Source organism: Schistocerca serialis, chromosome 1 (assembly GCF_023864345.2).
Source record: "Schistocerca serialis cubense isolate TAMUIC-IGC-003099 chromosome 1, iqSchSeri2.2, whole genome shotgun sequence".
Taxonomy (NCBI): Eukaryota; Metazoa; Arthropoda; class Insecta; order Orthoptera; family Acrididae; genus Schistocerca; species Schistocerca serialis.
Window position 1 is genome coordinate 876,996,255 of NC_064638.1, and position 243,793 is coordinate 877,240,047.

The 243,793-nt window shown below is 38.4% G+C and overlaps 2 protein-coding genes and 1 long non-coding RNA gene across 3 annotated transcripts; 2 read left to right on the forward strand and 1 right to left on the reverse strand.

The window, feature by feature from the left end:
- Window positions 1-44,623: 44,623 nt before the first annotated feature.
- Window positions 44,624-45,809, forward strand: LOC126443276 (uncharacterized). Its single transcript, XM_050090913.1, has 3 exons — window positions 44,624-44,796; window positions 44,839-45,031; window positions 45,192-45,809. Exons 1-3 carry the CDS (start codon window positions 44,624-44,626, stop codon window positions 45,807-45,809), a joined length of 984 nt encoding a protein of 327 aa, XP_049946870.1.
- Window positions 45,810-109,652: 63,843 nt separating this feature from the next.
- On the reverse strand, window positions 109,653-241,108 carry LOC126410711 (tektin-1). Its single transcript, XM_050081310.1, has 8 exons — window positions 240,990-241,108; window positions 239,136-239,322; window positions 219,538-219,728; window positions 207,395-207,667; window positions 167,592-167,814; window positions 124,754-124,890; window positions 120,161-120,242; window positions 109,653-110,021 (listed from the first exon to the last, which is right to left on the reverse strand). The coding sequence occupies exons 2-8, from the start codon at window positions 239,319-239,321 to the stop codon at window positions 109,884-109,886; spliced, it is 1,230 nt and encodes a 409-aa protein (XP_049937267.1). The 5' UTR covers window position 239,322; window positions 240,990-241,108; the 3' UTR covers window positions 109,653-109,883.
- On the forward strand, window positions 224,816-231,947 carry LOC126410727 (uncharacterized). Its single transcript, XR_007575210.1, has 2 exons — window positions 224,816-225,044; window positions 231,794-231,947. It is a non-coding gene; the product is annotated as an uncharacterized LOC126410727 (long non-coding RNA).
- Window positions 241,109-243,793: the final 2,685 nt, after the last annotated feature.

The following is a 243,793-nucleotide window of genomic DNA, read 5'->3' on the forward strand; positions in this document are numbered from 1 at the left end:
AATACAAAACAGAGAAACTTCTGGTACAAATTGATATTGCATAGTAAATTTAGCCAATTACAGACTTACTCATATATAGAAGCATATAAAAACTGATCACAAAGTGTAGTCATACCATATTCTTTGCCTCCCTTAAAAATTCATCAGTTTCATAAATGCTGAGCTCAAGAAGAAATTCTTTTACTTTTCTTTTAAATTGTTGAATTGGAAGATCCCTGATATGTTGGGGTATGGCATTAAAAAATTTTGTAGACTTGTATAAGAAGCACTTTTGTGTTTTTTTATAGTTACATTGGAAAGAAACTAGGTCCTGCGTGTTTCTTGTGTTATAATTATGTCACATGTCATACTGTTGATAACTCGGATAGTTTTCCTTAATATACATTACACACTGTAGTACAAATATTGACGGCAGGGTCATAATCTGTAATTTTTTAAAGCTTAGCCTACAGTGAGCTCTGGGTGCCAAGCTACATATCAGTCTTACTGCCTGCTTTTGTAGTTTGAAGACATTAGCTGCCTTGCTTTGATGTCCCCACAGTATTGTACCATAGGAAATGTGACTGTGTATTAAAGCAAAATAAACCACTTTAAGTACTGGCATGTTTAGACAAAGACGCAGCTTCCTTAGAGCAAATATTCCTTTGCTAATGCTGCTTCCCACTTCTTCTATATGGTTACCCCAGGATAATTTTGAATCAATTGAGATTCCAAGGAAATTAACAGCATTTGAGCTCTGCTCAAGTTCAGTGTTATTATTCCACGATACATATAGGTCTTGTATTTTTTTTTTTTTTTCTTTTTTTCGGTTGACACAAAGGGAATTAGCTTTACACCAATTTTCAACTTTGACAGTGCACTGGTCTGCTTCATATTTCACCTTCTGTGCTGTTTCTGCAGTTATACAGACTGCAAGATCATCTGCAAATAAGTAAGTCCTAGTTGATGGCCCAACTATGTTACATGGTAAGTCATTTATATAAATAATAAATAGAATTGGGCCAAGTACAGAACCTTGTGGGATACCCATGCCCACAGGTAAGTAATCTGATTCTGCACCATTAAAACCCACCTTCTGCACTCTATTACTTAGATAAGATTTTATCAATTCCAGAGCACTTCCTGTAAAGCCATAGAATTGCAGTTTGTTCAATAAGATTTCATGAGGGACAGTGTCGAAAGCTTTTGATAAATCAAAGAGTTTATTCTGGACCAATAGCTTGCTTTCTAGTTGCTTCACACACTGTGTTAAAAGGGATAAGGCAGATTTAACGGTTCCTAACCCTGTTCTGAAGCCAAATTGACTATCAGTGAAGATTTTGTTTTCTTCAAAGTATTTTACTATTTGATTATTTAATATAGCTTCTATCACTTTAGACAAGATTGGCACAATTGAAACAAGCCTAAAATTATCACAACTTCAGAGGCTGCCTTTTTTGTGTATTGGAGTGACTTTAACAAACTTTAGTGCCTTTGGGAACTGAGCCTCCAAAATAAATGTATTTACTACATGTGTTATCAATTCTGGCAGTTGAACTGAATCACACTTTAACATGGTTGAACTTAAACCATAAATGTCATTACTAAAACTGTTCTTCATTTTCCTCAGTGTATTAGTAACATCCTGTACCTTGACCAGTTTAAAGCTAAATGTACTTTCAGGCTTTGTGGTGTGTCTCAGGTAGTATTTATGGTCAGTGGCTATATGAGAAATGCCAATCACCTTTATTATATCTTGCACCTTCTCAGTGAAGAATGTATTTAACTGTGTAGCATTCAGATTACTGCTTTCAGCCTGTGAAGTCATTTTCCTGTTGCACTGACTGTTAATGATATTCCACATTGCATGTGTCTTATTTTCAGATGTTAGTATTATATCTTCATTTTTTTTTTACACCTAGCTTCCTTTAAGGCCTGTCTTCATCTTTTCTTTTTCACTGTGAGCATGTCTTTAAATACTTGAGAACCTGTACTTCTATACCAGTCATAATATTGATCACACTCCCTCTTGATCTTCAACACCTTTTCATCCTTGACCTTATTTACTCTAAGTGCCTTTCTATTATTTAGTAACTTAATGGGAAAGGACATCTTAGCATATACAGAAAGAGTAGATATGAGTTCTTCCACCTTTCTATCTATTGTATGTTCTCGATAAACTTGCAACCAATTAGTTTTATCAGTATGAGGCTGAAACATATTTAGATTATCGTAACTGATGACACATACTTTCTTTCCTGCCATGTGCACTGAGTCAGTGTTACAATTTCTTGTTATATCTGTTCTAAGAAGTAGTGGCCAGTGGTCAGAAAAAAATGGTTCAAATGGCTCTGAGCACTATGCGACTTAACTTCTGAGGTCATCAGTCGCCTAGAACTTAGAACTAATTAAACCTAACTAACCTAAGGACATCACACACATCCATGCCCAAGGCAGGATTCGAACCTGCGACCGTAGCGGTCGCTCGACTCCAGACTGTAGCGCCTAGAACCGCACAGCCACTCCGGCCGGCCAGTGGTCAGATACACAGGTCTTAATTACCTCTGACTTGAGATGCATTAACTCATTTGATACAACTATATTGTCAATACAGGTACCAGTACCGTTACAATGTGGCCTTGTTATTTCAGTGGTTGTAATATAAAGACCAAAAGAATTTAATAAATTATTTACATATGAGTTATAGATAGTGGACAACTGAAAATTCAAATTGAAATCTCTACAGATTAGTATCCTACACTTATACTTACAGACTGTCTCACATAAAGACACTAACTTGTTAAAAAAATCATCTGTTAAAGTGCCTCCAGTCTTAGTTGAGTACAAAGCTACAACTATTAAATTTAAATCTGTTAACCTAACAGCTGCAATTTCACATAACATTTCTAGAGATAATGCTTTAACTTTTGCTATTGGTTCATATTTAATCCCTTTTTTTAGAAATATAACACACCCACCATGATTTTTATTAGTTCTACAATATTTGTCAGCTAGGGTGTAGCCCTCAGGACAGTATAGATCTATTTCGTCATGCTTTAACCAGTGTTCTACGAGACAGAATACATCTAAGTGATAAGTCTCTATGACATCTTCCACTACTTCCAACTTATTAGATAAACACTGTACATTCCAGTGAAGGACATTAAAATTGTCTGATCTGTGCCTGAGTCTGTCTACCTTGAGATCTTCCTCCCCCTTTGGCCTACCACTAAAAAATCATTTAGATGGGAGGGAAGCACTGATTTCCGTTTACTCACCCTGTTAGTATTTGGTCCTGTTACTGGGATTAGTGATGATGCTGATTCATCTCCTGCTGCTGCTGCCGCGGCTGGTGGTGGTAGTGGTGTACTGTGTTTTTTCAAAGTTCAGAGCAAGCCCATTCGCAGAAAACCAATAATAACTTTTCCAAAGGCCTTATTTATATCATTTTCTATCAGATTTTCTTTTACTGGATTAATAATTATGCTTGTATCATCAGCAAACAGTGTCAGTTCAGCATCTTGTTTCACATAGGAAGGGACACCATTCACATATATCAAGAACAGGAGCAGGCCCATGATTGAATCTTGTGGAACACCTAATGTAATTTCACCCCAGTTAGGTGAAGTGGTAAACTCCTTTGAATCACTTGAAGCATATAGAGAGACTTTTTGCTTCCTGTTCTGTAGATATGACTTAAACCACTCATATGCTGTTCCATTTATACCACAGAAATGTAATTTCTCTAACATAATGTCATGGTTCACACAATCAAATGGTTTGGATAGGTCACAGAATATTCCTACTGGTGACATTTTAGTATTTAAAGACTCTATTATGTGGACAGTGAAATTGTATATTGCTGTCTCAATGGAAAAGCATTTCTGAGATCCGAACTGTGATTTACTAAGTATCCCATTACTGTTGAGATGGCTAACCACTCTTGAGTACACTACTTTCTCAAAGATGTTTGAAAACACTGTAAGCAAGGACACTGGCCCATAGTTATTGACATCTGTGGTTTCCCCCTTTTTGTAGTGAGGCCTAACAATGGCATACTTTAACCTGTCTTGAAAAATACCCTGAGTCAGTGATGCATTACATATGTGACTCAAAACATGAGCTGTAATTGCTCAACATTGTTTTAATAACTTGTTAGAGATGTCATATACTCCAGCAGAACATTTATTTTTGAAAGATTTAATAATTTTCCTTATTTCACAAGAGGTTGTTAGATGGAACTTAATCTGAGTAAAATTTTTCAAAACTGTCTCTTCCATGTACTGCCTGGCTTTTTCTTTTGGACTATTATCACCATTTTTTTCTCCTACACTTAAGAAGAGATTGTTAAATACATTGGCTATCTGTGTAATGTTGTTTAAGATGGTTTCATTCTCTTTAACAGTAATACTACCTACCCCAGTGGTTACTTTTCCTGTCTCCCTTCTAACAACACTCCATATTGATTTGATTTTATTGCTGGAGTTGTTAATTTGTTCTCTAACATATATATTTCTTGATTTCCTTACAACTTTTCTCAGTATGTTACAATAATTTTTATAGTGTGAAACTACTTCTGGATCTTTACTAGTTCTTGCTCTCTCATACAGTTTTCTTTTTCTTTCTGAAGGCACTTTAATACCTGTAGTAATCCAAGGTTTCTTTGAAAAGTTTGTTGTGTTACAATTAGTAATTTTCCTTGGAAAACATTGTTCAAAAAGAGATGTAAATTTATCAAGAAATATGCTGCATTTATCATTATCATTTGGCTCATTATATACATCTTCCCAGTTTACATTTCGCAAACTTTCTCTGAAGTGATCTATAAATACCGGGTTGAGCACCCTCACACTTTTACTTAATGATTTCTGAAGTGTACACCCTGTTAGGTTTTGTAAGTTAATCAGTTGTGCATCATGGTCAGATAATCCATTTGCCACTGGGAAAGCATGTGTTTGTTTTGCATCCTCTCTCTGTACAAATACATTATCTATTAGAGTATTATTCTCCTGAGCTATACGTGTAGGGAAATTGATCACTGATTCTAAGTTATATGTTGTTAACAACACTTCTAGTTCACTTTTCCTATCAGAATTGCTTAGAAAGTTAACATTGAAATCACCACAGATTAATTTCTTCTTTTTGTGTGACAAACAGTATGATAGGGAGTCAAACTTTTTTATGAATAGCTCCCAATCTCCTAGTGGAGACCTGTACACTGTTGCTAATATCAACATAACATTATCTAACTGAATTTCACATACACAAATCTCAAAGTGCTGATCAACACAAAATTTGCTTACTTCAACAGTTCTGTATTTATAGCCTTGTTTTATGAAAATGGCAACTCCTCCTTTATCCATACTAGATCTACAAGTGTAAGATGCTAAATTGTACCCATTTATACCGACATTTTCCATCCCCACAGTTATATGGTGCTCAGACAGACAAAGTATATCAATCTTATTCTTATTTGTGACATCATCTAAACACATTATCAGCTCATCTACTTTATTTTTTATTCCCCTCATATTTTGGTGAAGTAAGTTGATACCACCCTTAGCTTTATCCCTATTTGCTGTGCATGAAGTTTCTTTTCTTCTATTTTCCTTGGTTGTTGTCTATCTGGAATTTGGGTTTAAGCTAAAAAAACCTGTCTGCCTGGTCCCAATAACCACAGGGATCACCCCTTGTTGACTGTGGCCCCCCTTACAGTATCTGCTAATAGAGAAGCTAACTTATCTTTCCCATTCCTATTAAGGTGCAGGCCATGTGTAGTGTAACCCCACCTACCAATAGCATCAACCGGAACAACGCTCATGTGAGACTTTGCAGATGTCTGGAGCATCCCGTTCAGCTCAGTGTTAACATGCCTTACAGCAGTGTTTACCCAGGGCTGATCATGGCACTGAAAGACCTCCACAAACCCCACATTCGTGTGCCCAGTTTCTGCTCCTATTTTATCCAGGTCACTCCAAGTATTATATCTCGGACAAAAAACAATTACCATTTTACTAGGAAGCATGACATTTAGTAAGGTTATTCTATGTTCTAATCTGTCCTGGACTGGTTTGAACTCTTTCCATGAATCATTTCTAACATTTCTATTATCATTAAGTTTGGAAAAAGCAACAGTCAAAATGTTTCCAAAAATTATACTCTCAGTAATTTCTTGATCTATAATTATTTCAAAAGGTTCTGCCAGACTACTTACATTTAGCATGTCAAAGTTGACTAATTTTTCCCTGACATTCAATTCTACATTATTTACTTGTGAACCGACAGCTTGTGTAGTAACAGCTCATATACTAACATCCCTGGAATTTTCCACTGAATAATCGATATTACATCCTTATGTTGATCTGTGTTCCCCTTCAAAATATTCATTTCCTGTCTTACAGAATTAAATATAACATTACATACATTTCACAAGATTCTAATTTTTCATTAAGCTCAGGTTCTATATTATTACTTTTGGCATCAAATTCTGGTTTCTTTGTAAAATTCCGAAATCGCTCATACTGTCTATGGTTAGATTCAGTAAATAGCTGATTAATATGAGTATTAAAAGAACTAGTGAGTTCACTCTTTAAATGTAAGTTCAGATTTTCTACATTATTATTTATAGATCCAAATTCAGTCTTTAATAAAACTATTTTTGTTGCTTGACTGTTACAGGTTTCACTTTGATTACTTAAAATTTCATTCTGAGCATCTAATTTTTCACTTAAGAGTGGCTGAATCAGCCTTCTGGTCATCCAGCTTAGCACTTGGGTCATTTAATCTAGCATTTAGTTTTTGTCTCAAAGTTGCCATTTGGGCATTTTGAGCTTTGATTAAATTCACTACTTCAGACCTGTCATCCCCTTCTTTAGCAATTCTCATAGCCATGGCTGGTTCTGACGTCTCTCCAACTTGTTGTATACTGTCCCTGCTTCTATAGACTTTATCTCTTGTGAGCATCCAATACTGATTTCAGTTATACCAATTACACAGTAAAAATTCACCCCACAGTATTTTGTAACATGTCTTACTAGAATAATAAAATTTTTATTTCTGCTCACCCAGCATAGAATTCTTGCTGCATAGGTGAGCGAATGCGTAATCAGTTCCGTTGGACAGCACTGGCACTGGCGGCATCAAATGTTGGTTTGAAAGTCATCAGAGGCAAGCACAGGTGGAGTCAGCACTGGTGAGCAGCAGCTGCTGCAGTTGGCGTTGGTGACTGGTTACTGTGTCAGTGTCGGCCCAATGTACGTGTGTGGAGACTGCTTACTCTCCACACCCAATCATCTTATTCGAAAAACTGAGGTCATCTCTCCAGTTTTCTTCGCTATTACTTTCTCAAGTCTTTTACAGTGCTGCACTTGCAACTTTCTTCCATTTGTTCGTTGGACTCAACGCGATTACTGGAAACAGTTCTCGTATGTTGTTATGCTTAGTTGCTATCGCAATGCCCAATATCTTCTTTCCGTTTCTGTCTTTAAATTTCCGTTTTCTTCGGGTCCTGTTAAATAGGTCACTACGTTCTAATGGTCTTCGGATGACAAGAGAGACAGTGTGGTACTGGGGTGCAAGACTCTCACGTTTCTCACAGCTGACTCGCATATTGTGTGCGGTGATCTTCTTCTAAGGTCAGATGGCTGCATCAATCTTCACAAACTCTTCTTCTCTGAAGACTATAGTTGGTTATGGGAATTTCAAAATAGTCTTCTTTTCCATTCTTGAAATGACTCTGTACTCCCAGGATACTTTTGTTCAACTCTGTTATATTTTCATCTCCACAATAAAACAATTTCACGAGATTCACACAAGCGTTCTAATATCGCGAGTCAACCCCGTTTTGTACCACTAGAAACTAACAGATGCAATTATAATGTGTTTGCTTTAATAACCTCTATGAAACAAGTTCTTGGTTCTCGCAAGTCCAACACCCAAAAGTCAAGTGTAAGTGTCTTTAGTTCAATACCTAATTCATTTGTTCACAACAATAGTCATTACACCATTAAGGAATAGAGCGTGTTCGCTCTTTGTACTGGACATGCAGCTTCTCAGACGCATGCTGAAAACACTTGTCCGCACCGATCAATCATCAGTATTGCTCTATTCTCCTGCACACACAGAAGCCAGCGTCAAGGTAGACAGATCTCCACTCTCTCACCCTCATACTTAAAATATTGGGTGTTCAAGACGGTGGAAAGCTGAGTGTCTCTAGAATTTACACTGAAATTCTCGTGGCACTGCAACCGGCCACAATGGGGTGTCTTGGGTTGTAGGGTTTAAGTACTTTAGGAAGCATGCAAGATTTAGGAGTGCAAGGAATGGTAGGCACAACCCGTGGGGGTCACATCTGCACTGACGAGCAGTCTCTCTCAAAATATACCAAGGGTCTCACTGAGGTCTTTACAGATCATAATTACCCTCCCAACCTTGTACAGACAGAAATCTTCTATAGCGTATCTTTCCAGTTACTCACCACCACCCAAAATCTCACCATCTGGCCACACCACCCAGCACTGGAGCAACTGAATTACATTCTTCACCAGAGTTTCGACTACCTATCATTGTGCCCTGAAATGAGAAATGACTTCCACAACTTCCCCTACCCTGCACAGTGGTGTTCTGCCACCCACCAAGCCTACACAGTATCCTCATCCATCCCTATGCAACCCCTGCTCCCAACCCCTTGCCTCATATCCCTTTAATAGACTTAGATCCAGTACCTGTCCCATGCATCCACCCATCACCATCTATACCAGTCTAGTCACAAATATCAGCTATCCCACCAAAGGCAGAGCTTTTTGTGAAACCAGTCATGTGATCTACAAGCCGAACTGCAACCACTGTGGCGCATTCTATGCGGGAATGACAACCAACATGTTGTCTGTCCACATGAATGGCCACCGACAAACTGCGACCCTGTTGCTGAGCGTGCCACCATGCATGACAGTCTTCATTTCAGTGACTGCTTCACAGCCTGTGCCATTGGCAACCTTGCCACCAACACTAGCTTTTCTTAATTGTGCAGGTAGGAACTCTACCTGCAATATACCCTACATTCCTGTAACCCTCCTGGCTTCAACATTTGTTAGTCATTGTCTTAAGCATCTAGCCCCTTCCTGTTCCCATTCCAGCACTACACATCCCACTATTCCACCAACGCACCCACTCTTTTCACTTCCCTCCCTTTCTGCCCCCCCCCCCCCCCCCCAACCCGTCGCCTAACCTCTTGACTGCATGTAGCTGCCCTATCCTCATTCCAACTCATCCCTGCACACAACCGTAGTCTGGCTTCAGCTTGCCGGAGGCTGTGGTCATGTGTGTGTGTGTGTGTGTATGTGTGTGTGTGTGTGTGTGTGTGTATGTGTGTGTGTGTGTGTGTGTGTGTGTGTGTGTGAGTTGCATTTGTGTATGTTGTCTATTTTTGACAAAGGCCTTGTTGGCTGAAAGCTTATTTTGTGGCACTCTTTTTGTTGCGCCTATTTGCGACTCAGCATCTCCACTATAAGGTGAGTAGCAACTATCCTTTTCATAATATTATTACATTGGATTTTACATTGTTTAATTAAGAGATAAATCTCTCTGAAACACACCTTTTCTGTACTGCTTAATTAGATTGACAAAGACTACCAATATAAATAATCACAGGCAAAATATGTCGCATTCAAATGTGAACAATACAAATACATCAGGATTTCTTATGCTTTGAAGTTACAGCTGCAGAAATTTAAGTGTCCATATTTCGCAGCTTTCAATACAATTATTGATGATGAGTAAACAGATTTGTTAAACTTCCTTCTCATATATTTAGGTTGTGTTGCCCAGAAGCAGAAATATACCACAAAGAAAAACCATAAAACAGTTGAAGTTTGGAGTTTTGCACCTGATCTCTAAATATCCAAGACTTTAGTAATGGTCCTTCTTGATAGATCAAAGAACATTGAAGCAGATAGACTCCATTCCCTCCAACTAAAAAAGAAGTATAAATTAGAACTTAGGAAACAGGTGTGAATGGCAGACAATAACTACATTCACCAATCACAAAACGAATGAATGGTTGCCTCAAAATTTACTAAGGCAGAACTGAATAAAAGTTACGAACTCTCTTCAAATGTTGGTTATTGACAACTCATACAGAAACCAGAGTCAAAGGAAGTGGTGGTTGAAAAGGAAGTGGAACAGGGCTGTAGCCTATCCCCAATATTAATCAATCTGTACACTGAGCAAGTAGTGAAGGAAACCAAAGAGAAATTTAGAGAAAAAATGAAAGTTCAGGGAGAATAAAGCAAAACATTTACGTCTGCTGATGACATTGTAAACATGTCAGTGACAACAAAAGCCTTGGAAATACATTTGATTACAATGAACAATGTCGTGAAAGGAAGATATAAGATGAACATCAGCAAAAACAAAAGACAGCAAAAACAAAAGAATGGTAGTAGGATGTAGACATATTAAACTAGTTCATGCTGAGGGAATTAGATTAGGAAATGACACACTAAAAGTAGTAGATAAGTTTTGCTGTTTGGACATTAAAATAACTTACGATGGCCAAAGTAGAGAGGACATGAAGTGTACACTGGCAATGGGAAGAAAAGCATTTCTGTTGAAGAGAAGTTTATTAATAGTGAACATAAATTTAAATGTTAAGAAGTTTTTTCTGAAGGTATTTTTTGGGAACAGAGTTTTGTTCAGCAGGGAAATGTGGATGATAAGCAGCTCAGATAAGAAGAGACAAAAAAATTTTGATATGTAGTCCTACACAAGAATGCTCAAGGTTAGATGGGTAGCTCATGTAACCAATTAGGAAGTACTGAATAGAACTGGAGAGAAAAGATCATTGTGGCATAAATTGACCAGAAGAAGAGATTTATTGGTAGGACACTTTCTGTGACATCATGAGATGATCAATTTAGTGTTAAAGGGAAGAATGAAAGGAAAAAATTGTAGAGGGAGACCAAGAGGCAAATACAGTAATGTAAAAGTTGCTGAAATTACTTAAAGATGAAGAAGTTTGCACATGATTGAGCAGTGTGGAGAACTACATCTGGAATGAAGAGAGAGAGAGAGAGAGAGAGAGAGAGAGAGAGAGAGAGAGAGAGAGAAAGAGAGAGAGAGAGAGAGAGAGCCTTACACTGAGATTAAATTTTTGTTCTGAATTTTGTTGTTCTTTAGTCTGCTGTGTTCCAAGTTACTTTCTTTGTTCAAACTTTGACAACATTGATAGCATGTATAATCTCCAGATGAAATATATTGAAATGAATTTACTAAACCTTAAAGGGAAAAAACGTAATAACAGTCCTGGAATCCAAAGAAACTTTTTGTTTGGGATTTAATTTCATATTTAATTTGTTTACTTTTCTACAGGAAACACTTCGTACAGCAAGTGAACTACAATTGTGCTTAGACCTGAGAACAGCAGCATACTGCAATGCTATTGAAAAGATATTCAGAACTTATGATAATGCTGGGTTGGCTATGTAAGCCCCTCAGCTACATGTCAGGTAAACGTTGTCATCTTTTATTAGACGTTTCTATTACAAGGGTAAACAATATTTGAAAATGTGTTGCAGTTTCATTTGTTTAGTCATATCAGTTATTTAGAACATAAATTTAAAATTAATAAGGATGTTCAGGCTTTCTGGATGTGTTGATATTCACTCTTTTACATTTCAGTTCCTGGGTGTCACAAGGTTAGTGAGCGACTCGTAGACTTCACCGCTATACAATATATGGATGAGTAAATAAGAGTTGATGTCTACCGGGTCTTTTTTAAAAGGTTTAATATTGAATGAAGCCTTTTTTGCAAGACTTTTTTGTATTTGACACACTTCAAATGATACAAATGTGATTGTTCAAATTACTGTAAGATTCGTGTAGCTATATGTATGTACAATATGTCACATTACTGGAATACAAAATTTGTAAAGTAAACCAAGGGTACACAAAGATTTTCATTTATTTTGAAGAAATGGAACTGTTCTATAAAATGAATTTGACACCAATTTTGATAAAGAAAATTAAGAATGAAAACAGAAAAATACAAATTGAAATAATTTAAACATAGATGTACTGGTTCATTCATTCACGCATTGTGTTCCATAAATTCCACCTGGAAGCAAAGCCATTCAAGGATGTAGAACAAGTCATGCTATGCTCAACAGACATGGGCCACTGCAATCAGTCACTTTATCTCTGGAAAGCATACCAACAATCACTTGCAACTTACCGTACGCTAATCTATTCACAGCAATAATCACGATTATTTCTAGATTCTAGACATAAGAGTTGGCACTCTTACATTGTTCTGCTGCTGTTTTTATCTACTCCTTCATACTAATCATTGATGTAACTTAATGAGTTCAGAGTACACAATCAACTATCTTTGTATCCTTGACAATATTATTAATAATTTAGTGACAAACTTATTCTGCTTTCCTACTTAAATGTTACTAGTAATACTCCTACAGACTTGTACATGTAGCTTATAAATAAGCAGGAGAAGAAATATCAGTTGGCACTATCTGACTTTAAGTTACTTGATTGATTTGTTTATTTGGTAATATAGATTATATTCTGTACGCTAAATGTCCTCGTACAATAGAATCATTTAGGTAGCATAATGTCACAAGAATTTTTTCTATATGAGGTGTTTTACAAATACAAGATCAATCACCTAAATTGTGCCACACAGACATTGCAGAGTTGGAAAGTAATATTGATGCACAGTTTTTACAGAATGGATTGGCAGCCAGGAACTCACATAGTTGACCAATAAACATATTGTAATGATACTCAGCGTTTTTTTGTGCAAACCTACACTTTTTAAATGGAACAATATCTATTGACATTAACAAACTAAAAGTAGGATTAATTAGAATGTCAGTGGTGTTTTCTGCAGGATTATAGTGTGATTCATTAATGAGACGTTGTATTTTGAAAAGTTCCCACACCGACACTTGTGCAATACCTGTGGTAGCACACACTACAAGGTAACACAAGTGCATACCACAGTTATGTGGATTCTGACCAGTAACAAGACACTTAACTATCACAGGTATGTTCAAAATGACCATCAGCAGAGGAAGTACACACTTCCAGATTGGTATTGAACAACTGCTGCACACGTGCTAGCATTTCAGTGGGGATGTCCAATCAGTCTGCAGTAATTAGTTATTGCACATCATCAGGTGTAATTGTTATGCCCTTTTAGACACTGTCTTTCAGCTTTCCTGACAGAAAAAAGTCTACAGGCATAAAACCTGGGGAATGGGCCAGGCAAGGTACAGATCCTCTGCATCCAATCCAACGATCTGGAAACAATTCATGAAGAAATATTATAGTACTTAATGCACAGCCATCATATTGGTGCCAAAGGCTCCTCCTAGGATGCAGAGGAACTACTTCTAGCATCCATGAGAGATGGCCTGTTAGGAGGCTGCGATACTTGTCACATTCGGTGTTCTGTCTATGAAAAATGGACCTATGAGCTGATGGTTCACTATCCCAAACCATACATTTACATTCCATGGTTGCTGACGTTCCACCTGATGAAGCCAATAGTAATTGTCAACAGAACACTAGTGTATGTTTTGGCAGTTTAACTGGCCATGATTGGTAAATATAGCTTCATGACTAAACAAGATATGCATAGATCAAAATTATCCTTTCTTAATGTCCATGTGCAGAGGTTAATATGATTCTCACAATCAATTCCATGCAGCTCTTGATGGAGAGAGATATGATAGGGCTGGAACATTTGTTGATGGAGAATGCATAAGACACTTGCCTGATTGATGCCACTTCCTTGTGCAAATGCATAGGAGCTAACGTGCGGATAAAATGCAACAGCAGTAAGGACATTCATTTTCCCCTCTTCTGTCATCACTTGTTTTCTTCTGCTACATTGTGTAGGTCTTTATTACTTTCACATAACTGGCTGTAGAGGTTGATAAACAATTGCCGAGATGGTTGATGTTTATTGGGATATCTTGCCACATACACCAAACCAGAATTCTTCATGCATTATCCATACACCATGAGCATGTTGGCTTTATCTGCATTGGCAAACCCCATTCTCCACTCATGACATACTGCTTAGACTGTCATACACTAACCGACTAACAAGTTGCAACACACTCAGGAAACACACACTGCACTATAAGCAAACATAACAACTTTGTACCTAGTAACTATGCAGGTTGAATGGCACAAACAAGTGTGCGTGCAGAAATTTGTCAGAATATGATATCTTGTGAATTACTTGCACTAGAATCCTACAACAAACACCAATGAAATTCTAATTTACCCTACTTTTAATTTTCTAATGTAAATAGATGTTGTTCCATTTGAAAAACTGTGTGTTTCCAGAAAAAACGCTTTTTAAATATTATTGCAATGATTTATTGGCGGACAATGTGAGCACTTGACTACCAATCCATTCTATGATAACTGCACATCAATAGCACTTTCTGTTTTTGCAACATTTGTGCTGCAAGTTTCCGGCGATTCCCCCTGTATATACAGAGTGGTCCATTGATCGTGACTGGGCCAAATATCTCACGAAATAAGTGTCAAACGAAAAAACTACAAAGAACAAAACTTGTCTAGCTTGAAGGGGGAAACCAGATGACGCTGTGGTTGGCCCGCTAGATGGCGCTCCCATACGTCAAACGGATATCAACTGTGTTTTTAAGATAGGAACTCCCATTTTTTATTACATATTCGTTTAGTACATAAATAAATATGAATGTTTTAGTTGGACCACTTTTTTCATTTTTTGATAGATGGCGCTGTAATAGTCACAAACATATGGCTCACAATTGTAGACGAACGGTTAGTAACAGGTAGGTTTTTTAAATTAAAATACAGAACTTAGGTACATTTGAACATTTTATTTCAGTTGTTCCAATGTGATACATGTACCTTTGTGAACTTATTGTTTCTGAGACTGCATGCTGTTACAGCGTGATTACCTCTAAGTACCACATTAATGCAATAAATGCTCAAAATGATTTCCGTCAACCTCAATGCATTTGGCAATATGTGTAACAACATTCCTCTCAACAGCGAGTAGTTCGCCTTCTGTAAAGTTCGCACATGCATTGACAATGCGCTGACACATGTCATCAGGTGTTGTCGGTGGATCATGATAGCAAATATCCTTCAACTCTTCTCACAGAAAGATATCTGGGGACGTCAGATCCGGTGAATGTACTTCGACAACCAATCCACCTGTCATTAAATATGCTATTCAGTACCACTTCAACTGCACACGAGCTATGTGCCAGACATCCATCGTCTTGGAAGTACATCGCTATTCTGTCTTGCAGTGAAACATCTTGTAGTAACATCGGTAGAACATTACGTACAAAATCAGCATGCAATGCACCATTTAGATTGCCATTGATAAAATGGGGACCAATTATCCTTCCTCTCGTAATGCCGCACCATACATTAACCCACCAAGGTCGCTTATGTTCCACTTGTTGCAGCCATTATGGATTTTCCGTTGTCCAATAGTGCATATTATGCCGGTTCATGTTACCACTGTTGGTGGTGTGTCGTCGCTAAATAGAACGCGTGCAAAAAATCTATCATTGTCTCGTAATTTCTCTTGTGCCCAGGGCAGAACTGTACATGATGTTCAAAGTCATCGCCATGCATTTCTGGTGCATAGAAATATGGTACGGGTGCAATCGATGTTGATGCATTCTCAACACCGACGTTTTTGAGATTCCTGATTCTCGCACAATTTGTCTGCTACTGATGTGCGGATTAGCCGCTGCAGCAGCTAAAACACCTACTTGGGCATCATCATTTGTTGCAGGTCGTGGTTGACATTTCACATGTGGTGGCTGAACACTTTCTGTTTCCTTAAATAACATAACTCAGACACTTGGATCATGCCGTCCAGGATACCAAGCAGCATACATAGCACATGCCCATTGGGCAATTTGATCGCGATAGCCATACATCAACACGATACTGACCTTTTCCACAATTGGCAAACAGTCCATTTTAACACGGGTAATGTATCACGAAGCAAATACCGTCTGCACTGGCGGAATGTTACGTGTTACCACGTACGTATACGTTTGTGCCTATTACAGCGTCATATATCACAAAGCAAAAAAAGTGGTCCAACTAAAACATTCATATTTCTTTATGTACTACACGAATATGTAATAAAAATGGGGGTTCCTATTTTTTAAAAATGCAGTTGATATCCGTTTGACCTATGGCTGTGCCATCTAGCGGGCCAATCATAGCACCAGCTGGTTTCCCCCTTAAAGCTAGATGTGTTTCGTTCTTTGTAGGTTTTGTGTTTCATGCTTATTTTGTGAGATATTTGCTCCAGTCACTATCAGTGGACCACCCTGTATATTCTTTGTACAACTAGCTGAACTTGAGACTTCAGCTTATTTATTGCTACAAAAAATATATTGAGTTTAGTTACCAGGGTTTGTTGGTATGCCTTAAAACTTAATTTATTCATATCTAATATCAGAGTTGGTTAAGTCTGTTTGATTGCAGCAGAAGACAGAAAGGTAGAATAAAGGCAATAGCTAATATTTGCATCACGCACAGGACATACAGTTGGTGGCAAAAAATGGTTTAAACAGTTGTATAGCAAAATGAGGCGATGAGAGAGAGAGAGAGAGAGAGAAGAGAGAGAGAGAGAGAGAGAGAGAGTGGGCAATGAGGCCACATATAGCGATAGATAAGTGATAGATAAGTGTACATTATTATAAAGAAGATAGGTGCAATGAAGGCAGCATAAATGGACAAAGTAAGCAAAGGGTTTCTAAAAATCATGTGCAGAAGCATTTTACCTTATCAAAGAACCCTGTTTTTATTTCTGTACTAGCTGAGAAACTTGACATTGCTCAATATTTAATTATAGCTGTACCTTAGACTTCATATTTGTACAATTTGTATTTGACTTACAAAGCTTTGCCGCTTGGGGTAGCCGTGCAGTCTGAGGCATCTTGTCACGGTCCATGCAGCTCCCCCCGTCGGAAGTTGAGTCCTCCCTCGGGCATGGGTGTGTGTGTCGTCCTTAGCGTAAGTTATTTTAAGTTAGACTAAATAGTGTGTAAGCTTAAGGACCAGTGACCTCAGCAGTTTGGTCCCATAAGAGCTTACCACAACTTTCCAACAATTTTACAAAGCTTCTTTGTATACACTGTTTGAAGTAGTGTGGTTGGGCAGCATGAACGAAGAGCTTGTTTGCTTCAATAACACAGGCGAGAACCACATAGGGCTGGTCACGTAAAAAGCAACTGACACGAAGGTCCATTCTTGGAACAGGCAGTACCTGGCATTGTGTTTTATTTATGGTTAAGATGTAACATAAGCTCACTGGGAAATGTACATGTTTAAATTGAAATGGTAAATTCCTAGGAACAAGCAGCATTCAGGGTATTAAAACTGTTCTGCCTACATTACTTCCCATCACAATTTCCGCTTCTGCTTGTTGCTTTGGAAAGAACTGACTTAAAGCCTCTGTAAGAAAAAGGTTGTGAGGAGCAAAATAACACATGATGCTCTTAATTAGAGTTACACTGTGCCTCACTTACAGAAGGAGTTTACAAAGAGTTAAAAGACTGATGTTATTGAGCTACAACCTGTCTTGCCTCACAATCTTCTTTGAATTGTTGAGGCCACATGGACCTCAGTCCTTTACCCATCTGGTGTATTCATAAGGGGGATTGACCACTTTCTAGGGATTTTTATTTGTAAACAAAACCAAATCAAAATGTGATGAGTGGGTACCCAAATCACAAAGCAAACTTAATAAATTAATTTTTCCTCTCAAAGAATATAAAAAAGACCTATCAAAAGAAGCAAAGCTATGTCATTAAGTTTTTAATACACAAAACAAAGTCAGTAAAGTGTACATGCTAGCCAGGTAGATTCAAATATGATGTTAATGATATATAAAGCAAAATCCATAATCTGTATACCCTAGCCAGGTAAATTCACTGTTAGTTTGTGTCTGTGAAGGGAAGATTGTGGCACTTAATTCTGTCACTGACATTAACTTCCAAAATACATCTGTCACTCAGGTAAAAAGGCTAAAAGCAGCATTATTGGTTTTTTGATGTACTACAAAATTGACATCACCATCTATTGGTTCATTGATGTACCATGAAAGTAACAGCACTACATATTGGTTCTTTCATGCACTACACCTTGAGGACTAAACATCAGAGTTACTAAACTGAGCAGATGGTTTCAGATAAGAATTTAAATCATGATATCTTCTTTCTCATGATCCAATTTTGATGAAATAACACATATACAGTGCCCCAAGCTGTGCTCAATTTACCAGTGAAAACCCCAAGAATATTCACCTTGTAGTTTTGAGATTAGGATGTTCGATAGACAAACAGACAGAGACAATGGTCTTGTATGGTACTTCAAATCTTGATATCTTTTTTTCTATTATCCAATTTTGATGAAATACAGATTGTACACTGCCCTGAGGAATGTAAAGCTACATGTGAAAACTCCATGAAAATTTGTCTAATAGTTTTGGAGATTAGTATATTCAAACAGAGAGACAGACATGACAGTTTTACAGTCTTATTGTTAGTATAGATAAGTGACTCTGGGCTCCTAGATGATTAGAAAGAAGCTGTAGCATTACTAGTGTGTGTGGGGGATGATTGTAAAAACTGCATATGTCTTATATTACTGACCTTTTTATCTTTTTGAAGTCTTCTCTCCAGTTAGTTTGATGGTAAAAATACCAAAATATACTGGAAAGACTTCAAGAAATGTGGTGAATCCTACAGAAATTTAAAGTACAATACAAATGTTCAGCTTATAGTTCACCTGTTCTTCAAATTTCACAAAATACGGACAGTAACTGATGTAGACTCCTCATCCTAGCCTCTTTATACAAGTGACAATTAACAATAACAGTCCTGAAGACTAATTAAAAACTAATGGGGACATGGCAAGGATTGATTGATGGAAAATAGCTCTGCATGAATAACTAGACTCTGGTATTGTCCATGAGACATATTTAAAGACTCTTGTAACAAATTTTGTATTAAAATAGGGAATAATTACATTTTTAATACTGATGTAAAAAAGAACTATAGGTGAATCTTCCAGAAATTAAGTAATTTTGTATACCTATTGTGTTGGCAGTCTTTAAATAGCTTTTATACTGGGTACCGATAGGCACCATTAGCCACACAAATGTCTTCAGTGTTTTCTGATACAGCCCACAAAGGTATTTACACAAAGAAAATATTATATTTGAAATATTTAATTGGCTTGAATATTATATAGGTCCTGAGCTATGCCCTGTACTATTGCCAAGATAGCACGGTGCAGGGAGTTGCAGTGAGGAACTGACAAACACCCAAAGTTACTGATAAGCCGTTGTTAACATAATACACATTTATTGTTCACGGATACATAGTTGTCTTCTTTCACAGCTGCCAGTAGCCTGGTGAACAGGAGGAATTCATGCAAGGCCAGTATGTGCTGATGTCTGCATGCCTCACAGTCGCTGCTACCATAGTGATGGGGATGCACATGCAGCGAGCAGCTACGTCACAGGAGGTTGCATATTGGACGCACTGTGGACATTGCCTGCAGGGTTCCAGTGGCCAACAGCACAGCTAACAGGCTACCAAGGCACTCTTATTGACACCATAGATGGCACAGCAGAGAGGCACCCAGCAGCTCTGCACAAGGTGGTCGTAGTCATAAAGAGTTAAGTCACAGCCTCTCAGCAAGAGAATAGCCAGCGATGTGGGTGTCTGCTTGTAGATGCACTTTGGGAGGTGGCAGCTACTGCACTACACTCGCCAGGTACCATCAGCTAGGCCTCTAGGGGCGAGGTGGTAGGAGGTTCACAAGTCTTCTCATCAGCAAAGGCAAATATGAGATGGCAGAAGCCCACAGCTGTCAAGTATGTCAAGCTGAGGTGGCTGTTGCATCATGGTTTGAAGTCATGAAGATGGAGCATCACACATCCCAAATCAGTACTGGGTAGTTGAAAACTGAGAACTGGGCTTTGGAAGTCATAGTATTTGTACTGATCGGTCTCTGCCAAAGATGTTATCCTGTTACAAGATTGACAGAAAGTGGCCTATTTTTCTGGACCTGTCAGCACTCTGCACCATACTGTAGTGTGCCAATTCTTCTCACCAGGCTTTCAGTTGATTATATCTGCAGTGTCTGTGGCTAGGAAGCCCCTCTTGCATCTGACTTGTGCATGTTACTTCACTGTGTGTGGTCAGCAGAATGACATTGAGATCCTTTCTCTGTGAAGTCACTCTGCTGCTTTGGCACCTTGCTCATCCTACCTAGTTGGTGTGTGGCATTTAGCTGGGTGATGTAGCCACAATTCATGCAATATTGGCCATTATCCATTGTTGGCCTGCATTGGCTTCAGCTCTTGTGCTTGTCGGGAAAGACTTTACTTTCACCTCCACCAGAATATAATTCTGGGGTGTAACACTTCCCCTTCCTTCATAAATTTTGCCTTTAAGTTTTGCCCCAGATGTTCCTGGAACCATCTTGTCATAAAAGATTTACATCAACCGGTATGCAGTAGATGGTGTGCTTTTCTTTGTGCTCCCATGAAACTGAACCACAATGTTCATCTTTTAACCCTAAAACTTATAATGTTATGTTTCACATTTAGTCCATTGAACTTGTGCTCCTAAACCCATATAAAGTCTTGAATTTATCCTTTGCACACTACCACAATCTTTTATAAATTCTCAACTCATCTACTAATTTAACTTGTTATTTATTGTCTTAAGTTTCACTTATTAGCATGTAAAAAGGTAATTCTGTTAGTGAACCAGTCAACGGGTACCTAGCATGCAGGTAACTCAGAATGGTGTATAAATCTTCATTTAAAACAAAAGTGGATTACACAAATTGCAATCAGGACTGGTGCAACACTGGCAGTCATAACACATTTGGTCATAATTCTGTGGCTTTGTTTGTCACAATATTTTCACACATGTTGACACATTTGCTCCCATGTGTTGCATTCTTTTTGTGATGCTACAAATTCATCTAGTCAGTGTAGGAGATGAGGTTTCAGAATATCATTCTGGAAAGTTCGGTTGGTGGCACCTCTAACAGCTTTTCTGACCAATAGAACATAGGTTGTACCCACTGAAGCGTAATTGTATTGGTGACCATAGCTGGGAGATGGGAATATTATGTTCACCATGTCCCTAGTCATAACTTTTATTACTATTCTGATGTTCTGTGATTTTATTCTTGCCATAATTAAGGTTTCGTGTTCTGCCAAATGTCGTGCAATCTTTTTGCAAGTTTCTTTCCCAATTCACCATTGGTTCATAGCATTAATTTTATCATTTTGGAAGACTTAGGCATTTTTCTGTCATATACCATGTCTTACAGTGAAACGCCACTAACTGTTTGCACCTTAGAACTGTATGCTGTTATGATGTACATAAGGTACACATCCCTGTTGTCATAATTACTGTTCACATAATAGCTTAATAACTTAGAAATTGTGTGACGTACTTTCTCTGTGTATAAGATTAGTACCTGGAACACCAACTGTGAGCAAGCAGTTGTTCACCATTGGAAGATTTGTAATGATTACTTGCTGATGTTCAATTAAATGGACCTAAAATATCAAGTCCTACCATTTCAAATAATTTAGACACTTCTGTCAGTCTCTGTAATGGAATTTATTGGTGACTAAGGTCAGCTAGTTGTCTACAAGGTACACAGTTTCTTTATTATTGATCAACAACTTAGGTAATACTCTATCAAAACTTTTCAGCTACTAATCAGTCAGTTGCTCTGCAATTGCCGTGAGGTACCAACACATGGCCATGCACTTGTTTCATAACATTCTGTTCCTGAATACCATGGGTGCCACCATGCATGGCCCCCACTTTAAAGCTCTACACAACATGCCGTCATGTTGCACGAACTGCAGTTGTGACCTAAATGCTTGAGAGTCAACATCAGCTGGCGTGTGTTCTTTACCATTCATTACCCGGGGGTTGTAAAACTCCAGTTTTCCTACTTGAACTATTGCCACTAGTATGCTTCTTCCCTGGTTTGTGCACTATCCCGTAATCAATTTCACTCAACCAGTGTCCACCATGTCAGTCTACTGTAATGGTCTTTGAGTCCCAACAGCCACTTCAGTGTTGCATGATCTGTCGCTAATTTTACATTTTGCCCTTACAAATAACAATGGAAGTAAGGAATGCTGTAGATAACTGTTGACATTCCTTTCTCCAAAATTGAACAATTCCACTCCAATTTATTCAGTTGTCTCACTGCATGTGCCACTGGGTGTTCCTTATTATACAGGGTGACACATAGAATATGGATGATTTGTAAATAAAGAACACTCAGTCAGTTTCAAAATTAATGTATTTTTATTAGTATTAATCAAAGCTGATTACTTGTCATTTAATGCAGGTCAGACTTCTTTGGTGATGATGTGAGGTTTGTGGGGCACTCAACTGCGCGCTCATCAGTGCCTGTATAAAGTCCCACTTATTACACAGTCCAGTTTGTACACAATCCAATACAGCCACTGTCAAGAATGACGACTATGACAAAATGATGAGGACAACACAAACACCCAGAACCTGGGCAGAGAAAATCCCCAAACCATCCGACAACTGAACCCGGGACCCTGTGATCCAGAAGTAGCAACCCTAGCCACTAGCTGTGGACACACTTCTTTGTGAAAAATAATGTCATTAAAGTGGTGTCCATCATTTTGGTTGGATGATTCAAGTCTCTTCTCCAAATTCCCCATCACATGGTCCAGTGTCTTAGCAGGGATACCAGCAAGTACTTAAGTGATTGTGTTGTGCAACTGGTTCAAACTTCATAGTTTGTGGCTATAGACATGGCTGTTGAGATACTCCCACAGAAAAAGTCACACACTGTGCAGGCTTTCAAAAATAAGATGAAATCATGTGATGGTGGCCCTCCACTATGTACCCACTGACTCAGAGTTGAAAAAGTTTTGGCTGGTTTCATTGTCTAGGGGCTGGGATACGTAGTTGCTGCATTACAAGCCAACTACTGCTGAGTCTACAGTATACAATATGAATACACACATGAATTGAATGGTCATAGGTTCCTATCACTTGGCAATTGCGAATGTAACATAGAAGTTTATAAGTGAAAGATTGCAATTTAATAAAATCTGCAGGTACTATCTTAACGACTTTAAATGATGAGTACGATAGTGGAAGTACTTTTGAGAATGCGGTATATTTCTGCAAACACTTATTAGTGTCGATGGTCGAGCAGTTAAATAAAATATAAGTTGAATGACAGGGAAACAATAGATTCCTACTGCAAGTAATTAGTTATGAACAACAACATAGCTCACGAGATATTCACTTCTAAATGTACACTATGTCTTCACTGCAGAAGCCATGGAAATCTCACAATTGCACGAGTCGGCACTCTGAAATATCTCTATCTGCAGCATTCACGCGCAAACCACTCCACAATCTCCAAGTCTCTGCTACGACTGTGCATCCGTCGCGCTGTACTGTCTCGAACGCGCCGTGTCCTGCATGACTCTCCCTCGCGCCGCCCTTTCAGAACTCCTCATGTCCTCTCCCGTACCCTCTCACTTCCATACAGTCTCTCCATGTGTGATTGGCTAGAGCGCTCACACTCTGTGTTCAAGACAATGCACACGCGCATATTGAAACACATTTGAACTACTGAATTTACATTTAAATAACTTGAAATTAAATAAATGTTCTTACAGCTGGACCATAAACATGCCCTAACACACATTATTAAATACATAAACAAATTAAATAAACATATATCAAAGGAATAGCAACAAAAGGTAGGCCAGTAGCCTAATGTCTCTATGCTTTCTAAAACACAGTAAATATTTAACCAATTTCTTCATGAATAATATATATCGGATATAAACAAAGACATAGATGAATAAATATATTGATAAGCATGATGCTACTGTTTTTTCGTTTAAGTGTGGAGTACTTATGGCCTGACGGGATCGATAGTAATTGGCCACTTTACCTCCAATAACTCATGTACTATTCAAGTTAGATGCCTGTAGTTCATACCAATTTAGGTTTACACCAATAGCTTTCTAAAGACATGTCGATCGACAAAATCGGATGAACTGTTTAGATTTTGGAAATTCGTGGCTGGGTGTTACTTGTATAGTTTATCGTCAGATACTAAACTTTAAACTAATAAAGATATTGAAAATCTGATTACGCTATCAGAACTGTCATGCAAATAATGGTAATGTACATGTTTCTTTTTGAGGTATCATGATTCATCTGGCTACTATTAATTTCTATACGAACTGTGAAAAGTCTGCCATAATGGTTTCACAAAGCCCACCATTTTTGGCACTCTTGGCATACAAGTTTCTTTCATCGACACAGCGTCACCATGGAATTCCCAGCCACGCACTTGGGCTGGACCCCTCTTGCTTCGGCCAATGTCCAGCACTACGTGGTCGGCCTGCTGAGTGGCCCGCACCTGCCGAGCAGCCTGTGTGGCCGCGCCAACTCTGAACTTAGAATATTTTCGGGGTGCCACAATTCGCCCGTTACCTTACAACTGGTAAGTTTCAAGATATGGGAGGCAAAGGAACATTGCCAAAACGTGAGATAATCTGTCTAAGAAACATGTTTCAAAGAACTGCCATTGAAGCTTCCATGGTGTGTGATGTAGCAACATCATGCTGGAACCAAAAATCTTCTAAAGGGATCAAGTCAAATTAACAGCGACTGTTGCTCCAAAAAACATGGTCCAATAATGCCAAAAGAGCCAAGAGCACACCAGACTGTGACTTTTCTTAGAGCATAAAGAACATTGCTGAATAAGGTGTTGATACTCAGGAGCCCAGTAACACAGGTTTTGTTCATTGATGGTCCTGTTTAAATTAGCTTAACTGTTCATCAATAAAATCACATTATCTCTGAAAATCACTTGCCTACTGCAAGCCAAGTTTCACATGCAGCAAAATCAATTGACTTCATTTGCTGCACAATAAAGAGTTTGTACAGATGGGAATTTAATGCAGGCAAAATGAATCTAACTGATTCATGACTGATTGCTAGTACAGTAGCACGATGCCTTACTGACTGTCTAGGACTTTTGACTGCCTTTTCCCTTACTCTCGCAAGATTTCCTGGTGTTGCACTTCTTGTCAGGCCTGTATGCTTCTTACCCATTATCTTCTCATATGATCTGAAGCGTTTCAACCATCCGGGAATTGTGTTAAAAGTCAGAATAAATTATGTCAACTGAGACTGAATTTTACATGAAACATTCGCCACATTACTGTGACAGATTCACTTCTTCTAACAAATCTGTCATAGATGAACAAATGATGTTGTAAGTCCCTCAGCTCAATTGTAAATGAATTGGCATCATGTATGGAGAAGAACTACCCCCATGATAATCTTCTCCCACCACTGCATACTCAGTGATTTGCAGTTCAAAATCAGCCCTCTTCCATGTGTCATTCAGTATATTCTCTGGCTGAAAGAGCATTCAATTGCCACATTGCTCACACTACAGGACAAAGAAATCCCTCTTGGAAGTTGGGGAATACATACAATGGATCTGACTAGAGTGGCTATTTTGTGGAGTCAGAAGCTGCCTGTTAGTCAGTACATCATTCCAATTTTTACTCAATTCTTTAACAAGCAGTCTTTAGGCTCAGTAATTTCAGTAAAATTTTTGACAGATTTCCTATCAGAATTATGAAGTCCTAAAAACGATTCCAAATTGGTTTGCTGTCTGCAGTGGCAAGAAATTATGTACCGTTGACACTTCACAATGAATCAGTTTTTTTACCTTCGTAACTCGTCACATGCCTGAGCTAGTTTACTTCTGTTGCTCCAAAATCACATTTATCAATACTCAGCACATTGTCTTTGAAATCTCTTGAACTCCTCTTTGAAATCTCTTGAACTCCTCCTTGAAAACACTGTGATGTCATCCAGATACATTGTGGCAGTTCCTCCTGCTTTATTTATTTTGTTGTTTGTTGATTTTCCTTAGTGTTGGCTTACTGCGTTGCTACACTGGCTGAAAAATGGAGTTTGTAATTCCGATACTGACTACTGTAAATGATGTAGCCGACAGATGCACAGTTGCACTTCACCATACTTTAATTTCACTGTTCACAATCCCTCAGTAATACACAGTTCTATATGTATAGCCAGTGCACTATTGTTTAAAATTCCATAAGCCTCATTAATAGTTTGCAGACAACACTCTACATACTGCTACAATAGTTTCTTGTTGAACATCTATGAACAGTAAAAACATAACCACAAAATTCACAGTTCTTGAAGAATAATCAGGTACACATGGAGAAGTCACTGTCACTGTTTTTACACATAACCTAATTGTTTAACACTTATTCCACAGTCAATTTGAAGCATTGTTGTTGTTCTAATCTGCACAGGTTACTCGTCAGAAACTCAGCCGTGGACTTTACTGTCTCGTGACCCTAAATTGGGCCCTTATGTATCATCACAATGATAGGTGCTAAAACTACACATTGTTTGAAGTTCAATTTACAGAAGTTACAATTAAAACTTAACTCATTAAATTAACTGAATACATCGACAAATTGCATTTTTTAACAGTTTCTTCTACTATGAGGTTTAGTCTGAATCATTTGTTTAAATCATGAAATTAACAAATATACTTATGCAAACAATACTTTTGATAAAACTGTTAATTACTTTGGAACTTATGACAGGCTGGTTTTAGATAGAGCTAAATAGGTACTTTAAGATTAATAGTACTTGGTCTTCCAAATGTTTACAATTATTATAGAATTTATACTCATTTATATGTCTACAATAGATTTTAAGTAACGAAACAATCACTGTTTTCACCTTATGACAAATGAAACTAACTAGGAATAGTCAAAATAAATTAGAAAATCAATTACATACATAAAACTAAGCACAAAATTAGATCTGGCGTTATTTACTTTAAAACTGAGGGCCAATCTTTCTCTTTTATGGAAATGCACATTATACATGGATATGTTAATGATAAATAGGTAAAAGTAACCAAATGAATTTAAGGAGGCAATGGCAAAACAAGAGGGGAATTAAAATTATCCCAGCTTGCTTCATCACATCATCATGCAGCGTTTTGGTTTTAACCCACAACGCTCTCTGAAAATAGTGTGTAGGTTCTTTAAATGACATACACCATATTCATGCCGTCCCTGTTCAGCAGTGGTATCATAGGAGTTATGATAACGCCTATGCTGACAGAAAATTGAAGAACAAAACTATCATTTTTCTTTTTTTTTTTTTCACTGATCTCAGAGTCTGTTGGTATTCTGAGCTTGTGTGATAAAGATATACGCAACTGTGCTATGTTAAGTAAAAGTTATAATATGCAGAAGTCACAAGTTTTCATTCTTCTACCAAACTACGTCCTATCTCCACATCCCGATGCGAAGAGGACTTCCATTTTTAAGTGAAACTTTTTTAGAGACAACGTCAACAGGAAGAGCGAATAGCCACCACAGCCATGCTGACATTGTTGTATATGGTTGAGGAGACAAGGTGCAGCTTAATGATAATTACTGTAGATCTGGGCAATCCACATTATCCCTCTCTCCAACACTATATCTGGCGACCTACAGTAGGATATCACCATCAGGAGAGAGAGTTAGCAGGTTTGTAATAGTTTAAAATAATTATATAATCCTGTAAATTTTCTATTATAGTAATTATTTATTTACACGTCAAGTTCCGTAGGGCCAAATTGAGGAGCAAATCTCCAAGGTCATGGAACGTGTCAGTACATGAACTTACAACATAAAAGTAATAACAGATAAAAATAAATGTTTATGAACCTGAAAAAAAGTCAGTCCATAAGTTTAAGTAAACGCTATCAGCAATACAATAAGAATCAGCTTAATTTTTCAAGAAACTCCTCGACAGACTAGGAGTGACCAATGAGGAAACGCTTCATTTTCGATTTGAAAGCGCGTGGATTACTGCTAAGATGATTGAATTCGAGTGGCAGCTTATTGAATTGGATGCAGCAATATGCTGCACACCTTTTTGCACAAGTGTTAAGGAAGTCCGATCAAAATGGACGTTTGATTTCTGCCGAGTATTAACCGAGTGAAAGCTGCTTATTCTTGGAAATAAACTAATATTGGTAACAAGAAACGACAATAAGGAATATACATATTGAGAGGCCAATGTCACCCAGACTCGTGTCACCCAGACTCGTGAACAGAGGTCGATAAGAGGTTCGTGAACTCACACCACTTATTGCCCGAACCGCCCGTTCCTGAGCCAAAAATATCCTTCTAGAATGGGAAGAGTTACCCCAAAACATAATACTATACGACATAAGTGAATGAAGATAAGCAAAGTAGACTAATTTACGTGTCGAAGTATCACTCACTTTTGATACCGTTCGAATAGTGAAAATGGCAGTATTAAGTCTTTGAACAAGATCCTGAACGTGGGCTTTCCACAACAGCTTACTAGCTATCTGAACACCAAGAAATTTGAACTGTCCAGTTTCACTAATCATATACCCGTTCTGTGAGATTAAAACATCAGGTTTTGTTGAATTGTGTGTGAGAAATTGTAAAAACTGAGTGTGATTTAACATTAGTTTATTTTCTACAAGCCATGAACTGAGGTCATGTACTGCACTACTTGAAACCGAGTCAATGTTGCACACAACATCCTTTATTACCAAGCTAGTGACATCAGCAAACAGAAATATTTTAGAGTTACCCATAATACCAGAGGGCATATCATTTATATAAATAAGGAACAGAAGCGGCCCCAACACTGATCCCTGGGGCATCCCCCACTTGACAGTACCCCACTCAGATCCCACATCACAGCCGTTATCAACATTGTGAATAATGACCTTTTGCTGCCTGTTGCTAAAGTAAGAGGTGAACCAATTGTGAGCTATTCCCCTTATTCCACGATGGTCCAACTTCTGGAGCAATATTGTGAGATCAACACAGTCAAATGCCTTTGTTAAATCAAAAAATACGCAAAGCGTTCGAAACTTTTTGTTTAGCCCATCCAGTACCTCACATTTTCAGTTGTCAAACGATTTCTAAAGCCGAACTGTACATTTGATAGCAAATCGTGTGATATAAAATGATCAATTAACCTTACATACACAGCCTTTTCGATAACTTTTGCAAACACTGATGGCATAGATATAGGTCTAAAATTATATACATTATCCCTTTCTATAAAGCGGCTTTACTGCTGAGTACTTTAATCGCTTAGGAAACTGACCATTCCTAAAGGAAAAATTACAAATATGGCAAACAGGGCTGATATGTGCAGCACAGTACTTTAATATTGTGCTAGACACTCCATCATAACCATGAGAGTCCTTAGTCTTCAGTGATTCAATTATTGACTCAATCTCCCTCTTGTCTATATCACAGAGGAGTATTTCAGACGTCAATATCGGAAAGGCATTTGCTAAGAAATTTATAAGATTTTCTGTAGAAACTAAATTTTTATTTAATTCACCAGCAATGCTCAGAAAATGATTGTTAAATACTGTACATATATCTGATTTATCAGTTAGAGAAATATTATTACTGCGAACTGACTTTATACTATCAACCTTGTGCTGCTGACCAGACACTTCCTTCACAACTAACCATATTGCTTTAATTTTATCCTGTGAATTAGCTCTTCTATTTGCTTACCACATACACTCCTGGAAATGGAAAAAAGAACACATTGACACCGGTGTGTCAGACCCACCATACTTGCCCCGGACACCGTGAGAGGGCTGTACAAGCAATGATCACACGCACGGCACAGCGGACACACCAGGAACCGCGGTGTTGGCCTTCGAATGGCGCTAGCTGCACAGCATTTGTGCACCACCGCCGTCAGTGTCAGCCAGTTTGCCGTGGCATACGGAGCTCCATCGCAGCCTTTAACACTGGTAGCATGCCGCGACAGCGTGGACGTGAACCGTATGTGCAGTTGACGGACTTTGAGCGAGGGCGTATAGTGGGCATGCGGGAGGCCGGGTGGACGTACCGCCGAATTGCTCAACACGTGGGGCGTGAGGTCTCCACAGTACATCGATGTTGTCGCCAGTGGTTGGCGGAAGGTGCACGTGCCCATCGACCTGGGACCGGACCGCAGCGATGCACGGATGCACGCCAAGACCGTAGGATCCTACGCAGTGCCGTAGGGGACCGCACCGCCACTTCCCAGCAAATTAGGGACACTGTTGCTCCTGGGGTATCGGCGAGGACCATTCGCAACTGTCTCCATGAAGCTGGGCTACGGTTCCGCACACCGTTAGGCCGTCTTCCGCTCACGCCCCAACATCGTGCAGCCCGCCTCCAGTGGTGTCGCGACAGGCATGAATGGAGGGACGAATGGAGACATGTCGTCTTCAGCGATGAGAGTCGCTTCTGCCTTGGTGCCAATGATGGTCGTATGCGTGTTTGGCGCCGTGCAGGTGAGCGCCACAATCAGGACTGCATACGACCGAGGCACACAGGGCCAACACCCGGCATCATGGTGTGGGGAGCGATCTCCTACACTGGCCGTACACCACTGGTGATCGTCGAGGGGACACTGAATAGTGCACGGTACATCCAAACCGTCATCGAACCCATCGTTCTACCATTCCTAGACCGGCAAGGGAACTTGCTGTTCCAACAGGACAATGCACGTCCGCATGTATCCCGTGCCACCCAACGTGCTCTAGAAGGTGTAAGTCAACTACCCTGGCCAGCAAGATCTCCGGATCTGTCCCCCATTGAGCATGTTTGGGACTGGATGAAGCGTCGTCTCACGCGGTCTGCACGTCCAGCACGAACGCTGGTCCAACTGAGGCGCCAGGTGGAAATGGCATGGCAAGCCGTTCCACAGGACTACATCCAGCATCTCTACGATCGTCTCCATGGGAGAATAGCAGCCTGCATTGCTGCGAAAGGTGGATATACACTGTACTAGTGCCGACATTGTGCATGCTCCGTTGCCTGTGTCTATGTGCCTGTGGTTCTGTCAGTGTGATCATGTGATGTATCTGAACCCAGGAATGTGTCAATAAAGTTTCCCCTTCCTGGGACAATGAATTCACGGTGTTCTTATTTCAATTTCCAGGAGTGTACTTTTTGGCTTGCTAATAACATTTTTAATCACCTTACAATACTGTTTGTAATGGGCTACTGTAGCTTGATTGTGACTACTTCTAAAATTTTGATATAATTCCCACTTTGTTCTACATGATATCCTTACCCCACTAGTCAGCCAACAGGGCTGTCCATTACTGCTAGTACCCTGTTTAGAATGTTCTAATGGAAAGCAACTCTCAAACAGCATGAGAAATGTGTTATGGAAAGCATTGTATTTATCATCTATATTGTCGGCACTATAAACATCTTGCCACTCTTGTTCCTTGACAAGTTTTAAAAAACTCTCCATTGCTGTTGGATTAACTTTCCTACGTAGTTTGTAATGACATTGGTTTGAGTACAAAAACCTTTTAGTGTTAAAATTTGTGCATCATGGTCTGAAAGGGCGAATAGAATGCCCATCTAGTATGAATAAAAATATTGTCTATGACTGTGCTTCTCTGTTTCATGAATGGGATACTATGTTATTGCAGTGACAATGGGAATCACATGATGTGCATGTTTATCAGTTGGAGAATTAATTCTAGAAGGAGTGAGAAAGCCAATGAAAAGTTAGAAAATTCACGATGCATTGTGTGCGTGACTACATTTCGTAGCATCTCTGCCAATAGTGATCATAGTGCTTTTCCTAATCCAATCCATAAATTAAAGCATTCTCATAAAATACATAGACATCTGACAAAAAATTAATTTTATGGAGAGAAATGTGTGTATACAATTGAGTTACACTGACACTGTATTTTGATACATGTTAGCAAGGCAACACTGAATAGGTCTCGTAGTGGTATCCTATTACAAACAGAACATTTGATTTTCAAAATTGTTCATTTATATTGTCATTTTCTAAAAGTATCAAAAAATAAGTACACACATTAGGCACATTGTTGCCAGTCCATCATCAGATAGCCAGGCACAAGATATTGCCAAAATGGATGTAGCAACAAGTGAAACCGAAACTGAAAATGTCAGTCGCAGTGATGACGACCAATTTAATTTTCCAATTAACATTGACACAGATGATAGTAACATTATCATTCGAAATGATACAGTGATGACAGCAGATGAGACAGGGACACAATTTTCTCCAGGGAGTACTCCCACCCACCTCCAGTGAAAATGTAATGCATCACAGCACAGACTTATTAAATCATTCTTTGCCTGCTGCACTTATGCCTAATGTAAGCATGATTGGACAAGGTGCATTGTGCTAGCAGGAAACCCAATCATGATGCAAATCTTATAACACATATTTAAGCAGAGGTTCATTGACTTGAATGAATTTAAGGAAGAGCAAAAACGAACATTCAAATGAAGTATTGATGAAAAATTTAATGAGTTTTCAAAACAACAGACAGATACACAAAGGGAATTGCTTGAACATCAAAAGCACACACTCGACGATTTCAGAACCATCATAACACAACAGTTCAGTGACTTGACAAAAGATTTGCATGATGATCTTTCAAATGAATTATTGCATAAACTTATAAGTATGGGGAAAGATGTAAAAACACAATTGCTCAGTGATTTGTTACAAGATAATGTAAGCCAAAAGGTGTCATCAGTAGACAGTATAGAAGAACAGTTCACAGAAAAGGTGAAAGAGGTATTTGAGGGCCAGACAAAAACGCAGCAGGAGCAGTGACAACTGCGCGAAAATATAAATACACTCACAGATACCATTGACAGGTTGTAAACAGTGTATAAAGGCCTACCTGAACAGGTGCAAGATCTACCATTGCAACTAAGTAGCATGGGTTTAAATACTCAGTTCATGAGAAAGGAGAATAAAGACATTAAGGAAATAAAGAACAGAACTGAGGCTGGTATCCTAGACCAAGGCAGTACCGTCACACTTAAGGATGTCCACAAGCGTAAGGGTTATGTAGATGTGATTGAGGAGGCAATGAAGGTTCAGAAGGCAGAATGAAGAGCTGAAATAGATCAGAGGTTGAAAGCAGTGGACTAATATTGTTACTTACACTGAAAAGGAAAAGGAACATTCAACTGCAAGCTAGGTATCAGGTGTCCATGAACAGGGTAGATAATCCAAACATATGTCGTCAGGTGAACCCTAACCTGTCAGATGAAATAGATCGCAACTATAACATGCAACAGGTACTATGGACTTCTGTACCTGTTGCACATAGGTATCTGTTGCACAGGAGTATTCAGAATACGACTGGATACTGCGCATAAAAAAAAATGCCACACCAGCAATGAACAGAGCTGCCTGCCCTCCTGCTTTGCTCCTGGATGAAGGCTTATTATGATACAGAGTTTTCGATTTTTTCTTCTGAAGGTAAGCAAACAAATCCAGTCATGTTCATAGGAGCCTTCTGAAACATTTTCCCAAGGGATACATTTTTCGTAGGCTATATGCAGGGTGACATCGTGCTGTGGGCCACCAACATGACGAAAAATGTCCTATCTACAAACAATTTGAAAGAGCATTCCTAGACAAGTTTTGGCCCATCTCTGTACAAGAGAGATTGAGATGCAAAGAGTTTAACCTGACGCCATTCAGCAGTAAACACAGAGGGCTCAGAAGACACTTTGAGATGTATCTAAACAAAGCTCATTACTTGACAAACCCAATTTCACATGTAGATGTGCTAAAAATTTTGGAAAATACTTGGGAGAAATTAATCACCACTCCTGAGTACAATATAGAGAATTTCCTCTCAGATCTCAATTCCATTGATTTATCTATGAAGCGAGACCTGCGCAACCACAAAGTGGCATTGTGCAGGCAGACCCCAGAAGAACTAACAAACAACACGGTGGGAATGGCAATAATAACCAATACGGTTGGCAGCCACATCTTCCTCGCATCAATACCAATAGCAACCAATTTGGTGATGGCAAGAAACGAGAAGTCTAGTGGCGATACAAAGATAACCAAGGGCAGAATTTCAGTCAGTCAGGATTTAAAGGCGAGAGAGGATATAATCAGAAAATGTACAATGCACTGCTGACTAGGGGCAATTACCTGAACAGCCACTGGTAAGGGCATAACACAATCAGGCAATAAAATAATCCACAACTGCCTGACTATAACTAGTTCAATCAAAATCACATTTCAAGTAGTGGCCAGGGAGAATGAAATTTTGAATCGAGAGCTGCACAAGATACTAACTGGTGATAGTGTGAACATAGTTGAGGTTACTCCTCATAAGGAGGTCAGTGCTTGAGGTAATTCAGAAAACTTTAACTATTCTCTATAGGGGCCCATTCGATGACTAGTACCGGTAATGGGAGTGGGGGCTTGGAACTAGTTAAACCTGTTTTCTTAGTTACTACAACTGTGCTGATATAAAAGATGACCTGTATCAGGAAGACATTACCAATCGTGTAGATGAAAATGAATACACAGTACAGGCACTAATCAATGCACAAATACTTGGTCTAAGGGTACCCACAGTACTGGACACTGGAGCTATCACCAATATAGTTTCACAGGGTCTGTTTCACCAATTACAAAAATGAGGATACATACCAATACATCCAGTCAAAAACTGTAAAATCCAAACAGCTGTCAGTCATAAGCGTAAAACTACAGGCATGGATTCCTGTACATAAACACCTCTAGGGAGTAGCAAGTACAAATTGACATTGGTTAGGGGAAGAGTCATTTCATTGTGAACGACCAATAGTATTCAGTAGACCTAGTGATGTCAAACACCAGAGAAAGCACACTACAACACACAGGTGATGTTCAAGTACAATTCTTCTATCCTGCCATCATGTTTGTAAAAACATATGGAATTAAGCAGTCACAGGAAGAGGGCCCCGAAATTGTGTGTGCCAAGGTAAGTGAGACAGTGTGTCTTACAAAAGAACAAAAGGAAGAACTGCTTGCAGTTTTAATACATTATGCTTGTGTTTTTCAATGATGCTTTGGCATAATCAAAGGGTACAAATCAAAAAATGGAGGTGTGCCCATTCAAAACCTGCTTTTCATCTTACCGCATCCTGTGGGCCAAGAACGAGGCTGTGAGGAAATAGATCAATACAATGCTAAACTAGGAAATAATACAATCATCCTTATCTCCTTACTGTAGCCCCACTTTGGCCATTAGCAGCTCAGACAGCAGTGTCTGCCTCATGCCTAACGTATGATGAATGAATAAAATTATTGTGCTGTTGGGATGTGGCCTGACAACCTGGATCAACAACTTCAAAAATTCCATAATGTTAAGTACCTCACCATAACAGACCTTGAATATTCATACTGGCAAATTGCACTACATGAAGAGCTGTAAGTACACTGACTTTGTATATTAGGGCAGAGGCTATGAGTTCTGTGTTCTCCCTTTTGGATTAAAAGTCGGTGCTGACATTTATTTCTACTTTAGATCGTATCTTAGGACCTGAATTGTTAAGTAGAGTCACTGTGTATGTTGCTGATTTACTGATTACCTCCATGTGGTCATAACACTTAAGGCTCTTGGCCCAAGTCTTGTGTAGCTTTTCAGAATACAGAGTCACAACCAACCTAATGAAGTCACATTTCAGTAATGAAAGGTTTAAATTCCTTGGAGAAATATACGACCTCCAGACCCTAAGAAGCTTGATGCTGACGGTCACTGGTAGACTGGTAGCATTCATAGGTGAGGGGAACCCTATGTCATGCTGACATTTATTTCTACTTTAGATCGTATCTTAGGACCTGAATTGTTAAGTAGAGTCACTGTGTATGTTGCTGATTTACTGATTACCTCCATGTGGTCATAACACTTAAGGCTCTTGGCCCAAGTCTTGTGTAGCTTTTCAGAATACAGAGTCACAACCAACCTAATGAAAGGTTTAAATTCCTTGGAGAAATATACGACCTCCAGACCCTAAGAAGCTTGATGCTGACGGTCACTGGTAGACTGGTAGCATTCATAGGTGAGGGGAACCCTATGTCATCGTGACGTAAATTAACCTAAATCGACTTCAGGAGTACGTATATCGATCTTTGCAGTTTTACCACAGAGAATGCATGGTAACGTGAAAGCTAAATGTAAATATCCTTTTATTCTATGGTCCTTGTGTAAATACATGTGTAGAAACCATGGAGATAAGAATACCTCCATGGTAGAAACAAAGTTACAGCGGTTGTGTGGTATGCTCATCCCAGTTGAATTACTTGTTAAGCTGTAATCTCACCAGTTTATGATGTTATTGTGTGTTTCTTGATGTAATGAATGTCTTAACGAAGGAACCATAACAATAACGAAGTCAAAAATAGCGTCTAGTCATTTTTTTAAAAATCTAATTGACTGCGCATAAATCATGTGGGTAGAAACGTGAAATAGAGAGAAATTAAAGTGTTTCGTATTTTTATAAAAGCCAGTGGATTGTACATAATTCATTTGGTCAGAAACGTTAAACTTAGAAATTAACGTGGTTCCAAAGGTAATTCCGAATGTTGCTGGAATTTTAATTTTGCCTTCGTGGTGTAGATCAGCACAGAAAATTCTGCTTTTCCAAAATAAATTATTGCGGTTGATTACAGTGTACTGACCTATCATTATGTACTGTACATGTACTGACGTGTCATTATTTTTCCTTATATGTTGTATACTGTGAAAAAACAATGATATGCAAGTCATATTTATCCAGCATTTTATGCAACTTAAAGCAGTGAGTGCTGTTGCCAATTTTAGCTACTTTTAGTGTGACTCTTAGGCAATGTGGAAATAGCTATAGTAATCATGCCAAACACCCCCAAAATTTATACCATGTCAATAAAGAGAATTAACAAGCACAGTATTCCACCATCGCATATGAAACATCACATAGTGCTGCTAAAAACTGTGGACTGTTGACGTAATTTTGTCAAGTAAATCACCCATTGTGACAGTCAGTGTTTAACATCATTTGGCAACAACTAGGAAGCTTCCTTTTTTTGTAGTTGATACTGCTTAAATATTAAAATGTGAGTAACAATTATAGATGAAATATAATTGTCGTTTCACAGTATACAGCGCATAATGAAATTTAATGACGTGTTATAAACAGGTTACATTACACGTTATAATCATCAGTAATAATTTAGTTCTGAAGAGTAAAATTTTCTGAGTTGATATGCAACACAAAAGCAAAATTAAAAGTCCAGCAGCATTTGGAATTATCTTTGGAACCACATTAATTTCTCGGTTTAACGTTTCTGCCCAGAAGAATTATATACAATCCATTGGCTCTTATAAAAATACGAAACACTTTAATTTCTGCCTATTTTACGTTTCTATCTATAAGATTTATGCACAATTAACCAGAGTTTTTAAAAAATGACTACTCGCTTTTTTACTTTCGTTGTGCTTATGGTTCCTTCGTTCAGATATTCGTTATGTTGATGAAACACACAATAGCATCCCACATTCTTGGGATTAGAGTGCAATAACTAATTATTGCATGTTTCTGTCGCCACAATCATGCACGATTCATGGCATTTAAGAAAAAAATGACTACAAGCTTTTTTTGAATTTCGTTGTGTTAATGAATTACCCAATAACATCCCAGATTCTTTGGATTATAACTTAATTGTTAAAAGAAAAGAAAAAATTCCTTGAGGTCTATGTTTATGTGTTGCTCCATGACTCTGCTGTCAATATTTTATTCTTTGCTTTCGTGTAACTTCTGTTTTTTTTTTTTTTTTTTTAGTAAATGTGTTTTTTTTCGTATCCAGGGTGTAATTATGAAATTAATAAAATGTTTTCTTGCCTTTAAAATAATATTTATCATCAGGTTATGGGCCCAGTACACGTGTAAAGGCAAACAACGTAGTTTAATTAAAACAATATTTGAAATGAGCCTACTTCTGTTAAGAAAAACATGATTGCTAGCGGCGATTATAAGGTCAGCATTGATAAGCTTGAAGGACCTGAGGTTTGGGCCAAATGGAAACGGCATATTTCTATGATGCTACGTTCATATGGATTAGAAGATACTATTAACGGTACGCGTGAATTGTAGAGCTGCCGCAAGATGCGACAAGTGCACAAAAAGAAGCGTATGTGGAATGGCACAAGGACGACGCAAAGGTAGCAAGTTTTATAACAAGTGCGCTAAGTAACCCTGTTGCAGAACTCGTCGTCACGTGCAAGAATGCTAAAGAAATCTGGGACAAACTACGCGCCCGATTTGAACGTAGCAGTACTCAACGTTTGAATATGTTGATTGAAACATTTTTCCGTGTTAAACGAGATGAATCGGAAGATATTAGTGCACATGGACCTGAACGATGAATTAGCAAAACATGAAGAAAATACGCTATCTGAAAGAATTGTAAATGGTCGAATTTTGTCTACACTGGGAAAAGACTACGACAATTTTAAGGATCTCTGGGATACGATACCGACAAAAAAGCAAAGCTTGAATTTATTAATTGAAAAACTCTGTACTATTGAACTGCGTGAACAAGACATTAATGGAAGTGCAGCTTTCGTCGTTTCTAAAACAAGAAAACTGCAAACAAGTAATCAGCAAGCAAAGATGACGAAGTCACAATTAAAACACAAGTTTCCGTGTAATATAAACAAACAATTAGGTCACTGGGCAGCAGAGTGTCCACAGAACACTCGTGACAGCAATAAAAGAAAAGAGAAGAAGCGAGAAAGTGAACACACTGCATTTACTTCATACGCAATGGGTGTGTGTACCAGTAATCACAGTGACCCAAATAAATAGTATTGCGACAGTGGCGCTACAAATCATATCACTCTCAACAAACAGTATTTTGTTTCGTATAGTGAATTTGATGCTCCTCAAGTAATTTCATTGGGGAAACAAGAATGGACAATGTTTTGTACGTCTCTGATACAAGCGCTAATCTGTTCTCTGTGAGAGCCATAGCCTGCAGAGGCTACAGTACTAATTTTAGTTATAATAATGTCTGTGTTCGAAAACAAGTCAATGGCAATATTGTTATGACAGATTATGTGAAAAATGGACTTTATGTGTTGAACATGCGTGTTGTTAGAAATGCAAAAATGAATCATGTGAACTTGATGACTTCATCTGAAACATTGCAAGTATACCATGAAAGGTTTGGTCGTCAAAATAAACAACATGTGAAGAATATTTTAAAAAGAATGAACATTAATGTGGAAGATGCCAAGAGTGAATTTTGTGATGGCTGTGCTGTTGGAAAGATGCATAGGCTGTCATTCAAAACACAAACAATACACGCTAACAGTACTGGTGAATTAATCCACGTGGATGTCAATGGACCAATGAGCACGAAATCTTTCGGAGGTAAACATTATTACGTATGTTTCAAAGACGATTTTAGTATATTTCGCCGAATTTTCTTTTTGAGACACAAAAGTGAAGTGTGTGCTGTGCTTAAGCAGTTTTTAAATGAAGCACGAACTAATGGACATATTGTCAAACAATTTAGATGTGATGGTGGCAAAGAATTTAACAATAAGAATGTCAGTGAACTGCTTGCAGACAGGGGAATTGAGCTTCTGATTCCTTCTCCTTACATTCCTGAACAAAATGGTGTGGCTGAACCGGAAAATAGGACCATTGTTGAAGCTGCCCGGTCAATGTTAAATCCGAGTAAATTACCTAAAAGGTTGTGGGCAGAGCATGTAACACAGCAGTCTACCTAATAAATCGTACTGGAAAATCTTCAGTTGAAAATAAAATGCCTTATGAAGTACGGTGTAATCGACCAGTGGGACGACTTGATCATCTCAGAATTTTTGGCACAGGCTGCTTTGTTCACATTAACAAACAATTCCGTTCCAAGTTTGATGATAAGGCAGTTTTTGGACGACTTGTTGGATATGTTGATGACAAGGATTTTTTTAGAGTTTGGATTGCATCTAAAAGAAAAGTGGTATTGAGTCACGATGTGAAATTTAAGCCAGAAATTGTTTGTGATTTACATAGTGATCATGTTGAATTTGAAGTCCCTCAGGAAGAATTTAATGATCAGAATTCATCTAAAGATGACCAGTGTAAATCTCCTAGGCTGTACACTTCTGGAGGAAGTCAAACTTAAGAAAAAATCGGCACTCTCGATTCTAGAGAAAGTCAAGAGTCGAGTGAATCTGAGGAAAATAAAGAATTAACAGAATTTCTAAAAGCAAAAGCTGATGAATCTTCTAATGAAGAGAAACAGAAGAATAAAAGACAACAAAGAAAACCAACCTGGATGGAAAGTGGTGAATTTTGTATGGCAACAAAAGTTGATGCAATTGAATACAGAGATCCAAACTGTTTTTCAGAAATATTGCAGTCAAACGAGAAGGAAGAATGGATGCAAGCTATCAGTGAAGAACTTCAATCACTAAAGAAAAACAATACCTGGGTACTGGTTGACCGTCCGAAGAATGCCAAAGTACTGCAAAACCGCTGGGTTCTACAGCGAAAGGAAAGAGACAAAGCAATAATTTCAAGATTTTTTTCTTTTGGAGGAAGTGTTAAAAGAGAAGAGAAAATTGCTTGAGGTCTATGTTTTGTGCTGCTCCATGACTCTGCTGTCAATATCTTTATTCCTTGCTTTCGTGCAACTTCTTTGTTTTTTTTTCAGTAAATGTGTTTTTTTCGTATCCAGGGTGTAATTATGAAGTTAATAAAATGTTTTCTTGCTTTTAAAATAATATTTTTCATCATTAATAATTAATTATTTCATGTTTCTTTCCACATCATTAATGGACGATTCATCGAATTTAAAAAAAAAATAATTGCAAGCATTTCATTTTTTACTTTCTTTATGGTTCCTTCGTTCAAAGATTCATTACGTTCAAGAAACACACAATAACATCCAAAATTGTTAGGATTCCAGCTTAATAACTAATTCAACTGGGCTGAACATACGACACAACTGCTGTAACTTTGTTTCTACACATGTATTTACATTTAGCTTTCACGTTACCGTGTAACCTCTGTGGTACAACTGCAAGGATCGAATATGTACTCATGAAGTCGATTTAGGTTTTTTATGTCACAATGACATAGCGTTACATCACTATGACGTGGGGTTCTCCTCACCTAGAATGAGATGAATGCTACCAGACACAGCCCTCTACCTCAAAATAACAAACAGTTGATGGGACACAGCAGCAGTGAATAATTACATGTATAAAAATATGTATGAGTGTGATATTGTGAATGTCAGTATGAAAAAGTTACAGTATGCCAGATATAAAAGTGTTTAACTTTGGTCCCACACTGCCAAATGAAGAGGGGTCAGACCAAGGCTTAAAAGTTCATGTGACTGAGAAGAGCACCAAGTGAGCATTACTACAGTACATTCACATATGAACTCAAGTTATCTCAGCATTGTTTTACACTTGTTCATTGGCACAAGTCTCAAAGAGACATACTCATGCACAACATAATACACAAGAGTGACATATTGTAGCAAAAGGAAATATGTCACTGACACTGAAGTACACTGTTCACAGTTGATGATGGCAGTTGTATAACACAATATTGTACTTCCAGAATGTATGAGTAAATAATAAACATGAAGTAAGTGTATTAACACGAGTAGATAATCATGAAATGATATACTCAGTAGTTCTCTCTTGATGAATGAAGGATTGCAGTACTACAGTAAAAATGAATACTTCTTTATTTATATAATATTTCCTGTAGACCAGTAGATGCATCTAGTAAACTTGTCCGAGGTGCAGCTAATTCCGTAGAAACACTGGAACACGTGAGGCAATACTGACCTTACGACTTATCTTAGAAGAAAGATTAAGGAAAGGCAAACCTACGTTTCTAGCATTTGTAGACTTAGAGAAAGCTTTTGACAATGTTGACTGGAATACTCTCTTTCAAATTCTAAAGGTGGCAGGGGTAAAATACAGGGAGCGAAAGGCTATTTACAATTTGTGCAGAAAGCAGATGGCAGTTATAAGAGTCGAGGGACATGAAAGGGAAGCAGTGGTTGGGAAGGGAGTAAGACAGGGTTGTAGCCTCTCCCCGATGTTGTTCAATCTGTATATTGAGCAAGCAGTAAAGGAAACAAAAGAAAAATTCGGAGTAGGTATTAAAATTCATGGAGAAGAAATAAAAACTTTGAGGTTCGCCGATGACATTGTAATTCTGTCAGAGACAGAAAAGGGCTTGGAAGAGCAGTTGAATGGAATGGACAGTATCTTGAAAGGAGGATATAAGATGAACATCAACAAAAGCAAAACAAGGATAATGGAATGTAGTCTAATTAAGTCGGGTGATGCTGAGGGAATTAGATTAGGAAATGAGGCACTTAAAGTAGTAAAGGAGTTTTGCTATTTGGGGAGCAAAATAACTGATGATGGTCGAAGTAGAGAGGATATGAAATGTAGGCTGGCAATGGCAAGGAAAGCGTTTCTGAAGAAGAGAAATTTGTTAACATCCAGTATTGATCTAAGTGTCAGGAAGTCATTTCTGAAAGTATTTGTATGGAGTGTAGCCATGTATGGAAGTGAAACATGGACAATAAATAGTTTGGACAAGAAGAGAATAGAAGCTTTCGAAATGTGGTGCTACAGAAGAATGCTGAAGATTAGATGGGTAGATCACATAACTAATGAGGAAGTATTGAATAGGATTGGGGAGAAGAGAAGTTTGTGGCACAACTTGACCAGAAGAAGGGGTCAGTTGGTAGGACATGTTCTGAGGCCTTAAGGGATCACCAATTTAGTATTGGAGGGCAGCGTGGAGGGTAAAAATCGTAGAGGGATACCAAGAGATGAATACACCAAGCAGATTCAGAAGGATGTAGGTTGCAGTAGGTACTGGGAGATGAAAAAGCTTGCACAGGATAGAGTAGCATGGAGAGCTGCATCAAACCAGTCTCAGGACTGAAGACCACAACAACAACAACAACTGGGAAATGAGATAAGAAATATGAAAACATGTGTAATGATTAAGTAAGATGAGACTATGAAAACAGATTACTCACTAATGAACATTTGAAATGGTAATGTCAGAGAACAACATGTGATAAAAATGGTAATGTAAAAATTAAAAGATATTATGTGACATAAATCACAAGAGATGTGTTGAAAATGTGTGAAACAAGGACAAATTTATTTGTTATATTTATGTTAGAATCTCAGTGATTTATTTTCTTTGGTTCTCACAATTTTTTGCTGTGTGCATTTTCTTTGCAGTCCAGTATCTTACTATTGTTATTGTATATATCGATTCTTCCCAGTATGTTGTGTGTGTAACTGTGCATCAAATAAATATCCAAGTTCATCAGTTCGATATATTATTTATTATCTCAAAAATAAGTAGTTCAAACAGGCTATGGCCCCAGGAGCACAAGACACATAATATTTTCTAAAAAGTTAGTATCGGACGTGAAATAATAATTTAAATACGATCGTGCCACATAAGGTCAGTTTTCCAGCCATGAGTGAAGAAAAAAATAACTTAACCGCAAGATGGAAAGTGGGATCATCCGCCTAACCAAGCTCAGAGGTGTTGAAAATTGGACTAGATTAGATTAGATTAGATTAATACTAGTTCCATGGATCATGAATACGATATTTCGTAATGATGTGGAACGAGTCGAATTTTCCAATACATGACATAATTAGGTTAATTTAACAACATACTTAAGTTAATATAACTACTTTTTTTTGTGTTTTTTTTATTTTTATTTTTTATTTTTTTTTTATTTTTTTAATATTTTTTTTCTTAATTTATATCTAAAAATTCCTCTATGGAGTAGAAGGAGTTGTCATTCAGAAATTCTTTTAATTTCTTCTTAAATACTTGTTGGTTATCTGTCAGACTTTTGATACTATTTGGTAAGTGACCAAAGACTTTAGTGCCAGTATAATTCACCCCTTTCTGTGCCAAAGTTAGATTTAATCTTGAATAGTGAAGATCGTTCTTTCTCCTAGTATTGTAGTTATGCACACTGCTATTACTTTTGAATTGGGTTTGGTTGTTAATAACAAATTTCATAAGAGAGTATATATACTGAGAAGCTACTGTGAATATCCCTAGATCCTTAAATAAATGTCTGCAGGATGATCTTGGGTGGACTCCAGCTATTATTCTGATTACACGCTTCTGTGCAATAAATACTTTATTCCTCAGTGATGAATTACCCCAAAATATGATGCCATATGAAAGCAATGAGTGAAAATATGCGTAGTAAGCTAATTTACTAAGATGTTTATCACCAAAATTTGCAATGACCCTTATTGCATAAGTAGCTGAACTCAAACGTTTCAGCAGATCATCAATGTGTTTCTTCCAATTTAATCTCTCATCAATGGACATACCTAAAAATTTGGAATATTCTACCTTAGCTATATGCTTCTGATTGAGGTCTATATTTATTAATGGCGTCATACCATTCACTGTACGGAACTGTATGTACTGTGTCTTATCAAAATTCAGTGAGACTGCCTGGAAGTTTCAAGTGTGCTGAATTTCCCTGAAGAAACATCCGATAATGCTGCATACAACAAGTTAGTTGCAGCCTAGATGAAGTGTGACACAACAGCTCAACGAATTATCGCCACGTCAGTTGAAGAAAAAACAATGCTGCGTATCATGAACTGCAACACGTTGAAAGAAATGTGGGACAAGCTAGTGTCTATTTACGAACAAAAATCTGGAAGCAGCGTGTGCATGCTACTGCAACAGTGGTATAGTTTGTAAAAGAAACCAACAGATGACATACTGACTCATATTGCTAGAATTGAAGATCTTGCACATCGCTTGCAGATTCTTGGTGAGCAAATACCGGAGCAAATAGTTGTTACAAAAATATTGGTGACTTTACCAGTGGCATACAAATATTTTGTGAGGGCATGGGAATCTGTGCAGGCAAGTGAACAAACACTTAGTAATCTGATCTCCAGACTTGCCATTGAGGAAAATGGAATACATGTAAGTGATTGGGGTGAAAGTGCAGCATATGCACCAAACAACAGGTCTCAATAAAAAGGTGGTAAAAACACAACCATTTTGGAAAATCAATCACTTGACACTATTGTCATAAGCCAGGGCACTGGATCTCTGACTGCAAAAAGCCACAATTGCAAACCAGTCTTCACCCAATGGAGAAGCTCTCATTGAAGAAGCAATGTTTAGTGCAAGTGATTCAGATACAACTGGAGAAGCATGGTATATGGATTCAGGAGCAACTGACCACATGTCCAATCTGACTGGCAATCAACAGTCTTGGTTCACCACCTATGAAGAATTTCCAGAGGCAAGACCTGTTCGTATTGGTGATGTTAAATATATTCCTGCTCTTGGATCTGGAAACATTAATATTCTGGCCTACACTGGAAAGGAATGGAAGAAGAAGCACATTAGCAAGGTTTTGTATGTTTCGGAGTTGATCTACAATCTGTTCTCTTTAGGTGCTGCCCTCAATAAAGGTATGACACATCAATCTGACAATAGAATGTGTAAATTTTTAAACAACAACAGTGTTGTTAAAGTGGGAGAGAGATATGACAAGCTGTTTAAAATGAAATTTAAGGTTGTGTCAAATAGTGAGTACTGTGCAAATGTTGCTGTGTGTGAACCTCTTTTTCTGTGGCACAAGAGGATATCACAACAAAATATTGTGCAAGTTAAGCAAGTTTTGTCAAGTGAAAACATAAATTTGCAAGATCAGAAGTTTCAGTGTGAAGACTGCATTATTTGTAAAATGTGAAAACTGCCATTTTCATCCAGTGATACAAAACCAAAACAAAAAGTTGAGCTTGTACACACAGATTTGTGTGGTAAAATGCAAGAAGACTCTCTGGGTGGTGCAAAATATTTCTTGATGTTGAAAGATGAATATAGTCAGTGGAGAATGGTGTACTATATCACGAATAAATCGGACACTGCTGAATGTTTGGAAAATTCCTTTAAACTTAGTGAGAAATATTTGTGCAGAGGCATAAAGACATTAAGAACCGATAATGGATTAGGATTTTGTAATGAAGTGGTTGCCAATTTGATTAACCAGCATGGCATCTTGCATCAGAAAACAGTGCCATACTGTCCACAACAGAATGGAGTCATTGAAAGGGTAAACAGAACTGTTGTCGAGTTAGCCAGGACTTGTATGCATGCAGGTGGACTGCCAACTGAAATATGGGCAGAAGCTGTGAATTATACAGTATTCACACTCAACTGGATTGGAACAAGTAAAGAAAGGGGAATTGTGCCATGTGAGCTTTGGCTATGGAAGGAAACAAGCTTAAAAATCCTCAGAACTTTTGGTGAAGAAATTTATGTCCATGTTCCTAAAGAGAAGAGGCAAAGGCTAATAAGGGGTATTTTGTTGGCCATGACCAAAACACGTAAGGTTATCGTGTGCGGTTTCCAGACCTGTGACAAGTAGAAGTCCAGAGAGATGTTACTTTTACAAGGAAACTGTTTAAAGACAACTTCAGCAAACGTGAAACATCAACACCAAGAGCAGTGAACTTTTTCTTATCTCAAGATAGTGTTTATCATCTGCAGAAGCCAACCTTCAAACTATGCCTGTGGTGCGGGACTCTACAGAAGCACGTGAAGGAAGAGACAATGATGCACATTCTGATGATATCAGTGAACAGGAAGCAGTAGCTGATGAAGCTGTTCAGTCTGATAGGAAACATCAATTAAGAGATCGCAAATCATTAAGATTGTCAGCAAGATACGAGAATCATGTATCCGTTTTCGGATATTGGTAAACCAGAAACATATGACAAAGCAGTTACATGTAATGAGGCAGAAAAGTGGAAAGATGCTATGAATTATGAAATTACTTCCTTGGAAGCTAACCAAACCTGGACATTAGTGGATCTACCTGGACATCACCAAGTCATTGATAACCGTTGGGTGTACAAAATCTAGTAATCTAACAGTGATGGTGCTCCACATTTCAAGGCTAGACTTGTGGGTAGAGGTTTCAAGCAAGTTGTAGGTATAGATTTTCTGGAAACTTACAGTGCAACTTGACTCAATTCTGATAGTATTATTGATTGCACCATACAGAAACATGTCTTGAACCATCTGATGTCCAAACTGCTTTAGTTTATGGAAATTTAGCAGAGAACATTTATATAAATCAACCAAAAGGCTTCGAAGATGGGCCTGACCGTGTGTGTAAACTAGATCGAAGTTTGTATGTCCTGAAACAAGCTTCCAGGTGCTGGAACCAACATTTCACAACAGTTGTATGCAAGTTTGGACTTCTTAAGATCCTTCTACCATTAACACTTTACTTAGTGAACTACAAAGAGAATTTGACATCACATTCAGAAAATAGGATATGTACTTGGGCCTGCAGGTAGAGCGATTAGCAGATGGCTCTATTTATCTGCATCATGACGATTATGCCATGAAGGTTTTACGCCGCTTCAGGATGGAGGATGCTAACCCTGTAACAGTACCTGCAGGCCATCATCATCAGATATGTACTGACCTACATAAAAGGGGAGAAGGACATGTCCAGTGTTCCATATAGGCAAGCTGTGGGCAGTCTGATGTATTTGTCAATAGGAACACGCCCAGACATCACTTTCACAGTCAACAGTGACAGTCAGCATCTAGAGAAACCAATGAAAATGCATTGGAGTGCTGTGAAGAGGATCCTGAAACATGTTAAAGGCACTATGGACTATGGATTTATTTTCCTTCAAAGCAGGAGAATCACCTCCATGCCTACAGTGACGCAGACTATGCTGGTGAAGCGGAAACTAGGAGATTCACAACCGGTATGTTGTTAAAGCTTGGTGAATCCACTATTACTTGGGCATCAACAAATCAGAGAATGGTAGCACTTTCTACAATTGAAGTTGAATATATTACAGCGAGTCAGACAGTGAGAGAAATTGTTTGAGTAAAAAGTTTGCTCAATGACTTGGATTTGTTCAGCAAAAAAAAAATTTAAGTGCAGTGAAACTTACTAAAAACCCAGAGTTTCATCAAAGAAATAAGCATATTGATGTACGTTATCACTTTGTGTGCAATAAGCACAAGGAGAATAAGTTTGTACTAGAGTATGTTCCACCCGATGACCAGCAGGCTGATTTACTAACCAAGCCATTACCAAAGGTGACACTTCAGATGCAGATGAAGATGCTGAACATCCAAAGCATTCACGATATTCGTGAGAAGCTTCTAAACACTTAATAATAAATTTGAACCCTATTTAAGTGGGAGTGTTCAAAATGTGTGAAAAAAGGACCAATTTATTTGTTATATTTATGTTAGAATCTCAGTGATTTATTTTCTTTGGTTCTCACAACTTTTCGCTGTGTGCATTTTCTTTGCAGTCCAGTGTCTTTCTGTTGTTATTATACTTTTCAATCTTCCCAGTATGTTGTGTGTGTAACTGTGCATCAAGTAAATATCCAAGTACATCGCGTTCGATATATTATTTATTATCTCAAAAATAGGTAGTTCCAACAATATAAACATAATATTATCTTGTATGTATAATTTCTGTACAGTGTTTAAGTAAAAAACGTAAGAACCTTATGAAAATGTACATGTACAGACTAAGAAATTTGCAAACCTGGAATGTCAATATATTTTAAAATGTAAATACTCAGGTTATTGTAACAATGTTGAAATGTAAAAACTAAGACGCAATATAAAGTTGAATATGTTTTCCAGGACTACGTTTGTGAACTAATACCTATAAATGTGCTACAAACATTTTGTGAAAGTTTGGAACCAATAATTCCATGTATGTTCCCATGAGAAATGTGTGACAGTACTGTATAGGAATGAACATTTATATCCTCAGTGAACTGGGTATTGACAAGACATTCTACCACATAGACCGTATCAAAATGAATCAAGGCTTTGGAGACTTACCTCGAGCCCATTCAAGAGTCTCTGGGACGCTGATAGTGTGTCTCGTTTAACCACTGAAACATATGGATTGTGACAGGAACAAATGCCTTCTGGGTAAAAAATGTCTCTGAGCACTATGGGACTTAACTTCTGAGGTCATCAGTCCCCTAGAACTTAGAACTACTTAAACCTAACTAACCTAAGGACATCACACACATCCACGCCCAAGGCAGGATTCAAACCTGCGTCCGTAGCAGCAGAGTGGTTCCAGACTGAAGTGCCTAGTACCGCTCGGCCACTCAGGCCGGCGTTCTGGGTAAAAAACAATGTGACTTATCCAATTCATCACTGCTTTCTAATGATTCTACAATATAATACTTTCTTTGGTAAGGCTGTGCCTACACAAATAGCCAAAGTTGGAATAATTTCATTCAAAAACTTCCATTTTCTCCTGAGAATTTTCAGTTCCAACCATATAGCTGAAAAGTACTGTCCCCGGTGAGGTTGCATCTTTGTCACCTCATCCATGTACCGTGTATCATGGGGACTTTGATTTCTCCCTTCCTAAGAGGTCCATGCTAACGACCAATACCTGAGCACCTGTGTGGAAACTTTATGTTCCCTATGTTCACTATACCAACAAGCAGCTTTACATCTCTGCATATGTTCTACTGGGAATGTCCTCTTAAGGTTGTGGCATCCCCTTTTGCGCTTAACGATTGCTTACTCCAGTGCTGTTTATCTTACTCACTGCTTCAGCAGTTATGAGCCATATACCCTGCTTGTCAATGCTCATAACATTCTGGATGGTGGTACTGCTTGTTGATGTGGCCCATATCCCACATCCATAAACTATCTCAGAGGAGAAGACACTATAGTCATTCTGCCCCTGAGTAGCAGGGTCAGTTTCCTCCAGTGACAGTCCTTATGGCATTGGACAAAGTACCTCAGTTCTTCATGCCCATTCTTCTCAACATGTCAGTGGAAATACCCGACACAAACATATCTAAGTCCTGCTCCCTCTCCGTTCCACATTAGCTCATAACTCATGTGTTGACTTTCTTAATCCTTTCAGAGATTGATTCCATAACTCTTTGTGCTTTTGTGACAACCCAGTCAGTTCCTACCTAAAAAGGTAATGCTGTTTCGTTTGCAATAATGCTGGATGATTCTGTTAGCCAGCTGTTCTATATTTTTTGTTTTCATTAAGGATCTTATACAGTGCATAAGGTGTATCTTTGCATCACCCGCTAACCCTAATTGAGCTATATTTAAACAAATACAGGAAAGCAGTGGACACCTCGTTACTGTAATTTATGGTTGGACCACTACTAGCAATGGCAGTAGTATACCAAAAGGCAGTAATACCAATAGGCAATAATACCAATAGGCAGTAAGGCACTGTGATATAGAAAACCATACAGGGTCATAAGACATCTTTTGAGTGAAGTCGTGATACTTGTCCCAAAAAAATGATTACATGGCACTAGAAAGAACAGACTTGTCTCATCTGTTCCCTAATTTGAGAGACAGCCCTTACATCACTAATAAATTCAGACAAAAAGGAGTCACTAGAGTAGCTGCTTTCAGCTTTCTCTTGTAATTTATTGTTAAACTACTTCTGTTTGGCTTTAGTTTCTAATGTGCTTTCAGAACTTTAACAGTCTCGTGTAAAGTCAACACACATGTGTCTGGCATTTTTATAGACTCAATCTGTGATTATACTAGCAAAAATGAGGAAACTATACTCGCAATGCACGAACAAGGAACAGATTATATTAATGTTTGTGCATTGTTATGGCCCAATGGGATTCTGTGCACTGCTGTGCCTTATAGCCAAGCCATCACATGTAACTAGTATTGCCTTAGTATCTGGCAACTTGTACTCAGAAAGAATAACAAAATGGACACATCACTGACCACAGGTACATTCCCCTATAACTCCCATGATACTGGGAGAGATCCACAGGCTCCAGTGGTTTAAAAAAGTAAACTTCAATCTCGTGGGTGTCCCTATCATCCAACATGGCCGCAAATAAAAAGAGAGACAAAAGAAGGCCAACAAAAGAGTTACTCAACAAAACATCTAGCGGCAAACGGTAAACTGTAATATTTGAGCTCACTGAGGAGCCAGACAGATGACAGTTGCTAACACTGTAGACAAACCCCTAAAATTGTCAGGATGTGTTGCGGAGTGCAGCAGTGAGGATCTTTCGAACCCCAAAGGTGCTAGTGAGACACTGTGAACAGTATGCACATTTATTGTTTGTGGATACACAGTTCTCTTTTTTGAAGACTACCAGTATCCAGGCAAAGAGATTAAAGTCATGCAAGACTAGTACTCACTGATGGCTGGGTGTCCCACAGTCTTGGCAACCACACAGTCGGGGCAATACAAGCAATGGGCAGCTACACCACAGCAGTTTGCTGACCAGGTACGCTGTGGATGTTGCCTGCATGATCCTAGTGGCCAGCAGCAGTGCTAGAAGGTTGCCAGGCACTCCTGTTGACACCATAGAATGGCACACAGCAGCTCTGTATGAATGTAGTTGTGAGCTGTTATGTCATGGCCACTTCGCAAGAGAGCAGCAAGGGATGCCAGTGTCTGCTCGTAGATGCAGGTTGAGGGATGGCTCCTACTGCTCTCCTCTGGGATAATGGTAGTTTGGAAGTTCATTAGTATATAATTACGTGATGAAAGGCCCCCAGGATGCCGTAAAATTGAGATTATTAAAAAACAAAAATTGAAACACTGAGTAACCAGAGGGTAGGCAAAGACGTTAATTATGAATGTGCGGTAAGACGCAGACAAATGAACAAAATAACGGTCAACTATTGTACAGTTTTTTATGTTTTGTTTTCTTCACTCTTACGCACTCTCTCGTATGTAGGACGAAGAAAATGTGCGATTTTAGATATGAAGTAATGTGAGCTCTATGTCTCATATGTGTGTGCGAGTAATATTATATGGAAAAACAGTATCGAGTAATTTTTATTTTTTGAACTAAGTGAAGAGGAAAATTACAGGAAGAGGATTTTCGTGATTACGACAAGCGCTGGTGTTCCCAGTGTCCTTCGCCACCTGTAACTTCAAACTAGGTCAGCGAAGTCAGATTGCCAAGAAAAATTAAGATTAGAACAGGCATTTCAACAATGCAATCATATTCAATTTTATTTATTTAAATTTTTTGTATATTACGACTGTAGACCAGTGTGCCAGAACTTCAGGGCACCAGGCGTGAGTAGTGTTTGTTAACTACTGTTATACTACGAAATTTCTATGACATAGTTATGAATTATAAAAGGTAATTGCCTGTATTTTCCGTGTGCATGAATCACAACTGGAAACAAGTAACGCAAAAAGGCAAAATTGAGGAGAAAATTTTCGAAATGAACAACAATTGGACCGAGGTCTTATAAAATTTTCCATAGTAAGCCGTTTTGTTCAGCGCAGCAGAGGTAGGCCAACTACGCAAGTTGTTTGCATGGTAACTCTTGGTAGTACCTCTTTTGGTGTAGATAGAAATTTTTTCCTCATTATCCCCTTCCTTGAACTTTATTGACGAAAAATGTACAGGAAATTTTCAGTGTGATACGCATTGTCAATAAAACATAAAGAAGTGTGACACAATAGTTTGCACATTATAACAGACGTAAAACAGGATTTGACATTATGTAAATTACATTTATCAAGTGTAATAATTAGCGTATGAAATGTTAACATTTTGTGTAATTTCTATTTCATTGCACATTCATATAACATGGCCGAAAAATATATGCCCATTCTTGATAGCGATTGCGAAAATACAATCAGCCAAGATGGCGGAGATTTGCGAAATCGAACGATTGAAGTTCAAGCGCCATGCATGCCTACTGCAGAAGGTTTAAATAGATGAGAGATGAGTGTCGCTGGAGTGAGCGACGCTCCACAACAGAATAACCTTGACGACACAATGTTTACGATTGACAAGACAATGTCATGCATCTCCCAGAGTGACATACCGCTCATCAATGAAACATCTGAGAGCGATCCAAATACGAAACTTGACAACACGCTACAAACACCACTATGTCACAACGCAAACATGAACTTGGTAAGTACAGTGGGCGCGCAGCCACAGTAGTAAAACTGACGCACTGCTGTCCCAGTTATTATATAACATAAGCACGAATCTCAGTGATGTGAAACAAGACATGAATACCAAAACTGATAATTTGACACAAGTTATGAACATAGTAAAACAGCAGCAAAACACTGTTACACAAGATCTAAATGCAATGAAACAAGAACAAAAACATGTATTCAAGAATTTGCAAAACACGGTCTCACAGAAATTCAACGACTTAGCCAAACATTTTCGCACTGAAATCAACAAAAAATTTAATAATATGAAAACACAACTAAAGCATGAAATACTTTCTGAAGTTAACAATAACATTCCAGAGGTAAAACAGAAGGTAGATTCTTTTAATGAGCATCACGATCGAGTAGAACAACAGACACAAACATAAACATTGAAACACAAAACCAGTTGGTTTGGACAATAAAAATGGTACCACTGTCGTTAACAAACTAAATAAACACTACAAAGGTGAACCTCTAACTGTAGAGGAGCTTACTTTAGGGGTAGCAACATTAGAAGTTGACTCAGCATGTGCTAAGTAGGACAGAGAGAAGATTAATGAGTATCTGAGTGATATCATTAGTCAAGCTGAAGCAGGTACGTTAGATAAGGGTAATACAGTTGCAGAGAAGTTAGTAACAGGTTGTAAGTTGCACACAGATGTAGTAGAAAAGGCTAGTCAGAAAAAATGAAAATAAAACAGTGAACAAGGTAAACATTAACCTACAAGCTGTGGAAGATAAGATCCGCAATCTTTTAGAAGAAAATATTACCGGATCTCGAAATAGGCAAGTAAATAATACACAGGCTACAGTGAACAAATCACAAGCTGTTGGTATCTATTCACTAAAAAATGGTTCAAATGGCTCTGAGCACTATGGGACTTAACATCGATGGTCATCAGTCCCCTAGAACTTAGAACTACTTAAACCTAACGAACCTAAGGACAGCACACAACACCCAGCCATCACGAGGCAGAGAAAACCCCTGACCCCGCCGGGAATCGAAACCGGGCGTGGGAAGCGAGAACGCTACCGCACGACCACGAGATGCGGGCATCTATTCACAAATTATCACGAGTCCCACAGCAGGTATCACTGACAGTTGTAGATTGCAAAATGTAAAAATACCCACAGCTCTAATACCTGAACAATTACCAGCCAGAATTACAGGTAACTACAATAACAACATAAATATGATGGAAAACGCCATGAGGCTATCAACTATTTTTGCAGACGAAGGCTTGCTGAGACATCGACAATTTTCTACATCACTACCGAAGGCAAAAGAATAAGTCCTGTAATATTTATTAATGCTTTTCGTCATGTATTTCTACGCAACTGGATGGAAACACAGAAAATCAGATATATCGTGGGATATACGCAAGGTGATGCGCTTTTATGGGCATGAAATAATAAGGCACAAAGATGGCGGTGAAAAAAGGTACGCGAAAATCGAGTTCCGTGAAAATCATGAAACAAAATGAGTTTCTATGCAACCAGTGCAGAAAAACTAGTTTAATCCAACTAGGGAAATGTTATTGCTGTAAGTTAAAAGTAAAAAACGTAAATGAAATCATCACAAGATGGAAAGCAAGTGAAAAGACGGAAGCAAGTTCAGTGCACAACAAGTGTAAACATTGTGACGACTTTCGTATTGTGATATCCGTAAGAAATAGTGAAATAGAAGAACTAAAAAGGACTGTAATCCAACTAGAGAAACAGTTGGAAAATCGGGACTGTAATAATCAAGAAGAACATTATCAACACAAGCTCCGAACTATGTCGGACACCAGTGAAGTAAACGAAAAAAGTACAGCAGCCACAAGCACAAAACTTAGACATATCAAAGTAACTGCTTCAAACAAAACTCCAAACAAGTCTGGAAACAGTGTAGCGGAAAAACAAGTGAGTACAGAAACTATTAAAAACAGCAGGAGTCACGTTCCGTGAAATCTGCTAGTGTTTCAGAACATGACCAACGCAAAAAAGACAAAAAAGTAGTAATTTTTGCTGATAGTCACGGTCGTCAACTGGCGGAAAAAGTGACAGACACACAGTGAAACCTAAGTGTACAAGCCTTTATAAAGCCAGGGGCAGGAATGGAAGTAGTTACGAAGTCTCTTGCAAAATCATGCGAAAACCATGACTTTAATGACTGTTGTAATTTGTGAAGGAAACGACGTTGGCAGAGATAAAGGTAAAATACTCATCACAGTTCTCGACAGTGTGCTGCCCAAATTAAATAAAACAAACGTAACTGTGGTAAATCAACCCCATAGGTGTGACTTACCGCCCTGGTCATGTGTAAACAAACTGATAGAAAGAGTGAACGTTGAGATAAATAAACTGCGCAAAAAATATCCTTATGTGAATCTAACAGATGTCAGTACATTAAACAGAGACATGCATATCAGTCACGGTCTACATTTGAATTATTATGGTAAACAGTTCTTGGCTGAAGAAATCTGCAGTCTTGTAAACAAGAGTGACAAGAAGCACAAAAAGATGGCAGATCAGAGTACCTTGGAGAAATGGATCACTAGGGAAGACTCATCTCGCCCAACTAGAAGAAGCATCAGGCAGCCTCCTCATCCGAATAATTTTTTACTGCCTAAAGCAGTAGCTACAAATTGCACAAACAAGAAACATTTTAAACTGAAGGTAGGTGGTGTTGTAGATTTTCCTACAAATTCTGTAATAAAGATCTTTCACCAAAATGTTCAATCCCTAAGCAATGAAGTAGAAGAAGTAAATATTTTATTAATGCATGAACTACAGGATATTTCCGTAATGTGTCTTTCAGAACACTGGCTTGACGAGAACTTAATTAAATCTGTCTGCCTACATAATTTCGCTCTGGCTGAGTACTATTGTAGACCTAGTGGTCACTATGGAGGTGTAGCCACATATGTAAAAGATAATATAGAGGTTACTAAAATAGATAATGTCACCTCCCTAAGTTATGAAAAAGACTTTGAGATGACAGTGATAAAAATTCCAAAATTAGGTTTGATAATAGCTACAGTGTACCGCTCTCCAATGGGAAAGTTTTTTAAATAAGCTGCATAAAACAAGGTGTGATGGTGATGTTAACATAGATTTTCTTAGTAATTGTAAACAGAAAACCGCCCTAGGCAATCTCATTAAAACAGATAACCTTACAGCCACAGTTAAAGTTGCAACGAAAATAACACCAACCAGTCAGACAGGTTTAGATCAAATTCTGATTGATAAAGAGAAATTGAAGTGGTCAATAAAAGTGTTTAACACAGGGTACAGTGACTTCAAAACTCAAATACTTACCACCACAAAGGAAGGAAGACCGGTTAAGAATAACTTACTAAAGGTCAAGAGAAGGATCTACAGGCAGAAAAGCATTGACCACTTTAACTCACTATTGCATACTGAAGACTGGTCTGATGTCTATGAAAAGCAAAATCTGAATTCGAAATTCAATATTTTTCTAGAAAAAAGGTAATGCGTTTTGATACAGCCTTCCCTCAAAAAATGGTAAATATAAGAGAGAAGACAAGAGGAAAGGGAATCAGAACTTCTTGCCAGAACAAAAGGGAGCTCCACGGAACCTGCAAAGAAAATAATGCCACTAAGGAAATGCATACTCACTAAAAACATACACTAAAATCTTACAAAAGGTAATTAAACAGGCAAAAAGAATGTACAATGATTACTACATAAATAATTCTACAAATAAAGTGAAAGCTATGTGGGACATCATTAAAAAAGAAACTGGCAAAAATAAGAGAACTGAGGAGAACATTGTCTTGATACAAAACAATAAAAAGATTTTACAGCCTAGAGAAACAGCAAACATATTCAACAAATATTTCACTGGGATAGCAGAAAATTTAATAAAAACTAATTTTAGTTCAGCTCAGCATCAAGTGGTAAACAAGTGCAACAGTAATAAATTTTCAATGTTTCTGGACCAAGTAAACAGGGAGGAGACATTGAAGGCTGTCAGAGACCTAAAGACAACATACTCAGCAGGAATTGATGGTATACCGAACAGAATCCTAAAACTCTGTATCCAAAATATAATTGACCTCACTTATGCAACTGTTCCCTAGAGTCAGGCATCTTTCCAGATCATCTAAAACATCAAAAGTCATTCCTATTTTCAAAGATGGTGACAAAGATGAAGTAATAAACTATCATCCCATTACATTAACATCCTGTTTCTCAAAAGTAATAGAAAAAATTATGTGTAGTAAGTTGTTAAAGTTTATAAACAAAAATAATGTGCTATCTAATACTCAACATGGGTTTAGAAGCAAGAAATCAATGGAGACAACAATCTATGAATGCATATCTACTGTATCTAAAACAATAGATGAAAAACAACAAACAACAGGTATATTTTTGGACCTAACCAAAGACTTCAATATGGTAAACCACAAAACCCTAATGAAGAAGCTAGAGCACTATGGAATAAGGGGGTTGGCAAATGATTTGAATTGTTCATTTCTCAGCGACTGTAAACAAAAAGTATCCATCAGACATATAGATGATGAAAGGATGAATAATCACAGAATATGTATCGTCAGAAAGCCTAATCACTTATGGGGTACCGCAAGGGTCGGTAATGGGACCCCTACTTTTCTTTTTATATATCAGTGATTTGGATATACATATTGATTCCCACAAAGTAATACTGTTTGCTGATGACACAACAATACTGGTAAAAGCAGCAAAAAATGAAGATACAGAAGACGAAGTAAAGACAATTACAAAACATCTAAGTAATCGGAAGCAGAAAATCAGTTGATAGTAAACAACAACAAAACAGTAGCCATAAATTTCCATAACCACCAAAACACCACCTTGATATATCCAGAAATAAAAATCAATCAACACCCTATTGCAAGTGACGAGGCTACAAAATTTCTCGGCATCTGGATACAAAGAGACTTAAAATGGGACAAACACATAGAACAAATTAATGCCAAGCTGAGCACGGGCTGTTATCTTCTTAGGGTTCTCAAACGATGCATAAATGAACATGCACTATTGTGTGCCTATTATGCGTACTTCAATGCCCATCTCAAGTATGGACTCATATTCTGCGGAAATTCCCCAGCAGCTCAAGGGACTTTCAGGATACAAAAAATAGCCATTAGGATTATGACAGGGAGTGGTGCTCGACAGTCCTGCGAACCAATATTTAAAGCACTGAATGTACTACCTCTACCGTGTATGTTTATTGTTGACACACTAATGTACGTAAAAAAGTATATGATTGGAAATGATGATAATACTTTAAAAAACAAAGATATACATGATTATAATACTCAAATAAAATATAACTTGCATCTATCCATAGCCAGTACCAGATTGTATCAGAAAGGTACATGCTATCTGGGTATTAAACTCTATAATAGACTATCAAATAGTATAAAATGCTTACAAAATATCAGTGCTTTTGAAAGATCTGTCAGAGAATATCTACAGTACCACTGATTCTACTCAGTAAAGGAATACTTGGACCAGAACAACTGTTAAGAACTAAAGCTACTGTAATTTGTAACACTGTATCATTGTAAGAACTACAACTATTGAAATTGGTATAATATTGAAAAATGATTATTTAAATATGTATCATTTTGAACTTAGTAATAAGTCCAATATATACACTGTACTACATATGATCAAAGGGCTCAATAAATAACAAAATAAAAAACAACTGAAGTGGTCGAACGTTGCAGCACTTATGTACAATTTGAACGAGCTTACATCGACAAATACTGGTCTGAGGCAATGCAAGAAAGACTCACACGTGAGGATTTCAACCCTGCAGTATTCAATGGCAAACATGGTAGTCTACGTGGATACTTTGAAAAATACCTGGACAAGACACACTATTGGATGAAACCAACATCACAGGTAGACATGTTAAAAATTTTGAAAAGTCATTTAACATCGCATATTAGAGAAAAAATAATCACAACACCAGAGCATGACACTGAATATTTTTTGTCAGTACTTGATTCTATCGTCTTAATCTATGAGGAAAGACTTGTACCCAATAGAGCAACAGAAAATTGCGCACAACATCAACGTAATTATGTTAATCAGTCAGCAAAACTTGGTTTAAACACACAGCAAGATTGGTACACAGAACAGCAAAACTACATTCCCAGATGTAACGAGTATGGTACACACTATCAGAAGCAGAAAGATCTTAATTAGTGTCAGAATTGGAAAGTTTAACAGTAATATGGGCATTAAAGAAGTTTGAATATTTTTTGTGGGGTGAGAATACCAAAGTTTACTGACCATCAGTCACTGTCATTTCTTTTAACATGTAAACTATTACACCATGAATTAGCCAGGCATATTTACAGAAATTCAATTTCAAGATCATTTATACTAAGGGGAGTCAGAATGTTATTGTGGATGCCTTGTCATGGTTACCACAAGGTTTAGAGGAATTTGGCGAGTTAACAGAGCAGGATACAGAAATAGGAACGTTATTAATGCAAGGTACAGCACAGCAGTCTGATTACCATAAGTTTTGTAAGCAACTGAAAATTATACAACAGCAAGCTCGCAGATGAAGTAAGGTCATGCAAAACATTAAGCCAGATGAAAGTGGGAAGGTAAGTAAATTTTATCAGGAGTACAAGGGCGTTTTGTTTCATAGAAAACATGAAAAATCTGATTAATGGTGTATTGTATTCCTGAAGATTATATAGACAAATTTATAAGACACACACATGAAGTATGGGGACATTATGGAATGAGCAAATGTACTGCAAAAATTGAAACTCTTTGCTATTTTCCTGATTTGAGAAGGCAAATCCTACAAGTATTTAGAAGGTGTGCAGTATGTCAAACGTCAAAACAATACAATATGTCAAAATATACCAAGCTCCACCAAATACTCACAATAAATACCCTAGATACAGTATCCTTGGACATATCCGGTCCATATCCAAGATGTAAAGGAGGAGAAGATATGTGGTAGCACTATACGATATTTTCTCGAAACATCAAAATGCATGCCATTAAAAATACAACAGCCACAAATATCGGAAAGAGAATTGAGGGAGACTATTTGAGAAGAGTAGGTAAACCTCAGGTACTACTAACTGATAACGCTTCATGTTTCATTGGGCAAAAGTGGAAACAATTTATGACCTCATGGGGCATAAAGCACATCTTAGTAAGCCTTTTTCACCCAGAAGCAAGCCCAGTGAAACGAGTCTTTAAAGAATTTAACCGGTTTATTAAGACATACAATCCTCACAAATATACCTGATGAGTAGAATGTGTAACTCCTTTCATCCAAGTTGCCAATAACCTTACACATTCTTCAACAGGTTTCACACTTGATGTTCTGGACAAAACAAACGAATGAGTGGTAGTCGCCCATGCCAAAGGTATCCATTACAGAAATGACACTACAAGACAAAATTAAACAAGCCATGGTTACACTAGCAAACAGGGCCGAGTATAGAAAGAAAATCTATAACAGGAAACTGAAAGGTGTTACACAGTTTTTTGAAGGGCAACAAGTCCTCTTATGGACGCATGCTAAATCGACAAAAATTGGGAAACTAAATAAGAAGTGGCACTTACTCTGTTCAGGACCATAATTTACAAAATACCACACCCTGGGAAGTACTGAGTAGCCTATGAAAAAACAGGGAGGTACAAGGGTCTCCACCCTCACAAAGATATAAAAGCTTTAATAGAATGACAAAGTGTGGTAACAATTTTTTTTAATCGCAAGATAGTGTACGTAATTCTAAGTATAATTTTTTCTTCTGGAGTATATTTGAAGATAAACTAATGTGTTTAGGCGTAAATGATTCTTTTGATTTGTACACATAGGCATAAAATTAACAGCAAAGAGAAGAAACACACCGCTTCATGTGAAGCGAAAATATAAACAAAATTAGCTTATGGCTCAGCTGTCCATGCTCAACAATAGCGCTGACGTCAGTAACAGGAGAGGAGACATTGACCCGTGCCCATGCGCGACAGTCTGATAGAAGGTGTAACCATAATAGAAATGCAATGTGTACATAACCTAAATACAGAGTAATCGGAAATGCTACACAAATACATCTACTGTCTAGGATCTAAGGAACCTATTGATATACGTACACAGAGATTTAATTAAATAGTCGACTATATACAACATATTTACAGCCGAAAGGAAGCATTCTGAAAAACTATACGAGACTTGTAAGCTAACGACTAACGACAAAATACCACAAGAAATGTCAGATAATTTTCTTTTCAGAGTAAATGATCATAATGGATAACAGAATAAACGAATGTCAATGAATTTAAACAAAATATGGAAATATCTGCGGACGTATGCAATGACGAAATGTATCAGTGACCACTGAGCTACGAAATCCAATTATTTTAACTTAGTTTTAAGTTTTTTTTTTTACCTTCATCGACCAGTGCATCGTCACGGCGCAGAAGAAGAGAATTACGTCGAGAGTAGCAGGTACCAAATGAAGAAATGGGCTGCACCTCGAGTAAACAATTTAGCTGTAAGGATATATATATATACAAAGGTCATAAGTCAAATGAAAAATCAAATATGCATCATTACAGTGTGTCTCTGTGACACTTATCAGTACCTATTCGCTGCAGAATTCACATAAACCTTAAAACGTGAGATTTTACAAAAACAAGTAAATTTTTTCTTTTTCGTGTCACATGAAAGTTTGAATAATGACATTTCCAGGTATTTAAGAAAGATAAGTCTAGGATGGTTCACAAGAAGCTACACATGAATTGAAGTAAACAGCACTAAAACATGAAGAAATAACATGACACTTTGGCAATTATTAGTCGGTACCCATTATTTACATGAAACAAAAGTTGCTTGGCGAGTAGCCCATGATTGTACGAGTAACATTTCCTCATAAATTCTTGAACCAGGAGATGAGTTAAAAAAATATTCAAATGTGTGTGAAATCTTATGGGATTTAACTGCTAAGGTCGTCAGTCCCTAAGCTTACACACTACTTAACCTAAATTATCCTAAGGACAAACACACACACCCATGCACGAGGGAAGACTCGAACCTCCGCCGGGATCAGCCGCACAGTCCAGTAGATGAGTATTTCTCTTCTTCCCTCCCAAACAAAGGTGGTGACGCCACGGGTAGTTAGGACAGCAATGCACAACGTTTTAATCCTATTTCGAATGTTTTTCTTGCTCCTCTACCAAAGAAAGAAATGAGCTCCCATAAGTGATAAACGCCTATCTATAAAATGAAGCCAAAATGTATCATATGCTTGTATTGTGTCTAAAAATGTGGTATGTAATTAATTTGTATATGTGATAAGAACAAAGATAAGATGAAGCTAACAATTAAACTGTAGTAACAGAACCCAGTTGATGAAAATTTTATAATGTTTTAAAATTTAAGGAATTTGTGTTGGATGGAATGTCAGTTATAGGTATAAACTATCGTGTTATGTATATTGTTGTAACTCAATACTTGTATGAATTTGCACTGGAAACCAAACTCTATATAAAGAAATGAACTTCAAAGACAAGCAGTTAATATAAGTTTTGGATGGCTGTATATGTCTTTCAAGTGCACGGTCAAGTGTGGTGACATGAACACGCATGTGCAACGAAATAACTTCTGAGTATCATAGCTCACAATGCTTGCTTCATTGACAAGTGAACTATAGTTGTTCGAGCAGGTACTCACCTCATCCACGGATGCTGTTGGTCAGGGTTCTCTTTGCTAAAAATGCGTGTACAATGGATAGTAATGACGCCCGGGCCATAAAAATGAAGATCTTCTGCCACAGCGTCGGATTTTGAACAATAAGCACACATACACCTGCACCCAGAATGAAGACAATCGCCACAGAAATTCTTCGATATGTAGCATGTAGGTGAAAGTTTGACATTCCATGTGTCATTGACACTAAGAAAACCAGTGCACGCATGTGCAACGGTAGCATATAGCATGTTGACTGTTGGCAACTAGTTATTGCCGCCAAAACAGACAGTGTGCCAGCACTAAACCCAGCAGCAAGAATGAAGTAAACTGGACATTATCAAGAGCGTGCTAAATTTAAATATGTAATGGACTCACATATATATATAATATTTTTATTTCTTGTAGAACTTTAACGTACATAGGATAAGCTGACATATCCATTACACTGAATAAAAAAGAAGCTAACAATAAAGGGCATGGGCCCCTGTTGACAAATGTAATTAAAAAACACTGTATGTCTCCATAACATGTCAACATGCAGTGTGGGGGCAGTTGTATAAGTACATGGTGAAAAGCCCCCAGGATACCATAAAATTAAGATTTATTAAAAAACAAAAATTGAAACACTGAATATTCAGAGGGTTGGCAAAGACGTTAATTATGAATGTATGGTAAGGCGCAGATAAATGAACGAAAAAACAGTCAACAATTGCACAGTTTTTTTTCCTTCACTCTTACACACTCTCCACTTTGTAGAACGACGAAGAAGATGTGCGATTTTAGATACTGAAGTAGTGAAGAGAAAATTTACAGGAAGAGGATTTTCGTGATTACGGCAAGCTCTGGTGTTCCCAGAGTCTTCCACCACCTGCAGATTCAATTAGGTCAGCGAAGTCCGATCGCAAAGAAAAATTAAGATAATAATATTGTGGGATACAGTATCGAATGCTTTCTTAAGGACCAACAGTCTCGCACTAATTATGGATTTATTCTCAAAGGCGACATATACTTGTGTGACAATGCTCTCTGCTGCCTTCACATTTGAGCGACCGTACTTGACCACTCTTGCCACATGGAACGCGATTGGCAAAGGCAGACTAGTAGAAGTATTCTTGGTTTCCAAAGCTCAGTTTCAGCTACCAGCCCTAAGATGTGACTTGTGATGTTTTATCTGTGGTACTCATAGATGACATTGATCCATGATGTAACAGGAAGTCCAATTGGAAGGAATCGGCTCCCGTGGGCTACTGCCATTGTATCTTCATGCCTCCTACCATCAGGTCCCTAGAGACCGAGCTGATGGTGCGTAGTGTAATATACAAAAAATTTAAATAAATAAAATTGAATATGATTGCGTTGTTAAAATGTCTTCATGGGGGGGGGGGGGGGGGGGAGGGGGGCTATGTGGCGCCTATGAGGAGGATTACCGGGTTGGTTGCACCAATAATCGCACCCATTTAGCAATAGTTCATTTATTAACCACAATATTATTATAAGAAAGCTACAGTATTACGGAATAGGGGAGAGTGCTCGCCAGCTATTACGAAGTTATTTATGCAATAGAAAACAAACAGTGGCAATAAATGAATAAAAAACTGTTTCTTGCCAGTTACCACAGGAGTACCACAGGGCTCCATACTTGGACCTTTTCTTTTTGTAGTCTACATAAATGATCTGCCTTCCTCATTACCTTGTGACACAGCGCTGTATGCAGGCGATACAACACTAATTACTCAGGAAAACAACACAGATGAATTACAGAATAATGTAACAATAGCAATGGACAGATGCACAAGCTGGTTTCAGGCAAATTCCTTACAGATAAACAATAATAAGACAGAAGATATTGTATTTAATTTTAATGCCCCCAAACATGAAAACAAATCTTTAAAACTACTTGGGTTCCATATCGACCAAAAACTTAACTGGAAAACTCAGACAGGTGTGCCATGCAAAAAAACTCTCACATGTACTAGTACTACATGCATACTTTGCCTTTTTCCACTCTCATCTCGCTTATGGGAGTGTACTATGGGGAAACTGCCCAATTTCAAAGACTGTGTTTAAATGGCATAAAAGTAATAAGATGCCTTGTAGGACTACCACCCACAGTCTCATGCAGGCAGCATTTTAAAGAATTAAATATAATGACAGTCCCTGGCTTGTATATTTACAGTTGCCTCATGTAAGTCTGAGGAGGATTACCGGGTTGGTTGCGCCAATAATCGCACCCATTTAGCTATAGTTCATTTATTAACCTTAACACATACAAGGATCACAAAGAACTGAACTGAACATGGCGGAACAGCCAAAGATAATCCTTAGAGTCCAAACATGAATACATATTGATGTTGGTGTTGATTTCATAGGCGCCACATAGCCCCCCCCCCCCCCCCCCATGCAGTACGGAGTACACTTGAGAGGCCGGGGGTGGGGGTAACTATGGCATCAGCAGGGGTGATCTGCAGGAGCCAGACCACGATCAGCTCGACAGCGTCGTCGGGGAGCTGTGTGGGTAGATGTCGTGAAGGAAGGTTCGGCCACCGAACCTGGAAGTTGTTGAAGCAAGCCGGGAGTCGTACTGGGCATGCTGGTCGTGTGGTGACAGGTAGGCTGGCGGTTTGCGGGTGGAACAGAGAGACGCCGACGATGTCTACGGTGGTTATTGGCGAACACACTAAGCATGTCCAGGTGGGGAGGGGAACACATTTCATCAGGTGGCAGGGAATGCTGGAGGTTGTGTCATGAGCACTGGATGAAGAGAAACACATGACAAACAGTGTATAACCGTGCAGTGTTATTGAGATATCGTCGATTATGTCTGGGGGGACAGGCACAAACACCTCGAGCGAGGGCTCGTTCAACATGGGGGGGCGTGAGAAACCTCATCAGGGCGAGGCAGGCGACAGTGGAGAGGTCGAAGGGACTGGCGAAGGGCCTGGTGGCGAGGGTGTGATCGAAGGTAAGCTCGACATGGGGGGCGTGTGGTCACTCGACGGAGTACGTGAGACCGGAGTAGAGGGCAAGGTCAGAGGAGAGTTCGGCAATTGGAGCTGGAAGTCACTGGACAGAGTGTGTAAGTCCAACATGGAGGGAGGGTTTGGAGCATCGTGAGCCATGGCAGTGAGTGGCGTGTACATGTCCTGAAGGGGGGTAGAAGAAGGCTCGACGTGAGCAGGCTTAAGTCTGTTGAGAGAGACTGTAACAGCTGAATCTTTCATATGGATGTCATAGGTGTTGGATGAGCGCTGGGAAACTCGGTACAGGCCGGTATATGGAGGTTGAAGGGGAGCACGGACAGTGTCATCTCGGAGCATGACGTACTCCCAATTGTCCAGAGATTTTGGGATGTGAACCTTAGGGCGGGAACGGCTGGCGGGTGGAGGGATATGGAGGTTGATGAAGTGGCGTCTGACGCAGTCCACGCAGGAAGGTAAGTCAGACTGAGGGAGAGAAGTGGAAGGGCTCACAAGTTCGCCAGGGAGAAAAATGTTCTGGCCATATACGAACTCGGCTATTGTGCCTTTGAGGTCTTCCTTATAAATCGCACGAATGCTGAGTAGTACAAGGGGAAGGGCCTTCATCCATAGAGAGTCATGGCATCAAAGAAGCACCTTGAAAGCGCGGTGCCAGCACTCGACTAACCGGTTACTTTGCGGGTGATATGCTGTGGTACGAATGCACCGGATGGTGCAAATGTTATAAATCCCATTGAACAGGGTCGACTCAAATTGTCTGCCCTGGTCAATCGTGATGATAGCTGGACAACCGAAACGGGATTCCCATGACTCAATGAATGCTCGAGCAACAGTTTCAGCCGTAATATTGGGGAAGGGGACAGCCTTGACCCAGCGAGTTGTTCAGTTGATAGACTAGAGAACATAACTAAAGCCGTTAGAGGAGGAGAGAGGGCTGACAGTGTCAATATGAATATGCTGGAAATGCCCAGGAGGAATCGAAAAGGCGTCGAGGGGGGGGGGGGTGAAGTGTGCTTGTGTACTTTGCAGCGTTGACACATGACACAGGAGCGTGCCCATTGCTGGCAGTCCTTGTTGACATTTCTCCACACAAAGCGCTCCGCTACGAGGTGGGTGGACACACGAACACCAGGGTGGGCTAAATTATGCAATGCGTTGAAGACAGCTCGATGGAGCGTGGTTGGGATGAGGGGGCGTAACGTGCCCATACTGTTGTCGAACCAGATCTCACCATTAATGACAGTTACGGTGGTGCAGACGAAGTGTAGTGAAGAAGTAGAGTCTGAAATCAGGTTTTGTGTTTCCTCATCAGCGGGTTGGAGGTTAGGCAGTTCACAGAAGTCTAACAGCGAATGGACAGTGTTGACTCATGAAAGGAAATCAGCAACTATATTGTCAGCGCCATTTATGTGTCTGACATCGGTGGTGAACTGAGATATGAAGTCCATGTATCTGAAGCGGCGGGGAGGAAGGTCAGCTGGCAGGTTTGTAATGACCACAGCCAGGGGATTTTGGTCCATTAAAAAATAGACAGGACGTCCCTCAACATCAGTCTTTAAATGCTTAATCGCTTCGTAGACCGCGAGCAACTCCCTGTCAAACGTGGAGTATTTCCGTTGTGCATTGGTGAGTTTGCACGAGAAGAACTGCAGAGGCAAAATTTGGCCATCGATTGTCTGGATAAGGACAGCGCTGATGGCAGTATCGCTTGCGTCTGTGGTGATGAAAAGCTGTGCATTGGGATGAGGATGCACGATGGTGCAGGCCTCGGCAAGAAGATTTTTGAGAGCAGTGAAAGAGTCAGTCATAGCAGGGGTCAGTAGAACGAGCCGAGATCCAGAAACGTTGGTGCCTACCAAGGCGTTCATCAGTGGAGCGTGAATCTCTGCAGCCGGAGGTAGATGTCGGCGATAATAATTAACCATCCCCAGAAAGTACCGGAGCTCTTTGAATGATGAAGGTCTGGGTAGGTTTAATATTGTTTGTACTTCCTCAGGGGGTGGTGAAATGCTGTCGGTAGAGACCCAAAACCAAGAAAAGTGGCAGCGGGTTGATGTAGCTGCAATTTGTCCTGGTTGGCCTAGATGCCTGCTGCCGCCAGAGAGTTCATAACAGTTTGCACATGTCAAATGTTGTCCTTGACGGAGGAGTTGAACACAAGAATGTCATCATCATATGAAAAGCAGAATTTTAGGTCAAATAGCACTTCATTGATGAAGCGTTGCCAGGTCTGAGTTGCGTTTTTCAGACCAAAGGACATAAATCGAAACTGAAATAACCCGATCGGGGTGGTGATTGCTGTCTTCTCGATGTCTTCAGGTGCCATGGGTGTCTGGTGGTAGGCCCTTTTGCAATCAATGACAGAGAACGTGGTCGTACCTGCAAGGGAACTGGTAAAGTCGGCAATGTTGGGTATGGGGTAGGTATCCATAATTGTTTGTGCGTTTAGTTGACGGTAGTCTCTGCTCATGCACGAGGACACATCTTTCTTGGGTGTCATATGTATGGGCGTAGACCAGCTACTGGCAGAGGGTTCAATGACGCCGGAGCTTAGTAGTTCAGAAATCTGATTTTTAAGGTCGGAGAGGCACTCGGGACAAAGTCGACGTGGTTTACTGGAGATCAGGGGACCTGGTGTGAGGCGAAGCTTGTGAACCATGCCATTGGTGATGACGGAAATGTTGCCAGCGGCACGGTAGGTGGTTTCTTTTCAATGTGTGGCGGGCGGGGCAGGCAGGGCATGGTCGTGGTGTTCGGAGCCACTCGGTGGATCCGACAGGAGCCGAGGCGGCAAAGTGTCCCAGGAGTCAGAGCGACCGGATGGCCGCCGGCCTGAAGCAGTGGCACTGTGGTCGGGTGAGCTCGGTAGATCTTGTGAGCCATTAGTGAGTCCATTGTCCGAGGGCGTGGCCTGTGCCAGCACGGTCGTGGGCAAAACGCTTGACGTGAGTGCACTGTTTGTGTTTTCAGTGGCAGTGGCACAGCGGTGCGCAAGTGCTGAAGTTGCATACTTTGAGGTACTGTCCACAAGGGCTGGAGTAGAAGAAATCAGTTCGGCAACACGTGATGCTCGTCGCGCATGTGTACTTGTGTCTGGCAGAGTGTCAAATGCTGCTGTGTTAGGAGGGTGTGGCCCTGTGGAACTGGCAGTACACGTTGTGGTACTCTTGATAGTACAGTTGCGAGGGGTAGTGGGAGGTAAACACACGGAGGCTGGATTGCTGGGATTGCAAACAGATTTGACACACTTACTGACCTCACTTTGTCCTTGCTGTTGTGTCTGTAATTCCTTTGCTGCATCGGAGAGCTGGAGCTGTGTTTCGTGGAGCCGGAGGGAGAGCTCGCAGATTTCCTTGCATAGGCTACGGATGTGTTCAAGTTCAACAAGGCACTTGTGCGTGGTTTCTTGCAATGTCGTCGACAGAGACGAGCATGTACGGATGAGATGAGCCTGGACTGATGTGCCATGGGGGGGGGGGGGGGGGGAGGTTGCTTGACGGAGCACAGGGGAAGTGAGTCTTGGACGGTTGATGAAACACGGTGTTTTGCACTAGTTCTGGTGAAATGTTTTTTGGTGTCACAAGAAGTAAATGCCTAGTATAGGTGCGTCAATTTCACACACCAAAAATTGTCCACTCGAGTTTGCAGGTTACGGAGAGTGAGATGACGTGGGAAGTTGAACCCGAGCATTGTAGTTTAGTTGAATTCACGGCTTGCAGTGAAGTATGATGAGGGCGGATGTTCGACAATGCTAAGGATGTAGGCAGCAGCAAAACATCGGCGCCTGTGTCCACTAGGAAAAGATATCGCGACGAAATGTCTTTAAAGTAAAGTCGTCCGCAATTATCGAGTCACTCCCAGACAGAATGGAGCACTGGGGGCTGCCTGTCATGTTGTGTGCGGGAGGCGGCACCTGGACCTACCTGTGATTGGCGTTTGGGAAGTAGCAGGCTGGTCTGCAGTTCTGTGCCGCCTCACCAAACTGTGTGTGGAAATAACAGTACGAATAGTGCGGTTGCATTTCCTGCGGTAAGTTCGTTGCCAGTGGTGTGGCTGAGGTTCAGTGGCCTCAGCAGTTTCGGCTGCAGGAGGGGGTGTGACGATGGGTGGAGCCGGTGAAGTCCCTGTTGCTTGTTTACTGCTTCCCGGAGCAAGCGGAAAGGTCGGCACAGTATCGCCCCGGCCGCGTCCGGCAGCAGGGCAATGAGCTTGAACCTGAGACTTGTCAGGTAGGCAGTGGCTGGCGAAATAGAGCAGTGATGCGTCGTGTAGCTTGTCAGCAATTGTCATTCTTTGCTCAACAGGTTCAGGAGACCTCTGAGCCAGAGCAAAGTGGATGTGAGGAGATAGTTTATCTGACTTGATGGCGAGGAGAGCTGTGTCAGAGAATAGATTGGCACTGACCAGGGCACGTAGCCGTCTCCAGAGCTGGGAAGGTTTGTCGTTGTCTAGTTAGTTGATGTGGAGCACTTGCCATATTGCTCTGTTGAGCATGCAAGCTGACGTAGAACTCTCTTTTTGGCTAGAGTGTACCAGGTAGATGAGTCCGGGCTGTCGACGAAGTCAGGAATCAAATCCTCCTGGTCGTGCAGGTGGGTGATGAGGCACAGAAACCTGGTTGACTCATCGAGTTTGTGATGGTCGAACACTTCGTCCACAATTTTGAACCAGGTTGTTGCTCTGTCAGGATTAAACAGCGGCAGCATTGGTAAGCATTGTAGAATGTTCGGAAGAACAGGTTGTTGCTGCAGTATTCCAGGAGTGTCCCTTCAGGGAATGTGGCAGTGAAGGCTGTTCAGGTGGCAGCATGAATGTGACACATTGTGATTGAGCATGATCCGATGTGACATGGAAGGCCGACATGGGTGAGACACCGTAATGTGTCGATTGCAGCTGCGGAAGCTCAACATGTTGTGGATGTGTTTGGATTGACGTGTTGCGGAAGACCGACACGGATGAGGCACCGAGATGTGCCGAGAACGGTAGCGGAAGCTCGACTGGAGCCAGCGCGGGGGCGACAGGTGAGAATGCGTATTAGTCCATGGAAAGCTCAACGTATGATCAGAGCCAGGGCCACCTGCATTGCAGGAAGGCTGCGGAGGTGCGGGCTGTCCAGAAGCACAGTGTGGAAAATGATGTCGAACGTGGGACGGAATGTGTGTATGTTCACTGTTCATAGTCACTCTACTCAAAACGGTGTGCGGATAATGTGAATGTCATGGCACAAAACACTGAGGTGTAGCAGTGGGACAGAGGTGGAGGTCAGGCACAGATAATAAGTTATTGTTCCTGTTGCAGGCCAAGGTAACGAACTAGGAAGGCATGTGCTGATGCTGAACCGAGGCAGACACGGACGTGGTCGGATGCTGAGGAGGTAGACCTGTGAATGAAGCAGTTGTGGCCATGTGCCAGGTATCCGCGTGGTACTGCAAGGATTGTGGCGTGGCAAATCGTTGTCCTGGCGGTAGTAGGTTGTCCAACGAAGCATTTGCCGAAATCGGCATTGGTCCCACACTGCACGGAGATCCGTAAGATGTCACTGCACAGTCAATGAGGGAGGGCACATGTGGTGGGAACAAAGGCGTTTGATAGCCAGAGTCATGTGCACTCCTAACCTCACTTATTGTTGCAGGCTCGAAAACGTCCGGTGAAATCGGCGGAATCATCGAGTGAGAGGCATCGTGTTGCAGTCCTGGCGGGTGCACATTGCCCGCAACACAATGCATGTCTACCACAAAATCCGGCGTTAGGCGCTGGGCCAAAGTCATTATTCGAATGCTGTGTTGATGTAATACACGTGAAAATAATCGACGCGTTGTTTGCGGATGCAGTAAAATGGCGAAAACGGAATGTGCTACAACTCGGGGTCACCAGTGAGGAGGATTACCGAGTTGGTTGCACCAATAATCACACCCATTTAGCAATAGTTCATTTATTTACTTTAAAACACAAAGATCCCAAAGAACTGAACTGAACATGGTGGAACAGCCAAAGATAATGCTTAGAGTCCAAAGATGGATGCATATCGATGTTGGTGTCGATTTCATAAGCGCCACACATCTAATCTAAGGTTAACCATTCAGTGGTATTGAGTTTGTCATGATAATGTAATGAAAACACATAGCTTTAATATTCATACACATAGAATATAAAAATACATGTTACAAAGATAGGACAAGTGGTTGGCCATGACCTTGTGAAAGGGACTGACCATCTCAACACATGCCTGAAATTATTTAGGAAAATCAAATAAAAACCAAAGTCTGGGTGACCTGACAGCAAACTCCATCCTTCCAAATATGAAGCCAGTGTCTTAAAAACTGCAGTACCTCATTTGACTGCTGTCTGTTGTACAGAGTTAATGAAATTATGACAAATCACTTAAATACATTGCAGTGATGAACCAAATCATTACAACCACCTGCTTAATAGCTTGTTCTTCCATCTTTGGAACAAAATACATCACTGATTCTGCATATGAGGTATCCAACAGTTTGTTGGTAGACTTGTAGAAGTATGTGGCATTAGATGTCTATGCACAGGTCATGTAACTCATGTAAATAATGGGCTGATAATTTGAATACACATCTGACAGTGACCGAGTTGGGTTCCATAGGATTTACATCAGGCAAATTTGGTTGCCAAGATATCAACATGAGTTCACTGTAGATCTCCTCAAACCACTGTAGCATGGTTCTGGCTCTGAGACACAGAGAGTTGTACCACTGAAAAATGAAATCGCGACTGGGAAGACATAAAGCATAAGGGGGGTACAGGTGGTTTGCAGCAGTCAGCATGTCTTTGTTTTCTACCACAAGCCCCATGCAAGTGCAGGAGAATGTCTCTCATAGCATAATACTGCTCCCACCAGCCTGCATCTGTGGTGCACTGTACGTTTCAAGCCACTGTTAACCTTGAAGACCATCAAACTTGAGTAGCAAAAATGTGATTCACCCAAAGAGCCAACACGTTTCCATTGATTGACAGTCAAATCCCAATAGTCCCATCACCAGCGTAATCATAATTGATGATATTGTTGAATCAACATGTGAACACGTAGGGGTGGTCTGATGTGGAGCTCCATGTTTAACTATGCACAGTGAACTGTGTACTCCAAAAAACTACTGCATGCACCAACAATGTGCTATTAAAGCAGAGATGCTACAGGTCACCATCTGTCCTACCTTAAAGAGCAGACAAGCCTCTCCTTATTGAGTGAAGAGTCATGGATGTTCAACCATTTAACACCTAACGGTAGTTTCAGTGTGCTTCTACCTCTTTCCATAGTGGATCACGATTGTAGGATGTGAACATTTGACCAGCTTCACCATTTTTGAGATATTCATTCACAGGCTCTGTGTAATAATAATCTGCCCTTCATCAAAGTCACTTGCCTCAATGAATTTTCCCAGTTGCAGCCCATATCTTTGTTAGGGCGATTCCCTGCCACTGTCCTTACAAGCTCTTTCAAAAAATTCCAGAGCTTTTTCTACAAGGTTCTTTTTCACTTATCTTTTACTTATTGTGCTTGGTCTCCTTTGAAATATTCTCCTTCAAAATTGATACACTGCTCTGAATGCCGTTTCCACTTCCAGAAGCAGTCTTTGTATGCCTCCTGCTGGATCATGCGAAGCGTCATCTGCCAATATTCTTTTGTCTTATCTGTTGTTGCAAATCTTCATCCTTTCACTGGGATTTTCAACTATGTAAATAAAAAAAAAAGTCCACAGGGATCAGGTCTGGAGAATACAGAGGATGAGGCAGCACAGCAATTTCATTTTTTGTGCTCTTCGCAGTTTGTGAGATGTAGGTCTTTCTGGTCTTTGCTCATGAGCCGTGAGATGAACTTGGCAGCAACATGATGTATTCTAATATGCTGTGTCAGGATTTCATGACATGACCCAACTGAAATGTCACATTGTTCTGCAATCTCTTGGGCAGTCAGTCTTCGATAGGCATGCACAATTTTGCTGACTTTCTCAACATGAGCATCCTGGTAAACATCAAAGGGTGTCATCCTTAACTCCCATCAGGCTATTTTTAAACCGTGTGAAGCATTTGTAACGCCAATTATAGCTTGAGCACTCATCACTGTTGACTTCCTGAATCATTTGGCATGCCTCTGTAAAGGTTTTCTTGAGTTTCATGCAAAACTTAATACAGATGCATTGCTTCTCTAACTCTGCCATCTCAAAATTGGCAAACTGTGTAACACAACATTCTACTCAATACAGCATTGAACATTAACTAACAGCCATACAATATTGAAACTTCTGACAGTTACAGATTAAACACAGGTGTGCGCATGGATGCCAAAACAACATTGGTGCAAAATTATGAATGTTCCGGAATTTTTCGAACAGACCTCATGCATACTATTGTTACCACATGTCTGCAATGCCACCAGGCAGCATCTAGTGTCAAGGTGTGCTGTAGTCATAATATTTTGGCTCATCATTGTATATAGACCAATGGAAAGTTTTGGATGGAACAACAACAATTTTATGAAAAGTACAGTTTGCTGCTAACCAGATAGAGGAGGTGTTAAGTCACAAATATGCACAATGATAAGATTGCTATATATTCAAGCTTTCAGATATAAAAATTCTGCTTCAAAATTAAAAAACGCACATTCACATAAGTGCAACTAACTCACACACATGGCCACTATTGACAGCTGCTGTGGCTTGTCTGTGAACTGTGACTGCATCTGACATGAACAGAAATCTTGTGTGGATGATGGGGTTAGGGAGGAATGACAGCAGGGTGTGGTGGGGGAAAATGTTATGCTGCCTGTGAGGGTGTGTAGGGACATTGTCTTAGTAGCAGCTACATACGTCAATATTTAAAATTTACAAAACTATCAGCAGTGTGATGTACAAAAGATATTTATATGTTGGCATTAAACTGAACTAAATATAATGCAAGTGAGATACTAGGCGAAAAGATAAATATATTAAAAGATGATTGTATAGTTGTTCTACAATATCAGTAGCGGTACTTGAAATGTATCAGAAGCAATGTCATTGCCATTGTGTCATGTCCCTGTGTGTATTTCTCTTATTTCCTAGCTGTCATTTTGGTCACCATGAAAACAGCATCCCATCTAATACTCACTAGCATCAGGAGAGGGTGTTGTGCAACAGTTTTACATTGACATTTTCATATTTTTATTATTTTCTATGTAATGGCTGCATCAAACCAGTCTCAGGACTGAAGACCACAACAACAACAACAATGTAATATTTGGCTTGTCATAGTATTATGCTCAATATAATACCAATACATAAAAATATTCTGCTAATATCCACTATTTACCAACTACAGACCATCATGTGGTAATAGTATTTTCCAGTTTTCCAGTAACCTGTCTCATGGGTCATCCATACACAGGTCTTTGAATATAGTGACCTGTACCATTACCACGACTACAACTGGCATCCCCGTGTGTACTTCTCTGATTTCTTAGCTGCCATCTTGGTCTCTGTGTTACCTTGACAATAGTGTCACTTCAAGTACACACAAGAAGGCACTGCTTAGCAATTACATTGCAATATCAATATATTGTAGTATTTTCATCATTTTATGCAATCATTTGCTTGTTGTATGTCACATTATTAGATTAGATTTACTTTCATTCCAATTGATCCAGGGTGAGGAGGTCCTCCAGGATGTAGAACATGTCAGAAAAACAACAATACATGACAAATATTTACAACCCAAACAAATAAGCTATTCTACCATTCCACAGGTCCCAAGTGAAATGGTCATCATTTTTTAATGAAAGATATATGAAAGAATCATTTTACAAATACTAATACACTGAATTTAAAATAAAAAAAGTTTTTTATTTATTTATAAGGTAATAAACGTGTAATACATCTACTAAATACTTATTTACAATGAACACATTACCACATTACTGCGCTGAACTGGTGCAGAAGTTAGATTGTACTTACACACACACACACACACACACACACACACACACACACACTTATTTACAATGAACACATTACTGCACTGAAACTGTGCAGAAATTTTGGTTTTAGTGAGAAATTCATCAATAGAGCAGAAGGAGGTGGCCACCAATAAATCCTTGAGGTTTCTCTTAAACTGAATTTCATTGGATGTTAAACTTTTTATGGCTGCTGGCAAGTTATTGAAAATGTGTGTTCCTGTATAATGCACACCTTTTTTTACAAGACTAAGTGACTTTCAATCCTTGTGAATATTATTCTTATTTCTAGTATTGATTCCATGAATTGAGCTGTTGGTTTGAAAAAGTGTTATATTTTTAATGACAAATTTCATTAAGGAATAAATATATTGGGAAGCAGTAGTTAGTATCCCTAGCTCCCTAAACAGGCTTCTGCAGGATTTTCTTGAGTTCACACCACATATAACTCTTACTGCACGTTTTTGTGCCTGGGAAACTTTAGGTTGGCTTGATGAATTGCCCCAAAAAATATCCTATGACATTATGGAATGAAAGTAAGCATAGTATGCCAGCTTTTTCATTTTTATATGCCCTATGTCTGACACAATTCGCATTGCAAACAGAGATTTGTTAAGACACTTCAGCAGTTCTGTGGTGTGCTCCTCCCAGTTGAATTTATCATCAAGCTGTAATCCCAAGAATTTGACACTGTCCTCTTCTATCTGCTTGTCATTGTATGTTAGTCATATACTCGCGGGACACCCCTTACAAGTTCTGAACTGCATGTAGTGTGTTTTTTCAAAGTTTAGTGACAAAGAATTGGCTAGGAACCAGTGATTAATGTCCATAAATATTTTATTAGCTGACCTTTCTAAGACAACACTTGATTTGCTATTTATTGCAATGGTCGCACATTCGAATCCTCCCTCAGGCATGGATGTATGTGATGTACTTAGGTTAGTTAGGTTTAAGTAGTTCTAAGTTTTAGGGGACTGATGACCTCAGATGTTAAGTCCCATAGTGCTCAGAGCCATTTGAACCATTTATTGCAATGTTTGTATCATCGGCAAACAAAACGAACTTCGCTTCTGGTAATGTTACTGATGAAAGGTCATTGATATACACAAGAAAAAGTAAGGGCCCTAAAGTGGAACTTTGTGGGACCCCACATGTAATTAGTTCCCAGTTGGATGATGCCTGATAGCTTGATACATGTCTCTTTCCTAATAACACCCTTTGTTTCCCGCCAGAGATATAAGATTTGAACCATTTTGCAGCATTTCCTGTTACACTATAATATTCTAATTTACTTACAAGGATATTGTGATTTACACAGTCAAATGCCTTTGACAGATCACAAAATATACCAGTTGCCTGCAATTTTTTATCTACTGAATTAAGCACATTTTCACTGTAAGTGTAGATAGCCTTCTTAATATCAGAACCCTTTAGAAATCTGAACTGTGACTTTGACAGTATGTTATTTGAGATAAGATGGCCATAAAGCTGATCGTACATGACTTTTTCTAAAATTTTTGTAAATGCTGGCAAAAGTGAAATTGGACAGAAATTTGATGCTATTTCTTTATCTCCCTTCTTGAACAGTGGCTTAACTTCAGCATATTTCAAACATTCAGGAAATATTCCACTGATAAATGACTGGTTACACAGATAGCTTAATATGTTACTTAACTCAGAATCACATTCTGTAATTAACTTTGTTGATATTTCATCATACCCACAAGATGTTTTTGATTTTAAAGATTTTATGATGGAAATTATTTCTGCTGGGGTAGTGAGGGTCAAATTCATATTATGGAAGTTACTTGAAATGTCTGGTCTGAGGTATTCCATAGCAGCATCTACAGAACCTGACAACCCCATCTTGTCAGTAACAGTTATAAAATGTTTGTTAAAAAGTTCTGCAACACAATACATGTCTGTCACCATTTATTCTTAATGCTATTTGTTCCTCTTCACGTCTGGTTATGTCAGCAGGTGTATAAAAAATTGAAAAAAATTATTTTATTCTTTTACTTATCAGGTGAACACTATTAAGAACTACAGCTTTGTAACTTGTACCTGTGTCACTAGGTGGCACTTCATCTTCTCTCAGTCTGTAAGTTCACTAATTTTAACACAAAAAAGGCTGCTTTGTCTGTTGATCTGTAACTATCAGATTGGTACATAGATTCATAGCTTTTTTGTCTTGCATGTTGGTATTCCAGTTGATAGGAGTTTATTTATCAAATGTCATTTGTTATTTGAGTTTAGATATTGTCATTTTGTCATTGTGAGTGGAGCTGTGGATGCTGGAAAATGGAGTGCTAAGTGTAGAAATCAGAACATTTTTGATATATTCTTGTGTTTGAGTGCAACAGAGAGGTGACAGCAGTGGAGGCAGCCAGAAACATTAGCTACCTTGTATGGGGACAATGGGACTGGATAGGACATGGCAAAAAAATGGTTTTCTTGTTTTAAGGAGGAATGTTTTGAGGTTCAGAAAGACCTTTGGGGTTTGATGAAGATTGTTTAAATTCATTCATCCACAGCGATCCATGTCAGTGTACTCAACAAGTGGCAAATGTGATGAGCTGTCATCATGCAACATTTGCATGCAGTGGGGAGCATCAAAAATTGAGTGTATGGGTGCCACAAGCTCCTAGCCAAAATCATAAAAATCAGGGGTGGCCATATGTGGGGGGGGGGGGGGGGGGGGGTTAGGGCGCTCAACTACTGAGGTCATTAACGGTGGCCATATGTGCATTTCTTCTTGCTCATCATCAGGTTGTGATTCGTATGCCCACGCATTGCCTCATTGTGCAAGCCGTCTTGCTTGGGACTTTGTATTGCACTTATTGTGGTGAAAAGATGACAGAAAAAGAAAACACAAAAGTGACTGTTGATAAGGCAGTATCTAAACAACAGAGGTATGAGTAATACAAAGTGATGACAATGTTTTGCCTGCAAATTTCACAAGGAGGTCACAATGAGATTTTTGATTTTCTGATTTTGTGCTTGGGAAACTGCAGCTATAAGGTGGGCAATAAATTTTTGCTAGCTAGTAACTGGTGACTAATATACTTGTTTGAAGTATTTATTCTTTATTTCAAAACAAAGCATTTCAATTCTATAAAATTTGTAACCTATAATGTGGAAGAACTGCAATGTATTATTTGATTGTTTTATACATCTTCACACTGTAGGAAGTGCTCAAGCTTGTAATTATTAGCATATTTTGCTCCTACATAACATTACAATTCGTTTCTATTAGCATCTTATACTTCTTCTCACGATAGGACATGCTTAAGCTTGCAATTATTAGCGTATTTTGTTTCTATTTTTGCATAAGATCTAAATAAGGGCAGCAATGGCTTGTGGTCTTTCAACAGAATAAAATGGCGTTCATAAACACAGTTGTGGAATTTTTTTAAAGCAAAGATTATGGCTAGAGCTTCCTTTTCGATCTATCCATAATTGCACTTGGTTGGTGTCAATGTTTTTGAGACAAAAGTGACAGGCCACTCCAAGCAATCAATGATATGAGAGAGAACAGCTCCTAATTCATAACTGGTTGCATCTGCTGTGTCTACCATATGGGGCAAGGGAACATAAGCTATCAGCTTTATGGGCCAAAGTAACACCTGTTTAAGGACCTGCAAGGCTCATTCACACACTGTGTCCCAGTTTCATGCCACATTTTTACGTAAGAGATGGTGTAATGGTTCTGTGACTGTGGTAGCAGCAGGGATGATTTTATGACAGTAATTCAGTTGGCCTAATACACATTTAAATTGCTAAACATTTATCAAAGGTGGCAAGTTCTGCATATCCTGGACATATTGTGACATTGACCAGATACCTGTGGCACCAGGGACAGTTCCCAAGTATTCAACTTGGGGAACAAAACTCTGGCATTTCTCCACATTACAATGAAGATTTGCTACGTACAGGACAGAAAAAAGGGTGTCCAGTTTATCTGCCAGGTTTTGGGAAAACAGGTCTGCAACAATGAAGTCATCCAGGTAACTGGCCTTTCCTGGTACTTCCCATGTATGGTGTTCAAAACACCTCTCAAATATCACTTGGGCTCACAATCCCAAATGGCAGGTGATTGTAGCAGAAGAGATCAAAGGGTGTGTTGTTCAGCAGCAAGTCTCATGCTGCTGCATCCAATAGAAAATGTAAATATGCATCCTTCAGATCAATTTTTGCTAAGATTTTGCCCCCAGCCAGCCAAGTAAGAATCACTTCCACCTTTGGGATGGTGTAAGAAGCAACAATGGACTATGTGTTAATGGTGTTACTGAAATCACCACATATGCAGAGGGAGATGTCCATTTGTTGACCAGCACAATGTGTGTTGCCCACTGACTGTTGGAAACGGCTGTCAAGGTCCCAGCATTCTGAAAATGTTGCAGCTCCACCCATAACTTATCCCACAAGGAAAATGTGATGTTCTGATCCTTGAAAAAAACGGGATGTGGCCATTGATAGGAGAGTGATGTAGGCATCAGATTCCCTGACACCTGTAGCAGAAGCATCAAAAACTGAATGACAGTTTGAATGAACAGGAAGTAAGTAAGAACTGTCCATACATGGCTGGATGCTGTTGGTTGCATCACACACTTCTGAATCCCAAGGCATCAAAGAGATCAAGTTCCAGTAAGTCTGTCACTCCAGGAGTATCTTCAACAAGGAGGTGCTTCCTGCATGTTGCAACACCGTGTTGGACTAGGGTTGTGAACTGTCCTTTGACAAACATTATATCAGTCTTGTAACTGTGAAGGTGCTGGTATAATGTTTGGAGGGGAGGAGGGCCCAACCACCAGTAGGTATTCCACATGATGATCAATGAAGTAGAACTGGTGTCCAGCTGGAAGCCAACTGGGTTACGATTGACTAGTAGACCTACCTGCAGGGGCAGTTTTCAACCCCACACCAGGGGGGACCACATGGATGTGGAGGACCTCCAGGTCTGCCACAGAGGTTATTCTACTGGAAAGGGGTCCACCTGAGCATAATAGACATGCATCTTGGAGGTGGCTTGGCAGACCTTTGCTTTGTGATCTGTTTTGCCAAACAAGACAAATATGACTTTGTGAAACTGGCACTTGTGACCGGGATGTGTGATGAAACAGTGAATGCAAGAGGGCAACTGCTGAGCATGGTGGACTGAAAATTCTGATTTACTGGCAGAGAAAAACTCCATATATGAGGGGGGGGGGGGGGGGTTCTACTGGGCTAGAGGGTGGCGAGTGATGCAAGATGTGAAATGGATCATGTACAAATGCTGATGCATGAAGGGACTGGTTGAATGCCTGAAAAGACAAGAATCCAATGTGCAATGTGGGATCTTTCAACTTAAGTAAGTCTGTCCGAAGTCCCTTGTCTGGGGCATGCACCAAGATCATTTCTCAAACAAGTGATATGGCATATGGCTGTTGGCAATTATCATTTGAGCACTAAAAACAGCATTGCAGAGAGAGAACTTGAAGCATCATGATCTACTCTCAATACTATTGCCCCTCTTGCTTGTGGTGACTAAAGAATTTGTGCTGTACCATCACAACAAGCATGTGTGAGTCAAAGTATTCTTGCAAACAAAATTTCAATTCATTATATTGCAAGGCATGTAGTTCAAGTTCAGGCCATAATTACTGAAGAAGGCAGTAAGCCTCCAGCCCAGTATAAGTGATGAATGCCTGACTATGATCATCTGAAGAGATATCATTACCTATAAAATGATGCTTGAGGTGGGCCATATAATTTTCCCTAGGTTCCACTTTCTTTCAAATGCTTGAAATCATGAAGGAGCTCTGCAGAGGGCTTTACCCATGGAGTCCTTATGAGAAGAGCATTGCAATCCATCAGTGGATGCCATGGTAAAGTCACCATCAGGTTTATCAGCCTCTAAATCACATGGTGCATATCTTTTAGGAAGAGCAACACCTGTAGCATAACTTTGAGAGGTTGAGGAACCGGGTGTTCCACCATATGGAAGCAAGAATATCTGACTGATCTGTTGACCTGGAGGGAGTAAAGAATAAAAGAAGACATATATGACCACCTGGGTCCAGAAAATCTCGTCACCAAACTGCTATGTCTCATGTACTGAGATGCTTGAGAAACATCACACTCTAAATCAACAAGAGAATGGTTTATTACAACACAACAGGATATTAGCTGTATATAAAACTTGTCCTTACAAACTTAATACCAGGCTCTCACAGAAATCAGACATTTGCCTTGAAAACAATGAAGTTAGTTAAAATGAATGGATGTAAAGACTAATCCAATTATGTTTCCCACTGGAAGGAAGGAGAGTGTATTTGACAGCTAATGGCCAAAGATACTTCTCAGAAGTAATGTTGGAGAAGTATGAATTCCCACTGTGGAACCTCCTACTGGGCTCTGACAGAAGGGCTGGTATTAGCCAGCACACGAGTTGGTCCACAACATTGGTGGAAAACTCCCAATCAATGGAGCTGTGCTGCTATAAATAGCCTGTGTGCAGAGGTATATTTCTGGATCTGCTTCCACACACATGACTTGATGGAGGAAAGGATATCCAGAGTGAGGAGGACCTCTGGTTGTGTTTTCGCCATCGTCTGTCAGTTGCAATATGACACTTTCTGGTGGCCAAAGCTCTGTGAAATGACAATGCCAGTTCATCAGTCACACTGATGGTGTATGACATTCTGGAACCAAAAAGTTCTGATGACAAAACTGAGTACCAGTGGCTGCAGTAAATTTGGACATCACAACAACTGAGGTATATCATTTACTATTCATTTCACCTCTTTTTCAATATTGTCAGTAACTGTTAACTGATTCAAGGATTCAGTCATGAGGAAATAGATGGCAATTCAAGCAACCTTTCTAATATGCTTGCAACAATAGTTTGGGGAGAAATTAGACATACAAAGTCAGAAGCTAGACAGGTGCATTGGAAAAAAAACTTGAAAAACAGAGCGAGAAATTTGACAAAAAATAAATTGTTTGGATAAAAACTTACAGAGGCAAGGTCAAGCACTAAACTGCATCAGAAAAGATTCAGATGATGTCATAGTTCAGGTTCTGTAGTCTGTAGAGATGACTGAGAGTTTAGACATGGATTTAAATGACTTTAAGACACATGTATACATAGAGCATAATAAGTTTGAAACTCATATTCATTCTGTAGAAAATGAGACTGAGACACTAGAAAACAAACAGATCATTGAGATAGAGAGAAATAACAGGAGGCTAAAAACCTTAAAGTCTATGATTAAAAATGAAAGTGATAGTATTAACTTGAAACTGAGCAAATCAAATAAAATTAGTAAAGAATTGTCAGATTAAAATGTGATGTTGGTTCACGTGTTAGTAATATTTCAAATGTTAGGGCATGTTTGATGAAACAGAGGAAACTGTTATGATCAGAAATTTTTGTAGTAACAAAGTTAGTACTTGGAATTGTAGAATATAAAGGACTTTCCTGGAGAAAACAAACTCCACCCTATTGACTTTGTTTGCCAGTGTAGGGATAATTTTACTAACAATATGTCAGACAACTTGAAAATTAAATTCACAGATAAACTTTCAAACAGGGTGAGGTATTCCCATGGCTTAATCAGAATACGTGTACAGATATTACCTTCACAGAATTCAAAAACTATTTTTAAAAAATTTTGTTCTGAAAGAAGCTAGGATTAAATAAAAATTCTTGATTGCACCATGACTAAAAGAAGACAGCATCCAGATGAAAATTTTTTGTGAATAACCACTTAAAACACTTGCAGACTTAAATAAACTATTAGATGAAGCATTAAAAATATGTGTTAAAGAAGCATTTGCTCATGAACAACGTGAGTGATAATATGTGGACCAGATGACTCTATTGAAGAATTTTTAAAATATGTTGATAAACCAATATGGCATGGGAAAGAAAAGACAGACAGAAGGATAGTAAAAAGGAAAATGGATTTTATCACAATGGAGAGTGGCCAAATGATCATCATAGAGACAGAGACAGAGGAGGAGATAACAGTAACAGTTATCGAGATAACGGAAAGGGATTGACAACCATTAGAATGACAGAGAAATAGATGATGACAAGAGAAATAATAATTGGAATGATGGATGAAGAGACAATGAAAGGGGTCTTGAGCAAAGAAGAAGGAAATGGGAAGGTAAAGATAAAAGGTTTGATAGTAGTAATTTAGAGAACAGCAGGTGTGGATTTGAAAACTAATCCGCATCTCATGGGGCATATGTTGGTCTGGAGCAAGAGAAAATGATACCAATATCAGGCTAATAATTTTAGGAGAGGAAGGGGTAGCTTTCAGAGGGGTTTTGATGGTAGAGATTACAGTACACATCAGCAAATGGATATAATTTAGCAGGGTATTTTGGGAAGATATGTTAAGGAAAATGAAATGGAGGGAGGAGGGGGGGGGGGAGAAATTAGGAAGCAAAGTGCCCAAGTTGATCTTGGTGATGATGTCTTTGCAGAGTTATTCTGTGAAACTTGCAGCTATAACAGAGTTTTCATTAAAGATAAAAGTGATGATAATTGTGATGAGTTTGGTGAGTTAGGTCTAGTGAGGTTAAATCAAACAATGGAAAATCTAGGATGGAATGTAACGATATAATGAAAAGGATAATTGCTACTCACCCTATGATGGAGAAGATGAGTTGCAGAAAGGCACAACAAGAGACAGACAAAAGCAGCAGCAGAACTAACAACAGAAGCAATAGTTACAGCATCAAAAACCAACCAACCAGAATCATTAGCAGTCACAGCAACATCAGAAGCAGTAGTTCCAACATCAATAACCAAGCAACCAGAATCACTGGCATTCACTGCAACAGCACACAGCAGCAGCAGTGGTAATAGGAGCAGTCATCACACCAGAAGAATGCAGCCACCCTTGAGAAGGTAGGATTTTTGCTGGGGCAAAGCAGTGAACAACAGCACATAACAGGGAAAGAGATAAATGCTTGCAAGCAGAGGAATCTACAACAAGGATTTTTGGTACCCGGCCTCAGTTACAAGACTAACATAAGGCAGATACCTTCAGATACACCAATTTCCAAGTCTAACTGGCAACAGACTCACCTCCACTGTCATCAACAGAAGAATAACCATGCCACCAGCTCATCTAAAGGATGTTTTAGCATCAGGTCTAAAGGGAAAGGCACCACCAAGATAAGTGAAAACAAATGCCTAACAGTGTTTCACCAAAACATTCAAGCCATAAAGAACAAAGCACAACAGCTAGAAGTAGAATTGGAAAATTTTGATAGCCAAATTTTGTGTATCACTGAACACTGGTGCAAAGGGAAGGAAATTGAACACATTGCATTAGCCTCATTTGACCTTGCATATTACTATAGCAGAATCTCAATGAATGGTGGAGGTTCATGTATCTATGCAAAAAAAAGGTCTGTCATTTAAAGTTAGATATGATCTTTTAGGTCTAGGTGAGGACAAACATTTCGAACTTTTCGCTGTTGAAATAGTAGGACCTGGCACAGCAAAAAAATTAGTCATATTTTGTGTGTACTGCTCTCCCAGTGGAGACATTGATATATTCTTCTCAAAACTGAATCAAAGCTTAGACAAGGTTTCTGGACCAAAAGCAAATGTAATTATCTGTGGTGACTTAAACATTAATATGATGAAGCCTGATAAGGCTAGCAACATATATGTGAATATTCTAAGCTGTTATGGAATATCCTCCCTTGTTAATTGTCCAACTAGAATAACGAAAGAATCCTCCTCATCTATAGATCATGTAGCTACAGATATTGATAGTAAAAAATGTCATATTGTTGTCCAAAACATGGGCCTATCAGACCACCTCTGCCAGATCTTAACAACTAACATTCATGTAGAAACTCCTCCTAAACTTTGTACATACAAAAGAATGTTTTCCAAATCAGCCCTGTATCAGTTTAAATCCCAGCTAGAATATGAAGATTGGAGGGAAGTCTATGCAGAAACCAATGCAAATCAGAAATTTATCAAGTTCATGTCAATTTTTAAACTCAGATTTGAAGAGATGTTTCCCAAAACTGTTTATCAAATTAAAACTACAAAGAGAAATCAATGGGTGACTACAGGTATCAAAAAATCCTCAGAAATTCTTAGATATCTCAACTCCATAAAAAATAATCAATCTAACCCAGAAGTTCTGCAATTCTACAAAAAGTACAGGAAAATATACAGAAAGGTGTTGCTAGCCGCAAAAAAACTTTCAAACAACAAAAAATTACTTGAAGCTGAAAACAAGAGCAAAGCAGCCTGGAACATCGTCAAACAGGAAACATCTAACTCTGCTAAAAAGGACCTCAATTCACATATTAAAAACAAAGATGTACCAGTAGGTAACCCTAAAAAATTAGCTGATTTTGTAAACTCATATTTCAGTAGTATTGCAAAAAAATTACAGCAGAAGTTTCCAGATACGTATGATTTACCTACTCAGAACCAGCCAACAAACTCAATGGTGCTCTTGCCAACTACAGAAAGGGAAGTGGCACTAGTAGTACACCAACTAAAAAATAAAAACTTCAGCAGGACTTGATGAAATCCCAGTCTGTGTAATTAAAGATTGTATATACTCTATAAAGGGCCCATTAACAGACATAATTAATGAATCTTTCGAATCTGGATACTTTCCGGAGTACCTAAAACAAGCAAAAGTTATACCTATCCTTCAAAATGGAGATGTGGAAAATGTAGAGAACTACAGCCCGATCTCTATACTGTCCATCATTTCTAAAATAATAGAAATACTAATCAAAAAGAGACTGCTAAATTACCTGAATAAATATAATCTTCTTTCCTATGACCAATTTGGTTTTAGGCCCGGAAAAGGCACACAATCTGCTATAGCACAGTTCACTAAAGTAATTTTAGAAGCACTGGACAAAGGTGAAAATGTAAGTGGTATCTTTTTAGACTTGTCCAAGGCCTTTGATACAGTTGACCACAAAATCTTACTTCATAAATTAGGGCAAATAGGAATAAGAGGTGTGACAAAGAAGTGGTTCAAATCATACTTGGAAAACAGAGTTCAACGAGTTGAGATATCACAAGTTTCAAACAATTCCCTTATAAAACACCTGTCTGAGCCAGAAAATGTGAATATAGGCGACCCGCAGGGAAGTGTATTAGGCCCAATATTGTTTCTTATATACATTAACAACTTCCCACAAAGTATCAGACATGGAGAAAAAATACTTTTTGCTGATGACAGCAACATAGTAATAACAGGTGAAAATCCAACACAACTGTCAGAAAGCGCAAACGAGGCTCTCAATGATGTCCACAACTGGTCATTAAAAAATAAAGTAACCCTAAATGTAATGAAAACTAACTATATTAACTTCCAATTGAACAAAAAACACAATGCCACTAGAATAAAAGTTAATAATAATGAATTAGAATGTGTAACAAGTACCAAATTCTTAGGGATGAATGTAGACAGCCAACTGAAATGGACAAACCATGTCATCATTTTGGCAAAGAAATTATCCACAGCATGCTATGCTCTTAGAATCCTTGCACCGGTATGCAATAATACCTGTCTTAAAATAACATATTATGGATATCTACACTCAGTCCTCAGCTATGGGATCATGTTTTGGGGAACAAGTGCCAGTAACATACAAACTGTGTTCAGAGTACAAAAAAGAGCCATAAGGATAATAACAAACAGCAACAACAGGGCCCACTGTCTAGAATTATTTAGGAAGCTAGGCATTCTAACTGTTTCTTGTGAGTATATCTTTCAGAACATAATGTTCATTAAGAAAAATCTCAACATGTCAAACACAAACAGCCTATTACATGACCATGAAACAAGAGCTTGTCACCACCTCCATCTAGATAGAAAGAACAAGGCAAAGACGCAAAAATGTATATTTTATAATGGGATAAAACTGTATAACAAATTACCACAAGAAATTAAAGAAAACATGAGCCCCTCACTTTCAGACAAAAGCTTAAAACCTTTTTAGTAACTAAAAGTTGTTATACTGTAAAAGAATATTTAACATAGATGTAGATTATTAGCAACATATGACATTATCACAAAAATATTATGTAATTATAAATGTGTGTACGACTAGTTAAAAACTACACAAAATATGAGAAACCTGTTACATTGTAAATGTAAATGTGTGCTCATGTGTTGTAAACTGACGACAACCATACAATATTTATTGTTCCATGGATGAATAAATAAATAAAAAAAAAAAAAAAAAAAAAAAAAAAAAAAAAAAAAACAGACAACGTACACACATGCACACACTCACACAAATGCAAGTCCACACATACTATCACAGTCTCTGGCAGCTGGAGCCAGACTGTGAGGAGCAGGGCATTATGAGAGAGGCAACCAGATGGGCATAAGGAGGGCTGTGTTGGGAGGGAGAGGGATAGCAGGGTAGGGGTGGGGAATGGTAAAGTGCTGCTGGGATTTTGCAGGGGTGAGTTGGAGAGTATGGCAGCTAGGAGGTTAGACAGAGAATGGTGGAGAGAGGGGGGGATTGGATGAAAAGGAGAGAAGTAAAAAGACTGGATGTGTTGGTGGAATAGAGGGCTATGTAATGCTGGAATACGAACAGGGGAGGGGCTAGATGGGTAAGTACAATGACTAACAAAGTTTGAGACCAGGAGGGTTATGGGAATGTAGGATACATATGCAGGGAGGTTTCCCACGTGTGCAATTCAGAAAAGCCAGTGTTGGTGGCAAGGACGCAGATGGCACAGCCTGTGAAGCAGTCGTTGAAATTAAGGATGTTGTGGTGGGTGGCTTGATCAGCAAGAGGGTGGTCCAGCCATTTCTTGGCCACAGTTTGCCAGTGGCCATTCATGTGGACAGACAGCTTGTCGATTACTATGCCCAAGTAGAATGCAGCACAGTGGTTGAGCTTAGCTTGTAGATCACACAACTGGTTTCACCAGTAGCCCTGCTTTTGATGGTATAGGTGATGTTTGTGTGAGGACTGGAGTAGGTGGCGGTGAGAGGCTGTTTGGGACAAGTCTTGCATCTAGGTCTATTACAAGCATACAAGCCATGAGGCAAGGGGTTGGGAGCAGGGGTTGTGTAGGGATGGTGAGGATATTGTGTCAGGTTTGGTGGGTGGCAGAATACTACTGTGGGAGGAGTGGGAAAAATAGTGGGTAGGACATTTTTCATTTCAGGGCACGACAAGAGGTAGTTGAAACCCTGTTGGATAATGTAATTAAGTTGCTCCAGACCTGAATGGTACTGAGTCATGAGGGAAATGCTTCTCCAAGGCTGGAAAATGTGGCTTTTGGGGTGTTGAGTAGAGAAATAGATAGGATGGTTTATTTTGAGATTAAGGAGGAAAAATTGATGAAAGATGATGATAAAAGAACAATTATAGATCTTGATGATGATTAAGTGAAGACTAGGGAAGTACATGATTATCTGCTTGTACCAGGCGATATCAGTGAAATAATGTCCACTTGTTCCAATGTCAGTAACAAAATGAACTGGTTAATGATGATATTTTAAGGGTTACTTGTGATTATTTTGATAATGTGGTAATGGAAGTGAAATGTATTATGTGTTAAAGGGAATTTCACATGACACTTTGGAATATTCCAAGATGGCGGCAAATAGTAATGGTAAAGTTATTAGCTTACGTAAAAACTCGTGTTTTGACGCGGAAAAGTGTAAAAAATGCGTAAAAGTACTGAAAACCGGAATCACGTGCAAGGAATGTAATAACTCGTATCATTTTCGATCTGCAAAAGTGGACTCATCTGTGAAAGAAAATAATGAATTTATAACATGCTGGTACTGTAGTCACTGCTGCGTTCAGAACTCAGATAATTATCATAAAGCAAAAATTTGTGACTGTAGGTGTGAATTATCTGTTCTAGTCGGCGATATGGTAAGTGAAATCCAGAGCCTAAAGGCTAAAGTTACTCTCTTAAATAAGAAGGTGAGTGAATTTGAATAACAGCGCCTGATGAACAACTGCAGGCCTAAACTAAAAACCAAGGAAAGCTTTCCTGCCATCAATACTCAAAACAGGTTTCAAATTCTTGAAGGAATAGTGGAACAAGAACAAGTTCAGTCCGTGCAAACTAGAAGTAATCCTTCAAGCAGCAAAAAAACTGTCAGTGATAAGTTCAGAAAACGCGAAGTCCCAAACTCATGCGCAAAACGTGAAACTGAACGTAAACAAACCATCCAAGGAAGTGGAATCTGTGAAATTACATGCAAGAAATCATCCCTAGAGAAAAAAAAGAAGAAACGACGACAATCAGAAACACAAGCAGGGCCGGATTCTATTATATGGAGACAGCCATGGACGTGAAATAGCGCAAAAAATCGCAAACATGCAAGACAACTTTGCAGCTGTAGGCCACATCCAGCCTGGAGCCCCTCTTTCTGCTGTGGTGAAGCCGTGCATGCAGGAGTGTGACTCCCTCTCATCCAATGACTGTGTCGTTATTATGGGAGGTTCATTTGATGTAGCAAGAAATTAAGCAAATGATGCAATTAGACGTATGAAAATGGTACTGGGTAAGTTAAATCACACTAAAACAGTTGTTGTCAACATTCCACAGAGGTATGATATTATGAAACAGTCTATTGTGAACTGGGAAGTTCATAAAACAAATGACAGGATTAAAGATCTAGGTAGTAAACTTCAGAATGTGTCTCTAGTAGATGTCACCTATCTAGAAAGGGAGCTGCACACATCTCATGGTCTGCACATGAACAAAAGAGGCAAAAAGATCATTAGTAGCAAAATTATTGAGGAAGTCAGGCGACATTGTTCACAAAGTGATGACAAGAAGTTCATTGCCATGGGGTGGTACAACACACGTCAACAAAATCTGCCACAACACCAGCCACCGCTGGCAAGCCAGGGAAACTTGTGAAGCCTGCTGGCCTCATTGCTAGTCCAAAATTATCCTCTAAGGTCCAGCAGGTAAAACTCAGCCTTAAAATCATACACCAGAATCTTGGTAGTCTTAGAAATAAGCATAATGATCTAGATGTAATTTCATGGATTGACAAACCTGATATATTAGTTGTAACTGAACATTGGTGCAATGAAGCTCTGATTAGCATTAGTCAACCACTGTGTATGAAATTCTGCACAGCCTTCAGTAGAAAAGACAAGACTGGGGGAGGTGTAGCAATTTTCACTGTAAATGAAAGTAATTTTAATGTTATTGATGTGAGTGCCTTCTGCTTGGAAGGAGTCTCAGAATTTGCTGCAATAAACCTGAAATGGGGTAGAGATAACATAACAGTTATCGGTGTTTACAGGCCACCTGCAGCAAATACAGATACCTTTTTTGTAAATCTTTCTGACTTTGTTTGTATATATAGACACAACATTTTCTGGGCCAAATGATCATGTAAATGTTATAGTTACAGGGGATATAAATATAGATTTATTAACAAATTATGTCAGCACCAAAAAGTTACATCGTCTGTGTGATGAATTTAACCTGACCCCACTCATTCGGGAACCCACTAGAGAAATTGGCAATAGTAAAACGTGTCTTGACAACATAATAACAAACATGACCCACCTATCCCACATTGCATCGGTTTTAAAACTAGCCATCTCAGATCACCATGCAGTACAACTTAAATTGGAACGCCATGAGCCCCCCACTGTCACCAAAAAGCAACAGTTTGTAACTAAAGGAATAATGTATAATGACAACATAAATAGACTAAACTGGATGCTAGCACAAATAAAATGGTTTGAAAATAATAGCTTTTCATATGATAACTTTGCTGCTGACTTCTATTACTGCTTTGATACCACATGCCCAGTTGTAATCACAAAAATGAAACAAACAAAAAATATTTGGGTAAATAGTAATGACACTGAAGCGAGGGAAAAATTAAAACTACTCCACAGTGCAATGCTGAATAATAGAGAGATTCCCGAGCTAAAGGAAGCCTTCAAAATATATCAAGTACACTATAAGGACTTACTTACACAGACCAGGAGCAACCATGTTGCAAATAAGCTTCAAAACTCATACAACAAAACTACTGGCATCTGGGCAGTCATAAACAGTTTTAGAACCGGCAATGACAAATCCTGTATGGACTTTACTATTAACCAACCACAATAGCATGCTCATAAAAGACCAACTGGAAATTGCAAATATTTTTAATGAATATTTTTCTTCCGTAGGGGAAGCCATAAATGACAAACATAAAAACATACACTACAGTTTTAAAGGTAATAAATGTGACCATAGTATATATCTAGCACCCAAAAACTGTGCAGAAACAATGGGCATCATTAGCCCTCTAAAACCCTCTAATTCAGCTGGGCATGATGGCCTAAATACTAATGTTTTAAAAGCCTGTAGCCAAAATGTCTCTGTACCTCTGTCTGCAGCAGTCAACAATATAATAGAATCAGGCATCTTTCCAGACAGACTCAAAATAGCACAGGTAACACCCATTTTTAAGAAAAGTGACAACAACAAAATAGAAAACTACAGACCAGTCTCAATCCTTCCTGTCTTTTCCAAAATAGTTGAGAAAGTTATATACAAAAGGATTATAAACTTTCTAAACAAACACAACCTGATGTTCGAAAATCAAAATGGATTCGTAAAAGGTAAATCAACTAGCACTGCAGCTGCTCAACTAATTGAAGAGGTGTTAGGGGGTATCAAAAGCAAGGAACATGTGGCAGGTGTATACCTAGACCTGGAAAAAGCCTTTGATTGTGTGAACGTTGACATCCTATTAGACAAGCTATGGAACATGGGCATTAGAGGTGCTGCTTATGACCTAATAAAGTGTTATATGAGTATTAGAAAGCAGTTTGTTCTACTTAAAATGGAAAGTGGTGTCTACAAATCAGAGATCACTTGCATAAAATATGGGGTGCCCCAGGGCTCGGTATTGGGCCCCCTTCTGTTCTTGATCTATGTAAATGATATTAAATACTGTACTATAAATTCCTAAATTGTTCTGTATGCTGATGACACGTCCATTGTATGTAAAAAGAAATCATGTAATGAACTAGAGGCCGAGTGTAATAATGTGACAAAAGAAATTGTTCAGTTTTTTAATGAAAGCCACTTAAATGTAAGCACCAGTAAAACATGTTTGATGGAGTTTAACAAAAGTAGTTTGAATAATGAAGTTAAATTATACAAGGCCTACGAATTGGTAAAGAAAGAGTCTAGTGTAAAATTCCTTGGCGTAACAATCCAAAGCAACCTGAAATGGGACACACATATTGACTCTCTAGCAACTAGGTTGTCAAAAAATATATTTGCAATCAGTACTATTAGCAAGTTCTGTAGAGACACCGTAGTCCTAAAGACTGCATACCGTGCTCTTTTCTCCTCTCACTTGAACAATGGTATTGAAATTTGGGGGCCAACAACCAAAGCTAATCTAGATAAGCTACTCATTCTTCAAAAAAGGGGTGTGAGAATAATCTGTGGAGCAAAATATAGGGAATCTTGTCGCAACTTGTTTCCAAAAACAGAGGTGTTAACTGTTATAAACACATACATTCTAAAAGTCATATTGCTTGTGAAAAGACTGCACCCAAACACTTATTCAGATTTCCACCAGTACAATACTAGAAATAAAGCAAGATTTTACATTGGCAGCCACAGAACAGCACTTTATGGAAAGGGGCCTCAGTATGCAGGTATAAAATTAGCTAATGCACTGCCTAGAGCAGTCATGGCTCTTCCTACAATTAAACTGAAACATCAGCTTAAGAAATTTTTAGTAAAACACCCTCTCTACACATTAGAAGAGTACCATACTTATATGAAGAACAACAAATGCTTTGTGAAATTATGTGAACAGAAATAAGAAAACACCTTATTGTAATTTTGTTGTAAATTAATGACGTATTCAGAAGAATGTGTCTTGTGTATTGTACAAATAACTTTAATCATTACTGTTTCTTTGTACATGTGCAGTGTACCATTCGATGTTGAATAAAGCTATTATTATTATTATTATTATTACAAACATCAAGAGAGTGAGAAGGAGGGGGAGGTGGCTGAATTTTGAGCCTAATGAGGATCTAGTAATTTTGGAAAGCTTACAACCTACAGAAAGTGGAGAGTTTGTAGAGGAAGAGAAAGATATAGATTTCAGAGAGATAGAAGAGGATTTATTGTGTGAAAATTAAAACAATGACAGTTTTTATGTACAGGGTAGTCCATATATTTGTGTTCAAACTGATAATTGAAGGTATAATTGCCTTGTTGACTATGGATGTCCTGTTTGTGGGCCATCAAAAAAGCTTAGAGATAGAAAAAAAGGATGGGGAGAATTCTGCTGAGTTTTAAATAACTGTAGTCAAGAGTAATGTTCTTACTGGAGATAGGAGTAAAGTGATTACCAGATAAGTTAAATTGTTTTTCAAAATAAATTATGTTTGTTTTGTGCAGGGATGTTTAGTGACTGGATTGTCAAGACTGAAGTTGGTTTTAATTTGAATGAGGTAAAATTGTCATTTACTGATTGGTCAGATCAGGGGGAGAGGAATTTGATGCAAGAAGATACTATAAGGAAGATGAAGGACTTTCTGATGGGGAATCAGCTATGATTCTTGCAGTGAAATTGTTGCAATAAAGATGGGGGAAGCTGAAGCTTTGAGTACAGAGTATAAAGAGGGATGAGAAAATTTTTTATGGGAATATGATAAATTTTTGATAAGAGACCTGGTAGAATGAAGAATTATCAGTGTAAACTAAAGTCAAATCCTAATGGCCTGTTTGTCATTAACCTGAATGGTGTACCCATCTGTAAGAGAAAAATCAGTTGAAAGGAAGTTACCGAAAATGCAAAAGTGGAGGAGAGCGGAAAGAAGGTGTAGCCAATATAATAAACCACTGGTGATAGTTTCTAAATGAGGCAACTGAATAAATATGAGAATGTAAAATGCATGAACAGTTTTGACTTACCTTCTGGTTTCCATCAAACTGAATTGGAATATTTCTCTAGAAGACATACTGCATTTTTATATAATGGTAAGTGTTTTCAGTATTGTGTGGTTCCATTTGGGTTTAATATTTCTGTAGCTGAATTTATCAGGTGATTGGATTTTGTTTTGGGGAATGAACCTTTAGCCACATTAATTATTTATGTTGATGATACTCTATAATCTACCAAGACCTGGAAAATCACATGAACACTTTGGGGAAATCAGGGTGAAACTGAGACTGGGAGGTATGACTTTGATGTTAGATAAATGCAAATTTACTGTGAAACAACTTAACTTTCTTTGTCACAGAATAACAGAGGCAGAAATTTTGTCTGATGATAAGAAAACCCAATCCAGAGCAATATTTCCTAAGCCTGAGTCTAAGCAGGAGATAAAATCATTTTTCAGTCTTGTAGGTTTCTATGGAAAGTATATGATAACTCAAGCTTTAAATGCAACTTGCTTAATTAGTTTAATTTCCATCATGTAAGAGTATTTGTGCAGCTGAGAAAGAAGACATAGTTAGGAAATCCATAGAACAATACTGTAGTAAAAGAAAACAGAGACATGACAACGGAGTGAAAACTGAGTAATATGTTCTTGGTTTTCATTCCACATCTATTTGAATAAAAATCTTGAGCTTTTGATGACTATCTCCACCATCATCATCAGGAATAAAACCAATGACTGCCAGGTTTGGCACGGATTTCTGCTTTTATAGCCAGGATTGTAGCCTGTGGCACCAATCAGAGAGGGCTGAAATGAAGTGTGCTTGGAAGGTGAGTCGGGCATCTCATAGCAGCTCTCGTCTGTCATCAGAACAAGTGATGTTAGGTGGCATGAGCAAGTGGCGCCACATTTGAAACTGTCGCTCTCATCTGCCTAAACACTTCAGGCATCCATAATTACTTCCTTTCGACATATAAAGACCGCCCCCATTACCTAGTAAGTATATACTCCTAGTCCCTGTTAAAATTTTTGCTGCTCATAATGCCTCTTTTATAATGGAATCTCAATATGCTGACACATGAGCCAAGACTCTCATCTTTTAAAACTGTATTTTGTGCTGTTTTCCAGGCAATGCTCACCTATGGCTGACTTCCCAAACTCCCTTTGTGTAATATGATGCTTGTGCTTAGTACAACATTCTGCAACTGGGCAAATTGTCTGACCTACATAGAAGCTGCTGCATTTGGAGGGGACACCACACACCAGGCATGGAAAGACCTGTGCCAATTAACCAGCTATATCATTTGAAACAGAGCACAGCATATCTCGTTGTTTGGGGGCAGGTGAGATCACTTTTCTGAGTTCATGTCCCTGTAGCACATGTTCTAACTTGCTGCTCATTGCCCCACAGTATGGTGGGAAATCTGTTGGCTTGGCCTCTTCTGCCAATTCCCAAGGTGTCCTTCTTCAATTGCAATGTCTCTCTTCCTATAACCTTTCTCTGAACACATGTCTCAAATGCTGCAGTTCAGACTGTAGGTGATCATTGGTAGAAATAACTTTTCCTCTGCATACTAACATGTTCAAAACTGCTTTCTTGTGTACAGGGTGGTGAAAACTATCAGCATTTAAGTATCAATCAGAGTGCATCCATTTCCTGTACACTGAATGACCAAGCTGGCCTCTTGCCTTCTGCTCATTTAAGACATCCAAGAACAGTAGCTTGCCATCCTACTCCATCTCAGTGGTAAATTTAATGTTGAGATGGACACCATTCAAGTGACCAGTGAACTTTTGCAGTGTATTTTCACCATAGGCCATATCAGGAACATGTTACCAACATACCTTAGGAAGCAAGGTGAACAGAGCCTGCTCCTCAAAGTGCTCCATGAAGATATTTGCGATTGCTGGAGACAGTGGAAATCCCATTGCTGTGCCAGTTGTGGTAGAGTGAAACCTATACAATTCAAGACTGTAGATCTTATGTGAACCAAGACCTACGCCAAGTCAAAGTTTATTAACAGTGAGATTAAGAAGTTTTTTTAACATATACATTGGAGCATTTGAAATTTTGGAAAATCCACATCCAAATGCATACAGACTTGTCTGCACAAAATCTAGGAAAGCTTATGGGCTTAGGTATGTAAAACAGCTGAAATTATACAGACAAACAAACTGATCTCATGACTGATACATACTATTTTGTTTACTTGAAATTTCATGATATATTACATTTTGTATTCCCTCAGGGGAAGGCACACTCATCTGCACATAATGCATGTGGCAAACTCTAGGCCCCAGCCATGTGACCTTTGCTTCTACAATAACACATTTTTGATGTCACTATTTTCTTAGACTGTCCTTTACCTCTGACTTGTGCACAAATATATAAATACTTATCTCTATTATCATTTTCATATTTTTGTTGGCAGAAGATGGAACTTTGATTATGAAGATGCACTTAGTTGTCTCTTACAACATTTGTACTAGGAACAATTATGCCATCTCACAATGAGAACATTTTGCTCATACTTGTTATATACACTTACAAATATCTTTTGTCTACTGAATGTTTGATTCATGGACTAACTGTTCTTTACCATCTGTCTGAAAAACTACTTGGTGCATCCATTTGAGTCTTCAGGACTTCTTATCTCAATGATACACAGTATTGGATAAGCAATCACAAAAAGAGCCTTATTGCATGTCTTGATAGGCCATGTATTTTGAAATCCTTAGAACAACATACTCAGATAATGAATTATTTTCAACTGTGAATACTTTTTGTTAGAAGTGTAAGATTTATTTAGCTATGTTGAGCACACTGACACACTGATGATTAGGATATTGTTTATTACATTACACTATGGTTCTTTCATCAAGTGAATGAGGAGATATTGCTATGTTTGTTTGTTCAGAGCACTACTGCATTTAGTTTTTGTATTGTCTTTTAAAATGCTCAGTGAATAGGTACATATACAGATGAAGAATGATTGTGACTACTGAAAGTGCTTTACATTTTGTTTTTGACATTTTGAGTTATGGTTTATGATATTAACACATAGGAGAGACATTGTTAATAGTTGTGTGAATCATTCTGCTGGGATTTAAGATACGTACTGTTACGTGGAAGAGAAATTAGAATTTAACAATTGAAGGAAAGATCTAGCCAGTCAAAACTCTATCTTAATTCCTGATAGTTGATAATACAACACTGCTCATGTCAATATTTGGCCCAGTCTAAACTGTACCATACTATGTATTTCACTGGTCTAGATAGGGAGTATAGGTTTTGTGCTACTGATTTCAGAGCTTATTTGGATCACTTGAGTGACCGTTAAGTTGTTAGGTAGGTCCCATGTATATAATTTTCCATTTTGAGCTATGCAGTGTGATTTTCAGCAACTTCATGACACAGTACTGGCTAATATGAGGTCCATCCATTTGTAGAAAGATGAATCATCAGTTTGTTTGATTGCAGTTAGGACTTTTCATTTACAAACAACTGAATAACAAAAGAAGTATGGTACCAAATATACTGTATTTTATGTCAGGAACTTGTAAAAAAACTTTTTGTGATAGTATCAACTTGCTATCCTATTGTGTAACATAACAGCATTTAATTACTTCATAATTATTGCAAATTTAAATATAAGCCTAACTGATAATGTAGAGAAAGTATTTACTTATGCCACTGGGCTACATACTGAAATTCCGTCTACTCTGAAAAATAATGTATTCGTTTTTGAAGCAGAAACATGGCAGTAATACTTGATATAATGTTGTTTCAGTACAATTAATAAAAATGTTGTCAGCATTGTTTCTTTGGATCAATTCACTTATTTTTCAATGAAAATGACAAATATATATTTGACTTTTTATCGTGTTTCACATATGTCAATTGTAAGCTCTGAATGATAACATTTTCTGTACTTTGGAACAACGTCTGTGATTGCAATTATCGAAATTACAATAGGTAGCAACGTTCATATTGTTTGTGAGAGTATATAACACTTATGAGAAATCATGCAGGGGAGCCAGGACATGTGAGAATGAGAATCAACTGCAAAAAAGCAATGAAAAGGATTTAAGTTCATGCCAATATTTATTTTAAACAATCCCCAGCAAGTTAGTTACAGCTTTCAATCACATTAGGGATACTCCATGGTATACAGTGACTGTAAAGAAACTTCTACAGAAAGAGATTACTGCATAATAGATCTAAAACAAAGCATAGGGCTATAGATTGTGAGATGTTAAATAAAATGTGTTTGGCTGTAAAGAGAGAAATTGGTTATGTCTTCAATGACTGTCATAGCAGAATATTGTCAAATGACATTTTACAAAATCCAAAGAAATTCTGGTCGTATGTAAAGGCACCAAAGTAAGCATCCAGTCTCTAGCAAATAAGACAGGAACTGAAATTGAGGGTAGCAAGCAAAATCTGAAATGCTTAACTCCATTTTCAAATGCTCCTTTTGAAAGGAAACCCCAGGAGAATTTCCCCAATGTAATCCTTGTACCAATGGAAAGATGAAGTTTTGAGAAACAGCTGAATTCGTCATAATTGAACAAAGCTCCAGCTCTCAATGGAATCTCTGTCAGATTCTATACTGAATTTGTGGCTGAATGAGCCCCTCTTTAGCTATACTCTATCATACATCCCTCGAAAAAAAATTGTGCCCTGTTCTTCTACAAGAAGAGTAGTGGAAGTGATCCACAAAACTACCATCCAATATCCTTGACACTGATTTGTCGTAGAATCTTATAACATATTCTGAGCTCAAACATACTGAGTATCTCAAACAGAATGAACTACTCAATGCCAACCAGTTGTGAGTCAGGATGGAGCTGGCTAAGGTGATGAGGAAAGAGGTTTTAGGTAGGGTGGCAGGTGATTGGCGTGAAAGGAAGTGCTCCATCGCAGTGAGGCCCTTGACGTGCAGAATATTTATGTATCAGGAAGTGGCATCAATGGTTACAGGGGGGTAACAGATTGCATATGGATTCCAGGCATTCGAGAAAGTGGTTGGTGTCTTTGATGAAGGATGGGAGACTGCATGTAATGGGTTGAAGGTGTTGATCTACGTAGGCAGACAACGCCCCCAGTGTAAAACCTGTCCCATGCACCCTCCCACCACCACCTACTCCAGTCCTGTAACCCGGAAGGTGTACACGATCAAAGGCAGAGCCACGTGTGAAAGCACCCACGTGATTTACCAACTGACCTGCTTACACTGTGAAGCTTTCTATGTGGGAATGACCAGCAACAAACTGTCCATTGGCATGAATGGACACAGGCAGACAGTGTTTATTTATTTATTTATTTATTGTTCCGTGGGACCAAATTAAGGAGAAGTCTCCATGGTCATGGAATGAGTCAATACATGAAATTATAACACGATATTAGAAACAGATAAAATGAAATATAAAAAAAACATATTCAGGTGACAAGCTGTAAGTTTAAATGAAGAAAATCAACAACGTAACACTGGAATTTGCTTAATTTTATAGCTCTTCCAGGAGCTCCTCGACAGAATAGAAGGAGTGAGCCATGAGGAAACTCTTCAGTTTAGACTTAAAAGAGTTTGGCCTACTGCTAAGATTTTTGAGTTCTTGTGGTAGCTTATTGAAAATGGATGCAGCAGAATACTGCACTCCTTTTTGCACAAGAGTCAAGGAAGTCCATTCTACATGCAGATTTGATTTCTGCCTAGTATTAACTGAGTGAAGGATGCTAACTCTTGGGAATAGGCTAATATTGCTAACAACAAACGACATTAAAGAAAATATGTACTGTGAAGGCAATGTCAGAATTCCCAGATTTTTTAATAAGGGTCGACAAGAGGTTCTCGAACTGACACCACATATAGCTCGAACAGCCCGTTTTTGAGCCAAAAATACCCTTTTTGAATCAGAATAATTACCCCAAAACATAATACCATACGTCATAAGCGTATGAAAATATGTGAAGTAGACTACTTTTCGTGTTGAAGTGTCACTTATTTCAGATACTGTTCTAATGGTAAATAAAGCAGCATTTAGCTTCTGAACAAGATCCTGGACATGGGCTTTCCACAACAGCTTACTATCTATCCGAATGCCTAGGAACTTGAACTGTTCTGTCTCGCTTATAATATGCCTATTCTGTCTGATCAAAATATTGGTTCTTGTTGAATTGTGAGTTAGAAACTGTAAAAACTGAGTCTTACTGTGATTTAGCATCAAATTATTTTCCACAAGCCACGAACTTATTTCATGAACTACATTATTTGTTACTGTTTCAATATTACACACAAGATCCTTCACTATCAAGCTGGTGTCATCAGCAAACAGAAATATTTTTGAATCACCTGTAATACTAGAAGGCATATCATTTATATAAATAAGAAACAGCAGTGGCCTCAGCACCGACCCTTGGGGAACGCCCCACTTAACAGTGCCCCATTGGGACTGAACATCACTACCACTCTCAATATTGCGGAGAATTACCCTCTGCTTTCTGTTCTTAAAGTAAGAGGCGAACCAATTGTAAGCTACTCCCCTTACTCCATAATGGTCCAACTTCTGCAGTAATATTTTGTGGTCAACACAGTCAAAAGCCTTCGTTAAATCAAAGAAAACACCTAGCGTTTGCAACCTTTTATTTAATCTGTCCAAAACCTCACAGAGAAAAGAGAATATAGCATTTTCAGTTGTTAAACCATTTCTAAAACCAAACTGAACATTTGGCAGCAAATTATGTGAATTTAAATGTCCAGTAACCTTATATATACAACCTTCTCGATAACTTTAGCAAACACCGATGGCATAGAAATAGGTCTAAAATTGTCAACATTATCAAGTGGCTTCACTACCGAGTACTTTAATCGGTCAGGAAACCGACCACTCCTAAAGGAAAAGTTACAGATATGGCTGAGAACTGGGCTAACATACATAGAACAATACTTCAGTATTCTGCTAGATACCCCGTCATACCCATGAGAGTTCTTGGTCTTTAGTGATTTAATTATTAACTCAATCTCCCTCTTGTCAGTATCATGGAGGAGCATTTCAGGTAACAGTCTCGGAACACTTTTTTCTAAGAGCGCTATATGATTCCCTGTTGGGACTAGGTTTCTATTTAGTTCACCTGCTATATTCAGAAAGTGATTATTAAATACAGTACATATATGCGACTTATCAGTAACATGGACATTTCCACTATGCACTGATTCTATATCCTCAACCTGACTCTGCAGACCAGCAACTTCCTTTACGACTGACCATATGGTTTTAATTTTATCCTGAGACTTAGCTATTCTATCTGCATACCACACACTTTTTGCCTTCCTAATAACATTTTTAAGCACCTTACAATACTGTTTGTAATGGGCTGCTGCATTTAGATTTTGACTGTTTCTAACGTTTTGATATAATTGCCACTTTGTTCTACAAGATATTCTTATCCCTCTAGTCAGACACCCAGGCTGCCTGTTTGTGCTAGTACCCTGTTTTAAACGTTCTAACAGAAAGAAACTTTCAAAGAACATGAGAAAAGTCTTGAGAAAAGCATTATATTTATCGTCTACTGTATCAGTGCTATAAACATCTTGCCACTCTTGTTCCTTTATAAGGTTTACAAAGGTCTCTACAGCAACTGGATCAGCTTTCCTGAACAGCTGATGACTATATTTAACACGTGTTGCAGCACAAAAATCTTTTAAAGTTAAAATTTGTGCATCATGATCTGAAAGGCCATTCACCTTTTTGCTAACAGAATGCCCTTCTAGTAATGAGGAATGAACAAAAATGTTGTCTATGGTTGTTCTACTGTTCCCTTGCACTCTTGTAGGAAAGAATACGGTTTGCATAAGATTATATGAATTAAAGAGGTCTACCAGCATCCTCTTCCTTGCACAATCACTTATACAATTAATATTGAAGTCACCACATATAACTAACTTTTTGTATTTCCTATAAAGTGAACCAAGAACCTCCTCTAGCTTTAGCAAAAATGTTGTGAAATCGGAGTCTGGGGATCTATAAATAACAACAGTTAGAAGTTTAGCTCCATTAAATTTAACCACACCTGCACAACATTCAAACACCTTTTCAGTGCAGTACTTTGAAACATCAATTGACTCAAATGGGATGCCGTTTTTCACATACATGGCTACTCCCCCACACCGCAAAGAGCTCCTCGAAAAGCTGCCACCCAACCTGTATCCTGGTAAAGGAAGGCTCTGAATTATCTCCTTATTTAAGAAATGTTCAGATATACCAATAATTTCGGATTCAACACCCACTACTGCAGGAATTTTCCCATGAGTGATCCCACCAACCCCACCTATGCTGTCACCTATAAGCTTTGCCAACCTCCCCTTCCCATACCTGTTGAGGTGCAGGCCATGTCTAGTGAAACCCGTCCTGCTGATAGACTCCACCGACACCACTGAAATGTGACCCATGCTTTCTGTCATCAGCGCACCCCCAAGTCTCATGTTATTACACCTGACGGCTGTATTAAGATGAGGCCGATCGTGACGCTGAAACAGTTCCACGAAATGCACATTCGTGTTGCCAGTCTGAGTGGCTATCTTTTCCAGGTCACCATCTACGTTATACTCCCCATCCCTGTCAATACTATTACCAGCCCCACCCACAATCACTACCTGATCCTCTTTAGTGTTTGTTGGTAATGAGGATCACCCTGTGGCTAAACATGCCTTGGTGCACGGCCAGCACATCTTGGCACAGTGATACACCGTCCGGGTTATCTGGATACTTCACACTAACACCAACCTGTCAGAACTCTGAAGATGGGAACTTGGCCTTCAGTATATCCTCTCTTCTCACTATCCGCCAGGCCTCAACCTCCGCTAATTTGAAGTTGCCGCCACTCATACCTCACCTGTCTTTCAACAACATCTTTGCCTCTTTACTTCCGCCTCGACTGACATCTCTGCCCAAACTCTCTGCCTTTACAAATGTCTGCTTGTGTCTGTGTATGTGCGGATGGATATGCATGTGTGTGCGAGTGTATACCTGCCTTTTTTTCCCCCAAGGTAAGTCTTTCCGTTCCCGGAATTGGAATGACTCCTTGCCCTCTCCCTTAAAACCCACATCCTTTCGTCTTTCCCTCTCCTTCTCTCTTTCCTGATGAAGCAACTGTTTGTTGTGAAAGCTTGAATCTTGTGTGTATGTTTGTGTTTGTTTGTGTGTCTATCGACCTGCCAGCGCTTTTGTTTGGTAAGTCTCATCATCTTTGTTTTTAGATATATTTTTCCCACGTGGAATGTTTCCCTCTATTTTTATATATATATATGGGAAACATTTCACGTGGAAAAAATATATCTAAAAACAAAGATGATGCGACTTACCAAACGAAAGTGCTGGCTGGTTGATAGACACACAAACAAACACAAACATACACACAAGATTCAAGCTTTCGCAACAAACAGTTGCTTCATCAGGGAAGGAGAGGGAAAAACGAAAGGATGTGGGTTTTAAGAGAGAGGGTAAGGAGTCATCCCAATCCTGGGAGTGGAAAGACTTACCTTAGGGGGAAAAAAGGATAGGTATACACTCGAGGACACACACACACACACACACACACACACACACACACACACACACACACACATCCATCCGCACATACACAGACACAAGCACGTCACATGAGATGTGGAACGAGTCAAACATACAAAAAGATACAAAACAGTCTTCATTAAATATATAAAAAATGTTCTACATAACTGCATATAGTTAATACAAAGTTTAGAGGAAAAACAGATATTGTACATACAACAGCAGATTTCTTTGAGTGTTAATACAAAATTTCATGTTTTAATTTGGAGAAAAATTGCAAGCACATTTCTTTTGTTAACAAGATGGCTAATTCTATCTAAATGCTATTTCCCTTTTTGCATCATAAAACTCTTCTAATGTATAAACAGACATATTTAACAAATATTCCTTTAGTTTTGCTTTAAAAAGAGATTCATTTTCTCTTAAACATTTTATGTGGTCAGGGAGATGGTTAAAAATTTTTGTTACTGACCATTTGACACCTCTCTGAACAACTGTCAGGTTCTTAAGTTCACAATGAGGATTTCTTTCCCTCTTGTATTATATTTGTGATAGTTCTTATTTGATGGAAATTGTGCAGGGTTCTTAATTACAAAACACATCAGCAAATATATGTACTGGGATACAGTGGTCATTTTTTGCAGCTTTTTGAAAAGGTTACGGCATGATGCCCTAGGGAGTACTCTGCACATAATTCTAATAGGCCTTTTCTGGGCCACAATAATTTTCTTTGCCAAAGCTAAATTTCCCCAGAAGATAATTCCGTAACACATAATGGAGTGAAAATTCCCACAGTATCCTATGACTATAATATCAATGAGTCAGCTAACTGGGTGTAACACTTTGTAGGTATATGAAATGGAATGATCACATAGGTTCTGTCATGGGTAAGGCAGGTGGTAGACTTTGGTTTATTGTTAGAATGCTGGGGAAGTGCAATCAGTCTACAAAAGAGGTTAGTTACAAATCACTCATGTGACCAGTTCTGGGATACTTGTGTCTGTATATGTGTGGATGGATATGTGTGTGTGTGTGTGTGTGTGTGTGTGTGTGTGTGTGTGTGTGTATACCTGTCCTTTTTTCCCCCTAAGGTAAGTCTTTCCACTCCCGGGATTGGAATGACTCCTTAGTCTCTCCCTTAAAAGCCACATCCTTTCGTCTTTCCCTCTCCTCCCCTCTTTCCTGACGAAGCAGCCATTGGTTGCGAAAACTAGAATTTTGTGTGTATGTATGTGTTTGTTTGTGTTTCTATCGACCTGCCACCGCTTTCGTATGGTAAGTCACATCATCTTTGTTTTTTTTATATATATATATATATGTATATATATAGGAATATAATAGAGGGAAACATTCCACGTGGGAAAAATATGTCTAAAAAGAAAGATGATGAAACTTACCAAACAAAAGCGCTGGCAGGTCGATAGACACACAAACAAACACAAACATACACACAAAATTCGTTCTAGCTTTCGCAACCAATGGTTGCCTCGTCAGGAAAGAGGGAAGGAGAAGGAAAGACAAAAGGATATGGGTTTTAAGGGAGAGGGTAAGGAGTCATTCCAATCCCGGGAGCGGAAAGACTTACCTTAGGGGGAAAAAAGGTCCAGGTATACACTCGCACACACATATCCAGCCACACATACACAGACACAAGCAGACATTTGTAAAGGCAAAGAGTTTGGGCAGAGATGTCAGTCGGGGCAGATGTACAGAGGCAAAGATGAAGTTGAAAGACAGGTGAGGTATGAGCGGCGGCAAATTGAAATTAGAAATTAGCGGAGATTGAGGCCTGGCGGATAGCGAGAAGAAAGGATATGCTGAAGGGCAAGTTCCCATCTCCGGAGTTCTGACAGGTTGGTGTTAGTGGGAAGTATCCAGATAACCCGGACGGTGTAACACTGTGCCAAGATGTGCTGGCCGTGCACCAAGGCATGTTTAGCCACAGGGTGATCCTCATTACCAACAAACACTGTCTGCCTGTGTCCATTCATGCGAATGGACAGTTTGTTGCTGGTCATTCCCACATAGAACGCTTCACAGTGTAGGCAGGTCAGTTGGTAAATCACGTGGGTGCTTTCACACGTGGCTCTGCCTTTGATCGTGTACACCTTCCGGGTTACAGGACTGGAATAGTTGGTGGTGGGAGGGTGCATGGGACAGGTTTTACACCGGGGGCGGTTACAGGGGTAGGAGCCAGAGGGTAGGGAAGGTGGTTTGGGGATTTCATAGGGATGAACTAAGAGGTTGCGAAGGTTAGGTGGACGGCGGAAAGACACTCTTGGTGGAGTGGGGAGGATTTCATGAAGGATGGATCTCATTTCAGGGCAGGATTTGAGGAAGTCGTATCCCTGCTGGAGAGCCACATTCAGAATCTGATCCAGTCCCGGAAAGTATCCAGTCACAAGTGGGGCACTTTTGGGGTTCTTCTGTGGAAGGTTCCGGGTTTGAGGAGATGAGGATGTGGCTCTGGTTATTTGCTTCTGTACCAGGTCGGGAGGGTAGTTACGGGATGCAAAAGCTGTTTTCAGGTTGTTGGTGTAATGGTTCAAGGATTCCGGACTGGAGCAGATTCGTTTGCCACGAAGACCAAGGCTGTAGGGAAGGGACCGTTTGATGTGGAATGGGTGGCAGCTGTCATAATGGAGGTACTGTTGCTTGTTGGTGGGTTTAATGTGGACGGACGTGTGAAGCTGGCCATTGGACAGGTGGAGGTCAACGTCAAGGAAAGTGGCATGGGATTTGGAGTAGGACCAGGTGAATCTGATGGAACCAAAGGAGTTAAGGTTGGAGAGGAAATTCTGGAGTTCTTCTTCACTGTGAGTCCAGATCACGAAAATGTCATCAATAAATCTGTACCAAACTTCGGGTTGGCAGGCCTGGGTAACCAGGAAGGCTTCCTCTAAGCGACCCATGAATAGGTTGGCATACGAGGGGGCCATCCTGGTACCCATGGCTGTTCCCTTTAATTGTTGGTATGTCTGGCCTTCAAAAGTGAAGAAGTTGTGGGTCAGGATGAAGCTGGCTAAGGTAATGAGGAAAGAGGTTTTAGGTAGGGCGGCAGGTGATCGGCGTGAAAGGAAGTGCTCCATCGCAGCGAGGCCCTGGACATGCGGAATATTTGTGTATAAGGAAGTGGCATCAATGGTTACAAGGATGGTTTCCGGGGGTAACAGACTGGGTAGGGATTCCAGGCGTTTGAGAAAGTGGTTGGTGTCTTTGATGAAGGATGGGAGACTGCATGTAATGGGTTGAAGGTGTTGATCTACGTAGGCAGAGATGCGTTCGGTGGGGGCTTGGTAACCAGCTACAATGGGACGGCCGGGATGATTGGGTTTGTGAATTTTGGGAAGAAGGTAGAAGGTAGGGGTGCGGGGTGTTGGTGGGGTCAGGAGGTTGATGGAGTCGGGTGAAAGGTTTTGTAGGGGGCCTAAGGTTCTGAGGATTCCTTGAAGCTCCGCCTGGACATCAGGAATGGGATTGCCTTGGCAAACTTTGTAAGTAGTGTTGTCTGAAAGCTGACGCAGTCCCTCAGCCACATCATATATATATATATATCCCACATGGAATGTTTCCCTCTATTATATTCAAAACATATGAAATAATAGACTTGGCCTACCCAAATGATTTGTCTTTCGATGCTCAATCTACTGATGGTATTCAAAAAATTTTATCTTTTGTGATGACAGCTGTAGTGTTAGGCTATAACACAACACCTTGTTTGTTACTGTTGTTGAGTTGTTCAATTGTTAACAGTGTTCAAATACTATTGCAAAGAGTGTTCATTTTGTGTAATCATGTAACTTATTTACTTTTTGTGCTGTTTCTGATATTAAAGTCTTAATTAATACAGATCAGTTCCATAGTATGTTGATATGATATGATTAGACACAGAATTATTACAGAATAATGAAGTATTTCCAGGTAGCCATCTCACATCATGTCACAAATGCCACCATTGTACAAGTCACACTCACCAGACATAGGGTTGCTGTAGGTTATTCACTTTCCGTGGTGATTAGTCACCACTTAGCAAGTCCATGAAATCCCTAGCCATCATCTCTTGCCTCAGCTTCCTCAGCCAAACCAACTCTTGAATCCTACATCTCAGAACTCCATGCTGCTGATATCTCATCAGCATATGAGTTACGTTACAAATTATACAATTAGACTCAAATTAACCATTGCACAGCAACGTGCTGCACAGATAACATCTGGGGTCCATCATTGAACCTCATACAAACATCTGGTTAATAAGAGCCTCATGATACATATACCCTCGTATAAAGTTATTGTGGAAAATTATTCACAGTTTCAAATTCATAGTAGCATTTGAATATACAGCACTAGGAACAAAAGAGCCTCCACAGTCTCCAACTTGATCTTAATGTTGCACAGAAAGTTGCTGGCAAATAGTGTAAACAATTTCAAATCAAGGTTAAATAATTTTTGCTTGATGATCCTTTCTACCTTATAGGCAAATTACTGAAATGAGAATATTTGTGTGTGGCTGAGAAAAATTTATAATATTTTATTGTAGATCAAGACTGAAGTAAAAACTGAAAAATCTTATTGTACAAACAATCAGTGGGAAGCCAGATTTTACTCAGAAAAAATATCTTATTTGTAAACCTACTGACATGTTTCACACGATAATAAGTTGTTACAAGTATGGTTCATGATGTCATATGTAAATAATTAACTCAAAAACTTACTTTATTTTGCACTTACTTTTATATCTACAGTGGAAACACATTTCACAAAAAAGATTTTTTTCATTATTTTATTTTACCATTGCTCAACTCATTTTCAGGAGATGATAAATAAACAGTTTTGTCCAGATGAGCCTAATTTCCTATTCTGTGCTGTTCTAACTAGTTTCATAATACTGACAAAACTACCTCCTGACTCTCACATTTGAAACAAAAGCTTGGACCACCTACTCGCCTGATTTTTTTCTCATTTAAAGTGGCCCACAGCTCTCCAAAGGGCATTGTTATACCTAATTATGAAGAATCCTCCAGTAATTATTCAAATGAATGATTGCTGGTGCCACTGAATCAATTTCTGAGTACCGGATGTAACAAATACCCCAAACAGCTCCACCCTTAGGCTGAAGATTTTTGTCATTTTTTATGTGTAAAACAAACCAGCTTGCTTATCTTACAGAATCATTCTCAGAAATAATGTCAGCAACTTGCTTTGTTCACTCATCTTTTTAACTGATATGGAATGTGTTCAAAATATTGTTTTGCTGTCAGTCACTCTGTAGGTTTACATACAAAAAGAAGACAAAGAAAACAAAAGCTAATTATTTTCTTTTCAATATTAAATGGGAAATTATGCTTTGTGATTAAGTTAAATGACCAACAGTTATCCCAAAAAATTCTCTGTACGTCTTCTGACCATTTAGCTGACCTATTCTCTAAATAACTGTTATTGTATTGTAATTTGCAAACATGAAATTAAAACTATTCCACTCTCTCACAGAAGAGTAAACTGATTAGTAAATGTTTACAGTTGTATTTTTTTTTTAAATTAATACATGTAGCTGTATGTAATGTTTGTTAGACACTCAAGTGATTCACAGGCAGCATGCACAACATATTGTATGAAAAAAAGTAAAAAATGAGAAACATTTCATTATAATTCATAGCCCAGCAAAAGTTATGTTAAAATTAATGTATTGGATAATCCATGCTTTGTCTTAATGTCATACATTCCACCTCATCAATTTTCAATGTGTTTGTCTTGATGTTGATTTCCTCTTCCAGTTGCAGTTGTGTCTTCAGCAGGAACCTCATAGAAGCCTGTGCCTGAAAGTATGTAAGTTGTTGTTTCACACTAATTACACCATACAGAAAAAATTATATTACACAATATCTACAACAAATAATATTTGTCTGTTTACAAACAGTTAACCAAACAGAATAGGATATTAAGAAAAATAGACTGGCAATGAGAAAAACATCGAAGCCTCAGCTGTCGGAGATGAGAGTACCTCTCATGATGAGAAAAGGACAACGCAGCAAATTGCCGTACCCTGAAAGAAGTGTCATAAAAGTAAGCAGGATGTATAACAGACTAAAGGCAATGATTTATATTAAAAATAGACAGAAATCACAGGGAGCAGTCAGAAAAGAAGGGCATGAAATGCAGTAATAAGATGTAAACTGCAGAGGATAGGGAACAAAACATATCAAAATAGTATTAGGAAGAAAATCATAAAACATTAAGTGATACTCAGAAGAAAATGAGATTTAAACAGGTATGGGAAACAAGCTTTTCAAATGTGTTAAGAAGAGGGCTCATACACATTCACATCTATACTTCACACTCCACTATACAGTATGTAGTGTATGAGAATAATTTTGCCACTCATGAGTAACTTACCCAGATACCACCATTTTTTATCTCTTAGTGCAAAGACACCAGTGTCTATTGAAAATGCAGTACAGTTAAATTTATGAGTGATACTTGGAAATATTTAAGTCCTTCAATAGGTTAAGTTAGTGGTCAATAAAAAAGTTAGATTAATACTTGTGGTACATCATTGATACTTATCCTCACTGTTATCACATTATGGCTCTACTTTTATCTTAGTGAACTCACTAAGATTCTTCCAGCAATAAATACAGTATACCATTGGTGTCCAGCAAAATATATATATTTTTGTCTAATTAAGATTTCACGGCTATTTATTTCTGTTTTCACCCAACTTTTTGCTGTTGATACTAGGTATGTATGGAATACTATCATTAAGGGACCTCAGTGTAGTGACCTCAGTGTACTTTTTTTGTACCTGCTATGAGCTACATTTCTTTCCACAACAAATAGATGTTACCAGTTTCTGGTTCTGTAGTTTCTACACTTAACTATCAACTAACTGCCTTATAGTGGAATTTTTCTAATTAAAAAATCCTTCATGTGCATGTCTCACATACCTTACCTACCTGAGATCATGGGAATGACAGATCCACCTTCCACTCAGCATGAAACCAGAAGATTGCATTCAATTCTGGGCATCTCACCCTGTCCCATGCACACATAAAAGCAAAGAAGGAGTTTACATAGACCAGATGGACATTCAAAAGTCAAGTATGCATTGCAGGCCCAAGTTGCAGCCATAGAATTCTGATGCTCTGATGTAAAGAGAAATCTAAATAATGTAAGAGGTGAAACAAGCCTGGGGTCCACTAATACTGCCCTCCAAATTATGGTTAACAGAGAGATTTTGGAAACTGTCAATGCAGGCCACATGGCCAATGTGACTCATTCTGATTGATACCTTAGTAGTTTAACAGTTGATGTGGGCTTTTAAACAGAGCTTGCAGATGAGTCCACAATGATAATTATGTTCATTTACTTATCTTTCTTATTTCTTCCTAGCCCCTCAATTTTGATATATTGGCTATTTCTGTTTGCTTCCTGAGCAGCTCTTTACAGTGCATTGGGTCTGAATTTAATACATTTTCCCAGCATCAGCTGATTACTGCTCTTATTTCCCAGTACTATATTTATCTGCAAACTCAAACATGGTTGTTAGAGACCATTATTATGTTTGACATCTTACCTACATGTTGTGTTTTCTTGATCTGGGGCTATGATTAAATTTTCATTTCTTATATGATTTGTACATCTTTTCATATTTCATTTCCTCTAAATGAAGACATGGCAACTTTCACATCTGGAGATGTGATTTTTATTTCATTTTTCCCCATAATCCTGCTCTGCAACTTTCTCTTTCTGCAATTTGTGATGTACAGTCTTAAACATAAAAACTGACTGCCAGCCAGTCACCACAGAGACTAAGTCTGAGAAGTTCAGTTAAGATGGCCAACAGAAACCAACAACCTCTGACAAGTCCAGCTATCTGCAGAATCTGGCAACACTGTAAGATGACGAAGTGTTGTCTACTTCCAAGATGTTATCATGTTGTGTGAGCACATGGTCTAGTGGTAATCGTTGTTCCTTTTAAACTTATATTTGTGTGTTCGCATCCAACTTTGTCTCCCCCCCCCCCCCCCCCCCCTTTTTTTCTTTTACCATGTTTCGGCCCTCATCTAAAGTTATGAGACTGATTGAACATCGAAGATAATTTGCTTCACATTCTACTACCAGTAATAAAAAATACTTCAAAAAACAATTCCACAGGACAGCTCGTGGCTGCATCGCGATCAGAACAGCTCCGCTTGCGTATTTGCTCATGCGGGCGTGGCTACCAGCCACTGGCCGGATGCTACCCGCCGCCTGAAATCAGGTGCCACCCAGGTGAATGCGGCGTAATGCTGTCAGTGCATGTATCAACTGTCATTTTCGAATTTGAAAATCTAGTTATCATCTTGCAATTAAGCATTGGATTTTGCATACTTGAAAATCATGAACTATGGTTACACCTTGTAAAATTGGGAGGAAAAAGAAGAAAAAGGTATAGCATCTGCAACACAATATTTACTTTTGGTATAATAAAGGGGCATCTTGAAAGATTTGAACTGTGTGTGGAGTGAGTGCTTTTGGGGAAAATATATCAGTAAAATATAATTGTGTTTCAACAAAGATCATTCTGACATGACTGATTTCCCACATTAAGGAAGTCTCGACTACTGATATAAGTGATGGGTTACCATTTAACCCTCATGTGAAATTTGCATTCAACAGGAAAGTTTCAGAAGTCTGGTGTAGGAGTACTGCATGCTCTAATTCAAAACAACAAAAATCAATGGAGTTCCTAGTATTGCAGTTTTGCTTGAATGTCATCAGGTCACACATTGAGCATTCCTACGCAATTCTGTTGTAACGATTCACATTGAACATTACTTAAGTTTCTTCTGCTTGGTCCATTGATGAATGAATGAGAAATTTTCATGTTTCACAAAATTTATTCACATTGATTGACATCTGAGCTGCACACTCGTCAGCCGGCCGGGGTGGTTGAGCGGTTCTAGGCGCTACAGTCTGGAACCGGGCGACCGCTGCGGTCGCAGGTTGGAATCCTGCCTTGGGCATGGATGTGTGTGATGTCCTTAGGTTAGTTAGGCTTAAATAGTTCTAAGTTCTAGGGGACTGATGACCTTAGAAGTTAAGTCCCATAGTGCTCAGAGCCATTTTTTTGCACACTCGTCATGTAAACAAAACATGGAGAGACTTCACTGATCTCTTTGACTTCATAAAGTAACTTCAAAACTGACTCATCACAGCATTGCTGCATCTCTTTACATACAATTTTAACAGTAACTTCCAAAATAAAGCATTATTAATTCTGTAAAATTTTGATGTTACAACTAAAATTTACAAAATGTAAAGAAACTGATGTCACAGCCAAATAAGGGATAAAATACAATATTGAATGACAATCTTTTATAGTAATATCTTTAGTTTTCCAAAATAAAATAATTCTGAATGTTAATTCCAATAATGTCTCTTGTATTATTTTAGTTAGATAATTAATTACAGTTTGTATTTGGTTACTAACATACAATGGTAGTAAAGAACTTATGCTTTATCCGATTATATACATAAAATGCACAAATAAGGCCTCAAATACTGTAAATTGGAAAACTGTGAGATGTAACCAATTGGAGAGTTAATTAGAAATGGAATTACAAAGAATATTAATTACAGAGTAAGACATAAAAATAAATAACAAATGAAAATACATTGCTTGGTAATAACTTTTAAGCTGTTTTTCAAGATAGTGAGGTCTTCTGGTACTGGATTTTTAGATTACCATTTTGTTAATTAGAAGCATTGATTTTTCATACTAACATCTCTGGAGTCTCTAGTTATTTATTGGTAAGGACTTTTTACTTCAATTTCTTGATTAGTTACTCAATTTAGTATATGTACATAATTTTATCAATGACAACAATCCACTGATAATTCCGACAATGCATGTCCTTCTAAAACATTCCACATGCCTTTGCAATGAATATCAAGTTTTTATCAGACAGGACAGAATGATACATATAAAGACACAGATACAAAGCCTTAGGAAGCACTGAATTGTCCAATAACGATCCGGATGCATACAAAAAAAATGTGGTATCAGACATTTCATATGAGTCGTGAGGGAGGCTGTACTGTTATACTGTTATTAGTGACAAATGATGATGCCTTTATCATTAACTTCCTAAGAAGAATCAAGGGCAGAGTCCTACCAAAATATGTACACTTGAGCAAAGGTAGCGTGAATGTATTTTCCATCTGATAACTCCAAAAGTGTGTTTTGCACTACGAATTCTTCCCAAAGGGTGTGTCCATCACAACTGGAATTTGTTGCCAACAATTGAAACACGTTTCAGTCATAATGTAAGAAAGTCAACTGACAAAACTACATCACATATACTACTGCATGATAACACACTGTGTTGATTTGAGAAACAAAATTATCCAGGAGATCGACAGGGAAGTCATCTCTCAGGTACTTGTATTGATAGGCAAGCCATTTCTCAGGCCCTTATCCCTCTGATTGTATACTCATGAAATTTTACCTTTCCCACTCTTGATCAATCAACTGTCTCAAACTACACTGGTTGAATATCCTCATTAGAACTAGTACATTTCTACAGGCGTAGAATTTGTAAACTACTTTAGCACTGTCAGATTGTTTTAGATATTGTGAAAGAACATACTGTTGTTGATTAATTTCTCTTTGATTATTACTATTGTGTTCAATAAAATTATGGAAAACGCAACTAAAATATTCACTGTACTAATACAAATTAAATTCAAGTTACTACAGAAACATCATGATGGCAGTCTATCTTCATAAAGCATTAAGTGTCTGTAAGATGATTGTGCCAATTAGTAGGATATTACTAACTTTTGACTTCAAAAATGTCTGTATTTACTTCATGTCCTGTATCATACTCAAGTATTATGAAAATGTGGAAGTTCATAGATAAAATTATGTATTCACAATAACAACAAATATGTCAGCAGAAAACAAAAGTGCATTATGAATTTTGAAGTATCATAAGGTTTTTGCTCTGACACTACGGGATACTGAAAGTAGCAAGATGAATTTTGCTCAAGTGTTGTCTGAGAATTCCCACAATGAGTTTCTATCTGCCAGCTTGTAGCTGTGCTACAAAGGAATTAAAAATCTGGCTTTCAGCAAGTCTCAAAAGGTGGACAAAAGCAGCTTGCACCGCATAAGTAAGCACGTTACCTTGGAGCTAGTGAAGAGGTGCAGCATGTGGGTCTTACTTACTGGCACATTAGACGCTATGACTAATAAATCGGAACATAAGAGATGAGAGTGGCTGTATTTCCCATGTGGTATGACTTTCATGGACTCAAAAGCATTAACTGATATCCTTATATCACATAATTGTGAAAAACTACATTTTTCATCTGCAGAATATTGCAGTATGAACTCAATGATTTCGTAGGATTCCTGTTCTTAATTTCGTTGTTATCGTTATCAATGAAAGTAGAGGAGGAGAAAAAGAATCTGACTTGAAATATTATTTCCAGCAGGTTTTGAATCTTTCACTACACTTGCAGTTTGAACATCCAGCAAGGTGTCAAGAATGTGAGGATTCACTCAATGCTGTTGTATACGTTAGGGCAGAAAGATTTAGGTTTCCCACAAGTAAGCAATGAGAGACACAGTAATTAACACACAAAGTAACCACCTCACATTTGTAAATTTTCCAAATCACTGTCACTTGTTAAACATGAACTGTTTTGAAAGTTACTACTGTATCTAGTGAAGATACAGTAGTAACTTTCAGAACAGTTCATGTTTAACAAGTGACAGTGACTTGGAAAATTTACGAATGTGAGATGGTTACTTTGTGTGTTAATTACTGTGTCTCTCATTGCTTACTTTGCGGGAAACCTACATCTTTCTGCTCTATCCTATACAACAGCAATGATAGAATCCTCACATTCTTGATACCTCACTGGATGTCCAAACTGCAAGTGTAGTGAAAGATTCAAAACCTGCTGGAAAAGTATATTTCAAGTCAGATGCTTTTGCTCCTCCTCTACTTTCACTGAAAATGATGACAATGAAATTAAGTACAGGAATCCTACGAAATCCTTGAGTTCATACTGTGGTATTTTGAATATGAAAAAAGTAGTTTTCCACAATTATCAGATGGCAGTTCACTGATTATGATTGCATTATTAATTGTTGGATAACAGGTGCTTTTCTGCTGCTTATTGTAACTATGTTTTGAATGTTAGACATGGAAGAATATATAAATCAGATTTTCGCCATATGGATTATTAAAAGTCACCTTAATTCTACATTTTGAGTGACAGCACCATATCTGTCAGAAAGACTGAAAAAAAGAACCCAGGGCATGCCTGCCTTCTGGCTGGTGTGCCAATGACAGTGATCTCAATAACAATATTCTATAGCAAATATAAATTGCCAACTCAACCACTGGAGATGCTCCAAGATTGTGACTCACATCTGGTGAATACGCATTCGAGGTTTTAATCCGCTTAAGAGAATAAAATACAAATAACTGTCACAGTTACTAATTTGTGACATTATGTTTGCACTCAGTGCATCAACGTATTACAAGTAATTACATTCTAGCCCCTAAACTGAGTTACAGAAATGTGAATAAGACTCATTGACATATAGTGAGGGTATTCCAACCCTCGAAAGCCACAACTCTGAGATGAAGTTATAATCACTTCTGAGGTCACTCACAGAATACATCAGCTGGTATCCTTCCTGGTAGTATAACTGAAACTTGGCAACAATGCAGAATATGTTTGACAACTCCATGACCAACGAGTTACTTCCTTGATGGCACAGACCTATCCTATTATCGTGTTATTTCAATGGAACATTGAGAGTGACTTCTCTTGAGATGTGATATAAGGATATCAGTTAATGCTTTTGAGTCCACAAAAGTCATTCTGTGTGGGAAATACAGCCACTCTCATCTCTTATGTTGTGGTTTATCTGTCGTAGCATCTACTGGACCAATAAGGAAGATCCATATGCCTCACTTCTTCCCTAGCTCTGAGGTAACATGCTTGCCTATAGGTGCCAGCTGCTTTGTTTCGCCTTTTGAGACTTGCTGAAACCCAGATTTTTAATTCTTTTGTAGTAGAGCAACAAGCAGGCAGACAGAAACTCAACAAGGGAATCATAAGACAACATTCAAGCAAAATTCATCTTGTTACTTTCAGTATCCCTTAGTGTCAGAGTAAAAACCTTATGGTACTGCAAAATTCATAGTGCACTTTTGTTTTCTGTGACATATTCATTGTTGTTGTGAATACACAATTTTATCTATGAACAGTTTCGTTTTCATAGTACTTGAGTATGATACAGGACATGCAGTAAATTCAGACCTTTCTGTAGTCAAAAGTTGGTAATACCCTAATAACTGGTGTTAAAATAGGCACAATCATCTTAGTGACATTTAATGCTTTATTAAGATAGACTCCATTGTGATGTTTCTGTGGCAAGTAGAATATAATTTGTATTAGCAGAGTGAATATTTTAATTACATTTTCCACTATTTTATTGAACACAACAATAACAATCAAAGAGAAATTAATCAGCAACAGTATATTCTTTCACAGTATCTTAAACAATCTGGCAGCGCTAAAGTAGTTTACAAATTCTACACCTGTAGAAACCTACTGGTTCTATCAATGTCATTCAGCCAGTGTAGTTTGAAGACAGTTGATTGATGAAGAGTGGGAAAGGTAAAATTTTACGAGTATACAATCAGAGGAACAAGTGCCTGAGAGATGACTGTCCTATCTATACAAGTGCTTGAGAGATGAGCTCCCTGCCAATCTCCTGGATACTTTTGTTTCTCAAATCAGCAGAGTGGGTTATATTGCACTAGCATACGTGATATAGTTTTGTTGGTGGATTTAATTACATTGCGACTGAAAGGTATCTCAATTGTTGACAACAAATTCCAGCTGTGATGAACACACCCTTGGGGAAGAATTAATAGTGCAAAAATCATTTTTAGAGCTAGCAGATGGAAAATATGATGTTCAAGCTATCTTTGCTCAAGTTTATGTCTTTTGGTAGGGCTGTGCCTTTCATTTCTTCTTAGGAAGTTAACAATAAAGGCATCATAACTTGTCACTAATAACTGTATTGCATAGGAATGCTCAATGAGCGACCTGATGATGTTCAAGCAAAACTGCAATACTAGTCACTCCGTTGATTTTTGTTATTTTGAATTAGAGCATGCAGTACTCCTACACCAGACTTCTGAACTTTACCTGTTGAATGCAAATGTCGCATGATGTTTAAATGGTAATTCATCACCTATATCAGCAGTCGAGACTTCCTTAATGTGGGAAATCATTCATGCAAGGAACAATCTTTGCTGAAACAAGAATATCTTTTACTGACATATTTTTCCCAAAAGCACTCGATGCACACACAATTCAAATCTTTTGAGCTGCCTCCTCTGCATTCATCCCTCTATTATACCAAAAGTAAATATTGTATTGCAGATGCTAAAACTTTTTACACTTGCGACCCAGTTTTACAAAGCTTAACCGTAGTTCATGATTTTCAAGTATGCAAAATCCAATGCTTAACTGCAAAATGATAAATAGAACTTCAAATTTGAAAATGACAGCTGATAAGTATACTGACAGTGTCATGCCATGTTCACCTGGCCGAAGCCTGATTTCAGGTGGCGGGTAGCATCTGGCCAGTGGCCAGCAGCTGCTGCCACATGATGAAACCCTTGAGCGTAAGATGTTCTAATTGCGGCGCAGCCATGAACTGTCCTGCGGAATTGTTTCGTGAAGTATTTGTTATTAGAGATGGGTAAAATGTGAAGCGAATTATCTTTGATGTTCAATCAGACTCGTAACTGAGGCCCAAAATGTGCTTAAAAAAATAAGAAACAGAGAGAGAGAGAAAGATAGATGCGGTCGGATGCGAACACACAACTATAAAATTCCGAATGCACGATGGTTACCCCTAGACCATGGGTTCACATGGCAGAAGAACATCTCAAAGTAGACAACACTTCCTCCTGACACTTCTGCATCTTGTATTGCCAGGTTGTGCAGATGGCCAGACTTAGCATTTTCTGGGGCAGTCGGTTTTTTTGCCCACCTTAAGTGAACGACTTGGACTTAGTCTCTGTGACGGCTGGCCACCAGTCTGTTTTTATGTCTAAGACTGTATCTTCTGCATTTCTTGCTTTTATGTTTTTGTTTTTTTTTTTCAAAGGCAAAGAGAAAAGGTAAAGGTGGCCTAGTATAGAGCCTGCACCTACTGTCATGTATTTTCGATTTTCAAATGTTAAGAAAAGAATGTTTTTCCTGTTCCTTGGTAAGAGGAAGGACTCTCTCTCTCTGTTAATGAACAAAGGTAGATGCACATTATTTCAGAGCGAAATTGGTGGTAGCCATTTTGGTTGTGAGAATAAGTAAAAAGTCTGCATTTTTTATGTGAGTAGAAGAAATAATGTAGTGGTATTTCTTCAAGGAAAAATTGAGTTGTTATTCCAAGTAGTACTGTAATATATAAAAATCCAAGTAGCCCACCTGTGTACTTCAGATTTATTATGAAGGTCCAATTACAAAAGGAATAATGGACGCCATCAAGATTTTGTAGGTGGATACAGCGATTGGATGTAGTATTATTAATTGGTAAGCATAAATCTACAAGAAGAGAAAGACTATTTTGTTTATGTAGAACTAATAAGAAAAGATGCCTGTAAATGGGTAAAGAATCGCCCTGAGGTGAGTAGTTACAGAAATGTCTTCTTCTTATTGTGCTTGTCCGACACACTGGAAAATTAATCTCAATATTTCCATATATCTAAATATTTATTACATTTTTTAAATATATTATACTCTATACTGTTGAAAAATGTCACTTTATTTAGGGAGACAGCATAAGTTCACTAGCTATTTTCAGGCCACCTCTTAATCATTCAAAAGATTTATCACTGAACTAATTATAAAGATTATTTCTATAACTACTCACCTCAGAGCGAGCTTGTTGCAACCACGTAATACTATCCTTCAAGTCTTCTGTCTCAGCAAGAAGTTTGATTTCCACCTCATCCCTGGCAAAAATTTAAAAAACAATTTAAAAATACACCTTCTGTGGGGTTCTAATATTCTTAGATAACATCATGTAACAATAATAACAGGAAAAACCAAAGTTTACTGAAAGCATAATTTGTGATAAGTTGTATAGTGGGACACATTTTGCAAAGCTGCCAAATAAATCCATTTCAAATCAGAAACCCATAATTTTACTGATCAAAGAAAAAGTCGGAGTAGTAAAAGAAAATAATTTATGATGTTTCTCACAAACATAATTTGTTGCCCCCACCTATATAGGGACAAATGGCCATCATAATAAAATAAGAAAAATCAGACTTCAGACAGGAAGATTTATATTGGAATTTTTTCCCATGAGCTATATGAGAATGAAACAGTCAATAAATAGTCTGAAAGTGGTGCCTGGTCCCTCTGTCAAGCACTTAACTGTGAATTGCAGAGTAGTCATCCAAATGGAGATATATATGATCCAATATCCAAAACTCAAAAGAAAAGCTGAAAAAGAAGAAGTTATAAGAAGAGACCAGAGAAAAGCCAAAGGTAAATGCAACAATGGGTTATAATAACACTGCCTATAAAACAGGAGGCCAACAAAATTTAAACCCTTAAGGATCCCAGTGAGTATAAAACAAAGGTATGTGTCAGGCTTACAAACCACTTTCATGATGTTCAGATAGATGTGTAGAAATACTTCATGTATATTTCTGACTGAGGGGGAAGGGAGGAGCACTGATAGTGTATATCTCTGATACATTGAAGTGTTGAAACATCAGTAAAAAAGTTTACGAAGGCAGCAGTTGATCAAATACAAGTATAGATGGCGATATATACAGCTCACAACATAATTATTATATGACTGGAATACTTAAATTCTTGAGGCTGTATTCTTCATGTGTCAATTTCTACTTTCCAAAGTGGAATGTAACACTTCCCGCACTATTCACCTAATTTTTAAAAGCAAATATACACTTGTAATCCTGCTTAATAATATCGTAGAAAATTATTCAAATTATGTTATTTTGTATTTCATTACTTCATGTTATAATAGAAAGGAACATTAGGAAAGTAGTCTAAAACATCGGGAAATATTTAAAAAAAAATATTTATTTGATCAAAAAACTTTTTAATAATACAAATTTTTTAAACAGATTAAAAAGAATTAAATATGAGGGTAATTGCAAATGTAAGGCCTTCAAAGCACTGGGACCACAGAGAAACTGTTTGTGTAGCTGTTGCCACATTGTATCTTTCTTTACTCCCTCTGTTCTCTACAGAAACTACTGTACATCCACTGGAGCTTTCAGTCTTGGATTGGCAGCTAGTTACAATGGAGGTCTCTTTAGATGCTATTGCCAGGTGCAAAGTTCACACAGTTATTTAATTTTTGGGTGCAAAAGGTGTTAAACCAATTGACATTCACCAAGAGTTGACGGAAGTGTATGGAGAGTCATGTATGGATGTCAAAAATGTCCACAAGCAGTATAGAGAGTCTGCAGATGGTCATACTGCAATTCATGATGAGGAATGAAGTGGAAGATTGCTAATTTCTGAAGAGTCAATTGCAAAGGTCGAAAAAATTGTGCTTCAAGACTGACGGATCACCCTCGATGAGTTCTGCAATGTTGTTCCTGAGGTTTCTCGACCCACCATTCACCAGATTCTGAGTCAACTGTTGAAATTTCAGAAGGTGTGTGCAAGATGGATTCCAAGAATGCTGACAAAAGATCACAAACGATAATGCATTGAAACTTCCTGCCAATTTCTTCAACACTATAGAGATAAGGACAATCTTTTGGATTCAATAGTCATGGGTGATGAAACGTGGACTTCCCACTTCACACCTGAGACCAAACAACAGTTACATAGCAGCAGCATTCCAATTCACGCAGGCCATGAAAATTCAAAAGAATGCAGTCTGTTGGTAATATCATCACAGCTGTGTTTTGGGAATAGATTGACTTCACGCTTTCTGGGGTAACAATTAATGCCGACAGATACTGTCAGACATTAAAAATGTCAGCTGGGCCATTCAGAACTGAAGAAGAGGAATATTGAGCAAGGACATAAGCCTTCTCTATGATAATGCTCACCCCCACATTATCTGTCAAACCATGGATCATCTGCAATAATTTGGATGTTACATCATCACCCAACCACCCTACAGTCCAAACATAGTGCCCAGTGACTAACACTTGCTTCCCTATTTGAAAGTACACTTGGCTGGAAGCCACTTCAGTGATGACAACAAGGTGAAAGATGATGTTCAAAGCTTCTTCAATAGCATGGATGCAGGTTGATATGACGTGGGCATACAAAAACTTCTACAGTGTCTATAAAAATATAAAAATGTTCAAGCTTCAAAACTGAGTGCAAGTAATTGTAAATAAATGTTTCTTTACATTTTTTAAAACAAAATTGAAGACCTTACATTTGGGAACACCCTCATAATCTCTCTTAGCCATATACAGATTTCTAACCCCATACAGATAGTCCTGAAAATTTGTGCTTGTGATTTTTTATAGCTATGACAATACTTGAAAATAAAGTGAAAAATGTGGGGTTCATGCAATAGATAATTGATGAATGGATAGTTCACCTAACTTACTAACAATTTTATTGCATAGAAAATGAGTTTTTAATTAAATAATTATTTTCTGGTTTATAGTGTTGTGTGTATGAACATTTTAAAATTGATTTTAACATTTTGATGGGATTACAGTAGTTACCTGTGGTTAAATTAGAGATATATTTCAGTTTCTCACACAGATGCTTAGCAGCAATAATTCTTAACAGAAAACATTTTCGACTGGTATAGAAAAAGAGGGATACATCAGTAGTACAAAAAGTACCCTCCACCATATACCAGACAAGAACATGAGCTAATATTGTATTTTCATCCATTTTTGAGTTATGGGTAAAGTTTCAAGTCTGAAGCTCAATGGGAAGCTAGAAAACAGTTGCAAAATTTGTAACAAACAGACAGACAAAAAACCAAAGAACTCTTCTCCCCATACCAGACAAGAAAGTGGGTTGATTGCATCGTCATTCAGGTCTGAGCTAAATTCAAAGTTTCAAGTCTGTACCAAATCAGAAGTTAGTTTAAAATCAATTGTAAAATTTTTACTGAGCAGACAAGAAAGTGACTATGTATTAAAAAACATACTGTGACTACATGCTTTACTTTTGCATGGTTTTCATTGACTCATAATTATTCCTGAATGGCTGTGCAATCCATACACTGCCTGTAACATTTGAAGTTCATAATATTGCCATAAATATTCTCTATTACAATATTTGAAGTGCTGAGAACCATAGTGTGCTGCTGACATCTGTTGATCTGATGGTGAACGAACTTTACCTATATCTCTAGCTCCACACTGTACATATGAACTTTAACAAAAAGCTGTATCACCAATTTCTCTATATTCATTTCCATATGGTTTCAATGCATAAAGTATAATTTTATTGCTTGGCACTGCTCAATTGTTATGTTGGGTACACTATGTAATTTAGTGTTTACATCATGTATATGGTAAAAAATACTTCGTATTCATAGGTATATCAGCAGTTTTATCTGAACCTCAAGCAACAGGGTATGCTTAATGAAAATGATGATAATGAGGACCATGAAGGCTTGCAATACGTCATACTTGTGTGTGTGTGTGTGTGTGTGTGTGTGTGTGTGTGTGTGTGTGTGATCCATTTAGTATCTGCTCTTTATGTTCTGATTTAGTTTCATATTAATTACAAATTTTACAACAGTAAAAAGGCACTATTGTCACTATCCTACACATGGTAATTTTGAGAATTAACATTATCAATAAAGGTAATCTTAAATATTAATTAATATTTCATGTGGTACAATGGGTACATTTCTTTTTTGTAGGAATTATAGGATGTTGAGACTTGGTTAAAAAACAATTCAGACCTAGAAACTGGGAGTTTTTCTATAAATTTGATTTTCACAAACATCTATTATACTCAAAACTTTGTTTCTGTGGTTTGGGTCCTTGTGGTTGCCAGTCCCCCATTTGATATGCTCATAAATACCATGTTCAGCATGTACATATGCATTTTACAGATGGTTTGTAGTTTGTGAAGTAAAACTGAGATGGAATATTAATCATGAGTGCAGTTAATGAAGAAAACAACAATAAATAACCACTAGAGCAGTTGTTGATTATGTTGTGAGTACAGGAGATTATGTATTCAAGAGATGACATGAAAACTGCTTGTAACTTTCAGACTCATATCTTTAAGCATAAGTATTCTGTACAGCATTACAGAAGGACAGCTGATAAGTAAAGAGGTATCAGGTTTAATGTGTAGTTGGGCAGAAATATCCAGCGATGGTAAAATATGAGACATGATACTGCAGTCAGATGCTGAAGGGCAGAATTCACTGTAATGTATAGCAATAGGTGAGAAAATAAGAGTCTGGCTGAAAACTTGTTTCCTACTATCACTAAGTTTGTTTTCAACTTATTTATTTATAGAACCAAATATTTACCTGCAGAGCTCTATATTAGGCCTTTGTGTTCTATTTAATATTCTTTTTTGAGCAAGTGCCAAAAAAGCTTCCTTATTAGTAATTTCTTTTTCAATCTGCGTAATATTACGAATCATTTCATTTGCTTTTTGTACTGTCTGCAACAAAGAAAAAGTTATATTTCACGTAACTTATATTGTTGCTAGTCAATGCTGTCTGACAAAACTTCTCTGGTATGAAGCCTGTGTCATGTCTATGAACATATACACTGAGGTAACAAAAGTCATGGGATTGCGATTTGCACATATACAGATGGACTGTAGTATCATGTACACAAGGTATAAAAGAGTAGTGTATTGGTGGAGCTGCCATTTGTATTCAGGTGGTTCATGTGAAACAGTTTTCAATCTGATTTTGGCTACAAAAAGGGAATTAACAATCTTCAACATAGAATGGTACTGGAGCTAGACACATGGGACATTCCATTTTGGAAGTTGTTAGGGAATTCAGTATTCTGAGATCCACAGTGTGAAGAGTAAGCTGAGACTATCAGATTTCAGACAATACCTCTCACAACAGGCAACACAGTGGCTGATGGCCTTCACTTAATGACCAACAGCAGTGGCAATGCTAACAGACAAGCAACACTGCGTGAAATAACCACAGAAATCAATTTGGGGCTTTCAGTGAATACATCCATTAGAACAGTGTGGCGAAATTTGGCATTAATTGGCTATGGCAGCAGACAACTGATGCAAGTGCATTTCTAACAGGATGACGTTGCCTGCATCTCTCCTGGGCTCGTGATCTTATAAGTTGGAAAACAGTGGCATGACCCCATCAAGTCATGGACACAAGTAGTCAACAAGACACTGTGCAATCTGGTGGTGGCTCCATAATGATGTGGGCTGTGTTTACATGGAAAAAGGTATAACTGAGCCAATCATTGACTGGAAATGATTATGTTCACCTATTTGGAGACCATTTTCAGCCATTCATGGACATCATGTTCCCAAACAATGACAGAATTTTTATGAATGACAGTGCTCCATGTCACCACACCATAGTTGTTCATGACTGGTTTGAAAAAAATTCTGGACAGTTCCATAGAATGACATGGCCACGCAGATTGCCTGACATGAATCCTATAAACATTTATGGTCAGTTCATCCACAAAATCCTGCACTGACAACACTTTCACAATTCTGTACAGCTATAGAGGCAGCATGGTTCAATATTTCTGCAGGGGAATTCCAACAACTTGTCAAGTCAAAGCCACATTAAGTTGCTACATTATGCTGAGCAAAAGGAGGTCTGACATGACATTAAGAGGTATCCCATAACTTTTGTTACCTCAGTGCAATGTACCTACTGTATTCCTAAAAAATATATCAAAAGAATCAGCGAGAAATAAAATATGTAGTGGTACAAAAAGTACTCAACAATACTAATGCTAAGAGTTGTAATAGAGGTATGAACAATAAACTGAGCAACTGCCCGACTCTGGAAATGATTGTGTCATACCATAACATTTGAGCTTCTATAAGGTATTCTACTATGACAATGTGGTAAGTATGGAACTAATGGATAGACAAGGCTCATACACAGACACAGGTAGGCAGTGAAGAATGCACTGTAACAATAATAAGCACGATTGCCATCTTATCTGAAGGGCCACAGCACTATACACATTTGACCACAGAGTTGTCACTAAGTTTGAGCAGTACAACAAGTGTGGACCTGTCTGAATCAGTGATTTAATAATATTTACTAGGACTGAACTGGTGGAATGCATTCCATTGTTCAGAAACCAAAAATATCTTAGAGCAGCTAAGTTGTGACTTGACTGCTACAGTAGAAGACACAATTAGAAAGCATGCACCTTATTAGGTATTTCTTATCACTACACACACACACACACACACACACACACACACACACACACACACACACATCCTTAAATTAAATCAGTCAACTGTCATTTACCATTCAACATACATACAACAGAATAGGCCTCATTTCTTATACATAATTAAATCATACATAATTATTGATCTGCTTATTTACAAACACACAAATTACAGATATTTACATGCATTTTGAATTTCAACATACAGCATATATACTCCATTCTTTAAAAGAAATCTGTAATAAATATTATTAAATTGGTTTTCACCAAACCTTTTCTACAATATTGTTTGAAGTAATTTATATGTTATGGACCACACTGAGAGTGGTAGTTTATTAAATATTTTTAGAAAATTGACTCTGGGTGAGTGGGCTGCTTTTACTGGCATGACTCTTGGAATATTAATTTTCATTTTGTCTGTATTGTTGTGGTGGCGAATTTTTCCTCTGCCATGAAATTCTTTTACAATTAGCTTAACATATAGCATTAAGGCATAATATTACATGAATATAATTATATCAGCAAATTTACAGTTGTATATATCTTAAATTTTCTGTACAAACGTCAACAGTTATCTCTTAGGCAAGCCCCACACCTTTCTCATAGGACTCTTTTTATATTTTCAACATATCACTTACATGAAACTTCCTGGCAGATTAAAACTGTGTGCTGGACTGAGACTAGAACTCGGGACCTTTGCCTTTCGTGGGCAAGTGCTCTACCAACTGAACTACCCAAGCATGACTCACGCTCCATCCTCACAGCTTTACTTCTACCAGTACCTCATCTCCTACCTTCCAAACTTTACAGAAGCTCTCCTGCAAACCTTGCAGAAGTGGCACTCCTGAAAGAAAGGATATTGCAGAGACATGGCTTAGCCACAGCCTGCAGGATATCTCTGCAATATCCTTTCTTTCAGGAGTGCTAGTTCTTCAAGGTTCGCAGGAGAGCTTCTTTAAAGTTTGGAAGGTAGGAGACGAGGTACTGGTAGAAGTAAAGCTGTGAGGACAGGGCATGAGTCGTGCTTGGGTAGCTCAGCTGGTAGAGCACTTGCTCGCAAAAGGCAAAGGTACCGAGTTCGAGTCTCGGTCCGGCACACAGTTTTAATCTGCCAGGAAGTTTCATATCCATGCATACTCCACTGCAGAGTGAAAATCTCATTCTGGAAATATCACTTACATGTGAAGAGTGTCCCATCCCATACCAGGTCTCCATAAGAAATGTGGGACTGGAACAGTCTAAAATGTAAGTCTTAGATATTCAGAAGTAACTGCACCTCTCAATTTATGCAGTAGATAGTTTACCCATGATATTCTTTCCCAAATACGACTGATGAAATCTTAAAAGTTCAAAGAACTTATTTTTTATTTCATTAGACAGTCCTAATATAATATGTTGGGTCTTATCTGGGTTATGCAGACGTTTGTTGGATGTGAACCATGTCACTTGTAATGTACCCCTCCCTCCTTTGTTGTCACAAATGTTTGTATGGTTTTAAAATTTGAGAGGAGTAAGATTTACAATAAACTTTTTGCTTATCTACTTTTCTCATGCAGTTGGCTCCAGTTATTCAAGTGTAGGGGTCTGTATCTTGGAGCTGAAATTTTCACATTTTAGGTTCTCATGGTCCAATTGATCTACATAAATTTGAAGAATGCCTGTACAGAATTTTTCTTTTTACGATGTTTATTTGCATCACATTTTACAATATCACACTGTCTTTACAATTTTCATATTAACAAAGCCGAAATTACGTTGTTCATCCCAAATAAAAAAAACATGTCCGATCACATCAGAAACATGCCCACTATTACTTCACTCTGCAGTAATAACGATATTCCAAAGGGCTTACAATTTTTTTCGACAAATGAATTTATAGTAAATTATACTATTATTCTATAAATGAATCCAGAAATAAACATATTCAACAGAAGCAGATTGCATAATTAATAATAGAAATTTTAAGTTTACCAAATATTCCGTAGTTTCAAATGTTTCTAAAAAAAATAAATTTTAATTGTACATTCAGAGCTAGTACATATTTATCATACCAACAAAAATAAAGTAATTCAATTTCATGGTTTTTAACTTGAAATATAACATATTGTGTATAAAATTATATGCAATTTTTCAGATATATAGTCGAGATAATATTGACCTGTCCAAAACTCAAAAATATTTCTAGTATCGACTACTTCTGCTGAGGAAAAGTAATGTCCCTTTACAATATCCCCCTCGCAAAATTTGGAAACAATCTGTTTACAATATTTTGTGACCTACTATAAGGTTTGCCAAATGTTGTACAAAATGATGCCAAAAGATATAACATAGATGTACAGAAGTATTTGAAATAATTATATATGTATTGGGAAGATAATCCCCCTACTTGAAAAACCATACATTTATGAGGCTGACCTACTGAAATTTTTTGATCTAAAACAGTTACATTAGTTTGCATATTGTTTTTGACATCTAGAATTTTTTGGTTTAAACTGGTGATATTTTGTTCCATTTTTTTCAGATATGGCCTTTTGTTCAACTCTAACATCATCAACATTCTTTGATCGTGTTGCTGATTCAACTACCAACTCATTTTCTAAAACAATAAATTTATTTTCTAAAACATCAGCTTTTTCAGTCACACTTTTAACCCCTCTGACAACCATTTTTTAACTCTGAAACTTGATTTTTAAGTTGACCTATCTGATCTTGTACTTTGTTTATTGTGCTATTGTTTTCAGTTCTTATTTCAGTTAACTGATCATTAACTGCACTAAATTTGCTATTATTATCTGACTTCATTTCCTCTAGTTTAGAAAAAATTAACTGTGAAATTTCAGTTTTTCCTGTTTCTTTATTGGCTACAGTTTCACTTGTCATGACTTCACATGTCATGACTGGATCCTACAGCTTTCATTTCTACCTCACTTCTACCCTCATCCCCATTCATTTTGTTAACAAGCACACGATCCCACAAACAAATTAACTTCACAAATAGTTTGTACTCATATTTCTTTTTTGATGTCCCTGGTTGTAGCTGCTAAGTCCTCGTTCATTTGATCTGGTCCATCATTATTGGTAGTACGTAATCACTGCTGGTATGATTTGCTCTGTTGTTCAGCCCTCAGTCTTCTTGCTTCATATGACCGGAAACCCATTCATACATAAACTGCAAAGGGCACAAATCACCCTCCCTTCTGCAACAGACAAAACTTCATTATTTGTTAGTTGATCCCAGCTGAGCCCGCAGTTGTTATCTACCCCTCCCTCCTTTGTTATCACAACTCTCTTTAAGTCTTTCCATAAGAATTGAGAGGAGTACAATTTTATAATCTTACCCCTCTCATGTCATTTGTTGATTGCCACTCTTTTCATAATAAATTTCTTTTAATAAGCTTAGAGAGGAGTAAGGTTTACAAATAACTATTTACTTATCTTCTTTTCTCATAGTTAGCTCTAGTTCTTCACATCTAGGGGTTGTTTCTTGAGGCTGAAATTTTTGATTTTATAGATTTTCATGGTTCCAATTGATGTAGTAACTACTGAAGAATTGCCTGTTTTTATCTTGTTTTCGTTTTTTCACATTTTTCTTTGTTACACTGTGTTTACAGTTTCCACTTCAAAGCTGCAAAAATTACATTGTTATTTCCAAAATTAAAAACACATCCGATCTGTGTAGGTACATGGTCAAAGACCCCCGGATACATTACAGTCAAAATTTATTTAAAAAGAAAAAGGAATAGTGAAACAGCAATCGGCCATGAGGGTCGCGAAAGGCATTAATTATAAATGAGCGGTAAGGTGCAGACAAAAGAAAAAAAAGTCATTCATTTTTCTTTGTATATGATTTTGTGTTTCACTCTCTCATATGTAGAAGGATGGTTAAGATGTATTGCTCAAAAGATGAAGTATTACGAGTGTTATGTATTATTTTGGAATCTACATAAGAGAAGACTTAGCAACAGTAATAAGTATTTTTATCAAAGTGAAGTGGAGCCAAGTAAGGAGGATTTTCTTCATTTTTGGACATGTACTGGTGTCCTTGAAGTTGGCTGCCTGCATCAACAACTGAAATGTAAGAGAGCAAGTCCAAATAGCCTAAATATGCACATGCAGAACATTTATAACAATGCAATTGTACTATACTTTAAATTTTTCTTTTCCATTCATTTTTTTATTATTGTAATACAATTGGCAACCTGAGAGCCATGACTTCAGGGCACTGATTATAAGTAGGGTTTGTTGACTATTTTTTGTAAGAAATTTCTATGACATTGTTATTAGCCACAAAAACTAATTTTCTGTATTTTCTGATTGCATGAATCACAACAGAGAGCAAGTAAAGCAAAAACGCAAAAATTGAGGAGAAAATTTTAGAAAGGAATAAGAGTTGGCCACAGGTTACGTAAAATTTTTCATAATAAGATGTTCTGTTAGGCACAGCAAAGGTAGGACAGCTATGCAAGCTACTTACATGGTTACGCTTGGTTGCAACTCTTTTGAAGTAGATAGAAACTGTTTCCTCTTTATTCTCTTCCCTGAATTTTGTAGTGGAAAATTTACAGGAATTTTTCTGTGTGATACATGTGATAAGTAAAACATAAAGAATTGTGACACAATTGTGTGCATATCATAACAGAGGTAAAACAATCTTTGATGTTGTGTAAACAACAATTATCAAGTGTAATAATTAGCATATGACATTTTAACATTTTTTGTAAAGTTTTCATTTTTGTATATTCATACAACATGGTGGAAAAATATATGTCCATTGATGATAGAAATAGCAAAAACACAATAAACCAACATGGAGCATGATAATAAGTCCCACTAATAAATATGAAATACTGAAAGTAATTAACACTATGAAACCCAAAAAGGCTGCAGGACTGGACGAAGTGCCAATGACAATAATAAAAAAAAAGTCGCCTCAAAAATTTTGGAACCACTGGTACATATTGCCAATTTATCATTCAATGAAGGTGTGTTCCCCCACAGGCTGAAAATTTCTAAGGTTAAACCATTATTCAAAAAAGGGGATATACATAATGCAGAAAACTATAGACCTACATTCATCCTTCCATCTTTATCAAAAATTTTTGAAAAACTGATGAAAATTAGATTCATAAGCTACCTTGACACCTTCAATCTTCTAAATTGTAATCAACATGGTTTTCGTACTGGTCACAGCACAGGAACAGCTATACAGGCCCATACGGAAGAAATTATTTGTAATTTAGACAATAACAAATGTGTGGTAGGAATAAACCTAGATCTTTCCAAGACCTTCAAGATCATCAAATTCTTCTTGACAAACTGGAGGCAATAGGCATCAGAGGAATTGGGAGGAAATGGTTTGAATCCTATCTCCAAGATAGAACTCAGGTTGTGAAACTCACCTCATCTCAGAATAAGCAAAAAATAAAGTGGGTATTTGATGCTGAGAAAGTGGCAGTAGGTGTCCCTCAGAGTAGTGTTCTTGGCCCCATATTATTCCTAATCTATATAAGTGACACTGAAAGGCCTAACAGATCATCAAAAATTATGTTATTTGCAGATGATACAAGCATAACTATAAATGATGACAGCAAATCCTTATTCACTACAGCTGAAAAGGTTCTGAAGAGTGTGCAACAATGGTTTTACACTAATAAGTTAGCATTCAATTTAAATAAAACAAATTACGTACAGTATGGTAAAGTAAATGAGAAGGATGATTACCATTTATCAATGAGTGACCATGATATAGAGAAAGTGTGGTCTACAAAATTTTTGGGCATGTACATTGATCAGCACTTGAGCTGGAAAGACCATGTCACATACATATCCAAAAAACTCAATTCAGCATGTTTTGCACTGAGAACAATTTCTAGAGTTTGCAGTACAGAGTGTACAAGATTAGTGTATATGGCTTATTTTGATTCTATTATATCCTATGGAATAACATTCTGGGGTGTAACTAAATGTTGCTTGAGAGAGGTTTTTAAATTCCAGAAAAGGGCCATTAGAATTAGCTCTCCACAAACACACTGCAAGCCCTTGCTCATGCAGCTAAACATACTTACAGTACCATCTTTGTACATATTAAAAGGCAGGCTGCATACAAGAACACATTTGAGTAGTTTACGTGTAAATTCAGATCTTCATGACTACAATACATGTATCTGTAAGAACTACATGTAGAAAGAACAAGAAAAACAAAAACTCAAAAACATGTGAGCCATTATGGAATAAAGCTTTATAATGCTCTGCCACTCTGCATCAGGGGAACAGAAGATGAAGGAAAATTTAAGTCAGAATTAAAAAAGTTTCTGATAAATAAGTGTTTTTATAGCATAGAGGAATATTTTGAATCCTTAAATCACTCACAGATAATTGTATTGTCAATATCATGTTGTTCTCATTGTCAGTTCTATGTCTCGTTTATACTCTTTTAACTCTAAATTATGTGTAATATGTTTTTTCCAAAATGTACTAAATATATATAAATCCTTTATATATATTACATATTAAAAGAGCATGTAAAAGAACAACCCATTAATTCAATGTTTTAATTTCCAACATATTATATAATGTTAATTTGATGTGTTTTAATTCAATGTTTTAACTTTCAACAAAATGTTAATTTCATGTATTTGATGTAAATTTGTAATATTATGCTGTGCATATTCTGGACAATATCATGACAATTCCTGTGTCATGTAAATGATGCAAAGGATGATAATAAATGGAATGAAACTGCGTGACTGAACAGTTGAAGCTCAGGCGCCATGCATGCCTGCTGCAGAAGGGTTAAGAAGGTCAGAGATGAGTGTCGCAGGTGTGACAAATGATAGTGATGCTCCACAGTGGAATAACCTTGAGGGCATAAGGTTTACAAATGACGAGACAATGTCCCGCATCTCCCAGAGTGATATACCACTCATGAATGAAATACTGGAGAGCGATACAATTATGAATCTTGACAACACATTACAAACACCACTTGGTCACAACACAAACATTAACTTGGAGAGTTTAGCTGACAGCAACCACAGTAGTACAAGTGATGTACTGCTATGGCAGTTGTTATCTAATATAAACACAAAATTAGACAGTACCAACAAAAATTTCAGTGATATGAAACAAGATATAAATATCAAAATTGATAATTTCACACAAGATATGAACAGGGTGAGACAGTAACAAAACATTGTTACACAGATCTAAATATAATGAAATAAAAAAAAATATTCAAGGATTTACAAGACACAGTCTCTCAGAAGTTCGATGACTTAGCCAAAAATTTTCACACTGAAATCGACGAAAAATTGAATTATATGAAAAAACAAGTAAAGCATGAAGTACTTTCTGAAGTGAATGGTAACATTATGGAGTTAAAACAGAAGATAGATTCTTTTAACACCCATCATGATCTAGTAGAGCAACAGATAAAGGAAATCACAGATGAGAAAACAAATATTGAAGCCACACAAAACAGGTTGTGTTAGACAGAAAGAATGGTAACCACTGTCATTAACAAAGTAAACAAAGACTATGAGGGTGTACCTCTAGCTGCAGATCTTACTTTAAGGGCAGCAACATTAGAAGTTGACTCAGCATGTGCTAAGAAGGAGAGAGAGAATGTCAATGAAAATCTAAGTGATATCATTAGTCAAGCTGAAGCAGGTATGTCAGATAAGAGTAAGACCACTGCAGAGAAGTTAGTAACCAATTGTAGGTTATACACAGATGTAGTAAAAAAGCTATTTAGAAAAAAGAAAATGAAATAATGAACAAGGTAAACAGGTGTCCAGCTCTGAGGACTAAAAAACAGCTAAAAGCTTTTTTCATAAATTCGTACTACAGAAACTGATGAACAGTGACTTATTACTCAACTTGTTACAAAAAAATAGGCCTTGATTATGGATTGGTAAGCGTCAGGAAGACATTATTAACATTAAGCAGGTATTAGTTAATGCAAATATTCTTAACAAACCTGACATGTCCAAGGATTTTTGTTTATCCACTGATACCTCATCTCAGGGACTGGGGGCATGCTTGTTCTAGATGCGAGAAGAAGAAGGTAAGGAAGCACCCAAGGTCGTCAGTTTTGCTTGTCTAACATTATCAGAAGCAGAATTGGAAAGTTTAGCTGTAATATGGGCATTTAAAAAGTGAATATTTTTTATGGGGTAAGAATACCAAAGTTTACTGTGACCATCAGTCACTGTCATTTCTTTTAACATGTAAACTATTGCACTGTAAATTAGTTAGGTGGAGTCTATATTTACAAAAATTCAATTTCAAGATCATTTATATTAAATGAAGTCAGCTGTTATTGCAGATGCATTGTCTAGGTTACTACGAGGTTTACAGGTATCCAGTGAATTAACAGAGCAAGATGCAGAAATCAAAACATTATTAATGCAAGGTACAACAAAACAGTCTGATTACCATAAATATTGTAAGCAAATGAAAATTATACAACAGCAAGATTGCCGGCGGAGTAAAGACGTGCAAAACCTTAAACAAGATGAAGGTGGAAAGGTAAGTAAATGGTATCAGGAGTACAAGGGCGTTTTGTTTCATAGGAAACATGAAAATTCTGATCAATGGTGTGTGTGTATTCCTGAAGATTATATCGACAAATTTGGAAGACACATACATGAAGTATGGGGAGATTATGGAGTAGGCAAATACACTGAAAAAACTTCAACACTTTGTTATACTCCAAATTTGGGAAGGCGAGTCATTCAGGTATTAAGAAAGTGTGCAATATGTCAAAAATCAAAACAGTCCAATGTGTCAAAATATACTGAGCTACACCCAATACTTACAAAAAACCCTCTAGATGTAGTATCCCTGGACATAGATGGTTCATATCCAAGAAGTAAAGGAAGGGTAAGACATGTAGTAGCACTATACAATATTTTCTAGAAACATCAAAATGTATGCCATTAAAAATGCAGCTGCTACGAATATCAGAAAAAGAAATGAGGGAGACTAATTTAGTAGAATAGGTAAACCAAAGGTACTACTAACTGATAATGCTTGATATTTCATTGGGTAAAAGTGTGTAATGTAACGGACTATTGAAACTACCGATACCACCGGCTGGCGAGGTGTGCGCTGCCGTCAATCAACTTGAAGGAACAAGTGCACTTTAACTACGTAAAATAAAGTGAAATATTATTATTTTGTTACAAAACTGTTAAAACACTACTGTTCATACTATGTTTTTCATATATGTATACATGTGATGTGTAAAATATCAATATACAACCAAGGTTGGCAGTACTGCTCAGTTTGTAAACTCTGTGAACAGGAGCTGGTTGTCTAGAGACAATGGGCAGTTGGTGTTGAGACGTCTTGTAATATGCGTGCTTTGAGAAGCTCATGGATAGAGGGAACGAAATGATGTATTGGAAAAGCTGTTACATTGAAAATTATTGAATATCGTCATGATCAGCATTTATAAAATAAAAGTTGGAACTTTAACAATGTGTCAGTTATTACGCAACAGAATACACACTCTGGACCTCAAATTGATTTAACAAACAGATTCATCACTGGACTAAGAGCATGCAGCAACGACCAATAAAGGTAAAAAAGTTTTATTACTCTAAATTCAAATTGTGATGTTACCTATCTTTCTCCATGTCTTCAACCCTGTATGTACTCTGTTGTTAGAGTGAACAGTGTGACGGGGACTGGTGGTCGACTGGGTGAACAAAATAAGTTACTTTAATCGTTTAACGAGCTTAAGTTAAACATTTTATGGTGTGTATATGTGGATAAGTAATTGTTCTCAGTGAGTAACTAAAAATATGGCTATCTGTTGAAAGAACAGGGACATATTCTGCTTTGAAACTAACTAGTGCACAATGGCCGCGACCAGTTCGGAAAATTTGAATTCTATTTACAAAATAAGTGAGGAAGCGTGGAATAAACCGTGTTCCTGTAACAAAACAGCAAGAAAAGGCGTGTGTTGTGTAAAGTGTAACAGGAAATTCCATTACTTGTGTGTAAATTCAACGAATAGAGTGAAAAGCTGGAAATGCAGTGATTGTTTTCGTGCTGACGGTGACGATATGGGCGCAATCAAAACAGACCCGTTAAAAACGTGTGTGTGCGAAAAGTTACAGAATGAACTCAGAATAGTAAGAAAGGAACTTAAGTATTCGAAAACAATTATATGTTTGCTAACAAACGAACTACAGAAGCGAGAATCAGGCAAGATAGAAATGTGCAAAAACTACAGATTTGATGCACCCAACATAAATCATGATTCACAACACAGTGTGCATACCACAACACAGAATGCAGTTCAAAAAGGAAATCAATCTATGGGTGCAGCAATGAAAATGCAAACCTTTGCTCCTGAGAGTCAGTCAGTGAATAGGAGACCCAAAATATTCGTTGCCTCAGATAGCCATGGCAGAGACTGTGCAAGAAACATTTTAAACTTAGCTTCAAATAAATATGATGTTGAAGGGAAGGTGATACCAGGTGCCCCCACTAGTGTAATACTAAAAAAATCCAATGACCTCCATAAGTTGACAAGTGAAGATTTTGCAGTTATCTGGGCAGGGGCTAACGATGTAGCAAAGAATGAAACCAAGTTGGCAATTCATTCACTACATAAAGCCTTGTCAGCATTACAAAATACAAATACAAAAGTGATTGTAGTTGGTGTACCACATAGACATGACCTGCCTGAATGGTCTTGTGTAAACCAAGAAATTCAATCTGCAAACAGAAAACTAAAAAAAACAACAGTGAAAGGCTTCCATAACACTTGTTTTATTGATACTCCTAGTAACAAGGAGCTTTATACAGCACATGGACAACACCTTAATGCAACTGGTAAAGAACTAATTGCCACAAGGATTTATGAATCAGTGGAAACAAACAGGAAAGTGTACAAAACAGCAATAGAACTTAAATGGAAGGATACTGAAGTCTCAGATAAAGAATCAGTGAGAATTGTTATTGACACAACTCCAGCACAAATAACAACAGAATCCTTAAAAGTGAACTCTGTTTGTGGGGAGAGGACAATTACTCAAGCAATAAACTTACCCAAGAGGACAGTGCAAAAGTTTGAAGAAGCAGCAAATAAGGTGACAGGAAAGAAGGCACCATATAAGAAGAGAGACCTACTTGCAAAAAGTAGAACAGCAAATCAAGCTCAAGGGATGAGAATACCAACACGTGGAGTATGGCAGTCAACCCGAAAAAAGAAACCACAACCGAGGGACCAGGATTTTTGGTGGGATCAGCAGTGGTTTCACGGACGAAAGCAGTTAACAAAGTGAGTCATCAAGTGGATGAACAGGTATGTGACTATCATAACACACATGGTCACAGTGCATCAAGATTAAAGACATTAATGGAACCTACAACTTCAAATATAAAGTCAAATTGCTCTCAGAGGAATACAGACAGAGACAAACTACTTACTTTTCTACAAGTTAACATACGTTGTATTAGAAATAAAATTTTAGAATTAGAACATTTATGTAACACTGAGCATGTAGATGTTATATGTGTATCTGAGCACTGGTTAACACAAGAACAAGTAAATATGTTCATTCCCCAAGGGTATGTTGTGGGAGACATGATATGTAGAAAATAGAGAAAGAATGGTGGGGTGGGAATTTTTGTCAAAGAAGGAATAATGTTTTCCAGAATTGATGTATCTACAAACTCCTCAGAGCTAGATGGGGAGTTTAGTTGTGTAAAACTAATGAATGAAAATATAGTGGTTGTTAGTCTATATAGGTCACCAGATGGTGATGTAAATTTGTTTATTGAAAAATGTGAATTAATAATTTAAAAAATATTGAAGAGTAAAACGAGAATTGCTATATGTGGTGATTTCAACATAGAAATGGTAAACACACAGAGACCAGTTGCTAGGACATTTTTGAATATGCTAAGATCATTAGACCTCTACTGTACAAATAACTGTGCCACACGTAAGAATGCCTGTATAGACAATATTATTGTGAATTTCCATAGGGAGGATTTTACAGTTAGACTTGCAGGAAGTGGACATGCAGATCATGAGCCACTACTCCTTACCCTCTGTAAGAGGCAGCCAGTTAAAACTGAAGAATCTAAAGTAGTAGTGGTACGAAGACAGAAGGAAGAGTACATAAATATGTTTGTTAATAGATTAGGAAGTGCAGATTGGGACTTTATATATAATTGTCAATCTGGAAAAAGGGAAGCTGAAATTAGCTTTGGTAACTTCTTTAAAAAGTACACAGATTTATGGTATTCTTGCTCACCAGTAAAAAAAATTAGATATCCAAATGAAATGAAAAAAAAAGTCTGAACTGGTTCACACAAGAGCTAGTAGAAATTAGAGGAAACTTGCATATGCTGTACCAGGTGCATAAACAAGCCTCTGACCAAGGGGCAGAACAGAGTGTGAACATTCATAGGTCATATCTGAAATGCAAGAAATACTATAAAGCTAAACTACTTCTGGCAAAAAAGCAAGCAGTGGAGAACTATATAGAAAGAGCTCCCAATAAATGCAAGGCAGCCTGGCAAATAATAAAACAAGAGAATACACCGAAATGCACAGAAACAGCTCTGCTTGATCCTGAAGAATTAAACGAGTACTTTTTAAACTCAGTTAAAGACATAAGTAACAGTATCAAAGCAACAAATTCATCTGCAATGAACCTTGTTGGAACACCACTGCCTGATAGCCTGGCATTTCAATGGAGGGCTGTCACACCTGCTGATGTTATAAAAGCTGTATCCAAATTTTCAGGTTCTAAAAGTATGGACTGTTATTGGTTATCAAATAACATGATTAAAAAGACAATACACTCAATCGCCAAACCACTAGCTTATATTTTTAATAAATGTGTAGAATTTGGAGTTTTTTCCGGATGCACTCAAGGTATCAAAAGTTGTCCCAGTTTTTAAAAAAGGAGACAAACATCTCCCCCAAAGCTACAGACCAGTCTCCATTGTTCCAATATTCTCAAAGGTATTTGAGGTGCTGATACACACACAAATAAGCAACTTCTTTGAAAAACACAATATCCTATGTAACAATCAGTTTGGCTTTCGAAAGGGGAAGAACACAACAGGGGCCATCTTGGAAATCATTGACCAAACCTTAACAGCTTTTGAAAATAATAACATGGTATCACTGGTATTATGCGACCTAAGCAAAGCTTTCGATTGCATTCCTGTTGACATACTACTGGGGAAACTAGAGTTTTATGGGGTGAGAGGGAGCACTTTATCTGTGATAAATTCTTATTTAAGTAACCGAAAACAATTCGTTTCAGTCAGAAATTTAAATTCTTCCATCATGGAAACCAGCACAGGTGTACCACAAGGGTCTATCCTTGGACCCTTCTTCTTCATTGTCGCTATTAATGATTTACCTAAAAATATAGCTCACCCTGTTGTGTGTTATGCTGACGATACAACACTACTTACCACACATCAGAACATTTCAGATCTGAATAACCTAACAAAAGAAACACTAGATAAGGCCCTAGACTGGTTTGCAGCCAATAAGCTCCTATGCAACCCTGACAAAACACAACAACTTTTAATGGGAACATAAAATGAAGTAGGCAATAAGTCGGTAAAACTCTTAGGTATTCACATTGACTCAAAACTATATTGGGAGGAACATGTCAATCATGTATGTGAAAAAATATCTCAGGTGGCATACCTTCTCCTGAAACTAAGGGAGGTAGTGAGCTTGGAGTACCTTAGGGTGACATATTTTGGGCTATTCCAGTCACATATTTCATATGATTTTATTATATGGGGGCACTCCCCTCACATCAAAAACATATTGAAATTACAAAAAAAAGTCATACGTATAATATGTAAAAGAGGTCATAGGGAGCACTGTCGTCCTCTTTTCTCCAGACTCAGAATACTTACAATTATAAATTTATACATATATGTGTCTGTACTCTATATTAAAAATAATATTTCAGAATTTATTGCCAGAAAGGAAATACACGAACACAACACCAGGCCGAACGGTAATTTAGACATACCGCGCCACAGATTAGCGAGAACAGGAAATTCCCACAAAGTTAACCCACTCAAAATGTTCAATAAACTGCCAATTCATGTTCAGTCTATGGATACAAATTCTTTTAAAATCAAGTGGTACAGCTGGCTGTCAGATCATCCATTCTATGACATTAAAGAATTCTTTGAGATGCCTGAGGAGAATATAAGCATTTAAAAGTTGTCTGTAGTTAAACATATTATTTTGTGCTGTGGTTAATCGTGTGTAATTACAAAGTTTATACTATAAACAATAAAATACCTTATTATATTATATTATAAGATAGCTTGTTGCGTTAGCTTTTAAAAGCTATCCTTTGTAATTGGTACACTGCCATGCTTCAAATGTATTTATAATGTATTGACAGAAGTTTATTTTGTTATTCTGTATATACTAGTACATCTTGTATGACGAAGCCAATATCATTGTAAAATGATCTATGGTGAATAAAATTCTTGAAATTCTTGAAATACACCAGGGAGACCACACAGGTTTAAAATGATAATTTGTAGCTTAATATACTACTGCTGATAATAATTAGTATTTGTCCCCTGGAGAAAGAGGTGCATTACAAGTGAAAACAATTTATGACCTCACAAGGCATAAAACACGTATTAGTAAGCTTTTTTCACCCAGAATCAAGCCTAGTAGATCGAGTCTTTACAGAATTTATCCAGGTTATTAGGACATACACCCCTCACAAACATACCCAGTGGGTAGAAAATGTAACTCCTTTCATTCAAGTTGTCAATAACCTTCCACATTCTTCAACAGGATTCACACTTAATGAACTGATGTTCCGAACAAAGCAGACAAATGAGTGGGAGTCACCTATACCAAAAGTACCCCCTACAGAAATGAACTACAAGACAAAATCAAACAAGCCATGACTAAACTAGAAAACAGGGCTGAGTATAGAATGAAAATTTATAATAAGAAACTGAAACATGTTACACAATTTTTTTAAAGAGCAATGAGTCCTTTTATGGACACACCCTAAATTGACAAAATGTGGCAAACTGACTAAGAAGTGGCAATTACTCTATTCAGGACCATATATAATTTGCAAAGTACCTTACCCTGGAAAATACGGGTTAGTATATGATAAAACAGAGAGAGGCAAGGGTCTCCACTCTCACAAAGATATAAAGGCTCTCATAGAATGATGAAGCTAGGTAGCATTTTATCTTTCTATTACAATATATTTGTACATAGTGTACATAACTCTAAGTGTAATTTTTTCTTCTCTTCTTCTTCTTCTTTTAAGATGAAGTATTTTGTATAGGTATAAGTAATTCTTTTGATTTGTGCATGTAAGCATAAAATCAACAGGAATGAGAAGTAATACACCACTTCATGTGAAGCGAAAGTATAAACAAAATTAGCTTATGGCTCAGCTGTGCATGCTCAAAAATATGTGCTGATGTCTGTAGTAACAGAGGAGGCAGTGACCTGTGTGCATGTGTAACAGACTGGCAGGAGGCCCAACCAAAGTACAAGTACCTAACTTAAATACAAAGTAAATGGAAATACTAAGCAATTACATCTACTGTCTAAGGACTTAGGAACCTATTGATATATGTACACAGAGATTTAATTAAATACTAAGCTATATACAACATTACTATGAGCAAAAGGAAGCATTATGAAAAAATACATGGAACATGTAAGCTAAGGGCTAGTGACAAAATACCATAAGAAATGTCAAATGTTTTCTTTGCAAGGCAAATAATCATAATGAGTAACAGAATAAACAAATGTCTATGAATTTAAATGAAGTATGGAAACATCTCCAGATGGATGTAATGACCAAATGTATCAGTGGGCACTGAGCTACATAATGCAATTAGTTTTAAGTTGGTTTTAAGTTTTTTTCTTTCAGTGACCAGTGCTTCATCACGGCACAGAAGAAGTTAATTATGTTGAGAGTAGCAGGTACCAAATGAAGAAATGGGCCAGACCACAAGTAAACAATTTACTTATGAGGATATTTACACAAAGATCATAAGGCAAATTAAAAATGAAAATATGCATCGTCACAGTATATCTCCATGACATTTACCAGTACCTGTTCGCTGCAGAGTACACATAAACATTTACACATGTGATTTTACAAAAACCAATTAATTTTTATCATGTCACATGAAAGCATAAATAATGACATTTCCAGGTATTCGAGAAGGATAAGACTACGATGGTTGAAACTTGTTAATATTTAACACTAAGCTACAAGTGAATTGAAGTAAACAGCACTAGAGCATATAGAAACAACATGATAGTATGTGAATTATTAGTCAGTACATATCATTTCCATGAAATAAAAGTTCCTTGGCAACTAGTCCATGATTGCACAACTAACATTTCCTCATAAATCCTTGAACTAGTAGATGAGTATTTCCTTTCTTCCCTCTCAAACAAAGGAGGCAGTGCCAAGTGCAGTGAGGCCAGCAATATGTAATTTTTTAGTCCTATTTCCACTGTTTTTCTCCCTCTTCTACCTAAGACAGACATGAGCTCCCATATGTGATAAAAAGCTATCTACAAAATGAAGTATAAATGAATCATATGCTTGTATTGAATTATGTAATTAATTTGTATATGTGAGGTTAACGAAGATATGTTAAAAACTAACAAACAACTGTAGTAGTAGAGCCCAGTTAATGAAAAATTTATGACGTTTTAAAATGAAAAATTTATGTTCATGTTATAAGTGATGGATGGAATGTCAGCCATAGTATAAGCTATCATGTTATGTATATTGTTGTAGCTCAATACTTGTGTGAATTTTCATTGGAAACCAAACTCCATGTGAAGGAATGAACTTTAAAGACAAGCAATTTATACAATGTTTTGGATGACTTTATGAGTTTTTCAACAAGTGGACGATCAAGTGTGATGACATTAACATATGTGTGCAATGAAATACTTTCTGAGTACTGTAGCTCACAACACTTGATACTTTAATAAGTGAACTACAGTTGCTCGAGCCAGTGCTTACCTCATTGACAGATGCTGTTGGCCATGGTTCTCTCCACTGAAAATTCAAGTATGATGGGTAATAATGACATCTGGGCTATAAAAATGGAGATCTGTCACAGCGTTGGATTTTTAACAATAAGCACACACCCACTGCACCCAGAATGAAGACAAATGCCATGACAATTCTTTAATATGTAATACTCAGGTGAAAGTGTGACACTCAATATGAAATCAACACTAAGAAAATGAGTGCATGCACATGTGATAATAGCAACTAACATGTTGACGGTTAGTGACTAGTGCTTAGCCACCAAACCTACTAATTTCCAAGTGTGAAACCTGGCAGCGAGGCCAAGGCAAATTGAACATTATTGTCAGTGGGCTAAATTCAAAATTTGTAATAAACTATCATATTATATATACAGGGTGATTCAAAAAGAATACCACAACTTTAAAAATGTGTATTTAATGAAAGAAACATAATATAACCTTCTGTTATACATCATTACAAAGAGTATTTAAAAAGGTTTTTTTTCACTCAAAAACAAGTTCAGAGATGTTCAATATGGCCCCCTCCAGACACTCGAGCAATGTCAACCCGATACTCCAACTCGTTCCACACTCTCTGTAGCATATCAGGCGTAACAGTTTGGATAGCTACTGTTATTTCTCGTTTCAAATCATCAATGGTGGCTGGGAGAGGTGGCCGAAACACCATATCCTTAACATACCCTCATAAGAAAAAATCGCAGGGGGTAAGATCAGGGCTTCTTGGAGGCCAGTGATGAAGTGCTACATTTTCATCACTCGTTCTCGGCCGTCCAGAACTTTTCCCTTAGCACAAACATCCATTCTCTGTAAACTGTTTATACCAATGTTTAATACACCACCTATCAGGAGGTTTAACACCATACTTCGTTCGAAATGCACGCTGAACAACTGTCGTCGATTCACTTCTGCCGTACTCAATAACACAAACAGCTTTCTGTTGAGCGGTCGCCATCTTGGCATCAACTGACGCTGACGCCTAGTCAACAGCGCCTCAAGCGAACAAATGTACAACTAAATGAAACTTTATAGCTCCCTTAATTCGCCGACAGATAGTGCTTAGCTCTGCCTTTTGTTGTTCCAGAGTTTTAAATTCCTAAAGTTGTGGTATTCTTTTTGAATCACCCTGTATAATCTTTCAGTTTTTTGTAGAACTTCAATATACATAGGATAAGCTGGCAAATCCATTCCATTAAATGAAAGAGAAGTCAACAAGTAAAGGGCATTAACCCCTATCACAAAATGTAAATGTACATTTGTACATGCAAAAAGACTGTACGTCTCCATACCATGTCAACGTACAGTGTGGGGCCAATTGTGTAGGTACATTGTGAAAGACCTCCTGGATGTAGTAAAGTTAAAATTCATTTTTTTTTTTTAAAGTGAATGATGATACAGTGATCAACCATAATTTTCTGCAAAGACATTAACTATCTATCACCCTTCAAACAAGAAGCAGTGAGTTGTATGATGAATGAGGTAGTGTGTTCGGAATGTGAAGGACATTGGGAGAGGAAGTTCTCAATTGTGGCAAGACCTTGAGAATGAGGGATGTTGGTGTATAGGGATGTGGCAAAAATAGTGATAATAGGGATCCAGGAGGAAAAGGGGTGGGGGTGGTGGAGAGTCAGTGAAGGAAGTGGTTGGTATCTTTGTCATGTGGGGCTAGATTTGAGGTAGTTAGTTGGAAGAGTTAGTCAATGGGGGATGAAAGCCTTTCAGTGGGAGCACAAATAACCAGCTACAATGGAACATCCAGGATTGTTGGGTTTGCGGATTTTGTGGAGCATAAAGAAGTAGATGGGCTGGGTGTCAGAGGGGTGAAGAGGCAAATGCATTCAAGAGAGAGGTTCTGGGAAAGGCCTAAGGCTTTAAGTAGGGATTGGAGGTTATATTGGACTTCTGTGATGGGATCATTCTGGCAGAGCTTATAAGTGGAGGAATCAGGTAATTGGCATAGGCCTTTCACTGTGTAGGCACTGTGATTCATAATGAGAGTGGTGGAACCTTTGTTTGCAGGGAAGATGATTAGCTCAGGATCTGCTTTGAGTCTGTGCACAGCTGTCTTTTTTTATGCTGAAAAGTCGGTGTCCTTATGAAGGGACCTGGTGAAGGATGATGAGGCTGAATTGGAAGTAAGAGATTGCCAGGTGACAAGCAGGTGATTAGGTGGGAGTAGGAGAGGATCGAAGTTGGATGGTGGATGAACTGGGAGAGACAGGGTTCAATGTTGGCATTAGGCTGCCTCTGGTTGGAAGGATTGATGGCAAAAGAAGTTTCTCCACTGCATACACCTTACTTTCAAGTGTAAGATGGCAGCTAGCGTAAAAGTTAAGCAAGTGTCCTTCCAGAAAAACGTAAATTTTGGCGCAAAAAAAGAAATCATGTGAAAACTGTAAGGATGAAATTATGAAACTGAGTGAATGCATAACTAGCTTACAGTTCATAATCGGTAGTTTGAAAATGGATATTTTGAAAATACAACAAGAAAATAGTGAGCTAAACACACTAAAATTTGCACTGGATAGTTCGTCCATTACGGAAAGGTGGTCAAATGTGAAGTGCAATAACACCAAGACCAAAGTGCAAAATCAGAAAACCTGTGAAAGTAACACAAGCTTTGTGTATGGAAACACATTTCAAGTACTTTCAACTGCTGATAGTGTAAATGCAACATATAGTTCGCATGAATGATGGGATAAGCAAAAAGACACTGTGAATAAGGTAGGAGAAGAAAATTTATTGATGAAAACAAGCGTGAACAATGTCAATGTAAATGTGCTGACCAAAAATTGTGCCAAAGTGTTTAGTAAAACAATACAAAACGATTCCCACATTGTGAACTTACTTTACTTTTTGGTGTCCAGAAACTACAATTTGTTTGCCCAGTATTGGGCAATGTCCAATGCTTCTTCTTTAGCCAGCCATAGATCTTCAAGGGTGCATCTGTGGGGGCAGACAGGGCATTGTAGAAGATGTTTCATGTCCTGTTGAGTGCCGCAGTCACATTTGTTGTCATTTTCGCCCAACAAACCCCATTTGATGAGATTAGATTTCACATGAGCCACCGCAGTTCTGATGCAGTTAAGCATTCTCCAGGTTTTCCAATGCCGCTTGGTGGGTCCTCTCTTAGTGGATAGTAGATGGGGGGCTCATCTAAGGTGCAACTTAGGAAACGGCGTCTGGATTTGAGTCTGCTGGGGCCACACTCTAGGCCAAATATTGAGTGATGGGCATCAAAGGTTTGTTTTAGCTTCTCGGTATGTTCATGGGCTTTCCTACATGAGTCAGGGTTTGTGAAACCTGTGGCCCTGTGAAGATTTTCTATGGGGGTTGGTTTCATGCAGCCTGTCACTATCCTGTATGTTTCATTCAAGCTAATATCTACCTTTCTTGCGTGGGCGGATCTGCACCATACCGGGCAAGCATATTCGGCAGTTGAGAGGCACAAAGCTTGGGCTGAAGTTCAGAACACAGTAGGTTTGGCATCCCATTTGCTATTGGACAGCTTTCTTATTAGGGAATTTCGTGCTTCTACTTTTTTGCATGTTTTTCGCAATGATATTTGTATGTCAATGTTCTGTCCAGCACGGCGCCAAGGTAGGTGGGAGTATCTGTGTGTTCTAGTAATGTCCCATCCCAGGTAACATTGAGCCTGTACTTTGCCTGCCTCGAGTTCAGATGGAATGCATTCACTTGAGTTTTGGAGGGATTGGGTTTTAGAGAATTCTTTTTGTAGTGGGTTGACATTGTAGAAAGGGCGGTTTCTAGTTTCTCCTCAATGGCTTCAAACCTGTTGCCTTGAACTGTTATTGCCAAGTCATCTGCATATACAAAAGTTTTGGTTTTGTCTGGAGTTTGTTGGTCATTTGTATATATGTTGAATAGGATTGGTGCCAACACGCTCCCTTGGGCGAGCCCATTTCTCTGATTCTGGCAGCGACTCTTTTTCCCCTCAAGCATTACAAAGAACTGTCTATTTTGGAGCAGGGATTCGATTATCTTGACTAGATGGTAGCCTTTCAGGGTCTCGTAGGTTTTATGTGGTAGTGTCCAGTGATCTACTGTATCATAGGCGGAACTTAGGTCGACTAGTGCCAGCCCGGTGATTAGTTTATTCTCAAACCCATCCTCGATATGTTCCGTCAATGCCAGAATTTGACTGGTACAGGACTTTCCAGGTCTAAAACCTGTTTGGTGTGGAACTAGCTTTGATCTTCTCTATTCTGTTGAGGATCAATCTTTCATAGAGCTTAAACAGGTGGCAGAGAAGGGTTATGGGTCAATAGCTCTTCGGAGACTCTGGGTCCTTCCCGGGCTTAAGGAGAGCCACCACTTTTGACTTCCTCCACAGCTTTGGGATTTGAAAAGTTTCACGGCACACGTTAAAAAGTCCAAGTATCCAGTCCCTGGCGCCAAGGCCAAAGTTTTTAATCTGTTCCATGCAAATATCATCAAACACAGCGGCTTCCCCATTCTTCATGGTATTTATGCCATTGTTCAACTCTCTCATGGTAAATGGTTTCTGGAAGTTGGTGTTTTCCATTGACAGTAGGTGTGTGATTTTAGTTTTCTGGCGTTTGGAATTGAGCTTGCCATTTAGCAGGAGTTGGTTGGCCACCTGGTTTGGAGTTACATTCGCTGGGGCCTTGCTTAGCCTTGGGTCACCATCCAGTTTCTTAATCAGGTTCCAGGCTATTTTGCTACTGTGGGACATATCCATTCTTTCTAGGGTTGCTATCCACTTCTTCTCGTGTGCCTCGCTGAGGCCTGACATTAAAGCTGTGCCACAGGTGACGGTTTCATTGCTGAATGGGTCTTCCGTGAACAATACTTGATACTTCTCCAGGATGTCCTTTGAGGCATATGAGAGCCCTGGGACATAGTGTTGTCTGCAGCCCCTAGGAATATAGTGTCTAGATACCTTTCGCAAAGTCTCAACAAAGATAAGATAATTATTTGGTGTTGGGGTCAGACTGGCTAATTCCTCATCCAGCGCTTGGGAATATTCTGACCACCTAGCCTTTTTAAAGTTGAATCTCCTACAGAAAGGTATTTTGGTTGTTTTGATTGTTGAGTAGACTTGGATTCCAATAGGTCAATGTTGTGTCTTTGGGATTGCATCATATACTCTTTTGCAGAGGTGTCATAGATGTTCCAGCTGATGAAGCAAATATCAGAATTGTAGCCGCGCTTCCAAATTTTGCTGTTGAAGGAGCAGGAGAGCTTGGGGTCGTGGAGAAGTGAGAGGTTATTTGCCTCAGCCCACTGTTCTAGCAGCTGACCATTGGCGTCTGTCTCGTCGTAGCCCCAGGTGGTGCTGTGGCTGTTAAAGTCGCCCAAAACGAAGTGTGTCCTTTGGTTATTGAAGCTTTCTGGTGTTGAAATGTGTAAGTTCTGGCCGGGGGGTTTATACACGGAGCATATTGTAAATGATCCACTCTCTATGGCTAACACTTCAATGTTGTTGGTGATTGTCTTACTCGTGGAAGAGAGCAGCATCTCGGGTCTGGTAAATGTTGCGCTCTCATACCTTCTGTGAGGTGCTTTTAATGCCAAGCACATTCCTTTGATATTGGGTCTGTTTACTGTTTCATCTCTATGCATTTCCTGCAGGCACAGTACGTCCCACTATTCTGATTGGCATAGTTGCGATATTACATCTTCTTTATTCTTGGTGATTCCCTCGACATTCAGGTTGATGATTGTCAGGGTTGGCCCTGAAAAGGACCTGTTTTTGTTTTTGGCTTTTGATTGCATTGGTTTCTGGTGGTGGAAGGTTTGGCCGTTGTCCGATTGGGCAACACCTGCAGGTTTTTAAGGCCAAGTACAACGAAGCCAAAAAAATCTTTAAGAAAGAGCTTTCAAATCTAAAAAAACAGATATACAGCAGTGAAATAGCTCAATCAGACAATATAGCCAAGACCTCATGGAGAATTGTAAATCGATTTCACAAAGCCACACCGAAGCCAAAAACTGAAATTTTAATTATAAGACATGAAGGCAACACAATTAAAGATCCTAATAAAGTCTGCAATGTTTTCAATAAATACTTTATATCTGCAGCTGTTAGTCCAATTAATAACACAGTTGTGAGTAGTGAGGTAAAGCTCTGCCCCTTTGAAGAGCCACCTTTTGAATTCAAACAAGTAAGTGAAACAGAAAGAGGCAGGATAATAAATAACCTAAAAAATAAGTTCTCATCTGGATGGGATGGTTTGAGTAGTATCGTGATTAAAAAATGTAATAAGGAATTAGTTAAAATAATCACCCACCTGGTAAACTGCAGTATCAGAGAACATACATTTCCAAATGTATTGAAATGGAGCACAGTTAAACCAGTGCATAAAAAAGGATCCAAGGAAGAGGTTTCAAATTTCAGGCCCATATCATTAATACCTGTCTTCAGCAAAGTATTTGAAGTTGTGCTGCTGACACAACTTAGTGACTATTTCTTGAAAAATAAGTTCCTAACAGAGACACAACACGGATTCCAATGGCCAGCTTCACACGTCCGTCCACATCAAACCCACCAACAAGCAACAGTACCTCCATTACGACAGCTGCCACCCATTCCACATCAAACGGTCCCTTCCCTACAGCCTAGGTCTTTGTGGCAAACGAATCTGCTCCAGTCTGGAATCCCTGAAGCATTACACCAACAACCTAACAACAGCTTTCGCATCCCACAACTACCCTCCTGACCTGGTACAGAAGCAAATAACCAGAGCCACTTCCTCATCCTCTCAAACCCAGAACCTCCCACAGAAGAACCACAAAAGTGCCCCACTTGTGACAGGATACTTTCCGGGACTCGAACAGATTCTGAATGTGGCTCTCCAGCAGGGATACGACTTCCTCAAATCCTGCCCAGAAATGAGATCCATCCTTCATGAAATCCTCCCCACTCCACCAAGAGTGTCTTTCCGCCGTCCACCTAACCTTCGTAACCTCTTAGTTCATCCCTATGAAATCCCCAAACCACCTTCCCTACCCTCTGGCTCCTACCCTTGTAACCGCCCCCGGTGTAAAACCTGTCCCATGCACCCTCCCACCACCACCTACTCCAGTCCTGTAACCCGGAAGGTGTACACGATCAAAAGCAGAGCCATGTGTGAAAGCACCCACGTGATCTACCAACTGACCTGCCTACACTGTGATGCATTCTATGTGGGAATGACCAGCAACAAACTGTCCATTTGCATGAATGGACACAGGCAGACAGTGTTTGTTGGTAATGAGGATCACCCTGTGGCTAAACATGCCTTGGTGCACGGCCAGCACATCTTGGCACAGTGTTACACCGTCCGGGTTATCTGGATACTTCCCACTAACACCAACCTATCCGAACTCCGGAGATGGGAACTTGCTCTTCAATATATCCTCTCTTCCCGTTATCCACCAGGCCTCAATCTCCGCTAATTTCAAGTTGCCGCCACTCATACCTCACCTGTCATTCAACAACATCTTTGCCTCTGCACTTCTGCCTCGACTGACATCTCTGCCCAAACTCTTTGTCTTTAAATATGCCTGCTTGTGTCTGTATATGTGTGGATGGATATGTGTGTGTGTGCGAGTGTATACCCGTCCTTTTTTCCCCCTAAGGTATGTCTTTCCGCTCCCGGGATTGGAATGACTCCTTACCCTCTCCCTTAAAACCCACATCCTTTCGTCTTTCCCTCTCCTTCCCTCTTTCCTGATGAGGCAACAGTTTGTTGCAAAAGCTTGAATTTTGTGTGTATTTTTGCATTTGTTTGTGTGTCTGTCGACCTGCCAGCACTTTCATTTGGTAAGTCACATCATCTTTGTTTTTATATATATATATATATATATATATATATATATATATATATATATATACATGAATTTATATATATATATATATATATATATATATATATATATATATATGTGTGTGTGTGTGTGTGTGTGTGTGTGTGTCTATATATTGTACTAAACTTGTAACACACACATACATATATATATATATATATATATATATATATATGTGTGTGTGTGTGTGTGTGTGTGTGTGTGTGTGTGTGTGTGTGTGTGTGTGTGTGTCTATATATTGTACTAAACTTGTAAAAAAATGCTATGACGTTTGCAAAAGACACCAGTTGGTGTCTCCATGCAAAAAAAAATACAATAAACAATAAACATTTCTGGGGAGCGCCGGCATTTTAATTTCTTCTATGTAGCATATAAGTAAAATGCACATTGTGAACAGCAAACTGTTTGTGCTTTCAGACAGCCACAGTCATGGACATATGAGTAAGCTAAAAGAAACAACTAAAACATAATTGTGTGGTATAGTGAAACCGGGAGGCCCACTTGGCCAAATTTTAAAAATACTCCATCCACAGAGGTACAAAATCTGCATTATAAAAACTTTGTTGTACTTCTGGGAGGCGCAAACGACATCTACAAAAGTGATCTACGCATGATCTTAAACAGTGTCTGAGAAACCACACACACACAAACATAGTAATGGTCAATATTCCACATCGCTATGATCTTGTCAGATGGTCATGTGTTAATACGGAAATAAAAAGTGCCAACAATCAGTTTGCAAAAATTTGCAGACATTTTAAAAATTTAAAAGGTGTTTATATAAGCAATATTGGGCATAGGTTCCACACACAACATGGACTTCACCTGAATGGTTTGGGGATAGAATATCTGGCAAACCTGATAACCAAGTAAATAAAAAACACCAAAATAAATTCAAAACTAAAATGATAATTGCATCACCATCACCATACTCCATAACGAAAGCACTTCAAAAAAAGGCAAAAGCATTAGAACCATCATCGGCACCAGGAAAGCATGTAAAAAAAAAGACAAAGTGTTAACAGAAAGAACAGTGGACAGCCATTTGAATGACAAGAGAACTACAGTTCCTGATCATCCAAATATTATTTTAGATGAAAAACAAGAAAAATGAGAAGACTCCACGTTCACAAGAAAACACAGCAGAAGTGGCAGAACCAACATTGGAAGTGTCAGAAACAGCATCACCGCCAACAACAGAAATGGCAGTATTAAGTACATTAGCAGCAGCACCAATAGCAGCAACAAGCAACTCACCACAGCCCATTGTACAGGTACGTCCCGAGAGGTGCAGGAAACCTGGCCTTCTCAAGAATTTTTGATATGTCACCAGGACACCAGAATGAATATGCTATTCCTCCATCTTGCCCGCCCGACTTTGGTTTGCTGCTTCTGTTTGCTGCAGTTACATTCTGGCCAGAGATTGCAGTCATGTGTTTCTGAGGTATGCTTGGTTGTGTGACTGTGTGTGTGTCTTTCTCTTTTCTGAAGAAGGCTTAGCCTGAAAGCTCAATGTGTAACAGTCTGTTTATTATATGTGTCTGCAACTCAGGTTGTTATCTTTATGGTGAATAACAGTCTATCCTTTTCACAATATCGTTGTTAGTCCAACCTGGGTTTTCCAATGTTCAATGTCTGAATTTCTTTGCTTAATGTTTTATAACTCTTCTGATATTTTCAAATTTCAGTCTTTATTCTTAACCAAAGCTGCACATCTATTCATAGTGCATATTTGGAATTTGACAAAGATGCCTTCAAGATTGTTTGAAATAAGGCTGATGGTGCTTATGTGTCAAACAACAGGCAATTTATCACATGAACCAAGTGTATCTGATACTTATGCCAAGGAACTTTTATTCCATGGAAATGATATGTACTGACTAATAATTCATGTACATTATATTACATGTCAATATTACATAATTACAAAAGAAAAAATTCAAGATTTACTTCAGTGTGATTTTTACTTATAGCTCACACATACTTAGAATTTTACACCTTGTGGATGAGTGCCTCATACTGTTATGTGCAGTGAATATGTTATAACTGGTTGCTGAATTATAGTTTCTGCCTTTCACAGGAGACGCTCTCTCTAAATATGCTAATCAGGCATACCTTACAACCAAACCCAAAGAACTGGTTTACGAACACATCTCTTCTACTGACCTTCATTAACTGTTGGACTGGAATTTCTGGGACAGAGGAATGGTAGAAAATGCTTCATTTGCAAGCAAATTGTGGTTTGTAGAATGAATATTCATTCTATATTGGAATCTGCAGTACCGGTAGTACATAGCTCCTGGCAGGTTAAATAATTATCTAACCAGAATTGAAACTTGGACCATTATCTTTTGAGGACAATTATTTCTTCTAATTCATAAAGTATTTCATGATAGCAAATAGGCGATTGCAGACTGGAAAATATATTATGGTGTGGGAATGACAAGTCAATAGTTGACAGGACACTGAAACACTCTCTTTGCGAATGAGGTTCTTTGGAGAAAGGAGTGTCCATTTTCCCAGGTTAACATATGTTTGTATTGTGTTCGTGTGGAATAATAAAAGTGATCATTCCAGTTTAAAATCCATGCAAGCGTTTTCTTTTATGTAGTGTAATTATTCCTACATAAGTGGTGACCCCGGAACTACAGTGCAGTGGTGTGGCAGTAGACAAGTTTCTTCACACAGTTTCTGCGCCGTCTCATATCGACATGTTGTCTGCACTGAACCTCTTCCTTGACATCAACAGCGTCACCCAGAATATAAAGAACAAGTGCTACATGATGCAGCAAACCCCTCAGTTAACAGTGCCATGGATTCCTACACCTCATACCGAGTACGTCCACGATGTTACGTTTCCAACCACGCTGCATCGCATGTGGTGTTCCCACGCCGCCATCACAGTATATTGCCTCGCACTACCAGCCTGCAGGACATGCCCATATCATACCAAATGTGCTCGTGTTTTCATCACCCGTGTAGGTGCTGCTCCCACAAGTTTTAGAGTTTCCGTTCGCCAACTCTCGCAGCCCACGTGTATCGTAATTACAAATTTGGACCCCACCTTTCATTCCTGAACGCCTGGAAATTTCGTTTGTTACTACGGAGAACATTTTCATGCAGCAACAAATAGTCGATGATTTTTAACAGTTTACACTAGTAATATGCAACCTGGACCAACGTGCTTTGTCAGTGGTATCGTATATAATTATGCAACCCCCATCACAACAAGCTTACGCCAGCCTCAAGATGGCATTAATTTCTTGTTGCACAAAACCTGTGGATCAGTGGATAACACAGCTCCTGTACCACAAGAAATGCGGTGGCAGGTCACCTTCAGACTTTTATCAGCATTTACATGCTATGGTGGACCCTTCCGTGTTCTCAGACACATTACATATCCACATCTGGCAATAGCAGTTACCTTCGCAGGTGCGCTTGACCTTAATTGCATACGAGGGCCAGCCATTAGGTGAGTCACTGCAAGTGGCTGCTAGAGTGCACTCCCTGCTCGACTCGCATGCCACAGTGGCCGCCACTGCAACTACCTTGGCTAACGACTCCCACTGATCACTGTCGGATCCAATCAACGCCGCACCTCCAGCTTGCGCTGCCACGAGCGCCGGATGGGACCGAAGATTTCTGATCCCTTTGTGCTGCCAATGATCATCTGACCGCCCAGCTGCAGCATTTAGAGTCACATGACATTGCGGTGGCTGAGACATGCACTTGTCCTAGCCGGAAGACCGCATTAAAAACAGACACAAAATTTCCTTGGCAGAGTTTATATATGGAGAACCACTACATGTTCCAGTGGAATTCCTTGCACCAGTCCCTCTCCCAGATGAGACACAACTACCCCACCTCTTGCAATAAATGAGGTAACAGGCAGAGATGCTATGTGCAGCCCCGACGTCTCAGTACTTGTCCCTCAATACTTGTTCTCACATCATGCTCCGCACAGACCTGGTATATCATGCTTTACAGCCACCGTACACCAGACCATACCAAGTGCTAGGACAGGACACACAGAGAATGGATATCCTCCTCCAGGTAAAGCCGACCAGTGTTTCCACTGAGTGGGTAAAACCTGCTTGGACATTGACAGCACCAACTGTATTGTAATTACTCCTACAATGTTAAGAATTGTATGTTGATGATTTCCTCATTCCTAGTGAATGTTATTATTGCCATTCTTGTAAATGACATTACTGTCTCACAAGCAGTAATCTGTGTATGGCATGTGGTTAAACAATGTTGATGATAAGCACTGGATGAGGAACAGGGAAGTATGGCACACAGGGAATGATTTCATATGATGCTGTACACTTTAAGATAGTGACAAAATATTGCTTTGGCAGATGTAACAACAATGCTGATCTGACTACCTCTTGCTTTTAGGTGTAATGTACAGGTCAGCCAGCTATTATGAATACATTCTTGTATTCAAAAACTCAGAGTGGCAGTCATCCCTCGCTCCCCTCCCAGGCGAGCCCTTCTGTACTCCATAACTTCAGAATATGCTCCAAGATTACGTCATTATACACTGTCATTTTGAAATTTACTCTTCCACTGATCTCTTGCTTTTATTTTGCCATGAACCAGATGCAGCAATACACTGATAATGATGTCCAGAGTGTGTTAGATCTGGACATTTTACTGACATAATGGGAAAAATCCACATCTGCAGCACACTGCCTGCCAACCAGTCCAGCCTGAGCCACGCCATGAGCTCACCAAGCAACGAACACTGTTCATGTGTGTTCTGTGTGTGTCGCTGCTGCTCAGGGCCAATTTCACTGTCACAGGGAGCTAGCCAGTGCTGGCTGGAGCTGTCATGTTGCTGCTCATCACTAAGCTGCCCACATATTACAGGGCATGCAAATTGCATCACTCCCATGGCCTTGCCAGCACTTCCCGGTGATTGGCCGAGAGCACAGATACTGCAACCCACCGGCATCTAGAGGCACTGCCCTGTTAGCTGCCTCCCACCCACCTGTGGTGCCACATCTAATACTGCATGGTCTGGTTTCCAGCCAGACTGTCCACACTCTCCTCAACTGTGTGGATCACACACCATCCATTCATTGGCACAGCCTACTTGCGGCTGCCCAGCCTAAGTATTCTGTGTACAGTGTTGGGGCATCTCTTCCTCACTCCCATTGCAGGCAGCACCCACTGCTGGGTCCATACCACATCCACATGGGATATGAGGCAAGTATCCTTAGCTGTTTGCATGCACCTTTATTGCTAGCTGTTGCGCTTTGTTTGTCATATGATGTCTTGATAAGTAGTCTACGTTTGAACGTTTTGACTGTTCTTTGAGTGCACAAAATGCCCTCCACATGATCCCAGGTAGAGAGTAGAGAAGAATGAAGGACCAAAGTTGCAAGGACCTTGTTGAGACTTTACAAGAGCAATTAGTGGCACTTGGGGTGAGAAGTTGGGAATTAGAGGAATGATTTCAAGCAAGACAGAAATTGAAACCAAACAAAGTTGTTTTAAGTGTGCAAACCACCTCTGTTGGTGCTGTTATTAATAATCATCCCCCCCCCCCCCCGCCCATCCCACATACACACACACACACACACACACACACACACACACACACACACACACACACACACACACACACACCTGCCCCTCTTGTGTAAGAAACTGATTAATTTGAGAAACAGTTTACCTGCTGTAAATTTTATTCCCTCTTTCTTGGGGAAGCCCTTTGAAAATGTGAACACCTTTTTACAAAATGTCTGCAATACTGATTGCATTTACTCATGAACAGAAGGTTTTATGTTGAATGTGGCATGCCTAAAGCTATTGGTGACACACACACTTATGTGTAGTAAGTAATCACATTAAGAAATACAGAATGTATTGAGGGATTGGCCAAGGGTTTAGTGGAGAGATATTCTAACATAAAAGTGTGAGCTGTTACCAGGACTGGGCAAGGCAAGGAGAATATTTTGAGGATTTTGTAAATAGACAGACACATTACATATCCACATCTGGCAATAGCAGTTACCTTCGCAGGTGCGCTTGACCTTAATTGCATACGAGGGCCAGCCATTAGGTGAGTCACTGCAAGTGGCTGCTAGAGTGCACTCCCTGCTCGACTCGCATGCCACAGTGGCCGCCACTGCAACTACCTTGGCTAACGACTCCCACTGATCACTGTCGGATCCAATCAACGCCGCACCTCCAGCTTGCGCTGCCACGAGCGCCGGATGGGACCGAAGATTTCTGATCCCTTTGTGCTGCCAATGATCATCTGACCGCCCAGCTGCAGCATTTAGAGTCACATGACATTGCGGTGGCTGAGACATGCACTTGTCCTAGCCGGAAGACCGCATTAAAAACAGACACAAAATTTCCTTGGCAGAGTTTATATATGGAGAACCACTACATGTTCCAGTGGAATTCCTTGCACCAGTCCCTCTCCCAGATGAGACACAACTACCCCACCTCTTGCAATAAATGAGGTAACAGGCAGAGATGCTATGTGCAGCCCCGACGTCTCAGTACTTGTCCCTCAATACTTGTTCTCACATCATGCTCCGCACAGACCTGGTATATCATGCTTTACAGCCACCGTACACCAGACCATACCAAGTGCTAGGACAGGACACACAGAGAATGGATATCCTCCTCCAGGTAAAGCCGACCAGTGTTTCCACTGAGTGGGTAAAACCTGCTTGGACATTGACAGCACCAACTGTATTGTAATTACTCCTACAATGTTAAGAATTGTATGTTGATGATTTCCTCATTCCTAGTGAATGTTATTATTGCCATTCTTGTAAATGACATTACTGTCTCACAAGCAGTAATCTGTGTATGGCATGTGGTTAAACAATGTTGATGATAAGCACTGGATGAGGAACAGGGAAGTATGGCACACAGGGAATGATTTCATATGATGCTGTACACTTTAAGATAGTGACAAAATATTGCTTTGGCAGATGTAACAACAATGCTGATCTGACTACCTCTTGCTTTTAGGTGTAATGTACAGGTCAGCCAGCTATTATGAATACATTCTTGTATTCAAAAACTCAGAGTGGCAGTCATCCCTCGCTCCCCTCCCAGGCGAGCCCTTCTGTACTCCATAACTTCAGAATATGCTCCAAGATTACGTCATTATACACTGTCATTTTGAAATTTACTCTTCCACTGATCTCTTGCTTTTATTTTGCCATGAACCAGATGCAGCAATACACTGATAATGATGTCCAGAGTGTGCTAGATCTGGACATTTTACTGACATAATGGGAAAAATCCACATCTGCAGCACACTGCCTGCCAACCAGTCCAGCCTGAGCCACGCCATGAGCTCACCAAGCAACGAACACTGTTCATGTGTGTTCTGTGTGTGTCGCTGCTGCTCAGGGCCAATTTCACTGTCACAGGGAGCTAGCCAGTGCTGGCTGGAGCTGTCATGTTGCTGCTCATCACTAAGCTGCCCACATATTACAGGGCATGCAAATTGCATCACTCCCATGGCCTTGCCAGCACTTCCCGGTGATTGGCCGAGAGCACAGATACTGCAACCCACCGGCATCTAGAGGCACTGCCCTGTTAGCTGCCTCCCACCCACCTGTGGTGCCACATCTAATACTGCATGGTCTGGTTTCCAGCCAGACTGTCCACACTCTCCTCAACTGTGTGGATCACACACCATCCATTCATTGGCACAGCCTACTTGCGGCTGCCCAGCCTAAGTATTCTGTGTACAGTGTTGGGGCATCTCTTCCTCACTCCCATTGCAGGCAGCACCCACTGCTGGGTCCATACCACATCCACATGGGATATGAGGCAAGTATCCTTAGCTGTTTGCATGCACCTTTATTGCTAGCTGTTGCGCTTTGTTTGTCATATGATGTCTTGATAAGTAGTCTACGTTTGAACGTTTTGACTGTTCTTTGAGTGCACAAAATGCCCTCCACATGATCCCAGGTAGAGAGTAGAGAAGAATGAAGGACCAAAGTTGCAAGGACCTTGTTGAGACTTTACAAGAGCAATTAGTGGCACTTGGGGTGAGAAGTTGGGAATTAGAGGAATGATTTCAAGCAAGACAGAAATTGAAACCAAACAAAGTTGTTTTAAGTGTGCAAACCACCTCTGTTGGTGCTGTTATTAATAATCATCCCCCCCCCCCCCCCCCGCCCATCCCACATACACACACACACACACACACACACACACACACACACACACACACACACACACACACACCTGCCCCTCTTGTGTAAGAAACTGATTAATTTGAGAAACAGTTTACCTGCTGTAAATTTTATTCCCTCTTTCTTGGGGAAGCCCTTTGAAAATGTGAACACCTTTTTACAAAATGTCTGCAATACTGATTGCATTTACTCATGAACAGAAGGTTTTATGTTGAATGTGGCATGCCTAAAGCTATTGGTGACACACACACTTATGTGTAGTAAGTAATCACATTAAGAAATACAGAATGTATTGAGGGATTGGCCAAGGGTTTAGTGGAGAGATATTCTAACATAAAAGTGTGAGCTGTTACCAGGACTGGGCAAGGCAAGGAGAATTTTTGAGGATTTTGTAAATAGAAAGATAGAATTCCCCTCCACAATCTTGTGTCATACAAATGATTTTGTGGAAGATGCAACATGGAATGATATCCTGTTAGAAGAGGCCAAATCACAAGCCATTGCTGTGTTTATCTGCAATATAAATCCACAAATTGGAGTTGATGTTCGAGTGTCATTATCTCTTCTTGGCATGAGTTAGTCTGCTTCAAATTAGTGTATGATGAATTTCGGCTATTTGATTGATTCCCTCATACAATAATGACGCCTGTTGTGTGTCACACCAAAACAGACTGCTGGTGATATAAACAGCTGTGCCATACTGCAATTCCCTTGTTATATCTACTGTAAAGAAATTGGTCTCTGGGGTGATTACTGTCACCGATCATGAGGTACATCAACCAAAACTGAGGAAGATTTCTCAATTAATAGAGATCTGTGTATTCTCCATGACCTTGCAACTTACAAGTTATGGAGTACTGTCCAGAAAGCAACCAAACCAATTGTGGCATTTCCTTGCATTTAATTTTTGTGTTATGATCATGCTATCTCTTTCCTCTATTTATTGACATCTACCCACAATTTCATGCCACTGACACGTGTGGGTCTCTGCCCACATGAAGGAGAGAACATTAAGGTACTCTGAACTGCTTCTGCTAAGAGGCCATGCCTCACCTGAGGCCAACACCATCTATGTGCCACAGGAGGAGCCTAATCACATGAACTTTGATGGGAGTGACTTGTTTTCAGGCCCAGATACAGATATGTCTTCAGAATCTAGGCTTTCCAAGAACAGTTGCAGATCATTAGATTCTGACAATCTTGGGACAGTCTATCAGATTACTAGTAGGGATAGATTACCACCAACAGTAAGAACAGGAGACACAGCAACAGTGGGACAGACAACAGCAAAGCCAACAACAGCAGTAGCACCAGAAACGACAGTACCAATGGAGAAGCCACCAGCTAAACCACACCCCATCAGAAGGAGCCAGAGGACAAGAAAGTACATCACTCCAAAGGAGAATTTTTTATGGTTCAGCACCAAGAGGAGAAAGAAACTGGGACAAACTGGCGTAAAGCATCAGTCACTGTCAACAAAATGCAAACAAAAGATACAGGCAAGGTAAGCTGTGCTCGTTTCTCAGTCTTTCATCAAAATATACAATCTATCAGAAACAAAGTGCAACAATTAGAAGTGGAACTACAAACTTTAAACAGTTCAGTCACTTGCATTACTGAACATTGGTGTAGAGGAACTGAAATAACATTAATAAATTTAAACTCATATATACTAGCATGTCATTATAGTAGAACCACCATTAGAGGTGGTGGATCATGTATATATGTTAAGCAAGGAATTGCCTATAAAATTAGAAATGATATTAATTCTGTAAGTGAGGAAAAACACATAGAAATATCAGCCATAGAGATAAGCAAGACAGATGAGGCACAAAGGTTAACTATAATATGTATTTACCGTTCACCCAGTGGTGATATACATACTTTCACTGCAAAACTAATCCAGATTCTAGACATGGCTTCGAATCCTAAAGGGAAGGTTCTCATTTGTGGAGACTTAAATATAAACACACAAAACCCAGATAGATTCTGTAACTCATTCTTGAATATATTGCGCTGTTATAAGTTATCACCATTAGTTAACAGAGCCACGAGGATAGCCAAAAACTCATCATCAACAATTGATCACATCATCACAGACATAGATAAAGAAAGTTGTGAAATTATTGTAGATAACCTTGGCCTTTCTGATCACTCCTGTCAAATCCTAAAATTAAACATAAATATAGACAATACAACTAAAACATACACATACAGAAGGGTTTTCCCCAAACCAAACAGATCAGAATTTGCCAAGCAAATAAACAGTATAACTTGGGAAGAAGTGTATGCTGAAACTAGTGTAAATAAGAAATTTTCTAAATTCATGTCACTATTTAAACTCAGATTTGATGAAGCATTCCCAAAGGTGCAAACTGCAGTACACTCACACAAAAGAAATACCTGGGTGACCAAAGGAATAAGGAAATCCTCTGCAACACTCAAACAACTGAACAGGTTAAAAAACTACCATAGTGATCCTGGTTTCCTAAACTACTACCACACATACAAAAGAATATACAGAAGAGTATTACGAGATGCAAAAAAAGCCCACAATGACAGTATTATAGAAAAGGCAGAAAATAAAATTAAAGCAGCCTGGACTGTTACCAAACAGGAAACAAACAGTAATAAATTAAAAACAGTAAACATTCAAATTAAACATAATGGTGCTATTATACATAACCCGAATACACTAGTAAATACTGTAAATGAGTACTTCAGCAGTGTTGCTACCAAGCTACAGCAAAAGTTTGGCAAAAAACAGCCTGAACAAAAATTGAACTATATGGATAACTCAATGTTACTGTTACCGACTTCTACAGAAGAAGTAAGGATGGTTGTGAAGAATCTAAAGAATAAAACATCAGCAGGTTTAGATGAAGTGCCAGTGTGCTTACTGAAGGACTGCATTGACAGCATACAACATCCTTTGGCACACATCATAAATGAATCTTTCACTGCAGGCTGCTTCCCAGAATACTTAAAATGTGCAAAAGTCCTGCCTCTATTTAATAAAGGTGATCCAGAAAATATAGAAAACTATAGGCCCATCTCATTACTCTCATCCTTTTCCAAGGTAATAGAAAATATAATGAAAAAGAGACTAATGGATTTCCTAAACAAGTACAACCTACTGTGTAAAGAACAGTTTGGTTTCAGGCCAGGAAGAAGCACAGGTACAGCAGTAGCTCACTTCACAAATTTTGTCTTAGAAGCACTTGACGAAGGTGAACATGTAACAGGCATATTCCTTGACCTTAGCAAAGCATTTGACACGGTAGACCACAAAATACTACTAAACAAAATGGAGGCACTAGGAATAAGGCGAACAGTAAATAATTGGTTTCAATCGTACTTGGAAAATAGGGTACAGTGTGTAGAGATCTCACAAACGAAGTTCAGCAGATTGACAAAACACATTTCCAAACCAGAACATATTAACATAGGAGTCCCTCAGGGAAGTGTGTTAGGGCCAATACTCTTCCTAATATATATCAATGATTTTCCCCAGAGTGTCAAATATGGGGAAGCAATACTATTTGCAGATGATAGCAGCATCCTTATCAGTGACGAGTCACCAGACAAATTGAGAGACAAAGCTGAAGAAACTCTCGATCATGTATGCAAGTGGGTAGTAAGCAACAAATTAACTCTCAATATTAAAAAAAACAAACAGTATTAATTTCCACATAAATAAAAAACATAATAACATAGGCCTAAGAGTTAAAGATGAACTTATAGATTGTGTCACAAACACAAAATTCCTAGGAATGCATGTTGACTCACAGTTTAACTGGACTGACCATATTGCAGCACTAGAAAAGAAAATTGCTACTGCTTGCTATGCACTCCGGATAATTATGTCAGTATGTAATAGTTCATGTGCTAAGACGACATACTTTGTATATGTGCATTCAATAATTAGTTATGGCATAACCTTCTGGGGTACAAATGTGCAGAACATACAAGCAATTTTCAAGCTCCAAAAGAGGGCAGTACGAATAATAACAAAAAGCAGCAAGAGAGCTCACTGTACTGATTTATTCAAAACCATGGGAATCTTGACAGTACCATGTGAATACATCTTTCAGACTGTGATATATATAAAGAAACACATTGACCAGTACACACAAAACAGATCTATACACCAACACTGGACTAGATCCTGCCACCATTTGCATCTCATACGAAAAAACAAAACAAAAACCCAAAATAGTTTATTATTTAATGGATTAAAAATGTATAATAGACTTCCAGAGGAGATCAAAGCTGAAACTGGAATACATGCCTTTAGGAAAGCTGCAAAAAATTATTTAGCAGATAAATGTTACTATACTGTCAAAGAATACTATAAATGACATGTGTTCACCTCAATTCATGCAAGAGTACCTTTGTAAATTTATATTTATCTTTAATTACGATTGGTATGTATTTGTTTTGTGTAATCCATGCAAGAATACATTTGTAAATTTATATTTATTTGTAACTAAGATTGGTCTGTATTTGTTTTGTGTACAAACGATTAAGTTGCACCATAGAAATATGTGCTACCAGAAGTACTATTATGTATATACTCATTCCATGTATACAGTTGACGACATCCATACAACACAAGTTGTCTACGGATGAATAAATAAATAAATAAAAATAAAATAAATAAATATAGTCCTGCAGCGGCATTATGCAGTGATAACAATATGACTAGCACCTGCTGTTGGCAAAACCACTAGGATGCTATGTGGACTATAGACCTGCAGGGGCATCATACAGTCATAAAAATATGAAGTTTTGCATGTGACACAGTGCTACTTAGCTGTTGGTGCGTTTTGCACCTCTGTATCAGGAAAATTAAAGTCACCACATTTGTTGGCATGGACCAATGTAAACAGAATTTTGTACATTTACATAGGACAATGAATACTGTATTTACTTTGTTAATGGTGCACCATTTCATATTTTGCTATCTGACTTCTGTAGTGATCAGCAAACAAATGTTGAGTCTTTTTTTGTATAGTGTTTTTAATCATAGACTGGCCAAAAATAGTTACTTTAATGTTTATCGTATTTGAATGACATGTCATTCTTCGGAAGTACTTAAGATAACACCAGACCCTGTTTTTTAACAATTGCCCATAGCCATTGAAACGTACCTTTCCTATCTTAAATAAATGTGTGTGTACCAGAGTTGTGGAATTTAAATGGACCTCATGCATAAAGCATGCCATTAATCTATTTAAGAATAAAATTCTGTCATCAGTTGCACAGTTATTTTTATTCTGCATTACTAGTTTCACCAGATAAATCTATCTTCAGAAGCCTAGAATATTTGGGACAATATAAATCATAAAAACTCGGGCATACATTTATGTAAAATATAGGACTTTTACTACAAGAACTTACTTAATATTGGTTTAGCAGATCTCAGTATCTTCTTCAAAGAAGCATAATGTTACAACATGTCCAAAATATACATATTGCATGTTATAATCATAACCATACTTTGAAAACTTATAGTAAATGTATGACATTTATGTACAGAAACCAGTTATTGTGCTAGCATCAAGGAACATATATAAAAGCATATTAAAAGTATAACTAACGTATATGTAGGAAGTTACATAGAACACATTTGAAAGACATTTCACAAAGTTCCATATAAGCTACAACTGACATTAATATCAAAAATTAATGGTCTAATTTTATACATGTGTGCCCTAAGAGGTAAGAATGTCAGTAACATATTCTGCTGTGTCTGTTCCTCAGAAAGAAAAATTTTTTCTGACCATCACTTGCACATGAGTCTTAAATGAACTATCCAGGGGGTACAGTGGTTCCCATGCCCATGGCCAAGGGAAAAATATAATGCAATCAGTTGTTTTTCAGTCTATAAAATTATTTGAAAGAAAGTATTATGTAGGTTTCTAAGTGGTTCATAACTATAACTTTTTAATGGCTACTTACAAGTCACCATTCATCTTCCAAAATGCTAAAAATACTTTATACCTACAAGTGTATGCCCCCTTCCCCCCCCCCCCAACCCCACCCCACCCCCTCCCCACCCTTGCACCCTGTACAAATCAGATGGATACATTCCATCCATTATGTTTTTCTTCTCCCTAAAAATTATTGTTTTGTTTGAAAATATTTTTTATATAGTCATCAATTTTATATGTCCATTGTGCTTAATATCTTGAATACTAAGTCAGGACTTATCCAAATTTACTACCCCATTTTTTTGGTTGTTTAGAATTTATTTGTGTCACTAATTCGGCTGAAAACCATGCTACTTGCAGTTACCAGTAATTTCAGATTTTGTTGTCACTATTCATTTGTAAAAGTACAACTAACAACTAACTTCCTGATAAATTAGATGAAAAAGATATACGAATAATTACAGCATTCATACAGCTAATGCTGGGAACTCATTAGCATGATTTGTGCTCATTTAGTTTCAGGGTAATTAGCATCCTTATTTAAAACATTGTTACAGAAATGGAATCTCATATTTATGCAAACCAGCCAGCATAATTCAATACAGATTATTGTTGTATCTAAAACTCCTCATTCATTCCTTTAATTTTAATTTGCTCACAAATTTGAATCTGTAATTGCAACTCGGGAAAATTTGGCAAACAACAATAGCTGAATGTAGTTCTGATTATTGCAAACTTATAAAAGAGGTAGTGTTCAATCATATCATTCTACATAATGTTATCATATGAGCAAGACCCATGCCCAAAGTGCATGTGGCTTAGTACAGTTTACAGGTCATAAAATGTACCACAATGTATCTAGATTTTGAGTTGGGGAGTTTTCACCAAGGTTCAGTAACTGTTTTTAATGGTTCATAGTGAACTAGTAATTATTCTCATCAACAGTGTTCATTTTCAATAATTATCATTATTCATTGTGAAAATAGGATCAGACTGTGAGTTGTGTTATTTCAAACTTATACTTACACTGTGCACATTATTTTCATATGGATTTGACTATTAGATTTCAAGGACATTGATTTATTCAATGACTGTGTCAGTTATACATGTTCACTACATGTGAATTGCTGGAACAGTTAGACCAATGTTAGGTTACTATACTCAAAAGAATCATATTATTAGACATAAACCAAGTGTTGTATGTGGTTAACCAATTAAATGGAATGTAGTTAAAGTAAATGAGACATAATCTGGCGATAAACATTACTTCAGCCAATATCTAAGGGCAATTAAAGTTTGTGGACTACAAAATGGTTTTGGACCACTAAATTGTTCCCACCACCAACCTTACAGCCACATTCAATGGAGGTTTGGCTATCAAAAGCATATTATTTGCACAGGTAAATATGGTTATGCCACCCCCACCCCAACTGTCATCCCCCCCCCCCCCCCAAAAAAATCCCCTCATACAAACTATCTTAAGCCGTTGAGGGGGTTCAATTGGCTACCTGTAAATGCCACAGTAATATACTTGGTTAGCAACTTACACAGGTATATCAGCCCGTATCTTCAGTTTATTTCACAAGAAACATCACCTCATCTCATAATATTAATTTTGAAACATTACAGTTTCATTGTGTTACCTTGGATATTTGTGATGCAGCATTGCATGAATGGTTCCTCCCCTATGTGACTCCAGTTTAGTGTCAGCAGTGAATGGTGCCATGACTGAAATTGTAAGCTGTTTCTAAATGTGTTGTATAATAAGGAAAATAATACACCATAAATGAATCATCAGAAATAGTTACCTGCAATGTTTCACTCTTCACATTTATTTACAAAATTAATTGTCTTTCATACACACTTTAACCCAACCAGAGTTAAGATTAAGACATTGTAATATATAACGCAATTAAATTACCTCCTTCAGCTGGTTCTCAAACTTTATTTTTGCATCTCTTGTCTCTTTTATTCTTTGTTGGAAAGTGTGATTGGTATCATAATACAGCTCCCAGAGTTCTTCATTTATCTTTTTAAGAATCATATCAATGCCAGACCGCAGTGAGTAACTATTTTTAATTTCTTTTGATGCGCGCTCAATATTTCCAGTTGTAAATAGTGCCCATTCTTCTTCTGTAATGTTGCTAATGGAGAAAGTTTGATGAACTCTTTGAAATAATTCTCCATAGATTTCTACAACTACTATTATTAGTAGTAATCTTATCCAGAATCAAACAATATAAACTGCATCAATATGTCTAGTAATTTATATCAACTGCTAAATTTCTGCTATAGTGGTGGCACTCATAAATGTTTTGTGAGCAAAACAGTCTAAATTGATTAGGATGTTACTTTATTTATAGTGTTGTTTTGGCTACTTGCATGATCAGATCTATGATGACGATTAAATGAACATATAAGAATGAGAGAATTTTGTTACACACTATAAGGCTACTTGGGTTGAAAACTTAAAAAGGTTCAGAAATACTAAAAATTTCACTCAGCAAAACATAGAACTTGTGAACCTAGAAATTGTAGGACAAAGCAGCATGAAGTTGTGACATGGTTTGCAGCGTATTCCTACAATGGGAGCTCTAACAGATTGATAATGCACTTGAAGAGGCAGAAGCATAGGTTAGTGCAAAAGCATGAAAGTGTTGCACAGGGCACCAAGATAAAATGCCTTAAACATACTGGAAGACATTGAAATTTCTGCCCATAAAAACAGAGACTCACAGACTATTTTGATCAAACAGTGTGAATTCAGTCCTAAAGCTTTTTTTATTATTTTTTTGCTGTGGCATGTGCTGACTCAGATATGTTCTCTTGCTTTCCACTGAACCACACCTCATTTTGCATTTGCAGGGTTGGCAGAATTCCCACTGCTTGACAACTGACCTGTCTCTATGTGCAAGTTACTGGTTCTACTTCAAGGTGGAGCTGCCTTCAAAACAGTATTATTTTAATAATCAATCTATATCATTCTTTAGCAATTATTTTAGGAATCCACAAACTTTGGTATATCTGTTTAACCAAATTTTAGTTCATAAGATGCAGTTTTTATGAGCAGAACACGTATAACAACAAGAGCTAATACAACTTTTAAATTCACAACAACATGTTGAGAGAAAATATGTTTCATATAAGATTCTATGCAGATGTTGTATGGACTTGACTGTAAGGCACATTTAATGAAAACTTGCTGCCATTTTGGATGACCTCCACAGTAATTTAGTGCTGTCATCTGCACAATTAATTTTAGAGGTTTGCAAATGTACTCTTTTAAATCCTGTTTTATAATTTGTCATCTGAAAATTGAATTTTATGAGTATGCAGTTGAACTAATTTAAATTATGTTTTCTAATCTGACTTTGAATGATGATAATTTTAAATAATGACTATCATTTCATATTTAATAACTAAAAAATAAAGGAAAAAGGTCAGCACACTAAAAGCTAAGTTGACAGTTGATACCCTGCTTATAAATAAATTATATATAAGTGATCTCGACAATTTTATTTACAAAATTCTATCAACTCTGTCAATCAATGCCATAACGGGCTTGCATCCTGACCCACAACTTCTTCACTTTTGAAGGCCAGACATACCAACAATTAAAGGGAACAGCCATGGGTACCAGGATGGCCCCCTCGTACGCCAACCTATTCATGGGCCGCTTAGAGGAAGCCTTCTTGGTTACCCAGGCCTGCCAACCCAAAGTTTGGTACCGATTTATTGATGACATCTTCATGATCTGGACTCACAGTGAAGAAGAACTCCAGAATTTCCTCTCCAACCTCAACTCCTTTGGTTCCATCAGATTCACCTGGTCCTACTCCAAATCCCATGCCACTTTCCTTGACATTGACCTCCACCTGTCCAATGGCCAACTTCACACGTCCGTCCACATCAAACCCACCAACAATCAACAGTACCTCCATTATGACAGCTGCCACCCATTCCACATCAAACGGTCCCTTCCCTACAGCCTAGGTCTTCGTGGCAAACGAATCTGCTCCAGTCCGGAATCCCTGAATCATTACACCAACAACCTGATAACAGCTTTCGCATCCCGCAACTACCCTCCCGACCTGGTACAGAAGCAAATAACCAGAGCCACTTCCTCATCCCCTCAAACCCAGAATCCCCCACAGAAGAACCACAAAAGTGCCCCACCTGTGACAGGAAACTTTCCGGGACTGGACCAGACTCTGAATGTGGCTCTCCAGCAGGGATACGACTTCCTCAAATCCTGGCCTGAAATGAGATCCATCCTTCATGAAATCCTCCCCACTCCGCCAAGAGTGTCTTTCCGCCGTCCACCTAACCTTTGTAACCTGTTAGTTCATCCCTATGAAATCCCCAAACCACCTTCCCTACCCTCTGGCTCCTATCCTTGTAACCGGCCCCGGTGCAAAACCTGTCCCATGCACCCTCCCACCACCACCTACTCCAGTCCTGTAACCCGGAGGGTGTACATGATCAAAGGCAGAGCCACGTGTGAAAGCACCCACGTGATCTACCAACTAACCTGCCTACACTGTGATGCATTCTATGTAGGAATGACCAGCAACAAACTGTCCATTCGCATGAATGGACACAGGCAGACAGTGTTTGTTGGTAATGAGGATCACCCTGTGGCTAAACATGCCTTGGTGCACAGCCAGCACATGTTGGCACAGTGTTACACCATCCGGGTTATCTGGATACTTCCCACCAACACCAACCTATCCGAACTCCGGAGATGGGAACTTGCCCTTCAGTATATCCTCTCTTCTCGTTATCCGCCAGGCCTCAATCTCCGCTAATTTCAAGTTGCCGCCACTCATGCCTCACCTGTCTTTCAACAACTTCTTTGCCTCTACACTTCCACCTCGACTGAGATCTCTGCCCAAACTCTTTGTCTTTAAATATGTCTGCTTGTGTCTGTATGTGTGGATGGATATGTGTGTGTGTGCGAGTGTATACCTGTCCTTTTTTCCTCCTAAGGTAAGTCTTTCTGCTCCCGGGATTGGAATGACTCTTTACCCTCTCCCTTAAAACCCACATCCTTTCGTCTTTCCCTCTCCTTCCCTCTTTCCTGATGAGGCAACAGTTTGTTGCGAAAGCTTGAATTTTGTGTGTATGTTTGTGTTTGTTTGTGTGTCTATCGACCTGCCAGTGCTTTCGTTCGGTAAGTCACCTCATCTTTGTTTTTATATATAATTTTTCCCACGTGGAATGTTTCCCTCTATTATATTGATATCATTAATTTGAATCCAACAATTACGTTTGTTATTGTCACTGTTGCATCTCGAAATCTTTTCTGTCGTCTTATTTTCCTCTTTCTGTTTTTGCCAGTAGTTTCACTTTGTATTCACCTTCTCCTTTTTACCGTAATCTGCTATACTATTTTATCCCGCCTATATATACGCTATAATACGTAACCCACTTCCAAACCATAACATTTTTTTTTTTTTTTTTTTTTTTTTTCAGCACTACCCCCGCTATAATATCCACCGTTTCTAGTCCACAAACAGTTCCTTTCACCTTTTAAACAACCATTTCGGCCAGTTCCAATAACTTTCGCTTTATTTCCATTTCCGTTTTTCCCACATCACTTATAATTTTCAGCCGCTTCCCACAGGTTTTAACGTCATTATTTCTTCATCACACTATTGTTAGCCTCATTTTCATAATCTGCCACCACAAAACCACTCCTTTTAATATACTACACGCAGTTTTTTCGAAATTTTCCCGAATTTCTCCGTCCTTTAACGTGTTTTGGCGGCAACACAACCACCTAACCTTTATGCACATCGTTGTCTACCAACCCGAGTCCAACATAGCCCAGCTGTAACCAACACCTTTTCGCCTTTTTTCATTCCAGATCTCCACTTACTTTCCAGTTCACCTTTATCTCTCCCCATATATTTTTATTTTCATTTTCATTTCACCTCATGTTACACTTTCCACCTTCTAATACCATGTCACCCTCACAACACCCCCACAACGACCCCATTAAGTTTTATTTACATTCCCTCCGCAAACATGCCCTCGCCCTAGCCAGATTACACTCCCATATTCTATTTTCTCAGGCTTGTCTGACATTTGGCATTACTCCCAAAGGCCTCACACTTAAAGTTCCCATCTCTGGCTGCGACCCTTCCTTCCATCAGTCCCTACACCAGTTCCAAACTGAACAATCCATTGCCCTCACCCACTTAATCCTTCACCTACACATCAACTCAGCCAATGAACACACCCGTCAACTCCTATTCTTAATAAAAGTCCTTAATCTTTCCTCTCCCACATCCACACCGGCTGTTCAGAGCATCCTCCTACAGGCCAACCGTAAATTAGAACAGCATGCCACCCTCCACCTCAAAAAGCTATCCAATCTCCTGGTTTCCCACCTCCGGAAAGGCAACTCACTCACCCTTCACAACCTTTCCAGCAAACCTCAACCTCCTCTCACTGCACACAAACCCAGTCTCTCCCATCTACTCAATCTCCCACTTCCAGCTCCACTCCCTCCAAAACCTCAAAATTCCGATCAACACAATCTGGAACCACAACACCCTAATTCAGTAGTTAACCTTTCCTCCAAACCTCTCTCCCAATCCGAAACCTCTGTCCTATCCAAAGGCCTCACCTTCAGCCCCACTCCCAGATTCAACCAAACAGCCCTCGTCAAAGATTTACTGTCCTACACCCGTACTCTCTGCTGGAAATATCACTTTGCCACGAAGAAAAATGATCCTAATCCTACTCCTAATGATCCAACTCCCCAAGACACCATCCAAATTGAACCCTGCCTGGAACAGTTCCGTCCTCCGTCACAGCGGGACCCACCTCCTCTTCCTCAAAATCACTCTCTCCAAACCTTCCAGGAATTTCTGACTTCCAGCCTTGCATCTCAATCCTTCTTAAAAAACCTTAATCCTACACCCAACATCACCACTGCTGAAGCCCAGGCTATCCGTGATCTGAAGGCTGACCGATCCATCGTCATTCTTCCGGCGGACAAGGGTTCCACGACCGTGGTACTTGATCGTCGGGAGTATGTGGCTGAGGGACTGCGTCAGCTTTCAGACAACACCACATACAAAGTTTGCCAAGGTAACCCCATTCCCGATGTCCAGGCGGAGCTTCAAGGAATCCTCAGAACCTTAGGCCCCCTCCAAAACCTTTCACCTGACTCCATCAACCTCCTGACCCCACTGACACCCCGCACCCCTACCTTCTACCTTCTTCCTAAAATCCACAAACCCAATCATCCCGGCCGCCCCATTGTAGCTGGTTACCAAGCCCCCACAGAATGTATCTCTGCCTACGTAGATCAACACCTTCAACCCATTACATGCAGTCTCCCATCTTTCATCAAAGACACCAACCACTTCCTTGAACACCTGGAATCCTTACCCAATCTGTTACCCCCGGAAACCATCCTTGTAACCATTGATGCCACTTCCTTATACACAAATATTCCGCACGTCCAGGGCCTCGCTGCGATGGAGCATTTCCTTTCACGCCGATCACCTGCCACCCATCCATTACCTTAGCCAGCTTCATCCTGACCCACAACTTCTTCACTTTTGAAGGCCAGACATACCAACAATTAAAGGGAACAGCCATGGGTACCAGGATGGCCCCCTCGTACGCAAACCTATTCATGGGTCGCTTAGAGGAAGCCTTCTTGGTTACCCAGATCTGCCAACCCAAATTTTGGTACAGATTTATTGATGACATCTTCATGATCTGGACTCACAGTGAAGAAGAACTCCAGAATTTCCTCTCCAACCTCAACTCCTTTGGTTCCATCAGATTCACCTGGTCCTACTCCAAATCCCATGCCACTTTCCTTGACGTTGACCTCCACCTGTCCAATGGCCAACTTCACACGTCCGTCCACATCAAACCCACCAACAATCAACAGTACCTCCATTATGACAGCTGCCACCCATTCCACATCAAACGGTCCCTTCCCTACAGCCTAGGTCTTCGTGGCAAACGAATCTGCTCCAGTCCGGAATCCCTGAATCATTACACCAACAACCTGATAACAGCTTTCGCATCCCGCAACTACCCTCCCGACCTGGTACAGAAGCAAATAACCAGAGCCACTTCCTCATCCCCTCAAACCCAGAATCCCCCACAGAAGAACCACAAAAGTGCCACACTTGTGACAGGATACTTTCCGGGACTGGACCAGACTCTGAATGTGGCTCTCCAGCAGGGATACGACTTCCTCAAATCCTGCCCTGAAATGAGATCCATCCTTCATGAAATCCTCCCCACTCCGCCAAGAGTGTCTTTCCGCCGTCCACCTAACCTTCGTAACCTGTTAGTTCATCCCTATGAAATCCCCAAACCACCTTCCCTACCCTCTGGCTCCTATCCTTGTAACCGCCCAAGGTGCAAAACCTGTCCCATGCACCCTCCCACCACCACCTACTCCAGTCCTGTAACCCGGAGGGTGTACACGATCAAAGGCAGAGCCACGTGTGAAAGCACCCACGTGATCTACCAACTGATCTGCCTACACTGTGATGCATTCTATGTGGGAATGACCAGCAACAAACTGTCCATTCGCATGAATGGACACAGGCAGACAGTGTTTGTTGGTAATGAGGATCACCCTGTGGCTAAACATGCCTTGGTGCACAGCCAGCACATCTTGGCACAGTGTTACACCATCCGGGTTATCTGGATACTTCTCACCAACACCAACCTATCCGAACTCCGGAGATGGGAACTTGCCCTTCAGTATATCCTCTCTTCTCGTTATCCGCCAGGCCTCAATCTCCGCTAATTTCAAGTTGCCGCCACTCATACCTCACCTGTCTTTCAACAACTTCTTTGCCTCTACACTTCCACCTCGACTGACATCTCTGCCCAAACTCTTTATCTTTAAATATGTCTGCTTGTGTCTGTATGTGTGGATGGATATGTGTGTGTGTGCGAGTGTATACCTGTCCTTTTTTCCCCCTAAGGTAAGTCTTTCCGCTCCCGGGATTGGAATGACTCCTTACCCTCTCCCTTAAAACCCACATCCTTTCGTCTTTCCCTCTCCTTCCCTCTTTCCTGATGAGGCAACAGTTTGTTGCGAAAGCTTGAATTTTGTGTGTATGTTTGTGTTTGTTCGTGTGTCTATCGACCTGCCAGCGCTTTCGTTCGGTAAGTCACCTCATCTTTGTTTTTATATATAAGTAACTAAACATTTCAATAAACATATTCAGGCTATTGTAATAAAAGAGTATCTATCAGTCCTTTTTATTCCTTAAGAAAGACTATTACTCATCAGGTTACCTTCCATTCGGAAAGCGGTTGCACTCATCGACTGTTATATTGACTTTTAAATTATAGAATGCAGAAATCAGTCATCCTTTTTAAATGTTATTATGCAGATCTAGATTTCAGCTAGAAGCTATTCATTCTCAATGCTAAGAACACAAGAAGTACATAGTCAGATGATGTCATAAAAAGTTACAAGTAATGGCTTAACTCATAAGGTTTGTATATTACATACCGCTATTATTTTAGCTCAAAGCATGTAAGTCCCTGTTGATCGGGCTTCACCCACAGTTCATGAATGCTACTGTTTGTGGAAGGCAGACTGTATGGAGAACACATCAGTTGGTTACATGGCGCCATCTATATGAACTACGTACATAAAATTCAAGGGAAGTAAACCACTTCAAATTTGCATGAGAATTGCATAAAATGAAACATAAGTAAAATTCTTTACATTGTAGTCTGACTTATTTCATATTTGTCGGCAAGTAATAAAATTTCCATGTTCAATCCTTGTGAGTCTGTTATTACTATTAAAACATTTTTAAATATTTTTAAAAAAAATTTTGAGACACAAGAAGACACATGGTGTATACACCTATTAGTTGATATGGCTTAAGTATTTTTATCTTGATACTATATCTCCCTTTATTAAAACATAATAAGTATATTGTTAATCATATTTACTAAATAGTTCATAGATGATGCCAAATGTCAGTCAGATTCATGGTTTGTGCAATTTGGATATTCCACTATAGATATAGATGGTACTAACCTCATTATCCCTTAAAACCAATTTTCCTTTTAAACGCAAAACAATCAATATATTGCATTGCTGTTAATATTGGCACCAGGTAACCAACCAATGTGTTCTGCATACAGCCTGCCTTCCCCAAACTGTAATATTCAATGAACTGAGGGTGAAGCTGTATCAACAGGGACTTACATGCTTCGAGCAAAAATAATAGTGGTATGTAATATACAAACCATATGAGTGAAGTCATTACTTGTAATTTTTTATGACATCATCTGACTATGTACTTCTTGTATTCTTAGCATTGAGAATGGCTAGCTTCTAGCTGAAATCTAGATCTGCATAATAAAATTTAAAAAGGATGACTGATCTATAATTTACAAGAATATTATTTATGTTTAATGTATTTACATGCTCCTTTCCAGTTTACAAAATTAAAGTCCATTCCTTGTGTGGGTTTTTCAACTACTGCATCCTTGTAAACCTATTAGCAATTTCAAAATGTTATGATAAATTACAAGAAAGCTAAGTGTAATAGAGTTAAGTATAAACACAAGTGAAGTCTGTTCAGTATGTGTAGCAGGGAAGTGTGAGTCAGATCTTTTGACACAACACTCAGTGGCTGCGCAACAAGTAATGATGCGTATTTGGAGGTGCCAATGATGTGTACAGGAATGAGTTACTGAATGCTGTGCCCAACTTAAGGAAATTTCTGGATGGTACTAAGAAGCAGAACTTGATTGTCACTAGCATTCCTTGTAGACATGACCTTATCCCCACTTCATGTGTAAACACTGAAATTAGGGAAGCCAACTCGCAATTTCAGGAAATATGCAAAATGTATCCAAATACAAACTTTCTTTGTACAGATTTTCTTAAGAGAGACTGCTTCACGAAACATGGGATGCATCTGAACAAAAAGGGCAAGAAACTTTTGTGTGGGAAAATCAGTGAAATGTTAGAGAGACTGAACAAACATAGTGACAGCATGTCATTACCATTAGCTCCAACTGTTTTAAAGCAAGCACCAGCAGAAGTATTTCCACAAAAAATGCTAAAAGCATCAGAAACAATCACAGCAACAACAACAACAAAAGCAGCAACAGCAGCTACATCAACAGCAGAGCCACCTCTGGTACCAGCAGCGGCAACAGAATCAATGGTAGCTGGACCAACTCCACCAAAAGTAGTAAAAACATCAAGAACAGTTATACTAACAACAACAAATGCAGTAACAGCTCCATCAACTGCAGAGCCAGCCCTAATACCAGCAGGAAAATCAACAGCAAAAGCAACAGAGCCATCATTAGCAACAGCAGAACCATCCACAATAGCAGCAGAATCAACTCCACCATTAGCAGAACCAGTACTGTCAACTAAAAAACATTCAGACAGCAGACGGAAGCCAGTACCTCCATCCCATCTAAATGATTTTTTAGTGGAAACCAGAAAGAGGAGGAAGCCCACATGAGAAACAGAGATATGACCTTATTTAAGTCAGTAAAGCAGAGAAATCTACAACAAGGTATTACAACTTTAAAATAATGCACCAAAATGTACAGGGCTTGAGCAAGAAATATGAACGATTAGATGTGTTTGTAAATGAAACTATGCCTGATGTGCTTGGTATTAGTGAACACTGGCTATCTGATGCCAAATTAGAACTTTTTAAAACTCTAAACATGGTACTAGCTAATAAGTTTTGCAGATCTGCTATCAGAGGTGGGGGTGTGTCAATGTATGTAAAAATGCACATTTGATTTTAATTCTGTAAGTGTAAGTAAATATTCATTAGAAGGAACAATTGAATTATGTGCAGCACATATAAAGGTACCAACTGATGAAATTTATTTTATATGTTTATATAGGCTGCCAGGTGGAAACTTCAAAATTTTCTTAACAAAGTTTTGTGACATGATAGAGAATGATTTTATATCACATCTGAACAAGTTAGTTATTATAGGAGATTTCAACATAAATGTATTAGCGGATAAGTTACACACTAGACTATTCAAGAATACTCTGCTTGAATATAATGTAAGGTACCTGATAAACACTGCAACAAGGGAGACTGAAACATGCCAGTCTGCAATAGATAACATAATCACTGGTATTCATCTTTACGATCTTACACCTTCTGTTATTATAAGTGCTTTGTCAGACCACCATGCAGTAGAACTAAGTGTGCACATAAAAAAGGTTCCTACACACAGTTGCTATAGATATATTAGGATGAATACAGACCAAAATATAACTCATTTGAATAATATCCTAAGGAATGTGGATTGGAACAGTGTTCTAACGAGACTTCATAGTTAAGGCAAATTCTCAAGTGAACTATTCTACATTCTTAACCAAGCCAGCCCATTAATAAAAAAGAGAATTCAGTCACATGCTGTAACCCAAAACTGGATATCAAGTTCAGTCACTGAGGCTAGAGAAAAACTAAGATGAACATGCTATGTTAAATGACTTGAGCAATAAAAAATTAAAAGAAGAATTCAAAAAGTATCAGAAATACTACGTAGACCTCTTAATTTCAGAAAAACAGAAAGTGTCATTCAGAGTTCAAATAATATCTCCATAAACATCATGGTCACTATTAAATAGAGAAATAGGTAAATCTGGGAAACATACAACTGAAAATCACTTGCTGATAAACGGTACAATAGAAACTGATCAGAATAAGATAGCAGATCTATTTAACAATTACTTTGCTTCTGTTGGCTCCAGCATTTTGCTTCTGTTGGCTCCAGCATAAACAATCAGCTTAAAAATCATAAATACAAATTCAGAGGAACACCAGTGTCAGAAAGTATATTTTTCGATGCCAACAAGTAAAGAAAAAACAATGAAAATAGCGAGTAGCTTAAAGAATTCCCATGCAGCAGGATATGATGATCTTAGTCTAGACACTCTTAAGAAATGTATACATAAAATTGCATCACCTTTATCAACAGTTATCAACTCTCATATGGAAGATGGTCTATTTCCAGATGAGTTGAAGATTGCTCGAGTTGTGCCTATTTTTAAAAAAGGAAACAGGAATCTAGCGGAAAACTTTCAACCCATTTCTGTTCTTCCAATAATATCCAAAATCTTTGAGAAAGTAATAAACATAAGAATCTGGAACTTCCTGGTATGCAAAAAAGTTACTTCTAAGGGGCAGTATGCTTTTGTCACGGGGTCGTCCACCATTACAGCAGCCTCCAACTTAATCGAAGGTGTCACTCAAGCAATAGATAATAAAGAACATGTATGTGACATCTTTCTGGACTTACAAAAAGCATTTGACTGTGTTGATATGACCATGTTGCTGGACAAACTGTGGAACTATGGCATTCGTGGCACAGCCCATAATCTGATGAGGTCCTACTTGACAAACAGGAAGCAGTTTGTGTCTATTAGCACTACAGAGGGAGCAAACAAATCAAACACCACTGACATAAATTTTGGTATTCCACAGGGGTCAATATTAGGACCACTCCTTTTCATTATTTATGTCAATGTTATTCAGTCATAACAAACCATGCAACAGCTCTCTTATATGTAGATGATACCACGTTAATATACTGCAATCCAAGCTATTTGCAGCTCGAAGTGGAATCCAATACTGCAGAAGGCTTAATTCTGCAGTATTTTGGTGAAAACAAACTAAAATTAAACACACATAAATCTGTCTATATTGAATTTGATCTTGGGAGGCAAAAAACTCTTGAAAACCATATCTTAATGGGTGACGAATACAGTAAAAAACAATACTTGACCAAATTTCTTGGCCTGACACCTGATGCGGAGTTAAACTGGTCTGATCATGTGAATCATATTTGCAAAAAGCTATGTACTACCATATATGTCCTAAGAAAACTGACACCTTTTTGTAACATCACCACTCTGAGGCAAATATATTTTGCACTATTTGAATCCCATCTAAGCTATGGGATAGGGGTATGGGGATCCAGCAGTAAAGGTAATATGAAAAGTGTACTTATTTTACAAAAGAAGGCACTTAGAATTATGGGAAAGAAATGTGCCAGGGAGTCCTGCAGAAATTTGTTTAAAGAATTTAAAATACTAACTGTTCATAACCTGTATGTGCTGAAGATAATCATTATGGCAGTAAAAAGTAACAAAACACTTAATAAAGAAATACACGATCACAGCACTAGAGGTAGAGAGAGACCCCACATCATATCTCATAGAACAACACTTTATGAGAAAATCCCTCACTATGCAGGCATAAGACTACTGAATTGCTTCCATCCTAATATCTCCAAATTGCCCATTACAAAACTAAAAACGAAATTAAAATTGTGGCTCCTAAACAATCCTGTATATTCAATAGATGAGTTTCTAGATTTAGTACACTCGTATCATGGAAGACCATCTATCTAAAAATATATGTAATCTCAGATATTAGACTGTGTCACAAACTGTAAATACTTGAATGTCAGATATGAATACTGTGTCACAAACTGTAGATTCCTTAATCTAAGTATGGCAATAACAATTTTTTTTATGTATAGTTCATATATGTAACTCTGTTCTCTCAACTAAATTTAGAAAAAGTTGTGTAGATAAAAGTGCCAGACAATAATATGTAACCCTAGTAAGTAAGGCTCTGACTTATCCAGAAGACTGGAACAAAAAAAAACCTTTTTTTGTAATCTGTTGATGTTGGATCAAAATAAATAAATAATTGTATAAATAAATGAACACAGCAGTTAAAATAGGTCCCTCTCATACTTAATGCAGCAAAGAGCAACAGATATTGCACTCCTGCAGGAGGTAGTATCATCACATATAGATTGGATACAGGAATACAAGGTCATCACAAATATAGACCCAGAATCTAAATGCAACACAGCAATAATGATAAGGTAAGGAACGAAGACTGGCAACACAAAAATGATGTCAAACAATCACAGAATTGCAGTCATGATAGAAAAGGAGCTGTCTGTAAATTTATTCACCCCATCTGCCACAGATAAAAAGCAAGACAGGAACAGCTTTTTCAATGAAAAAATATGTGAACTCCTCATGTACAACAACAACAACAACAACACCGACATTCTAATAGGAGGCAAAATTAACTGTCACTGCAGAATCAGAATTGTGAATTGTGCCTTATTCATCTCATGAAATACATTTGCAGTCCATTCCGTTTGCGTACAGGAGACATGTCAAAAATTTATAAAACGATTATAATGATTTTTACATTAATAAATAATAGCACTATAATAACTATAATAAATAATGACACTATAAGGATAACACATTGTACCCAGCTCAAATTTCCAGTTTGTCCCGCATGAAATCATCCATTGAGTAATAACACTTCAGTGTCAATATCTCATATAGGTTTCTTTTAAGTGAACCTAAATTCATCTGCATCAACTTGTTCCCTTTTTATTTATTACAAATTTTAATTCCCATGTATTGCGGTCTCTCAGCATACAGTCTGAGGTGGTGGGTAGGGAGCATAAAATTTTCTTTGTTTCTGGTATCATGTGATTCATTGAAACATTGTGACAAGACAACGCCACCACTCGGCTGATAACCCGAGAAGAATTCATCAGACAAAAATATAATAATCTCATATATGTATAAGGATGGCAGAGTTAATATTTTAAGTTTTCTAAATAATAGCTGACATGGTTCTTTGTGATTTGCAGTGCACATATTTCGTATGACTTTTTTTTTCTGTATTTTTAGTATCCACACTATGTCTGTTGAGTTACCCCAAAAAACAATACCATACCTAATAATGGATTTGAAGTAGCTTGTATATGCTACTTTTTGTGTATCCATATCAGCTGCAGTTGACAATATTTGCATTGCAGATCAAATCCCATTACTAAATGTCTACAGAGAACTACAAGATATTATCAAACATCTGTGACTGGAAGACCCATGGCAACTGCTCAGTCAGTCAACACAGAGTGGTTGGTTTTGGGGAAGGAGACCAGACAGCGTGGTCATCGGTCTCATCGGATTAGGGAAGGATGGGGAAGGAAGTCGGCCGTGCCCTTTCAGAGGAACCATCCCGGCATTTGCCTGGAGTGATTTAGGGAAATCACGTCAACACAGAATTCATGTGCTATTGTAACAGTGGTAGAAGCAGACTGGACAGAATTTATGTGAAAAAAGTATTATTTAGCTGACTACATATTGTGTGCAGAAGCCTGTCCTTTGATATTTTTGTCTCACTGCAATTATGAATGTGGCATACACCTCCAGACAGAAAGGATCATGGGAACAAAACTCAGATGAAAGTTCTTGGCTCACGGCAACTATGAATGTGGCATACACCTCCAGACAGAAAGGATCATGGGAACAAAATGCAGCTGAAAGTGGAATGAAGAAACAGAGAGAGAAAGAGAATTTTTTGGTGGAGAACCATAGCAGGATTCTACACACTCTGCATAAGAGACACTCTAAATGCACCACTATACAATAAACTACTCCACTAACCCTGCCTTGAGTGCAAAGAATTAATGCAACAGTTCTGCAGATGAAGCATTATCAGTTGAGGTGTTTGATCACCTGCACCAGGAGATCAGCCTGTCACAATGCACCTTCTCAACAGGGAGAGGTAAATAATGAACAGCAGAATTATAAATGAACTATGTGACAAGGATGGAAAAACATTTAAAACAAAAGCAGAAATCAGAATTCAAATAGAACAATACTTTTAAGAACTCTTCCACATAAAAGAAACAAACGATGCATGAACTGCAAACATGATGCAGCTAACAAGATGGATGCTAACAGATGAAGGCAGGGTGGCACTGACAGAGAGTGTCAATGATGAAGAAGTCAAAGACATAATGGAGAGCACTGCCAAAGGAAACATGCTGGGACCCAACAGCATCCAGCTTGAATTCTAGCTTGCCTACTGGGATGGTTAATAGGACAACAACTCATGCATATCGTTGATGTGATATTCAACTGGGCAGAAATTCAACTTGCAATTATGAGAGTAACAATAATACTTTTTTTCAAAAAAGAAAGCTGCCCAACACTGATTACAAGCTGATAGCAAAATGTGTCACAAATAGCCAGCCGGAGTGGCCGTGCGGTTCTGGGCGCTACAGTCTGGAGCCAAGCGACCGCTACGGTCGCAGGTTCGAATCCTGCCTCAGGCACGGATGTGTGTGATGTCCTTAGGTTAATTAGGTTTAATTAGTTCTAAGTTCTAGGCGACTGATGACCTCAGACGTTAAGTCGCATAGTGCTCAGAGCCATTTGAACCTCTTTTTTTTTTTTTTTTTTTTTTTTTTCGTCACAAACAACATCAAAATGGCTACGAAAAAAGTGATCAGCCCATAGTAGACTTGTGCAATACCAGACACAAACTTACTTGACATCACCAGCACCAAAGGAGATGCCATACTATATGCAGCAACCATCAGAACTGTCACTGCCATAATATCTGTAGATTTCCAAAAGGTGTTTGACAGGATTTATCACTGTTATCTGATGAGAATGCTCACCAGACACAGCTTTGGAACAGAAGTTCAGCAGGATCACAGATAAAATTCTGAACAACATTTGATACAGAATATCAGTAAATGGATAGACATCAAAAGACATCAAACACAAAAAATCAGTGAAGCAAGGCTATCCACTATCCATAGCTATATTCACAGCAGCACTTGACCAAACATTCTAAAAGCTCTTGAGCAGTATCACAAGTTTCACCATAGTAGACAAGCCATAGTCTGTGTGGCATATACCAATGACATGGAAATCTTCCTTGAAGACCAACAGGATAGATGTAATTGTGAAAACTTTCTAATTAGTATCAGGTGCTAAAACCAACAAAACAAAAACAGTGCTATTGCCAATTGAAAAAAAGAGAAATCTATCTGATCAGTCACACAAAATATTAGAAACTCACAACATACATACAACATTGACCTCTTAAAATGATTATGTAAACTGGAGAGGCATATTACACATGATACAAAGTCTCAACAGGATGCACACCAACCGAGAATTAAACCTTCACAAGAAAATAGAGCTAATAAATGCATGATCCTGTCAGAATCTTGGAACATGGTGCAAATCCTCAGCATCCCAATGGAAATAGCACAAGAAATAACGAGTACTGCCTTCTATCTCCTGCAGTGTTTGGAAATCTTCAAAGTAGCACTAGCAATATGCTCACTGCTGGTAAAAGAAGGGAGACTGAGTTTGGTGGATGAAAAACCAAAATGTGCACCACTGTTATTATGATAGGCATAGGCACTCACCATTCAAGATAAAATCTCAGGAAGTCTCTTAGCCACAATGCTGGAAGATTCAGATCTGTGTCAGAAGAAGCATTGGTTGATGCTAGCCATATTCCATTCAAACTGTAACACATCAAGCAGCACTACCCAAATAAAAGCTATGAACTTACCACTATGACTAACCCTAGTCACAGGACAACTCAAATGATATACAGCATTCTAACTGGGAATCCAACCAGGAGCAAAATGGAAACAAAATATTCTGACTACTGTAGGTTGCAGATATGGATAATCATTTCTGGAACCACTCTATTAAAATACACCAGAGAGACTTGGTATGGAATTGTCAACAGAGCAGCACCAACAAATAAAAAAAACTGAAATGATCATGTGTCATTTATTCGCTGGGATATCCCCTTCGGGGTTCAGCCACTGTATTGCAAATCTTTTTAGTTGAGGCCACTTTGGCGACTTGTGTGTCAATGATGATGAAACTGATGAAGCACCAACAAATGAAAGGGTGGCACAATTAAACCTCCTAGCAAGACACAAGCACAAAATATGTAACACCAAGGACACCTTGGAACACTGCTTCACTTGCAAAAATTGCAAAAGAATGTGGGAAACATGTCATCAAATGTTAGCACAAAAAAGTGGAACAGATCCAAGAAACATGAAAGTTGCAGTGCTCACCACCCCACATACTAAACCATTCCTATGCCCAAAAAGACTCACATCATTATGGATCCTTGCCATGATAAGTCACACCATCATAGCAAGGACGGGCTTCTGGGAAGAGTACAAGAAAGTCAAGTAGCGCAGAAGGTATCAAGAAACCATATGCAACTTCCTCCAGATACCCCAGATACTAAACCATTTCTATGCCCAAAAAGACTCACATCATTATGGATCCTTGCCATGATAAGTCACACCATCATAGAAAGGATGGGCTTTTGGGAAGAGTACAAGAAAGTCAAGTAGCGCAGAAGGTATCAAGAAAACATCTGCAACTTCCTCCAGATACCCCTGCAGAAAGTTCTCAATAATGCCCTCTCCCCAGAATTTTATCAGCAGCAGCTTCACCAACCACCTAATCCCCTCACCTGTTCCCCATCTGCCCACACACATATTCCACACATTTTAACACCAAAGCAAATCATTCCCCTTTCTAGTCACGTGCATCCACCCACTATTAGCATGCCTGTGACAAATAATAAATGCAGTTATTGTGTCAGTTTTTTGTTTCCCTTGCAAGTGAATTTAAAAAAAAAAAAATGTGTATCTCATAGTTCATATCACTCTGATTTCTTGCTCTGTGTAATGAGTAGCAAAGTATCACCTGTATTAACTTCTTTGCTGCATTTTAAACTTGATTCCTGTGTTTTGCTGTTTTATTTTGTTTATTATTTGAATTTCATATATTGTATGTCCAAGTGCTCTACCAACTTGCCCACGAAACGCAAAGGTCCTGAGTCTGAGTCTCAGTCCGGCACACAGTTTTAATCTGCCCTGAAGTTTCAGTAACATAATTGCATTAGAGCATGTGAAACTCTCAGAAAACTGAAAACACAAATTTGAAGAGTTTGTGCACACATGGAACACTCTCTCCTTCAGCATGGCAATGCCATACTGTACAATAGCACTGCAACATCTGCCTCAATCTGACACCGTGGGTTCACTGTCATTGATCATCATCCATACAGTCCCAGCTTGGCCCTATCCAATTTTCATCTGTTTCCAAAACTTAAAGAACACATTTGACAACTTTACTTTGATAGTGATGGAGAAGCGCAAGCATAGATGAGGTTGTGGCTCTGTCAACAGAGTCAAACATTTTACAGTGATAGTATCATCAAATTGGCTTCTCAATGGGATAAAGATATTCATCATCAGGATGACTATATTGAGCAATAAATATACAGACATGAAGAATAAAGATGAAGAATGTTAATAAAGTTTGTTTTATTTAAAAAGCTTTAAGAGTTTACACATAAAAATTTTAGAATTATTACTTTTCAGCACATCCTTGTAGTTTAACACTATACATAAAATTTCTATTGCTTTATATATATTATCTGTCTTTTGGTTAGTTAGTTAGTTCAAAATTGTTAAGGCTTTCGTGGCCACTTGTTGACAAACTGCCTTTTGGCTTCTGTCTCGGGTTCTTCAGCCGACGTTCATCTAATGATTTTTCTGACATTTCGCCAGCACGAGTGGCTGGCATTGTCAAAGCTTCACCCTCCATTGCTGGTGGTGAACTGGAGCCCAGCTCGCCGCCGCAGACTATATGTACCTGGCGCGCCACCGTCCGAGGGCTTCTCCGCGGTCATTTTCGGTGCGGTTCTCCTCTTGCTACCTGCGACGGTCGTTTGCTGCAGTATGGGAAGCCAGGATCTATTTACCTTAAGGCTTTCCTCTTTCTTGTTCAAACTGTTCGTGTGTTTTTGTATTTCTATAGCTTCTCTGAACAAGCGCGTATGATAGTGCTTCTCTACAGCCAGAACTTCCGTGTCGGCGAATTGTGTTACGTGGTCGGCCTCACTCAGTGCGTTCTCTTCCATGGCCGATTTCTCCACCTGCCCCAACCTGCAATGTCGCTTATGCTCTTTGATCCTGGTGTTAATGGATCGTCCAGTCATTCCGACATAAACTTTTCCACATGTGCATGGTATACGGTATATTCCCGACATTGCAAGTGGGTCTCTTTTCTCCTTCGCCGATCTAAGACACTCTTTGATCTTCCTTGTCGGTTTGAAAATCATCTTTACGCCATGTTTGCGCAATGTACGGCCGATTCTGTCCGTCACTGCCATACATTCCCAGAGTGACATTGCAGGCAAGCATTCTGTTACAGAACCGTTTGGCCCATTGACAAAATTGATCATGAATTACTGAACTGAACACACTCGGAAAGTATCAGAGTTGATTTACTTGAGAATGTTTGAGGGTCGCATCTATGATCTATAGGAAATTAATATTTTATTTCTGAACTTCATGTACCATAAATATAAAAAATTACAAGAACTCAGTTGCCATTCATTATCATTGTTAGTCTTGAGAGGTTTCTGTCCCCTGGGTAACTCTATCCTTTCAAATGTGTGACTAAAAACTAGAGATGAGAATTTTTTCTTCATTGTTTGTTTCCATTCTTCCTTAGTTATCCCTTCCAAGGTTTCTTTAAGATCAATCTGTTGATTTGGAAATACCTCTTCATGTAGTACGAAAAATGATCTGGCCATTACTTTGATTTTGGTTCTGTGCTTAATCTTTGAGGTTTAACTCCTTTTTTGAACTACAGGATCCATTATTTGATTCTCAATTTTCTCATCTGAGCTTCAGTTTCCATTGGATCACTATGAAAACTATGAAAAGGTTCATTATCTCTCTCTACTCGTTGAATTTCTTCTTCAGTGTGTGACATACTAAAGTCATGAATAACTGCTTCTTCTTTCAATACTAACACATGATAATCCTAGATTGCTCTGTCTCTGAACCAAAAAATTTCTTATCCTTCAGGAAATTTACATGCCTGCTGACAGTTATCTATAAATCTCCTTAATGATAAATCAACAGTCTTTGGTTGCTTGCCAATTTGTACCTTTGTGACTTCTTATCACACTTCTGGAATGGAATTTCAAAATGAGAACCATTGCACTACAGCCAAAAATCCTCAAATGTAGTACAGAAGACTTTCTCCTGTGTCAAAATTTATATGGCTTTTACCTCAAAGTGTGTTGGATGAGGAATGATTTGATAGGATGCAGCTGAATACTTCGCTTCAGCCCAATACTTCTTTCATAAGTTGATACTGAAAATCATCATATGGGCTTTTTCAATCAATGTTTGATTAGCTCTCTCAGTAAAAGCATGTTGCTGTGGACTGTATTGTACTGTAAGCTGCTGGATAATACCATCAGAAGTCATAATTATTTTGATTTATTTTGGGACATTCCATTATATTGTCAGACCACAAATACTTCATATTTCTGCCTGTCTGGTTTCTCACCATCACTCTGAAGTTTTGAAATGATTATGCTGCCTTAGATATTTTTAAAAACTCGTCAATAAATGTGAGCATGTAAATATTTCCACCAATAGCAGCAGTCTTCATTGGCCTACACTAATCAGAATGTACTATTGTAAGTCCAAGATGTTTTTAGAATATATTTTGTTAGTTTTTAGTGGAAGATATGACTGTTTTCTCATGATGCACAACTCACAGGGGTCCTTGACCACAACATCTTCATTTCATCCTATTGAAATTATTAGCAACTTCAGCATACCTTTGTGATTCATATATCTTAGCCAGTGATGCCTGTAGTAGCACTGTTTCACTTCACCTGTATTCAGACAATTGATGCTATTCTTATGTGATATTTTGGCAATTAGTTCACCTTTTGTATCATAGATGAATCCACCTTTTTTGGTTAAAGGTCACTTTTTGCCATTTGCTTACAATTTCACTAACTCAGAGAAAATCATGGCTGAATTTGCAATGCAAATGATGTCAGATGCTTCCATTTTCACTGTTTAATCTTCAGTATGGAAAGCCAGATTAACTTCCAGAATTCTCTGCTAGTAAGCCATCACCTCACATGTTCATCACTGAGCTATTATGTGGTGTGGCATTTTGAAGTTTCTCTCCATCTTTGTTGATATGAGTCACTGGCGAAGAAAATTAATATCACAGCTCTCTTCCATAATACTGTTTAAGATATACTGTAAAAAAGGTTTCTTGTGTTTTGGGTGTTTGGTAATTATATTTCCTTTAACAATATTTTTGGTGAGCTGCCTCCTTTTGCACCTTTTTCTAATATTTAGCAATATGATTTGGTCTTTTATACTTGTAAAAGTGTGGTTTGAAAACTTCTCAGAATGGAATAGAAAAAAAAGTACTTACATCACTGGCACTTTTTTAATTTTTCAATATAGTCTCCTTGTAGATCAATGCACTTGTTCCAATGATGTTCCAATGCCTTGATCCCTTCTCGAAAATGAGTTTCCTCCAGGCCTGCAAAATAGTTGTCAAATCTGGCTATCAGTTCTTCATTTGAAGTGAATCTTTCTCCACCAAGAAAAATTTTCAGTTTTGGGAAGAGATGAAAGTCTGACAGAGCCATATCAGGTGAATAAGGTGGATGTGGCAACAATTCACACCTTAGGTCGTGTAATTTTGCCATGGTAATGGCGCATATGTGGAAGAGTCACAGCATGCATCTTGCAGATAATTTTTTCATTTCCAATTCTTCAGATAAAATGTGAAGCACCCTTTCAGATGACATCAGGCAAACAAGAGCAATTTCATTCACTTTCAATCAGCGATCCTCCATGATCATTTTGTGCACTTTTGCAATGATTTCTGAAATAGTGACAAACCTTGACCAAACACTGTATAGATCATCATCTAAGCTCTCCCAACCAAATTTAAGTTCATTTGTCCACTTGGCAACAGTTCAATATGAATTAGCAGAGTCCCTCAGCATGAATATCCTTTGCTTTCATACCTTTCTTTATGAAGTACTTAATCACTGTTTGAATCTTGATTTTTTCCATCTGTGCAAATCACTACAATGGAACAACAAAAGAGCCACATCACTGCCACAGCTCTCTTCCAAGAGCACTGATGTGGCATGTGTTTACAGGCAACAGTCCAATGAATATCATGTGAAGAACTCGTTGTGCTAGCTCTGACATAGCATAGTAATTCTGAAACCTTTTCAAACCCCCTTGTAGCATTTAACAATTCATTTTGTATGAGCTTGTTTCTTTAAATATAAGGCTGATTCTGCATTTCCATTTATGTCTTCAGATTTAACATTTTATGGTACTTTTACCTTAATAGAATTTCTGATGATAGATGTGCCGTTGTTTTCAAGAGCCAAAATCATAGGCTCGTTACAATAAGGTACTCCAGCCAGGAGGGAGTTCCTATTCCCTCTACTTTAACCAGAATTTCATTTCATTTAACTTAAAACACAGTCTTTATAATTTGACCACATCATTCATACACTGGCATGCATTTATCTAATTTGTTTGTGATTAATGGTCTAAGCAAGTTCACTCTATATGTGAGTCCATAGTTTTCAAACACTTTTTTCCAAGCTTCTGCTGCCATATTAGAGTCTTTTATATGTCAATAATTTGCCTTGCTCAAAAAAAGTGTAATCTGAAATTGTGCTTTTCTGTTTCTTTTCTTCCAAGAACCATCCATTCACAACAGGTGAGGACAGTTGTTTTATAACATCCAACAGATAGTCATGGTCGAAGATACCTTCATAGCAAATTTTCATGTTGAATAATTTTCGTGACCAATCAACTTTTAAACTATTAAGTCCCAATGAAGCTGTACCATTCATTTTTACATCTGTATGTATAAAATTAGAATAACAATGGGAACAATCAATTGAAAATAAAATGTAATTGGCTAGATAAAAGAAATCTACTCACCAACCAGTGGCAGGAGAACACACATACAAAAAGGTTTAACTTATACATGATTTCTGAGCCAGTGGCTCCTTCTTCTGGTAAAGGAGTTGAAGGGAAAGGAAGATGGTTGAAGGAAAAGATCTGGAGAAATGTAGGAATAGGGGTATAGTTCAGAAAAGTCACCCAGAACCTGCGGTTCAGGGGAGACTTACTGGATGGGATGAGAAGGAAAGACTGATGGTTGGGGAATGCACTGGGTGAGATTCAAAAACCTGTGAGCTTAAAGGTGGAAGATAGGTTAATAGGCAATACAGAGAGTAAAGTTAAGTGGCTTGTGTGTAACAGAGATGGGAGAGAGGAAGGCAAAAAAAAAGACAAGTCAGAAAACGAAAGCTGTAGAAAACTAAAACAGAGTTAAGAAACAGGTATCTACTGTGGAGAAATGCTGAGGTGGAAGTAATTAATGTAAATTAAAGCCAGGTAGGTAGTGAGAATGAAGGACATGTTGCACTGCTAGTTCCCATCTGCCAATTTATAATAAACTGGTGTCTGAGGGAAGAATTCAGATGGTTGTTGTTGTTGTTGTGGTCTTCAGTCCTGAGACTGGTTTGATGCAGCTTTCCATGCTACTCTATCCTGTGCAAGCTTCTTCATCTCCCAGTACCTACTGCAGCCTACATCCTTCTGAATCTGTTTAGTGTTTTCATCTCTTGGTCTCCCTTTACGATTCTTACCCTCCACACTGCCCTCCAGTACTAAATTGGTGATCCCTTGATGCCTCAGAACATGTCCTACCAACCGATCCCTTCTTCTGGTCAAGTTGTACCACAAACTCCTCTTCTCCCCAATTCTATTCAATACCTCCTCATTCGTTATGTGATCTACCCATCTAATCTTCAGCACTCTTCTGTAGCACCACATTTCGAAAGCTTCTATTCTCTTCTTGTCTAAACTATTTATCATCCATGTTTCACTTCCATACATGGCTACACTCCATGCAAATTCTTTCAGAAATGACTTCCTGACACTTAAATCTATACTCGATGTTAACAAATTTCTCTTCTTCAGAAACGATTTCCTTGCCATTGCCAGTCTACATTTCATATCCTCTCTACTTAAACCATAATCAGTTATTTTGCTCCCCAAATAGCAAAACTCCTTTACTACTTTAAGTGCCTCATTTCCTAATCTATTTCCCTCAGCATCACCCGACTTAAATCAACTACATTCCATTATCCTTGTTTTGCTTTTGTTGATGTTCATCTTATACTCTCCTTTCAGGACACTGTCCATTCCGTTCATCTGATCTTCCAAGTCCTTTGCTGTCTCTGACAGAATTATAATGTCATCGGCGAACCTCAAAGTTTTTATTTCTTCTCCATGGATTTTAATACCTACTCCGAACTTTTCTTTTGTTTCCTTTACTGCTTGCTCAATATACAGACTGAATAGCATCGGGGAGAGGCTACAACCCTTTCTCACTCCCCTCCCAACCACTGCTTCCCTTTCATGTCCCTCGACTCTTATAACTGCCATCTGCTTTCTGTACAAATTGTAAATAGCATTTTGCTCCCTGTATTTTACCCATGCCACCTACGGAATTTGAAAGAGAGTATTCCAGTCAACTTTGTCAAAAGCTTTCTCTAAGTCTACATATGCTAGAAACGTAGGTTTGCCTTTCCTTAATCTTTCTTCTAAGATAAGTCATAGGGTCAGTATTGCCTCACATGTTCCAACATTTCTACGGAATCCAAACTGATCTTCCCCGAGGTCGGCTTCTACCAGTTTTTCCATCCGTCTGTAAAGAATTCGTGTTAGTATTTTGCAGCTGTGACTTATTAAACTGATAATTCGGTAATTTTCACATCTGTCAACACCTTATTTCTTTGGGATTGGAATTATTATATTCTTCTTGAAGTCTGAGGGAATTTCGCCTATCTCACACATTTTTCTTACCAGATGGTAGAGTTTTGTCAGGACTGGCTCTTCCAAGGCCGTCAGTAGTTCTAATGGAATGTTGTCTACTCCCGGGGCCTTGTTTTGACTTAGGTCTTTCAGTGCTCTGTCAAACTCTTCACGCAGTACCATATCTCCCATTTCATCTTCATCTACATCCTCTTCCATTTTCATAATATTGTCCTCAAGTACATCACCCTTGTATAGACCCTCTATATACTCCTTCCACCTTTCTGCATTCCCTTCTTTGCTTAGAACTGGGTTTCCATATGATTTCTTGATATTCATGCAAGTGGTTCTCTTTTCTCCAAGGGTCTCTTTAATTTTCCTGTAGTCAGTATCTATCTTACCCCTCATGAGATAAACCTCTATATCCTTACATTTGTCCTCTAGCCATCCCTGTTTAGCCATTTTGCACTTCCTGTCGATCTAATTTTTGAGATGTTTGTATTCCTTTTTGCCTCCTTGACTTACTGCATTTTTGTATTTTCTCCTTTCATCAGTTAAATTCAGTGTCTCTTCTGTTACCCAAAGATTTCTACTAGCCCTCCTGTTTTTACCTACTTTATCCTCTGCTGCCTTCGCTATTTCATTCCTCAAAGCTACCCATTCTTCTTCTACTGTATTTCTTTCCCCCCATTCCTTTCAATTGTTCCCTTATGCTCTCCCTGAAACTCTGTACAACCTCTGGTTTAGTCTGTTTATCCCGGTCCCATCTCCTCAAATTCCCACCTTTTTGCAGTTTCTTCAGTTTTAATCTACAGTTCATAACCAATAGATTGTGGTCAGAGTCCACATCTGCCCCTGGAAATGTCTTACAATTTAAAATCTGGTTCCTAAATCTCTGTCTTACCATTACATAATCTATCTGAAACCTTCTAGTATCTCCTGGGTTCTTCCATGTATACAGCCTTCTTTCATGATTCTTGAGCCAAGTGTTAGCTATGATTAAGTTATGCTCTGTGCAAAATTCTACCAGGCGGCTCCTTCTTTCATTTCTTAGCCGCAATCCATATTCACCTACTATGTTTCCTTCTCTCCCTTTTCCTACTCTCGAATTCCAGTAACCCATGACTATTAAATGTTCGTCTTTCTTCACTACCTGAATAATTTCTTTTATCTCATCATACATTTCATCAATTTCTTCATCATCTGCAGAGCTAGTTGGCATACAAACTTGCACTACTGTAGTAGGCATGGGCTTCGTGTCTATCTTGGCCACAATAATGCGTTCACTATGCTGTTGGTAGTAGCTTACCCGCACTCCTATTTTTTTATTCATTATTAAACCTACTCCTGCATTACCCCTATTTGATTTTGTATTTATAACCCTGTATTCACCTGACCAAAAGTCTTGTTCCTCCTGCCACCAAACTTCACTAATTCCCACTATATCTAACTTTGACCTCTCCAGTTCCCTTTCTAAATTTTCTAACCTACCTGCCCGATTAAGGGATCTGACATTCCACACTCCGATCTGTAGAACGCCAGTTTTCTTTCTCCTGATAACGACATCCTCTTGAGTAGTCCCCGCCCGGAGATCCGAATGGGGGACTATTTTACCTCCGGAATATTGTACCCAAGAGGACGCCATCATTATTTAATCATACACATGGTATGTGTGGTGAAAAAGGGACTGAGATCATGGCTGTCATGTTGTAGAGCTTGCTCTGCAACAGAATATTGTGTGTTGCTGGTATACATTCTCTGCCTAAGCCCATTCATCATGACTAATAACTGGGTGGTAGTCATGCTGATGTAAAAGGCAGAACACTGTTTACATAACAGCTGGAATGTGACGTGTCTCTTCACAAGTGGTTCTCCCTTTGCTAGCATATGTTTTGTCAGTCACAGGGCTGATATAGGTGGTGGTATGAGGTGGCATAGGGGAAGTCTTATTTTTTTATTATTTTTTAAAAACCCATCCTATAAATGTGGAAGCAGAACTGTGGCTGATCAAGAATGGATGTCTCCATTAGTTTTTTGCTTATGGGCCTGAAGATGACATAAGTGAAGTGTCAAAACTAGTTGCTTAAATAATAAAAATTTAGGAAAAATTACAGACGTTGGTACTCTTTTTCTACAAGGTACTTGGAAAAAGTGGGTTATATTGTTTCATTTGTAAGTTTATAATAATTTGGAATTTCATGTTTACATATTCCTACTCTGCTAAAAGAATAATTTCTAATGCAAGAAGATAAAAAAGATAATAATTCACTCATAGAAAACAGTTTTTTGTGTGAAATATACGCAGTTACTGAATAAATGGTTCTAGAAAAATATTAATAATGACATGAACAATTATTGAAATTGTAAATAGTCCAGTAGATAATAACCTTTAACAACATGTAGTTGATTGTACCAAATAGTGTAACTTTAACACTGAAACTTCTATAAATGGTAGTAATTAAAATAACTAACCACTTTAGCAGCAACATGATATTTTGAAAGCAATGCTTCCTGAAATTTTGTGTTAGAAAGAAATGTTATATGGAGAAAAACAGTGGCAAATATTTTCTTCATTATTGTAAAGCTTACTATTTCACTTATGTTTTTATAAAAAAAGGTGTACAATTTTTCATTACAATGTTACAAAAGTATTAATACCAGTAATAAACTTGTCATCATGTATTGTTAATCTATTATATAAAGGCTGGTTTAAGGCCAAAGCAGTTAGCTGTTATTAGTTCACGTGGCAGTAAACTGGATATGGAAGTGGCATTCTAATGCAGCACTGTTTGAGTGTTCACATAAAAGCAGGCAGTAGACTTTGGTTTATTGCTAGAGTACCAGGGAAGCGTAATCTCTCTATAAGGGGTACTGTTTACAAATCACTCGTGTGACCAATTCTGGACTATTACTCATTGAACAGTCACATGTTTGTTTAATTCATAGTAGAGTGTCACAGATATATTGAAGGAAATGAATTGGAAGATGCTGGAAGATAGGAGTAAACTATCCCAAGTAAGTCTATTAACAAAGTTTCAAGACTCAGCTGTAAATGAATACTCTAGGGATATACTACAACACCCATATAATATTGCGCCCTGCCCGTGACGTAATAACATACTATTTTCTTTTTCTATTGGAATATTACGGTTTAAAGATATAATTTAACCAATGAGTCAATGAACTACGCTGCAAGTCAGCAAATGTGTACGCCCAGAATAATGAGAGTAGCATATCATTATCATGTGTATTTTGTTCTATATAAGAATGCGCGCTCATCTTTTCTTTCTCTTCTTTAACTGCGCGCCTTTCCGACAGCATCTTTCACTATCAGACTCCTATTTTCTTTCATTTTGTTCGAATGAATGAAACTTATATTCCTGCTGGGAATTTATTTAATCATGCTATTATTGTCACTAATTGCGAGTACTAATATGACCTTATTATCACTGCTTTATTCTTTCACTAAAGGGCTGAGTTAAGATTATCATAATTTCCAAGTATTTTGGCGAAATACAGCACAATTCTTTGTTATGCTCAAAACTGTGAGAATTATTCACAAAATGTTAGATTTCTGTACAAATTATTTACTTCATTAAATAATAATTGTTTAATTTAACATTTCTGCTTTCATTCCGTAACAGCAGTCCCAAATTTCCAATTTATAAATGTTATAGACATTTCTTTACTACATGTTTTTCTTGCGGTGCCAAAGTAATACTCATAAGTTTAAATCAAATTATTCTAAATTTCTTGTGAGGGGAGAAGACAGTTGAGATTACAAAAAACACAAATTAACCATTTTTTAGTATGCTGCTTGCCTACTGATCTTCACTTTAAGAAAAAAGGTAAAAAGAGTAAAATAAATTAAGAAGTGAAGTGAAGTGAAGTGCATTCAACAGTACTGAGTGCATTTTCTGATAAAAATAATTTTTATTATAAAGTCAAAAAAAGTGGCATGTGTGTGAAATATCTAATTCGTTTACTTTTAATTATGGATAAGACGTGATACCTCTAATTATTCCACGTACTGATAGTTGTGTGTGAATATTTAAGTATTAAAGGTAGCTGGTTTCATGAGTACATTTAAATAATAGTAGCACAGAAAATTTAATTGGGATACATTAAGTTTGAAGAAATTTTGCTTAATAGTCATTCAATTACTGAACTACTGCCAATATATGAATATACTATAAGCTTAGGTTACATCCATCGTAATTTATGCTAGCTGAATTATAAATTTGCACAATTCCATAATAATATTCATCCATATTTATAAAACACACCATAGTCAAAAAGATTCAGTATACCCTACATATCCCTCACATAGGGGTCTTGGAGATAAGATTAGAATAATTACTCCACAGGCAGAGGCATTCAAAGAATTATTCTTCCCATGTTCCTTATGTGAATGGAACATGAAGAAACACTAATAACTGGTATAATGGGACATACTCTCTGCAATACACATCACAGTGGTTTGCAGTGTATAGAAGTAGATTAGGTGTAGAAATGCAGGAGGATAAAATAAATTAATTTCAGAAATGTGTTGAAGTCATGGACTCAAATTAAACAAAAATATGTGTATCACAGTGTTTGGACTCAGTGTCGGGACCATTTTGTTTGATGCTTTATGCAACATCCAAAAGATAGGTAGTGGAAATCATGGAAGACAAAAGACATGGAATTCAAATCTTTGATATTCATCATGTTATGAACTAATTTATTTACGACTCAGTACCAATGATGACAGAGAAGCTATTCTTTCATTCAGTATGTGTTACAACTGATAGAAGGATTTCTTCTGGGCTATCACTAAGTGCAATCATATGTGTAACATATACTAGTCATTTATTTTGGAACAGAGGAGATGGTCCGAAACAAAGCAAAACATCTCTCTATCTGTGTAAAACTGCTGATTTCTATTATACAATTTATTAAATACATAATGAGTAATATACAAATTTCCAAAATTATAAACATTTTATTTAAAATTTTTGAATTAAGCTTTGTTATTCTAACTTTAAGTACATTTTACCTGAATGAAAGAGGATGTTGGTTTTATTGTAAACTGTAATTTAAAAAGAGATTCCAAAATGACATTGTAAACAAAGTAGAGTTATATAAAAATGCTACATAGAAAAAAAGAATTAATATCAACTGTTATATACTTTAACTGAAATTCTCTGTTATCTACTGACAGAAGACCAATTTGTTTCAATCAAAAATATTTTTAAAGATATTATTTATGAAAGAGAGTTTCAAATTCTAGAATCTTCAGTTATAAATTTATAAATAGAGTAAACACTGAGTAGTATATTTTTATAATAATAAAAAATTCCACTTTTGAAACACAGATAATTTTGTTAAAATACAGGTACTGGTTAGAAAATTGCAGTAATTAAAAAAGTTTATTTTCCAAGAACCTTTGCACGCTGGTAGCTAGGCTATAAACAGGACAAAAGCGGCCAACTGCTTGTTCAGCCCATTTCTTGTTCACAAATATTCTTTTGATCAGATTCATTTGTCAAGCCTTATATCAACAACTCATGATCAGTCTTGTCTGTTTAATGTTGTTCCAGTAAGTATTTCCACTATTTTGTGCTTTGAAAAGTGATTTGGTGAAAATAAATGTAAAGAAATGATATGCAGAAAAGTGTTTCAATCATTACTATAAAAACCCACCCCTCTAGACAATCAGTTGCAAACAAACTATTTACTAGCCACAAATAAGTTTCAAGCAAGACATAAAAGATAAACAAAACAATTATTATTTATATTAATTCTTCCCAGTCTTGATTATATAGTGTACTACTGGTATTTTTTCTATCAAAAATTACATTGTTTAATGTTAAACTTGTGGGTATTGCTTGCCTGTGAAGGAATATTACAACCACATGTGGGAACAATGTTGAAGAGAGGGATATGATTTGGGTTTTCACCAAAGTTTTATAAGTTGCCAAATCAATTGTATTATTGTGTAATCAAGCAGCAGAAACAAAGAGCAAACTAAAAGGTGTACTAGCTACTCATATATGTGCCAGGAAGAAAGAACTCAGTCAACTTGGACTAACCAACACTTGACAGTCCAGCACCTCACTAACAAAGGACAGAGAACAACAGACTAGCATGTTTCCAGTGAGGACACCTTGGACAGATATGTTACTGCAGAGAAAGATGGCTAGTTTTCAATGACTACTTTACCACCAGATGTCACCCATCACAAAAGTTCTCTTCATATTAGTCAGTGGCCAATGATTATAGTCAACCTGGATGCAGACACTCCCCAACACACCACAACCATACCTTGTCACAGAAGTACCATATGCTTGCCTGATTGCTGAAATCAGGAAAACTAAGAGAAGTGACCATCTATGGAGGTGAGGCCACCACAGATGAAAATCCACCATGGTTGACAGTCACTAAGATTTCAAACAATCTTATTTATGTCAACGAGACCAGGTGCTAGTTGACAAGTATCACAAATAGTCACAGACTGCTGATGATGAAAGCTCAGTATTGACAAAACAGTTCAAATATTCTCACATGACAAAAGATAACTTCCAGCCATTGTTTGCCACTGAAGAGGCAGTTATCTCACTGTTATTAACAATATTAATCATAAGCATTGTAAGTGGTCAAGGAGGATTCTGGATCACTAACTGTCACATGTGCCCACAACAAATCCCTAAAGGTATGGGCACAGGGGCAGACAAATAAGTCTAGGAAGAGGAGCTGAACTCAACAAAACATCATTCTCTGCTACTGCTACAGACAATGCAGGCTTGAAAGCTACTATTTACCTGCCAATAGGATATGGCCTGAATGATAAACAATGTCAGTGAGTGTTAGTAGTGCTGTGCCAGTTTTCAGATGCTTTCAGATCTGGAGTGGAGAAAAGATAGATTAAATGGCTCATGGAAAACCACTTATCATTTATTATTGAGTGCTTGTATAATGGTGTCATGAGCTGAGTGGTGGTGATGACATCATTGAACCTACAGAGAATACTTGCTCCTCTCCTGTGGTCCTCACGCAGAAGAAGGATGGCACAGGGCATTTTTGCATTGACTACTCATGACCAAACAAATTTATGAAAAAATATGTTTATACATTGCTGTGCATTGACCTAGACTACTTGAAAGGAGCAAAGTATTTCTTAACCATGGATATGAATACAGACTACTGTCCAATTGAGGTTGACAAGGATGCAGTTCAAACACACTTCAACACAATTACCAGATGCTTATATCTTCTCAAAAGTCTTGAAAAAAATGACAGTGCCAACTTAAGGCCTTGAACTAGGCTGTTCATTATATGTTCAAAGCTGAATGGAACATTAGAAGGTCCAAATAGCATAACTTTTAACTCACAAAGGTTGTCATGTGTTAAGAAGGCAATCTTTTCTCTGTCGGCCTTAGCAGCCTCAGTTCTCCAGTACTCTGTATTTACGTCCACAGTTAAGAACTACTTTGTTCATTTCAAGCAGTCTATGCCAAAGTGCAGCAATGGGTGAACATCTTTTTTGTGATTTTGTTGAGTCGTGAGTAGTCAATACAGAAATATTGTCTGCCAACCTCCTTCTTCACAAAGATGACAGGAGAGAACCAAGTATTCTCCGTAGGTTCAGTGTTGTCAGCTTGCATCTCCTCTTTATCCTGGATTATCCATTAGTCTGCCCATGACACCCTATAAGAGCACTGAATAATTGTTGGATGACTCCAAGTGTTGATCATACTGTGTTTTTCCATGGGCCACTTGGTCTTTTTTTTCTTCACTCCAGATTTGAATGCATCCAAAAATTGATGCAGAACTACTAACACTCACTGACATTGTTCATTAAAATTTGCTTTAATAGAGATATTTAATTTTATAGAGCAAACAATTAATGATTTTAGTAGTTGAGTATTGGACACCCTTCTGAGACACTGAAATCTTCAGTAATAAATAAACAAGGTAATTACTTCTTCTCTTGTTGAGACAGAGAAATTTTTCTCAGATATGCTGGATCATTTAAGAATACTTTAATTGGTGAATGTAAATACTGGAAGAACTGATTGAATGTCCAGCTCCTTGAAGAGATGCCATTTAAAAGAATGTCATGTACTTTTCTCATTGCTTCCTTTTTTAATCAGTTCTGTGTCTCTATCTACTGACTACACTAAAAGCTATACTATAAAACATCAATACATGCAAACTGCAAAGTACACACATCTATATTTATACTCAGCTAACCTCTGTGAAATGCATGGGAGAGAGAGGGCATCTCACAGTGCCAGTTAGTAGGCTTTTCCATTTACATTCACATATGGAGTGTGGGAAGAATGACTGTTTACATACCTCATGTGTGCAGTAATAGCTGGGATTTATCATAAATCTCTCTTCCAGCATAAAGTTCCACGTAAATGAAAGGAAGTGAGAGAACTCCTGCATGTAAGAAGGGTAAAAGGACAGACTCTCAACATATGGACCAATATCCTTAATATTGTTTTGCTGCAGAATTCTTGAGCATATTCTGGGTTTGAATATAATAAATTCTCTTGAGACAGAAAATTATCTGTTCATCAATCAACATGTATTTAGAAAGGATCTCAGCACACTCTTTTCTCAATAATTACCTGCAAATAATGGAAAAAGAGTAAAAAGCAGAGTCCATAATCCTTGATTTTCAGAAAGCTTTTGACATGGTGCCCCACTGCAGACTGTTAATGAAGGTCCAAGGATATGGATTAAATTCCCAGACATGTGAGTGACCCAAAGATTTCTTAAAGTACTGTAATAAAACCCCAAATGTGGTCCTCAATGGCAAGTGTTCATCAGAGACAATGGTAACGTCAGGAGTGTTCCAAGGAACTGTGGTAGAACTGCTCTCATTCACTCTAAACATAAATGATCTGATGGGCAGGGTAGTCAGCAATCTGTAGCCATTTACTGATGACACTGTGGTGTATGTAAAGGTGTCACTGCTTGAGGGATTGTAGGAGAATACAAGATGACTTACACAGAATTTCTAGTTCTTTGGATGGATGGCGCCTTGCTCTAAATGTAGAAAAATATAAGTTAATGCAGGTGAGTAGGAAAAACAGTCCCTTAATGTTCAAATACAGCATTAGTGGCATGCCACTTCACTGAGTCATGTCAGGTAAATATCTAGGTGTAACATTGCAAAATGGTATAAAATGGAATGAGCAAGTAAGGATGACAGTATGAAAGGCAAATGGTTGAATTTGGTTTATTGGGAGAATTTTGGGAAAGTGTAGCTCATCTATAAAGGAGTATGCATATAAAATACTAGTGCAACCCACTCTTGAGTACTGTTTGAGTGTTTGTGATCCCCACCAGGTTAGATTAAAGAAGGACAACAAAGCAACTCAGAGGGGTGCTGCTAGATTTGTTGCCAGTAGTTTTGATCAATACACAAGTATTATGGAGATGCAACTCAAATGGCAACCCCGTTGGGGAAGGGGCTGTTCTTTCCTTGAAGCACTATTGAGCAAAATTTACAGAACCAGCATTTGAAGCTGACTGCAGAATGAGTCTGCTGCCACCAATGTACATTTTGCAAAAGGACCATGAAGATAAGAAAAATTAATGCTTGTATGAAGGCATATAGATAGTTATTTTTAACTCAGTCCATTTGCAAGTGGAACAGGAAAGAAAATGACTATGTAGATCAATATGGTGAGAATATGGTTCAGAATATATATACAACATGATAAAGTATGTAAACAATATTTTATTATACTCAAATGGTAGCACATCTACATTATTTGGAACCATAGAACACAATGTAACTGGACAGTCAACACCAAAGATCATCTATTGTGAAGCAGGATTAACAGTCAGTGAGGTTACACAATGTAGTGTTCCCCCAAAGCCCTGCCCCTCCCCTCACCTGTTGTGAGAAGCACTGGGAGGAGGCGGTGGTCATCATCTGGGGATGGTGAGCAGGGCTAGCACTTGTGGGATGTGCCATGAGCATCAAATAGCTAAGTGTGTTGCACAGCATTGAGGTGGGTAATCTTGCAAGTATGCAGAAGTGTCCAATTCCAACCATAGTAAGATTTTTGTATAGTGTTAGTTGGCAGGTGCATTGTGAAAGGCCAGCTTGCAGGGGGAAGTCTTTGTGGTCCCACATTGTGGTGGCGGAAGAGTGTGATGTTCTAGGAATGGTATTTGTGAGAAATCTGTTGGGAGACACCTGTGATGTGATGGCTGCCATGACCATGTGAGGTACTGGCAACTGAGACCATTTCTACTGTCGTGTTAAGCATGTCGACCTTTGATGAGCAGAAACTTTTCAAGCAGTGTGACTCTCAGGTCATATGGTTGAAAATCTTTGGTATCAAACCTTACTATGAAACTGGTCACAGCTACAGTGTGTCCAATTGTGTCGCTGTGGTAGTTGGTGGATGGATTGTCCTGAAGTGTCCGCACATGTTTCAAGTCATTTACAGACACTGTGATGGGCGTTCCATTCAGGAGTATTTTGAACATAAGTATACTACATTCTAGCACCTTGTGTGGATCTGTCTGAGGAGACTGTAAGGCGGCCTCAATTGTGTCATCACAAAGCATGGCATAGGTTAAGTCCACTGTGAGATTGTGGAGATGGTAATTTGAGCCATGCATTTTGTTCTTTTAACCTGGTAATGAGCGTGGGAAGTTCAGTGGTTCCCACTATTGGCACTAGTAGCAGGATGACAACAGGAATGGCAAGTGACTCACCATACAGAACTTCAATGAGGAAAACACAGAGGTATTTTTTGTGGACAGTTCATATCCCTAAAAGCACCTACAGCACTGCCCCTTTCCAGTGTCCACCATAGCACATTCTGGCAGCTTTTGATGTGGGATGCTACCATTCTACAAGGCAGTTGCTTTATGAGTGATGGCTGGTAGTTTGATAATGGTAGGTGCAACAGAGGTTAAATAGGTTCCTGAACAGAGCAGATTCAAATTGTTGGTCTTACTCTGTAGTTATGGACACTGGACACCTGTATCAGGAAATCCAGGTGTTGATGAAGGTTCTGGCTATTGATTTTGCTGACATGTCTCACAGAGAGATGGCTTCTATCCACCGCTTTACATGGTCAATGTTTGAGAGAATGTAATGATAACCATCAGATTCAGGGACGGGTCCCACCAGATCAAGGTGCATGTATTGAAACTCTCCTTTTCATATTGTAAACTGTCTGAAGGGTAGTTAGGCATGCCAACACACTTTGCTCTTTTGACATGGTACGCATGTACATGATCACTCTTTATGATGTTTTTTGATGTACAACCATACAAAACAATCTCCAACAAGTCATGTTGTGAACAAGTGCCAGGATGCGACAAGTTGTGCAACTGGTCAATGATGGTCTTCTGAAACAGCTGAGGTACTAAGGGACAAGTTTGATATTGTAAAACATCTGTCTAGTTGCGCCCAGTGTCAGGTGACATTCAGTTTTGAAATTCAGAGATGACTGTTGAGGAGGTTTCAAAGCTGTTTGTCAGCTATTGTGTTTCTGCAAATTCATCATAATCAGCAATGATCCATGAAAGACCACCAGAGTGGCATTGTCTGCACCTTTGAGGTGACAGATGTCAGTTGTAAATTGTGTTGTAATCCAGGTGGCAGAAATGTCTGGAACACAAATCTTTCAGTGGGTTACAGATTGAGTCTGCCTGTGATTTGTTTAGATGGCTAGTTGTCTACCTTCAACTTCTGACCATCACCACCCTCTTGTAGCCCAAGTTGATTTACTAATTTTGAAATAAGTGAATAATTTGGGCAGCTGGGCAGCACTCGGCACACTGAGACAGTGACAAACGGCAGAGAGCAGTAGCAACGGCAGAATTTGAATAAACAGTTCTCATCATACTCAACTTTTATTCCTCTTCTTCACTGTAACTTGTAGGCTCATAGTCCATTCTGAAATGTAACTTTGTATACTGGTCTAGAGGATGCGTGGCTTCATTTTGTTAAATAATATGCACAGTGGTGCACTTTCTCTTGTTGAATAGATATATTTTCAGTCATTTCACTTCACAGTACAAATAAACATCAGCCACCATGCTAACACAACACACATAACTTATACTCCCTCCTCGCACTTCCAGTTCATGCAACTCTCTGCCCAAAGACAAAGGTTTCCCTCTAACAACATGTAGAAAAGAAAATATTATCATATATCAATATATCTGTGCAAAATCATCTTTGAAACATACATTTCAAAAATAAAGTACAAATAATTGCTTGTCCATAATCATCATCACTATTGCATTAAATGTTTGTATATGTTGATGTTCATACATTTTCATATAGCTGTATGGAAGTGGGTTTTTGGGGTTTTGAGTCTTTAACTTATGAACTGGTTATTTTGTATGATCCAAGATCAGTTAGTACATTCATATCACCATAATTAATTTTATTACAATTACACCCCCAAAAAATCTTGAAAGCATAAAATGTGAGAAAAATTTTGATGCAGAATAATAAAACTGGTTACGTCAACAATATTACATAATATACAACATTTTTGATTATCTTAGTAACATTACTTCTTTCAAATGAGAACAAGTGTAAAATTTCACTTTACAATATTCTTTTATACCAAATTTTCAAAACAATTACAAAGTCTGACCTCTTACCTACATTGTAGCTCTCAGGTTGTTACCAAATGTCATATATCATAAATAGGATAAGCAAGAGAAGGTCCACATAATAAAAATATCTATTTATAACTCTGTCCTTCGACATTAAGGCACTTTCATTGATTTTATCATAGTGGCATGGCTTATTTCATCATAGTGTGTAAACATTTTAAGAAACCTAAAAATACCATGATCAACAAATGTCTGCAAGCTGCCACTACACAAAAATCTTTTCTTTATATTCCTCTGTATACCAACATTTATAATTCTGTCTTCAATTAGTGAAACATTATTAACTGATAATGCACTACGACCAAAAGAAAACTTCTTAGTCCATATAGAGTTATTTGAAGTGCTTTAAAACAATTGTAGCAAAATATTTTAAATCACAGATCAAAATTAATGTACCTAGTTAGGAACTTACTCCTTTTGCTTAGAACACAAATGAAATGTTTTGCAACAACATTTTATAATGTCTTTTACATTTTTCACTAATACTACATGTCCTTACATCATCACCATGTATGTCACTTTCAAAAATAGTGTTCATCAGATTTTAATCCCATTTCTGACCTTTTTTTGTTCATTATCTGGTTACTAGAATCTAATTCTCTCTCCATCTCACTTTCACATGGTTTAACAAAATAAATGCACCTGCTCAACATTTAGATCCTTATGGCATGCAACAGAGCTTACATCAATACGTTCCATTTCATCGCTTACAACTTCATTTGTCATAACAACATCAACACCTTGTCCTCCACATACCCTCAATTTCAGTTTCTGTTTCATCCACGGGTAGCTGAACACTAACATTGGTGCCCCTAGCAGCCTTTACATAAGAAAGAATTCCTTTGATTTTCATGGAAGATCATTTTGTGAATATTCTGCTGTGGTAGTCATTGAAGACTTCATCACCACTCTCTTGACAGCCAAATATATTACAGTCAGCATCTCTCAGTCTATAACCCTATGCTTTGTTTTTCATCTATTATGCAGTATCTCTGTTCATTTAGATGTTTGTTTACGATGACTATATACAGAATATAAGGATCCCTCCCATCATGAACTGTTCTTCCAGGTACATATCTACCCTGTGCGTGGTCATTTATTCCTTTAAACTTGAGCCATACTTCCTCATGTTCTGATCTAAAAGCTTCAAGTTCTTCATTGTAATGTATCATTACTGTTTCATTATCTAGTGTACTGAAAGTATAAACCTCTCTACTTACTTCAGTTCCTGTTGTTGCTACAACTGCCACATTGTCGCTGATACCAGTTTTTATGTGGATGCCCTAAAACAGATCATATTTATTGTTGCCATTACATCTAACATATTCCCATCATAAGTGGGTTTCCAAACTATCTGCTCTGGGTAGTTTTCAGAGGAGGCAGTTAGTAAGATTTCACAGGGGATCTTGTCACATCTACAACTAACAAACCTGTAATTATCCCAATTGATTGTTGGATGGTTAAAGTCCCCTCTGAAGATTATAGTGTGGCTGAGAAACCTACATACAACTGAATGGAGCTTTTCTCTAAAGTTTTCATTTTAAAGATGTGAGTCTGGCTGTTAATAGAAGGATTCAATTACAATTTTATGTTCACCTCTGATACTGACTCTTACGCAAACAATCTTGCAAGGAGTTTTGATTTCTGTTTTGTTCAATTTGAATTTCTTGTCTATTGTGACAAATACACTACCTTCATTTCCCATTACTTTACCCTTTCAATAATTTGTTAAGATTTTAAATTGTATATTTTCCCAGTATTTAAGCTGCATCATGGGGTAGTTGAAACTTTAAATATTTGAAGATGATCAGAATTTTTTGTGGTTAGAGTTTTAGCTCAATCATGATGTGACTGGATGCTGAAAAATTTTATTCATGGATGATATGATGAAAATTAATGTCCATTAAATAAGTAATAGCAGAGAGTATTTATTGCTAAAGTATGTGATATTTTTCCTTAAATATAAGACAAGTCTCTCAAAATTAAGTTACTTTGTTTCAGCTTTTCTAGTTTTCTCTGACAAATTATGTGTAGCACATATTTTGGTGTAAACTTCTGCTTTATTACATTATCTAGAGTTGGCCATCGCCTTTATTGTAAGAGAGTGTAGGCACAGTAACTTCTATCACAACATGTGCATCTTGGTTTACACCTGGAGATCTTAATATATGCTTCTGTAATCCTTGCTGCCATTCTATATATTCTGCTTTTAGCTTTTCAGAAAAGACATTGATAAGAATGCAGTGTTGCTGTTGTACCCTCAAAGATTCTCTAATGTTTATGAAAGACGTATGTGAATTTTTAGCTGTGTGCCAATATTATAAAAATGCTACTGTCACTGATCATTCTGCAGCATGAAACATGATTCACTGTGGTAGATGACAGTCTTTTGTTATCAGTAAGCTATAATACATAATCTATGCTAAACTATTGCTCTGGATCATTTCAAGATGAAGAAGGGCACTTACTAACCTTACATCCAGTTGTGCTTTCCCTTGATAAAAAGTAAGGTTTAGACGTGTTTCCCTGAGGTTTGAACAGTGATCATCAACAATCAGTGCTGCTGCCTTATCTTTGTGATCATGTTCAATGAAATATTTGGTAGACCTCAGTAAGCGGAGCTGCTCATGTGTCTGTTCCAAAGTATTATGAAGCAATTTATGAGCATTCTCAATAGTTTGAGCTTCCTTGTGAAGTGAGTTTTCTACAGCATCATGCACCAAATCAATTCCCAATCGATTTCCCCTATAGAACCACGCACATAAAACCAACATAATTATTATGCACAATGTGGCAAAAATAATTGCATGAATGTTTTATTATTTAAGTTTCAAACTGTACAAGAATCACTATTTGCATGAATATTTAATTATTTAAGTTTCAAACTGTACAAGAATCACTATTTAACATACACGTTGAGATATTCGCTATTTTTGACTTCATTAAAACAACAAATACGAGTAGTTAATACTTTCAGCCAGAAGGCAAATACTTGTTTGTAAATAATGATTAATGTATAATAAGGCGTCGCATGGCGACGGTGGAATTTTCTAGATAATGTAATTCGTCGTCTTTGGGCGGCAATAAAAACAGAAAAATACGGATAGATATACGATCCTTCACTATTTTGTTCGAGGGAGAACAAATGAAGCCTTGAGCGCTAAGAAGACTTTTACTGTTTTTCTGAAGTAAGACGGACGCAGATTTGTGGCAGTCTGATCTAATTTTTACTAAATGTATAAAAACGTGTATGTCTGAGTTGAGTGAAGTGTAAAGAACTGTTATAACTTACCGTGACGACGCACGAGCGACTCAAAGAAGACAATGGCTATATAAAAGAGCGCTAAATGGACATGATACGGACATAAAAATCTACCGTCATTGTTGTATTAAGCTTAAGGTACGATATATGTTTTAGTTATAATAAATATTTGTTCTGGGAATACTGAATCATTTAGCAGTGCTCATTCCTATTATCTCCTCAGTATTATTTTCATTTTAATTATGCATTTTGCTAATATTACAGACTCCAAGATCAGCAGTCCAATGTGCGTGTTACATTGATAAAAAGAAAACTGTTTTATCGTCTTCTTGCATCAGCTTTAATATTGAATTTCTCTTTTGTGTGATGTTACAGTTGTTTTTGTGCCCTTAAGAACTTTCTGGTCCCTTAGGAAATTGTTTTGTCATAACAATAACTTCACAACCGGGTATGATCGTATCTACGATCATGAAGTAATTAGAAAGACGATAACGCAATTTCTTATTCAACAGCACGCTAGTTGTGACTGCCTCAAGCCACGCGAAACTGCAAGTAAAAACTATTCACATCTCATAATGCAATATTTTATGACAATGGTCAATCCATGATTCTTACGCCAATTGTGATTGATAAAACAGTTAGTTAAATCTCAATTTCCAACTTTCCATTGAATAGCAACATCACTTCTATTTTGTAACATCACACTTGGCGCCCGAACAGGGACTTGACCAAAAATTAATTCAAATTCTTGGAAAATTTTCTATGTGCTTGTGTTAATAAATGTTCTGTCGTTTCATGTACACATCGTATCTCTGTGAGAATAACGGTCAATAATGCAGTTTAATTACCGAGAGAAAAGAAAAGAAAAGAGACGTGAATTTGCTGAGACAACATAGCGGTATTCAAGCCATCAAAAAGTAAGTCAGAATTTTGCATACGCAGTGTAGTGCTTCAGTAGCAACGTTGCTTTTCCAAGTCGATCCACATCCTTTCTATCTCCTTCCCGCTATAGAAAATCTGCTTTATTTTATCTTTCAAAGTAAAATTCTTCGTAGTCTGATAATAGAAATTATTTCTCCCCATTGTTAGTATACCTGTATTGCATTTTCAACATGGTGGATAGTGTGCGCAATTTGCAGTGAAGAGCATCTTCATACATTTGTCTGAAACGGTTAGGTTCCATCTTGTCTTCTTGCCAGATAGAATTTCATTTGTTGCTCACGCGAGAGTGGTGCTCTTAGCGGACTCACCACGTCACTGACAAACGACGAAAGCCTTACGTAGCACGTGATTTACTAACGAAAATGGCAGATAGTAAACAGAGACAGGTGACAACAGGAGACGGGAGTGAAGACGTTAATAGTATTCCATACCCTTTACGATCGCGAACGGTAGGTTCCCGTGTGGAAACTGAACTAACCATGTCTGTAACAGGGGAAAGTGACCCTAAAGTCCAAATTCTTCCCGCTGCAGCTACAAATGACCTTGGTGCGTTAATGGAAATGCTGAAACAACAGTTTGACGCAGTAAATGAGACTATAAAAACACAAAATGAGACTGTTAACGCCCGATTAGATGCTGTAAGCGAATCAGTAAAAACACAAAATGAGACTGTTAACGCCCGATTAGATGCTGTAAGCGAATCAGTAAAAACACAAAATGAGACTATAAAAACACAAAATGAGACTGTTAACGCCCGATTAGATGCTGTAAGCGAATCATTAAAAACACAGCTAGGCACAATCAAAACAGATCTGCATAAAGAAATTACGGCTGAATTAAATACCCATTTGGGTGAGGTGCAAACTAAGATCAGTGATCAAATTCAGAAAATGCAGAAACAGGTGAAAAGTGAAATAGCTGAAGTATCTGGAACATTAAACACAAAAATTCAGGCAGCTACCAAAGAAATAAACTCAGTTAGAAATGCAGTATCTGACATTGAAGGTGTAGTGGAGGATCTGTCGAGGCAGATAGACTCAATCAATATTGAAGAACAGGTTAAGAGCACTGTGAAAGCACACACGGAGGCATTGTCGGAACACTACGGTGAATGGATAAAGGGTAAAGATATTTTTATCGAAAAGAAGGTCAGGGAGGAGCTTAGGGAGACTGTCAAGGATGTAACTTATGAAATCTTAGCTGCTCCTGGTAAGTCGGGAGACACAGTAGTTTCTGAATTGGGACAGATTCGGAGGACACTCACACGGGATCTTCCCGAGTGGAAGCAGCAAGTAGTGGACGAAGTCAGAATGCTGAGAAACTGGGTAGAAAATCCGCACACGCATACGCAAACTATAGGGAACAACTATTTAGACGGTGACGAATGTCAGTCAACTCCTTATTGTTCACCGCCTGATTACATGCAAAACAACAGTCCTGTTGAGTCCCGAGTAGGGAAACTAAATGATCCGCCCACAATTGTGAGTTTAATGCAAGAGGAAAGTGTGATTAAGCATCGCACTTTTCCTGTTTTTCATCCGCAGAAGCGAGAAATACACCCCATCGTGTTCCTAAAGAATTTTTCCGGCATATTTCCCAGGAGCTGGACAGACAGACAGCGTATTCAGTTCGTCACTGGCTTTATTTCTGGTGATGCAGCATTATGGGGAACGGAAATGGTAGACACGTGTAGGAATTATGAAGAGTTTGAGAAAATGTTCTTGGCAAAATTTTGGAGTAATGGGGTACAGCAAAGATTAAGGAAGGAGGTGTATGGTGCGGAAATTTTCAATGAGAAGCATGGAAGTCTCCGACGATACTTTGAGAAGTATCTAGCAAAAATTAAATTCTGGGATTCTCCGATTTCTTCCAAGGACGTAATTATGATTCTCAAAAGCAAACTCCCTGTGTCTATTAGAGAGAAATTAGTAAATGTGTCCGAAGAAGACACGGATGTATTCCTTTCTGTGCTGGATTCCTTAGATTTAATTAGCGAGGATGTGCGCTCCAAGGTTGGCAGCGGCAAATTCTTCCCTGGCAGCCAGCAGAATGCATCGCACGCGGACAACAATGCGCCCAAGGAGAGAGCGAGCTACTGCGACCGCTGTTGCCAACCTGCCAGCGGTTATCAAAACGCAAACGGCAATAACTTTAAACGGAAGCAGAAAACCAATTACAGTAATCAGCAGAGATACCACCCAATTTACAACCACCAGGTACAACATCAGTACGGAAACCCACCCTTTAATTCTGCGCCTGAGCAGCATGGAAATTCTCCACAAACTAGTGGTAATTTTTCAAATGGACCAGTGTACAATCAAAGTTATAGGTCGAAATATAGCAAGTGGCATGGGCAAGGCGGAGGCCACCCAGCACAACATAAGAACAACTATTCACAGGATAGAGGACCGCGGAACAATTTTCAAATGGCACCAAATGCGAACTTTCCTTCACAAGGAAATGGTTTTGCCGGCAACCAAAAGATCGGGCGACATCAGCCTTCTCAAGTATTCTATTCACAAGTGAATGCACCCAGTGGATTTTACCCCTTTACACCGGCATTTGTACCACATAGCCAGCACCAATATGAAACGGAACAAACACTTAAGGCCATGAATGACAAACAGGTTAAACATCCTGCGGAAAATTAGAGGCAGCACCTTTCAGCCTCCTAGAGGTCGCTGCCGGTTCCAGTGGGGGTACTAACGAATACTCTGATTCTGAGTATGTTAATGCGATACGGTACGACCATGAGACCGACTTACGAGATGACCTTGCACCTGACCTAGAAGCTCAAGACATTAATGACATTTATGATGAACAGGTCCAGGCTTCGATTAAGATTTCTATTGCCAACATTCCTGTCACAGCCATTGTTGATACAGGAGCAAACATCAATGTGATGTCATCATGTCTCTTCAGACAGGTGTCTTCTGTTTCAAAAGTTTTATCATTGCCGATTCAGGGCTGCTCCATATCGGGAGCGATTGGTCCATTGAAACAGAGAGTTAGTTTACAGACGCAGCTTCAACTGCAGATAGAATCTGTTTTGGTTTTTTGCCACTTTCTAATAGTAAAGAACTTGTCAGTTCCATGTCTCCTGGGGATGGAGTTTCTTCGACAAACAAAAGCAGTGATAGATATTGAATCTGGAATGTGTACCTTTATCGTAAATCAACAACAAGTTGTTGTTAACTTGTTAAGGAGTAAAGTGAAGGCAGTGTTGACATTGCATCAGGTTTGGAGACGACAGAGGACCGCCAAACCGTGCTTTGATCAGACAAATGACCTGAGTAAATGGGATGACATAAATGACAATGAGTATGAAGACTTACTTCCTGACACAGACGAGATCGAGGCTAAAGCCAAGGAATCGACTGAACTCAGGGGGGAGCAGAAATATGAGTTGTTCCATTTATTAGTAAGTTACAAGAAAATCTTTTCAAAGAAACCAGGAGTAATAAAAGGGTTCGAGTATAAAATGGAAGTGCTTCCCCACTCAACGTTCTGCAAAGCAAGCTATTCAGTACCCTACGCCCGACGAGAAGCTGTAAAGCATGAGATTAGGAAAATGCTGTGTTGGGATGTTATCGAGTTATCGAATTCGCCGTACTCAAGTCCCTTGTTGTCCGTACTTAAACAGGACGGTAGTGTCAGACTAGTACTGGACGCCAGATCAATAAACAAAATAATTGTACCGATAAGGACTCGGCCTGAAGCACTTGAGGAGCACTTGCAAAAATTTCATGGCATTAGATTTTTGAGTACACTCGATTTAAGAAGTAGCTATTGGCAGGTGAAATTGGCCAAGGAATCCAGAAAATATACTGCTTTTATATTTGCCGGCCGCTCATATCAGTTTAAGGTCATGCCTTTTGGTTTAAATGTAAGCTCGGGAATATTTATTTCTGCTCTCGATTTTGTATTAGGACCTGAACTTCTGGATGAGGTAACTGTTTATGTAGATGACGTGTTGATAGCCACTAAGAACTGGGAAGATCATTTAGCTATTCTACGAAAGGTGTTTCAGAGATTTCAAGAACATGGTGTTACAGCGAATCTGAAAAAGTCAAAATTTGGAAAACGTGAGGTAAAGTTTTTAGGTCATGTGATTACACCTGAAGGGATTAAACCCGACCCGGAAAAGTTGTCTGCGATTAAGAATTTCCCTACGCCGGTAACTAAGAGGCAACTAAGAGGATTTCTCGGTCTTTCGTCTTTCTTTCGACGATTTCTGTCTGGTCAAGTAATGAACAATCCCGCTTTGCACAATCTTCTGAAGAAAAGTACGCATTGGATTTGGACACCAGAGTGTCAGAAAGCTTTTCAGGCAATTAAAGATGGTCCTGTAAACAATAACATTCTCTGTCATCCACAAATGGACAAAGAATTTTGTATCACCTCAGACGCTTCGTTTGTTGGAATTGGATCTTGTTTGTTTCAGATTGAATTAGTAGACGAAACAGAGCAGATCAGAGTGATTAGTTTTGCGAGTAGGGTCTTAACAGAATGTGAAAAGTCCTATTCAGTTACTGAGCTGGAGGCACTTGCAGTTATTTGGTCCTTCAAGAGGTTTAATTATTACATTTTTGGCAGAAAGATAAAAGTGTTTACGGACCATCAAGCACTTTCGTATCTTTTGACCTGTAAATTACAACATCCGCGTCTGACCAGGTGGTGTTTATTTCTGCAAGAATACGATTTTGATATTGTGTATATAAAGGGCAAGGATAACATTATTGCAGACGCACTTTCTCGTTCACCAGAAGGTCTGCCTGAGACAAGTGAGTTGGTAGAACAGATGTCGAATTACAAAGTTCTTCTTATGCAGGATCCCATTCATAGAAAATATTTCTTGGAACTGTGCAAGCAAATCCAGACACTACAGACCACAGATCCTAAGTGGGGAAAAGTAATCAGATTTCTTCAAGAAAATCCAAACCATAAGTTGTCCAAATTCTTCAAGATTCATAATCAGGTATTATTTCATCGTACCTCTGTGTCATCAGACAACTGGCTTGTTTGTATACCTAGCAGTTTTGTCGAACATCTTTTGTGGTATACCCACATTTCTTGGGGCCACTATGGTCCAGAGAAGTGTAAAAAGAAGATTGCTACTTACTGTTATGTGCCCAACCTACATTGTCGGATACACAAGTTGCTAAAATTCTGTGTCATCTGCCAAAAGGCGAAAGCTCTGAATATTCCTACTTTAATTCCATTGAATCCGATCATCGCAGAAAGACCTAATCAGCTCATTAGCATTGACCTGGCTGGCCCTCTACCGATGGGTAGGGGAGGTGTCAAATACCTCGTTGCTGTTCTCGACAACTTCACTAAATACGTTCGAATGTATGTTATGAAGACATCTTGTGCTCCGCCTATTATACGCTGTCTTGAAAATGACTATTTCCCTCGATTCGGAGTCCCCGAATCTATACTTTCAGATAATGCATCCAACTTTACTTGCCGCAAATGGCGTGAGTTTTTGGCCCATCACAATGTCAAGCAGAACTTAATATCACGTTTTAGGCCTCAGTCGAATTTGACTGAGCGGATCTTCAAGGAGTTTAACAGATTTGTTCGGACGTACATTCCAGACAAGCAAACTCGTTGGGTTGATTTTGTGACACCTTTTGAGGAGATAGTTAATAATTTGCCACACACTTCCACAGGTTTTACTCCACACGAGTTGATATCTCGAAAGAAGGAACAGAATGAGTGGGTTGATCCTCTTCCCAAGATACCTAGCCCTGAGGTAGATCTAGATGTCAAAATTCGAGAAGCTTTAAGTTCCATTACCACCAATGCTCAATTAAGGAAGAAAGGCTATGATAAAAAAGTAAACAAAGTTGTAAATTACCATGTAGGTGAAAAGGTATTACTTAAGACTCATTTCAAGCCATCATTAATATGTAAGAAAAATCGCAAGTGGCAACATATGTACCAAGGTCCTTACCTTATTTTAAGGAAACCGCACATAGGGAGTTATTTGTTAACTGACCCGGCTACGGGGAGAGTAAAAGGCTTATTTCACCATCAAGACTTAAAGAAATTTTATAATGGTAGTGGTTAAATACTGTCGTGGAAATGAATTCTTGCTTACTGGAAATTTCCTTGTGTGAACTGTTAATGATAAGTATTGTGTTGAACAGCGCACTGACTGCATGGTAACGGCTATTACATGTAAACTTTAAGTATTAAATGCTATGTATGAAAAAATTGTTTATAGTGATGGACATGAACCGATATTTCTTCAACAAGCTGAAGCAGGAAACTGGGGTTGCACCAAGAATTTCAATTTAATTTTAAGTTAGTATTAAAAAAAAAAAAAAATGCTTGCGAGGCGATTGCCCGGAGCTATATAAATATGTAAAGGTGAGAAATGGAGAAGGATGCGTAAATAAGCACTTCTCTCAAGGTACAAGAATATTTATAGATTTATTTTTAGTAATGTAAGTACTTGAAGTTCTGTAGTAAAAGCCCAAATTACCTGCTTAAAAAAAAAAAAAAAGGTACATGGTCAAACAGTCCAGACAGTGGACAGGAGTAGAAGAAATAGCTTAAAGTTCAGTTAAAGCGTGCTGTTAAGTGGAAAAAACAAGTGGTAACCCGCATGTGTTCACGCAAGGAGACAAAAAGCTGTAGTAAACTAAGTAAGGTGAAATACAGTACAAATGGAGGCAAACCATGAAGCATCAATAATGTAGCGTAAGTACTCCACGAGGCCATTAATTGCTATGAAAGTAAACTATTTCCCTGTGATCTGAGCCCAATGTAAAGAGTATATGAGGAATGTTAGTTGACGAATTGATTTCAGTAGAATCAAGTTACTAAATAACCACACAGCAAGCCCCCTGTATCATAAATAAGTCCAAGTAAAGATCTTCAGAAGATTTGTAGTGTAATCTAGCGACCATTCAATACCCTAATTGAAGGCTAATCTAAAGAACAAGCAATGCAGTGATATTTAAACTTAATATTGACTATAACCTGAGTAAGACGTAGAAGTAGCAAAGCATGCTGTAAGGAAAGACGTTGAAGTTTATATATGTGCCTATGTTTATTAAGATAATTTTATTTACATGCAGATTTTATTGCAAAAATGTCTCCTAAGACACTCCTCTTATGAAATCCATTTTCCTTCTGCCCGTTCCTTTTGATCCTGGTTCATTAACCCAGACCAAGGGTCGACTTGTAAAAGGCACGTGTGCTTCGAAGCAAAGCAGTGCTTATGAGAAATGAGACACGTAGCGTGATGAACTTCGCTAGCTTTGGTAATGTTTGTTATGGACCGGTTGCGTAAACCCAGTGAACTGTCGGTAATTCCATTCATGCAAAAAAAAAAAAAAATAGTAGACACGCGTTACCCTATTTTTTTTTTAACAGAGAACGATTGCTGAGTACATGAAGCGAAGAGGGAGACCTATTGTTATCCAGTCTGCCCTCAAATATAAAAACAAATTTGGCAAGCAAAAAAAAAAAAGATTCAGCGTTAAATGCATACTCGTTAAGTAGTAGATATGCTGCGTGGCAGTAGAAAATGATCTTGGGTGCACTAAAGAATAAATGCAACGAGTGTTGCGAAACCTGTAGTTTTCATAATGAGGAGATGAGCACTTAAAAGAAAGTTTGAAAGAATATTTTTAGGTTCACTAGTGAAAGCAAATCTTGAGATATAAAGAGTCCATTCATAAAGCAGTTGTTCACTGGACTTAACAAAAGGAGTGACCATTAATTGTAAATATTAGCTCGTAAGTGATATTTTGTAAATAGTAGAATATAAGTCTTTCTATACCAGTGGAGGAAACGTGCAAAATTGATTGTTTTGTAAATGAACTCCATCGGCGAAGGAACTAAGCACGAATGCTGTGTGAAGATGCACACTAAAGTGCGACGTGCACAATAAAAATAACTGTTCACTGTATACTAGTGGTAGTGTTGTACTGCAAGTGTAAAAAAGAAGTCAAGGCTACGACAACAGGTGCAACGCAAAGTTCAGTGTTGTTCTAAGTGCAGCGACAGCTAAAACATTCGTCGTCACTTACCTGTGAGCCTCATGGGAGGCAGTTGACAGAGAAGTATGGAGGCAGCTTCAGTGTCTGGCTCCTCCGATGGAAAACGCGCGCGAGGTGTTTGTATCGATGCACTCGTGTGATACGAAGTTCACAAAAAAAAGGAGCACTCGACGACCACCAGCTCTGTTACAGCCTGAGCGCGAACGGATACTGAGTGTTGGAGCTCACGCAACACTGTGCAGTCGCTGTGAGTGGCTGACGTGTGGGTGACGAAACAATCCAAACTTTAAACTGCTAATCGCCATGACTTCCATCGTACATACTGGAGGAAAGACATTTGTACACTTGTGTGACTACATTTTCATATGTAAATTATGCAATTTTCTTGAGTTAAAGTTAAGATGAGTGAGAAGTAGATTGTTAGATTACTCAGACCTTAAAGCCATTAATACCGGCACTCCTGAACACTGCTAAAATGAATTATAATCCTGTCTCTTGATGGACAAAGAAAATGAATGTGCACTATAGGAAGACCCTAAACTCCAGACCAGTCCCGATCCTTAATAAATGTATCCAGTAGCTTGTAAGTCATACTAATAATTTTCCACTTCTTCTGTTTCATATTGTAAATAAAAACCCGGGAAGCCACTTGAATTCCTGGCACCACAGTGGAAAGGACAGATGTACTGCATGATGAACGCCGTAGACAGCTAACACAGAAAGTGAAAGCATCACGAAGTGTAGTGCTACGTTATTAAACTGTAATTGAACCACAAGGAGTCAACAGATGCTCTAACATTGTCCACTCTAGTTTAGTGAAAATAAGCACTCACTGTACTCATGTATTAGTTGTTAAGCTCAAGAGAAAGTAATTCCTGAATTCTATCCCCTGAAGTGCGAAATGAACGTTCACTTATTGTTATAAGCAAATATGGACCAAACTTAAATATGCACATAAATGTTAATCTTGGTATTATGGAATGAAGTGACTGATGAACAAAGAATGAAAAACTTTATTTTGAAAAATGATAAATATCTGATATATGTTTATAAATGTGATTTCAATTTAAGTACATAGTACGCCAGTAACATTATGTAAATGTCACACAAAAAAATCACGAATATCTCATGAGGACATGAGGATCGAGGTAATCCTTCGGCATTCCCTCTCTCCTCATGGGAGGCAATGAGATATTCGCTATTTTTGACTTCATTAAAACAACAAATACGAGTAGTTAATACTTTCAGCCAGAAGGCAAATACTTGTTTGTAAATAATGATTAATGTATAATAAGGCGTCGCATGGCGACGGTGGAATTTTCTAGATAATGTAATTCGTCGTCTTTGGGCGGCAATAAAAACAGAAAAATACGGATAGATATACGATCCTTCACTATTTTGTTCGAGGGAGAACAAATGAAGCCTTGAGCGCTAAGAAGACTTTTACTGTTTTTCTGAAGTAAGACGGACGCAGATTTGTGGCAGTCTGATCTAATTTTTACTAAATGTATAAAAACGTGTATGTCTGAGTTGAGTGAAGTGTAAAGAACTGTTATAACTTACCGTGACGACGCACGAGCGACTCAAAGAAGACAATGGCTATATAAAAGAGCGCTAAATGGACATGATACGGACATAAAAATCTACCGTCATTGTTGTATTAAGCTTAAGGTACGATATATGTTTTAGTTATAATAAATATTTGTTCTGGGAATACTGAATCATTTAGCAGTGCTCATTCCTATTATCTCCTCAGTATTATTTTCATTTTAATTATGCATTTTGCTAATATTACAGACTCCAAGATCAGCAGTCCAATGTGCGTGTTACATTGATAAAAAGAAAACTGTTTTATCGTCTTCTTGCATCAGCTTTAATATTGAATTTCTCTTTTGTGTGATGTTACAGTTGTTTTTGTGCCCTTAAGAACTTTCTGGTCCCTTAGGAAATTGTTTTGTCATAACAATAACTTCACAACCGGGTATGATCGTATCTACGATCATGAAGTAATTAGAAAGACGATAACGCAATTTCTTATTCAACAGCACGCTAGTTGTGACTGCCTCAAGCCACGCGAAACTGCAAGTAAAAACTATTCACATCTCATAATGCAATATTTTATGACAATGGTCAATCCATGATTCTTACGCCAATTGTGATTGATAAAACAGTTAGTTAAATCTCAATTTCCAACTTTCCATTGAATAGCAACATCACTTCTATTTTGTAACATCACAACGTGCTACTGCCACTTCTATAGAAAATATTATTTGTTATCTAAGGAAAAATGCTTTAAATTTGAAACCAAAAACAGTATTTATTCTTTGTACTTATTGCAGGTGAGCACATGAATTAATTTGGAAATAACTGTTTATTATCTGAAATTCACTTACCTAAGAATAATACACTTCTTGACAATACTGAGAGCCTGTTGAATCAAAGACTCCATAGTGCATAGTACACGTTCCTTATACATCTTCAGCAGTTCCTCTTCCTTGCAGCATTGTTCTTTTTGTTTTTCCAGTTCCTTTTTGTGAAACTGGATGTCTGTTATTCGTTCCTTTAACTTTATGTCAACTTCTTTCTGTAAGGAAAGTTGTGAGTCTGTATTACTAAATGACTAACCCAGTTCAGTTTCAGGGATGATGGTATAGCATGAAATATTGCAGTACTGTGTCTCAGACATTGTGTTGACAATCAACAAGCTCATTTAATTCATAATGAATTCAAAAATCATGATAATGGCTCCACATCAGCTGTAGAATATTTCAGAATAAACGAAAATTTGTGTTAGAATGGAACTCGAACACACATTTCCCACTTGTCACAAACAGTCACCTGAAACATGGGACATAGGGAAAGGCAGGATAGGGTGTGGACAGGGCCTTACTCAGTTACTGTTCGTGGCTCTGTTTTTTTTCTAATCACATACACTTTATTTGGAACCAGTTGCAAATAAGGTTGACAATAAGGAACAAAAATTTGTCTGTTAAGGCACAATGTCTAATAAGAAATTCTTAAGCAAGTTGCACTCACAGCTGAAGGCCTTATTGACTAGAAATTCATATTATTTGTCGGCTGAAGGCCTCAATAGTAATAACTCCAAAACAATTTGACGGCTGAAGGCCTGGATAGCAAATTCTTAAAAACAGTTAAACTTCTCCAAGAGATACTTCAATACTTTTAAAAAAATAATCAACAAAATTTCACTATTAAGAGACAATATCTAATTAAAAATTCTAAAGACAAATTGTATTCATGGCTGAATGCCTTATTGATCAGAAATTCAAATTATTTGTCGGCTGAAGGCCCCAATAGTAATAACTCAAAATTAAAATAGTTTTTTGAAAAAAAAAAAAAAAAAAAAAAAAAAAAAACAGTCATCATCATCCGATCGAACCAAGAGAGAAGTGGTTGGACTTCACCAATAAACACAAGGAATTCACTGATTAATAATAAGAACTGGAGGATGGCTAATTAATTTCACCAACTCCAAACACTCCACTCATTGCACTTCGTCTCAGTGACCCTGCGAGTAAGAATGAGCAAACAAATGGCGTGATCTCAAAATAGTGGAGGTTTCACTACTGAGTTAATGTTCACTCAACTCAAACATCCTGGGTCCGGTAGACAACGAGGTTGTGGCCTCGAAACTACAGCCCCTCGATCCAGCAGTGGCTGTGTGCCTCCAGCGGTCCCAGCATGTCCTTGCACTGTCAGTCCTCACTGCTGCTACATCCCAACCGAACCCCCAACATACTCCAACCCAGAAAATACTTGACGTCCTTCCAAAGATAGTACCATGACACTAGGTATCGATAACCACTGTTGCTGCCACTCGTGGACACACAACGCTAGCAAACGTAGTGGCGCCAATAAACAAAAGAAGAAAACAAGATGCCACTATCCCTATTTGCAAGATGCCAACCTACTAACAGCACCAACATGAGCCACAACATTGCTCATAACCATAACTGTTTCAGCTATCCAAACACACTTCCAGGAGCAGCTCAAATCTCCATCTGTCTATATATGTATTCTCCTTTGTGCACACACTATTTTAATGTGCAAACTTGCTTAGATAGCTGAAGTTGCTAATGCAACTGCTCGTAAAAATCAGGAATTCTGTGTTTGAATCCCAGCCCAGCACAAATTTTCATATGTTCTGAAATATTCTACAACTGATGTGGAACCATAATCACAGATTGCAAGCTCATTCTTAACTCATACAACTTCCAGCATATGTGAAGCATATTCAGTTTTGTATGCTGTGTAACAACGTTACGCATATAAAACAGAAAGATTGGGACATAATTAGTATACCTATTATGTATTTTCAATTAATTAAGATGAAAACTGTTCTGTAAAGATCTTCAAAGCGTGTAATACCTAAATAACTAACTCTCAATATCATACCATTTATTTATTCTTGTTATTAATTTCTATGAATGTTTTCTTTACCTTAGTACTAATAAGAAATTTGTGCATTGTGACTTCAATTTCTCCAGACATATTTCGTGATGAAATAAATGGGTGAACAGTTCTAGTTATGGACCTGCAACTAGAACTAGAGCTATGAAATCGAATATTTCCAAAAAAGAGAGGGCGGCCATCAGAAAACTAAGAGAAGATTCAGACATAGTGGTCTTACTGGCAGACAAGGGTAACGGTACAGTAATCTTGTCCCACCAGGATTACACCATGAAGATGTGGGACTTGCTAGATGGCACCACATACCACAGGATTGGCATCAATCCTACCAAGAGGGTTGAAAGGAAAACTTTGGCACTTCTCAAAGATTCTGACTTTCCTGAAGAGATCACAAGGAAGTTATGGCCCAGGGCCCCTGAACCTCCAAGGCTGTATGGCTTACAGAAAGTCCACAAGGAGCACGTCCCATTACATCCTATTGTCAGCACTATTGGTGCCCTGACATATCCTCTCACCAAGTACCTCAAGGAGCTGCTCAGCCCTCACGTGGGGACAGGCCCACACCATATCCGTAGCTCTTTGGATTTCTTGGGACGCATCAACCACCTCACAATTAAGGAATCTGACATACTTATGAGCTTCAGTGTGGTTTCCCTGTTTACTACGGTTCTGTTACCTGAATCTCTGGAACTCATCAGCCAGAAATTTGATAAGAAAACCACCAAACTGTTCAGATATGTTCTGACATCAGTATATTTTCTATTTGATGGTGACTGCTACAAGCAGACCGAAGGTGTTACTATGGGGAGTCCCCTCTCTCCCATCATCGCTAACGTGTACATGGAACATTTTGAGGAAGAAGCCTTGGAGTCAGCACATCTAAAACCTACCTATTTCTTCAGATATGTGGATGACACATTTGTTATTTGGCCACATGGAAGAGACAAGCTGATGGAATTTCTCGCACATATCAACTCAAGACGTGAGAATATCAAGTTCACCTTGGAGGTAGAATCAGATGGGAGCTCCTCTTCTTGGACGTTCTCATCAAAAGACAAGATGGTGGCAGGTTGGGGCACAGTGTGTATAGAAAGAAAACTCACACCGACTTATACCTACATGCAGATAGCTGCCACCACCCTGCTCAGAAGAAAGGCATGCTAAAAACTCTTGTACACAGAGTTCATGCCCTCTCTGGTAAGGAGAGTCTCCAACAAGAATTAGCCCATCTGAAGTTCGTGTTTCTGAGGAACGGTTGTAAGGAAAGGCAAATCTGGGATGCTCTATGTCTGACAATCGCAGCACAACCGGCAGAAACTAATGAAGAACCTTAGAAAAACACGGCCATGGCATTCATTCCATTTTGTGGGGCCTTATTGGGAAAAGTTGGATGCATTTTATGCAAATATCAAGTCAAAACCATCTTCTGCCCTCCAACTAAAACCAGAGCACTTCTTGGTAGTGTTAAGGATGACCTTGGTTTACATAAATCAGGGGTTTACAAAATACCGGTAAGGAATACATAGGTCAGACAGTTCCCACCATCGAAGTCCGATGCTGTGAACACCAACAGCACACAAGATTGCAACAACCTAATAAGTCTGCAATTGCTGAGCATTGCCTGCCGGAACTTCATGACATGGATTATGACAAGACCAAGGTCCTAACACAGACTTTGAAATATTGGGACTGTATCATCAAAGAAGCTATAGAGATCAGAGTAAGCAACCCTGAACTGAATCATGACAGCAGCTATTCCCATAACCAAGCTCGGGAACCAGCCATTACCTGGATTAAGGAGAAGATAGAAATGTACTGATAGAATGTACTGACTTTGAGGGCAGGGGGAGGAGCCTCCAAAACACCACCAGCAAACCTCCCTGGGTGCAGACCTACAAGGGAACACCCAGACATGGGGCCACAAGCTGAGTGAGTAATACTTAGTGATAATGCCTCATATTTTATAGGACAGAAATGGAAGCAATTTATGACACCACAGGATATAAAACACATCTTAGTATCAAGATTCTGCCCTGAGGCATTGTCCATAGAATGAATATTCAAGGAAGTTAATCAGTTTATAAGAACATTCACACCGCACACACACACAAAATGGGGAGAGTATGCACACCTTTCATGCAGGTCATTAACAATCTTGCAAATTCTTCCTGGTTTCACACCAAATGAATTAATGTTTTACACCAGACAAAAGGGCAAATGGGAGTCACCCCCACCAAAAATACCAGTGGTGAAAAATATCATTGGAGGAGATAATTAAACAACCAGTAATCACACTGGAAAACAGGGCTGAATATAGGAAGAAAATCTATGATTGGAAACTGAAGCATTTTACACAGTTTAGTGAAGGCCAACGAGTTCTGTTATGAACCCTTCCTAAGTCAACAAAAACAGTAAATTTAAACAAGAAGTGGCTCTTACTTTATATAGGACCATGTATAATTTCCAAAATTCCATATCCTGGAGCTTTTAGACTGATTTACGAGAAGACTGCTCAAGACAAAGATCTCTACCTCCACAAGGACTTAAAGGCATTTGTGAAATAAACATTTTTGACACAAATATTTTTACTAAAAATGGCTGTACATGGTGTATGTAACAGTAATTTAATTTCTGTTTTCTTTAGAAAACTAGTGTTAAGGAAACATGTTTAGATATAAGAGGTTTTACTTGTATTTTGATATACAAAGTAATAGTTAAGTGAAATTGAGAGGGCTATTAAACAATACAGTACTTCACTCAATGCAAGGAGCAGCGAAGCAGAGCAGAGTTGTGACACACACTGTGGTGTAATCACAATGGTGAGCTATGTCAACAGACAAGGTGAAAGCAACAGCTTGTATGCATGTGCATGTAAACATGGCCGCAGGAGATTTAATTATTAGATAGCTGCCATAATAAACAATCACCAGCTAATGCAATTAAACGCAACTCGCCCACTCATATATTTATAAGAATTATATACATATAGGAAGAAAGAAGGAATAACTATATTATAACTATAAACTTAAGGTGGACTACATCTAATATATATAAAATAATAATGTTAACCTACTATATACAGATATGTACAGGTGTTTACAGAAAGTGAACTACAAGACACGTAATATACATTTAAGGATATGAATGATGACAGCTAAGATTACAGCAGGTTACAGGGATCAGGAGCACAAGTACCTCATGCTTTTAGAATTTTGTAGATACTTTTCTTTACAGGGTAAAGGTAAGTGAAGCTGGTGGTGTACTGGGCAGATGAAGTGAATAAAACAGCTGCATACTGATGTAAAAGAATGACTGAATCAATAGCAACTGAGCTACTACACATTTAGTTGTAAGTTAGTTTTAAGTTTTTTTCTTTCCAGCCACCGGTGCACCAACACAGCATGAAAGAAGAGATGATAAGCTTCAAGAGTGGCATGGTACCATACAAATTCAATGGGCTGCACCTCAAGTAAGTAAAATTTAGCTGTAAGAAATATTATACATATAAGTGATATGAATGAACAATTCAAAGTACACACAGTAGCAGTCTGGTAAGTGACATCGTAATGATCTAGGTTTCATGCTACCAAACAAGTAATGGGCCGACATACATACAGGGCACAGTCATTACTTCAGAAGCTCCCAACACCCATTTTCCTCTTCATAATATGTATATGTACATTATCATTATAAACAGGATTATTGTTTCTACATGTTGAATAACAACAACATTTATGGACATTAAACACGTCATGAGTACTTGAGTCACATGTCATCTGAAGTAAACGATATCTATTTCATGTAGTAGAAACATAACAAGAATCTACCATGAACAGTGCTGGCTGAGAGTCTTCTTGTAACATGATATATCAGTTATACATCCTTTCTTTAATAATCCACTGGGCCTATAGTCAAACAGATTCCTTCCTTCATTTCTAGAAGCAATGCTAAGCATAGTTAGGCAAGCAGTGCATAGAGTATTTGAAGTAGATGCCAATATTTTCCCACCTGCTCCGTAAATAAATGACAAGTTCCCATGATTAATGTGAAAGGAATTATGTATAATGTTTCTTATGCAAAGATTTGTGATGCTCAAACATACAGGTGTATATATGTACATAAGGATGATCAATGTAACTGAGGTTATGCATAGTTATACTACAATATGAATGTAAATGAATCTATTATTTACAAACTAAAATTATATGACTGTTTATGAAGTGGAATGTCAGCAATAATATGCAATTTGTGAATGTATTAAAATTGTAACTATGTAAATAACAGTTTGTTGAAAGAGTAACAGCATATGAAAGCAGACACTTTATGCAAAATAAGTGATTAATAGAGTCGGATGGCAATTCAGCAAGGAACCTGTGTAAATGTGATATTTGTTTTCAAAAGTGAAGTGTGCTGATGCTTCGTATGTGCGTGCAAACCTACAAAAATTTTTACTAGCCTACACTCAACTCTGAATAAGTGGAGAAGTGTTTTATAAGGAACTTACCTTATCATGGATGCTGATCGATTGATTTCCTCCCACTGAATAAGCGCATTACGCCAGGTAAACAGTAGGTCACAGGCCGTAACATTGTAGGTCTTATGTCACAGCATTGAAATTACCAAAAGCACGCACACTGTTTCCAAGAACTGAACAAATATTTGTGGAGGAATCCACGGTGAAACACACAATGACTTCGCTGTTTCACTCCGTGTGAAATGGACAAGCACGAGTTAAAAGTATTTGACAAGGACACAACCATTAAAGTCCCAGTGCCAAGCCACCAACTACTTGCCATGCACATAGGCGCAATAATGAAAGAGACTTAACTAAACCAAGGGCTGTTGTATATATGCAGTACTTGATATTTTTACCCTTTTTTTTATAGCTTGTCTTCGTTTTAATTATTTGTATTAGAATATGTAGATATAATAAGGTAAATTTGACATCTCCACTTGACATAAGTGTTTCCAAAAGACCGAGAAATAAAGTGCTTTAACCCCCCCCCCCCCCCCCAACACTGGTAATGGATAGCAACCAATTAATAATCTGATACAATGTCACTGTACAGTGGGGGCATTGCGTAATACCTAAAGAACTAACTCTCAATATCATACCTTTCATTTTTTCTCACTATTAATTTCTATGAATGTTTTCTTTTCCTCAATAGTAATAAGAAATTTGTTCATTGCCACTGAATGTGGCACATATTTAAGTGAATTAAGGGATTTATTTCTGTTAAATTGTTGTCACACACGAAAGTTCTAATGAAAACAAACCTGTAATTATTAATCAGCTACCCAGACTTATAAAACCTTAATTATAATTTATGAAATGTGCTAAAACAACAATGTATATGTTCAACATTAATTATTGTAAAGTTATAAAAGAATCAAGGTGATAGGCATACAATTGCATGTCTTGTAAAAGATTTTATGATGTCAAACCTGTCACATGGTGCTAAAATTTTGTAATAAATATTCTGAAGTTAAATTTTTTGTTTTGCTTAAATCATTTTGTAGCTGTCATGTCTCAAATTGCCTGTAATTTCAAAGAAATATAACGCAGGCAACATCTTTAATGGAGGATGTATAAAAATAAACAGTTACACCACTGCTTATTTCATTGATAGATACAATGGTAAGTACTGGTCTGTTCCCTTTAGCCTGCAAACATTTCACAAACCAGGTTAAATCTGCAGTATTACAAAACATGAGCTAAAGACACTCATAAGCTTTTGATGGCATATCTGATTACCTTCTCAAATCCCATGTCAGATACAATAAACTTCTTCTTTCTGTTGGGCTGATTCTCTAAAATTTTCAAGGTAGCACGAGTGGTTCCTCTCTTTTAAATAAAGTGAAAGGAGTGATATTAATAACTACAAACCCATCTTGATCCTGTCAAGCATATCAGAGTTTCTTGGGGATGCAGTGAGTGACAATGTTATTAAGTTCCTGGAAAGTAGCTGTTTATTGAGCCCTCATCAGTTTTGTTTTTGAAGAGGGAGATCAATAAATGGGGTCTCATTCATTTCTAAACAAAGTTTACAATGCACTCAGTGACAGACAGCATACAACAGGAATATTACTTGATCTTACAAAGGCCTTCAATCTTCAACTAGCTCTGCAGATGACGAAGAGATTGATGAAATGTATGATGAGATAAAAGAAATTATTCAGATAGTGAAGGCAGGCGAAAATTTAATAGTCATGGGTGATTGGAACTCGACAGTAGGAAAAGGAAGAGAAGAAAACGTAGTAGGTGAATATGGAATGGGAGTAAGGAATGAAAGACGAAGCCGCCTGGTAGAATTTTTCACAGAGCATAACTTAACCATAGCTAACACTTAGTTCAAGAATCATAAAAGAAGGTTGAATACATGGAAGAAGCCTGGAGATACTGGAAGGTATCAGATAGATTATACAATAGTAAGACATAGATTCAGGAACCAGGTTTTAAATTGTAATACATTTCCAGGGGCAGATGTAGACTCTGACCACAATCTATTGGTTATGAACTGTAGATTAAAACTGAAGAAACTACAAAAACGTGGGAATTTAAGGAGAAGGGACCTGGATAAACTGACTAAACCAGAGGTTGTACAGAGTTTCAGGGAGAGCATAAGGGAACAATTGACAGGAATGGGGGAAAGAAATATAGTAGATGAAGAATGGGTAGCTTTGAGGGATGAAGTAGTGAAGGCAGCAGAGGATCAAGTAGGTAAAACGATGAGGGCTAATAGAAATCCTTGGGTAACAGAAGAGATATTGAATTTAATTGATGAAAGGAGAAAATACAAAAATGCAGTAAATGAAGCAGGCAAAAAGGAATACAAATGTCTCAAAAATGAGATTGACAGGAAGTGCAAAATGGCTAACCAGGGATGGCTAGAGGACAAATGTAAGGATGTAGAGGCATATATCACTAACGGTAAGATAGATACTGCCTACAGGAAAATTAAATAGACCTTTGGAGAAAAGAGGATGACTTGCAGGAATATCAAGAGCACAGATGGAAATCCAGTACTAAGCAAAGAAGGGAAAGCAGAAAGGTGGAAGGAGTATATAGAGGGTCTATACAAGGGCGATGTTCTTGAGGACAATATTATAGAAATGGATGAGAATATAGATGAAGATGAAATGGGAGATATGATAGTGTGTGAAGAGTTTGACAGAGCACTGGAAGATCTAAGTTGAAACAAGGCCCTGGGAGTAGACAACATCCCATTCGAACTAATGACAGCCTTGGGAGAGCCAGGCCTAACAAAACTCTACCATTTAGTGAGCAAGATGTATGAGACAGGTGAAATACCCTCAGACCTCAAGAAGAATATAATAATTCTAATCCCAAAGAAAGCAGGTGTTGACAGATGTGAAAATTACCGAACTATCAATTTAATATGCCACAGTTGCAAAATACTAACACGAATTCTTTACAGACAAATGGAAAAACTGGTAGAAGCCGACCTTGGGGAGGATCAGTTTGGATTCCACAGAAATGTTGGAACACATGAGGCAATACTGACCCTACGACTTATCTTACAAAATAGATTAAGGAAAGGCAAACCTACATTTCTAGTATTTGTAGACTTTTGACAATGTTGACTGGAATACTCTCTTTCAATTTCTGAAGGTGGCAGGGGTAAAATACAGGGAGTTAAAGGCTACTTACAATTTGTACAGAAACCAGATGGCAGTTATAAGGGTCGAGGGGCATGAAAGGGAAGCAGTGGTTGGGAAGGGCGTGAGACAGGGTTGTAGCCTATCCCCGATGTTATTCAATCTGTATATTGAGCAAGCAGTAAAGGAAACAAAAGAAAAATACAAAGTAGGTATTAAAATCCATGGAGAAGAAATAAAAACTTTGAGGTTCGCCGATGACATTGTAATTCTGTCAGAGACAGCAAAGGGCCTGGAAGAGCAGCTGAACAGAATGGATAGGAGGATATTAGATGAACATCAACAAAAGCAAAATGTTGATAATGGAATGTAGTCTAAATAAATCAGGTGATGCTGCCAGAATTAGATTAGGAAATGAGACACTTAAAGTAATAAAGGAGTTTTGCTATTTGGGGAGCAAAATAACTGATGATGGTTGAAGTAGAGAGGATATAAAATGTAGACCGGCAATGGCAAGGAAAGCGTTTCTGAAGAAGAGAATTTTGTTAACATAGAGTTTAGATTTTAATGTCAGGAAGTCATTTCTGAAAGTATTTGTATGGAGTGTAGCCATGTATGGAAGTGAAACATGGACAATAAATAGTTTGGACAAGAAGAGAATAGAAGCTTTCAAAATGTGGTGCTGCAGAAGAATGCTGAAGATTAGATGGGTAGATCATATAACTAATGAGGAGGTATTGAACAGAATTGGGGAGAAGAGAAATTTCTGGCACAACTTGACTAGAAGAAGGGATTGGTTGGTAGGGCATTTTCTGAGGCATCTCGGGATCACCAATTTAGTATTGGAGGGTAAAAATCATAGAGGGAGACCAAGGGATGAGTACACTAAACAGATTCAGAAGGATGTAGGTTGCAGTAGGTACTGGGAGATGAAGAAGCTTGCACAGGATAGAGTAGAACGGAGAGCTGCATCAAACCAGTCTCTGGACTGAAGACCACAACAACAACAACAACTTGTCAGTCATGAATTACTTATGGATAAACTACTACAATATGGAATTAGGGGAAAATGTAATGATTGGTTTAGATGATAACTCTCAGAGTACAAAAAGTTGAAATCAGCTCAAACACATTTGGAAGCACACATTCATAGTTGTAAGTTATAAAATGAGGCATTCCACAAGGTTTCACAGTTTGTTCACTTTTGTTTATTATATTTATCAATGATATGCACCAAAGCATTTTAAAAGATCTGTGAGCGATGTGTTCTTATAACACCAATACAGTATATTTGAATTACTGTGCTAATGAACTCCCTAACATGATTTCTGATAGAAAGTCCAAGCAGTTAAATGTATTTAACACAGCAAAACTGTTACTGGTCAAGAGAAAAACTGTGTATATTAATTATCACCCATCAGTCATAATTATATCATGAACAGATATCAGATCTGAAAATGTACCTATTATGCAGATGCACCTATTATGTAGGTGTAGATTAATCAAGAGGTAACTACTAAATTCCTTGGAGCATTGAAAGATGTCATTATAAGGTTTGATGTACATAAAAAATAGTCTGCACAATTTTTTCTACAAATCTAATGCCCTGAGCAAAGTCTGTGACATCAAAACACTAAAATGTGCATACTTTGCACTTTTGCACTCAATACTCATATATTGCAACCGTTTTGGTGTGTCTCCCAGAGAGTTATATTTATTATGCAGAAGGGTATAATTAAGATAATGAGACAAGTGGTTCATTCCTCCACCATTACACATCTACAGTATTTCATGAGTTCAGTAGCCTGCCAGTGCCTTATATTTATACTGATCAAAGAGTATGTTTTATACATGATAATTTACATATTTTTTTAAAAAAAGTAAAGACCTCCACCATCATCAGACTCATAATTAAAATTATTTATCTATAAGCAGTCAATGACTATATAAAGAACATGGTGGTGTAAAGTTCATGGGAGTTCTTCTACACAACAAGCTACCTGAAAGCTTAAATATGAATAGAAAGGAATTCAGAGATAAAGTAAAAACATTACTTGCAAAGGACTGCTTATATACAGTACTAGAATTTATGAATACAAGTCTAAAATAACCAAGTTAAATATTTTCTTATATGTCATAACTTTATAGCTGATTCCTTCATTTTACAGATATTATTGTTATTTTCCTTATTATAAATCTAAAACAATAAAGTTAATACTTTCATTAAATTTCATTAGTTTTCAGTTGAGTTATTCATTGTTTAGATGTAATTGTTATTTTTTTCTTCTTATGAGTTTACTATAATGTAACTGAAGCAATGAGAACCATAAGTGACCAAAACACAGGCACAAATTTTCGATAAAAATAGATGTTTGCCAAAAACAAGGTTGTTGCCAACCCAACAGTCTCATAAGTGTGACTTGTTTTATTAACAAAGTCCCAACATCCTATATTTCCTATCACAATATAATGTACCTACTTTATGTTAAGAAAATTTAAATAATATTTATGATTTTTTGATGAATGTTACTATTAATGTAGATTTCCAAATGTTTCATATAAAGGCTAGTAAAAATATTCTCTCTCTTTTTTTTTCAGTTGTATGGGGACACAAGCTCTATGGATTTCCATCCCCAGGAATATCACTGCAAAAAACAGTATCTCTGGACCTGGGGCAGTGTATACTGAGACGCCAAGTGTTTAAGTTGTATCTGTCCGTATAATGTGTATAAATAAATATTGTGTATGTGAATCAGTAATGTTGACAGTCACTACACATCATGAATATCATGTTTGTTACCCAAAACCTACTTCAGTGATCCCAAGTTTTCTGACACCCACGCCATGACATTATCATATGACATGTTGCTCCACCTCCACCCGACTTAAGAATCCAACACCTCGCCAACATAGATCCTACCCACACTGATGGTCAGCCAGCTACAGTCAATGATAGCAAGTGTTGCAAGTGTTTGTCTAACGACTTTTCACTGCTACGAGACAGAAATTGCAATACTTCTGTGTTTAATACATGCACAACAATGCAACCGTTGTCACATCAGAGCACTCATAAGGACTATGGTACTGAACTCTCATCAACCACAGTGCCTTTAGCAAACACTGAAAATAGTGTCATATGTGCTTATGTGGCCACTAACCTCATCAGACTACATAACAAAGGGACAGCGACAATTGGCGGTTATGAACAATGGCGCTACCCTGCCGCCCCCACCATTCTCGAATGCAGTATTCCAGATGATATACATTCAGCTAGTACTAATGCTACTCCCAAGTCTCCCTATCAACTGAGTGACTCTACCATTACTGAGATGTCAGGCATTGACAGCTTATTATAGACACCAACAACAGTGACATAACAGATGCCGAACAATCTGTGACAACAAACAAATATGCAGGTCAGTGTATTTGGTAGTCTCAGAGACAGATAGTGCCAGTTAACAGTGATTTTGAACAGAATGCCATATTTCTGCAAATCACTTTTGCTCTCATACGTCACGTGGGTGACATCATGGCAGCCGTGCCGCATACCATGGTAAACCTCGGGTGTGATGTCACAGCCCCGCCAGCCTCATCACTTCCCACACCCCAGCTCGCACCAGGATATGCTGATGCCTGCTGCATGCTGGTACGAATGCACGACATGACCATTTTACCACAACCGAACATCAACAGCTACCAGGATGCCACAACAGACACATCAACAGCACTATGACCACAAGATGGATATCAAAATTACAACCTGACTGCTACACCACCCACACTGACAACGAAGGGCATCAAATTCGAGCCAGACATCACACATACAGTGAACCCCATACCACACAGGCCGATAATCTACCACAAATTTATCCAGCCGACGATGATTACATGACATGCCGCTGATCCTATGGGCAAACTGCACAGACCTCCCACGCCCATAATGGTTTTTTTTCCATTTTGTGGTGACAGGATTCCAAGTGAAATGAAAAATATATTTTATGTTAATGATGTAGACAGAAATTTGTTTGGCTGTGCTAAAGCAACAGAAAAACATCAAGTTGTACTGTAGGCAGTATCTCAAAAGTTTTTGATAAAGATGATAACTTATGTACTTGTGACTGCTTAAAAAGAGGATAGGCTGTACAAAGTGACAGGTATAATTTATAAGGAAATAACATAAATAGTATTAGCAGTATAGATAGTATGTCAGTAAAGATAAAATGGTGTTGTAGCCTTGGACATGCAAATTTTAATGATTTGCTGTAGACCACAACAACAACACTGTATAAACTGTGTAAACAATTGTTAGCAGATGGATTGCCAATAAATTTAAAATTAGAATTTATGAGGTGTAAAGTCTGCACTGAAAATAAAGTGCACAATTTACCTTGTGAAAATAATAGAAGCAAAGCAAAAAAAACATCAGAAATTATTCAGACTGATTTGAATGGGCCACACTCAAGTCATGGTTTGCATGGGGATTGATATTTTCTTACTTTTATTGATGATTATATTGAAGCAGATAATGTCTATGGTATCAAATCAAAAAATCAAGTTTATGGCTGTTTTGTGGAATTTGTTAATGAAACAGAAAATTTAACTTGTAAAACAATTAAAAAATTATTGAGGTTTGTCAATGGGAAACAATATTTAAATTTAGATTTTTATCAATTTATAAGGTAGGAAAGGCATCATTTTAAATGTCTGTCCTACCTATGTACATGAATTACATGGTGCAGCTGAAAGACATAACAGGTTAATTATGGATATGTCAGGATCTCTGTTAGCTGAAGCAAAAGTAGACAGAATATTCTGATCTAAAGTAGTTCGCATAGCTACATACCTCAAAACAGAATTTTAGCTAATACTATTGAAAGGAAAACTCATTACAAGATATTTTTTGGGAAGAAACTTAATGTTAAACATTTAAAGTTGTATGGAAGTACATCTACATCTACATTTATACTCTGCAAGCCACCCAACAGTGTGTGGCGGAGGGCGCTTTACGTGCCACTGTCATTACCTCCCTTTTCTGTTCCAGTCGCATATGGTTCGCGGGAAGAATGACTGCCGGAAAGCCTCCGTGCATGCTTGAATCTCTCTAATTTTACATTCATGATCTCCTTGGGAGGTATAAGTAGGGGGAAGCAATATATTCGATACCTCATCCAGAAACACACCCGCTCGAAACCTGGACAGCAAGCTACACCGCGATGCAGAGCGCCTCTCTTCCAGAGTCTGCCACTGGAGTTTGCTAAACATCTCCGTAACGCTATCACGGTTACCAAATAACCCTGTGATGAAACGCACCGCTCTTCTTTGGATCTTCTCTATCTCCTCTGTCAACCCAATCTGGTACAGATCCCACACTGATGAGCAATACTCAAGCATAGGTCGAACGAGTGTTTTGTAAGCCACCTCCTTTGTTGATGGACTACATTTTCTAAGGACTCTCCCAATGAATCTCAACCTGGTATCCGCCTTAACAACAATTAATTTTATATGATCATTCCACTTCAAATCGTTCCCCATGCATACTCCCAGATATTTTACAGAAGAAACTGCTACCAGTGTCTGTTCCGCTATCATATAATCATACAATAAAGGATCCTTCTTTCTATGTATTTGCAATACGTTACATTTGTCTATGTTAAGGGTCAGTTGCCACTCCCTGCACCAAGTGCCTATCCACTGTAGATCTTCCTGCATTTCGCTACAATTTTCTAATGCTGCAACTTCTCTGTATACTACAGCATCATCCACAAAAAGCCGCATGGAACTTCCAACACTATCTACCAGATCATTTATATATATTGTGAAAAGCAATGGTCCCATAACACTCCCCTGTGGCACGCCAGAGGTTACTTTAATGTCTGTAGACGTCTCTCCATTGAGAACAACATGCTGTGTTCTGTTTGCTAAAAACTCTTCAATCCAGCCACACAGCTGGTCTGATATTCCGTAGGCTCTTACTTTGTTTATCAGGCAACAGTGCGGAACTGTATCGAACGCCTTCCGGAAGTCAAGGAAAATAGCATCTACCTGGGAGCCTGTATCTAATATTTTCTGGGTCTCATGAACAAATAAAGCGAGTTGGGTCTCACACGGTCACTGTTTCCAGACTCCATGTTGATTCTTACAGAGTAGATTCTGGGTTTCCAGAAACGACATGATATGCGAGCAAAAAACATGTTCTAAAATTCTACAACAGATCGACGTCAGATATATAGGTCTATAGTTTTGCGTATCTGCTCGACGATCCTTCTTGAAGACTGGGACTACCTGTGCTCTTTTCCAATCATTTGGAACCTTCCATTCCTCTAGAGACTTTCGGTACATGGCTGTTAGAAGGGGAGCAAGTTCTTTCACGTACTCTGTGTAGAATCGAATTGGTTCCCTGTCAGGTCCAGTGGACTTTCCTCTGTTGAGTGATTCCAGTTGCTTTTCTATTCCTTGTACACGTATTTCAATGTCAGTCATTTTTTCGTTTGTGCGAGGATTTAGAGAAGGAACTGCAGTGCGGTCTTCCTCCGTGAAACAGCTTTGGAAAAAGGTGTTTAGTATTTCAGCTTTACGCATGTCATCCTCTGTTTCAATGCCATCATCATCCCGGAGTGTCTGGATATGCTGTTTCGAGCCTCTTACTTATTTAACGTAAGACCAGAACTTCCTAGGATTTTCTGTCAAGTCAGTACATAGAATTTTACTTTCGAATTCACTGAACGCCTCACGCGTAGCCCTCCTTACGCTAACTTTGACATCATTTAGCTTCTGTTTGTCTGAGAGGTTTTGGCTGTGTTTAAACTTGCAGTGAAGCTGTCTTTGCTTACACAGTAGTTTCCTAACTTTGTTGTTGAACCACGGTGGGTTTTTCCTGTCCATCACAGTTTTACTCAGCACATACCTTTCTAAAACGCATTTTACGATTGCCTTGAACTTTTTCCATAAACACTCAACATTGTCAGTGTCGGAACAGAAATTTTCGTTTTGATCTGTTAGGTAGTCTGAAATCTGCCTCCTAATACTCTTGCTAAACAGATAAACCTTCCTCCCTTTTTTTATATTCCTATTTACTTCCATATTCAGGAATGCTGCAACGGCCTTATGATCATTGATTCCCTGTTCTGTGCTTACAGAGTCAAATGTTTGGGTCTGTTTGTTATCAGTAGGTCCAAGATGTTATCTCCACGAGTCGGTTCTCTGTTTAATTGCTCGAGGTAATTTTCGGATAGTGCACTCAGTATAATGTCACTTGATGCTCTGTCCCTACCACCCTTCCTAAACATCTGAGTGTCCCAGTCTATATCTGGTAAATTGAAATCTCCACCTAAGACTATAACATGCTGAGAAAATTTATGTGAAATGTATTCCAGATTTTCTCTCAGTTGTTCTGCCATTAATGCTGCTGAGTCAGGAGGTCGGTAAAAGGAGCCAATTATTAACCTAGCTCGGTTGTTGAGTGTAACCTCCACCCATAATAATTCACAGGAACTATCCACTTCTACTTCGCTACAGGCTAAACTACTACTAACAGCGACAAACACGCCACCACCGGTTGCATGCAATCTATCCTTTCTAAACACCGTCTGTGCCTTTGTAAAAATTTTGGCAGAATTTGTCTCTGGCTTCAGCCAGCTTTCCGTATCTATAACGATTTCAGTTTCGGTGCTTTCTATCAGTGCTTGAAGTTCTGGTACTTTACCAATGCAGCTTTGACAGTTTACAATTACAATATCGATTACTGCTTGGTCCCTGCATGTCCTGACTTTGCCCCACACCCTTTGAGGCTGTTGCCCTTTCTGTACTTACCCGAGGCCATCTAACCTAAAAAATCGCCCAGTCCATGCCACACAACCCCTGCTACCCGTGTAGCCGCCTGCTGCGTGTAGTGGACTCCTGACCTATCCAGCGGAACCCGATACCCCACCACCCTATGGTGCAAGTCAAGGAATCTGAAGCCCACACGGTCGCAGAACCATCTCAGCCTCTGATTCAGACCCTCCACTTGACTCTGTACCAAAGGTCCGCAGTCAGTCCTGTCAATGATGCTGCAGATCGTGAGCTCTACTTTCATCCCACTAGCGAGACTGGCAGTCTTCACCAAATCAGATAGCCGCTGGAAGCCAGAGAGGATTTCCTCCGATCCATAGCGACACACATCATTGGTGCCAACATGAGTGACCACCTGCAGATGGGTGCATCCTGTACCCTTCATGGCATCCAGAAGGATCCTTTCCACATCTGGAATGGCTCCCCCTGGTATGCACACGGAGTGCACATTGGTTTTCTTCCCCTCTCTTGCTGCCATATCCCTAAGGGGCCCCATTACGCGCTGATTTTGGAGCTCCCAACTACCAGTAAGCCCACCCTCTGCGACCGCCTGGATCTTGCAGACTGAGGGGCAACCTCTGGAACAGGACAAGCAGCCATGTCCAGCCGAAGTTCAGTATCAGCCAGAGACAGAGCCTGAAACCGGTTTGTCAGACAAACTGGAGAGTCCTTCCGTTCAGCCCTCCGGAATGTCTTTCGCCCCCTGCCACACCTCGAGATGACCTCCCACTCTACCACAGGTGAGGGGTCAGCCTCAATGTGGGCATTATCCTGGGCAGCCACAGCTGTAGTCCGATCATGGGATGCGTGGAACGAGCTGGCCGTCCCCGACAAACCCCCATCCGGACCCCCATAGTGATGCCCATTGGCAACAGCCTCAAGCTGTGTGACTGAAGCCAACACTGCCTGAAGCTGGGAGCGAAGGGATTCCAACTCAGCCCACATCCGAACACAGCAGTTGCAGTCCTTATCCATTCTAAAAACTGTTGTGCAAAGAATACCTGAACTAATCTACAGAGAGCACAAACTGTTCGACACAAAATTTAAACGGTTATTAAAATACAAGATTGCTAGTAAATGCAGTAATGCTGCTACTTGCACACTGCTGACACACTGCTCAGCAGCGGAAGGAGACTATGCAATTTTACACTATTCAGGTAATAAAACGCGATGCTACAACTCTCAAATACTATAATACGCCCGAAATTTATGAATTAAACAAAGCAAGTACCCAAAAACATACAAAGAAATTAAGAATTAAACTATGTAACAAATAAGTCAGCTAAGAGTATAAGACTTGCTGCTGGCAGCTGCTCATCCAACGGCAGCAGGGAGCACACTGGCTGTGACCAACCGACACTGGCCATTCAAAACAAAAGCAGAAGACAGACGACTACGCAAATTTACACTATTCGGGTACTAAAGCGAGATGCTACAACTCTCAAATACTATAATACGCCCGAAATTTATGAATTAAACAATGCAAGTACCCAAAAACATGCAAAGAAATTAAGAATTAAACTATGTAACAAATAAGTCAGCTAAGAGTATATGACTTGCTGCCAGCAGCTGCTTATCCAACGGTGGCAGGAGTGTGCCAGAAGAACTGACAAAGTCAAAATGGGATCATAAAGCATACTTTGCAATTTTACTAGACTACAGCAAAGCTGAATACAGTGTATTGATTAATAACAAAGTCAAAATTGCCAGACATTTTGATATTGTGGAAGAGGATATCAGGTGTATTGATCTAAAGATTCTGATTCACGAAGTGAACACTTTAGTGATTCTGAGTGCAAAAGCATAGACAGTGAATCTGTAAATAAACAAATAAAAGAAAATGGTATCAAACGGGCTCCAAGCAATCATAAATGAAAACAAAAATGTCACTTGAGAAAGTGAACCAAAGCTTATAGAGCTCCTGATAGATTTAACAATTATGTCGTAACTTCATTTATGCAAACTTTGGTATGACTGATGGAAATTCAAAAACTTTCTCTGCAAATGTTTTCCTTCTCTTTAAAACTGTACTGAAATTTTAATTTTGCATGTTACATTTGGTTAAAAAAGCCACACATATCGTTAAACACAAATAAATATTTCTGATTACCTTGTTGGCTTTGGTTGTGTGTGCTGTCACCTCTCTAGCCCTTGATCCTTCAGACAGTATTCTTTCAGCTAAATCATGGTGATAATCCGCTGATTTGTTCAGTAACTTGTTGTTTTGAATCCATTCACTCAGTGTAAAATGTAGTTGTTGACAGGGCAGTGTGGCCAAAGTATGATGCTTCGACATTCTGTCAAACAAAATTTATATAAGAACTGAAGTAAAGGAAGATTACATAATTATATATAACTGATGTTCACAGAGCAAACAAAAGGAAGGCTAAGCAAGGAAAATCAGGGATGAATAGACTGTAGTTAATCAAAACTGAGTGTGTAATATCTCACACCTTCCTGTGCTCCAACCCCCCCCCCCCTTTTTCTCCTCCCCGAAAGAGAAAAAAACTTCATGTCCAGAATTATGTGCCCAAACCAAAAGTTATACCTTCAACAGAATGTTACACAGGACTATATCTATCAATATTTAATACAAGTAGCACATGACTTTTTAAAAAGTAATGTCAACACTACCATAAATTCTGCCATCCACTTAGCTTCCGTAATAAACTTCCTATACTACTTTCCAGCCCCAATCTCATGTAGCCTGTCCTATTTGAAAGATGAGTTGTGTTGGAGTAGTACTGACCTGCCTTACTGATTATTTTGCAGGACACACTACACATCTGGGGCAAGAATTTCATTGAGCCCCTGATGTGTCAGCTGGCCTGTACAACTGGCATGTTGTATTGAATAGCATTGCCTGCTTTATCAACCTGCCCCCTCCATCACTATCCATCTTCTTGCCCTTTCTCTGTTCAGCCATACTTATCTGCTGAAATACAATGTGAATGATTTTTGATATGGTATCAATGTTACATTTCCTGCATGCTATCAGTAACCATCATATGTTTGATGATGACATCAAGCTGACTGACAACAAACTCCTGGTCACGGGGAAGCAGCTACACTACCGGACTGTGGAAGGCTCTATCATCCATCTCTTCACAAAAACAGTTAGGACACACACGATGTCAATACCACCGCTCTAACCCCCCACTTCTCTGCTGGTGGTATCCTCGCCATCAAAGCTCCTTGCCTGCCCACTGCAGATCACGCACCATCACCTGTGCCATCCATCTCCAGTGATCTCTCCACCACCCTTACAACCTCCAAAACTGCCATATAGGCATGTTTCGGCCACCCCACCAAGTGTCAGTGTGTCTTTGTGAGTACCACCTGTACAGCACCTCCCAGAGCCAACTCTACTGCTGACAACAACACAACTGTCATACCCACATAATACTCTGCCTCCATACTTCTCATCACCTCTGCACTCTACGCTTCTTTTTGGTACTGTTGGTGGTTAACTGATACCAAGTCCGAGCAATGTCTGACTGACTGTGTGGTAAGTGGCTTCTGATAGTGTAGATGTACCTCCATTGTATCAATTTAGTATGAATAAAGAGTATGCTTGTTTGTGTATGGATTTACATTCCATGTACAGTAGAGTGCTACAAGGTGAAGCTGTGATGGACAGTAATAATAGTCTTACAAGACTTTCAATTAAATGTGTTGTGGACATTTGCCCGAACAGTAGTTTTCTGGGTTACTTCTATCGGAGCCAAAGTTCAGTTAAGTTGATTTCTGGCTGAGTGACTTGCAGAAATATGAAATTACAGGTGCCCAATGACACAGAACAACACCTTCATTATTCAGTGTAACAGTTTTGACCACACTTGGTGCATTTAACTGATATTAACCTCTGCAATAAACAATTATAAAACCAAATGGTCACAAAAGATCAGTTTTATAATAACTGTCAATAATAAACAGTCATACAAAGAAAAATGCGGTGCCTAACCTTCAGAGATATTTTCTACATTCCTTGTCCCATATGAATGAGTATTGTCCTGGTGGACAGTAATACCAGGAAAGCTGTGAAGAAATTCCCTGATGCAGCAGCTACTGCTGAGAGTTACTGTAATTCAGGACATCTAAGATAAGAATTATCTGTGTTTCCAGCACTCATATAATACTGCAACTATGCCACACTGGTTTCACCATCCCATCAGACTGCTCGGTGGTGACATTCTGAAAACAGCATATCACACCAGACTAATTTCATGTTAATCTGCCTATCTGTGTAAGACTATCATACACACTACCATCTTTTCTTGATTGATTCAATGTTTCTAAATTACTAGATTTCTGAGGTAGGCTTAAATGAACAGATCACAATTGATTTGAATGCTAATGACAGTACACCTGAAAATCTCAATATGCATAATGTTGGTGACATCAGTTTTCTAGTTTGCATCCTCACTTGAGTATGCTGAATAAATATTGCAGAGTTGTTGTAGAAAGTAAGAAAAGGAGTGACTAGGGTTTAACAAAGTGACTTTATTTTTGCACTTACCAAGGTGCAAATAACAGTAATTTTACAAATCCTAATTTTTTCCTGGTTGAGAAGCAATAATATTTACATTTGTAATATATTTTTCACAACTAACAAGGTACAAAAAAATTATGACCATATAATAACATTCCTCTAATATGTTTTCATAGTAATCATTGCACAAAGAATTGTGTTTCAAATGCATGTAACATGTTTTATGTTTTTCCTGTGAGATCTAATACAATAGAACAGTTGCAATGTTGTAGCTTATTTTACACTTCATCTCTTGTTTAGCATGTCACAAAACATGTTATGGTTGTGATGGCACGGTACATCTTTACACTCCACGGTTCAGCTGTTGTTTTTGCATATTTACCAATTGCAGTGTCATAGCATGTTATACAGTTCAGATGTTGTGTTGTACATTTCTACACTTTACATGAAAAAAGTAAGTGAGCTTCATTTGTGTGGCCAGCAGCAGGAAAAACTAAGCCAACAGTTCATTCACAAGCATAGTGTGTAAAAAATAGTCTAAGGTACATACAGGGTATGCATTTCAAAACCCACATACACAGTGCATAATTCATGTACCCAAAGTGTGCAGTATATATAGCTACACATACACTGTAATAAATGGGTACTGTTCCACATATTAACACCTTCCACCTTTTAGAAGGCATACACGCACTCTCTATCACTCAAGTGAATAGTGCAAGTAAAAGGGGATTTCAGATCCACCATCACAAATGATACATTTATCATAATGATGTGACAGTCCAGTATTCAGCTACGCCAGTATGGATCACAAGTCATCTTGAGTATATCATCTGTGCTAGTGCCATACAAGCACACCAAGTAATCCCCTACCATGAGAGCCCATGTTGCTGCATGCTGTACACCCTCAGCCTGCGTCTATGTAGCACCTCCCTTTGTACAGTGTGTGTAGACCCACAAACTGCATGACCCACTTGTCTCATATTTCATCAAGCCAATAACCTTGCTGTTTGACAGCTTAGTTCAATAAGGGCTATCAGTTGCACACGCAGATGTTTCAAACACATTGGGGAGCCACTTTGTCAGTTCATATGGATCACAACACTTCAACCAGTAAATGAAGTTGTCAGTTTTCACATAAAGCAACTCCTCAATTTCAAAATGGGTTTTAGCAAACTCAAAATGAAAATGAAATATGGAGTTTTGATACATCCAAAACACACATGCTATTGTAAACAGGTTTCAAGAACTGTACTGCAACCTTACCACGCCCAGAGCCAGAAATTTGTTACTGAAGACGGTAGCCCATTTAAAATTTGGCTTCACAATCACATTTTCCCATCAAAACATCCATCCCAATGATTGACTGATTTAGTACGTGTTCCCTAATTTTTCCGTTGTCTGACCAATAAGTGAACTATTCATTAATTCATATAAACTCTTACCAAAAGCACACATCACAGATGACTTTTTTGATACTTTTATCAGCAAATGTCTTCAGCTAGGATTGTTGGTGGAATGCAATAATGTAGATGTCTCTACTTCATTTCAACCCTAACTTGAGACATTGCTTAAGATACCTCTAGCATTTATGCACTTTGTTTTTTCTCCCAGCATTATCGTCAGCTTGTGATAGGAGCCATCCCACAGAACTTAATGCTCTGGAAATAGTGAAAAATCACATCATCCAAACTATTAGGATATGTTTAGTCTACCTCCAAAACAAATCCTACATTAGAATAATTTGTCACAGTAGAGAGATGTCAACCAATGAAACCCTCCAATAGGTAGAAACTGTTGCTTAGAGGACCCATATAAAGAGTTAACATCAAAGTAAAGGACATAACTTAAATCGATGGATGTCCTATAGTACAATTCATCCATTTGCAGGCTATTTGCCTTGTTGTATCTATGGACACACTGGCAAAGTCCTGAATGTATCCTACACTCAAAAAACAGCAGCATGTCAACATCAGTTAAGAGTTCCATTTTGAAGCCTGTGTTTATGAGCATAGTGTCTGACAATATCCCTAGTGCAATGCAATAGATGACAGGAGCCAACATGTACAGGGTTCGGACAAAAATACGGAAACACCAAAATCACAACACATTACCACATCTAATAAGGCATAGAAAATTTGTTGGCATTCAAAACAGCTCCCAGTCATCTCAGAGAGGATAAATACATGTCCTGTATGGCTTTCTAGGTAATTTTATACCATCCTTCCTGCAAAATGGTGACAAGCTGGCATAATGATGATGGAGCTGGATAGTGA

Excerpts from the sequence above, each read along its gene's own strand:
- LOC126443276 (XM_050090913.1), top strand. The coding sequence starts at position 44,624 with ATGAAGTGTGACACAACAGCTCAACGAATTATCGCCACGTCAGTTGAA. Across the intron at positions 44,797-44,838 it reads CTGCAACAGTGGTATAGTTT|AATTGAAGATCTTGCACATC; the intron begins GTAAAAGAAACC and ends TCATATTGCTAG. Across the intron at positions 45,032-45,191 it reads TTGAGGAAAATGGAATACAT|TCTTCACCCAATGGAGAAGC; the intron begins GTAAGTGATTGG and ends ATTGCAAACCAG.
- LOC126410711 (XM_050081310.1), bottom strand. The coding sequence starts at position 239,321 with ATGTCGAAGCATCATACTTTGGCCACACTGCCCTGTCAACAACTACAT. Across the intron at positions 219,729-239,135 it reads ACACAACCAAAGCCAACAAG|AAAGAAGTTGACATAAAGTT; the intron begins GTAATCAGAAAT and ends CTTTCCTTACAG. Across the intron at positions 124,891-167,591 it reads TTGAGAACCAGCTGAAGGAG|ACAGTACAAAAAGCAAATGA; the intron begins GTAATTTAATTG and ends TCTTTGTTGCAG.